This window comes from Cyrtonyx montezumae, unplaced genomic scaffold (genome assembly GCF_038088225.1).
Source record: "Cyrtonyx montezumae isolate F1298 unplaced genomic scaffold, pur_monq_1.0 scaffold_13, whole genome shotgun sequence".
NCBI lineage: Eukaryota > Metazoa > Chordata > Aves > Galliformes > Odontophoridae > Cyrtonyx > Cyrtonyx montezumae.
Window position 1 is genome coordinate 16,679,502 of NW_027071859.1, and position 288,358 is coordinate 16,967,859.

Below are 288,358 nucleotides of genomic sequence, written 5' to 3' on the forward strand. Positions count from 1 at the left end.
CTCAAACAATTGCCAAAATATAAATTATTACTAAAAAGAAAGTAAAATAAAATGAAAAAAAGAGAACCAAAGATGCCAAAGATACTCCCCAATGAACATTCAACTAATTTCCATAATATGAGAACATTACAACAGAGAAAGGAATTAAATGTGATGTTTAGCATCTGATCAAGATAATATTCCACAAACGTGAGTGCTTACTGAAGTATTCAAATCAAATCTGCAGCATGTAGACTTTGGTGTTGTTCATGTCAATAACTAATGAATTTGAATTACAGAATATAAAAAATAAGTAATATTAATTTCTCTGCCATCTGTTTTGAACCTTTATTTTTTCAAATCACAGAACTAAACAATTTAAAATATATTTTCCTAGAACTTATATTAAAATAAACATTTAATAAATATAAATAAAAATAATAGATTGTTAGTGCATGCATTGCTGAGAGGAAGCTTGATAACAGCATAGCAACTAAACCATCTTTTCCTGGATCAAATCTACATGAAGTCTTTCATGCTCATTAGTTAATTTAAATGAGCAATCAGAAGTCATGCACTGTCACTTGATTAGTCATTACAATTAATAATTGAGGAACAGTGTGTGAAGTACAAAAGTTAGAGTGAAGCTGCAAGAACTAGAAAAGCTTAAAGTAAAAGCGACATTTTGCTCAGAGCATCTTGAACAGTTCTGCCACAAAGATTAATATTGTTGATACTTTTGTTTTCTTGATACCCTGAGCAAAATTTCAACATGAAAATGACAATAGTAAGGGTCTTTTGAAATTGCACAGATGCTATTGGTCTATTACATCACTTATATCTTCAGAAAGTAATCTGTTCATACTAGACAATAATACAGAGCTTCAGTACCTCATCATTAGTGATAACTTATAAGACATGGAAGAAATTGTTCACCACAAATTGGAAAAAATGAATGTTCATAATGGTAACAAAGAAGGAACATCATGTATATAAAAAGTTGCATTATAACCAAGGACAGGAACTTCTTAAAGATCTAAATGTCACAGTTGCAGTACTGGAGCTGAAAAAAATATATATATGCTATACACAGAAAAACAAACCAACCAAAAAAATAATTCATTTCTTCTCACAGCTTTTACTTGGAACCAGCGAAGTCTAGCATAATACCAATGATATTGCCAGTGAAGTGTACACTTAAATATTTTGCTTTTCAGCAGAGGCCAGGTTTCATGTCTGGTGATTTTATGCACATCAGATAGAAACCAAATTGTGGTAGTCTTCCACTTCAGTTAAGAGAAAACAGACAGCTCCAGAAGGCACAAAGTTCCTAATTCATAGGATAAATATTAATGTCTAAATCAAGGCCTGAGGAAACTGGAGCTGTATGTTCAGCATCCTCAGTATCAAAGCATTTCACACGAGACTATAACAAGAAAACACTTAGCACCAAACCTCCAGCAGATTTGTTGTCTCCTGACACAAGGGGAGCTCTATTTTTTCCATAGAAAAAGTGCAGTACTTAATACTTGGTAGTACACAGGTTGCTTTGAAAGTAATGTTCTCTATTTATTTCCATGTACAACAACTACATAGAGCACAATGCCATTATTTGACAAATACTCTTTTTAATTTTCCCCATAGTCACCACCGTTAGCTCTGCATTTTCACCAACAGTGAACAAGAGCCTGCATGCTGTTCTTATAAAGATCAGCACTAGAAGAGGTGACCCAACGTCACCATTGCTGAAACACTCCACCCACTGCCTCACTGCGCTCACATCCACTATTGCTTGGTCTCCATGAAGTTTCAGTAGTGTTGATGGATGCCAGTGTGTGCCATTTTTTCTGCACAGAGGAATTTAGTTCCATCCCTTTGCTTCATATGTACTTTCATGTCAGACACCATTTTGTCATCTGTCACAGCAACAAAATGTAATAGAATTTTGGCAGGAAGGTTCAACCTCCACTGCCATATCAACATCCACCTCTGATGTCATGGGCCAAACAGTAAAATAGGAAGCATTACTTCATTGATAATTATCACTTAAATGTTATCACAAAGGAAAGGGTTTTCCAAACAATTCACAGCTAAAAACACTGAAGCGTAGCTGAGGCTTTACATTGCTAGAGCAGTAAGGATCACAGGATGACTAAGACAAGAACCACAGTTTGCGCTGCATGCAGATTGCACAGCATATTACATCCTGCAGTCCCAGTAAAATACATGCTTCAAAGATTTTTTATGAATGTTAACCAACTTCTGTAACCACTGGAAGGAGGTTCAGACCATATCCAGAATGGTGTCTCACTTTAACATCCTTTTTGGTAGTTATGAAGCAATTCAATATACACATACATGTAATCTAGGAAAAAGAGTAACCTAGATATAAAGGAGCATGAGAAACAGATAAAGGAATTGATACATAAGGAATTGAGATAGTTTTTAGAAAGTTTATAAATTCTGAGATGTGACTTCATAGTCCCGATGGACTGAAGGTTTCCAAAGCTGTCCAGTGTACTTGAACTTCAATCACAATAATTATTTTCACCGACCAAATCCTTGTCTATGGGAAAAGTATAACTTCTGTCATCTGGAGGTATCCAAAGACAGATGCTATGACCTTTGTAAGTGCTCTTAGCATTATTTCATGGGCTCAAAACATAATCTTCATCATTTACCATAAACTGAGAATACTTACTGCAGAGTGGTGAATGACAGCATAAAAATAAATGTCTTCCCTTTACAGCAATTATGAATATATCTTCTTCCATAACAAGAAAAATTCGGCTTTATGGCCCAGAGGGTTAAAACAAAAATCAGCTGTTGTCTCAATAGGCTACCTTCTTACTTGTTGCCTTTTCCCTTCTCACATTAAAATCTAATTAGAATTAGAGGACAGAAGGAAAGTGACTGTAACTGGAAGACTGAAATAAGAGCAGATTAATATCCCCAGTGCATTAAGGTGCTTAGCATAAATCTAGAGTGTTGGTTGGATAGTAAGTACAAGGAGTGAAATACTTCTTTCAAATCCTTAAGGGAAGATCTTCCACAGTGTGCTTTCTCTGAAAATTCTAAGAGGCAGAAGCCAGATGGTTTGATTCAGAGCTGTGTCATGAAACAGGTCACTATATCTGCTTCATCCAGGCCTGTTTGAAGCAGAATTCTTGATTTAAGTAATCCATTTTCAATAGAAGATTTCTAATTGGTAGAACTGCACAGAAGTACTATTCATCCCGAAAGCCTGTTTGACAACCCAAGCTGAGAAAACACAGAGATACATAGACCTTTTTGAATATGTCCCAACTTTTATATTTCCTGACAGTAAGGTTGAAAGTACTGGTATCTTTTTGAAATTGCTGCCACTGCAATGAAGTTCGGGGACAGGTGTGAAAGTAAGAAAACAGACCCTGATGGATGTGGGAATGTCTACACACTGTTAGACTGAAGCTTTAGGAAGAAATGTTCACTCTAAAGCAATTAGATAAGTGGGCAAATTTATCCAGAATGTGGAAGGCAAGCAGATAGCAACAGCAAAAATGCTCTGGGAGACTAATGCAGTTTCAAATGGAGTGCTGATTAATGTGTCCTGATTCCCAGCCGCATAAAGCAATAAGGTAGCCGCTGAAATTATCCATGAAAAATTAAAAGGAAGAACATAGAATCACTGAATAGCTGAGGTTGGAAGGGACTTCTAAAGGTCCTTTTGTCCAACCTCTGCTTAATTAGGACTACCCAGAACTACCTCCACAGACCACATCCATGCAGCTTTTGGAGATCTCTAGGGAGGAGACTCTACAGGTCCTGGGCAACATATGCCATTTTTCCAGCACTTCTACAGTAAAAAAATGGTTCCTTATATTCAGATGGAGCCTCTGGTGTCTCTATTTGTTCCCAATGTCTCCTGTCCTGTCACTGGGCACTGCTGAAAAGAGCCTGGATCCATATTCTTTAAGCTTTCCCTTTATGTAAGCATTTTCTGCTACATTGTACTTTCTACCCTTGTAGCATTTGTAATTGTCATCAAAAGTTCAGTCTTATATCCCATCTTTCACTCATAACAATTATGACATTAAGACCCTGATCCAACTTAAAACAAAGCATTTAAAAATAAATTGTCATATGACAAGAAAATAAATTGCACAGAAGTCACCACCAACAAATTTACAGCTGCAAAAAGTACTATTTTAAAACTGATTTTGCAACCTAGGCTTAAATCACCCATTCCACACTGACAGTAGTACAATTCTAAAATTGTCCCATTTTAAAATGCTTTAGAAATTATCTTCCATATTTTTTTTGTCCCTCCATACTTCTTCCAAAAACAGTGACTTTTGTTGGATCATCTAGTACATCAAAAAAGAATCTGAAGCTACTTCTATGCAGCACAGGACATCTAACATCATTTGGACAGAATAAAAATTGTTTTACATTTATTATTTTTTATCCAGTTAGGATTAAAATGGCTTAGAAAGGAACAACTTCCTTCACTTTATTTTTTAACTACTAATATATTGTTGCAAACCCATTATACATTTTAGTCACATATTTAACTTGTAAGTGGCAAAATGCAACCTTTGATATAGGTAAAAATACTGTGCAAATGAAAAGCTTTTTAGGAACATCTACACATTTGTTTTTTCTAAGCAAAAATAATAAATAAATAACTGAAAGCCAGGAGGGAGTACTAGCACAGAGTGTCAAGTTTCAGCCAAGAGCAAATATTTATGTCTGCATGCCACTTTAAAACAACATCTTGAAGTAATAAAGGTTGCATTCAAAAGAAGTTTGGAGCCATCTAGTGGACCTTGTGCTACAATAAAAGTTTTGGGATCCTGTACTGAAAGTATTATTTGCCTGGAAAACACACACACACACACACACACACATACATACACACAAAGAAAAAAAAAGAAAAAAAAAAAGACCAATTTTTTATTTTTAGCTGTTCTTTTCTCAAATATACCATATAAGTCCACTCAGTTTTTGTAGGGCAATTGTAAGAAAAAAGCAGAATGATCCTCTGAGGAGCAGTTATAAACTTCATCCTTAGAAACATATAAATCCAGGCTAGACAAGGAAAATATATTGGATAGCATGAGGCATGGCAGCCATGGGAATGAGCTACAGGACCTAAAGAATTTTCTTCATCTCTGAATTGTGTTATTTTAATTTGCCAGTAGAAGATCCTGTTTTTAAGAATTATTCAGTGAAAAAGCATGCAGTTCCTTTTCTTGAAGGTGAAATTCATAACATGCATCACAGAGACTCTTGAATTTACATGGTTCTTTATTTTTACTTTGGAATCATGTGTGGCTGCTTCACTAACAGAAAACTATGTATTTTAGCATTAGGCCGAAGGTAACATTTCCTACTGCACTCTGAGAATTACCTTCACTTTATATTCAGTTCAGTGTGCAGTGTGAAGATTTTAAAGATTTTTTTTTAAGATTTTTGCATTTTACTTGCAAACACTTTCATAAGATTTACCATGATTATTTCAAAAATCTCCACAATACAATTCCAGATGAGATCCTACAGGCCTTTGGGGTCAGCAATTTACTTACACACAAAGCGAATACACACCATTGTCAGTGCTGCCTTCAAACACAGATCTAATTCTAGAGTTTCACTCATCAGAATCCAAGGCTTCGAATTTTTAATTAATTATGAGGACACAAGTATTTTTCCTGAGTAACAGACAAGCTTTTAGGTGGAAATAGGAGAAAAGGTCATGCAACAACAGTTTGATTCAAGGATTGTCCAACACAATCTGCAAGCATTTTGATCTGTCTTTTGGTTTTGCAACTCATTAGAATTGCCTGAATATACACACAGACAGACAAAAAAACAAAAGCTGAAATTATTAGGAGATAAGTTGAAATGAAATTAAAACTTGGATAGTTATATAAAGCTCTAGTAGTCCTTTCATTAGCAGTTGCTCTTTCTCTAGTTACACCACTTGGAATGCTCACCATTTTAAATAACAGCTCCTCCATTATACAAATCTTAACCTGCAGCATTCAGAAACAAACTTTTGTCATATTTTCTGTTTCACATCCAACACTTCTTACACTTGCACAGTTGAACTACTATGGTCTTGCTGTGTTGAAAGTATAACAACTCCAAGGAAGCTGATTGCTTGAATTTTGTTACACATTACTTGAGTAATTGAACTTGTTGATAAGAACTGTAGCCATAGCTACACCCTGTCACATGTCCAGGGCAGTGACCTAGTCCATGTGGAAGACAAATGCCATTATCTTTCTGGTTTGTTATTCTGAGAAATTTTATTGATAACAGGTCAGAAATCTATAGTAAAACCAGCTTCATTAGCAGTTCAGATAATTATTTGCCCATATTCTCTAATAGGGACATACCACTGTTTGAGAAATCTGACGTTTCTTCTAAATAACCTTTGGATTTCATGTCATTTACCATATTATGTAGATGTACATGTAACAGACAGCTTTTCATAACAGTATGTAAAGCTTTTTCTTTATGTTTCACCAGAATAAAACAACTGTAGTGGGCATGGTGATGATGGGTTGACTGTTGGACTTGATCATTGAGGTCTTTTCCATCTTTAATGATTTTATGATACTAATTGTGCATTGCAGTCTACTGTCATTCTCATTTTATTTATGTATCATAAGGATATTTGGGGGAAACAAGGCCTTCTGTTATACCATACAAATTTAATTTCAATTAAATTTAAATTTGTAGGATTTACAAAGCATGTAAATCAAGACAGAATTTGACCATTCTAAATTACACTTGCTCAACCAGAGTTTTCAGCTGTTAAGTGAACATAGACATTTGTGATTTTGTATATTCTTTTAGAGTAGAACATTTAAAAGCAAAAGTTAATGCCTGATTTATAAGGTATTTACTTGATATTATGGGTCTTATTATAGATAAATTGCCATCTGGAAGGCACATGGATAGTACTATGATTTATTGGTTTAATCTGCAGAAAAAATAAATCATGCATCGTTAGTTGATGCAAGATGTTTAAAATATTTCATTCTCACAAGCATTCCTTAAGTATAAACATTTGTCCTAGTTTCAAATACTATCTTTGTTCAGTGCAATATGTTACTTATCAGCATTTTGGAAAATCTGACATATTTAAGGAATCCCAAGATTTTCACTGGTTTATGACTTCTATCCTTCAGAACCTACACTGTGTTCACTTACCATTTGTCCAAAAAGCTATTCTGTTCTAAAGCAGCTGACACAATTTAATCAACCAGAGAAGTTGCTGTCAAACGGCCTGACAAGCTCCCTCCCCTGAGAAAATAAGCTGCCATCAGAGCATTTCCAACACTTGCTAAGCCAAGAGGTGAAAAATCTAGATTTGGACTTTAAACAGATTTCGCACACTGGAGTCTAAACCAGAATGAACTTCTAAATATGGTAGGCCAGTAACTTCAAAATCTCCTTTCACCATGTATTGAAAAACAGACGTTGCCAGCAACATTTTGTTTTAGTTTATGCCCTGTTATCGTTCATTTTACAACAGTGACTGTAAATTTTTCTGTAGCTTCTGCCTGTTAATTCAGCAGACACCAAAACAGCAATTAACAGAACTTAATCAGAACAAAGAGCATCTTAATTTTCATTATCTTAATTAGTTTCACACCCATTCTGTCACAAACTAGAGAAGCACTTTGTTTTGGAGCTGCACACCATTGATTCCCTGGTCCCTTGGGCTGGTACTTTCATTCTTCCCTCTTCCTCCTTTGATCTGGTACTAACATATGTTCAGTGATGTGGACGCAGTGGGAACACAGATTTACTGCTAGTGTTGATGGTAGAATTAGGAAGATATAAATCTCTCCAGCTAAAATCTGTCCTTAGATGCCATATCTTCAAGTGTTTAGAGAACAACTGGGGTGAACCATTAGTAAGACAGAAGACTTTAGTTAAGGAATTATATTTAAAAAAAAATGAAGAAGGCAAAGAATTCCTTAGACATAAAAATTTATTATTGCTCTTCTAATTTCCATGTTGCATTCAGGCATAAGTAGCTAATATTCACACCACTGGGGTAAAAAAATTCCAAGGACCTGTGGCCACAAAGCACAGAAAGGTTTGTATCCATACCTAAACAACCAGGAAAGTCTGTGTTCCCCCGGAGGAAATGCTAACTCAAAAAGAACAGCGTCATTTGAGTAAGTGCCAGACAACATTTGCAATAAATAAACAAACCAATAAATAAAAACAAATATGTAAAAAATAAAGAACTGCTCTTACAACCCAGAAATTCTTTTTCTATCGCATGCCAGTGCTCAAGACTATGCCCTGACCCTGCCCATAGCATAGGAAGGTAGCCACTTAGTGCTGTTATGGTTTAAGGTGGAATATACATTAACTCTTGCTGACAATTTTAAATTGCATTTTTTTTATCCTAGTCCTTTAATTTAAATTTTTCTAGCTTTAAAGAGTAAGCATGGAGTAGAACAAAGCTCTTAAATTGATCACATTCTATAGCATAGTCTACTACAATGTCCTGATCCCACAAGAATCCATTTAGGAACTTAGAATATTAACATTAGTGAACGCAACACTCACATTATCTAAACCCCAGACACAAAACCATGTAGCATCGTTTTTCTATTCCATAATATTATCACAGAATCACCAAGGTTGGAAAAGACCTACAAAATCATCTGGCCCAACCATCCACCTACCACCAGCAGTTCTCACTAAATCATGCCTCAAGGTAACATATTAAGTTTACACAGTCTTCAATGCAATGTTCATGCCAATTTCGATTGTTTTCTGTTCCATTCTAACTTCCAGGCTGAGGCTGTGAACTGGAGTATGAGTTGGCTAAGTCTGGAAGGATGTCAGGGGCCTTCCTAATGACTTACCTTTATAGACAGTCAAGTTCCAGTACCCAAAAAACATATGTTGAGACAGTTCAATGCATTGATAAAGATGAAGTCAGAGGGAAATATAATCTGGTTCTATGTAGTACAGATATTGCCTAAGAATTTCTTTCTGCCTACATCCCTGGTATCCTTCCAATGGAAGACAAAGTACAAAAAGGGAATAATAATAAACACTTAAATCCCATTGACATTGACACATGGGCAGGAGATAGCAGGATTGACTACCCCAGACCAAAAACCGATGCTCACAAATGTCTATCCTCTCTCTAATGGAAAGAAAATAATAAAACAAAACAAAAGCAACACTCTTAAAGTGATGTTTTTAAAATTCTCTCCACTGTCAAAGCAGAATTATAAGGTATGTAACAAATGGAAGTACAAAGAAAAGCACTGCAGTTCAAATTAAGCCTAATGTTTAATTAAAGTAGCTTTGATAACATAGTTTTCTATTCTCAGTAATTAAAATGTGAATTTAAATATGCTTTACTGTAGCATCCCACAGACTTGGATTTTAAATAATTTATATCAAATATGTATTAATTTGATAACTCAAAATTTCAGGACATGTACTTCTTATGTAATAGTTACTTGGGATGTAACCCGAAGGGGTTTTTACATTTAATTTCAGTAAGGATGGTTACAGATTCAGTGAATCCAGCAGCACAGTCTAGTTCATTTTCTCTATATTTTATTATGGAAGCAATGGCAGAGGCAGAAAATAACTACTACAAATCTCAATTTCAAATTGAGATGCAGTTGCAAAATACTGATAATTCAAAACATAGAAATTTGTGAAAGCCAGTACATAAATACAATCCTTTGGATTCAGCCTGCTATTCCTAAAGTACAATTTAGACTTGTGTATATGAAACAGGCTTTGCATACGCTTATCTAGTGCTCAGGGCTCCCTACATTCTTAAAATCTCCCATAGAATCATTAAAGTTGAAAAAGACCGCTAAGATCATCTAGTCAAGCTGTCATCCTACCACCACCATGCCCATGGACCTATGTCCCTCAGTGCCACATCTCCATGTTTCTTGAACATCTCCAGGGACAGTGACTCTACCACCTCTCTGTACAGCCCGTTCCAATGCCTCACCACTCTCTCAGAGAACAAATTTTTCTTCATATCAAACCCGAACCTCCCCTTGCACAGCTTAATGCCATTACCTCTCATCCTATTGCTGTTACCTGGGAAAACAGGCCAACACCCACCTCAGCACAACCTCATCTCAGGTAGTTGTAGGGAGCTACAAGGTCTCCTCTGAGACCCTTCTTTTCCAGACTGAATAATCCCAGTTTCCTCAGCCACTCCTCATAAGATTGGTGCTCCACTTCCTTCACAGTTTTTCTGCCCTTCTCTGGACACACTGCAGGGCCTCAGTGTCTTTCCTGTAGTGAAAGGCCCAAATCTGAACACAATACTTGAGATGTGGTCTCACCAGGGCTGCATACAGGGGGACAATCAGCTCCCTACTGCTGGCAACACTATTTCTGACACATACCAGGATGATGTTGGACTTCTTGGCCCCCTGGGTACACTGCTGGCTGTTCCTTCTCCTCCACATAGTTTTCCAGACAATCTGCATCAAGTCTGTTGTATTGCATGGGCTTGTTGTGACCAAAGCATAGGACTCAGCACTTGGTCTTGTTGAACTTCATCCCACAGGCCGCAATCCATCAGTCTAGCCTTCCTACCCTCAGGGAGATCAACATTTCCTATCAGCTTGGTGTCATCTGCAAAATTCCTGATGGTACACTCAATCCTCTCATCCACATAATCAGCAAAGATATTAAACAGGTCAGGTTCCCCTGGCAAACACCACTTGTGACCAGTCGCCAGCTGGATTTATCTCTATTGACCACCACTCTGTGGGCCTGACCATCCAATCTGTTTTTTATCCAGATGAATAATCCTTTGACTCATCTATAGTTTATACAATTTGAAACACAACTTGCACAGTCTGCAGCAAAGAGCAACAATTATTTTTAGTTCCTAAAAATACAGAAAATACATTATTTAGCATCAATTGACTGATGATCTGTCATAGAATATGAATGAAGGAAAGTTAAGACAAATTTCAAGTATAACATACTTTTGTATCCAAATTTTTACATAATAAATCTCAGGTAAATTGACACTAACATATATATTCTTCCCAGAAGCAGCATATTTTAACTGTTAAATGTAAATTCTGCAAGCATAAAATAACAAATGGGTAATTTTTCATAGTTCTTTAAACAGGCAGTATTCGTAATTAAACACAATATTTCTTACCTTTATTTCTTGCCTTTTTCTCAGATGCTTTTATATTCCTATTTAAATGTAACTTCAGAGGAAAAAGATATACAGCATATAAAATCTATTCATTTTTGTCAAAGGGGAAGAGACTACTGAAAAATACTTTGATTTCAGTTTGGAATCATTAACTAGAAATTAAGAGAATAACAACAACAACAACAAAAAAAAAAGAACAAAGATGCCACCCTAATACAACTCAACTTAATACAACTGGAAGCTAAACATGCACTGCCACCACAGCAGAATCCAAAAGCCAGTGAGACATAGGATTCCCTGTATTTGGAGGATTTAAGACACTTTAAAAAAGCTACTAAAGCTTTGGCTAGAAATCACCTGCATATATCCAGCAAGAGATTCTAGGCATGGGTAGCTGTGCAAAATTCCACAGAATAGTTTACTCAGAAAAAGAGTGGGAGAGAAAATCCCAAATCTCTTCCAGAATGCAGCTATGCATCTTCTCAAGACAAGTCAGTAATTGCACCACTCATCTCCTACACAACAGTATTTTGACTGACATATTTGTTCACAGTCACTGTGTTTTGAGCTCTGGTCTATAAATAATTATTGGAATGTCTCATGTGATACTTGATGTTTGTTCTAATCTGTAAGTATTCACAGAGGTATGTTTGTGACTGGATTCACTTCACAACTCCAGTACAGATTGCTGCAGATGGTCAATTCCAATTCAAATTTTGGAATCATTGTGGCTGTATAAACCATCTGATACATGGAGGTACCTGATGGATACACTGGGATAGACATGCTACCAAAACATACATGCAGCTGATGTTCAGTTTGCTCTAGGTGGCCTTGCTTAATTGTTCTGTGATTCCATGCCATTCATCAACAAACTCTCCTTAAACAAACAACAACAACAACAAAACAATATAAAAAGCATCACCATACTTTATTTCTACAGTGAAATTTGACCAGAATTTTTGCAGTCTTCAAGAACTGCTCACATTAAACCAATTAAGCTAATTTTGGTCAAGTTGAGATATGCCAACTAGCTTATCTTGTTCATGCAAATAAAGAATTCCTTAATTTCACAGGAAAGTGATTTTTTTCATCAATAGGACTTAACTACCTGTTAAACCTTTGCAACTGTCAGTCCACTAGAAGCATTAAAATCTACCACAGCACTGCCAAAAACCATGCCAACAAAAATAAGAAACGTGCAAGATTGAGTTGGTGTATGAGGAAACAGGAGAATAAAGGAAACAACAACAAATAAAAAACAACAGGCAAGAAGACAGTTGCCTCCTCTCCAATCAAGACAATATTGATTGCTAATAAGTAGGGTTATCAAAGCAGCTACATAACTTTAAAGTAAGTTCATGGTTAAGGATTCCTTGTAGAATAGGCAATTGTCTCCAGCCCAGAAGCCAGAGATATCAGCACAAGGCTAAGGTTTATCTGTTGAAGCCCTCACTTATGAATCTGTGTTGCTACTGGCAGTAATGATGTCTGAAGATGCCTTTGAACTTGTTAAGAAAATATGTACATCAACTTTTAAAAATAAAATATATGCAAAATACAGGGGAATAACAGTTTTCAACTTTCTCCTTTCAGTCATTTTGATATAAGCATACGTAACACGCTCCTGGGTATTCCTGTCTATACGCAGACACAAATTCAGCTCTTAGCTCTAAGTATTATATAAACCGTACAAGCACAAAGCAAGTTTCTTACAAATGTCAAAAACAAACAAACAAACAACAAACAAACAAAAAAAAACCCAGAAAATAATATATGTGTTTTATAATTCATTTGGTCTCCATAAACATTCAGCAAGTGTTGATGAATGTCAGTGTGTGCCAGCAATCAGAAGTGAGAAGGGATGGAGTCAAATAGGAAGATTTGCACTACTCTTAATTCCCAGTTTTCATCTGAGGGTGCTATTACACTTGTTGAAGCAGTTCAGGAATCCTATAAGAAAATTAGTATATCCCACCAGTCCTCTCCAAAATACTCTGGATAGTTGGTGGTTACTGGCTTTATATCCCATATGAATGATTTTTTTTTCCAATAGGCTAAAAGATATGATCCTCTTTGAAACATTTGTTTCATTAATTTTGAACCCTAGATAAGTGATTTTATATAGTTTAAAAAACAATGAAATCCATAGCTGTTTCTTCCCTCACCCATTCCCAATGCCATATATCTTTAATGTCAGTATAACATTTTCCAAGCACCCTCTGTTCAGGAATTAGTGATACCAGTTATTAACTCCAAAAAGCCTTTCCAACAAACATAATGTTCCTGTAATCTTAAGTATGCAATTTAATGATTCATTAGTTCCTTGTCTATGGAGTCTGGGAAATTTTCAATAATTTTTAGTCATTTATGTTGCTTGAAATATGCTCTTTGTATTGATACATCAGGAACATGGTTTCCAGAAGGTTTTACCTCACATCAATGGATGCTCCAAGCTGCATAAAGGACTGATCTTACATGCTGAACAAACAAAACATATATATGTATATATACATATATAGGTCTAGTGGGAGGCATCTCTGCCTATAAGAGGAGGGTTGGGACTAGATGATCTTAGAGGTCCCTTCCTGCCTAATCTATGATTCTATGCTATAGATATTAAAGGCCATTTAAACAATATATAGAGAATATAACTATTCTTTTGGTTGTAACTAACAGATACACACAATCTGTAAACACAAAATGTAGATACTCTTCCTAGCAGCAATGACATTGTTGCAATGTTTAGAGCTATGTACAAAGTTAGGTTCTGAAATAAAAATCAACTTACAGCACTAGAGCAAACAAAGACTCTAAATGCATTCCAATTTATTCTCCATTATTTTTCATGCAATCAGAACTTTTTGAAAATATTTATATATGCAGTGCTTAAAGGTAGAATTCATTTACTAGTTTGGCTTCCAGAAAATCAAGTAGGCTTCCAGAAAGGAGGAGTGTGAGAATTTTCTCCACTTTTAAATATGGAAGGAAAACTTTAAACAAAAAATCTTGAGGAAAAGAAAGAAGTGCATAACTGATGGCTTAAAACCTAGATAAGTGTTCGTGGTAAGCAGTAAAGATGAGAAATGTGTTCATTGAGATCCTGAACAGTAAAGGAAAAGGTTTGGGTTGTTTTTATAGAAACTTTTGGCCCACTTCGTTTTACCATAGAAAAAAAATTAAAAAAAAATCACACCAGAATTGAAATTCAGCTAATAAAATCATTGAGTTAAAGGACTTCAGTCTGGATGCATCTATATTTTGAGATAACTAATCTCAAGTTCAGGAACATTTTCTAAATTCATATTTTCAGAGCAAAATATGCTCTGAAAGAGAAAAATATGCTCTGAAAATATTATTAAAATATTATTTCATATTCACAAGAATCATTGCAATATTATTTCATATTTCTAATCGTTGTAGAATAGGCCTTTGACAACTCAAGAAGCATTTAGATGCCCATGAAATTCCTTTACATCATATCACTGATTAATTTTACCCTCATGATAAACAGGAAAGTTGTATAAAACATAAATTTTGCAATCTCAGCAGACAAAAACTAATCAGTACCTTCAAGGCTGCATGACACTGTAGTCTTTTCAAGCAAATGAATGCTATTACCACCTAACAGCAGGAAAAATCTATAATAAAATTATCTGATTTTATTTTTTCTTTCTTTATGAGTGTTGTTTGAAGGCTACAGTTATCTATAGATTGTATGACATTAGATGTATTACCTGGCATCCTTTTCCTTGTCTCCTAACAATTTTTCCATTTTCCATAGTGAGCAAACTGGCCAGATTTCAGTTCTGGACTGTGCCTCCAAAAAAAGCTAGTCACAAAGAACCATGTTCTGCTCTCAATTCTATGTGAGCAGTTGTTTATACTGTAATAAACGGAACATTTTTTTCCCCAAAATTAAACACTTCAGCTAAATTGTAAGTTGCATCAAGCAAAAGATTTATGTTCTACTTCAGAGAAAAGGTGGTCATTTCAACATGTTAAATTTTCCTTTTATTTCCAACATATTATAAATTCACCTGCTGACTTCAGTAAGAATAGTATATATCTAAATGCTATAGGAACTGTTTGCTTGAATAGTGGATTGAAGCCTATCAGTTAGGTGAAATTTTCAATTGCTTCTTGAAGAGAGGCCGTTGGAAGAAGGAGGTGTCCAAAGAAGGCTTTTACCACTATTTACCCTGTTATGAAACAAAATAGTAATTGATATAGAAAATATTTCACTGAAATGATTTTCAACCATATAGTTATGCCTGAGTTCTGATTGCAGATCAATACATTTAAGAATCTGTTGTTATAAGTGCAATGAGCCAGTAATGGAATTAAATCTGTAATTAAAAAAAATCAGAAAGTTGTGTAATAAAGTCAAGTCTGTATAACTTCCTTCTCCATTGGAAAAATAGTGACAGGCAAGCAGAAAGATGTCCTAGAAGGTATCTAAGCGTTGTCACTAGCTTGTTTCCTGTAAATGTTACTTTATAGTACATAAGAGAATCATAGAATCATTGAATTAGGACTGGAAAAGACCTCCAAGAACATCTAGTCCAAACTACCACCTCCTACCACCATCATTGCTCTCTAAACTATGTCTCCACATAACATATCTACACATTTCTTGAGCACCTCCAGGAACAATGTCTCCACCATCTTCCTGGGCAATTTGTTTCAGTGCCCAACCACTCTTTCAGAGAATAATTTTTTCCTAATATCCAACCTGAACCTCCTCTTGTGCAAATTAAGGCCATTCCCTCTTGTCCTATCAAAAAGTCAATGAAAAATAAGGTTCTCTATTTCCAGACCTATATTACATTGTGTACTATGAAGTCTATGTATCATTTCCATTGCTATGTGAAAAACAAAAACATGAGTGGAATTTTTTTTATTTTTTTTTTTTTTAGGTTGAATTTACCAGAATTTTAGCAGCAGCAGTCAGGAAACAACATGCTTAACAGGATCAAAACATTTAACAGGGACATGCCAATTATTGCATATTGCAACCTTTGAGAAAAAATTATTCATTTTTGGTCACTCCGCCCGCCACGCATCTGCTGGGTGCCTGGCTGCCAAAGCCCTTTATCTAGCCAGCTCCTGTGTCGCTTAATCTCTTGAGCTCTTAGCTGTTTTTTGGGTTTTTTTAATCTGTCTAACTGGCAGAGTTCTTTGCCACCATCCAAGCTCATAAAGGGTCTGGTAAGGTTTACTGCTTCCCTGGGCAGCTGGCAATCATAACAGTAGGACAATGAAGGTAAACTCTCTAGAGCCAGCTGGCATTGGCATGCCACAGACATTAAGCATGCTGACTAAACACAGTTCTCCCAAGCTGACTGAGATTCGTGTGTAGCAGCATTCTGGACTTCCCCACTAGCTTCCTGTGTTGGCTTTGGGGCATGACTGTTTCCCAGAAGCATTACTAGGGAGATGGTAAAACTTTCCCCTCTTTTCTCCTAGAAATTTTGCCTTGTGTTAATTTTTATGCTTCCGAAGTTTTGTCCCAGCATGGGATTTGTTTATCTAAATGTAATACACTCATTGCAAAGGATTGTCATTCCTCTAACCAACTGAAGATAGGCTTTGTTCTTAAGAATTCTCAAGGTTGTATTGTTTCTCTCATTTTTACCCCACAGTTCTTGAGAGAAGGAGCAAACACTGTAAGACATATTTAGCTTTCTCTTCTTGTCCAAAGAATAAGAATTCACTGAAACATCATTATAAAAAGCAAAGCTAGAGACAGGAGCAAGATTGCAAATATTTTCAAGTAACCAGTTTTAAAGTTTGCTCCCCAGAGTGTGTTTTGTTTGACAGTTTATGTGAAGTGACCAGTGAAAGAGCAGAGGTTACATGCTCATAAACTTTACCATCATCTAATTTTTGAAGCCTTACCTCTCACACTGGTCATTTCTTTTATATCTTACTGGTCCACCTTCCAGAGCTGTTCATTCTTCCTTTATTTACTTAATGGATTAATTTTCTCTGGCTTTTGCTTCCAATCTTTATGTGTTATATGATAATTAGGTGCTCCAAGCTTGCACAGGAGCCCCATGGTGACACATAATCTTTAAGGGAGGGAGACAGCTTATCCTAATTCTTCTTACAGAGAATATGCAAAGTTCAACCCTTCACTCAGAGAGCTGAAATCCAAGAATAGCAAGATATTTTATACTTTTCTTCTTCACTGATTATGTTTGGATTTTTTTTAACATGCAAACACTCCAGACCTGAGCAAGCTGAGCATCAGCCTACTGTATGTAGAAGAAATTTTTGATGAAGCAAAATTCTCACCCATTGTAAACAATATCTGTTAAGAAAAAAGAATCCAGAAATCTAATGACTTTTCTTTGTGAAAACCTATGTGCCAAAAATAAATAAGTAGATAAATAAATAAGAGCACCCACCTGTTGGAATCCATTTGCAAACAAACATTTTTTCCTTTGAGGAATAGACCTTTTGTGTCTTGCATCCTTGATCTATAAAAGTGAATGCTCCTGAAGAGCACCTGAAGAAGAAAAGCTCCATAATACTTACAGAAAGACATATTAATGTCTATCAGTGCATGTACAAAGACAGGTTTGACATTAGCCCCACTCTGAGAAGGGGCTTGGAGTAGATAAACTCCAAAGGTCAGTCCAATCAACAAACTTACTGCCAAGGACAGCACATAGCATGTCTGCCATCACAAAAACAGTTCTCACCTGATAGCTTGTGTAACAGGGCAGTGTCAGAAACAGGGGAGCAGAATGGCCTTTAATCTACTGGCACAAGAGAAGGCTGGTAAGAACATTAGCAGTCAGGCTCTTCTCCTCATTTCTCTGATGGAAACTGCTGTCATTATCTCAGCAGCAAGCAAGCTGAATGCATGTCCACTCTTCAGTCACCCCATTTCAGTGTATTAACTCCACTCACTGTGAAGAGAGAATTGTGTTAATATGCAAGATGTGATCAGGAGTGGGTAAAGTGCAGCATGCAGTCCCATTTTGCCTACTCTGTTAAGTGGTGGCAACCTCTATCAGAGAAACAGAGCAGACAGGAGCAGTAACATCTGAAATTGCTGCAGCTACATCTGACAGAGTGTTTTCTTTGAATATAGATAAGAAGGATTGTTTCTAGCCTGCAGTCCCAAAGCCATATGCTTGTTTTCTCTTGGTCATCAGCTTCTGTATATGTAATTCCTACTTATGCTTTCTGTTATTTCACATGACATTTATTTGCAGTTCAGTTCCAACATACAAATCTGTCTGTAACAGTAGCCACCTGGCCTTTCTTTGTCAGATAACAGCTAGTTTGAGTTCTCTCCCTTCTGATTCATAATGTCTCAGTAATTCACCATAAAACAATCTTTTATTTACAGCTTTAACGAATACAGTCTCCCTTCTTTCATGAAAGGGGATGTAAGCATGAGGTTTCACAACAAAGCAATTCAGGGGATATTATTTCCTTTTTGCTAATGCAAAAAGTATCATACACTTATATTACATAGATCAATTTTACTCCAAAAATACTGCAAAAAGAACAAACAAACAAACAAAAAACAGATTAATCTACTGATCTATAGCAATTTTGTAGTTGGCCATAGAGAGGAAAGGAAAGCTCACTGACAAGCAAAAGATAATTCCTTTTCATGAGGTCTGTTGTAAAAAGGTAGAGTCAGAGTTTGATCTTTACTTAGGAACAGAAGATAGTAACTCCAGTGAGGGGACATGGAACACATTGCAGTGGAGAGAGAAAAGGAAGAGAGGGATTTTGAATCAGACAATGGGGGAAGGCAGAGGAAGGAAGCACCAATAGCTATAGGAGTGAGGAAGAGGACCTGACCTTGAAAGGTGTCATGATACCACTGTACAAATTAATGCTTTGTTTATATCCTGAACATTGTATGTTATTCTGGTCCAACATTCAGAAAAGATCAAAGTTACTCCATATGATCAACAACTGAATGAAATGAGAAGAAAGAGAATCATAGAATCACCAAGGTTGGAAGAGACCTACAAGATTATCCAGTCCAACCATCCACCTATCACCAGTAGTTCTCTGTAAACCATGTCCCTCAACACACTGTCTAAACCTTTCAGTGGGTACTATAGAGGTCCATGGATTTGTGAGGACCACAAGCAGTACAGGTAGGTCTAACTCTTGCCCAGAGACGTTGTGGATGTTTCCACTCTGGAGATGTTCAAGTCCATGCTGGAAGGAGCTTTGAGCAACCCTGCCTAGAACATGGAGGTTGGAACTAGATCTTAAAGGTCCCTTCCAACCCAGATCATTCTATGATTCTGTGATCTTCTTCACAGTCTCCTGCTCTCGACCCATAGAAATACCAGTAGCTATTGAAAGAAACTGGCTGGAGTTGTGCCCAGTACAAGCAACTGACTCCTATATTGGGAAACACTTGTAAAATTTATAAGGTTTCTTAAAATTACAGTAGAAAGTAAATATTTAATTTAGGGCAATTAGTTTCAGAGTAAATACCCTCAAATTTCCGTGAAATGTAACTTATATTTTCAAAAATATTATTCTAGAGACAGTCTCCTAAGAGATCAGCGTTGGGAAAAGATTCTAGAGAAACCAAATCAAACTTGTATATCTGAACAGCAAGCAACCACTGGACAAAATATTTATTCTAAAAGGTGAAACATTATTTTCTTTCCTCATTTTGCACTGATATTGTATCAGTGTGCAATTCTTCTTGTAGTGTAAACACATATGGCTATTTATATCTTAATATTACAGTTGTTAGCCTGACAGGTTCACAGAAGGATTTCATTTGGGACACATTTTCCTGGCTATTTGGCCTGTGTTGCACCACGCCAGGAGCACTGGGTAGCACTAGTGCTTGCATTACCAGCCACTGGAGACTCACTGTGTTACTATGTGATTTGCCTTTGGTGCTGAGCCAGTCCAAAGGTGTATGAGCTACAAACAAAAGCTGCAAGACATTTGGATAGGAAATCAATAAATTCCTTGCAGCTACTGGAAGTCATGCAGCATAATTGCACATCCTTAATGCTGAGCAGACATAGGTACAGCAGGCCAAGGAGAAGGCTAGAAATCCTTTTTGCACAGTTTTTCATTACATTCATTATTAACCATCCAGTGTCTATGTCATAGAGTCATTAAGATTGAAAAAAAAACACTAAGGTCATCTAGTCTGACTATCAGTCCATGCCTGTGACCGCTCTAGATCATGTCATTCATTATCCCTTTCTAGAACATCTCTGGGGCAATGACTCAAGCACCCCTCTGTGCAGCCTGTACCAGTCTCTCAAAACTCTTCTGGAGAACAAATTTTTCCTGCTATCCAGCCTGAACTTCCCCTTGCACAGCTTAATGCTGTTACCTCTCATCCTATTGCTGTTACCTGGGAAAACAGGCCAACACCCACCTCAGCACAACCTCATCTCAGGTAGTTGTAGGGAGCTACAAGGTCTCCCCTGAGACCCTCCTTTTCCAGACTGAATAATCCCACTTCCCTCAGCCATTCCTCATAAAATTCATGCTCCAGACTCTTCACAGCTTTGTTGCCCTTCAGTGGACATACTCTAGGGCCTCAGTGTCTTTCCTGTAGTGAAAGGCCCAAATCTGAACACAATACTTGAGGTGTGGTCTCACCAGGGCTGCGTACAGGGGGACAATCACTTCCTTGGCCCTGCTGGCTGCATTATTTCTGGTGCAATCAAAAACGCTGCTGGTCTTCTTGGCCCCTTTGGCACGCTGCTTGTTCATGTTCAGCCAGCTGCCAGCTAACATTCCCTGATTTTACCTCCATACGCTCTGTCAGGAAAAGCAGTCATAGCATGGCAGCACAGAAAAGCAGGCCTGGAAGGAACCAGGAGAAGCTGCTTTGCCTAGTGGCATTCAAGTGGCAAGGTGTGACCATCATGACAACCTCATACAGACCTTTCACATTCCCAGGCACCACTACTGGAATTGGCAATTACGAGGCAAGCAGAAGACAGCAGCAACACAGACTGTCCTTTGGAGGACAGGACAAGAGCAGATGCTGGGAGACAGGCATCCAAACCAAACCTTGTTAGTTTCACATTTAGCCTGGCTGTTTGTTTTTTTTTCATTACATAGCATTAGTGGGCACTGGAAGTGATCCACTTTCATCTTTTGTGAACAACCTGCATTGTACACTTCCTTACTTAATTCTTGCAGATGAAATTCGGCTCTTAATCATAGAATCATGGAATTCTTCACAGATCACAGTTTCCAACAATTGCACAGCTTTGTTGCTTCACTTCTGGATTCCCAGCACACTGTCCTCATTCTCTGCTCAGAAGTGAATCCAGCGTTCCACTTCCATGAGTGAAAATAGCTCCCTTCCATGCATTTATATAGGAGTACATTCCAGAATATTCCACATCTCTGCATTAAATGTCTTATTGGACAAACCATCAAATCTTAAAGTCTTTTTCAGTTTGAGAATGAGCCTGAACTTAAAATCGCCTAATCGTTTCTGCCATTCATAAATGTTTGGCCATTTCCTCACTTTTACCTTTCTGCTATTCCGTTTCATTTGCTGATGTCAGGCACTTTTCTACTGAGTAAATCATGGAGTCATATATGGTTAAAAAGGACCTCTAAGATCATCTGGCCCAACTGTCCACTGACCACCAGCACTGCCCACTAAACCATGTACCACATCTACACGTTTCTTGAACACCTGCAGGGACAATAACTCCATCATCTCCCTGGGCAACTTGTTCCAATGCCTGACCACTCTTTTGGAGAGGAAGCTTTTCCTAGTAAAATAAAAATAAATAAATAAATAAAGTTTTCAATTGTATCATTGAAAACATCAGTATAAATACTGAGTAGGATGGTGCCCAGGACAAATACCACAGAGCTCTGACCTGAAATGCCATCTCATCGTGACCCAAAAGCACTGATAATATTTCTTTGACAGCATTTTTACAAGTAGTACACCCATGTTCATAATGAAAGATACTGCTTATTTGGCATATGAGCACATCACCTGGGATTGCATCAAGAAAAGATTCAGAAAAACATTCTCAAAAAAAAGAAAGGTGGATTTAACATACCTTGTTCTTGATAAATCCACAATTAAGTTAAGCCATCGAGTGAATAATGATTGTCTACATCATTATTCACTCGATGGCTTAACTTAATTGCTTAACCATGTTTTTTTGTTACCTCAGTTAAATGATGTTTCAATTTTTTCCCTGTTTTGTTTTTTTTTTTTAAATAGCAGCGCAGTGTGAAGGCTTCTCTACACCTCTGTGACATCTTGTTTCTCCATAAGCACCTGAAGACAATCACTAATAGTTCAGCAATTGCTTCAGCAACTTTCTTAAGTATTCTGCACCAAATTTCACCTGACCCTGCTGACTAGAACATTCCTAATTCAGCTTAACATTCTTTCACCTGCTCTTTCTTTATTTCTGGCCTGCAATTCTCTTCCCTTGTTAAAATTAATTGCAGCAGAGATCTGATTGCAATTAACCTTGAGACAGTAAATCTTTCAGCCTTTCCTTTTTCAACACAGCAGACAAAAGCTTTTTCCATCAAATTAAAAAGAAATACGTTGTCTATAGACTAGCAGCGCCTCAGTAAAGCATTTTCATGATGCATCATCAGCCATTCATTCTCTAGGTAGTACAGATGCAGTTGTGCTTTCTGATGGTGACACTAAATGGGCAAGTCTGCCCCCCCTCTGTGTTGATTAGGGCTAGCTGCTGGGCCAGGACTATGCAGTGCCTCTACATTCCTCTACAGTGGCATTTCTTCCTGGCAGATGTTCAAAAGGGCAGAAATATCACACATACAGCAGCATGTGCTTCTTCAGGCAGCCTATACTCTTTTAGAAAGGCCACCAAACACAGATTTTCATTATTTAAAAAAAAAAAAAGTCTGTTTCCATGGAAAAGTTGTTTATGTTACGTTATGAAAACGTGTTTATGCTCTGAAGATACCTTCCACTTTCATGAAGAACTTGGTAAGGAATGTCCTCCTCGGGTCTTCCTGTCCAAAACAAACAGCATTACCCTTGCAAGGCTTTCTGCCATGAATGCCTCACAACACTTCCTAAGACCTTTAGTGTAGTGTGCTCTCTTTCTCTGGTCCTGAGACCTTCAGGATTACGCTCAGATTTTGCCACCACCCCAGTAGTCATCTGAGTTCCTTGTCTCGCAATGTCCATGCAAAAGGAGTACTTTTATTTTTGTCTTCTGGCTCACAGATTAGATGAAGGTTTGAGGACCAGCTTGTAAAAATCCAGCACACCACCAGTTTTTAATACCTTCAGTGTGGTATGTTCCTATCTGGGTATACGGAACACACCCACAGTGCTTCTCTGCCAAGCTTTTGCTACTGAAACTAGTCAAGCAAGACACTCCGTGCGTGGAAATCTCTGAAATTGGCTCTGCCATGGCTATGTTTATGGTTTATTTTCTCTGCTGCTCATCATATCTCCTAAAGCTTCTGCTCATTGGCTTATTGCTTTGCAGCACAAGGATCAGTGAATTACCACACATCCTCATTGGCAGGGAAGAAGTAAGGGAACTGTTATTCTCTCTCTCAGGCAAGAAAGAGTGGTAAGAAGAAATTCCACTTGTCTCTAACATTGTGTTCATAACTGCCAGCTTGGAAGGGGAAAAAAGAAGAGCTATTTTCTGCAGGCAGAGCACTGATTTTCTCCTGAGTGTGACTTATGAGTCAGTACAACGTTGGACTGCATGACAGAAGACATCTGAATCTGCCATGTGACAGAAAACCACCTGTGTCAAGTCATGCTCTTCTAACAAAGGTCACACCTCCTTGGCAGCCTCAGATAGCCTTTCTTCATAACCTTACACAACACATCTGGTCAGCAGGGGGAACATCTGAGTGGCAGCTCCATATAATGGAGAGTGTGGGATGGAAGCTCTTGAGATTTAGTGGGTGGGATGCATATGATCAGGCAGATGTCTGTATTTTAGCTCATCACCTTGGTCTCACCTTAGGGCAATGGAAAGAAATAAGCAGGCAGAACAAGGAATGTTCTCATCCCAATTTAGACATCTAAAATAGGACAGATGAATCATACCCTAAATGCACTTATTTCTCCCCACAGACTATAAAGAGAGGTGATGTGACTAGCTACAGTGTGATAGCTACAGTGCTGATGCTTAAAATTAGAGGAAGAAAATCCCACCCAGAGAACCCAAGCCAAGTGTTCTGGCAAACCAGAAGCAGCAGGGGGACCTCAGGGATCTGGACACTTCCATTTAAAAGTCTCTGTTTAGGTGTTAGCCTATGTACATGAAACATAATTTTTCAGAGCCAGCAGAGACCTTCTGTCAAAGCAGTCAGTGATAATTAGTAGAGGGACACATTGATGCATGTGAGGGTCATGCAGGCTCTTCCTGCAGTTAAGACTGCATATAGACTGTCTCCAAGATCACAGAATCATAGAGTCATTAAGGTTGGCAAAGACTACTAAGGACATTTAGTCCAACAGTTAACCCATCCCCACCATGCCACTAAACTGTGTTCCTCAGTGCCACATCTATCCCTGAAGATGTTTAATAACAGATGGATTCACACCACAGCCATTTCTTCAGTAGGGACAGAGGGGTGTCATAGAATAGGTATCCCAAATTGGAAGGGATCCACAAGGATCATTGAGTCCAACTCCAAGCTCCACACTGGACTGTGAGAAACTCAAACCCTATTTCTGAGAGGACTGTCCAAATGCTTCTTGTAATCCAGCAGGTTTGGTGCCACTCACTATCTGTTTACATCTTTACAGAAAATATTTAGAAACTTCCTATCTCTGAGACCTCCTGACATCTGGTTGATAGTGACTGAAGGATTCAAAAGTTGTTAGAAGGAAAAGCAGCACGTGATCATATTAGCTTTGTTCTTCAAAAACTAATGTAAAGCTGATGCCAGAACAAGCATCAAAGGTTTGTCTGTCTTTATAATTCCAATCATACTCAGGAATGAAGCAAGACAAAATTGGATTTGTGGCTCTTTAAATATGCAACAAATCTTTTCTTCACTAGATGGCACCCGTCTACCCTTATGAATCAACATTGTGCGTGGCAAAAAGAGCCACAAAGGTTTCGTTTTCACAGAATATGATGTGGTAGAGGACTTACTCTTTACGTTGAATGTTTTTACCATTTCTTTGTCTTCTGTTGTCAAACTCTTGCAAACCACTCTCAAGGGTAAAGCTTTACAACATGCATCTACTTCAGCTGTTCAATATTTGTATCACAACTGACTGCTGCTGAGAAATTTCTGTGAGAAATGGATGCTTTACATGAGATCAGACTTTGAATGACAGTGATCAGAATAATGTATACAGCTCAAAATACTTCTCTTTCTTTCTGAAATAAGCATATGCCTGGAATTTATGAAGACGCTATGTTGAATCCTCAGGAGGTACAAATCAATTTGGCTTCACTGCCATTGATTGATGTCAGGTGAAGATCTGCACCTGCATTAAGATACTGGCCTGCAGAGCACAGCTTGACTTGTTTTCTTTTTCTTAGCTCCAAGGCATGATCACTGAACTCATTTGGGCACAATTCTCACTTCTTAGTGAGAAGAGGAAGAAGAACTCTCACCTCGGCATTTATACTGGACTTAAAAGAATCAGCACACACCTGATAAAAATCAAAATAATCATTTCACGAAGAACAAATCTGACTAAAAACTTCAAAGCTGGGAAATCAGTTGTTCAATACCACATTAGTGGTTGCACTTAATATCAGAGAAACCGATGCAAGCAGAAGCAAACTACAGCTCAGATAAATCATTTTGTGTTTACTTGCCTTTTACCACCACTAGATGATAGTATGGTAACACACAGACATCTCAGCAGCATGCCAGGTCTTCAGTTGCTGAATTCTTAGTGGTATTCATACTTCTCTATGCAAAGAATATACAGAAGGCATCAATACTACACAGCTAGCCTTTGAATAGCAGTGCTTAATTTAATCCCTATTGATTTTATATATTAATATACCCGAAAATGTAGTAGATTTTATTGGCCATAGACCCAAACTGGGCAAGACATTATGCTGAATTGGTTACCTCCCTCTGTTTTTGTAGATACTCACCCAGAGCTATAGTGAAACACTGATAGAGAATGACAGGATAACTACATTTCCCTCCCAGGAAGCATGAGAATGGCTGGAGGTAACATATACATTCTCCTCATGGGCAGCTTGTTTACTGCTGGTTCTGCTCATCTGCTTTCTGCCTCTCCCACCTTTTCCATTTCATGCTCTCCCCCCTCAAGAGCTCTCCAGTCCTCCTCCAGCTGAGAAGCTCCAGGCTAGGAGGCATGCAGCCAGAACAACACCTCAAGTACACGGCTATCTTCCTCTCCACAAAACCTTTCTCTCCCAGTTCACGTGCTTTGCTCTTTTCTAATACAGCAAAACTAAAAAGAAACTGTTCACTCTCTCAAGCATCAAAACCCTCCACTGCACCATTTTCTCCCTAAGTAACAAGATCAGTTCTCCTTTACAGTAAGCTAGTTTGCATATCCTCCAGCCTGCAATACATACCCCAGGGAATGGGATAGTGGCTGGCTCCAGTCCTGCACAATAGCTCTCAGGTCACAGACAGTTTCACAGATGTAGATGCAGCATTTCCAGTTGCCGCAGCAGACAAAAAAAAAAAAAAAATCTCCCAGTATATAACCTGTGCCAGAGAAGTTGAGTGGCATGAGTCTACTGGTACCACAGTACAAATGAAACTGGAAGGACAGAACCCTCAGTGAAAAGAGATCCACTCTTGGGATGTACTCTCATGCAAATGCTTACATAGAGAGCTAAGTGAGCAAATAAAAGCTAAGGGTATGCTGCCCAAAAAGTGTGAGTACAGTCGTATCCTATCATCAGGCTGTAGGCAAGTGTGTCTACTCAAAGATTTAATTCAGTCAGCAATAGGCTTTCAGTCATCACTGGCTTTCTCATCAAAACTGGAGCTGGATATAGATCTAGGGGAAACCTGGAATTTACATTTTGCTGCATATTTGGTTACTTTGACATAATTTTGTTTTAATTCAAGATGAAGGTAAATTTGTAAGATTTTCGTATTTAAAATACTTCCATGAGTTCTACATAAATGTAATGAATGGACATCTATAATATAGCACATAAGCTGCTAGTTACATGGTGCAACACTTAAATGAGTCATTTTCATTATTAGTAAGAGCATCTACTTAATGCTGGTTGAGCTATCTATTGCTTTGTATTCAGAGTAGAGTGTTTACTGTACCACATCAGTTCCAGAAGCTGATTCAAGCACCAAACTTTCAATATGACAAGCAAGAGAGCTCTGAAAGATAACTTGTTCCAATTGGAAACCAAGACATAAAGAATAAAGTAGAATATTTCTGCCATTACACCGAGTACTTTAACTGACATGGTGTAAGACACTTTAACAATGGAAGTCAAATCCCTTTACAGGTCAAAGTGAAGCTTCAGAACTCAGAATTGGAATCCCTAAAGGAAGTCTCTTAAAAATGTCTGCTTTGAAGTTTCTTTGTCCATCCTGAAATTTCATCTTATTTTACAATAAACATATATTTAATCTCACTTTTCGTAAAAAAAGTTTAATAATAATAAAAATCTAAACAGCTACTACTTTACAATTCATATTTGAGGTGGCATATCCAGAGCTTATGTAAAATGATGCAGTCCATTTCCCTTGTATCAATAAGGACTGTCTGAATCTCATGTATAAATACAGTTCTTTTTTTTCTTTCTTTCTTTCTTTCTTTTTCTTTTTCTTTTTCTTTTTCTTTCTTTCTTTCTTTCTTTCTTTTTCTTTTTCTTTTTCTTTTTCTTTTTCTTTTTCTTTTTCTTTTTCTTTTTCTTTTTCTTTTTCTTTTTCTTTTTCTTTTTCTTTTTCTTTTTCTTTTTCTTTACAGCTCTTCTCTGTGATTTAAGGCAGTGTAAAATCTACAGCCAGACAGGAATTCTGTGGCTAACCTGCAACCTGTTGTGAAACGACATTTTCAGAGGTAGTTACATAAGCTGTCAGTGTGCAACAAGGACCAGCTGGTTCACGAGGGCTGACAGACTGGGAGCTTAGCATGCTAAGGACAAGAAGGAATGGTCTCAAGTTGCATCAGGGGAGGTTCAGGATGAATATTAAGAAAAACTTATCTAAAAAAGTGGGTTGCCCAATGAGGTGGAGGAGTCACTGTCCCTGAAGGTGTTCAAGAAAGATGTAGATGTGGTACTTAGAGATAAGGTTAGTGGGCAATATTGCTGGTAGGTAGATAGTTGGACTAGGTGATCTTAGAGGACTTTTCCAACCAAAATGATTCTATGATTCTAAGAATGCAGATGGAGTCAGTACCTTTAACCAAGAAGCCAAGTTGTGAAGTGGTGAATCTGGGTTGGGATCAGGGCCAGGCAGGGATAAAACTGGAGAAACAAGAGAAAACTGGAAAGTGAGAAATTGGTGAAAAATTGATTTGATGAATGGACCACTCACTGGATGAGAAATTGTCTGGAAGGTCACACTCATAGAGTTGCAGTAAACAGCTTAATGTCCAAGTGGAGGCCTGTGATGAGTGGTGTTCCTCAGGGTCTGGTGCTGGAACCAAGTGCAAGGTCCTGAATCTGGGTCAGGCAAGCACACGTAAAGACTGGGCAGAGAATGGCTTGAGAACAGCCCTGAGAAGAAGGATGTGGGTTGTTGGTCGATGAGAGACTCAACATGAGTCTTAAATGTGCACTTGCAGCCCATAAGATCAACTGCATGCTGGGCTGCATCAAGAGAAGTCGAGGGAGGTGATTCTGCCCCTCTACTCTGCTCTCATGAGACCCCAGCTGGGGCACTGTGTGCAGTTCTGGAGCCCACAACATAAGAAGGACATGGAGCTGTTGGAGCAGGTCCAGAGGAGGGCCACAAAGATGGTGAGAGGGATGAAGCATATCCCCTCTGAGGGCAGGAAAGCTGGGGCACCTCAGCCTGGAGAAGGCGCCATAGGACCTTATAGCAGCCTTTGAGTACCTGAAGAGGGCCTACAGGAAAGTTGGCAAGGGACTTTTCATAAGGACATGTAGTGACAGGACAAGGGAAAATGGCTTTAAAGTGAAAGAAGGTAGATTTCGACTAGATATTAGGAAGAAATTCTTTACTGTGAGGGTGGTGAGACACTGGAACAGGTTGCCCAGTGAGGGTATGGATGTTTCCTCCCTGGAGGCATTCAAGGCCAGGGTGGATGGGACTTTGAGCAACCTGGTCTAGAGGGAGGTATCCCTGCTGATACCAGGAAGCTTAGAAACAGATGTTCTTAAGGTCCCTTCCAACCCAAACCATTCTATGATTCTAGTATCAGGGTGATGCACTATCTGCTGATCTGCTGGGAAGACAACAGTGACAAAGCAGCTTGGTCTCAGCCAGATAATTACTTCACCAAGTCAGCTTAGAGAGGAATGCACACCTGGCTCTGACATCAGAAAACAACACAACCTTAGCATTTAAACATGAGTACTATAGGTGAAGGATATATGCATTTTATGTGAAAAAGCCATTCATGACCCTAAATGGGTGATTATATATATATATATACATACATACATATATAAAACTATTATTGTTGCTTTCTCAAAAAGTGACAACTTGTCCATTAATTTACACTAAAATAGATACAGGCTATGGGGAAACTTTTAGGACAATAAATCATCTATCAAGAGTAAGGAATGTAAGAGCAGTTTGGGAAACCTGTCAGTGCATGTTTGTCATACAGACACATTCAAAAAGCTTCTGTACAGCCACACAGAATGAGTAATGATCTAACAAAACAGGTTTTAATGCACATAGAAAATGCTCCAAACAAAACTATTTTATCGTGTAATTTTTTCTTATAACAGCAGCACTGAATTCTACCGAGAGCACCATGCACTTCAGAAGGATTTGTGCAGGCTGAGAGCTGTACTAATCATTGATTTCTGCCTCCAGCTAGGGCCTGCCTATGTAGGTCAGAAACTGGAAGGTGAAAGAGATGATCAAGGGCTTCATCACTTCCAAGCTCTCCTTCTTTCTTGCCCAGTTCCACACAGGGGTAATTAACAGATGTATAGTCTTTGCTCCTTGCAGGATAGCTGGAGATCTTAAGTATCAGCCTTGCTCCCCTTGCCCAAACAGTGAAACCAGAACTGTGGCAGCCAAGAGAATATAGAAGGCTCTAACAACTGATTTCCTTTCCACCTCATGTTTCGAGAGTTGCAAAAACATATCCTGGTGAACATAAAAACTGGGGGAAATAAATGTTTTTTAAAATTTATTTTATTTTTCATATTTTAATTGAAATTCAATTAATTGAAATTCAACTGCTCTATGTGTCAAGGCAATTGTTACAAATTTGGTGTGGCTTCCAGGTAAAACAGAAGTATTTGGCATCTGAAAAAGCTTCCCACCTCCTCAAAAGATCTCTTCTGATGTTTCTGAGGAAAGCAAATGCTACAGATGACTTTCAAAACCTGAGTGAAAAACAACTAGCATCTTCAGTATGTGCATAATGAGGGAACTCCAGATATCTGTAACTCAGGGTTAGACTGCATTGACTTTGCAGAAGTATGCTGGAGATTTGAAGGGTTTCTGAGGATTTCTATAGCAGGCAGGAAATAACTATAATATTCAAAAGCCACTACTCTAACCAACTATTTTTTCCACTATAAATTCTGTGAAGAGTTTTGAGTATTGGTGTAGAACCATATTCACATTGTTTAATAGATTTCAATACACAGTCTGAAGAAAGCCTAGAATATAGGAGTCATACCTACTTTCATAAGAGAGAAGGTGAAGGAGTCAAAGGACCATTTATTTCATACAATAGTTGCCCTGGAGTTGGAATATTCAAATACTATAGGAATTTGCTGCTGATCATCAGAATGAGAACCAAACATATGTATAATAGATTCAAATTCACACAGTAAACATATCAAACAAAATAGTTTGCTTTATTAGGTATTTAATTATAGCATCACATCAAATATTGTTAGACTGTGGACATGAACAGAATACTTTGATCACTGGATATGTACCATGGTACTGTAGAGTTGATTTCAGTTGGTCTTGTCTTGCTGGAGATCAAGCCAGATCCAGTCTGGATACCTTGCAGACCAACCTTCCATATTTATCAGGTAAATTGATTGCTATGTTATACAGAGAATCACTTCTCCTTAAAAATCAGCATAAAACATTGTGCAGGGTATTCCTGAAAAAACGGTCAGAGATTTGTAGACATCTTTCTATGCCTAACAGTGAGAATAAGATGTCGTGCATCGGCCTCCTAGGAAGATCCAAAGTAATTCATCATTTCTTTTGTGAAACTATGTTGTTGACTTCTTAAAATATACACCATATTTTCCATCATATGCAATTGTAAATTGAGTACATAAATTATTTGCACAAAGTGACATTATTGCTAAATACAGAAACAAGAGAATTTTGGAAAATGTTGCTGCTTTTCAAGAGGTCACTCCCACAGTCCGAGTAACGATGTAGGCCATTTTCCCGCCAAAACAATCAGCTAAACCACTTCTGTGAGATTTGTGGTCTACTTATGTAGTTTGCCTTAAACTGTGGAGGGTTGGTATTCTATTTGTTTGCTTTGTAACCAAGGTCATCTTTAACAAAATTTATTTGGGACCCTAAATAGTTCATTCACTGAATCATTTTCAACTACAGATAGCTGAAAACCAAAATCTTACTATTACCCTTACCCAACCCCAAATCACTCATTTAGCATGGATCCCTCCTTCAGCGTTGAATTACATGAAGTTAATCCTCCACCCACCAGCATTAAAACTCGGTTTACTGAAGGCCTCCTCATGATATATATGCAAGCATTTTAATAAAGAAACTTCACAAAATTGGTGGGACTCCTGATCTGTTGAATTGCTTTGGCAACTTAAAAAAAAGAAAAAGAAAAAAGAAAAAAGAAAAAAAGAAAAAAAGTTTTAACACCTTTCCAACCCCAAAAGCTTACAGTAATATTTGTGCTAATTAACTGGAGTATACAAATTATTCACCTTCTTGTTGGAATATCCCTTTTGTGCTACAAGCAATTAACAATCAGATTTGCTAAGATAAAAGAATATTAACAATCTATTTCTTCAGAAATAATCATTCTAAAAACTAGAGGCCAAATTCTGAAAATCTGCCTTCACTTACAGTCATGCAATCACGTTTCGAGGGCAGAATTTAGCCCCAAATAACAGTTTTCTCTAAACACATACATTCTCCTACAGAAAAAAACAATCTGTGTCTTACTCATCAGTGCTCTTCCCTTCTGAAGGGTAAATACTGATATTTGAAATACCTAAATAGTATTTACAGCTGTACAACACTGATGTCACATATACGTGTAAAATATTACTTGTACTCTATAAACATGGCTACAACCTGCTTAAAAACTTTTCTTAAAATAAAGAGCAGATAAGCTTACACATTTTCTTTATCAAATTCACACACAAAATACATGGTAATATGACATGCAACATCATTCCACCCTCCAGATGCCACCATCTCTACACAGTCCTCCTCATCGTAGGCATTGTTGGGCTCCCCACTACGCCACTTGTTGAAGGTCTGCATGGGTGATCGATCAGAATAGACAAAATTTCCCTCTTTCTCTAGGTCGTTAATCCCAATGAAAACTCTGGTGAGCCCAGCTTGGTTGATGTATGAGGCGATCAGATTGTTGGCATTCTCATCCTTGGGCATGCTCAGCGTCCCTCCTCTTCCATGGCAGTAGAGCTGGGCTTCCTTGTATCTTTTTTCTTCCTTCACCAGCAGATAAATCTTATTATCTGTCTCACGCACACCAGCAACAGCTGCGGGGGAGGGCAGTGCTGAAAAGTGAGCACTCGCATTTCTATAAACCAACTTACTGTACACCCCAAAATAGCTTCACAAATCCAATATAAAATGGTGATACTCTCTACGAGCAGCTCCACCATTAAAATGTGACAATGTGAAAGGAAAGTATATGAAGTTAGCCTACCATTTTTTATGAATTTTAGTTCTGTCGTCAGCTGGGCCACTTGGATATCCATTTCACCAATAGCCTTCCTTAGCTGGCTACACTCACAGGGGATGCCTATGAAATGAAACAGACACGCTGAAATCAAAAAGCTGTCTAAATTCAGTAATTAATAACTTCATGAACTAAATAACTTCATGAAAATGCCCATCCGGGCAGCCCTGAGGGACATCTGCTTCACAAGTAATGGCCTGAAGCCCGTAGCCTTTGCTAATACATGCCATCACAATTCTCACAGTTGTCTGAGCTTAACCATGACACCTCCTTTCATGAGACGCTTCAGTCCTGCATAATTAGGGCTAACCTGAACACAGAGAGATACCCCCTGCCAAAATAAATAAATAAATAAATGAATGAATGAATAAAAACATTAATCAAAATTTCAAATGTGGGTAGAATTATTCTCTTCGATCTTTTCCAAAAAGCACTTTTTCCACAGCAAAAATCTACAAAGCATACTGTTCACCTGTTCCTCACAAGGTATCTAAAACGGGAGATCAAAAAGGCTAATGTTACAACCATGTAATGCACATAATTAGCTGTAAAATGTAATTCTGTACTGTTCAAATACAGAAGTTACTGTACCTCTTCCAGTAAAAGAAGACAATAGAAAGACATCTATTAAGCCAAATTGATATTGGTTTGACAAAGATAATCTGAATGAGAATACTAAAAGGATAATTGCTACTTCTATGAATTCAGATCTCAAAAAATGGATCAATTACAATTTCCAGTTCTGTAATTATTCAAATCTGCATGTGACTACCCATTTACTTGGTGTAGGAAGCACCAAGAAGGTGTACTATAAGACTGTCCTTTAAGAAAATGTCTGGATCAAGAACTGAGTGACAGATTATGACCTCATAGTAATAAAAAAACTCAACTAATTGATGCACCTTTAATGCATTCTGCTAGAAAGGAACAAAATGGCCAAAATCAGAAGCCACTTTTCTAAGGCTTACATTTCTTTTGCCAAACCTTTTCTTCTGGAGGATCTATATTCCTGGTAAGCTCCTGCTGCTGCAGTGATACCCAATGGAGGGGCAGAATCTTCTGACCCATTCCTTTGTGTTGGCTGCAAACCTGAGCAGGTTATGCAGAGATGTCCCTTTCCAACACTGATTAATTATATTGACAGTTGCAATTCAGTTCCCACTGGAGTCATCAAACCTCTAACTAGCTCTGAGACATTGTTTGAACAAATACACTATATGACCAGCAACTATTGCAGCTTCAAAAATTGTTTTTAAGTAATTTGAAAATATTACAAGGAATAAATGAGAAGTAAATCCTTCACATGATAGACAACGTATATCATGAATTACCTGGATCACCATTAGGACCTGGTGGTCCTATGTCACCATTATCTCCCTTTTCACCTAAAAATATGAAAAAGAATATAAGTTTAAGGAGGCTTTTTCATTAACAGTTACATTTAACACTTTTTCTTTTTTCTCTAGTAACATTCAAACGTGAAAAGTAGAAAAATGACCAAGGAAAAATAAAACTGTTTCTGCCCTAGTCAATCCACAAAAAAGGCAAACCAAAGCTATGAAACTTGAGCACAAAGAATATGTACCAATATCTTCTTTTTGTGTGAACTTCACAGAAGCAATAAATTCCGATCCTGTGGGTGAAAAGGGCTGTATACACTATAGTGCAATTTAAATCTAGAGACATAATCCAGATGCTTAAGTAAACGTGGTTGGTCCAAATGGCCAAGCCTATGGTGTGCAGGATTAGAATTCAAGTACTGCAGTTCCTAGAAGGATGCCAAAATACAGTGTGTCTTCCCAACGACTTCTCTTAACTGTCCACACTTACCTGTTAGGATGTGAAGGTCTTTATTTAAGCTTAAACCAGGATTCTCAGCTCTTAATGCTGCTATCAGAGCAAAAAGTAACTGGTTCATAGAATCACAGAATCACCAAGGCTGGAAAAGACCTCCAAGATCATCCAGTCCAATCATCCACTTATCACCAATAGTTCTCACTAAACCATGTCTCTCAACACAGTGTCTAAATGTTCCTTGAACACCTGCAGGGTCGGTGACTCCACCACCTAACCACTCTTTTGGAGTAGAATTTCCTAATGTCAAGCCTGAATCTCCCTGGAGATTCAGCTAAGTCAGCACTCGTGGATGCATCCCAACAGGGTTCATGGACTTGTGTGTGCTGATCCTGGGGGGTTGATACATCTCAGTCACTTGGCTGACATTATGATGAAGTCTGAGTAGCTAACCAAACACAAATGGTAACAGTTTTTCATCTGAAACACAAATGGAGAAGCAATTGCACTAAGCATACCTTTTGAACCAATAGGACCAATTTTTCCATGCCGTCCCATGCTGCCTTTCTGTCCTTTGTCTCCCATTTCTCCTATACATACCGAAAGACAAAACACAGCAACAGTGTACTCTGATTAGTTCAGATTCCAGCATATTTGCAATACTTGTTTTTTTTCAGTGAAGAAATACAAGCTATTACCCCAGTATTCATTAAACTTCAGAAGTTCAATTCACTCCCTGTGAACTGAGGAGGAATTATGATTTAAACTTTACAAAACAAGTGACATTAAAGCAGTATGCAGGTGCAAATGGAAACAGATCGTGGGTGAAATCCACTGGAAAAACTTTTTGCAAACTTCTGTCAGATGATTGTGCCAAAATTATGTTGACAGTAAGGGAGGATCCCATCAAAACATGTGGATCAATGTATTATGGAATTGAAAAGACCCAAGGAGTCCAAGCACAACAGATAGTTTCAGCTAACACAGTCGCCCCACTGCAGATGGGTTACAGTAAGGCTGAATTTGGGCTTTGTTGCTTATTTTTACAGTAGCAGTCACATCTTTGTTCTTTCTTCTTGCATTTGAAGACTATATTAAAGAAAAATGAAAATGAATGGAAGTCATATATGCACACAGACACATGCACATGCTTGCATAAATATGAAGTCTGATTCAACCAAAATGTTTCTAATTTTAAAGATGGTTCAATAGAATATTTCAAACAGCAGTTGTAGCTAAAGGAGCCATTCAGAAATTGTTTTCCTAAGCTGTATCTTTACAAATAAAAAGCAACCACCCACCTCTTGAGGTGAACTGAAATTGTCAGCAAATCTGTTTGAACCAGCCACTGCCACCTATCTGTACATATCCCTGATGTATAGCCATAAATCCAATGTAAAACAGCTTGATTCACTTACTTTGCCAGACTTTGACCTCTTTTCCCTAATTGTACTTTCCTATGCAATATAAAGCAAATATTGGAATGACTTCATGAGAAACAGAATTTGCAGTGAAACGTTTCTTTGCCATTGCCATCTTTACGAATCAAGCAGAAGCACTGTTACTAATAAAATGTGTACCACAGTCCAAGCATTGATCTAACTGAGCTGAGCTCCTCCAGAGCTCAAATAATAAAACAGATGAAACCTGCCTGTTACATCATACAGCTTTTCTGTGTGGCATTTCTCAAACATTATGAAAAATAATTATGTTAATGATGTGAATCTCAGAGAAGAACTTAGCCTATACTAGCAAGGCCTCATTCTATCCTTTATCTACAGTGCTAATCTTCAAGTTTACAGGATTAGCTGTTGACAGAAATTAATATGTAACAGACACCTAATAGAGTGCAACAGGTAAAGAGTAAAAGTTTTGGCTTTAAACCAGGCCATTTATAATCAATAAGCTCTATGTGGCCTACGCTTATCTCAGCTGCAACTAACACTTTATAAGGATTATTATTTCTAAATAATACTTTGGTTCCGGCATTGATTTACAGATTACATCATTTGCTTTAGGTAGACTTCCTGAGACCTACAGAATGAGAACAGGCAGTTTGTTACACTATTTAGTGAATGTGGCAGAGTTTGCCTGATTCTACAGCTGCTAGAGCCCTGAGGAGACTCAGGAAATAATACTGCATCTCTGTGTATGTTGGTGATACTCTTTCCTGGGTGCAATACCTGAGTAAATCAATACTCTGCATCAGATTTAGGTCTCTTTGTATCATAATGTCAAGAAGAAACATGGTTTGGATGCTGCGGAGCTTTACAACTACATCATATCAGCCAGCATTAACAGAGAAAAGAAGTGGAGGGACTGCAGTGATGAGAAGACAAATGACTCCTGAGGATCCCATCTGCAGAAATGCAAGACTGGGTCTGCATTAGGAAATACAGAGGCAGTTTTTTCAGTTACTGTCTCAGTTAATATTGTTTTTTGGTGTTTTTGTTTTTTGCTCAAAGCAACTCCTGTTATGCACTATTCTGCTACACAAGACCAAGGAGACAATCAATCAGATGTGTTCAGAGGAAAATCTACCACAAGGATCCAGTAACTGAACCTCTGTGAAGTGTCATTGCTCAGCTTCATTTGTGGATCTACAACTGAAGATCTGTTGTCAGGATGTGAAATTCAATGCAACTGGACAAACAACTGTTTGCATTCTATCTGTTTAAAGCTGGATGATTTTATGACCGACTTCATCATTAACTTTAATTTGTACATAATGGCACGTTTCAGAACAGAAATTGATTACCATTGGAAGATGTCTTCCTCATTACTAGAAGAAGTCTTAAGCAGCCATCAATTGAAGGTATATGATTCAGGAAGAAGTAATTTCCTCTGAAGTGATAGAGGTCAATGGTGGATGAAAAACAGAACATGAGCCAGCAGTGTGTTCTTAGAGCTCAGAAGGCCAGTGGTATTTTGGGCTCCATCAGAAGGGCGGTGGCCAGCAGGGTCAGGAAGGTGATTATCCCTCTCTGCTATGCTGTTGTCAGGCCTCATCTGGAGTACTGCATCCAGGTCTGAGGCTCCCAATACAGAAAAGATCTGGGGCTGTTGGAGAGGGTCCAGAGGAGGGCCATAAAGATGATCAGAGGGCTGGAGCACCTCCCCTGTGAAGACAGACTGGGGGAGCTGGGTTTGTTCAGCCTGGAGAAAAGAAGCTGCAAGGAGACCTCATTGCAGCCTTCCAGTATTTAAAAAGGGATTTTAAAAAGGAGGGGTATCAATATTTTGCTCAGGTGGATAGTGAAAGGACAAGGGTGAATGGCTTTAAGCTCAAAGAGGGAAGGTTTAGATTGGATGTCAGGGGAAAGTTCTTTACAGAGAGAGTGACAAAGTGCTGGAAGGGGCTGCTCAGAGAAGTTGTGGATGCTCTGTCCCTGGAGGTGTTTAAGACCAGGTTGGATGTGGCCCTGGGTAACCTGGTCTAGTACCAGATCTAGAAGTTTGTGGCTTTGTCTGTGGCAGGGTGGTTGGACTTTGATGAGCCTTGGAGTCCCTTCCAACCCAAGCCATTCTATGATTCTATGATTCTGTGGCTTGGTGGTCTAATTCATCACTGTCAAATCCTACAATTGATTTTCCTTTGTTTCCAGAAAGGATCAGATCAGCCACTACTTGACATGGATTCAATTCAGAAGTTTTATCTTTAAGACCACAAAATTGTTCTCTTATTCAGTATACTACTGGAAAAATGAAAATAACCTACTCAAACAGCAGCTGTTTTACTTTCTGGAATGTTGCTTCAGTTTGAGAACAGATTCATGGTTTGATTTGAAAACATTAACTATGAATCTGTGCAGATTATAAAAATACTGAATGCAGCTAGTGGATATTTATCCAATATAGATAGCATATTGAGAAGGTATTTCCTTGAAAATCTCTAAAATATTAGCTTGAAGTGACGTTATCAAAGTTTCTCTAGAAGTGACCTTCCTTGCTTTGGACTCTTATAGGTTGGGATTACAGTAGTAATGTCAGATGCTATACTTGAAATTAAATAAACATTTATCTATAATGCATAACTGAAATATAATATATAAAAGCACGTCACATTCTTTCTCATAAATACTGCCCAAAAGTTTAACAACTCTGGAGTAATAGCCAGTAAGAACTACATGATCCGTAGTAAAAAGTGTGCTATCTCAGACAACGAAGACATACATTAAGTCCCCTGTGCTCATTAGAGAACTGTTTGGATTAGCTTTTCTCTTACAGTGAGTAACCCTTGCTTCTACTCCAGGGGCTTGCTTATTCTGCTTCTTCTGCAGAATAAATCATAAAGCTTCAAGAGATACCCATCTGCCTTGAGGGTTTCAAAAGTTTTAAAACCTTTTTAAAAGTTCTTTTCAGTGGCCCTATGAGTGCCAGAAATGCAGTCTGAAGAGTCTTAATGAAATCAGGAAGTGAGTGCTGGAAAGTAATGAGGACAATGAAAGAAATTAAGTCTCCATAGACCAAAAGTAGGAAATTTAACTGAGAGTTTGAATGGAGAATACGAAGCAAGTCATCTGTCATCTCTCAGATGAAGGTGATATACATTGGAACCAATTATAGAAGACTTAAAGGATTTTAGGGGGAACTGAAGAGAAAGGAATTCTAATTGATCTTCTTGTTGGCCTTTTCAGGCTCACAAACAAGAGAAGAAATAATAACCAGAGATGAATGGTGGGCTGCACAACCGGTGCGACACTATAAAAGGGAGTGTTCATACAGTTTGGCCAATTTCTTCAGACAGAACTAATTGGAACAGAAAAGAGGGCATAAAACTGCTTTTAAAAAAAGAAGGTGCCAAAAAGACAAATCTAGTAGAAGCTCAAATTCACCATTTCACAGCCAAATTGAATTATGTCAAAGAGAAAAAGAGAACAGTAGTTTACTCCCCAAACTTGAGGGACAAATTCAATGATTTGACGTAGTGGACATCACAGAGATCTGCTTCATAATGTAAGTAAAAGCGTCCCAAGCCAGACCAAAAGTCTGTCAGCTCTACTGCCATCTTTGACAGCAGCCAGCAGAGGATACTTATGAAAAGAACATAGAATACAAAAAAGAATGAAGAAAGAATAGAATAAAAAAAAAAGAATAAAAAATACAGACAAATTATACAATGACTTTCCCCAACACATCTCCTTAGTCTTGCAGACAATATTCCCAGTGCAAATATTTAGCCTGACTTAAATGAGAATAAAAAGTATTTTTAAAAGATCTAATGATGTTATGGCATAGTAGCTATTCAAGACTCACCTTTTTAGAGCTACTGAGAACCAGAAATCAGAAAATTCTGAATACATCTGTGGATAAGGTGGCATTTTATGTGGTTGGAACAAACTCATTTCACCCAGCATTAGCCACCTGAAAGTTGGGTTTTTAGTCTAAGCTATTTATCTAAGTTTCTCTGGTGGGCAATGGAGAAATAAACATCTCTTAGCAGTGATCCACACCACTCATGTGAGTCAAGTAGTTTAGTGACAAAGCGCATCTCTAAAAACTCTGCAGAACAAATGGAGGTGGGGGAAGAGGAAACTGTTAACAGCTACTGATAATGACTAGAAATCAGAAAGACTAGAAGATTTGTAAAGGAAGCTAAAGGTAGTACAAAAAATAATAATCCAGTATAGGAAAGCAGTGGAAAAGTTGTTATCATTTTAAAGTACTGCTGCTAAGAATTTCAGAACTGTTTGAGTTTTAAGCTCTTAAGTTTTTTGTTTGGTATAAGTATAAATTAAGTGATGGATCCCTAAGGTCCCTATGTTATATATTTACTTACAATGGCTTACATAGTAAGTGTAAATTACCACAGTAAGTAGAAATACACAGCCTATGTAGAAGCCTATTTCATCCACTTTGTTTAGCATAGGTTTACTCAAAATTCTACTGAATTCAGTTGGATTTTGAATTAGATACCTACTTTGTGAATCTACAAGTGCCAGTGTCAGGACTTTTATACGGAATTCTGCCTGCAGAACTCCTTAGCGAACAATAAATTAATGTAAAAGTTGACTCTGAAATGTAAGGGATTGATTGATTACATATTAATGAGCAATCAGTAATATTAAAATATAAATTAAGACATTATCTCCTCTCTTTAGAATTTGATTATACAAATGACTGAGCACTCTGGCTCCAATCCAGTTAAATTAATGACTCTTCTCTCATACTTGGAGGCAATGCCTGTACTAGTAAACTGAATGCCTGGGACTGCTCGCTGGCACTGGGAACCAGCTGGCCGAGAATGGTGCACTCCATAATCCTAAATCATCTTTCTCTTCAAACTAAGGTAATCAGATGCAAGCTGTTCATTGTGTTCCCAGAACATGCCTGAGAATCGTCTGGGAAAGCATTAGCTGACACAAGCTGAAAAAGGGCCTGGAGTATCTTCCCTATGAGGAAAGGCTGAGTAACCTGCATCTGTTCAGCCTGGGGAAAAGACAACTGAGGGGAAATCTGATTAATGTTTATAAATGTCTGAAGGGAGGTGGGAGGCAAATGGATGAGGCCAGGCTCTTGGTGGTGTGTTGCGACAGGACAGGGAGCAATGGCCTCAAACCTGAACACAGGACGTTCCATACTAGCACGTGGAAGAACTTCTTTACAGTAAAGGTGATGGCGCACTGTTACAGGCTGCTCAGAGATCCTGTGGAATCTCCACGTATGGAAATATTCAAGACCCATATGGACATCTACCTGTGCTACCTGTTGTAGAGAACCTGCTTACTATGGTGGTTGGACTTGATATCTTGAGGTCCCTTCCAACACCTGCATTTCTGTGATTCTGTGCAATCACACCAGAGGCTGTGCTAACACTGCAGAGGTAGAAACTGTTGGGTCCCGTGACCAAGAATATCATTTGTGCTTAACATTTTATTTGATCCAGTGCTCTACACTTTACATAAGGCCAACACAGTTTTATATTCTGCTGACATGCTATGCATCATAATTGACCTATACAGTTAATTAAAAGCTATGACAAAAGTAAGTGGAATTTAACCTCAATCAGCGCTCAAAGACATTGGGATGTCTGATGTCACCCTGAAACATCAGGATGCTCAGAACCAGATTTATTTAAAGTAAGCACCAGAAAGTTTTAATGTTTACAAGTATCTGAATTACTAAAATATGAAAATATTATGAAGAATATGATGAAAACATTTGCAGCACTTTCTAATTCTAAGGTGTCCATTTCAGGTCAAATGTACCATAAAAAAAAAACTTTTTTCTGTATTTTATTATTCACTGACTATTATGCTTTTAAATTCAAAAAAAACTAAGTGCATTTTCTTACAATGAACTTACCCGAGAAATGAAAATAAGAAAGTTAAAAAAAAAACTGCTGTGATTCTGATACTGTAAATTAACACCAAAACAGAAGAATTATAATCTTTCCCTCATGTGATATACAATGAAATGTAGCAGTTTCTATCCATAGAAGGAGACAAATATTAGCCCAATAAAACATCAGTTATCAAGGTTCAATAAAAATATGCTTAAAAACTACAGCGGGCCAGTTGTACTGTTCAGAGTACTGAACAGAAACAGAGCTTCTGAGATCATCCAACTGTGCTCATAGAATGGGGCAAATGGAATGTAAGCCAACAATATTATTCATCTTTCATTATTCACTAAGCTATGTGTTAAGTACCTGGATCACTAGTCTAAGATTTATACTAGCTGAGATTTTAAAATAGTTGGCCAAGACTATCAAGGGCATCAGTGTTATATGCCCAAGAGATGAAAAATAGTGGTAAAAGGCAAAGCTAATAGCAGATCACAGATCTGCTCAGGAGCAGGTGCTGAACTAGTTATTTCTGAGAAAACCATGGTGAAATTTCTTACTATACTAAAATGAAGCATTTACTAAATATTAAAAGACTATATACATGTCAAGTCAGATTTGGATGTGCAAAAGGAAAGCAGAAAAAATATGTTGCTAGAGAAACAGTAAGAATTTTTGCACTGAAAGCACTGCCTGGAAAAATTTGATATAGAATGCATTAATATTCAATTTTCTTTCATCTCTTTTCTGTTTCACTTACATTTTTCTTGCAGTGAATTTTCACTCCAGTGTTTCTTCATTCAGTTGCATCAATATTTTGGACATTTTGACATATGAAAAACTGGAAAACTGTTCTAATTATTAGAATTAATTGAGCTTTCCTTATGAGAATGATTTTCCAAGTTAATGCAATATTACATACAAAATTATATAAATGAAATGTTCCATCATGGAACTGATTCAACAAAATGTAAAGCAAAAAAGATGCAAGACTGTGCAATGGGAGAGATTCCAACTCTCCATGGTATTCATGAATTAAGTGAGAAAGGATGAAGTTCAGCTGGAGGTGATCTTGACTAGGTGTATGAAAACAGCATGAAAGTACAGGTAAAGAAGCAGTAAAAATTAGACAAAGATTACATGGGCAGTGTGATGGGAAGGAAAGCAACATAATGATAAAATAGGTGGACAACTCTGAGATACCTGCTTCTTTCTTTGCCTTTCTTTTTACTGTCAAATTCTTCTAGTGAGTCTTCACATGTGGTGACAGAGACTGGGGGACTGATGCTAGCCATGTTAGAGGACAATTGATTTAGAGTATACTTCCATTGGACATACGTCCATAGCACTGGCAAGAAGGCATCCAAGTGTGCTGAGACATTCAGCTGAGCTGTTGCCAGGCTGACGAAATCTAATCAGTAACTGATTATGATCGCCATTCCTCAGGAAGTAATCCTGGGACCAGCAGTGTTTAAAATCTTCATTGGCAACAGGGAGAAAGGAGTAGAAGGCAGCCTCTGTGAGTCTGCTGGCAACCGTAAGAGTAGTTGGTGTGCTGGAGGGTACAGATGCCAGTCAGAAGACCTTGACAAGCTGCAGGAATTTGTTGACAGGAGAATCATGAAATTCAGCCAGACCCTGAAACACTCTGCAGCTGGGATGTGTTGGTACACTTTGTCCAATAGCTGTCATAGGTTCATAACTTCATAGGTACATTAGGTTGGAAAGGACCTACAAGATCATCTAGCCCAACCATCCTCTTATCACCATCCCTACCCACTTAACTACTAACTCAAATCCCTCAGCAAAAAAAGCTGAGAAAATGGCTGAGCAGAAAAGGACACACAGAGTACCTTCAAGCAAGAGAGAAAAAAACTGTAGTCTAGCTGAAGAAAATTCTTTTACTTAGCCTGGAGAAGACAAAGGTAGGGCTGAGACTTAATTTCATTCTTCCACTACAGAAATTCTTTAGAGAAGATCCACCTTTCTCTTCTCAGAGATGCACAGGACAAAAGGACAAGAGGCAATGGTCACATGTTAAAAGCAGGAAAATTTTGATTAGCCCTAAGGAAAACATATTTGACAATAAGACTGGAGAGCAGGCCAAACAAAAAGATTGTGGAATCTCCATCCTTAGAGATTTTCAGAAGTCTACTGGACAAAACTTTGAGCAGCCTTATGTAACTTTGAACTCTGCCCTGCATTCAGCAGATTGGACTAGAGATCTCTACATGACCTTTTAACCAAAGATATTCTGTAGTACTTTTACTTCTCTTCGTGCTGCATTACCTTGCAGGAGTTCAAATTTTAGTTTCCAATATTTTTTATGACAGTTGTCCTTGAAGGCTACATTTCCATAAGGAAAATACACAGACTGAACACACACACCTCAAGGGAGTTGTAAGCTTCTCAACGAATTTTAGAGGATGAGCTCTACCTATGGTTCTTGGTCCCAAGAGAAACTGCAGAAATAAGACTTCCATATCTGCCCCAAAGTACTATGTAACAGAATGTTCATCATTGTAAGGAAGTATAAATTACCACTGTGATGGCTTTGAACAGAGGCTTGTAAGTTCAGTTTGATAAAATCTCCAAGACTCTAATGATAGGAATGTCAAATGTTTCATTTTAGAATTGAAATTAAAAGTTTTGACTAATCAGAATAAGCATCTCCTTGATGTTGACAAACATTCATATGTCAACTTTCCTCCCTGTTTCAGGAGGAGAATAAATGTGAAAAGACAAAATTTCCTCTAGCACAGAAATGCAGTTTCTCATAGCTCTACAACTGAATATTCTCGAGAGCTCCAAATATTTTTTGAATTACAATGTGAACAGTTTTAATACCATCTTTCCATAAATATCACTGAACTGTGATCTAAGAAATGTGGAATCACTGATGGCTGTCCCTGCCTATTATGGCTTAATGCCTTCCGACAATGGTTTTAATTAAGGTATTGAGAATGTTCACATGTACAAACAAAAGGAGGCAAGGAAAGTGAATGTCATGATTTCTTTCCTCTGCCCTAATTTGAGGATTGCATTTACAGAGGGATTTATGATGTCTTTCTTCACAGAAACCCTATTAGAAAAATCAAGAAAAAACATTATTCCAAAACTTTTTGGACCTGAAAGCAATATTTAGTTTACAAATAAGTGTACAAGGTACATGGAAACATCTAAGAATGGTTTAGTCATCCAGAAAACAAGAATTCCATCATCACTGCCTCACAAGAGAAGGTAGCATTTGATCAGGAATTACTTTCAAAACGTCTTCTTTAACAAAGTTACCTTTTTCTCCTGGAGGGCCAACTCTGCCTGGACGACCCGGAGCACCTTTCTCCCCCTTTTCTCCAGCCTCCCCTAGAAGGCAAAAAGAAATAAAAATAAGAACCATATTCAAACAGAACTACTTTCTATTGGTGACAGTGACAAGAGCGTAATTTTCTGCAGTGAAAATACAAGCCTACTAAAGAAGGGAAAGAAAAAAGCAGGTGAAACATGACTTGAGAGCTTTGAAGCACAGAGAATAGTTTCCTGCAATGAACATAGACAATGACAAAACCAAAGTCAACATGTTACTGAATCCTCATGGTTCTAGTTCTACAAATGTTACTCGCATCACCAACCTCACCCCACAAAAAATCAGCTCTACAATTTAGTTAAGCAGAAGCCTCAGAATCAGGCCTCAACTCAATACATAACCTTCTGTCTCCACATTCACCAAGCACGTTTTGAGTATATAACATATATTTCCTCTTTACAGCAAAGCACACTAGAGGATGTGTTTAAGTCTCAAGAGAAAATAGCATAGCCATACCTTGAAATTACCAAAAAAAAAAAAAAAGTTTAAGCCTAGTACTGAGAAAGAATAAATTTATAGCTTATACATATAGATTGCACTCCTGCCAACATCATATACTGGATCATTTTTGAGTATGGAAAACTGTTTACTTAATCTGCATTCTCATTTATACGTATCATGCCTTTTGATCTTAGCAGTTTGAATCACCACAAAGTAATCACTACTTATGTCACAAGGTTCATACCACATTACATGCATTGAGCATACTTATACATCAGTTTCTGTAAACATGTGCCTCCCTGGTGTCTTTCATTGGAGTCATGTAAATTGTTTTGTCTCCTACTATTGTTGTTTGCCACTGATATAAAATTAAAAATCTCTTAGGCGAATAGAAGTTTAAAGAATAGTGGCTGTGGTTTAACCTGGCAGGTGGCTCTGCACCACACTCGCTCACCCACTCCTTCCCGGAGAAACAGAGGAGAGAACTGGGAAAAAAACAAAGTAGAAATCGTGGGTTGAGGTAAATCTATTCACTAGGATAGAGAAAAGATAAGAGTTTTGACTATATATTTATATAAATGTATACAATAAGTGATACACAAGCAATTGCTCACTATCCCCCAGCCAATCTCCAGCCAGCCACCTGAGCAGCAGAAGAGAAAAAGATGAACTCTCACTTCCCTTCAAGACTCCTTCTGTATGATGAAGTATGGTATGGGATATCTCTATGGCCAGTTTAGGTCATCTGCCCTAATTCTGTTCCCTCACAATTCCTGGGTCCTTTGCTGAGATTGGCCTTGGCTGCAAACAACACTGCTTAGCAGCAACTATAACTGTCAGTGCATTATCAACATTATCTTACTCCTAAAATCATCATACCAAGACACACTGAAGAAAACAATTCTGTGCCAGTTGAAACTAAGACAGCAATTTACATAACCATCTTTATTAAATAGATGTATGTGAAAAGCCAGAAATGAAAACGTAAAATCTGGAGCTAGCACAACAGGCTTGATGCCCCAGCTCTGTAGTGCTGGAGAGGAGAGTGAGCATCAGATGCCCTCCAGGAAGTCAGTGCAAGCACCATAACAGGAAGGTCAGTGCTTATCTTGTACCCCTCAAGCTTGCTGACATAGCTGGAAGGTGCTTTGTAGAGAGGGACTATAGAAATGACACACAAAAACAAACAGAAATTGCACATTTCAAATTTGCAGCCTCCAGCTCTCACTCCCTATTGTAAACATAGGTGGCTCAGCCCTCCATCTGTTTCCTTCTTCAGGCTGCCAGCAAGCTCCTGACCACCTTTCCTGCCTTCAGACATGCAAAAATAGGCCATTCTCTGACCTTAATGAGGACAAACTTCACATAATCCCCAGTGAATAATACTGTTAGTATGAAACAGGCTATTATTTGGCACATTTGGGAACACCACTCCTTTATTACCAAGTAACCAATAGGCTTTGTATGATTGTCTTTCCCTCCTCAGGGCTGGTTATGAGTTCTTTGCTTCCCAAAGATAAATCCTGACAATGACTTTTCCCTGCTCTCTAGAGGCTCAGAGCAGGCTATTACAGCCTATTGCTTTACACGTTCTTCAGAGTGAAAGCTGTGCATTAGGGATCAATAAAATAGATCACTCTTGCTTCAGGCCATTACACTTGCCTGCATTTATTCCTATAATAAGATGACACTGCATTCCTTAGTGTGAGTGTTTAAGAAACCTTCCCTGTGAGGAGATTACCCCATTACAGGTCCTGCTACAGACCACTCAACGAGTTTTTCTTATCAGCTGTTTTAAGCAGCAAGACCTTTGCTATCAGACTGAGCAGTGGCCAGTTTAGCTTTGCAGTGCTTAAGCCCTTGGTTATGCCATATGTACACTGAGCACTGTGCAGGTGTCATGAAAAAAAAAACAAAAAAAAAAACAGTTTTCCACTAAGAAATTTTAAGAAATGATTTATCAGTAACTAACATCAACTTCTCACTTCTGTATACTGATTTGGATAAATAAATAAACACATAATTAAAATTTGAGAAAGATACCTAGTCTTCCCAGTCCCCATCCCATCAGTGCAGGAGGCTGGGGTCATGCAATTGTGCTTCCACTCAGTAGCTGCAGTTAGGCTTTCTTTGCCAGCTGCAGACCCTTCGCAAGCCATTCCTCCTGCTCAGCATCCTCCTTGCCCCTGCCCTGCGTGCTCCAGCCCTGCTATACAAACACACAGCTCATCTCCCAGTTGCCTTGCAGTGACAGAGCACACTCAGCAATGCTCCATGGTGTTGCAACGCCCCACAGTCCCAGAAGAAATTTAGCTCTGGTACTGAACTGAGGGGCTGCAGGACCTAGGTAGCAGATGCAAAGCTGAGAGAGCACTGTGCCATCATCTCTGAGAGTGATAATAGTTTATATGGTAAATCTTACTACTGCTGTTATTTTGCTTTTGGTACAGGGTTTGTCTCTGATTCTATTTGCATTCTTCCTACCCTGAGTGATACAATCTACTGTAATAAAAATAGCCCACCAAATATTAACTACATGAGTTGTTAAGCATTCCTTGGTTGATGATGACTGCCTTCCATTATTTCTGTGTGAGTAGCATCATCAAGTAAGGGCGAAAAAAAGAGTACTGTTATTATTTATATAACATTCACTTTTGATGTATTTTATGTCATTGAGATTAAGATAATTATCATAGAATCGCTTAGGTTGGAGGGAATCCTAAGGATCATCTAGTCCCAACCCTATGTTCCAACCACTCACCAGATCAGGCTGCCCAGGGCCCCATCCAGCCTGGCCTTGAATGCCTCCAGGGATGGGGCATCTACAACCTCTCTGAGCAGCCTGTGCCAGGGCCTCACCACTCTTTGAGTGAAAAATTTCTTCCTAACATCTAAACTAAATCTCTGTTCTTTTAGTTAAAATCATTCCCCCTTGTCCTACCACTATCAGACAGTGTAAACAGTTGTTCCCTCTCCTGTTCATAAGCTCTGTTCAAGTACTGGAAGGCCACATGAGGTCTCCTCAGAGTCTTCTCCAAGCTGAACAAGCCCATCTCCCTCAGCGTTCCTTCATACATGAGGTGCTCCAGCCTTTTAATTATCTTTGGGACCCTCCTGTAGATCTACTCCAATAGCTCCACGTTCTACTTTGTGCTGGGGGCCCCACACTGCTAGCTCATGTCCAGCTTTTCATCCATCAAGATCCCCCAAGTTCTGCTCTGCAAGGGTGCTTCCAATGAGTTCTCCCAGATGTCGTACATATATCTGGGATTGCCTTGACTCAAGTGTAACACCTTCCATGTGGCTTTGTTGAACCTCATCAGGTTCAAGTGGACCCATTTTTCAAGCCTGTCCAGGTCCCTCTGGATGGCATCCTTTCCTTGTGTTGTGTCAGCTGTACCACTCGGTTTGGTGTTAACAGTGAACTTGCTAAGGGTAGATTCATTCCCGCTTTCTATGCCTTTGATAAAGATTTTGAAGAGCCCCAGTCCCAGAATGGATCCATGGCAGATACCACTTATAACCAACCTCTACCTAGACACAGAGCTCTTGATAACAACCCTCTGGCTATGACCATCCAATTAACATTTTATCCACCAAACAGTCCAGCCTTCAAATTCATATTTCTTCTATTTAGGGATAATTCCTGCTTTAGATTATGGGAAGGAGATGAAACAAGATGGAAAAAAAAAAAAAAAAAAAAGATGTGAAGGATTTTTTCTGTGTAATGTTCTTTCTTTACAATGTAGTGAGCAATATAGTAGGACTTTGCTATCCATTCCTTCTTCACACAAAATGCACTTTCCCATTATTAATATTGTTGGCTTTCTAAAACACAGATCATGCTGTTGTCTGGATTCTCAGAGCCTTGGTACTTTTCCCTCCTTCATTTAATCTTCCTCCTTTTTACAGCTGAGGTTTTAGGAAAAAAAATAAAATAAAAATCAGTCCCAGACCTAAGCTGCTGACCTTGCTCTCATTTGTGCCTTTTCTCTATTCTGGGTGTCTTCACTGTCTTTCTTCATCTTCCATTTCCACCTCCATTCTCATCTCATCCCCCTTCTGATATTCTTTGTTCTGTAGGGTCCTAATTAGCTTTGAGTTATTTTATTGCAGTTTTCTATTTTTTTTCCAGTTTTCAATCTATGCTCGTTCTCATTCTCTTCACCCTTCTTCTCTCTTCCCCTTCATCTCTTCCCATTCTTCTAAAATTTCTTCCTTTCACTTCCCTACTTTTGGGTGCTTTTTCCTGGTGCCTTTCTCCCTCAGCTTCCAGTTGGGCTCCACTTTCTACACCACTTCCTCCTTCTTTTACCTTTACACAACTCTTGCTCTCCATCATTTCTTGGACAGTGAGGTGGGTTGAGAACTGGCTGACTGGCAGAGCTCAGAGGGTTGTGATAAGTGGCACAGAGTCCAGTTGGAGGCCTGTACTTAATGGTGTTCCTCAGGTCATTGCTGGACCCGGTCCCATTCAACATCTTCATCAATGTCCTTGATGAGGGGATAGAGTCAACCCTCAGCAAGTTTGATGATGATACAAAGCTGGGAGGAATGGCTGACATGCTGGAAGGCTGTGCTGTCATTCAGTGAGACCTGAACAGGCTGGAGAGTTGGGCAGAAAGGAACCAGATATTTAACAAGAGATAGTGTAGACTTTTGCACAAGTTCTGCACGAATGTGCATGGGAATTTCTTCACAGTAAGGGTGACAGAGCACTAGAATGGGTTGCTCAGAGAGGTTGTGAAGTCTCACTCTCTGGAAATGTTCAAGACCCACCTGGACGCCTACCTGTGCAACCTGGGCTAGGGAGCTGCTTTGGCAGGAGGTTGGATTCGATGACATCTAGAGTTCCCTTACAATTCCTACAGTTCTGTGATTCCACGTGTTCACAGTACCCACTTTTTCCCTAAGTCCCATCTAGCTCATGCCCAGCAGTGATGCAGGGTTCTGCTGCTCCATCTCTGCAGATCTTGCTCAGCCAAGGAGGAGCAGGGGCAAATCTAACAGCCACAGTGAGAAAACCCCATTGTGTGGGAGCTGAAATTTGGGCACAGGGCCACATCAACACTCAGTTGAAAGTAGGGCTTGGCCGCTGAAATGGGTTGGAGTTGTGCCAACGGGGGACAGCAGTATCTCATTACCAATGCTCTGATCCAGGCCCCCTGACAGTGTAGCTGGAGCACTGATAGCTTTTTAGAGACTTCACATCAAGTGGGGCTGCATCAGGCCATTTTGTGCTTCACTGAACTTGTACATCAATCTCTCTCACTTCTGCAGGACCTTCATTGCATGAAACGGAGTGAAATCATTAGCACATGACGGTTTTCAGGCTTCTTTGCTGTTTCCTGGCACAGGTTTGCCTTTTGGCAGAGGACCAAGATTATTATTGTATTGTTTAAATGTTCTAAAAAAGACCATGCTGTATATAATTATAATAATGGTCCTTTCATAAAAATCGTAGTTAAAGATGTTAATTTTGAGTGATTACACAAATAGAGAAACTAAGGCAAAGAAGTCACAAAACTTATCAAAGCCTCACAGCTTCTCTTACCTGAAAAATCATTTTGAAGCTCTGGTTCCCATTGCTGTGGTTACCATTTGAGCAATCTGTGTAACTCTGGACAACACTTATTTACATTGATTGTATTGTTCTTTGTGAATTATAGAAAGATCAGTATTTTATGCCTACTCCACAGCAAATATCTCAGTGAAACAAATTTATTCAAGACTTAGTCATACCTCAGAAGACTCAGATGTAACAGAACAGTGCTGTTCTCCTCAACTGGAACATTATGCTTCAGTAGAGATACCACAGCCTCCATGATGGGCATCTCTCTTATTGACTATTTAATAATGGGGCTGGGATTTCATGCCATAGTGGATGCCGTTGCTTTGAAATGCTAGTTCCTCCCAGATGTTGATTTCCTATCTAAGATACTTTAATACATGTTTTATTGCAGAAGGAACAACAGTTTATAACAGTGTTGGGCAATAGTTTGGGGAAATATTTTAGAAAAAAGCTGTTTCCCTCCACAGAAAATATAAAAATGACAAAACCTAACTTTAATTTTTGACTTCTCTAAAAGGTAATCAGGCATCTAAAATTCAATGGAAATTTAGCCCAAAGGAAGGCAAGTATAAGAGCAGAACATACAAAATACTTCCCAAAAGGACATTGCAAAAAGGCAATGAAAACCTCAAAAGGTATAACAAACGGCCTGACTTTACAATCTTTTTCTATCAGTCATGAGTATAAACACAGAGAAAACTACTAGGCTGCATATATCAGAAAGGTAAGCATTAATGATCAGGAGCAAGTTTGGGAGATTTTGGCATGCCAAAACATACACCATATTAATTTTAACAGACTCAAATTCATCTTAAGTACCTTAAAACTTCATGTCTAAGGAAGATACAAACCGGACAAATAGAAAAGGTACATTTTTTGTCTCTTTTAGAAACTGACAGTGGTGCAAACGAGCCTGTTAGAAAGAAAAGATTAGCATTTGAATGATGAAGTAGACTTCCACATTACCTTTGAGGCCTGGAACAAGAATCTGAACAGAACAGGACTCCTCTGCAATATGTTGAGGATATCCAGACCTTAGCAGTGACAGGAAGGCAAAGCTAATTAGAGTCACCAAGAAAACCAGATCTCTCTTCATAATGAGCACTTACAGGTCGCTGACTCCTAAACAAAAGAATGAATAAACAATTACAAGAATTCCACAGACTTTCAACAGTTTCTGAACATACACAGCATCCTCCTATGAATACAATATAGTTTTGCATGCTACAGCCCACACAGCATGAGAAGTATCTCTCAGGTCCTCCAAGTAGGTTGTATGTAACACAGGCATATGTGAAATACGTAGCCTCACATTCAGCAGTTTTAGTGCTAGAGTGGGTAAGATAAAGCTCAGGATGAATTTAATCAAGAAGGAGATTAAGTAAAGTCAATGACAGGCAACTCTGTGTTCACTATTTCTCACTGTAGGCAGAGAAAGGTCAAAGGAGAAAAATCTAGTACATGGGCTTGCACTGAAAAATGTCAGCACTTAGCTGCTGCTTAGGAGTGCATACTGCTCCTAAGAGGCAATTCAGTAAGGGGATGAGACCAACCTGAAGGCCTGAAATTTCACATCCCATCTGCCTGAGCACTGAAATTGCGCCAAGTAAATTGTCTGACACAATAGCCCTCACATAACTCAGTGAGAATGGGATGGAGATGGTATTTCACTATATCATGCAGTGAAGTTACATCAGAGCCTTCAATAAATCCCAAGAAGATTCACATCTGAAACATACCCTCACCTAAGCTTACATGTGAAATGGCTTGCCTCGTATTAGGTAGTGAAGAAATCTCTTGAAAACAACAGTATAGAAATGGAATTTGTGTGAAAAGACCATCAAAAGCTGATATTTAGGAGATCTATAGAAATACTCTTTGACAAAAGCATTATTTATGTACTTCTGGCATGTTTTTCCAGTCCTTCTTTCACCAAGGCTTTCTACTACACAAACAAGCTGAAAGTCATATCAGGGTTTCAAGAGAAAACATTCATATATCACTTTTTATAGCCCTGACACAGCTGTGTGCATTTTACATAGAACAGGAAGCCTGGCATATATTACCCTTTACTCTCTCGTTTTCTTCAGGAATAAGCATTGCAGAGTTGGGCCCAGGCATAATGGCCAGTACACAGGTCTGTGTGTCCCAACATGGTAGGGTCCAAAAGGGTGGATCTGTTATTTTGGGGATAGGCTGAAAGAATAAGCACTCTCCAGTGGGGACAGAACTTCAGAGTGAGAATGAGCTGGTGAAGCAGAAATCAAAGCTTAAGAGACAGAGCAAGAGGAGAGCAAGCTGCCCTCCATGTGTAGCTTCATGGGTCAGCTTTCCTTTTCCAGTTATTCCCCAGCATTCCTTCCAAAGCAAGGTACAAGAGGAGGAACATGTCTGAAAACGAAAGGGGTATATGCTTGGACCTGGGAAAAGCTCATTGAGTCATTAAGGTTGGAAAAGACCACTAAGACCATCTAGTCCAACCATCAACCCATCCATGCCCACTAAACCACAGTTCTAAGTGCTACTTCTCCATGGTTCTTAAACACCTCCCGGGAGACAGTGAGTCCACCACCTCCTTGAGCAGCCTCTTCCAATACATTACCACTCTTTCTGAGGAAAAAAACAATTCCTTATTTCCAATATTTCAGCCTAAGTTAGGCCAGAAAATATACCAACCCTACGCCCCATCTGAACAGTCACAGATATAGTTACAGGCAAAACTGAATTTGTCCATCCATTGGATGAAGAAGCAGGCATGGAAGAGGAAGTATATCATCAAGGTGGATCTGAGAACAGAAATAACAGAAGATGGAAAAAAGTAGCAAAAGTAATGGAAAGTTGTATATTGGATGGAAAGCTTCTACTGCCCTAGAGAAGCATCAATGATCACAGTTCCTCAGGGCTCTGACTGATAAAATCAGCAGGAAAATATTTGCTGTGCTGATATTCTCAGCTGTCTCAAACTATTGCCTGGTTTGCCCACGCACAGAGCCAGCCCTGGCTGTCAGAAGCCAGGTCAGACATGGCTTATAGCACATTAGATCACTACAAGAGCATCCTACTCCCAGCTGCCTAAATTGTTCCACATATGCTAAGCTGGAATCCAACCACATTTCCCCTAGAGAAAATTTCTAGCCACAGGGTAGAAAGCATTACATCCTGGTGAACTTGGCATCCCAGAGGAGCTCTTAGTATTCACAGTGGATGGTCTTGCTTTTTTGACAAGTCTATGATCCAAGTCAAAACAGACAGCAAGTGAAAGAAGGAGCAATAAAGCACAGTGAGGTGAGGCAAGGCAAATTCAGTTGGAAAGAATCTTCAGAGATCATCACTTGCCTGATCACACCAGGACTAACCAAAAGTTAAAGTATATTATGGAGGGCATTGTCCAAACAATGGACATCCTAGGAGGTAACGGCAGACAGGGAGGAAATGCTTGAGCCCACAGCTACAGTTTCAAAGCTCAGGGATTGGAAGAGACCTCAACAGATCGAGTCCAACCCCCTTGCTAAAGCAGGTTCTCTACAACAGGTCGCACAGGTAGGTGTCATATGGGTCTTGAATATCTCCGTGGAAGGAAATTCCACAACATCTCTGGGCAATCTGTTCCAGTGCTCCATCACCCTTACTGAATGGGCATTCTTCCACACGTTTGTATGGAACTTCCTATGTTCAAGTTTTAGGCCATTGCTCCTTGTCCTGTCACTACACACCACCTGGCCTCATCCATTTGCCTCCCACCTCCCTTTAGATATTCATAAACATTTATCAGATCCCCTCTGTCTTCTTTTCCCCAAGCTGAACAGACCCAGCTTTCCTCATATGGGAGATGCTCCAGGACCTTTATTATCTTTGTGGCCCTCCATTGGACTCCTTCTAGAAGATCCTTGTCTTATTTGAACTGGGAAGCCCAGAACTGGGCACAGTAATCTAAACATGGCCTCACCAGGGCAGAGTAAAGGGGAAGGATCACCTCCCTCAACCTCCTGGGTCTCTCTGACAGCAGGACAAGGGGAAATGGTTTTAAGTTGAGAGAGGGAAGATTTAGGTTGGATGTAAGGGGGAAGTTCTTTACGATGAGAGTGGTGAGGTACAGGAACAGGCTGCCGGGAGAGGTTGTGGATGCCCCATCCCTAGAGGTGTTCAAAGACAGCTTGAATGAGGGGGCAGCCTAGTCTAGTATTAAATGGGGAGGTTGGTGGCCCTGCCTGTGGCAGGGGGGTTGGAAATTCATGATCCTTGAGGTCCCTTCCAGCCTGGGCCATTCTGTGATTCTGGACCCGCTCTTTTTCATGCACCTCCAACACATCTAGAAGATCAGAGAAAAGCTTGCAAACCAAGTGGGTCAGATACTCAGTGGAAAGCCTGTAAATCCAGGCAGTTTCAGCATGAGCATCCAGCATCCTGCTGATAAAGGTTCTCGGTGATGAATTGGAGAAAGAAATGAAAAGCCTGTGACAGAAGGAACTGAAATGAAGAGGGTGCTCCAGCGTCTGCATTAGTGAATAAAAAGGCAGCACTACCTATGCTGGTTTCATTTTATGGGGCTTTTGACATATCCAGACTACAACTGAAAGATCAAAGTCTGAGGATATGTTAAATATTCATCTGCCTTTGCAGACTCCCACGCAGCTCAGGCATAGGACAGGCTCTGTCAGGGCTGCTTGGTGGCTCTGCTCAGCAGCCAGAAAGGAAGGATTCTGTCACCACATGAAACATCCCATTCACCACTGCCTGCTGCTGCACAGCTTACAGGCCCCAGGGATGCAGCTCATGCTGCCTCATGACAGCTCGCCTGGCACAGAAATTGGGCTGTCACACCATGACCTTCAGGGAATCACAGTGAAGAAGCAGAGCTCCTTGGTTTCAGGCAGGTCACAACACCCAGGTCTCTTGAAAATGCTTGGGAAATTACCTCAGTCAGAGAAGAGCCAGCAACAGAGGAAATCTCTGAAGAGGTTGCAGATAAAACCATAAAGTCTGCTGCTGCAGTAAAGGGACAAATTAATTGTAGAAATCAGACCAGAAACCTGCAGATATCATTTTCTCCACCTTTTCCTGTTAAAAAATAAACCACCCCTTCTGCAGCTAAAATGGCCTTATGTGATTGAAACAAGAGTTTGATCTCCAGGTATGTACTACAGAAGTACCTTTCATTTTAAAACCCTGGAAAGTTCCCTGCCTTTCTGACCTATCTTCAAGGCCTTTCACATCCAGATTCATAAAGGCAGTTAGAAAATTAAATTCCACTGACAGCAGTACTCTGAAAAAGGATGCCAGTGTGTCTTCCAAAACCTGTGTTAGTCCTTGGTTTGGGGGTAACTTCAGCATTAAAATAACCAGAACCAGGGAGAAACCTACAGGTGTTCAGTACTTGCAGAAGTATAAATATTTTTGCATTCCTTATGCAGGGGTTATGAGTCAAATTTGTTGTACCTATTATGGCCAGTACTTCAAGGTTGAAAGCTCTGAAATAAATGAAAGGAGGAGGAAGAGAAAGAATACATGGTTTTCCCTAAAAAAGGAACAAACAACAAAAAAAGCAAAACATTTATAAGCATAATAATTTCAAAACAACTGCTGAGCTCTGTCAGCTTTGGGAAGTCTATCTGAGCTGCTGAGAGGTTTGTGAGCTCAGGTTTCAAGTGGCAAACCCCAGCAAAGTCACTGGGAAGCCCAAAGGCAGAGCACACCCCAGGCTGGCTGGGAACAGCTCAGGGCAGCCAGGCCAGCTGGCATCAGGCATTCCTGAAACACCCTGCTGTGGGTGGAAAGCATGGAGCTCACTTCCAGCCAGCTAGTGGCTCAAATACAGGGACCCTGCAAGAGCCAGCAGCTGCTCTACAAGGGCCAACGGCTTATTGAACTTGGTTCCTTTGGACCTAAAAGCAACAACACGGGTGACCTGCCTAGCTGAATCCAAAATCACTGGAAAATGTAGAAGAGAAATGATGCTTGCTGGCAGTAATGTCCAGCTAGTCAATAACCAAAGAAACAACAGCCTTCTATAATCCTAGATGATGATTCTTTGAGGTTACTATTCTAACTACTCTTTGAGATGTTTTTATTTTACTTACTTTGTAAGATTTGTAATCGTACTTCACTCTCAGTACTATCTGAATTCTCAGAATTATCTGTATTCTGAACTGCCTGCATTCCTGGTACAGTCAGACATACAGATGTGCAGAAGCAGCTCAAGGCTGGAAGCAGTACTGCACATTTGGAGGATGATTTCCCCAAGCAGATTTGAGCCAGCACCACAGATACATTAGCACCTTTACACAGCTTTCACTTCCCTGACTTCTCAAGTCCTCGTCACCTGCATCCCAGTCCTGGGAAGTGTTATCTGGCAGCTTGTACATCCTCCAATGCCCAGTGTCCAAGCCACGTCCCAGTGGATGCAACTTGTGCCCATAAAGTGATGCCACTGAAATGCCAGGCTGTGACACAGACCTCAGGCTGTTTCAAACACTCTGAACAGATGAAAGCCAGTATACAGAGTTAGAAGGGTAGTACCAGGCCCCAGCACAGATTAGGGATAAGTTTTTGGGACAAGCAGGGCCCAGGGGTTATGGATTATTCCCTTGAAGGGAAGTCTTTCATACTGGAGATGAAACCTTTGCCACTGACCTTCCCTTTCCCCATTACAGCATCGCTGATAATCCTAACCTACAGATGTCTTATATCACTCTGTTTTTACCTTATCTAAGCATTCTCCCATTTGTCCTCACAGTTTTCTCATGCATTACCTTGGGTAAGAGTTCTCCATTTAGGCAAAATCTAAAATCAGAATCAATGATAAAGCTGTTGAAACATTAGGTGATCATTATAGCATTTCATTTTAAAGCACTGCAATGTTGCAGAACTGTTGATTTAAAGGTTAAAGCAACAAGCTTGAAAGAGAAAAAAAGAATACCGAAACCTTAATGCTGTTGAAATTGTAAAAGCAGGGATTGTAACTGCTGTGGTTACAAAGTCTCTGTGAAATCTATGGCGCGTGGAGAGAGGCATAAAGCAGCAACATAACGCATTCTGGGTCCTGATGATGCTGAAGATCACTGAAGTTTGCTGCAGAGGACAAAAGAGCGAGTCTGAGCTGATGAGAAGCTAAAGTTAACTAAAAGCCTATCTGATGGGAAGTCATTGGTTACTCCCCAAAGTGCATTTAATTCTGGCTCAATAGAGCCATTTCCTCAGCTGATGTTTGTGAGGTATGAGGGGCTATTAGCTCTGACTGTACCATGTAGGTGCCCTTGTCACAGGTAGGAATAGTAGCTTTGCTTTTCATTGAGAATAATGTTTTTTAAAAATTGTGGGACAAATTCCTTCCTGATGTGGTTCTGCTGGAGTCAGTGAGTTTAAGGCAGAGCTAACGTACCATCATCTGTGCCTAAAATATAAATTTGGGGCTTCAGCAACGGTGTGAGAAAGATGGGGTACAGGAGGAGGCAAGTAGGTTTTTGTAACATACAGCCAGAGGGAGAAGGGCACCCTCCTGATTTCTTGCACTGAGTGCCAAATGTCTCACAATGGCTCCATGTGGTGTTTTTAGACGGCAGAACATTCATGGAGAATCTTAGCTTTGCATTGGTCAGAAGCAAGCAAGAAATAAAATTTCTCACATGTGGTTTTAATTAAAGCCTCCATTAAATGACAGTCTCTCTGACACAGCCTTGTTAGCAGCTGTAATTGCAGAAATAGCTTGTGATTTTCAATGCTATACTTGAAATACATCAGAAACACTGAAAATTTGACCTAATTCCCCCCAAATCCAAAATATGGAGTTCATATGAGGAAAACCTTAAATTTGAGTGTTACAGAGCATTGGAACAGTCTACTCAGAGTCTCCTTCCCTGGAGGTATTCAAGACACACCTGGGCACCTGCTGCAGCAGGGAGTTGGATCCAGTGATCTCCAGAGTTCCCTTCCAACACCTTTGATTCTGCAATATCTTGAAATAGAGCTGTCAGTACTTTTAAAACCCACGTCTAAACTGTCTCAGCTCAGTCTTGATGTTACGCCCCACACATTTCTGTAAAACACAATTCTGCAATTCGCTGTAAAAATCAGTGAATATCTGGAGAATGCTGTGGGAAACATTTCTGTACATAAATGAATACATATTGTACACATGTGAATTTTTCATCTTATTTCTGAGGCTTTAGGGCAACACCCTTCAACTCTCTGCATCCACATAAGCTTAGGACTGGCTGAACAAGTTGGGATATTTATGCAGTATCTGAGTATTTAATGCCTATTCAATCACCTTATGCTTTCCAACATGTTCTCAGCCTCTGGATACTGAGAAGTTTTCCAGGGGAGCCTGACACTTGTCTTCTTGAGGGCACTAAAGAGATTCACAAGGCAAACTTAATCTGGGGAGAATGGTCCCAGTTCCCCAGATAAACTCTGAATTGCAGAGATCAGGCAGAAAGACCCCTTCATCACCCCCAGCACATCCACAGTAGTGCGTGCCTTCTCCACAACAAAAATATCACTCAGGTATTGACCCAAAAAATGAGAAATATCAGTTGTGGAACAGTCTTAACTGAAAAAGATGCGAGCCCACAGCTCCTCAGGAGAAGAACTGCCCCCAGGAGATGGATGCTATATGTGAAAGTAGTGTAAGCTCAAGCACAAAAGATTAAAACATGAGGTACAAGGGAAGAAGCACGGTGAAGAAGTCAAATCAAGCCTAGCAGTAGGATACTGGAGAGGAGGAAGAAAAAAAAAAAAGAGCAAAATGAGTGCTTTCTGTTATTTCTCAAAATTGACTCATATATTAACTCAGTGTAAAACAGAAGGCACTACCCCAGAGCACACATGGACATGGGAAAGGTTTCTTTTCAGTTGCTCCAGCATCCTACTTCTCACTCCTTTTTGAGCAGAAAGAACACAACAGAGGAAAACAGCTTTTGCCTCCATTTTCTCATATATTTGATACCGCATCAGCTGAATTTTGATGAGGTTCTAGGAACAAAAGAAAGCTACTTGAATGCTGCTCAGTCTTTCTGAATGCAGCATGTACAACACCTCAGAAAAGTGAGCCAGGAGATAGAACACAGCTGGCATTAAGGGATGCCTATTTATCAGGACTATTTTGCTACCAGACCTCAACCTAGCAGACATTACAGGCAGACCCTTGGGTGGGATTCAGTCATTCAGGCTGAGCTTCTGAGTGTGAGAAAAATCATTCTGAGCTCCCTGTATACTCAAGTCAGGGAAAGGCACCTTTCTATGACAATTAATTACACCCTAAAACAGATCAGATAATTGACTCTCCGGAGGTATGCATTCATCTCCCAGCATTGTAGGTACATGAGGCTGAGTGAGGGAAACCCCCCACCCCATCACTACTGGCTAAGTCTATCAATGTGAGGGCTAACAGCAGCCCAAGTCCCCTACTGCAGGCACACATCACCCTCTCCTTCTTCATACTGTCACCATCTGATCCCATACTGAGCTAGCACAGGTAGCTAAGCCAGGAGAAAACCATTCTTTTTTTTTTTTTTTTTTAGTGTTATTTTTCAGTTGATTTAGCTGCTTGGCTCCTGGAGAGGGAAAAATGGCCATCCATTCCTGCGAAGAAACGTTGCCAGCACTTAACAGGAGCCAAGATAGCCTTCAGTGTGTTATAAAACTGTGCCCTCACATGCCAGAGGTACACAGAAAACAAAAATACATGCAAGTGAAAGAAATAATGGGACTAAATTCACAAAAATGTGGAGAAAAAAATAATAATAGTGGATACATAATTAAAGAGTAGGATTTAAAAGTAGGAAAGATATGGCAAAATACCAGCCTACAGTGGAAAATAATATCCAGCAAAAGATACAGAGCATTTGAGATACAGCAAGATGAGCCATTTTGCAATAGCATGCAAGCCAGAGTCATGGAAATGATCCAAGAATATTATCCTCAGATGACAAGGACATGCTTCTCGGAATGATATCCTCAATATAACAAATCACCACGGTATAAAATCTTGCATTTGAACTGGGGCAGCAGCATCGATGCAATTTCAACAGAAGATTGTTTTTATTCGCAAACTGAGAATCTGCAGGAATCAAATAACATTCAATATGTGAACCTATGCTGATACTTTCATGATCAGCTCCCAGGTGCCTGGGAAAGGTGGGAAATAAATTATATTGGTGATACAAGGACTAAAAACGCCTTCATAAAATGGCCAAGACTACATAGGAGAAAAAGCACCATGGAAAAAAGCAAGCCTCACAGCGAATGCAGCCAAATATCTTCACTGGAGAAGTAAACAGACAAGGGTAAACTTAATAGCAATAGTGCTGTTCAATAGGCTTTCATTCCTAAGAGTTCTGAAACATTTTTCCAAGTGCAGGTGCAGAAAAGAAAATGAAAGGGAAACCTACCAAAACAGCTCCCCAGATTAAAAATAATAATAAAAGTAATTTCTATATAGAAATAATTGTAGAAGCAAAAAATAGGGGGGGGGGGGGGGAGTGTGAATCCGAAGTGTCCTCAGAAGAGCATATGCTAAATAATACTGTTCCTGCAGATGACTATACCTTAACGAAGTTCTCAGAAGATAAAAAGTATTCTTACACTAGGATGTTACAGTAGACTTCAGCCAATCAGTCTAATCTTTGCTAACAGGCATGATCCTGCTTAGAAGACGTCAGATGGAAGGCAGCTGAAAGAAGATCTGTAGTGGTAAACAATTTCCAGTGCAGCTCTTATGCCACAGCAACTGTACTTAAGAGTCCTCTGCCACATAACAGTCTACGAAGATTTAAAGAATTAGAATATATGAAATTGCATTCAGGCTAGAGGTGCTTTTGACAATCTGGTCTCATTTTGAAAAAGAAATTTGAATTCAGAAAGATATATATAGCACATGTAGAAAAAACATGCAAACAAGGCCAGTTAAACTGAAGGTGTTTCTTCCCTTACCCATATGCCAGGATGCTTCTTCAGCCAAGAGATTCCTGATGATGACAACTCCCTTTGGGAATTTTTTATTAAATTCCTTTCATCTAACCCACTGCCCTGAGAGATTCCTCTCTACTAATAAGTATGTTTTTAGGGAGGAATACAGCAATTCATGTTAAGTAAGGGATAACTACTGGCATTTCCACCTGCTTCTGAGCTCAGCAAATTCTCTTGGTAGAGCCGTAGATGCATCTTCACACAGCCAGAATGTGACCAGAGGCCATTCATGCACACATTAGGAAAGTGCACATCAGCTATGATCACCTGAACTTAGATACCTCCTTTGTGTACGTTTGGCATTTATAGGGCATTTACAACAGCAGAAGCTAATGCCACAGCTCTGATTATGCAGCTACCAGCAAAAGAAAAGGCTTCAGAGGAGGTGCTAAAGGCAGCACTAACCTTGTCCTGGCTGAAATCCCAACATCTGCCAGTTGACGTAAGCAATGGAAGGATGAAGAACAAGAAAAAGAGAGAGACACTTGCCACAAAGTTATTCAGTGCTGCCAAAGGGGATGAAAGATCAACTCTGAACATATTATATCCATGTATCCAGTGCTTCAGTGGTGACATCTAGCATCATCATTCCTAAATTCAAGGAACAACGTGATGCAATCACATGTAAACTCAGTCTAAATGGGCAAACGTGTTTAAATAGAGTTACTTAGAAGACAAAGTAAAGGAAATTATTATCAGACTCGTTAACAAAGCTTATGACAGACCCTGGCATCAAGTGCCAACAGATTCACTTGACGGGCAAGGGCACACAGATGTTGCCAAGGTAATAACATTCATGTTCATTGCACCATGGTGATCCTTGCCCAAGCTTGACACATGACATTCAGAAACTCTACTCGAGATTTACAAGCTATAGAATGCCCAACTGCTCTCTTATCATAGTATCACAGAATTTTAGGGTTTGAAGGGACCTCTAGAGATCATCGAGTCCAACCCTCTGCCAAAGCAGCTCCCTAGCCCAGGTTGCACAGGTAGGCGTCCAGGCGGGTCCAGAACGTCTCCAGAGAATGAGACTCCACCACCTCTCTGTGCAGCTGTGCCAGTGCTCCATCACCCTTACTTTCCGGTGAAAGGTTTTCAATTGAACAGTAAAACCTCCCTAACGTTTATAGTACATTGTTAAAAGAGTGTTCTCTAAGATCCCATTACATCCATTGCACTGCAGAAGTAGCAGTGGGCACAGTCTGCTTGAAATCATGCATGAAAATCAATGGTATTTAGAACACTTATGGAACATAACTCACTTATCTTCTGTTATCTTAGCTTGTGAAGATAATATGGTTGTCTCCACATTTGACACTCACATTTTAAACTTAAATAGCCCAACGTGAGTAATCCTGGAGACATGCACTCGAAAATATTTGGAAGCTGGTGAAAATCAGTACATTCTACCTAAGAACGTCACAAGGACTTACTTAAACAAATCATGTTCCTCTCCACTACATATCAATAAAACAATGCCTGGGAATACCCTGTGAAGATATCTGCCTTGTCCTTTCAAAGACTGCCCTTGAAAATAAAAATAATAATAAATTAAAAAGTGCCATCTCACTCTCTCTCAATTGGTTTTGAATTGTGAATTCATTGCACAACTCCACAGAAAAGTTGCAAATAATTTTGTGGATGCTGCTGAGAGCACACATGCACAGCACTGCTCTTGTTCAACATTTCCCTTGCTCCCAGTATCTGTTTTCATAACACTTCTTGCCCAAAATTCCACTAACCAGTCAGCCATCAGAGATCCACTGTCTTCTTAATACCCTTCTGATGAGAGACCTCAGTGAGAGCCATTTTTCTTCTATACAATAAGACTTTCATGGTTTTTTTTGCTTCCCATGCTAGACCTTCATTACACTCCTGTCTCATGTTTTATTTTGACTGGTCATAACTACCATGCCATCCAATATTGCCGTATAGCGCTTCATACATACATTATTTAATATATTTATTTTAGGTACATAAAAAAACCTTTGTTTTGAATCCCAAGCAAGAGGTGATATATAAATCCTTCTCTGATGACAATCAAAGTCTTACCTACATTAAAATGTAGAGATGAATGGCTTATGAACTCTTGTCTTGTAAAAGAAAGCATCATGCAGAGAGACAAGTACTACTTCAGACATGCTTAGTTATTCAGCCTTTGCCATTTGGACACTACCAAAATATCCACAGCTTTCAGATCAGCTGGACATGAAATCAACTTGTGATTTGTGGTCTCTTAGAAGCCCTATTTCTAAGTGGTCCACTAAGGACACTTAGGTGCATAATTTTTATGAGGAAGTTTCAGCATCTGCTAAATTCTCCATCTCCATCACAGAAGAATTTGAAGGAATCCACAACTAAGCCTGAAAAAATCACTGAACAAATTAACCTGAAAATCTGAGAGAGCTATCTGTATGATTACTTATAACTTTATGTTCATTCCACAATTACTGCATCATACTAATAGCATGAAGTAACAGAAAGTCATAGAATCATCTTGGTTGGAGAATGCCTTCAAAATCATCAAGTTCAAGCATCAGTCTGATCTACTGAGTCCTGTCACACAGCTATCCCCTAGTGCTTTATCTACACATCCCAAACATCTCCAAGGATGGGGACTCCACCGGGCCAGCAATGAAGAACAGAAGCAGCTACAGGCCTACAGACATCCAGCTCCTAAAGGCAAATCACCCAGACCATGATTTGCTTGAAACGGCATTGAAGTGGATAAGACCAATATTTTCTAAAGCATCAGGCTCCTATTAAGTTGTTTTACTATCAACGTTTTAACAGTTTACCTACAAAATCCAGTCATACTGCGTGGAATTGCAGCTTTCAGTTCCAAGTATGTAAAGAGGAATGTTTTTAGTGCAAAAATTGGCAAACTCTTGAAAATGTTTTTCAATGTTCTCTCCCTTGTATGGGCTTCTGTGTGGCTAAAAACAACAGAAGGTTTTTAAGCCTTTTAATGACATATCTAACATCATGAAGGGTCACAGTTCCAAGGTCCACAGCAAATAGGGTGCTATGGAGCTTACATGCAGCTAGAAAGCATTCAAATTTTAAACTAGTCATTACATATTAGTAATTGGAGGAGTTTTTCCTGCATTCTATTCCCTATGAGCCCAGTCTGTGCCCCTTTCACTGCACTATGTTTGGCAAAAGACAGCAGAATGCTCCCTGCACCAAGGGACATCACAACAGCAAGTCCCTGCATGCAAGGCCTATGGGAAGCACGGTTCCACCATGAAGCCCAGCCAGTAGTGAAATGCAATGCAAAGCACTACAGCTCCCAGGAGACACTGTGAGTATATTTTTGGCTAAACTCTTCTGGTTTTCAGCCAAAATACTTTGACAAAAGAACTAAACTACTCTGAAAAACTGACACTCCTCTTAAAAAAGCTGCTTAGTCAAAAGCCTTCCCACTTCAGAACGATTCTAGTTTTGGGCAGTCCAGAAGTTGTCTAAATTGAGCTTTTGAAACGGTGTAAAATCACTCAAAAGTAATCAGAAAAATAGCCTTCAATATGACATGCAGTCTGTACACTACACTGTGCAATTCCCTGCTGGCTGCAGGACTACGCCATTATTTAAAATGCCATTTTGACTATGACTTTAATATTCTCTCTACTTATCCTGATATGCACATCCCATGACTGAGAAGCAGGGATGTGGCCCTCCGGTTACTGTACTATTGCTTACTCTCACAGTCCAGCTCATTTAGACTAACATTTTATATCTTTGCACACTCTTAATTTTCATTAGTGTTCTTTCATGCTTCTGCCACCAATTTGATTTGGTTTTAACAGTATTAACTCTTAATTACAGTGGTGTGGTCCTTACTGAATCCACTGTCATCTGCTTCACTTTGGCAATGTCAGTCTTTATCCCCTGCCTTGCAGATGTATTAAAAGTTCACTTTTTAACATGGAAAATAGCCAGCTGCTGGGAAGTAAAACCACAAGGATGGAGGAAAGTACTGAGTAGTTCCAAATGTTAAACTGAGATACCAATCATCAGTTATCAGAAATGATAACCACCCCTTAATAAACTGCAGTAAGTTTCAATTAAATGAAAAACTAAAATTTACTGCTTCACTCTTTGTTGCTCAGAGAAAGGAATTTGCTCTTTCAGTGGCATTCTTCTGTTTTCAATACAAACACTGATCAGGAATTCTGTGCTCTAACCCACATGGGTGCTTCTGAACAGAAAGGTCCAACACTAACAGCTTGCTCTGTTGTAGCAGATATTTCCCTTACCTTCTTCTGCTGCATGGCCATCGCCAGTCGTGTTTTGCTGCTTACAGGCCAGCCAGCTAACAAACACCCAAACTGTTTTCCTTTATGTGTTTCTAAAGAATGGAAGTATAAAAGTCACTTACCTTACGGTTGCTGAGAAAACGGGAACTGCAGAACACTCTGTGCCTGCAGGGACACTGCACAGATGAACCTCATTGCTGCTGTTTACAGAAGTCTGACAGTTTTTAATTTGAAAGAGGTTGTCTTTTGCTTTTCGACAGTTCAACAAATCAGACAACACAGTTGCAAGTGTTATCTGTAAACAGCTTCCTGTTTGAAATAGATCAGCTGTCCTGCAGGACAATAATTAGGAAAGAAGTGTGGGAAAGCTGAAGAGGTCCATGATGTAAGCTTTTTATTTTGGGAATGTACTTTTTTGGGAATGCACTCTTACTCTCCCCTCCTCCTCTCTAGCAGAGAACCCCTTTTTAACCATTTAGATCTATGCAGCTCTAAGCTATCCATGCACACTGTGCTTTTACAGTACTTTACCTCCTTTGCTTAACTTCTAACAACTGATAGTAAAAACACAAAGCACTGAATGTGATCACATTGTATGGATAATTAACATATTTTCCTTACTGAAACTATTTTTGCAGTTGGGTGTAGCATTCCTGACTCGTCGAGCAAAAAACATGCAACTTTCAGAGCTGACTCAACACTCCACAACATTGTTACCCACATTGTTTGTTTTTTTCTGAGAATACATTTTGGTATCACTTGGTGTTAGCACAAAAAGGAGAAAAAAAATTATTCAGAAGCCCTTCATTATAGCTTCTAAACAACTGTACGACTATTTAATCAGATGAACCATCTTATACATTCACCATCTTATACATTCCCCAAAATAAAAATCAGAACATCAAAAAGATCTTGGACTGTGGAACTAGAGAAAACTAGAGAAAGCATCACGTGTATGTGTTCGTTGGCCTTCTGATTTGCTCTCAGGGAGGTATAGGCCCACCTCTCTCCCATAGAAGACTCCTACAAGCACTCCTCTCACAGCCCTGGGGTAAGCAGCCTCCTTCCCACCAGCAGTCCCACTTCAAATTCCACCACCTCAGAGCTCAGCAATATTGCTGGTGAGGGAACAGTGCTATTGGCAGAGCAATCCCTTGTTCTTCTGGAGGTGAAAGTTTGTTCAACCAGCACATCCACCTCCATAGAGACTGTAGCTCAACATGCAAGCAAAGGCACAAACAAGACCAGTACAGCGGCTGCCACAGCAGTACAGAAGTAGCAGTGCCTCACACTCAGGAATTGCCTTTGTAGGGTCAGAGCCTTTCCTACACCACCCTGTTGTCAGTTTGGGCTGGAACCTGGCTAACTCCCCTCCATCACTATCAGCTTCTGTATTTCACCACAAACGAGACAGTCACAAGATGTTAAGAGCTGATGCTCACTTCCAGATGACATCAATAAAAATGTGATCATGGAACAAACATAACTGCGTAAGCACTGCACAATTCTAACTTGAAAGCAGCTTCATGTGTACAAGCACTGTTGAGCAGGATCAGAAGGCAATTACCAGGACTGGGCCCTTGCAGCACTCTGCTGGCAGCAGCTTGCTGAGAGAAACGTTTGATGTAAAGAATGCAGCCAAGTGACTGCAGTCCAAGCCTTTGAAGATCACATTACGATGGCAAAAGCAAAAGCCATTTACATACATATCTACTCTCCCTACATAAACAGGCAAATAACTGAAGCCAGAAACAGAATCCAAGGGAAAAAGAGTCATTTTCAGGGAAAGTTAGACAAAGCAGAATTAAAAACTGGGCAAAGTGAAGAATAAATGTAAATGCTCAGAGTTGAAAAGGCCAAACACTGTAATGTAATAGAAGCGTGTTCATTAAAAAAGGAGAAAATTGGTAGATTGTTTCATTTCAACTAGGAGAATAAAAGGGGTGCACTCTGGACAACAGCATCCTTCAGCCATAGAAAGGTGACTGGAGGCTGTACAGTCATGCTAGCATCTTGAGGTGGACTACTATGGGCAGACTGGGGTGCTGCTGTTCAGGCTATGCCAGAGCAGCTCAAGTATTCACTCTTGAGCTTCTGACACCTAGCTCTGTCCCTTTCCACAGAGGCACATCAACAACAGCTATTCAGCCTCAGTACGTCTCAGCTGTTGGCTACGGAGCAAACATTATTCATTAACAGGCCAGCCTCCAAACTGAAGCAGCTCAAGCACAAGGGGAGATGCAGACTGGATGTTAGGAAATACTTCTCTTAAAGAGTGGTCAGGCACTGGAATGGGCTGCCCATGGAGGTGGTGGAGTCACTGACCCTGGAGGTACTCAAGGAACATTCAGATGTTGTGTTGAGAAACATGGCTTAGTCAGAACTGTTGGTGATAGGGGTCTGTTGGACTGGATGATCCTGTAGGTCTTTTCCAATCTCCCTGATTCTACGATTCTAAGAGTTGGTTCACCAGTCTTCCAGCCAGCCTTACTGGTGGAGGGACAACCCTCAGAGGCTTGTGTGTACAAGAAATGCATGCAACCTAGATAAGACAGCTTAGTCCACAACTTGACATTCACTCAGCCTTCAAACTCAGGTTACACACCATGCTGACAAAGCTAGAGAATATTTGGACTGGAACAGTTCAAAAAATAAAAAAAACTTTTTTTTTTTCTTGAAACAACAGGGAAAAATGTATTTATACATTCTCTAAGCCTTCAGGCAGATTCTTCTGCTCTCTCCACAGAGAATTTGCAATATCCCTGTCTGTAAGAGGATTAAACATAATACTCATCTAAAAAACACAGTATCCATTTAAAAATCTTGTTTTGGAAAGACAAAGGCCTAGAATTCTCTCCTCAATTTGGTAGAACAACCAATAGTGTCAAAAAGTCACAGAATAGCTAAGAACAGAGGGAATGTCTAGAAGTGCTCTTGTTCAATCCCTGCTCAAATAAGACAAGTGACATTTTAGTCCAGTTTTAAGGGATGAAATTTGTCAATAGCTGTACTCTTCAGTAAGTCGAAAATTCAAACTCAATCACTGGAGATCAGCACATTACAACTTGCGTCACAAATGCTGTTCCACTTCTTGAAAATAAAAGCAGCCTTGCTAACCAGCACCTGTTAAGACTCCCACAGCAAACTCTGGCAGGAAAACACAGCAGATCCACTTCTCTACGGTACAAACCTGCACAGCAGAGTGCTGAGTGCACTCCCTCCTTTGTTCCTTACAACTAAGTGATGTTTCTCTTTTCCTTTGTCTAACAATCATTTAGCCAAGAAAATATGAGACAATTTTATTACATGTAAAGATGGGGAAAAAAGTCTGTAGTGCTGCCCCTTGTGAAGAAGTCCATAAATATCTCATTCCATTAATAGAGCCACAGAGGGTGGACACCACCACTCTAGTGTGATGAAGAGAGACAGAAGAGAAACCACCCTTACCATTTTTTTTCTGTACAGCACATCAGATGTGAGTGGGAAAGATCAGCACAAAAGCAGCAATGCAGGTTTTGTTTTTGACACAGCAGTGTAAAATCTAGCTTTCTGAGTTGCATTCACTGCAGGAGTTGCAAAACTGCATTTTCTATTATTTCCCCATCTCATCTTGAAATAATCTCTCAGATGCCTGGCTCTACTTCTTTGTCAGTTCAGGGAAAGATCATATCCGAAACAGAAATGTAAGCCAAGACAAGTTCATGATCACAGAGGAACCTGAACAGCCCTTAAGTCTATGGGTCCCAATGAGATGCACCTCAGAGCCCCAAGGGAACTAGCTGATGCAGTGGCCAAGCCACTCTTGATGACATCTGAAAGGTTATGGCAGTCAGGTGAAGTCCCTGGTGACAGAAAAATAGGTAATATTGTACCCAATTTTAAGAATGGTAGAAAGGATGACCCAGGGAACTACCTGTCAGCCTCAGCTGTGTCTGGAACGATGATGGAATATCCTCCTGGAAGTTACGCTAAGGCACATGGAAAGTGATTAAAGACAACAGCATGGCCTCACCAAGGACCAAGTTCTCCATGACCAAGCTAATGGCCTTCCACAACAGCATAACAGCAATGGACTCGATGAGTGGACTGTTTGATGTACGAGGAACTAGTTGCAACACTGCATTCAGAGCATGGTACCTCAACATTCAGATGGAGTTAAGGGACAAGTGGCGTCCCTCAGGGACCAGTACTTGGACAGATGCTTTATTATCTTCATCAATTACATCAGCAGTGAAATCAAGGACGCTCTCGGCAAGTCTGCAGATGACATCAAGCTGTATGGTGTGCTCAACATGCCTGAGATACAGGATGCCATCCAGAGACCTAGATGGGCTCAAGCAGTGGGCCTAGGAGAACCTCATGATGTTCAACAAATCCACGTGCAAAGGCCTCACACCTGGGTCATGCCAACCCCCACCATCAGTACAAGCTAGGGATGAAAGGATTGAGCACAGCCCAAAAAGGACCTGGGGGTACTGGTGGATGGCAAGCTGGACATGAGCCAGCAACATACCCTCACAGACCAGAAAGCCAACCATATCCTGGGCTGCATCCAAAGAAGCGTGGTCAGTGGGTTGATAGATTTCATCTTGCCCCTCTGGGCTACAGACCTCACCTAGAGTACTGTGCCCAGATGTGGGATCCTCAGTACAGGAGAAACATGAATCTGTTGGAGAGCATCCAGAGGAGGGCCACAAAAGTGATCCAAGGGATGGAACACCTCTCTAATGAGTACAGGCTGTTTTTTACAATAAGGTTCCTTGAGAGGTAGTGGATGTCCCATCCCAAGGTCAGGCTGGACAGGGCTCTGAGCAACAAAATTTAGCTGTAATATCTCTGCTCACTGCATGGGGATTGGATCAGGTGGCCTTAAAAGGTCTCTTTCAACTCAAACAATTTTATGATTCTACATCAACACAAAAATCCAAGCTGGTACCATGGCCTGTTAGCTATTAACTATGTAACAACACCTGGTAGTAGCAATACTTCGGTAAGCTTGAGAATGATTTCCTGAAAAAAACAGAAAGAAGGAACAGCAGTACTGATGGGTAGAGGATGCCACATCTATACTCACTATCTCTAACAGAGCCAAAAACTTTCTCCTTTTAATCACATGAAAAAAAGATCAAGTGCATAAAACTTTCTGTAGGGAATTCCACTCATAGTGAACTAAGTTTTTCACATACACACTCAGGCCAGAAACAAGCGACACAGTAAAACCACTTACTTACAAAAGGATCAATGATTTGCACTGATCAATGCTGCAGTCAAGCTTGTATAGCGGAAAGAGACTCAACACTCCCCTAATCCAGCCATAATGCTTCCTCTTCTGTGACTGTATGACTATCCATAATCAAAAGTTTTTTGGCTTTTTTCCCCCCCATCATTCTGATAAAGCTAAAGATATCTAGAAGGCCCATACCACAGAAGAACAAAGACAGTCTAGAGGGGCTTTGTTTTGGCACTGCTCTGGCTTTCAGATATAACTCAGACTGCTTAGAAAGTTTAGGAAATGTGAAGGCACAGGAAAAAGATTCCTGAAATCCATAATACAAGAGCAACAGTATTTCTTTTAACACTGAAAGCTGAGAGGGGTGGGGTTATTCAGCCTGGAGAAGAGAAGGCTCCAAGGTGACCTGAGAGCGGCCTTTCAGTATCGAAAGGGCTGTGAGAAAGAAGGGGATGGACACTTTATCAGGGTCTGCTGAGGCAGGACAAGGGGAAACTGTTTCAAATGAAGGAAGGGAGATTTAGAATGGATATAAGGAACAAGATTTTTTTTTTTTTTTTTTTTTACAAGGGCAGTGAGGTACTGGAACAGGTTGCCCAGAGCAATGGTGAGTGCTCCCATGTCTAGAGACACCTAAGGTCAGGCTGGATGGGGCTCTGAGCACTTGATTGAGCTGTAGGTGTCCCTGTTCACTGCAGGGAGTTGGAATAGATAACCTTTAAGGGTCTTTTCCAACTTAAACAATTCTATAATTCTAGAAGTAAGAATGGCAGTATTAAAACTTGCCAGATACTCACATTCAAGAGGGGTTTACGAGACATCCCATCATGCATCAGCTAACACATCAACAGAAGACAAGTCAAGCACTTCAAGCATATTGCCTCCAACTAGACCAGTAACACATCTATATATCCATTCCAATGGACATCAACCATTGGAGCAACCTTCCTTACAGATAAAAACATTTGAAGACATCTGTGAAATTCATACGTAATTTCTTCATAACAGGTTCAAGTCTAAAGAATACCTAACAGCACAATGTCTTTTGTTTCTCATTTTGCTTGGCTGGGCTACTCTAAGCAAGAGTGTTTTTCTATACCTTTTAGTATGCAATCTGTCTCTCCACACTGACACTGTCCACATACAATTGCTGCAAAGGCCTTCCTACAGAATGCCTCATCACTTTTTCACAGAGACCAATAATAAACTCCTGAGGAATCATGCTGTCAGAGTTCAAATGTGACAGCACATGAAAGGTAGATGGAAAGTCAAGCATCATCTCATTTGGAGGCTCCTTTAGGTTAAGGTAACATTTGACACCAGTACTCCATCAGCCTCATTAGCACTTGACCAGATGGCATCAACTGACTTTCCAGATTGCAGGCATTCATTTGATGCACTTGTCAAGGGAGAAAGGGAGTTGTCTGACTGTATCACTGACACTAAGACACAAGGGAGTCCATGAATGAAGGTAAACTAGGGCAAAAGTCTTTTGCTGAGCATGCAGCCAGGTATTTTTATGCTACAAAAATTCACCTTTACTTGTAGCTTAGTTTATGTAAAAAACAGAGTTCTACATGTTATCATTTCAAAGAATTAGCTTATAGGACCATCGTGGGCCTGCATTTCATGTAGTTCAAAGGGTTTACAATGACAGCCAAGAAAAAAACCCATAGCCAGCTGGCAATGCCTGCAAACATTTGCAATCTTCATGTTCAGTTTACTTGATTTCCCCCCAAGTCCCCCAGAGCTTCAAAACTAGAAGTGCTACTGACATTTTTATTACTATGAGAGCAAGCTTGTTTCACCATGGAAAAAGAAATACTGCCTACTAAAGACTGCTGTCTGAGCATCACCTCTATTTGCAGATGTTACACAGCCCCAGTAGGCTCACCAACTCCTACCTAAACGTAGATAACATCTGCTAAGTCTCCATACAGTCCCTTAACTGCTTCTTCCAACCCTCACTAGCAAGTAACTATTTGCACAGGCTATCATCTCTGACTGTTATAGGACAAAGTTTAGTAACGTCTGACTACATGTGTTATCAACCTGACTAAAGCTCATTTTACTGATGAAAATCTGAATTCTGTCACACCTTTTGCTGTTAAGATCTTCTGGAATTACTCTACCCAAATGGACAGAATTCAGAATATACTCCTGAGACAGAAGGGGAGAGAAAAAGGCCTTAAAATAAGCAAATTTCTTCAAAGATACAGGCTTTTTTGTGCCAAGTCAAGCCTTCTCAGTAAGTAGCTCAAAACTAGCTGCTAATTACAACAGGGCACGTGTATTTTCTTTATTCTCTTTGTATTGTCTACATCAAAAACAGCCACCTACTACTATCTGCCCAGCGCTACTGAACAGAAACTATAGCACAACTTAAATAGCTTCACTCTTGAAGAGAGCTATAAAATAGGAAGCCAACAAAACCACAGCAAATGAGAAAAGGAAGTAAAGGTGTAAAGACTCACAGTAAGCAGCTCTTGCCTTCAATTTGCTCTCTAGTGGAAAGATGCAAGCTACTAGGAGTTCCTGGTATATGGTCCGTTACCTATTTATCTCTCCATCTATTAGGCCATCTCCATAATCAGGTACCTTTTATTGTATTATCTACTTCCTCCTAAGCAGCAGAATAATCAGTTCAGCAGGTTAAGTACTAAATTAATATAGATTGCTCAGAACATTTACACACAAGTCCAAACTGTTGTTCCACCCTGAGTTGGAAAAAATGGTGCTGCACATGTTTCCAGACACAGGTACAGATGTCAAACACGTACAGATTTTGGGGCACTGTCACAGCTGCTTAATCAGCTAGTCCTTCCCCACCTCTCCCCACATGGTCAAGGATATATGGATTTATGGTAGATCACCACACAGATACCATTCCAGGAATCATTTCTTCACTCTGGCCTACCTATCCCTGCCTTGAGTTATCAGTGATGGCCTGGCTAACTAAGTTACTTCAGTACTAATAAACACATTTGCCAATACATGGAAACAAAACTCCACAACTTCTGAAAACAAGATCAACTACTATAAAACTGTAGTTTGCATACAGCAAGGTGGTCAGTCACTCAGAAATGAAAGTCTTCCCATTTTATTACTTTGGAAAAGGAAGCCTCAAGGATGGCTTGATAAGAGCCAGTAATATAGTTCTGCCACTTAAAGAGCATGGAAATTACCTCGAATTCAGTCTCTGTCTTTCCAAGCAATTCCCAAAATATCAGACCCCTTTTCCAGTTATGTCATTGCTTTATGTTTCAAAGGTCAACACCTGCTATGTAGAATGCTACTACTCCTACTAGTATCAGTAGTGTATGAATGCAGCTGACACTCCTAACGTGCAGAACTCAGGAGTACAATTATTCTAAGGTAATTGTCTCCACGTTCTCTCTAAAAAAGCAAGTACTGACATTTTTCATTATGTCTTTCTAAGCTGATTCTTCGTGCAGACTAGACTCTTTCTTCCACAGTTGTGTTTTGACAGCATCAAGAATAACCTAAGGCGGCCATGGGAAAACACCAGCAATGTAGTACTGTGGTACACAAGCACCTCTCATTCTGAAAGTAGGCAAGTCCCATGAGCCAGATAATTCCCACCTAGGTTCATGGAACTGGAACTTTAAATGAGATTACTCTGTTATATGAACAGTTGTTTATTCAGCCATCATTTGTACTTTACAGCTGGAATTCTGGAAACTCAAACACCACATCTTTGCCTGTGAGCTTCTTGTAGACACCAGAAAATGTTTCCACCTGTGAAGACAAACAATCTTGTTTATATTTGCTGTACAGAAAGGTGAAATCAATGTTAACAGTTTAGATACTACATCTTTTCCCCACTGTATCATCAGTATGAACTGAATTCACAGGCTGATTATTTTCTTCCAGATGAAAGTAAATGAGCATTTACATTTCTCTAGAAAATTTTTACAATCTCCTTGACTTGGAAGCAAAGCAGATCCATACAGTGAACTTTCCCTAAACGTGCCCCCGCAAAAACAAATAAAAATTAAAAAAGCAAAGTGACTGGGGGCTGCAGGTTGAAGAAAGCAGATCTGTTTAAGATCAAAACTGAGCTCTCCACTAAAACAAATCCCCCCCACGATGAAACCAATATAGCTACATTACAATCATGTTTTGGCAAGTTGAGCTACACCTCTAGTTCAAAATTGCCTTGCCAAATCTTCATCATCTTATTCCAAAGCCAAACATGAACATCTCTGCTGCCACTAGCCCTAAAGCAGTCTTTTGCTGTATTACTTAATAAAGTTGCCAAATCAGAATGCCACCCCATCCTGCATAGTAATGTAGATTTGTTTACCTTGTGTTCAACATTATTCTGTTGTGCTTTGTCCAAATGGACTTTTATGAGTCTGCTGCCATCCAGTTTTACGCGGATTCTCTTGCCCACAATTTCACTTGGGAAGACCAGATCTTCAAGAATGGCATCGTGCACCGCAGTAAGCGTACGGCTGAAATGCCACATTTGTATCATTAAAAGTGTGTCCTTTGGCCTAATTTTCTAGTCTGCTAAATTTTCTAGTCAGCCAAGGCTTCAACCTTCCCTGCCACAACTCTGCTGAAAATTCAGTGAAGTGCCTTTTTTGTTTGTTTGGTAAATATTGCAATGGGAATAGTTCCATCTCTTCATAGGCCACAGAAAAAAATAAAAGCTAAACTTCTGCACGCTGTGTGTACCTTAACAATGAGGAAAAAAATAAGTAGCCAAGTTTCTGACCCATGAGACTGTATGTTGCTCTGTCAAACAATATCTAAGTACTCTAACTCTATACTTTTAAGAAATATTTTACATACATCAAAGCTAGGCTGCCTCATCTACAATTTTGCCAGATATTCACCAGAAGTTTTTAAGTGTGCAAGTATATGAACTACACAAAACACATTCACTGGAGACCCAGCTTTGAAAACACTGCTTCCTCCATCTTCCTAAACCCAAGTGCAGTGTATTACAGGAAAAGTCTAGTTGGTAAGTTTAGTCCTTGTTTAGGAAATACAGACTACACTCATGCTCTTGCTCTGTTTGAAAGTGAGCCAAAATTAGAAAAATGAAATCAGATCATTTTGTTTGTGAGTAGATGACATAAAATTTCAAGCTTTCCTATCTGCAGATTTAAGGCAGTATCACTAATGACAAAGACCTGTATCTACAGCTACATTTCAAGCTTGTAAGAATTAGCATAGATAGAAGATATATGCATCCTATACACATATCACAGTTTTAATACCCTACTAATCTGACCCAGCATCAGGCTGTGAGAGGGACAGCACAGCAGTACACTGACTGGGTACACAGATACAACTGCTCTAGCCACCCTGCAACACAAGTTATAACATAACAGAGGCAAAGTCACCCCAAAGCAGGACTGCAGGTAGGTAAATTAATATGAAATTGCACCTTTAAAATCTTTGACCGAAAATTTCAAAACAACTTTAGGTGGGACACAAGCTTTACACTGAGACTGAAAGAAGTTACAGGACCATGCTACCTCATCATAAAGGGAACAAACTTTCAAGAGATGGGCTACATGATAACAAGATACAGAACAGCACAAATGAGGCACTGGCACACTAGCATTGTGTACGAGTAAGAGGGATGCCATTTAACACAAATGGATATACTACTGCTGTTGAACTTACACCCAGGGAGAACTACCTATACCCTGCTTCAGCCACTTCCCCACTCACTGCATCACTTCAGCACATCAGCTCTGCCTTTTGTACAGTCCACCACACGATGCGACGCTTCATACAATTTAAAAATGATAATAAAAATTCTTGTCAGCACACTGTGCTAACAGAGGCAGCTGCACAGGTCACTGAAGTCACTATTCTGAGGTTACTACTGCAAGCTACGAACTGGAAACAGCTTTATTGAGAAATACAGATTAGGTTTTCTTCCTATTTTTTCCTTTTTTTTTTTTTTTCCTAAGAAATGCAATACACTTCCTAAAGACTGGCTACTTACTGCACCCTTCAACACTGCACTTCTGCACTACTTCAACACTGTTAAGCAGTAAGAGAAAGTACAAGACTGCCCAACCACTGAAGTGATTTCTCAAAAAAAAAAAAAATCACCCACATGTTACTTGAATGAGCTACCAAGTTCTGAATGAAACATTCTGCATTCATCTAATTTACTTACCTCCTGGGACGTTTCTGCTTGTTTTTTGTGCGGCTTTTTCTCGTTGGCTTGGGCAGAATCCTTCTCTGTTATTAAACCAAAAAAAAACCGAACAAAAAAAAGAACTTAACAGTACGTAGCAGTTACAATATTAAGCTCAGGGTTTTTTTCTTTTTTAAAATCAACAAAATAAATGGAGACTTAAGTATGCCCGAAGCTATACCAGTATTAGAATTTGTTATTACTTGCTGGAATACTGGTATTGCTTTATTTCTCATCAATACATGAGAAGTTATTTTAGTGCTCTGAAGTCAGAGATTCATATTTCATCATCCCCCACCTCTTATGCATACAGCAGGAGTAGCTTATTACAAGACATTAGTAATCTAGACATACTGCAGCCTACTCTAGGGAACTTGCTTTAGCTGGGAGACTGGACTAGATGATTTCCAGAAGTCCCTTCCAGCCCCTATGATTCTGTGATTCTATTTTTTAGGCAGGGAATAGAAACGGAGGTTTCTCCAGGACCACGGTTACTCCTCCTGCTTCAAAATAACGCTATCTAAATCTCACATAAAGGTAGAGGACATCTCAGACAGAAGCACTAGTATGAATTATGAGATATGCTACACAGTCCCCTGATTTAAAAGTATTCTGATTCAAAAGCAGCACCTACTTATAACAGTTTAGATTAGTAAAAGTTACTTTCTACCTCCCTATCTTCAAAAGTAGATATTTTAAAACAGTCTTAGATGCAGTTTAAGCCATACGCAGTATTTTCCACCAACACATTGCAGCTCTTCCATGACTGTATTCACGGACTGTTAATACAATCCATACTGTTGTGCCACATTCAAGAACATTTCACCTTCAGCAAAACTGCACACACTGCCTTTTAAAATATGGTTTGTGATGATGATAGCAAGCCAGAAGCATTACATCAGTAAAAAAAAGTCTTCTTGCAAATAAAGACTCAGTGTAAGGTAATATGGCTGTCTTAAAACTACATTACAAAGAATTTTTGCTGAAGTGCTGCAGCCTAAATAGGTTAATTGTCCACCCTGCAGACAGATCTCTAAGAGTCTGTTTTCCCCTTAGTACTCCCCACAGATCCATCTATCACTTTCTGTGGCATAGCTTCTTCCATAAATCCAGAACTGTGGTTAAGTCACCTAATTCAGACCTTCTCTTTCTCTCCCATTAACCTGAATGTTAAGTGCTTAGCTTACATAAATATAGTAAGACTATACTTAGCATTAGCTCTGTTTTCAAACTTTGCTTCTCAAACTTCTAAAGGAGTAAAAGAGTCCAGAGCAAGAAAGTTTGGTCACATTCCTCAAAAAAAAAAAAAATCCTCACATTTCACAAAAAAAAAAAAAAAAAAAAAAAAAAAAGCTTATATAGCCTTGGCTGTTAGCAGTAATCATTTCAGTTTACATTTACAGAGGGAATGCACTACATTTCCTGCTGGTACAAAAAATACACATTGTATTGCTGTTATCCTGAATGGACAAAACAAGCAGAGTAGTGAAATGCTAGAAGAGATTATCCAGAGAACGTGGAATCTCAGACTTCAGATGTTTTCAAGACAGCTAGACAAAACCATGACTAACCTGATCTAACAATGGTAACAGTCCTGCTCCATGCAGGAGATGGACTGCATGACCTCCCAGAATCCCTTCAAATCAATACTTCCATGGCTTCCAAGTATTTTACCTGAGCAATGAACACCACATGCTTTCCACTGAATTTCTTCTCCAGCTCTCGAACTAGCCGCACCTGAATTTTCTGGAAAGATTTCAGCTGAGGAACTGGTACAAAGATAATGATGGCTTTCCTGCCACCTCCTACTTCAATTTCCTGAAACAGAAGTAGAAATGAAATATTATCTAGAGATTGAAAAAAAAAAAACCATTGACTTCGATCACAAATACTCTGAACACAGACATCTGACAAACTTGCTTACAACTTCCTAAGAACAGAGCACCAGGAGGTACCTATTTGAATGCATTTAAGAGCAAGGATTAAACATAAGAACATCTGTCAGTGCACTTGCTTTGCAGTAATGCATATACTTACAAGATGAGACTCACGAGTGAGAATCCTAACTATTCTGAATGCTTACCATCACACTGTAAGAGACTAATATTTTATATCATTACCTCACGCTGGGTATATACATAATCAAAGAACCTTCGTCTCCCTCCTTTATATTGGAGCGTGACACACACCCAAAACATTACTCACATGCTGATACCAAGTTCCAAGATTTGCTTCTAACTTAAAGACTACAAGAATAACTCTTGGTTTTTGAGTAACTACTTCAGGCAGTCACCTTCTATTCACTATTTGTCAAGGCCTGCATCACTGCTGAAAACACTTCCCTCACCTCCAATAAACAGGCTTACATCATACCTACACAGATTACTCTAGTATTTTTTCTTCAGCAGTTGTCCAAAAGGTAAGGAAATTGTAAAAGTTTACAAGTCACTTCTCCCATGACCATAACCACAGGATCATGCTCATTCTCCAGAGAAGGAAGCTGAGCTGTGTTTCACCAGTTATGCTCCCACAGAAGCCAACTCAGATGCCCAGAAAGTGTCTCCATAAGTAAGACTAAGTAGCTAAAATAAGCTCAGTAAAATAAGACATTTTAAAGAACCTTGTTGCAGACAGTACACACCACTGTACTTCAGCAGCAGAACAGCTCTTTTGAAAGGCCCCTTCAACGCAGTGAACTCAGGTACCAAGCTGACCCTGCATTCCCATGCCCTAACTCTTGTGATCATTCTGCTTTTGCACTGCTGTACATGTCAGAGGGCTTAGACAAGAACAAAAAAGCAGCCTGCCTAAGTGTGGCTGCAGCAATCCCCTTCAGATGTCCCAATGAGTCTCCCTGCACGACAAAGTCTAACAAATTTTCTTCCTACTCTCAGGACTCAGTTGCCTCTATAACCTTAACTTTAAACAAGACCAACCTACATCATCAAGACAGCCTACTACACTGATCCACCTCTGATCTATTGTTTGTTGTCTAAAACAGCATTTGCTACAAGATAACTTTACTACAATTATTACAGCTGATGCTCCTGTCCAACATAAGATATGATCCGCTGAACAGATATCCACACAAATAAGTCAGTTTCAGACCTCAAGTCCAGACTGCAGAAATAGCAGAGACAGAACATAAAATTACTCACTCTGAACATGCTGAAAACACCAAACTGTCATTCAAGTTCTAGTGACTTTTCAAACCAGCTCTTAAAAGAAGCTATAACAAGATCCTATGTGTTAATAGCAAATATCAGAAAACATACTAAAACAGCACATAGTGAAACAACCACAGGCCACATACAACAAAAAGCACCATTCAGCAAGGGTGATAACATCTGCAAAAATAAACAACACAGAGAAAACCACTGAGAAATTCTTTGTCAAGAACATCTGGCCTACCTTAGCTGCTGTGATGTTCAACTCCCGCAGCTGAGCCTTTAAGTCAGAGTTCATCTCCAACTCCAGGAGAGCCTAGGAAAAACAAAGTTGCAGAAGAATCAATTCAGTTCAATTCGTAAAACAACCACTGAGAAGAAAGTGTGTCCATAGTGACCTTAGAGGAACTACATATTTAAAACAAAAGGTACTGCTCCCTATAAGGCCATGCTGACAGATGGAAACAAACTCAACTAGTGGAAAACATGATCCCGTGGCAGGGGGTTGGAACTGGATAGGCTTAAAAGGTTCCTTGCAAGCCAAGCCAATCTACAATACCCTGTCATTCCAGGAACACAAGGCTGACTATCAGACAGGGTAGTAAGAGAAGAGTTTATTTACACAGCTCAGCCTTAAAGTTTAAGCTTTAGAGAGCAGTTACAAAACACCGACCTGACAACCTACATGGGTTACTGAACAAGAGAAGGAAAGCACACATACCTGGGATATACCAGACTCGAACTCATCTGGCTTTTCACCATTAGGCTTCACAATCTTTGCACTTGAGCTGAACATGGCCTTTCTGCAATGCAAAAGAACGTCTCAATTCCCACTGGGAACGTGTCCTCTGCTACAAGTATAGCAATACACTGGACTTCAGCCACATGCTTTAAAGTGAAACCAAGAAGAACCTCAGAGGCCGCGCAAATTCCCACACAGCACTTCAAGGTAAGCTGACAGCTGCGAGGACAAACCGGACGGGTAACGAGGGGCCGGCCCACCGCGGCACCCCACGCGTGCTCCACGCTCCAGCAGGGTCCCAGCATTGGGCCGGCCGCTCACGGAGCCCACGTGCGGCCGAACCAGGCGTCCTTCCCGACACCGAAGCTCCGCACCTCAGCCCCGGCCCCCAGCTCCAGCCCCGCGGCCTCCTTCAGGGCGCGACAAGGATTGGGAGGAGGAGAACCCCGCCAGTTCCCTTTCCCCAGATCCGGGCGTCCCGCGACCATCGGACTTCGGGCAGGCGGTAATCGGAGACATCCCGCTCCAACGGGGCGGCGGGACGCGCTCCTCGGCAGCCGGCGCCGTATTACCGCGGCCGCGGAGCAAAAAGAAGCGCCGGCACCCAGGCCCGGGCGAGGCCCGAGCACCTACCTCGCTCAGCGCCGGCCTGGGAAGAGGGAGAACTCTCGCGAGAGCGCCTCAGATCGCGGCCCGGGAAAACGCTCGCCCCGCCCGCCAGCGGGTGAAGCCGAAGCCGGAAGTAGGGCAGAGCGAGTCGTTCCGTGCATTGTAGGTTCTGGGCGGTTTCCGGTAGCCTGACGCCGCACAGGGCTCTCGAAGTACTGGCGCGGCGCCTGCGGGTAAGCTCATCGCCAGCTGCTGGACAGCGAGGTGGGGAAGGAGCCGCGGTACCGCGCGTGCGCAGTGCCGGGGGCAGCGAAACAGCAGGCGTGTCATTCCCGCCTTTCTCGTAGCGTTTCTCCTTGTGGAAGTAGGGGAAGAAGAGGGAAAGATAGCTTCTTCCACTGTCTTTCCCCGTTCACCCACGATGTTCAGCCCTCAGCCAAAGGAGGATGTCCCTATTGGGGGCAGTCTGTAAGTTAGGAATAACGCATGAGTTGTCTGCTCCGTTCAGGTGCTAGCTTAGGATGTATGAGGCTGTATATTCTCGCATCACTGGAAGCACTTTATATTACTTTTATATGTCATATTAACACAAAGACAGCACTACCACATTTCAGGAGCAGGTTGCTAAAAACAGAACCACAGAGTACCCCAAGTTCAAAGGAACCCACAAGCATCACTGAGTCCACCTCCTGGCTCCGCACAGGACTACCAAAAAGTCTAACCCTGTGTCTGAGAACATTGTCCCTAAAGACTCCTTGAACAGACTTAGGTCCTGCCCTGGGCAGCCTGTTCTATGCTCACCACCCTTTGGTGAAGAACCTTTTCCTAACACCCAGCCTCACCTTCCCATGGTATCAATTGACTTTAACTGAAACTGAGCTTTGAGCACGCTAATTATCTCCCCGCAACAGCAAACAGCATATTTGTAGTCCTCCCATGTCACCTGACTTTGCTTCCTGTGGGCATACACAGTATTTCCCCACCTAAGCTCTAGAACAACATCCCTGCCTAGCCAAGCCAGGCTTCTGGCCCACCTGCATGAGTTCTGACATTTTGACATCTGCCTGTTCCCTTGCTCTTAAAAGGTAATACTTTAAAAATAACCAGCACTCATGAACCCCAATGCCTTCAAAAGCAGTTTCCCCAGGGACCTTGCTAACTAGTTCCCTGGGCAGCCTGAAGTCTGTTCTCCCCAAATGCCAGGTTGAAGTTGTGACAGCTTTCCACCCATCACCATAGTTGTTAGTCTAGATGACTTTATGGTCACTATGGCCATGAAATAAAGCCACCAATCACCACTTCATTCACGAGATCTTTGCTAACCAGCAACAAATCTGGAAGTGCACCTTTCCTAGTTGGCTACCTTGAAACTAGATAATCTTTGAGGACCTGTTCAACCCAGGCCATTCTGTGATTCTATGATTCCAAGAGCAAGAGGACAGGGTCTTATGACTCTATCAAAAAAAGATTGAATATATTAAAGAAGAAACAGAGACAGGAGCCAAAATTGGTCAAGGTCATAGCAAACTCTAAAATCAGAAGCAAAACTGAATATACTACTAGTTCACTTTACTGAAAGAGGCTCATGTAACCATGCCAAATTTTCAGTGTTCACTGGAAGACTGTTTCTCTAAGAGTCCTTAAAGATGTGATGCTGGGAGATTACTACTTTTCAGCTGCATTTATGTACTTCAACATGAAAGCATGGGTGGGTTCTTTTTCTGCAAGATCTCAGTTCAGTAATAAAAGCAATATCTCAATTTCTTATATTTTTAATGAAAGTAATGATATGGCATATAACTTATACTTGTAAGGTGTACTGGATGAATTGATTACTCATCACCTACCTACCTACCTAAAAGTTTAGTTTAAAATAGAAGATGCTTCCTTGATTCAAATCACATCAAATTTGCTTAAAAAGCTTCTGTAGGAACATTTTTATTTAAGTATGTATGTATATTTTAAGCCAAAATATTTATCAAATTTAATTAAAATGTTTAATTAACATATACATTTCATGCATTAAGTTGGGACTAGTTAACTATTATTTACAGTGAGTTTCGGTAAAAATGTCATACAGACATGCTCTTACTCAAGTGATGTGTGTATTTTTGTATACATGCATTCATTCTTTTCTTTTTTTCTACAGACTGTTATAAATACAAAAGTGGCTGCCAACAAAATATGCTAATAAATGAATAAATCAAACAAATTTTGCTTGACTTATCTAGTGATAGGCAGCACTGCAAAAATGCCAGCTGCCACATGAGGAAAGAGATCCAGCTGTCCTATTGCCACAATGCAACAACAGTGAAAAATCAGCAACAGAGCTAAAGGTAGAACTGGCTGATCGTATGTAGCTTCAGTTTTACCAACTGGGAGAAAAAGCAGTAAAGATAATTTGTACGGTTCTAAGAGGACTTAAAAGTTATTTATTTTTTATTGAATCTGAACTCTGTACGTTAGTCATGACAGCAGAAGAGCCATTGGGCAGTCCTTGCCTGTAAACTGGATGCATGAATCTATCTGTTCAACTGAATAACTAATGAGTGTAATAGAAGGTCTTTTCTTTCCCTGTCATTTACTGCTCTTTCATTATGTCCTGCCCAAAGAAGGCTACAAGTTATATGAATATGTAAACCTGTAAGTAATAAGAAATCCATCTGCTATAAAAAGGTATAATATAAAAAATATATATAAAAAAGCTAACCAAGAGCAATAAAATAAAAATATCACAAGAAGTCATGAAAAACCTGGAAATCTCAGTGAAAAACTTTCAGAAATAATTCATGGAAATAATCTTGATCTGAGAAAGTCAGAAGTAAGCATTCTGTAAGTAAGAATAACATGAAGTCTCATGACTTTTTGTTGGAAGGAGCAAGAAAAATGCAGTAAATGTGTTTTGTTACCACTTTGACCAGTCTGTTTTTGTATTCCCACAAGGTCTGTCAAATGATGCATCAGATCTTCTCACAGTGCATGACACTGCTTGACACGAAGACACGAGCCAGCAGGTTGTGGCTGATCACAGTGTGTAAATGATGCTGTGCAGCTGCAGGCAGCTCTGCTTCTCTAGAAGTCTCAATGATGGGGATACATGCAGCTTCAAGTTCTTTTTTCTGTGACATCATATTCCCTCTGTGCAGTGAGCCATCACATTTCAAGTCAAGCTGGCCAGCACAAAAGGTCATGGAGTTGGACAGAGGGGATGGGACATCTCTTCCCTGCTGACATACGGGGGATTTTTCAAAGCAGTTGAGTCCAATACATTGTGCTGTCAAGGGGTGCACACTGATGCTACGATCAGCGGGTTAGATTTTCTGCTTGGACAAAGCAGTTCTCGTTATTTCTGAGGCCATCTCTGTGTGCAGCTCAGATGGAATGTGGGCCCTTGATTTAAACAGAAAGATGTGCTTAGAGAACCAGTTTAATGACCTTCAGCTCTTTTAAGTACCAAATACCAGGGCTGCTCCGAAAGTAATGCCTCCTATTTTATTGTGTTGGCCTGTGCCACAGAAGCAGATGGTGGTATGACAGTAGAAGCTGAACCTTCCTGGCAATTCCTTCTGCCCATTTTGTTGCGGTGTGACAGATGGCAGCAGAGGAGCACTGACAAAATGGCATCTGAGGTGGAAGTTTGTAATAAGCAAAGCTGCAGAATTGAATTCCTCCATGTGGAAAAAGCTGCAACCACTGACACTCATTGATGCTTGCTGAACACACATAGATACCAAATGTTGTATATGAGCACAGTGAGGCAGAGGGTGGTGCATTTCAGCAGCGGTGACAGTGACCTGAAAGACAAGCCACACTCGGGACAGCCATGCAAATTTCTACAGTCATAGCATTCAAGTTTTGTTCATTGCTGGTGAAAATGCACGGTTAGTGGTGGTGACTATGTTGAAAGTAAGTGTTTTGAAGATGAGAGTTTACCAAATAGTGTTATTTTCTCTTCGTATCTGTTGAAATTTCCATCGAAGTAAATAGGAGGCATTACTTTTGGAGTGACCTACGTATTTGGAAGTATGCGCCATCTTTTCGTAATGATCCTTCCCCAAGTGCTTTTCAAGATAAGAAGGGTAAATGAGGATTTTGCAACAACTTCGAGGGTATATTCATTCCTGGGTGGTTCTGCATTGATTTTTATGGCTTGCTAAGAATGAAGGGTCTGCTGGAACAATTTGCAGGACCAAGATCATTGGCAAGGAAGCACCAGTGAGCTTTTATTGTGTTTTTGTTGTTGTTTGTTTGTTTTTTGTTTTGTTTTCTAGCTGGGGCTCTGATCCTCAGCATGAGGTTTTACGTATAAGCAGGAAGGAGACAATGCAGATATTTATCCTGGCAGAAAGGTGGTGTGTTTTTCCCAAACTGTGTAGGCAATAACATCTTAAATGTTGCAACTACTTTCCAAGTGGACGCCTGTGTTATTACAGAATCACAGAGAAGATGTCAGGGAGTCTCCTTCTCTGGAGACGTTCAAGCCCTGGACGCCTACCTGTGCAACCTGGGCTAGGGAGCTGCTTTGCCAGGGGATTGGACTCTAGAGGTCCCTTCCAACCCGTACAATTCTGTGATTCTGTGACACTGTGAGAACCCCCTGAGCGCTCCTTTCTCGAGTCTTGACTCCCTACGCGATACTCTATGCGCCGCTTCCCCATAATTTTGACCCCACTCGCGACCCGTAGCGACGCTTTTCCTCCCTCCCCTCTGCAGCAGCCTCGCGTGCGCAGAATAGCGGCGTGGACTCTACAGCGCATGCGCGGTCGGCCCTGGCGCATGCGCTGTGCTGGGCGGCGGGGTGCGCAGCCTGCCCGAGGCGGGGGCCGCGGGGTTGGGGGCGCGGATGGCGGCGGGGCTGCGCTATGTTGCGGTGGCTTGTCGCGCTCCTCAGCCGCTCCTGTTTTGTCTCCAAAGGCGGCAGCATGTTCTACGCAGTGCGCAAGGGTCGGCAGACGGGCGTCTATCGTACCTGGTAAGGCCCGAGCTGCGGCTTGGCCGCCGGGGCCGCTCCGGGAAGCGTGCCGGTCCGTCCTCACCCCCCCCCACCCGCTGTGTTTCAGGGCGGAGTGCCAGCAGCAGGTGAATAGGTTCCCTTCCGCCAGCTTCAAGAAGTTCGCCACCGAGACAGAAGCCTGGGCCTTCGTGGGCGCCGGGCACCCGAGTGGGCAGCAGTCCGTGCCCACAGGTAGCGTAGCATCGTAGGTTGTCCTGGTATGGGAGGGGCCTGTAAGGATCATCAGTCCAACGGCCTTTTCCCTTACCTTGAAAAGCTTTCTCCATCTGTACGTTTCTTTTAGGTATTATTTGATCTGTGGGAGCTTGTGTACATGGGTGAATTTCTTTATTTTGTGTTTTTGGAAGAGACACATGGTGCTTCAGCTGTGGCACAGGAAAATGCTAGCCAGAGAGAGGAGCTGGAGACGGATGTCTTGTGTTGCAATGCATGCAAAAGGCCATATGAGCAGTCTACAAATGAAGAACATAGTGTAAAGCGTGCAAAGCACGATGAGGGACACTCAGCACCATTAGTTAGTGAAGACAAATTTTCATATATGGGTAAGTTCTTTTGTTAATCCATTAATTCATCTGAGTTCTTTCTACTTTTTCACATATAACTGTAATTATTAGAAAGCTCTTAGGGAGGTCTGTGTATGAAAACACTGGGCCAAGCGTAACATTTCTTTTTAAAATTGAAATCTGAGCCATAATATTTTTTTTGTATTGTCTTTTAGTATAACTTTAATTAACTTTAACTGGTATCAAGGTATGGCTTGACTTGATCACTATTGTTGTAGTTCGCATGTGCCTTGATTTTAAAGCAGATGTACCTGGCAAGTTTTAACATTGACAGAGGGCAAGACTTGTAGTGAGGATATGAAACTTGGCATGAAGGTGCCTTGTGAGCCTGACTTGATTTGGGATCATTGAGAGGGTAAAGTTGCAGTGGGACTTCTGGTGTTCTGCATTACTGATTAAAATGAGTGATATTTCTAGATGATAGATTTTGAAGGGCTGTCCAGGAAGGAAGTTTGGGCTGGTGTTTCTTTCTGCTTGAAGAGCCTGTGTCTGTGAAGGACTGCCTACATTTTTGCTTTTGGTGATTGTTTTGTAGGTGACTTTGCAGTTGTTTATACAGATGGCTGTTGTTCGGGTAATGGACGTAACAGGGCACGTGCTGGAATAGGTGTCTACTGGGGACCAGGCCACCCCTTGTAAGTAATTCAGTCATTTCTGTTATATATATATGTATTTGCTAATGTTTGTTTTGAGTCTGCTTCACAGTGCCAGCCTGTTTTTTGAGTATGAAGCCCTGTTGTTGAAATTCATATTAATGACGGGGCTATTAGAATAACAAGTTACTGAGGAAAACCAGAAATCGGCTTCTCGGGGAAGTAAGGGTGTGGAAAAAATGATTGGAAATAATATTGTTAAATGGATCAAGCTATGATTCAAGGATTGCAGAAAGTTAAAGTAATTGTATGTGTGCACAAAAGGTAGCAAGAGTAACAGCATGTTGATGGCGAGTCCAAATACTCCGGTTGTCCTGTGTGGGGGGACTTTAATCTAGAATCTCCATTCATCCTTCTTTATAAAAAGAAAATTCTCTCTGCTTTATTAATGATTCTAGCAAGTAGTGAGTGTGCACCACTATAATTTTGAGTAACTACTCTTTGTTCTTTGGATACAGAAATATCAGTGAAAGACTTCCTGGACGGCAAACTAATCAAAGAGCTGAAATACACGTAAGTAGCAAGTGTCCTAAAGTACTTCCACGTGTAGAAAGCAGTATTGTACTCCAGAGTATTTCAGCTTTGGCCTTCAGAAACCAGTTACAGAGCTGTGAGGGAAGTACACAAAATACCAGGAGTTGTTACTTCAGACAGATTGTTTTCTTTTGGTTTTATTGCTCTCTATTGCTTTAAAATAAGCAGTAACTCCAGCTTGAGAATTCCCAGACGTTATTGAGTCAAGCACGGATATTTAAAACTGCCTTGCATTAGAAAAGCCCTGTTCTTGAGTCTTTGTATTTTTAATGTTTATGTCTCAGACTTTGGGCTAGGGGCTAGTCTAGTTGTGGTTAAAAGGGTGATTGATTTCTTACTGCGATGTTTATTATACATAATAAATCTGGGACTAACTTTTGTTACTTTTGAAATATGCTCTTAACAGCATATTTAGTCTTCCTTCTCACCTGAACTTAATTCTGGTACTGCAGCTTCCCTGGACTGTGTCTTTGGAGGTAGAATTAAGTGGGAATCTGACCTACTTAAAAATTGCAAGAAAGTCCTTTCATTGAGGGACAAGCAGAGGCAGTGGTGGTGTGTCAGAGGTCGGACCTGCTGCAGAGCTTTTCAGTGCTAAGTTGAGGCCAAGCCACTTGCCTCTTTCTAATTATTTTGTTTTGTAGCACCAAGAAAGAATGATTGGGAATAGTTCCAGACAGTTGGAGCTGATATGAATCCTCACTTTCCAAAGTTATGGTAAAGGTGCCTGGAAGCTGATGGGCTGTTAAGAGAACCTTAGAGAGCTAAGCAAACGTGCAGAGAACTGGTCCTGCAGTGATGAACTGAACATCAGATTTTACTTTATTTAATGTGTGGGAAAGTTAAGTTGCTCTCTTTCTGATTTATCTCTGTTCTAAAACATCTTTGTATTTGCTGATGGAGAGACTGCAGATATTCTTGGTAGTTCATCAGGTACTTTGCTGGTATTTTAGTTAACATGTTAAAAATACTGTGCTGAATTGTGATTCTATTGAAATGTTCTTAAGGCAGCCTGCAAAGCAATTGAGCAAGCAAAGAGTCAAAATATCAAGAAATTAATTATCTACACTGACAGCAAGTTCACTATTAATGGTAAGTTCATTATTTTTGTGTTCTTGATTCTTGAAGACATGTTGTACATAATTTCATTACATAAGGCACATAGAACACACCAAGGTTTGTGGAGACTTCTTAGGTAAGGAAGAGGACGTGTAAAAATGCAATTACACAAGTCTGTTTGGTGATAAACTTGCAGCATATTGCAAGGATTGCCTTCTGTCTGCGTGAGTTAGTCTGCAGTTAGAGACAAATTGCCTGTAAAAGTGAAGAATGACAGAAGTAATGAAAGGTTTTTTGTCTTAATATATTCAGTATGACACATGCAGGCTAGAAAAAAATATTGGTTTTGGGCATTCTGTTAAGGATGTCCTCAAAGAGTACTGAGAAGTTGGTGTAGTGACCTTACAGTTTCATTTTGGTTTATTTTGACTTCTTGGATTGGAGAAACTATCTGTATACAAATGTGAGCTATATTTGAGTTTCCCTGTATTCCACATATGGATGGCCAGAATGTTACATCTTGTTCTCTAGAAATCTGCTCGTGTTCCTTCTCTTAAGTGTTCTGTTTAGCCAACAGAAATCTTAAAATATGTGGTCATCTGTTTGTATGTATGCATTTGTCTTCAGTTCCACAAAACAAACTTGTTCTAGTTTATTGTACAATCATGCAAAATCTTTAGCTCCAGTGTGTTGAAGTTCATGTCATACTTATGTGCAGAATGTGTATATAAAACTGTAATCTGTTCAGGAAAGCACTGTTGCTATTTCAAGTAATAATGGAAAAACATAATCCTGTAAACCAAACAAGAATATTTTCTGTGATGCTTTTGCCTGAGACTTTGTGTGGAATTAATATATTGAAAGACTTGTTAAACAGATGTCCTTTATTGGCTTTTATTTTATGATAATACTCCCTTTGCGTAGGTATAACAAGCTGGGTTGAAAACTGGAAAACAAATGGCTGGAGAACAAGTTCAGGAGGAAGCGTGATAAATAAAGAAGATTTCCAAAAACTTGATAGTCTATCAAAAGGCATAGAAATTCAGTGGGTGAGCACCTCATTTGTTGTTCCTAATGACATCCTAAATATGCTTGTGAACTCAAGTATGACCATTGCAGTGGATTGCTGTACATCTATAAATGCAATGAATCTGCCTGTTTTATTTAAAGCAAGTAAGATTATCACTTCAGTGTAAGCTAGTCTCTTGTAACCACTATCCGATCTGTTAAAATTCATGTTTTTTGTTGTTTCTTGTTACTACTTAAAAATTGCCTAATAATTATTTCAATTTCTGAAAACAGATATTTGAGTGCTGTGATTACACAGTATTGGTTTTAATGGGGTAGCTTTCTGGGAAAAGCTGGAGGCTGAGTGTCGGAGACCCTTTTGCTTTCATCTGAAAGTAGGACTTCTGAGTTAGTTACAAAGTCTTAGTACTGTTTTCTGCCTTTATTTTTATTTTTATTGTTTAATTTTTTTAAGGCTGGGTTAGGTGGTCCTTAGCTAGTCCACCGCTTTTCATAAAGTTGGGTTTTGAAATTTGGCGGTCCAGTTCTTGCTCTTTGAAGAGAGGTTTTGAACATTACTGGGAAGAACACATAAAGGCTTAATGTGAGGTGAGCACCTCTAAAGAGGAAAGAGGTGCTACAGTGAAGAAGTTCAAGAAGCGTTTAGATGAGGTGCTAAGGGATTTGATTATTAGTTCAGTGAGTAGGGATGGCGATAGGAGGATGGTTGGACTAGATGATCTTGTAGGTCCTTTCCAACCTAATGTATCTATGAGTGTTATGAATAGGAGGGTGTTATGTGCTCAAGTTTCATGTACGTACTCTTGATTTCTTTCATGTCTGACACTCTTATACTTTTGCCCTAACAGATGCACGTTCCTGGTCATGCTGGTTTCCAAGGAAATGAGGAAGCTGACAGACTAGCAAGAGAAGGTGCTAGTAAACAAAAGTTGTGACATATTGGGACTAGAGACTGCTGCAGTTGGAAAAAAAGGACTAATGTAGCAGTGACAGTTTGAACTGCTGTTGCTTCAGATTTGAACTTTGAACTGTGCTTATTTCTAGCTCAAAGTGCTAAATGTACACCAACTTCTGGGGAGAAAAAAATGCATTTTCATCTATGCTGTTTTACAATCGGGTCAATATTTAGTTGATGATAAACCGTTTGCTTTTTTTCCTCCACTTACTGAAGTGCTGCTGTCAGTGTTTTTGAGCATTCTCAAAGACTTGAATTCAACGTAAAGACAGACTTCAGAAGAAATGGTACTAAATCTTTATCCTGTGTGTTTTTATTTCCCTCTTATGTAATAAATTTCTTTTTTTTTTTTTTTTTTTTAGTACAGAAGGATGTATTAATGGTGCAAAATGATTGAGGGGGTGAAGGTGGTTGGGTGGTATGGTAAGAGACTGGTGATGTGGCATGGAGACCCTCATTAATAAGCTTTGGCATTCTGACAGCAGTGTCCTCTGATGAGCCAAAGGAAACAATTGGCCATTTTATCTGAGATGGAACTAGAAGATCTGGAGAAGCTGATCATCTGAGTTGTCAAGTGTTTGACTTAATTTTTTCTAGTCAGTGATGAGATTAGTGGAATGGCTAGCGTGCACTTGAATTTGAGACTGAATACTGCTGCTCAGCAAGTGTTACTTTCTATGTATCTATGTTGGAAGAGCAAACATTTGCTACATCATCAACTTTTTTTGTAAGGCACCTTAATACTACTGAATAGTAGTGCTTAACCTAGAAGTCATTGAATTTTTTTTGTATTTGTTAATGGCAGTACAGATTGTTGAAGTTGCTGAAGCTTGATTTCTTAATGGTTCTCATTCCTTTTAATATCCTTACTTGAGGCAAAGTGCATGCTTCTAGGTATTCAGTGTCACATGAATTGTGATGGAGCTAGGAAACTAGCTAGTCTATTAACTAGTAGGTGAGAGAGATGTGTCATCTATAATTGTACAGGAATTGCACCTGTAGAGGTGAGGTAGTGCATTGATTAAATCTTGCCCAGTCTTGTATATACATATATGCCCATACGTATACATCTTCGTGTGTGTGTGTGTATATATATATACATACATACATACATACACTCACACTTTTGCGTATGTTTGTGTATATACACAAACAAAGGGCTGCTCTGGAAGTGATGCTACCTATTTCATTGTGTTGGCCCACGATGTCAGAGATGGATGCTGGTATTATGGTGGTAGAGGCTGAACCTTCCTGACAGTATTCCATTACATTTTGTTGCCATGTGATCAATGGCAGCAGAGGGGCACTTGGGCAAAATAGCATCTGAGATAGAAGTGTGTGTGGAGCAAGATGTGCAATTGAATTCCTTCATGTGGAAAAAATTGTGCCCAGTAACGTTCATCAACACTTCCTGAATATTTATGGGGACCAAACAGTGGACGTGAGCACAGTGAGGTGGTCGGTGGTGCATTTCAGCAGTGGTGACGGTGCTGTGAAAGGCAATCTGCATTCAGATGACCACGTGGATTTTCTTGAGCAACTCTGCAGGCTCTTGTTCATTGCTGTCCAAACTGCAGAGTTAATGGTGACAACTATGTTGAAAAATGTTTTGTAGCTGAGAATTTGATCTATCAAACAGTGTTATTTCATGTTATCCAATGAAAATATATAGGAGGTGTTAGTTTCAGAGCAACCTGTGTGTATGCGTACAGAATTGTCCATCTTTTTACTTAGTTTGACTTGGAGGAAAGCAGGTAGTGATCCCGATCAGATCTCTAGTTGAAACAGTTGTAACTGTGACAGACAACGAACTGAAGAGGTGTTACCATAGTAAGTGTCGTGTTCAGTGTGCAGATCCTACTTGCTGCGTGGAAATCTGTTATTTGAAGCAGCAGTTTTGAGGAAACGGTTTAGATAATGGTGGGTAAGTGGTAGCCGCAGTGTAACAGTGTGTTTTAAGTTGTTTTACTGCCTGAAGGACTTTGTGGAAACAGATTTAATAGGAAGCAGTTTAATGTTTGATACTAATGTTTATTTCTCGTTCTGGAAATTAAGAATAGAGGAACACCCATAGGACAGTAGCAACATTGGCAGATTAAATGATGGAAAGTGGAAACTATTTCTAAAGCAGACATAACAGAGGCTTGAGAATGAGAACGTTGGCTGTTCAAGCCATTCTTCACAGGGAACTGGAACCTCGGAGGTTAATGTCATTCAACAGACAGCTTTCAGGAGATAGGAATTAAAGCTGTGGCTGTGTTTGGGCTTCTTTTCGAAAAACAGGAGGCCTCTGGGAGCTGCCCGAGGTCTCGGCGCTGTCCCCATAGGGCGGCCCCAGCTGCGGGGCGTGCCGCTGCCGCCCGGCCCCGCGGAAGCTGCCGGCGCCGCCATGGTGGAGGCATGGTACATGGACGAGTCCCAGGAGGACCAGCGGGCTCCGCACAGGCTGCAGCCCAACCGCGCCGTCAGCCTGGAGCAGCTGCGCCGCCTCGGCGTCGCCTACCGCAGAGTGAGCCCGGGACGCGGCTGAGGGACGGCGGGAGGGCGGTGCGCGTCATGGCGCCGCGGCCCTGAGGCGGCTGCGGGGCGGGCTGTCCTGGGGCTCCTCGTGTTCTCACGCCGTGTCCTCGTTGTGTCCTTGGTACCGGACACCACGCAGGGGTTGAATGGTTTGGGCTGGGCGTGGCACGCTCCGGTGCCCGTCTGGGGCTGAGCTGCTGGAGGGGAGCTCTGTAGAGAAGGGCTTAGGGGTTCCCGAAGTGCCCCTTGGCTGGTGGTATACTGGGGTGCAGTACAGTGCAGCCAGCAGGTCTAAAGACCGACCCCTCTTCTGCCCTGGTGAAGATACATCTGGAGTACTGCATGCAGTTCTGAGCTCCAGTTCGAGAACGACAGGGAACTTCTAAGAGTTCAGAGGAGGGATGCAAAGATGATCGGAGCCTGGAGCATCTCCCTTGTGAGTGAAGGCTGAGAGACCTGGGACTGTTCAGCCTGGGAAAAATGAGAGGTGATCAAGTCAATGTTTATACATTTCTGAAGTGTGGGAGTCACGTGAATGGGGGCAGGCTCATTTCAACGTGCAGCAACAGGACAAAGGGCAAAGGGGGACTAATCCAACACAGCAAGTTCCATGTCTACATGTGAAAGAACTTCTTTACTGTGAAGGTGACAGAGCACTAGCACACGCTGCCCAGAGAGATTGTGGAATCTCATTCTCTGAAAGTATTCAACATCCACCTGAACATCTATTCACCTGTGTGACTTGCTGTGGGGAGCCTGCCTTGGCAGGTGGATTGGATGTGATGCTCCCTATAGGTCCTTTCCAACCATTATGATTCTGTAATTTGTAGGAGACATTTGACAGTGCTCTTCTTGGGGTGATTCAGACAGAATTGCTTCGTGATGGAGAATTCCTAGTACAAACCATAAATCAGTCATGCCTCAGCTGCAAAATGTATTCATTAAGAGCTCAGGATTTCTCTTCCCAATAATCATACCTCCTGGGCTCGAGGAGCACAGCACAAGCAGAGCTGCAGAGTGGTGATGCCTTGTGGGGATGAGGATGAGTGTTGGCAGTGAGGCTTGCAGCCTTTGAAGTACTCTGCAGGCTGTGCAAGGTAGGGACATGCTGCAAGAGTTAATAAACCGTAACAAATCTTGCCGTTCTGAAACCTCAGGTAACCTTCAGCTTGTCTGTTTTTAGCATCTCTCCCACTTTCAGAAATCTGTCGCGAGGGCAGAAAATATGAAGTGTATCCAGAACAGTTTATTAATTTCTGACACAATCAGCAAAGACCTCAAACTTACTCCTTTCTAATTTAATCTTATTTATTGCTGCTGTGCTGCTGATATGTGTGTGACAATAAGCTTGTGTGCTTGGCAGGCAAGTCACGATGGGTGAGGAAGCAGTGCTGGAAGAACTGGTACCAACCCATATGTGTCTGCCAGCACTTCTGAACCTCAGAAATGGCCACAGCAGCAGCAGGACGGCCTCCCAGATGGATTCTGTGGGGCTGGGTATAGGTAAATGCAGTCCATCTGGCTTCTGAGTGAGAATCAGGTTATTGAAGCAGCGTGGAAAGGCAAGTGTGGTTCCCTTCAATGACAAGCTATCATGGGATATCCATGCTGGTTTTGAAACCTCATGTTTTTATCTGTTTTGGTCTTCCCATGATAACCAAATAGTAACTGCTGGACTTAGTAGTATCTGGTACATCATTGAGCATGCAGTAGTTGTGCACTCGTGTTCAATTTTCAGTCTTGGAAGGCATTGGTATGTGGGTTGTGTACCTGTAAGGAGCTAATGTAAACTGCTCACCCCTGTTATCTGCCTGCCCGTTGATACTCTCAGCAACTTTGTTTTTCCACAGTACTATCTATCTTGAATTGTGTCTGAAGTGATTGTGTTTGAATGCATTTTTTTTCTGCCTTTTTGTAGCTGGATGCTGATAACTATGAGACTGACCCACGTCTGAAAGAGATTCGGGAAGCAGAAAATTATTCTTGGATGGATATAGTAACTATACATAAAGACAAGCTGCCAAATTATGATGAAAAGGTATGCAGGCCTTTATTTTGAATGAGGATTTCCACGCTGAAATCTGCTGCTGGAGTACACAGTCAGCTTCTTAACGTGTTCAGTGCATGCACATTCAGAGATGAAATTCATGTTTAAAATACATCTTGTACTGAAGTCTTTAACTTCAGTAAAATAAATGTTAATACTGTTTCTAAAATAAGGAAGGGGCAGGCCTTCTGCTTCTGTAGGTTGCCTGCAAAGTTTTTAGGCTGCTTGTGTCCTTTTGATACTCAGAGCTCCTAACCGGGATGAGGGCAGGCTGTTGCCAGCTGTGCTTGGGCTTTGAAGGCCGAGATGTCCTGCTGGCTGCTGCAGAGTTTCATCTTTTCAAAATGAATGTTAACGTCATGGAATTTGAGGGTATGTCTCCCTTCCAAGTTAACACATCTTGTGAAGCAAACAGCTTGGCTATTTCAAAGCAGATGAACACAAGCAGTGCCAGGCCCCGAGTCTTCTAGAAGGAGTGTATTTCTCTCTGCCTCAGGGCTCTGGATTGCTGTTCTGATCTGAATACTGCAGCCTGGTGGCATTTCCATATTTCCATTAAATCTGTCCACTGACTGGTTTGTTTTAAGCTGGTTCTGTTACACTGATTTTTAAGTTTTTTACAAGGTGAATTACAAAGTCACTTCAGTGCCCTGGGTGAGCTCAGCATTATACAAAGATAGGGCACTGCCATGCTGAATCAATAAAGGCTGAGAAGTGTTTCAGGCACACCTGTGCTAGCATGGATAAAAAGTACTTGGAGCCCTGGGTCTGGCTGGCTGGATTGGCTGTTTTAAGCCTGTTGGTTTCATCTGTTAGTTAAATCACGGCATCGTTGAAAGCTTTTGTCTGCTTTGCCAAGTGTTTCAGCTAGATTCCTTTGCGGTTTTTCTGTATTCAGTGTTAATAGACATCTCCTTTCCCCAGATAAAAACATTTTATGAAGAGCACTTGCACCTAGATGATGAAATTCGTTACATCTTAGATGGCTCTGGCTATTTTGATGTTCGAGACAAGGATGACAAATGGATCCGGATTTCCATGGAGAAAGGAGACATGATAACCCTCCCTGCTGGCATATATCACCGATTTACACTGGATGAGAATGTATGTTATCAGAAATGACCCTAAATTTGGATGACAAATAGATGCGAGTATATATCTTATTAGTAACTCTATGCTCTGAGACTTGCAGTTCATTAGCAAAGCATATTAAATATGAAGTAGGGATATGAAAAATACTAAATAATTCACAGCATTTGAACCGATCATCTCCAGGTCACAAATTCAGCTTCATCTCATCAGCTGTAACTGCAAGTCATTGCCACGTGGTATCCATAGCATACCTTGTGTGACAGTGGCCTGAGAGCCAAACCCTGCAGCTGTCCCTCACACAATTGCCCCTGCTGTCAGCTGTGGTGTGGAGCTGGATCCCTCTGTGTTGCGTGTCTTTGTAGGGACAGACAGAGCGTATCTTTGTACAGCAGTGGCATTCTTCATAAGTGCAAAATTCACCTTCAGGGAAAGAATGATTTAAAGCTGCAGAGCCGCTGCGTGCTGCTAGCGTATGCTAGATTGAATGCTGACTTCACAGGAGGTGACCTGCTTTTGGAGAGTGTTTTGGCAGATGGATTGTGAGATTGCACATGTAGTCCTGATCTGTGTGCCTGCCCTTGTGGACTCTTACAAATACATTTTTAATCTTAGCATTAGCCCTGGAAGGTAGGGAAATGCGCGCTGTTGTCTCCTGTGTGGCAAAACCCCATTTCTGGTATAGTCCTGAGCGTGGTGTAATTTCAGATCTGATGCCCAGGTACATTTGTTGTTTATGTTTATAAAGAAACATACACACACACCCACATATATATTTATGCTGTTTTGATAATAAACCCAAGTTTTTCTGTCTACATTTGGAAATCTGTGGTGCATTAGCTGCAGTTGCTAGTTTAAGGCTTTTACTCTAGCCAGAGAAAATGTGAGGGGTTATGCATTGACCTGCAAGAAGTACGAATGTTTATGTCCACTTCAGAAATGTTACCTCCAGAATCTCCTATAAATTCTTGAGGTAATTCTAATCCCTCGGGTTTTGCAGCTGTATTCTTTAGGTGCCTGATTTTATTCTTGACACTGCTGAGCGTACAAATGCACGATAAGTACTTATTTGTACACTTAGCAGTGTTTACAGGTTTAGGCAAGTAGGAATTAGTTGCTGCTGTTGGTGCTGTGCAAAGTGCTTTGCATAAAACAGGATTTATTTGGTTTCTTTAATCAGGCAGGAGGTATTGTCTGCCCGTTCTGGAAGTGCTGCTTGTGACACAACTTACATCACTGTATAGGCACAAAATCTGGCTGTAGGAACTAGCAACAGCAGCGTCGTGCTACAGTGTTCTGGGACATGTGAAGTTTTCAGTCCATCTTGAAATGGTTTCACGCTGTAGAAGTGCAAATTGAAGCATTAATTTCAGGATTTTGCACAGGAAGGGGATCTTGAATTACCTGTGACTTGTTCTTTGGCAGAACTATGTGAAGGCAATGAGGTTATTCGTTGGAGAACCGGTCTGGACAGCGTACAACAGGCCAGCAGATGATTTTCCTGCTCGGAAGCAGTATATGAAGTTTTTGGCTGAAGAAGCACAGTAATGATGTCTGAGACCTGACAGGTGGAACAGCCTGAAGCCGAGTAGAATAAATGTGATTGGTGTTCTTTCAACTGATTACACTACTAGTTGCATATACGCTTAGATTCACAGAATCATAGAAAATTTTAGGTTGAAAGGTCATTTGGAGGTCATCTAGTTCAGCCCACACTGAAACATGAGGCTGGCTTCAAAATTAGACCAACAGCCTCTTGGGTTTTGAAAACCTCTGGTGCTGGGGACTCCGCAGCCTGTCCAGGCACCTCCTTCAGTGCTTGGCCACTCCCACGGGCAGGAAGTTTTTCTTTATGGCCAAATCCCTTGGCACAGCTTATGATTGTTTTCTCTTGCCTTGGGAAGAATCTGGCTCTGACTTCCTTGCAGTCCCTTCTGTAGTGGGAAACTCTGGTTATGTCTCCTCTCAGCCTTCTTGTCGTCAGGCTAGACAAACAAGTGTCCTAAACCGGACTTTGGCAATCCAAATTGTTTATGAAGATGTCATCAACAGTGGAAAAGACCACTAAGGTCATCAAGCCCCACCAGTGACACACCACCGCTGTGCCCCTCTGTGCCACGTCTGCCCTGTTCTTGAACATCTCCAGGGACAATGACTCAGGCACTTCCCTGGGCAGCCTGTTCCAGTGCCTCACCACTCTGAGAAGAAGTGCTTCCTGACATCCAACCTGAATGCCCCCGGCACTGTTTGAGGCCCTTATCTGTCATCCTATCACCAGTTACCCAGAAGAAGTGGCCAATTCCTACCTTGCTACAGCCTCCTTTCAGGTACTTGTAGAAAGCAGTAACATTTCCCCGAGTCTTCTTCAGACTATTGTTCCATCATTTGCCTGGGGACTGAAGTAAAGCTGGCCTGCCTCTCATCCCCAGATCCTAACAGTTATCTTTTTCTGGTCAAAAAGACGTTTATGATCTCTAGGGCCTTCCAGAGATGCCTTGCAGTGACATTAGCCATCTACATTGACAGGTGCTCAAGAATCCATTTTCTGACCTTTTTTTTCTTGATGTTTTTGGCAAGTAGACTTGGGAGAGGTGGGCTGCATTAATATTCATTCTGCTCTGAATCAATGCTAATGAGCTATGTAGGATTCTGGTTTTTAATTAAAGAGAATAAGCCCTACTTCATTCTTGTCTAAAAATGTTCATAAGATAAATTTACATAATCAGCATTTTAGCATGCAGCTTCCCTCGTTCTGGCCTAGTACATAAAGCTTTGGTTTTCTCTCAGCAAAATGTAGCAGTTTTCTCCTGTGATTTATTAATAAAATTAATTTGACTTTGGGGTATGTGGTTTTCTTTTCTTTGTGTGTCGTCTGCTGGCATTAAGGACACGTGAGCAGCACTGTTACTGCGGTTGTTATTCAGCATTTATTCCTTGCTCTGCTGCTCTGCAGCACAGGACAGATCATTGATTTTGTGCCTCTGTTTCTTCAGCAGTGACACGGAGTGGACCTAAACCCACGTGTCCGTCTGTCAGTAAATGCTTTGCAGTTATGCAGGAGCTACCCTGGTCCTGGAGTAAAGGTATGGGATTTTTCCAGGTACAGCTACAGGAGTAAACAGCAGTTATGGCCAGCAACAAATGTTATTTATTTGTCTCATGTGCCACAGGAAGTCGTATTTCTCAACGTAGCATAAGGTGACTGCTTTCTCCCAGTGCTGCTCTTAGTCCACAGTACCCGATCTAATCCATCTTCTCTCTTCCCTTTAAACAGAAATCAGCACAAGACTGTTCCTCCTTCTCCACATACAGCACCTTTACCCCGCAGCAGAGTGGGGAGCTGCCAGGAGGAGACCAGGCAGTGCCCTCCCCTTGTGAGAGCCTTCCAGCGTGGGGATGAGGGGATAATACAGGGAAGGGGCTGCCCGCCGCAGTTGCTTTCAGCATCCCCTGATGTAGTGTGTGACCTCGGAAACGGGGCCGAACCACCTTGTTTTGTTCCCTCTCTGGAGGAATATAAACACCCAGTGCAGCTCCCATCTCCGGGCTGTCGGGAATAACACACGATAACACCGCCGACCACCATTCATCATTTTCATAGCACAATGCATTCTGTCACTGAGGGGTGGCTGTGGCTGTGAGAGTCTCACTGTGCACGCCTTTAAACACATGCCCTTTAGTGCTGTAGGTGTTCTTGAAAGGCTGAAAGCTTTGCTATCCAGAAGTACTTTTGTCAGCCAGGAAAAAAGCAATTTGGGGCCGGTAAAAGGATTCTGTGAAGAGCTTGCTTGGGAGATTACACTGGGGGGGGGGGGGGGGGAAATGTTAATATTAATAGAAAACACTCCAGGGAGTGGAGGGAGAACACGCAGTTCCTTTAGAAAATGTTTATTTTTATAGCATTTTTTTTTCCCCCACATATTATGTATCTAAAAGTGAGAAGTGAAATCAATGCTTTTTGGTCCAAAAACACGAGCCCGTTTACTGCAGCTAGTGGGAAATCTCAGTGTGTTGAAGCAGTATTAAAATGTATGTAAGTGGTTCCAGCAATGTCATGTTGGCAGCAGTAACACAGATAAGGGGAATATTGCAGCTGCTCCAGGATTAAAGGAAAGAAAGGTAGGATAAATGGTACTGCATTGAGGGGTTGGAAGATAGCTTTTTGCTTATCTGTGTGCTATTTTCACATGAATGCAGACTTGTTCCTCAGTGGCATGTATATAACTTTATTGTGACCAGCTCATGAGCCTTGCAGCCTTGTTTTCTGCAATGAACTCAAGGAAAGCTGGGTTGACTGCCCTGTTACTACATCAGGTGGGCAGACAGGTGGCTGCAGAACCCATGATGCTGGCCTCCTTTATAATGCATCCCTGAGTAAGTGCCTTTGGCTGAGATAGGAGAGATGTGGAGCGTGTCCGGAGGAGGACCACAAAGTGATCCAAGGGATGGAAGAGCTCTTGAACCACGACAGGCTGAGAGAGCTGGGGCTGTTCAGCCTGGACAAGAGAAGGCTCCAAGGTGACTGAGAACAGCCTTTCAGCAGCTGAAGAGGGGCTGTAAGAAAGAAAGGGGCACGCTTCATCAGAATCTCTTGAGACAGGACAAGGGGAAATAGTTTTAAACTAAGAGAGCTGTGGTTTAGATTGGGTATAAGGAAAGGGGCTTTTTTACAACAGTGAAGCACTGGAAAGGATTGCCTGGTGAGGTGGTGGATGCCTGGTGTCTGGAGACACTCAGGGTCAGGCTGGATGAGGCTCTGAGCAACCTGATCTCACTGTAGGTGTCCTCGATCAGCACAGGGAAGTTGGCCTGGATGGCCTCAAACGATTCTGTGTTTCACGTGGCGCAGCTGGAAGCCGTAGTGCTGGGACATGTCACAGCCAGGCTGCAGTTAACTGACAGCATCCGCACCAGGCACCGGTCCTGCGCGTGCTGCCTGTAGGTGTGTGCAGGTGACTTCTCCGTGGCTGGCTGAAGGAAGTGCTGTTGGAAGGGCTGCCCCAGCCTGCGCTGCAGGGTGCAGGGGTTGTGCTGCTTTCTGTGCCTGCAGAGCCTACAGATTGCTGTTGGCTGCTGAACTCAGAGAGGAAAAAAGTCTTCATGTATTCAGAGTATCGAGCTCTGCTGGCAGAGCAGGCGCTTTCCTGCTTGGTATCTGACTCCATATTTAGCTTGAGCTAAAAATCTATTGGAAGGGACAGTTTCACGACCAAGGCGATCATTTAATATTGGCTGGCAGAGAGCAAAGCGCATAAAGGCGGAGATGGCACCTGGGCACCACAGTGGAGAATGTCCCCTGTCAGACAGCGGGTTTCAATTTAGGTCAGGCAGACACTGGGAAACAGCTCTGTTCTATGTTTAGAAATTACATCATCTGTTTGGGATTTTGTCCTCTGGAAGTGATAGAAATTCTCAGATTCCCCCGTCTCCCCAAAACAAGGTCGCTGTCAGTTGTCTTGTTTCCCGAAGCCGTGTGAGCGTTCCAGCACATCAGGGAACTGATACCACTGAAATATTCCTTGCTCAGAGATCCCTATTTGATCTGAATCTCTGTGCTCGTTGTGACTTTACGACTTGATTCCCCAAACATTTTGCATTTGCAAGCAGGTACTCAGATACGCTTGCAACTTGAAAAACCCATGTTGCAAGCTCTCATTTTGTTAACTGTGTTAATACCCAGACAGCGAAAGAAAATGCTGGAAATTAAAAAGCTTGGGCGAAGATTCAGCAGTTAAAGGGATGAGGACATCTTTTAATGCTGACTTCTCCCGCTGTTGCTCTCTGTGGGATACCCCCACTCATTCTGAGAAGTTCCCTGCCATTTAATTGCCTTCTGTGCTGCTTGTCAGGATACCAGAAAGTAAGCTGTGCCTCTCAGTGAGCTGCATCGACTGCTAGAAAACTGAACTGAGTGCTTCTGCTGATGGCTGTACTGCCCTAGTGCCCTGAAACTAAATAACAGCCCACTCTCTCCCTCCCTTTGTGGGTAAATTGCAAGCTGTTGTTGCTGCCTTTCAGCTTTTTAATATGTTATTTTTTTCTAATGATAGACACTCTCATATATATATATATCTATATGACAGGATTGTCCGCAGGTGTCCAAGGCTGGGACAAGATGAGGAAGTATTGATCCAGGACAGCTAGGGTAAGGAAACAGCTGCATCCTCCTGCCCCCCATTTTACACACGCTGTAGATGAGAATCTAAATGTGCAGTTCCCAAGCTGTCTTGTAGAATAGCAGCTTTCCACAATCATCATCAATCCGCTGCTGGTGCTGGTGCTGGTTTCCAGTACCACAGAACCACTGTTCAGGTGCTAAATGTCCATGCAGGCTCCTGCACAGTGAAGTGCCTCACTGTTAAAATACAGTTTCCCAATGTTCTATCAAGCAGGGAGGAAAGTGGCACCTGCCTCGGAGCTCAATTTATATGTGAGTGCTCACGTATGAGAAGACCACGTTCTAACTTGGGCTTTCATTGGCTCTGAGCGCACTGACACATCTGCACGTCCCTTTTGGGAACGTATGGTGTGCCCGGTCCCAAAGCTGTGGCACTGGGAAAAAAATCTCACTCAGAGGATGGATGCTGCTGTCGCCTGAACTGCAGCTGGGTACTGGGAACGGCAGAGCTGCCTATGTGCTTTGGAGGATCGGGGTCTCTGTGCATAATGTCTGAAGTGCAGCTGATTTGCTGCTTGGATAGAAGAGGAAATGTAAATGCAGAACTGCCGTGGAGGCACACAAAGCTGTCAGGCACGTGTGCAGCCATCAGCTCACTGCAGCTCCTCTCACTTAGCCGGGTGACACGTGCACGCTGCGTATCCGAACAGAGCTCTGCCCTCATTTACACCCGGATCCCTCATTAAATTCAGCTGAATCCATTGCACTTAACAGGACTGCCTGGTGTAATTAAATGTTTTGAGGACAAGTCCTCTCCTTAACACATATGCACACTGAGATGCATGACTGCCTGATAGGGGAAATCGAGCTCTCCTCTGTAAGTTACAGCCACACACACACCGTTTCTTGCATTTTACAGTTAACAATTTGCATGCATCCAGCAGTGGTAATGTGCCTTTGCATTCAAATTTTAATTATTCTGCAAGTCTAGCAGGATGTCACTTGTTTAATGGCTTGCTGAGCTTGGAGGTCACCCGGTCCGCGTCTCCTCTACTGCGCTTCTGTGTAAAAGCCTCTGCTAATAAGAACACAGCCAACACACCAGAATGAGCCCTGCCTAGTAATACATATGTATTAGAATTTAGAGGAACCCGGAGAAAGGGGGATTATGTTTTCAGGGTGGGTTTTTTTGTTTTTAATTTGACTTTGAGTGGGATCATACATTCTTATCCTCTCCCAGCCGAAGCCAGGCTGCTACTTACACACACACTGAATCCAGTTCCAAAGGAAGCCTTTTTATTCCTCCATTGTACAGAAGCAGAGTGGCTTCTGCCTGCTGGGTGGTGGTGACTGAGGCTGCTTTCACTTACAACTGGGGAAGACAAATCAAGTTTCCCAAGTGCCATGTGAGTTGCAGAGGTGAGAAGATCACGGAACAAAGTAGTAAGACACCTGACCTCAAGCAGAATGCATAGGGATATCTGTTATTCATTTAAATGCCATTATAAAATTGTTTAACTGGACTTGTTCAGTGCTTTCAGTCTCTGGATACAATGAAGGCAGTTACATACCAGGAATATAAGAAGAAATGCCCCAAAACAAAAAAGTGACCTGGAGATGACAGAACACTAACACTACTTCCAATGAGTAATCTATTGCCCAGAAAGGTATCTCCAGAGCCCCCTTCCAACAGCAACCACTCTGTAACTCCATGCACTGGTTATCTGGCAACCTCACTTGACAGCAGTGGACACACAGAGGTATAGCATTCAATATTTGGATGGGGGGAAATGACACACACTATTAAAGCCACTGAATAAATGCGCATTCAGAATTGCCTTTTCCATAACATCCATTCTGCCAGTAACTTTTAGCTGATGGAAGTGAGCTCATTTACTCACTATTTACTGAAAAACTCTGAACAGTCATCAAAACAAATAAGGTCAAATGCATATAAAAATAAGAATGTGAGGAACTGAGTGTACATATATATACACATATGCATTTATGCACTGTAAGAAGGGATAACATAGCAGGGATGAAGCTGGCTCTAGGTCAGCACAACGCCTTCACAATGACACGAGTATTAAGAGACAACACAACAGTGCCACTGATTTCTTATAACTGATAGATTTTAATTCACATTTACACAGTAGCAAGAGTATATACAACTTTTAAAATCAGCCCTGCAGGAAAATAATTAGTTGGAAATGATCTAACCTAACTTGAGGCACTGAGTGTTAAAGCTGTCGCCCTCTTTAACAGCTACAGCCTCTAACAGAGCCTGCTTCTTCTGCATGCTGCGAGATGACTCCAACTCGTACATGGTTGTTAAGTTGAAGAGAACACTCTCGTGTAGGTAGTGCTTGGGGTCCTGCTGAACCATTCCTTCCAACTGGCGAAGGGAATCCTTCAGTTTTCCCAGGTAAAGAAGACAAACAGCAGCATTGTTATTAGCCTGAAGAAAAACAAATTGTAAATAAGTGACTCTGTGTGTAAATATATATATATGTACGTGTGTACGTATTCATAATGATGAATGAGAAAGGAGAAAAGAAGTCTGGAGTAACAACAAATTTACCACGTGCTAAGGATTACTGATTTTCTGTGTGTGCTGAAGTAACTGCAATAGATTTTCACTCGTGTAATGGTGTCCTTTTCTTCTTTTCACGAGGTTTATCCTGTGCCAGCAGGACATGCTGACTTCTGTGAGCTCACACTCTAAAATCTAGCAGTCTAAAATGTATGTAGGTTGCACTGAAAGTAATAATTTTTTTCCACGGAAACTACAACAGATACAAAAAGCACAATGATGCTACTTTATAGAGTGAATTCTCGGCTAGCACACTCTTTTCTTCAGCGCAGTCAACAGCACTAGCTATAGCTATCACCAGTGATGAACAAGAACCTGCACTCTGTGCTCATGAACATCTGTACCAGTGGAGGTGACTCACTGCTGAAATGCAGCACCCACTGCCTCACTGTGCTCACATTCACTGTTTGTTCTCATGAACGTTCAGCAAGTGCCAATCAATGTCAGTGGGCGACATTTTTTCCACATGGAGGAATTCAATGCCGCACCTTTGCTTCATTCACACTTCCGCATCAGATAGCATTTTGTCATTCTGCCCCGCTGCTGCCATCTGTCACATGGCAACAAAGTGTAAGGGAACGCTGGTGGGAAGGTTGCAGTGCCACCAATATCTGCACCTGACGTTGGGGGCCAACATAATAAAATAGGAGGTATTTCTTTCAGAGCAGTCCTTGGACAGGACATTAAAGAGTTCATTTGTTGAGTCATTTGAATCAGATTTCAGGAACTACACAGGCCTCTGCACATTGACATTTTCATAGGGTTCTTCCTAACATTTTCACTGCATCTTCCAATGCATTTTCTCTCTGGCTTATGTGCAGGAGTTCCACACGAGCCAGGAAGGAACAATCCCATCTCAAAGATACCTAACACCGCCTTCTGCTAAGTTCAGCAAACAGGGCACTCTAATATATCTTAAATGATCATATCAGGCTCCATATTTTCTTTCCAAACATCAGGCTTTATGAGTTACCACAAGACTCCTCCAGCACACGGTCACGTAACTTGTTTAGCAGCAGAAACTTTCATACTTTATAGCTGTAGATAACGGAACAATACACCCTTTCAAATACTCTTTTTCGCTCTCCTCAGGAACCCTTACTGATTTCTCACAGTTTGTCATACATACTGTTTTACACCTGCAAAGTGATGCAATTCACATGCTGCTTCAGCTCAGTCCCCTCAGCCCTTAGGTGGCCTTGGATGACGGCTGCTGGGGGCAAAAGCTGTGTGAGTTCTTAGGTACCGTGCACAAGGAGCTGCCACGTGTACATCAAACATGTAAGCAACCAGCTCTACTTTGATCTCCTCTTGTGATGAATCCGAGGCTGTGACGTGCAAAATGTTATAAATGTTGGGCTTAAAATGACAATATCCCTTCAGTGCTGTGTGAAATGAAGCTAATGGTACATACACTGGCAGCTGCCGTTTCTGTTTCTGCAGTGCCCGTCTATGCTAAAAAAACCCCAAAACAACAAAAAAAGCAGTTTTGCAGAGATCCCATAAAACGTGGTTGTTTGGAGCCAGCTCTTCACTTCCCACCTTGTCTGCCCCTTACCCTTCTGTATGCTGAAACCTGTGGCACACAGGCTACACCTCATTTTCCTATCAAGCTCTGAGCACGCTCTGGGTGCTTATTAAACACACGTACGAAGGCATTACAGCAATAATGAAGGTACTGGTCATAAATGCAGCAATCTGCAGATTTACCACAGCGTCGGACGGGTCGAGCCTTAAAATTTCTGTGAAAAATCGATGAGCTTCTGCAAAATTATTCTGACCGAGGTGGAGAAATGCTCTAGAAAATAAGTGACACATGAGTGAGCTCTCCTGAAAAACCCAAGGTGATAATATATTTTAAAAAGAATGGACATCATTTTTTATTTTTCCCATTATGGATGTGAGAGTTTCTGACATTTGTTCTTCACGGTGTAATCCTGAACCGGCAAGGAGACACTGATTTACAGACAAATGCAGTGACAACTCGGATCGTTTGGTTATCATATATTCTGCCTACCAAAGCAGGAGTCTTCGCTGTGCTTTCATTAATTTAAACAAAGATACTCCCTCCCTGGAATGATTTCTCTTCATGAAATTAGCTACGCTATATCATTTTCAGGGCACTTTTGAATTGCATTTTCTAAATATATTAGGCCAACATGCTAAACATCCCAAACGGAGCCACCCCTTGTGCAGCTCCATTACTGCTTTGTCTTCCATCACTCTTTGGAACTGGCACGCAGTAGTGTTCCTAGCAGATCTGATGGTACAACAGAGGCCCCAAATAGCTTCTCCTTTCCTAAGCGTTGTTACTGTACGTGCAATGCAGACCTTGGGGGTCTGTATCCCATTAATTCTGACTTCAGACAGATGTAGTTACGTAAAAGAGAGAAAGAGAGCAGATCTGTCTCAAAGGTGGCTTAATGCTCACAACGTATACTTTGCAAAACTGTATTTTCAAGCTTCGTTTAGCCATTAAATTATCTACCTGTTCATTAAGACCATAATTTGGCTCTGTAGTCCATCCAATTTGTGAGTCACTTTCTCAACGTCCTGAAAATACTTTTCTGCAGTTTTTATGTCTCCAATCTAAAAAATAAAGAGAAGAGATCAGAAGAGATCCAGACTGATGAGAACATAAAAGGCTGTTACCCAATTGCCTGGAACCATTCCGACTGGCTAACGTTGGTTATCAGACGAGATCTGAAGAACCACACTAAGATCATGGAAAGGAACACCCAAAGCAAAGAGGGTTTTACCAAGGCAATGCTTTTCAGTGTGTTTGAGGAGCATTCCTGTGCTGCACAGCAGTGGTGCCCCACCTCCTCATTTCCTGAAATTGAGCAGAGGTGAGAATTACTTCCAGTAAGATGTGCTGTTAGTCCACAGGAAGTGACAGCAGATGCTCACTGCTCACAACCAGAAGCTGTCAGGAAGCACAAAAACTGGAATGCAATAGCTTGATAGCTGGGTTGTGACCACTCGAGTTCATCAGCTGGCACTGCAGAACTTCTAAATACCCTCAGTATTAGAAACACACTCTGCTCTGCTGCACTTTTATGCCACTTTTTGTTCTGTTTCTACTGGTCAGGGAGAACAGCACAACTGTTTCTGAACAGGGGCCTGCAAGCACAGGCTTGCACAGTGCTCAAGCCTGCTGTTTGTCTGCAAACCAGGATTATTTTTCTGAAGTGCTCCTAAGATTTACTTGCTGCTTTTAACTCCATATTTGTGGCAACACTGTGGAGGGTAAGGTCAGACAGCTTTCCACTTTAGAAATTCCTTAACGTAGTTACATAAATGGCAATTCTGATAGGTGAGCCGGCAAGGAGTCTATTAAAAACATACAATAAATACTAGAGACCAAAATGTACTCACTGCTTCTTCATTACATGTCAATTTCTGCTTCACAGGTCAGGCAACTCTTGGCAGAATTATGGTGCTTCTTACCATTTCTGTGTGGTAGCCTCTGTCTTCTCCTGAATTCTCCAATTCTCTTAAAGCCATTTCCCACTTACACAAAGGCATCAGCTCAGGGATGGCAATATATCAGACCGAGGCCTCTCGAGATGAGTTGTAAGCACAGAATGTTGCTTTTTGGATTAAATCATTAGTACAATTTTGTAAACCACCTTTTTTTTGTTCTCCGATGTACACGTGTAATTTTGAAACTACAGGTGCTTTGTAGCTCCTAGCACTATCTAATACCACACAGTGATCGTTTTGCTTTTGTCCACTGCCTCTACAATCTGATAGTTTCAGCTGTAGTTTCAAATGCAACAATTACTCACTACACAGCTGTCAACAGCAATGTTACCTGGCAGGTTTAGAACAAAAGCTCATACCTGAAGGAAAATCCTTCCAATTCCACTCAGCATCTGAGGCTCTTGCTGTGGGTAATATTTGATGACAGCGTGATAAGCATCGACAGCAAGCACGTAGTCCTAAGGGGTGGAAAGCACACAAGCAGACATTTAAGCTGAGCATTCTTTAGCCTTTATGTAGCCTTCTTTTCAAAGACATTGGTAAACAGAAGCAAAGTAACAGCAACCTGTGTATGGTGCAGAATTTCTGCCTCTCACTGCAGGCTGACTGCATTCTCTGTATACTGATGTACACTGGAGCAGTAAATTACTTCTAGAGCCTGTCTACACGGCCTTTGGCAGACATACACAAGAAACTCAGACACACTCGAAGGGAAGACATGTAGCAGGCACATTCCCAGGGCAAGGGCTGCACCAACTTCAGCTCTAGCTTCTTTCATCAAATCACAGCAGAGGCACAGAGCCTGTATTTGCTTATAAAAACTAAGCATATGCAAAGACAGAAGACTGTGCTGTACTAACCTGGTGCTTCCTGACAGTTCTGCCCTTCAACTTCATACAAGAATTCTCTGGTGGGCGTTCAGAAGCAAAAGATACCAAACAATAACCTTTCAAAACTGCACAGACATCCTGGTATACTCTGTACCGTATGATTTTTTTGGTCAAATTTTAGTGCTTGTTAAACTTCTCACTCTCATTCACCTGCTGCTCAGTCTGAGGAGGCCATGTGGCCCAGGTGCAATGGATTTCCTTTCCTCAGATTGTACTTTAAATGACTGAGCCCCACCTGACCCACACACCCCGTCATCGTTTGGAACATAGTGACTTTTTTCACACACAATAAAACAACGAGAAGTCTTTGAAGTCTCACCTGTCTATGAGACAAATTGCTCAGCCCGCAACAGCAGAGATGGGCTTAAACCACCCTGGAGGCACTTTGTAGGACCTTAATCTTGCAAACAGCTTGCATTCTGCATGCACTGAACTATTAAACTTGAACATCTAACAATTAGCATGTAGAGTTTATTCAAATTCTGGTTTGCCATGCCATGCTTATTCACAGAATCACAGAGTGGTTTGAGTTGGAAGGGACCTTTAAGATCACCTGGTTCCAAGCCTCCTGCTACAGGCACGGACACCTCCCACTAGAGCAGGATGCTCAAAGCTCAACCTGGCCCTGAGTGCTTCAAGGAGGGGGCATTCGCAACCTCCTGATTGGCCATGGCAAGAATTCAGAGCACAGAGAACAGGCCACGTATGTAAAAATATATCTGTTTAAATTCTGATTCATTCAGCACTCACAACTCAAGTAATTGAGCAGGATGGAATTTATATTACTGTCATTTCTCATAAGTTCGTGACTTAGGAAAAATGCATTTTTCCTCATATCAGCTCTCACTACAGGACTTGCTGGATTATAGTGTCCCTGTGTTGGGTTCTGCTTAACATTTTTGAAACCGGTTTCTTAGAGCAACCCCAGCCATGCTTGTATGAGCTAGGATCTCCTTCAGAGAGTACAGGGCTACAGAGATGTTACAGAGTGTGGCAACCTTCCTTATGAGGAAAGGCTGAGAGACCTGGGTCTGTTCAGCCTTGAAAACAGAAGACTCAGAGGAGATATGATTCACATCTATAAACATCTAAAGTGTGAGAGGCAAAGGGATGAGGCTGGACTCCTCATTTGTACGTGATAATGGGACAAGGGGAAACGGTCACAAACTGAAGCACAGGAAGTTCTGCACAAATGTGTGTGGGAACTTCTTCACAGTGCAGTGACGGAGCAGTGGCACAGCTGCACAGAGAGGTGGTGGAGTCTCCTTCTCTGGAGACGTTCCAGACCCACCTGGACACCTACCTGTGCAGCCTGGGCTAGGGAGCTGCTTTGGCAGGGGGTTGGACTCGGTGATCTCTAGAGGTCCCTTCCAACACCAACAATTCTGTGATTCTGTGATTAATCTCTGGAAGAGTGGTGTTCATAGAAACTGAAGGACTACCTGTGACTCTGAATGTTATCCCTTTGAGAAAAAAAATGTGCTTACTGAAGAAATTTTAGACTTTGTGCTCAATGTTTTCCATTCTGCAGCCTAAACCCATCCATTGCCCATTGCTCACTCCCAGGTCCCAGGTTCCCCAGCACAGGTGGGAGCCAGCCTGGGCAGGAACAACACTGTCTTATTTGTATTCTGTATGGATTTCAACTAGGTAAGTTTCACACCTCCTAAAACACGAGAGTAGAGGTGAGGCATTAAGAGTCTACGCCCTCTATTTATGGATCAGGAAACATATCACATCCTGTTTCTATATGATGGCACAGCACATAGCACCTGTGCTTATTTACCCCCTGCCCTGCAGCACCTGTCAAAGAACAGGACCTATTTCTTCCAGGAGATGACAAGAGATTAAGCTATGTGTGCCTACAGCCAATCCTGAGCACAAAGGCTGGCCCCAGCACGGAGCAGCAACAACATCGCTCCAACTGCAATCTTACTTTGTAGTGCCTCAGTACACACACATAAAACTTACCACCTGCAGCACATTTTATATGCTTATCCTTCCCCAAACTCCCACTACTGTGGAGGAGGCAGTAGGATTTTGAGAGCACCCCATATAGTGCCAGAACTCTTCCATTTGTGGTATGCTGGAATAACACCCTCTCTAGCAATTCCTTCTGAAGGAGCATTTGTAGAGCAGATGAGATGTGCTGCTACGTACTGGAGGCCAGGTTTTAATTCCCAGCTTTGCTAATAAGACATGGTAAAGGAACAGCTATCTGTGAGAATGATAAATGAGAGGTTCTCCCAGGAAAGAGAAGCCTTGCTTAATACAAGTTGTGATTGAGACAAGGAAGAAATATTCAGTACCAGCACTATAAAAGCCAGCAACAGTGATCTTAAAGGCAGAGTTGATAATTTATCATGGTCCTTTACCTTCTACAAATTGCTGCCCTTCAGATTTCCCACACCTTTCATAGGAAACCTCAGAAGGAGAAAAGTTACACAGTGTAGGATATGAATGACATTTTCTTATTGCTTTATAATCCAATAAACTCATCCAAAAAAAGTTCTTTCAAGGCACTGGATCCCCAAGGCTGGTTTTCCTCTGACACACTGTAGTGTAACTCTCTTAATGGTCACCACATTCTGCATTTTTGTGTTTTTCCAACCAAACTTTAAGCACTTAAAATTATCAATCATGAGAGATCTGAAAATACACAGAAATGATCATGACGTGCAGAATGACAATTTTAGGTTCAGAAACCACAGACTAAAATCAGCTTTAGCTACACAAACTCAGTAGTTCATAAAGACCGGATTTTGGGAAAGGAGGGCGGGGATAACTTATCCCTCCTCCCTACCTGGAGCACTTGGGGAAGAGTTCTGATAGCAGAGATTCACTGTGTTATGAATGCAGGGTGTCATGCTGCAGCATGGGGCAAAGCACGTGATTCACGCATTCTTCTCACTTTATATCATATAGAAGCCCTCACGCATCTCTCCTTTGCATCATCCGTGCAAGGTGCTGTCACCTCCTTCGTACAGTTTTAATTGCACTTAGACCCAAACGAAAAACGATTCCAGTGCTTTTTGTAAAAGCTAAGACAACAAAAAGATCCTACAAAATGCAAAACACGCCTTTAATTAGAGTGCATTTATAATATATATACGGAAAGTGCTTAAGTATTTATTCCTCTGAGAGGTAGAAGTCTGATAAGATAATGTCAGAAGCAATTTTAGCTCAGATGAAAAGAACTTTATAAAGTTCTTAAAACACTTCCATGGTGATTTAGTAAAATGACAGACGTTCTGCAATTACATTGTTGAAATGAAGCAATGCACATCACCAGTTGCATTTTAAGTGAATGTTCTCTCACGCTGCTGTATTCAGGGAACAGTTCCATAGCGACTTATGCCCACAGTTCTTGTAAGTAAAAGTCTACAGTGATGCACATTAACTCGTCTCTCCTTGCCTTCCTGCTCTTTCCACCTCCCCCCTAAGTTGCCCCCTGTATGTGAACATGTTAAAGCCGATTTAATTGCTATGACTGAGATCCACAGTTTCTTTTATTCGTCACTTAGTTAAGTCACCATAGTGAGTTGTGTATGGAAGAAAACCAGAGTATGTCCAAGAAATGTTGTTCAAAGAAAAAGGACTGAAGAGCAAATCTACATACAGTATGGCAGGCAGTAAGGCTGCCTTGAACTGTAGTGTCCTTCACACAGGTAGAGGGCTAAGCAGGTAGAATTCAGTACCTACAAAACAATGCACCACTCCACTTCAACAATTAAATGCGATGTTTAGCTATGAAACTGAAGAGGCTAGAGATACTAAAAAGGTACTTGAATAGATAAAAATCTATTTGCGATGTAAACAGAATTCCTCAAGTTAACACAAAAGAGAGCTGGCAGGAAATAAACCTTTGAGGCTTTGAGGACTAGTGAAACAGACCATAGGTCCAACATCTGATCTTTTGTTTGCTTGCTTTGTTTCATTTTGAAGAGTCAGTCCTGACGAGACCATTCCCAACTACCTACTACTGAAGCCTGCTGGAAAAAAAGGTCAATAAAAATCATCAGCTTCTTTATATACCACTGTTCTACCTGTTTTAACTTTAAATAATGATTCTTATCAATCTGCTGATAGCACAAGTTAATAGCACTCGGACATCAGATTTGACCATACTGCAGTTTTGTCAGCGTTCACTAGATGGCAATAGATGGCACAAAGAGATGGCACAGACTCGGAGAACGAATACTATTTTTTTTCAAATTATTGCATATATTTGAGTAAGACGTTCTGTTTTTAAAGTGCATCACACAACAGCAAAAATAAACTGTTGGGGTGGAATGCCGTTCAATTAATCTAAATAATATAATTAATTGCTCATGGGAGAATTAAAAGAATTGTTAAGTTATTTGAACAGTTTTAAACTGAATGCTCTGGAAGGTGGAGATGATTGCAGTATTGCTGGTTGTGAGAATGGGCTTACAATTAGTGAGTTTATAATCAGGCAATACAATTATTTCACTGAAGATCTGTCACACAGGCAGAATAAATTAGCCTGAAGCCCTGCTCTGATTTTAGACGTAACATGGCTGTGTACAAAAATCTTTAAGGCTCTCTACCTGTCCATATAGGGATGTGTCTGAAAATTATGATACAACTGCTCCACAGCCAACACACTGAGATGCAAATTTCAGAGGGGAGCAATTACACCTTAACATGCAGTTGTAGGTAATCTGGAAATTACAGCTGAAATGCAATTTTCTAAATTGATGTCTGTGAGGCCCTAAATAAAACCGACCTTAGGAAGTGTCTGAGTTGCAGTATTTCTGAAGTACCATTTCCAAAAAAGTGCTAACTGGTATTGACAAATGTATTTATATTGCAGGTAGAAAACAGCACTAAAAGGATCCAATCAGAAGATGTGAATGGTGCATGCTCTTGGATTTCACAGTATCACAGATTCATAGAACTGCTCGGGTTGGAAAAGACCTTCAAGATCATCAAGTCCAACTACAAGCAAACCACACTACCCTAACTCTAACAACCCACCACTAAATCATATCCCTGAGCACCACACCCAAATGGATTTTAAACACATTTGGGGATGGTGACTCAACCAGCTCCTTGGGGAGCCCATTCCAGTGCTGAAGGGGAGAGCATGTACATGAGAAGAAAAGCACTAAAAAGTTAGAAAGAAGTCACAGCCGAAAGTGAAATGGAAACAACTTATTGCCAGCGTTTTCTTATTATTGCACTCTGCTGTGTTTGAGATGGCAACTTGTGCTTTTCCACTTGCCTACTGAAAAAGGACAATCCTTAAGAACTGAACCTATGTCAAGTACCTACTTCAAAACAAATGTTTATCGATTCATTAAAATACTTCAGTGTTTAATAGACTATTGCATCTAGTCAAGACAGAAAGCATTTGATTACAATGTAATTACAAGCAGAAATTTCTTTTTTTCCTTAATTTGCACAAAAAGGATACTACATTTCATGTAAGGGAATATTTGGTAACTGTATCTTACCTGAAAAACGTGTGCTTTCTGAGTTACTACAATATTATGAATGGAGCACCAAGGAAACCCAGTTTGGAAAGCAGCTTAGCGAATGTCAGATCTGGCATGACCTTGGGCAATCAAACAACAGGGGGCAGCGAGTGCAAATTGTGCTCTGTGAAGATTATAGTGCTGACAGTATTGCTCTGAGTCTGTGCTGTTAATTAATTTGTGAAGCACAGTTAAGCTCTGCATAACAGCAGTTTGTTGCAAGCCTAGGATGGTGATAAACCTATTTCCCTAAGCATGAGGTGAATGGCAGAAAAGGTTTTATTTCTTCTGCTTGCTGAACACAAGGAGAAGCCTGTGCTCCACCAAATGCACCAAAGGGTCTTAAAGAGGGAGGGGGAGAGAAGAGAGAAACAAAACAAAACAAAACAAAACAGTGGTAGGCAGTTACTTTTCCTTTTATTTCTTTCTTTTTCCTCCCACCTATTGGTAAGGATTTAAACTTGAAAGAAGATATCTTACAGCTGAGATAGGAAGGATGTATTTAGATGTCGTGGATCTCATCATATATGAAGTCTATAGTATTAATAATGCACACAAACAGAGCAACATTCTTAGTGCACACTTTGAAAAAGAGCACATAATTGCTTTTAATTACAGCATTTAGTTAAGTGTTTGAAAAATTCAATTTAAAAATGCAAATTCTCTACTGTTATTGCACACTCTCCAGGATGATTTTGGGAGAAATAAGTAGATAGGTTCCCAAAGAGCATTACTGCAAATAGCTATCTATTAAATAACGCGTTATTAAGTCTAATTAATTCTTCACTATGCAAAGCCTCCAAGTACAGTCAGGTAGTCTTCCCTTATCCAAACACCAGTAATTCTCCCATGCTTTCTCCAACGTGCTATTCTGGAATATACGGTACCTCTGCAGCTGCTGCCACCCACGTACCTTCATCATTAGCAGACAGTTTGCCATGGAGTACATCACCCGGCCCAGACGTGACCTCCACAGCTGAACAGAGGCTGCAAAATAAGAGCAGCTTGTGAATTTGCACAAATAAATTAGAGCTTCTTTTCTGCGATCAATGATTGGTCCAATGAAATACGATTTTGAAAGATCCCCCTCGTTAACATCACCAGGGTTTTAGCCTGGGATCTGTAATTCTCAGCTATGCTGCATCATCAGACAGAAATGCTGCATCTCTCCGAGGGAATTACTGACGTGGCTGCGGGGCCCGTACCCGCTGGCACGATGCAGAGCAGCAGACAGCAGCTCAGCCTTGAGCTCACGCCAACTATTAAGCACTGCGAGAAGCCACGCATCTTCCAATTTAAGAACAAAAGGTGCATAAAAAGATGACACTGGTAATGAGCATCAATTTAAAAACACATCATCTACAGGGCTAAATGTGATAAACTCAAAACTCAAACGAAGCTAATGGCATTTCAGAGCCAAAGCGTGCAGGGTGAGAACTGGGACTATTTGTGCCTTCCTCTGGCTTAGAGCTGTGCAGGAAGAAATCTGCCAAGCCTGTCTGCTTTCCCCACACTCCTGGGGCTTGCAGGCATTAGAAGCTACAGCAGCAGGTTCTTCTCTCCTGGTTTGCACAGACTCCTGATGTTTTAAGACAACAGTTCATAAAGATCCCTATTTTTCTTGATCCATTTCCCTAGATCAGTTATAGAAATATTTCTCTGATCGTCTAAACATCAGGAGCATTCATTCAGTACATTCAGAAAGAAATGGGTCTCAGTCAATCACCAGTCAAGGTCTCTGTAATGATCTGAGGAGGGAAAGGAAAGGGAAAAGAGGTGATTTCTATGAGACTGGCATGACTGAGACCACTCGTCTGTATCCACACTGTAGCCTAGGATGAAAACCACATCAATGCCATTATGGCATTATAAGTAAGAAGAGAATCTGGTGGCATGTCCACTCCTCTTTGCTTCCCATCCTGAAAGCTCCTTTATCACTGGCAGAAGGGGGCTAAGGAAAACCTGCAAAGCAGTAAACAACGTTGAAAACCCAACACCAGTTCACTGTGCAATGCCTGAAAAATGCCTGAAAGCCACTCTGCAGGTCCTTGCAGCTACGCTCACATTCCAAACATTTATTTTTGTTATTTATGGAGGGCTCTGTACTTCATACTGCCATTCATTTCAACAGGAACTGTGTGTGCTAACTTGTAAAACTGGCACCTTATAGAATGAACTACCAGGGGGGTGGTGCAGTGCTCTCTCTCCCTTCCTGTTGAATGAAGAGCTTTGTTTCAGACCGGAGGAGATGTATATAGAGCTGACTGGTGTGGCACCTTCTTACAGTAGTCACTAAGCATAATCCCCATAATGAATTATGGCTGCCTTCAAAGAAATTTCCTAAATTTTGCTCCAGGTCTTGTGTAGAAAAAATAGCAACAAAAACCCCACAATAAAAAATGTTATCAGCCTCTTGTAGCTTCAGATGCAGCCAAGGAGCAGACAGGGAGCAGACCTGGCTGACTTTCACTGACAACAGCAGTCAGCAGTCCCTGCAAATGGAGCAGCTTCAGCAGCCTTGTCCCCAGGCAAAAAGCAGCTGCTGCCTTTCACCCCATCCCTCCTTCTGAGCTCTTCTCAGCTCTGAAGTACTGAAGAGCAGCACTGAAGAGCCAGACACTCACATGTCTGCATGACACGAGATTATGACACAGCTAGGGAAAAAGTTCCCGTGCCCTAAAACAGGATCAGACTCTTGATTTTAAAGACACAGGAAAAAGAGAAGAAAACATCAGGATAGAAAGGACAAACACGAGAGTAGAAAGATAAAAGGAAAATGAGGTAAGCAAACAGATCAGCAGATACAGGGAGAAGAGAACAGATATGGAGTGCTATGCATAAATGTTGAATATCAGATTCTCTCAGATTTCCCTATCTCTTTTTGAGAAGAGCAAATGCTTTTGTGACATACACTGCTCACACATACGTTAACTTTCTTAGGGCATAACTAGATGCTGTTTTAGTGAATTACAATGACACATTAAAAATGCTTTATGTCCAGCCAAACTTGGAGGCCAGAACTTGAAGACAGGACTGCACCACTCCATGCAGTCACACTTTTAGGGAATTGTTTGTAACAAATGATTACTCTGCTAACGGCCGTCCACGGCCACTTCTCATCTCAGAGGCAGACCTTTGCTTCTCACATTCTCCATGCTGTTTCCATGTTTCATGTTATGATGGGAAGAAGATGGTGAGACTTCTTCAGACTGTTAGCAGAAGCTGAATGGTGTGATATTTTTAACGTGCACACTGCCAGGCACTGCAAGTGGTACATCTAATCCATTAACTATGCCTAAAATGTCATCTCGTCTTCAGTTCTTAAGCGCACACAAATTACCTCATTAGTATAAATTCCATTAAAAAGAAAAGATGCTTGGACAACCAATTTATCCAGATGACCTTTATGCAGTAATGTATCCTCCACTACTGAAGTTAAACAGCTAAGACGGAAGGAATAAGAAAAAAAACACCACAATTTCATAAAAAATGATGAAAATAATGTAGACATAGATCAGAAACTGCAGATATAGATTTAGATCTGAAAATAATGCAGATCTGAAACTCGTTTTTAGAAGTGACAGGTTTGCCTCACCAAGTACCATGCTGTGGTGCTGAGATCAGACACCTGGCAACAATAGCCAGTGCATGACAGCAGCACATGTAGAGAAATTCCCTATATTTTAAATATGAGGACAGAGAGGAGCCAATGAGGCAAAGCTGAACGTGAAACAGATCTAGCTGTGACAGTAATCACAGAATCACAAGGGTTGGAAGGGACCTCAAGAGATCATCGAGTCCAACTCCCCTGCCAAAGCAGGTTCCCTACACCAGGTCGCACAGTACACTTCTATACGCAACACTAAAGGATGGCAGCCATGTTGTTTCTTCTAAGCAGGAAAAAAAGAAACTGATTTAGTGCATCAGTTTGATCATGGGTAAAGCTGTGAAATTAATTCCTGCCAATAAAAGTACCAGTGTGTCATTTTAGATGTTGCGTGTGCCATGAGGTAACAAAAATACTGCTTTAACAATGCTGAGGCAGCCTTGTGAAAACGTGTGGCATCTTTAGTCAAGTGATAAAACCATACTGCCTGTGAAAAAATGTTTCAAGAATACATACCTTGTCTGTTCTCCTGTGTAATGTTAGTCATACTTCCATCTTCAGCTAAGCCTTGCTCCAAATTTTCTAGTATCTGTAGTAAATTTTTTAAAGTAACCAAGATGAGTTTAAGCAGTGCTATGTATTAAATGCAAATAATCTACAAATGACAGTCTATAAGAAAACCAATTCAAGCAGGAATGCTTCACCTAGATGCAGTTCAGAATTACTGATCATTACCATAGCTAGATCAATTGCACAAAGAAAGCCATTACATGGTAGAAGGATGTTAGAGTTCAGGTTTATGATACTTACAGAACATTAAGTGTCAGCACACTCAAGGGACATACACATTTTGTTAAACAAAACACGAAATATGTTTCACCAGAGAATGAATGTTAAAGACCAGAAAGAACATCAAATTGATTTTCCGAAGAGAGACATCCTCTCTTGAATCTCCCACCCCAAGTGTGGGCTCTGGTTTCAGAAACAGCTCGCTCCTTTTGTCCTTAATGAAGAACGGTCATATTGCATCTCCCTTCTGAAAATTTGAGTTTTATTGTTTCCCTTTATTTATTATGCATTTTAAATCATTCAAATTGTTGAGTGAATGAAACATTTGCCACACTACTGAGAGAAAGACTGTGTACTTAATGAAGCTTGTACCTTATGCCTTTAAAAAATACGTATATAAAGTTCCATTTGAAATGTAAGTCAACTTTCCATTTCCTAATTCCATTGCAGCTTCTCCAAATCTGTTCTCTTATTCCCACAAAGATTCCATTTGTCTTTCTACAGATCTACAACTTTGGTTGTAGAACTCTGCTTGAGGTTTCCTTCAAAAACCCATTAAAGCCATTGCTATTTAATCAGCCACTGTGGTCAGACAATTAGTGAAATACAAGGCAGATACTCATCTGGGGCTGAGCGTGCTTTCAAAATCAGCTTCCGTGAGGATAAGAAACGATTGTTCTTTTCCACACTAGCAAAACACTCCGGTTATGCTCAGTGGTTTGTAAACAAACACTTAAAAAAACCATAGGAAATACTCAAAAGCAAAAGGAGGCAGAATTCATGTGGCCTCAGACAGTGTGTTGGTGCTTTCTGCAGTGAATGGAGAGCAATCAGGGCCTCCAGGAAGTGAGTTCATGCCATCTTAACGTGGAAAGAAACTGCCCCGAGAGATACCAACTTCTTTTCACAGGCCAGAGTGAAAGCCAGAAGTTAGGTACCATAAACCTAGCTACGAATAATTTAAGAGCTAGGAGAGCCATAGCATGAAATGACTGCAGTTAACCACATGCCAGCTGAGCCAGGGTAATTTTCCTGGTAAGAGCTGTTAACCCACTACAAGTACAAGGTTGCATGATTTTGTGTAAACCTCATCTGTAGAGAGCTAAGCTGCCTTACCTCAAAGTTTGAGAGGCTACAAGCAAACAATTGCACAGACACCACTGTGCAGTTGATAGGTGGCAAATTATGAGATCATTGTGGCGTATCTCTAAGACTGAATGAATCCCAGACCCAATTTAACAGAGTGGAAGCTTGGACAACCCTTAGAACTGAAACACCTAGTGCATAAAAAGGCAACCTGTTAAAGATGCTCATCTTGTCTTCTACAGGCCAAGAACATCCTACCATCTATTTCCCCCCCAAAAACAATCTCTACCTCTTCCCCTGGAAAACATGTAGTGATCAGTCCTCTTTCTCAACAAGACTTGGTGTTCATACTCTTGAAATGGTTTTAATATAACAAGGTGCCTCCAACAATGAAACGTATTTTCTTGTTTAAAAAGACAATAGGTTTGTTTGAGAAAGCCTTTATCTGACAATGCCCTGACTAATATCATCAGAAAAAAAATAATTAGATATTAACATACAATTAGAATACCACATTAAACATTCAGTGATATTACCTGGGGATATCTGGCTGTCACCTCAAGCTCAACGTAATTAAAACAGAACTCGGGGCTGATTTGAGGCTAATTGGTTTATTCCCTAGGTTTTTCTCCTTTTGCCTCTCCTTATGTATTGGAAATCATCTACAGTCTTTCAGTATTTGGGCATTTCCTCGATTTTCCATGAATTGTTTAACAACAACATTAATGATTCAGGTAGTTTCTTAGTGTAAGTTATTTGGGTTAGATGACACGAAATGTTTAATTTTAACAGATATCCTCATCCCGCTTTTCCACAGACAGCAAACTGTTCCACCTAGCTTTATCATACAGTCTATCTCCAAACATCCTTGTTTCAAATATAAAGGCAAACAGCTTTGAACAGTTCTACTATTAACTTTAAGCAAGACCTGTATATGACCTATGGTCTTCTCATGTTTGAAGTACTTATAAACACACACTCATTGGTTTTACTGGCCAGGAATGTTTCACTGAGACTTCTGTTTCATTCCCCATCAATAGACCGTATGCTGCAACCACTCACCTACACACACCAGCATTTGCATTCCAGCCCTCCTGTCCTACATATCTCCTTTTAATAATTTCTTCCTTCTCCCACAGCTTTTCATCAGCATTTGCTTCTTTCTCGAAATAATATTTTTAGGGTCCTCCTGGAATTGTGTGTTTTGGGCATTCAGCCTCATTACTTCTACAAACTCACCAAACAAGGGATCGAGAAACACTTCCCAGGCTGAAATAATACACGAGACACAGAATACCTATGTGTTTGTAGTAACTGAACCAGAACTGGAGGCTGAATGAAAGTAAAGAGTAAAAGCAACCTGTAGTTAAGAAACCAAAAAATTCATCCATCTAAATTAAAACAAAAGAGTTGGAGATATGTGGAGTGTGTGCAGGGAGGGACACAGCTCCTCGTTAAGAAGAGCAGTGGAACTGCAGAGGGAGTGGCAGATGGCAGAGTGGCACAGAAGATTTTTGAAGTTTAGCAAGGATAGCAGTCGCAGGGGCTTTTTCAGGAAGCAAGACTGTTAACCCACCTGCCACTGCTTTACCCAGCTGGTACAGAGAACAGCACACACGCAGTATAAGGGTTAAAATCAAAATAGGTCACCCTGTTGGATGTGTGTAATTTAAGGAGCTTTCCCTCATTCAGCTAGGAAGACAGGCACAAACAAGGGAAGAGATCAGTTCAAGCCTGACTATTGCTCTTCTCACATTCTGGTCTCTGGGTAAGCATTTATTAGCATTCAAATAATTGCATCTATGTTTTAAAATGAACGCCGGAAAAGAATAAAATGTTTTGTGACCTGAATTACTACTGTTAATCTTACTGCTTGGAGTCCATTTATTTCAAGGTAGACTCGTAAGGTCAACAACTCACTGTGGCAATCCACGTAACACAGGACAAAAACAATTCCACTTAATTCCTGCCCTAAACTGTAACAGGCTTTTTGCATTGCAGATTTTTTCATTCCTAAATGTTGAACCTATTGGCAAGAGATGTAAAATATCAGCTCAGGTCACGATCACAAATCTGCAGGGATACTGGAAAAAATAAAGACGTTATCGCCTTTACAGGGAAAACAAAAATGATGCTTTTTATTTCAGCCTCCAATTTGGTTCAGAAACACGAGAGTAGGATGGGGACTGAAGAGACTGAGTTACCAAAATAGCAAAATATAGTTAGGTCTTAAAGTTGAATGGCTAATCAAGCATCTGCAGCACGTGTACAACAAAAAGCAAGAGGAAATTTAGCAGGTTAAAAAGAGGTATCGGATAGGAATAACACAATCACGTTAAGGAAGAGAAACAAAATAGGAAGACAAATTTTCTTACGATAAGAATGCATTAGCATTAGCCTGGAATAGCTTCCCAGGGGAAGTGGCCTCAGCTCCACAGGCTGGCTCATTAAAAACTGGAAAACAACCTTGTATTGCACAGAGACAGACTAGGTGAGCTAATAGGTCTTTTCTCTCTCTCAGTTTTTATGACTCCAAGATGATCTCATTTACATAATGACTATTCCTATGCCCTTCTGTAAATAAGGATGACCGAAGATTATTTTTCCACTTTTTAAAGCAGGGAAGTAAAACACTAGAGGTTTTTGGTTGAAAGCTCCCCAATTAATTCTGTTACAACCCCAATGGTTCCCAGGTGTCATATATAAATATTAAGATTAATGTGTACATTCTTTATATTATTTTCTTGGTTATGCCATGGGTTTTCATAAGCATTATGTGCCTTATTCTTAAACATTCCAGGTGAGATCTTGTTCATTAGAGAAATAGTATTTCATAAAAAAAATCAAAAGCATATATCTGAACAACGGGTTTTTCAGATTACCCCCACATGACTTGGAATGGCTAAATTATCACCAACTATCTTTTAAAAATATCTTTTTATTTACAAGCTGTCCTTTTTCACTCTCGTTTCTCTAGCAGACTTTTAAAACAAAGAAAAAAAAATCCTAAAACCAAGCTCACCATTTTGATTTATATTCTCAAATGATTGCCGTCTCCAAAACCAGCTGGTTTTGAAGGATGGAGCTGAGGTTTTGATCATTCCTGTACTTCATTCTTCTGAGCCTGGAGTACCATCTAAGACACCCAGAATAAAAAAGACATGGAGCTGTTGGAGCAGGTCCAGACAAGGGCTGTAAATACGATCAGAGAGCTGGCACACCTCTCCTATGAAGAAAGGCTGAGGGAGAGGGGCTTGTTCAGTCTGAGAGGAGATGGCTCCAGGGAGATCTTACAGTGGCCTTAAAGGTGTCTATGTGAAAACTAGGAAGTGACTCTTTATATGTAGTGATATTACAAGAGTATAGTGACAGGACAAGGAGTAACAATTTTAACCTAAAAAAAGGTAGCCTTAGACAGAAAGAAGAAATTATTTACTGTGAAGAGTGGTGAGGCACTGGAACTGGTTGCCCAGAGAAGCTGTGGATGCCCCATCTGTGGAGGCGTTCATGGCCAGGATGGATGGGGCCCTGGGCAGCCTGATCTGGTGGTTGCCAACCTTGTCAACAGCAGGGGTTTGTAACTAGACGATCTTTAAAGTCCTTTCCATCTCAAAACATCTCATGATTTTATGATTAACAACTGTTCTGAGCTAGATAGATGCTGCTGAGTGAGGAAATAAACCCTCCTACTTGTCCTTGACTATGCCTGCATGCTGTCCTCTGCGTCCTGTCTGGCAAAAAGTAAGAAAACAAGAGAACTCTGCTTTCCATTGTCCTGTCAAGCAAAGGAGAGAAGGATGCTGTATCATAAAACAGAAGTGTCTTAATTATTTCTATTAATGAGCTCCTTATTTGTATCAAGATGGAATCAAAAATGTCATAGTTGAAACAGTGCTCTTTGCAAGGAAAAGAAAACATATTTCCGAAATATTAAGAAATGTCAGTGCACAGAGAAGCTGTTACCTTGGTGCAGATTATCTTCATACTGTGCAGTCTATCAAGTGATTCCTGAGGATTACCGAGGTACTGAGGAAGTTCAGCATGTAAAATCCGCATGGAGAAAGGAACCATGGAACCTAGAATCATCATTGACTTCATTAGATGTGTTCGCTGTAAGGAGCAGTGCACAATTTGCTTACATCACAAAGGTATTTCTCACAAGCACAGATGACACAAAGTCTATTTTACCATCATATTACTTTCTGTTCCCAATGAAAGAAGAGAAAATAACAACCTTTTTTCTAGCTATAACATTATTTAAATACTTTCTAAATGATACATATTTTAAGTGTGTAAACACAAACGTAACCACTAATAAGAAGGCAACAAAGAAGTGTACCTCATCCAAATTTTCATAAACTACAATATATGTGGAAGTAAAATGTTTAGTAAAGAACATTAATGATTACGTGTATCTTACACTTAATGCAAAAGAATGAAGGTGGAGTTGCAGGCCTCAGTATTAGGCTAAAAAGTCATAAAACACGGCATGCAAAAGCACTTACACACTTAGGATAACAGAACTGTGGTAATTTTAATATTAGTTTGCTTTAGTATTTATTATTCCATTTACCAAACACAATTCTCTTGGAGGTTTACAAGCATCCTGGCTGACTTCAGTTTTAGGAACTTAAAGGAATCCCAGTCCTTTGCTTTTCAGATAACTGCATATCCTTGACACAGCAAATAACGTTGAACACGATCATAAACTGCTACTAACAGAAACAGAAACACCCCAACAACAACAACAACAAACAAAACAGGAGCAAGTATAATTGGGGAAAAAAGCCATGCAAAATAGCATGCTACTGTTGTAATATTTTAATGTAATACATTTGCTTACTTTAGACATATTCTAAGGGGATTTCTTTCTCAACTCACCTCTTGCCTCATCTTTTCTCACAAATAGGACTCAGGAGCTTTTTAAAAAGATTTTTGCACCTGTTCTTAACGGGCTTATATGTCAAAGAGGTAAATGCTATGTACAGTGAATAACTGCCTCTAGACATTTTTGAAAGGTTGACAAAATTTTCATCACAAACCTCTTTCACTAATTATGACCTTCAGAGTACGCCAATTACATCTACATAAATTCCCTTTTTCCACAGCTAACAATTCCCAGTGGCTTCCATGCCCGCTGTGTTCCCTTAAGGAAGTACACACAAGTAGCATGCATCATCGTATGTGGAACAGAGATTAAGAAAACAAAACTGCCTTTCTTTTTAGGTAAATTAAAAAGATTACTGAAGGAGTAACAATGAAGGTTAACTATTTTATGTATTTATCTTCACTTGTAACTAGCATGACGTAAGTGAAGGTACGGTCTGTGTGTATGAGTGTGTAATGGAGGGGGGGCAGCAAAGGAAAGTATAGCAAAAGTAGAGTAAATTCTGAGCCAGAACACCAAGGAAAAATTGCTTTGTGGATGCAAGCTGTGAACCTACACTGTAAATCTATGGAAGCAACCTTGACCTCACGCTTGTTACCTTCACTGCCACACCTCTTGTTGACCAAGCTCTACTTCTATCATCAAACAATAATCCTGCTAGTAAGCAATGCCCAAATCCAGCTATTTTGGTACTATTCTTCAAGACAAAGTAGATTTAATATACTGCTAACACACAAATATGCATATATTGCTCTACTTTGCAAGATTTCTACGTAAAAGGTAAAAACAGTTTTGTTCAAGTAGCAAAGCTCTGGGTAATGTGATATGTAGAATGTAAAGAATCTTAAGTTTTAGCAACCTTTTTTTATTAATGATGTGTTCTAGCATTCTCAACTCTCAAAAAGACTAAAACGTTTCACTGTGTTGTAAAATGTGGCAAAAGGTCAACTCAATAAACACTCATACAGAAAACGTGAGTTGATAACAGAACAGCTTAACATACAGATAAATTAATATTTAATGGAGTGCAGATGAAATGTATCACATTATCCATTTTAATAAAATTTATGCTTTTTTTTTTTTTTGTAAAGCACTTTTTGAGATTGTGTATTTTGCGAAGTACTGATCTTATATACTGCTGAATTAAGCCATATGATTATGACCCAGGTAATGGAAAGGAATAACCCATTATCAACTACATCACCCAAACTGGTGCCAGAGGATGTGAGAATAATACATGGAACTCCAGACCAACTGGACATCACAAGAATCTGATTTATTCCCTACAGAAACTAAGACCTCAGCTGTGGTAAGAATTCAGAACTGTGTCATCTCTTATCATTTCTGAACCACCAAATACTTCTTTTTAAAGTATGTGACCAAAAAGCATTCCACTGTGCTCCTCAGTTCGTATGTCGAGTATGATGAGAGGTCTCACCAAGCAAAACCACAAAGAAGTTGACCCACACTGAAAATGGCAGACAGCGTAGTGATGTTTCAAACTAGTTATGACTGTTTCATAGAGCAGGAATCCATTTCTAGAATCCATTTCTTCTTTTTCTTTTTAAAATCGTGACATAACTAGTACCCTGTATGTAATGTTGCTCTAAGCATCCACCATATCCAACCAGTGAACTTCTGTTGCTTACTGTTTGAGAGGCCGCTGAAATTTTATTTAACACCATTTCTCTCTTCTTCCCCAGTTTCCTTATAATCCCTCTGAATAGCAGAATATTATATCAGAGAAGGCACAAAACTGTTCTGCATGCCAGCACAAAAGTGTGGAAATGGGAAAATAAAAAAAACAAAAACTTCCACTGTTCTCATCTCCAAGTAAGCTCCATTTTAGTTAAATTATATAAGGTATGGATTATGCACCTAATTTAGTTCATATGTTAGTAAGGTGAATTATCAGTTAAAAAGAGTGATCTTAAATTTACTTTAGATTTAGTAAAGCTTTTGGTTAAGTAGTACTTTTTAAAGAGTTGATAACTCTACACAGACCTCTAAGGAAAAACTACACAGCATTTATATAATAACATCCATTCATCAAAATAATTCTATTGCTTCCGGTTCCAGCTCTGCAAAAACTAGGAAAAACAAAACAAAAAACCAAACCAAAACAAAAAAAAACCATAAAAGCATACCTGTGTATTCTATCACTGTATTGCTTATATCTTTTATTGTACTCTTATTACTGTATTCAGAGAAAGATCAGCCAGTTACCAAAAACCTTTTCAGAAGGTGCATGATTACGAACCTTTGCTATCAAAGGACTCAGCAAGGTGACCTTTGTGTGCACCATGGTGGAAGAGAACACTGAGCACAATGGGTTTGAAAAAAAAGCTCAGCAGTTTCATGGGGTGAATGGGAATTGAAAAAGGCAAAGGTAAACCATAATGGGACTCTTGTGTATCTTCACCAGTGCCTCTTCAGTTCAGTGATAAAATGGAAAGAGCAATCAAATAAAAGTGCTGACTTTAACACTTTAATTTAAGAAGCTAACAGATCTCCTAAGAATCAACAATACTTCAATTTGTTGTTCTATAATACTATTATATCATGTGGCATGCTATCATGGCACAGGCACATCTTTTGGCCTCTGTTCTGCTTAAAAGACAACTGGAGAGATCTACTCTGTTGTTAAAAATATGTATTAAAGAGAGAGAAAGAAAGAAACTGCACCCAAATCTACCAAAACACAGCTTGCACACTGTCTTGCAAGGCACAGAAGTTGATCCTACAAGACGATAGCAGTATTTCTTTTCCTCTTCCACCTCCTTTTCTGATCCTGAGAAAGACAATTTGCTCATCTTATTTAGCGAAGAGAAGAAATTCAAGGGCAAGAGTGCAAACCCCTTTCTAAGATTCTAATCGGTCAAGTAGAACATAAATCTTTTCCTGCAACTAACACAGAAAAGGAAGAAAAAGTTAACAGATGAAACAATAATATACATATCAAAGAGATTGTTATGATGGGAATGGATGCATTCCGTATGGAAGGAGCAGATCATAAACCATGTCTGAGATTTTATAAAACATCATCTAGTTAACGAGAGAACAATCAGGAAGAGGTATGTCATTTGTTGATGACCCTAGCAGATCAATAACAACAGTGTTATGAAGGTCAAAAGGGAAAGCTGTGTAATTCAGTACAAAATTTAATTAAAAAGCAGATGAACAGCGGGGAGAAAAACTATACTTGCTTCAGTAGACACAGTCACATTGGAAACAAACAAAACAAGAAAGAAAGATTGAGTGTGTAAACACCGAGCTATAACAGAAATAAATGTGCTTACCAGATTAAGTAATTTGAGGGGAAAAAATAATGTTATATTGTGTGGAAGTTTTTTCACCTGCTTGGTTTCTGTTTAGGTCACATAATTAAGGCACACAGTGTAACACAAATTTCTTTGCAAAATGTTCCTGTGTAAGTGCACATGTAATACATGAAATAGCCTACTGAGGTTAATAGGATTTTGGCATGGGCTGACATTTGCAAGACTACTTTAAACTGAAACTTCTACTCTATTTTACTCAATACTTAATTAAGCAAGGCAACACAAAATATTTTAAACAAGCTGAATATCCTGCAATTAAAATCTTTACTTGTAACTACTGGAGAATGGATTTTTGCTCTTTTTCATACCCCCAATCTCTAACATCGACTTATATAGCAAAACCATATTGGCAGAGTATAGGTGATTTCAACAAAGGCACTACTCTGCCATACACCTCATAAGAGGAGTTGTAAGTGTGATGATCTAGTGACCTAATCATTAATGAAAATTAAGCTTACAAATCCAGATTCGACAGAATATTTGGTTACTATTTTTTTTATTAGTTTCATTCTAGAAAGATGAAGAAGAGATTGGAGCCTAAATGTTTTTAGCCACTGAAAGAAAATGTTTTTAACATTTTATATAAAATTACACATTTCCATATACTTTGAAGTTTAAGTGCATGCAATCTAAAAGTAAAAAGATATTCTGAATTAAAATTCGGTTTTGAAAATCTTCAAAAATATTTTTTCAGTAATCTGGAGTTGTTATTTACTCTGAAGCAAGGAATACTTAAGAGAAACAATATATAAAAAAGCTAAAAAAAGCGAAATAAAAAGTGGAATAGTTGCCTTATCACAAAGGAATTGTCCTTGCGCCCTTACCCACTCAAGAATGTATTCAGGCAGAACTGTGAAATGAGATACTTAGTCCCTTTTAAGGACTAACTCTATAAAGCTGGTACTGCCTATAATGAGACTATGTAGCCTAAGGAAGGAAAGCACAATTAAATATTTTAGCAGTACTCTATGCTCTTAAGATTATACATATATTTCTTAATTCTAAACTATCTATATTGTCTTAGAAGAAATAGCGTTTGCAAGTTTGACTACTCTGAATACCCATCTGGAACCACAACACTTGAGTAGCATTAATTCAATCTGTATTAGCCAATTTCATAGCTGGAAGGTAAGTATGGATCAACAGAACAGCACATTTAAAGACACTGATGAGATGTACAAGGAAACTACTCCACATCACCATTACGTGCCATAAATATTAAAACCATTAAGCTCAGAAAAAATATGACCTCGTGTCTCAGTTCATATTTCAGTTGAACATACCAACCCCGACCATTATCTGATCACCTGAGAGGAAAATAAGGTCAGAGGTGCTTGGAATCAGCCTGCTGGTTGTACGTATCTTACATAAAAACACTGTCATTAAGATGTGGAACAGCTATCGAATCTTCCTTATACAGCTCTGTGTGGGGAGGGGGAGAGAGAGATGTTTCCCAGGGATGGAAGTGAGATTAAGCACTTCTGTTCTGGCTAGCAGTAAACTATGCAGTACCAAGTTACAGATAAAGGAATTTACTACAAATGCATCGCTAACAAGCTAATTTAAATAATACAATAGACATAAATCATTCACATATTTTGGCTGAAATACATTATTATGAATCCAAAATCCACTGATGTTTGGTAGATTCAACATTTTGACTCATGGTATATAAATGGAGTAAGCACTTAAAAAAAAAACAATTTAAGGAATGAGACTATAGACAGAATCCATGTACACAATGATTCTAGTACATATACAATTTTGCATCATTTCTTTATATTCAAAATATCCATACTATGGGATGTAATAAATTAATAGGTTTTTTTGTGATTTCTATGCTTAAAGTAAGGAAAGCTTATATATTTGAGCTTCTTATAGCAGCAAACATAGCCCTTTATCTATTCAACTCAGAGGAGCTTACACCTCTAAGAGTTTAAATTCCAGGTAAGAGTAGGCGGTGTTGAAGATGTTCTTGTATCAATTCAACTTAACAAGGTGAACAGTGTTGACTTAATTTTCCTCTGAAGCTCTCCCAGGTCTCTTTTCTCTTCCTTTTGGCAATACTACCAGCTTCTCTTACTGTCCTGACATTTTATAAAGCATCTGTAGCCATACTGTGCACTGATTCCACTTCTTTTTTCTTTATCAAATATTTTAAAAAACCTTCTACAGTCTCTTCCTTTTGTCATCTCTGTCATTTATAAGTGTGCAACGTTCTGGGAGGGCAGGGGTGAAATACTGTGATCCTGGTATTAGCAAGCGAAAGTAGTTAATTCACTCTTCAATCTTTCCTACTTGATCCAGAGATTAAACCAGTCTTACTTCCTAGTAGGATCTTAAAGTTGCTCGGTTATGGATTTAAATCTTCCAAATTCCATTTTCTCTGTTCCCTATATTTAACTTTTTCTGCTTTCTCTTACTTGCAAACCTGTTTCTTCCACCAGTACATATGTCTCCACTAATTTGTTTGCTAATCTAGGGAATATTTTTCCGTATATATTTATATATATCTAAAAAAAGTACTGCAGTCTTTGAAATTTGTATCTGTGGCATAATTTGAATGAGAGTGTAATTTTATAGCAGTTAAAAGGCAGCCACTGCTCATCAAATCTGTCAGGAAGGAAGGATCAGCCCTATTGTTAACAGTGAGAATTCCTGCTAGCCAGTCTTGCATTTTCAAGATTTTCTAGGTAGGAATTCCAAGCAGAAAAAAAAGGAAACTGTAGTTTGGTGAATATAGTCACCCAATTCTCTGCCTGACTGCAAGAATTATTAATGATTGCATTTTGTATCAGATTAAAACATCAAAAGTAACTGTTTGGAGTGAGCACAGTAGCCATTTTCTCAACAGTAAGCATCTGACCAGCGACAATTGGAAGAAAAGGAGGTTATCAGGAGTAGCCAGCATGGGTTCACCAAGGGGAGGTCATGCTCGACCAACCTGGTGGCCTTCTATGATGTTGTCACTGGCTGGGTGGATGGGGGGAGGGCGGTGGATGTAGTCTACCTTGATTTCAGCAAGGCATTTGATATTGTCCCTCATGACATCCTTATAACAAAGCTAAGGAAGTGTGGGATAGACAAGTGGACAGTAAAGTGGGTTGAGAACTGGCTGACTGGCAGAGCGCAGAGGGTTATTGTTGGCAGTGCAGAGTCCGGTTGGAGGCCTGTGACCAGAGGTGAACCCCAGGGGTCCGTGCTGGGTCCAGTCTTGTTCAACATCTTCATCAATGTCCTTGATGAGGGGATAGTGGCCACTCTCTGCTGATGATATGAAGTTGGGAGGATTGGCTGACATGCCTGAAGGCTGTGCTGCCATTCAGCAAGACCTGGACAGGCTGGAGAGCTGGGCAGTCAGAAACTGGATGAAATTTAACAAAAGTAAGTGTAGAGTCTCGCACCTAGGGAGGAATAATTGCATACACCAGTACAGACTGGGGGATGAGCTGCTGGAGAGGAGCTCTGTAGAGAGGGACCTGCGTGTCCTGAAGGACAACAGGTTGACCACAAGCCAGCAGTGTGCTCTTGTGGCCAAGAGGGCCAGTGGCATTCTGGGACACACAAAAAAAAAAGAGCATGGCCAGCAGGTCAAGGGAGGTGATCCTCCCCCTCTACTCTGCCCTGCTGAGGCCTCATCTGGAGTACTGTGTCCAGTTCTGGGCTCCCCAGTATAAAAAAAGACAGGGATCTCTTGGAAAGAGTCCAGCACAGGGCCACAAAGATGGTGAAGGGCCTGGAGGATCTCCCCTATGAAGAAAGGCTAAGTGAACTGGGTCTCTTTAGCTTTGAGAAAAAGACTGAGAGGGGACCTGATCCAGCTTTATAAATATTTGAGGTGTGGGGGACAAAGTGGCGAGGCCAGACTCTTTTCAGCAGTGTGTGGAGACAGGACAAGGGGAAACGGACAGAAACTGCAGCACAGGAGGTTCTGCATGAATGTGTGCAAGAACTTCTTTACGGTGAGGGTGACGGAGCACTGGCACAGCTGCACAGGGGGGTTGTGGGGTCTCCTCTGGAGTTATTCAAGACCCGCCTGGACGCCTACCTGTGTGACCTGGTGTAGGGAACCTGCTTTGGCAGGGGGTTGAACTCGATGATCTCTTGAGGTCCCTTCCAACCCCTATGATTCTGTGATTCCATGATCTGGAGGAAGGGGGAAGGGGGAGTCACTGCTGTATTGGCTTTTTTTGCACAGAAAGCTTAAACTTGGTTTGTAGCGTACACACAACCTCATTTCTGGAAATCAATTGCAGAGAGAAGGAAAAAAAATCTGATTTCACTTTTAAAAAGAATTTATTAATACTTGATAATCAATAGATACTTAGGTCAGGAACTCATGTCTTAAATTGCTTCCTGCACATCTCTGCTGGACTCTTTGGGGTATATACAGTAGGACTTCTGTTGTCATACTCATGACCCATGGCTTGCAAAATTCTTTTTAGGATTCTATCTTTTGATTTATAAAGTCTGTTCCACTTTTATTCATATCCTTTGCTTCTGTGTTCCTTATGATACTTTATAAACTCTCTCATATGACCTACCAGCTAATCTAACATGCCCATTCCACTGATAATGCCTGTGTGTTTCTGAAAGAGCCAAGGATTTAAAAGAAGCATTAAAATGCTATTTCATTTTTTATGAGATAATTTGGACTTGTTTCTGGTTAATAGACCAGTAAGTTACAGAAAAGTTAATGCTACCAAAATGAGTGTTCTAATAGCTACAATAATTGAGAATAACTTAAGAACTGAAAAAAAAAAAAAAAAGAAATGTGTACAAGTAAAGACATGGCTTTTATCCCCCTTATCAGAACTCTGTATACATAAAGTTGTTTTTTATTTTTCTTTTTTTCTCTTTTCCCATTTTCTTTCTGCTTGTGACGATACAGCATCATACTCTACTAACATGCAATCAGTCTTCGGTTTTCTGTTGGAAAATGCCTCAACCAATAATGTATCGTGCAACATTTAGTTGCATGGGCTCTAGAAACTGTCTTCATACTGTCTGCCTGACTGTGTTAGTGATCCTAGTACAAATTTTTTAATGTATGGCCATAGTGATACACTAGTGTGTGCTGCAACAGGCTGACATCCTAGAGTTCTGAGGCAATTTGCTGACAGTCACCAAACCACTCTCAACGATCTTTATAAGTCATAGCAGTCAAGTGAATTCTCTGGTGGTAGTACTGCGCCTATTTTTAAGAAGAGTAGGAAGGATGACTCAAGAAACTACCAAACTTTTAGCTTCACCTAAGTGCCTGTGAAGATCATGACGTAGATCCTCCTGGAAGCCACAATAATCACACAGGAGAGGTGATATGGGATAACAAGTGTGGTTTCACCAAGGGAAGGTTCTGTTTGACCAACACTGTCACCTTTTATGATGGCATAACTGCATCAATGAGAAAAGGAAAAACCACTGATGTGACCTATCTGGCCTTTGACATTGCCCCTCCTAACATCCTTCTCTCAAAATTAGAAAGATAGAGATTTGATAGGTGGACTGCTCAATCGATGAGGAACTGGTTGCAAGATCATATCCAGAGAACAGAGGTCAGTGGCTCAATGACTGGATGGAGATGGGTGATAAGTGGTGTCCTTCAGGGGTCCAGATGTGGAGTTCTCAGAACAGGAGAGACATGGACCTGTTAAGAGTATGTCCAGAGAAAGGCCACGAAAATGATCCAAGAGATGGAATACTTTCCCTAAAAGGACAGGCTGAGAGATCTGGGTCCTTTCAACCTGGAGTAAACCTTGGGCAACTTGATAGTGGCCTTTCAATATCTAAAGGGAGGCTACAAAAAAAAGGGGACAGACTCTTTACCAGAGTCTGTTGTGACAGGACAAGGGGAAATGGTTTCAAACTAAAGGAGGGGGGATTTAGATTGGACAAAAAGAAGAAGTTTTTTATGATAAGGTTGGCGAGGCACAGGAACGGGCTGCTCAGAGAGGTGGTGGAAGCCCCATTCATGACAACACTCAAGGTCAGACTGGATGGGGGCTCTAAGCAACCTAATCTAGCTGCAGATGTCCCTGTTAACTGCAGGGCTCTTGGACTAGATGACCTTCAAAGGTCCCTTCCAACTCAAACAATTCTGTGACTCTATGACATTTTCAAATGAGTAGTGAAAGATTTATTTTTATACTTATTTCTTCCCTTGGAATATAGTGTAACTAGGCATCACTTAACTACTGGTTTAGCATATTTCATAAGTCTCTACTACTTTTCTGACCTTATTATTGTCCACTGTAGTCTGATGTTTCAGTAGAAATAAACGAAGAAATTAATACCAAAATCTCACGAGAGAACTATTTTTAAGTGCCCTCATATGCTGAGGTACACATCTTAATTTATTCTTGTTTTTAATACTGAAAAAGATACAAACTCTTCTGGTTTCTTAGGATGAAAAAAGTCAGTACTTATAAAGCAAGAAAATGTTGCGCAGTAGGGAAGAGAATTAAAAAGTATAGAGGAAAGGGTCAAAATTCACTCCAAGGCAACATGTGGAATAGAAGGAGCGGGATGTCAGAGATCCCAGCAGCCCCTACTTGTGGAAGAAAGCACAGGACTGCTGTTGCTATTCAAACAGCCAGGGAAAGCAGGAAATTTTTGCCTGAAATTGTTTGAAAGATACTGACTGTTTGGTCAGATGACTGCCTTCTACGAAGTCCACATTGGGCTTGCTGGGCTACAGCTGGTACTTGGCATCACAGAACTGATAAAACAGTCTGTGAAAGATCCTAAGCATTCCTGACTGCTCTTCTAGAGCAACCTGAAAATCCCCTTACCATTTTAGGTTATCCCACAGAGACAACCAGCAGCTTACATAAAATGGACTGGATTTTTTTAGACGGTGGCTCTGCCTACTACGAACTTAATCTTCACAAGTATTTTATTACAAATGGTTGTTCAGCTATGAAAGAAAGAACAGTAAGATAACAGTGTCCTTGCATCAGAAAAAAAAACAAAACAGGCATAGCAAAACACTTCCAGAATATAATGGAAAATACTCTTAGAAACACTGATATTTCAAGCCCAGAATTCTAGAGTTCTGCAATAGCTAAGGTAACTGAGGGGAGCAAAGGGCAGTAATATGTTTGTAATTCAAAATGGAATACATGAACTATTGAACTGGTGGTGCATTTTTTTCCTATTCACCAACAGCCTACAGAATAAATTCCTATTCTTTTATTCAGTTTAAATTATTTAGCAGATTTTACATTTAAGCTGTAATTTTATTAAAAAAATATATCATACTCAAATTCTTCAAGTCTTTTTAGCCTTGAAATCAGGAAACCTAAGAAAATAAGACCTGGATTATCAATGTACACCACCATGTAAGTATCAATTGTCCATCTGTAACTTTGGAATCTACAGGCCAACAATACGTGAGGCTCAAGAGATACTATAACCTACAGTTTTGTAGGCAGTAAAAAAAAAGCATCAAAAAGCTGCCAGGCAGAAGATAAAGATTCTGCTTTCTTTACCTTTTTCACTAGGTGGAAAACCATATATCAGTACAAATCTTTAGGAAATATCATACAGAAAATGCATACAGGAGGAAAGCCTATAGATTCTATATGTATAAACTCTCATCTTTAGCAGTTGTTTCTGGCTAGAATTAACTATTAAAATTCAAAAAGCTTAATAAGTTTATACTAAAACACTACTACATTTACTTGTTAAAAACATTCCTCTCTCAAATCAATGTTGTAACAGCAGCACAAAACACACTGATCACCAATATTGAGACGGAGTTACTTTACTTCTTTTTACTTCTTATCAGGAACTCCGTAACATGAATGATCATTTAAGTTAGTAGTTAATCACACTCTTCTTGGGGAGATAAAAAAAACAAAACAACAACTGAACAATCTGCAGTTAAACGGTGTCTTAGATTTTTAAAACAAAAAACCCCATAGAATTCATAATTAATATTAAAACTCATAATAGTGATAAAACTTGTAAAAATGATAAGAATAAAAAAGAACACATCATTAAAATTAATATTCTATAAACTGAGTATCTTACCTTTTCGTCCAGGATATACATGAGGATAATATTCATAATAAAGATCAGGCTGGTCTAAATTTCCAAATGGTTCAAATTCTAATTCTGCATTTTGGAAGAGATTCAGTTTTACGAGCAGTGCTAGTCTCACAAACCACAGCTAAAAATGATCACACATAAAAAGATAAAGTTTGTTATTAGCTTCAGTTGTAAGCCATATCCAAATACAACTTCCTAAGTTTTTTTGATAAAGTTAAGAGTTTTCGTGTTACTGTGGATAAGAATTGGGATTTATATGTTTTTTTTATGGAATAGTTTTCCTCAGAACATAAAAACAAAACCCAGAGGACTGACTTTTTATTTATTTGTAAAGGTACTGAAATGTTGAAGATGATTCTTAATAAATAGCCTGTTTCAAAATTTAAACAACTCCCTTTAATTGATTTAGCATATGACATATATCATTCTGACTTGTGTTTTTCCATATTTGTGTAAATATTAAGATCTTTTTATGATTTTGGTAAAGCTCCATGATAGTTACTTAACTCAGAAAGAACTCACTGCTCTTGTCTGCTATCAACAGACAATAAATTACAGTAACCTCTTTGTGCTGAGTACATTTTGCCCATGGCAGCAATGAGTGAATTGCTCTGTGCTCATCTCAACCCATAAGCCCTTTTCCACTGTATTTCCTCCCACTCCTCCTTTGAGGAAGGGAAGAAAGAGAGAGGTGTAGTTGAGGTAAGCTTCCCATCAAGGTGAAACGACCACACTAGCACCCACGAGCTTAGCACAGAGTACTCTGAGAGCAAAACACATTCTTTTCATAAGTTTCATTACTTTTCAAAATATACAATCAAGACTGATTTTTACTTTTGAAAAATATTTTGTTTAAAATGGAGACCAAGTTACGTAAGCAAGCAGAAATAAGTAGCTTGCTGAAATTCCTTAATAAACATGGCCTGTAGGTAGAAATTAGGAAAAGAAGTTTGATCATGTTAAAAAAAAAGTTCCACCATGAAAATTCCTAGAAAAAATGTGACAACGGGATATCCTTGAGCTTACCTGCAAAGAATCTGTTGTATGGTTTGTAGGTAGACCACTTTTCTTATAGCCTTGACCATGAGCAGTTAACAGACGTCCACACAAATCAACTGCTGCCCTCCAGTTTTTACTACTCTGGGAAGAAGAAAAGAGTAAGTAACAAAAACTTATATACAAACCTGCCTAAAATGCACTACAGCTTATTTTGTCTGAAAGAGCTACATCTGTCCATCAGGAAAAATTACACGGTCAGGAAAGCTGGTGGCAAGAAGCACAATGTCATTTGTCAAAGCTCCAGGTGTAAGTAGGGAAAAGATGAAATGAAGCATGAGAGAAAGCAGCATTATCAGATCACTCCATCAGAAGAACACATTCTTAAGTATATTTTTTCTTTCATTAAACAAAATCTTGCCCAATTACACAAGTCTCACTGCACTGTCACACTGCCATCCTACTACCACTTCTGCCCCATATATGCAAATGCAGCTGTGTAAATACCTAACACGGTAAGTGTTTAAAACAGACTAGGGCTTCATGGGCTTGGCTTCAAACATGCCAACAGAGCAATCAGTTGAATAGAAAAACTTATACTAAAAGAGTATGATGACATTTCATACTCTGACCCATTTTACGGCCACACTCCTTCAAAGGGAAGCGAAGCTATCACAGTGCACCAATCACTTCATCTTTTCCCTGCACTGTCATATCCTAGACAAAAAGTGGACTTCCACTGGAAATATAGAAGCTGGCCAACAACATGATCATGAAGCAGCATAGCAGCTTATGAGATGTCTACATTCTCACAGAAAAACAAGAATCAGTGCGCATTTTTAACAGCCTTAAACAGGAATGTTCATCACCTACTCCTCTTCTGCAGAGACAAATCAGTCTCTTACTGTCCACTAAACAGACTTAAGACTCTCAAACTGCTTAACTTTTCTTCCCATATGAGAGTTAGGATCTAGACATTGATGAAAAATTAAGACACTACAATTTAAAAAGTCCTATTCTGGACACAAACAGAAACTTGTTTCACTGTGTAGTGAAACAGCCAGGAAAAGTCAGACGATCACTCTATAAGAAGTCTTTGCTAGAAAATTAAACATAATTCCTTATGATTCCAAAATTGGAGCTGTCTGCTGGCCACAGAGTGGGTAGTTCTCTTGTGGAAGCTTAACAGAAGGCTGCTGGCAGTGTAACTTTAATCTGAAATTAACGGGACACATTACTATCTCTGGCAAACTATACCAGAGTCACAGTTGGTGGAGGTGCCAGTATATCAAAATTCTTTCACCAATTACTTAAAAAACTTATCCTTAACACCCTGTAGGATCTGTCATTTTTATTTCTGGTGTTCTACTGCCATGCAGCCTTTAACACCTCAGTTTGCTTTTCCTGAAAAGCATAGGGATGGATTACATTTGTAATAAGCAGCACTTCAATGCAAGCGGATACTACGGCTCCAGATCATTAAAATACTTCTCCAAGACAAAACACTGGCCATCAAATATTATTGCCCAATAGTTCATTAACACAGTGGAAGCCTGGCAGAAGAGAACCTCTTTCCACACATCACATTATCCAAGGCTTTTCGTTTGCTACTACTGACTTGTGTGTTACATGAGCCACCTTCTCTCTCTTCTTTCTCAAGGGAAGCATTTCTTGCACACAAATCTGATGTGCCTTTTTTGAACCAACTGTATTTGGATCATGCTTCTGACCTAACCACATATGGTATATGTACAGCTTTAAAGGGTAAAGACAACACTGCGAGAGGATCAGACCTTCATTCTTGACATTACTGATTACATTCCATCACTTTCAATATAAGAAACAGAATAATGCTATTTATCAGTAAGGTCTTTTAATAAAAGTGAGAAAATAAAAGAAACATTGGCCAAAAACCAACTGAAATCCAGACAGCAACATATATTACAAATTCTGCTAAATCCAGTTCTAAGGATCTGGTCATGCTTTTAGTTCACCTGTCAAACTTAAAAGTCACTGAGACATTCTGTGCAACCCCTCTGTAAGCTTATTTCCCACATAGAAAGATGAAAAATTGAGAGGTAGGATAGAAAAAGCACCTCCTCCATCTAAAATTAGAATGCCACAGTAGTTCAAATATGAGAATAACACTTAGGCATGATATTTTTTAGAATGAGAAAACCTTCCAATTGAGTAAAATTACCCAAGCCAAGCCAAAAATTGAAAATGTTTTTTATAATTCCTCCCTTTTTCAATCGTCTTAAGAACTTTGATTACCAGGATCTTTACTGTTTACGAAAGACAGTGCTTTCATTCTCTTTCATTCTCTTCATTCACTGATTTAAACTGGAAAAAAAAGTAAAATATACTGCCAAATAACTGGCTACCACCCTCTCACAAGTAACTGCTCCCTAGAAGACTTCTCTTCCAGGCCACTTTTGCTCTATGTTTTGAATTGCAGTAGAATAAAGAGAGCATATGACTGCAGAAGTACTCCTACTTATTTGTTGTGTACAATACTGCATATTGTTTTCCTGAATGAAAGCAGTGAAGCCAAGGTGATACAACAAGGACTAATACCCACATAGAATTGTACTGACATGCAAAGAAAGTCATGTAAAAGTGAGACAGCAAATGGTAAAACCGTGAAAGAAGTATAAACTGCTTATCTGCATCATATGTGTTCCATGAAAAATGAACCCATGTGACAGAGAAAGAGAATTTATAACACTGTTCAGACTCTCAGGAAAACAGCTTCTAATCAGGTGTAAGGTACTGAAATTTTAACCAATAAATAGGTATTTTTTTAGTGGTAGAAATTCAACTTCCCTCCTTAATCCTCTCAAGCTCCCCACTACTGCTTGCACTGTTTGTGGAGACTCCAATCTTCTCTTCAGTCAGCTATAACAATGTTGTCAATGACTGACTGATTTAGAAGTAAAGGAATACAAACCCCCCTGACTTAAGGAGAATTTCTAACTTATTATGCATCCCATACCACTGCAACCAAGTTTGTTATAATTGAAAATGTATGCAAGAACACAACATTAATCACATGCAAAAGTAACTCTATATGATTTTTTTTTTAAATAGACTCACAGGGAGTCATTAACGCTATATGTAACACCATTAAAGTGATTAAAATGTCCTCCTCCACTGGCTACGATATTCTTCTCCCCTGTAAATTACTTGGTAGAGCACTTTCACATCAGTTAAGAAAATGTAGTTAGTAACCCCTTCCTGGTCTAGTAACTTGAAGAAATTATTGCATATTTTGAGCAATCACTGTATATTTATAGCAGCAAAATGCACAAGCCTTATTTTAGGTGTGACAGCTATCAAAGACTATGACTGCAAACGCCTCACAACTCAAAATAGCAGAAAGATCCCTAGTAAGAAATATGGTGCTATTTGTTCAAGTGAAGGTAAAAAACTTAATCTAAAGTACAGAATGAGAACTAAAATAATCACAACTTGCTTTGGAATGAATAATTTTTATTTGTAAAACAAAAAAGGCTGTGAAGATAGGCTATTGCATGTACTTCTGTCAGAGGTAAATGCATTTTCCCATACAAAATTAATAAAACATTTCAGGAATTAAAAATGCAGACTTTCTTTTTTCATCTGAAATATAGAAATACTTGGCCTCTACAGCCCTTCCTCAGAGTTGCAATACTGGTTCAAGCGCAGAACATCTCTACCACTGCTCTACTAGGAATGCATTTTCAGTTATCTGTTAAATGGCCAAAGTGCAATTGCTCAACAAACCAGCTATCCAGTACTGGATATACATATATACATACAAATCTCACCCAAATCAACTAGAAACTAAATTTATACGAAACTTTTGCGAGCCTGGCTTTAAAAACAGAGCTCAGTTATTGGTGAACAGCTATTTGTTTCAGAAACAATGCCACTGTTGCTGGTTGCTGGTGTACATTTGGAAATTCAGCCAACTATCTTCTAGGTAGCATTCATCTTCTGACAGCTAGTTGTCCTTTAAGCAACTTTTGTAGTTTGTATTAATCTACCAAAAATAACCTCAGTCATCAACATTCTTTGCTGCAAACACTAACTTCATCAAATCCACACATTTATCTTTTCACTTGTACAAGTTTGTTATTAAAACTTTTATAAGGAAGGTTAAGTCATTCTCATTCATTATGCATACTGGAATAAATCTAATATAAGGTATTCTCTTGTGATCTTGGTGAATGGAGCTGGTATCCTTATTTGCAGATATAATACAGAAAATATTCTCAATATAAAGGACAGCCCTACTCAAGGATCACATCATCTATAGTATCAGAATAATATAAGAGGTAAAACGTGGTCATTAACATGTTAAAAACATGTACATGAACATGTACTGTATACTGCTTTGAGTTCTAGACAGACATAGCGAGACAATGTTAGTTTCAACAGGAAGAGATATCAAGAAGAGCTGTGGGATGATAAAGACAATGCATCTGCTATGAGATAACGAGAAGAAATCAGAAAACTTTGCCTTTAAAAATGATATAAAAAATCTGAGAAATAGAAATGTCACTGTCTCTCCATATGAAGTAACGGTAGAGAGGAAGGAAACATCAAGAAAATGATTTAAAAAGCAACATGAGAACAGAATTCACAATCATTATTATACAGCACAGAGAGAATATCATCACTGGGGCATTTAACCTAACAAATCTCTTAACAGGATTCAGCATTTACTTTTAGTTTCAATGGATACTGGTGCCTTCATACAGCACCTTCCTACAGTTCTTGGGCATCTTAGATGGGACTTCACATTTACCCATCTAAGTTTAGATGTTTCCAGTTTCTTCTGACTTAGTTCAGGTGCTAGCTCACATGTACACATCTAAATAAAAGGACAGAGTTTAGCTCCATACTGATATAAAGTCTATGTTTTACTTTTCTGTGCTGTGGACCCCTTTGAAAAAGACCCTATGACATGGTTGTCCACTGTAGGAAGGAACTGAATTATATGACAGAACTGATAATTTTTTATGTTGCTGTGTAATTCATATGGACAATGAACAGGTAAGGAAAATCCTGCTTTTATGGGAACTGCATAGCAATATTCCCAAATTCTGTCAGAGTCTGAATTCAAGCTCCAGATTTTATCCAGATGTTAATTAGAATATTCCTTGTAAGTGGCCCTTCATATGAAAAGATAACAGTCCATGAACATACTATGTCAGGAGTTCATTCAAAGACAGCAAAATTGCTGGTTGCTAAACAAGCACTTCTTACACTTATTCTGTCCTGGCATCCAGCTTTTTAAGTAATATAATCTATCGCAGAATTCTAATGTTCCTAAGAAGGTTCAAAATACCTACTGCCTTTAAGAGTGCTGCCAGTTCAAAATAAGTTTTCCACATTAAGAATTAAAAAAAAAACACCAAAACCCACAGCAATATTGGCAAGGAAAAAATAAATCTAATTATTATAATAAAACCCAAATTTCTGCAAACAAAACCGAGAACTCGTTGCATTCCATACTCAATTGGAAGCCCTGAAAGCTGTAAGAACACTGACTTTGGGCTGAATGGCAGGTTTTGATTTTACAAAAGAAGAACAAAACACCTTCAAATGAGAGAAATTTTATGAGGAATTGGCTGCAGGCAGCAAAAGATGTGACAGCAGCACACTGCTTCCTGTACTCTCTGCTTTAATTCCAAAGCCATAATAATGCTCTTATGAGGCTTAAGTGCACACTCAAAGATAAAATGATACCCATGGTAGCACTGTACTTAAGGTATAAGATGGCTTGCAACACAAAACATTTTGCATGGACAAAGCTATGGGGCCAAATGGAGAAAGATTTGTTCCTCCCTGCATGTCAAAACAATCCTTCTGAAAGAGCAAATGGAAATGGAGAAAAAGCTCTTTTCTACTCTGGCACAGGTGAAGACAAGATTTCTTAGTGAGACTTTTTTTTCCTCTGAACACTCCAGTTCAGCAGAACATGGAGAGCGACAGGAAGAACATCTCAGTGATGATGCTGTATGTTTTTTCACGTTAAGTTTCAAAAACTGAACTCTGAATTCCTTGAACAATGTTTGAAGAGACTACCTAGAATTTTCCAAACATGACAAAGTCTCCTTTGGAGCTTTTACACGTAATGTAACACAGCTGAACTATGAAATGTTAAATGCTAAATGCAAATTGTTGTTGCACTTATAAGTGCTTTTCCTCAGTAATTTTTCATCCTTTTTTTTTCAGAAATAAAATAAGCCTGAAACGTTCTGACATCACAGCAGATTAAGTTCAGCTCAGACATTTTAATAGTGATGAGATCCATATGGAACACAATGCTTGAAAGAACAAGGCAAAGCTCACGAGGCTGCTGGATGCAGCTATTTAAAGGCTGAAGTATTTTAATGTAGTTTTCAGGCTCTGAAATAAAAAATTAAAACAGTTGAAACTGCCACTTTGCCTTGCCTCTCATTTTAATGGTATATCTTAACCTTCTATTAAACATTACTCTGAAAACATCAAGAATGCATATGGAAATAAACAAAAAAGCCATTAAAATCTATTTTGAAACCATTTACGTTGTGTAAAAATTAACAGCTGATAAAATTCGGAGTACTCTAAAATTGCCTTGTTTCTAACTTGCTCATACAGAAAAATTGCTAAGTCCATTAACAGTAGTATTTAAATACCAGTTTCATTCCCATTGAGAAAATCACTGTATTTTGGCTCGTACTTCTGAAGGATCACAAACAGATTAACATACTTTTTTTATTCCCTCCTCACAGTCATTAGGTAGCAGTAATGTTGAGGGAAGCACGACATTTAATATTTATTAGATTATGAACATTTTTACTTACAATTAGCTGTTTCAAGCCTACAAATGACTGTTCTACAGAGTTGGCATTTAGAACTTGCCTCTTCACCACAGCTTGCTCCCCCAGGAAGCGCAGCATTAAGTCTTTTACTGCATCTCCCTTTGTATTAGCAGCAGGAAAAAAAAAAGAAACACGAGACACTGTTAAACATTATTTTGTTACAAAAAATATTGACTCAAAAGTAAGCAATGTAATTTTCTCACTTGAGAAACACCTTCCAGTTCTTTCTATGTGACATCAATATAAATGTATAGATATTTGTAGTATTTTAATGAAAATTTCTAGATTTACTATGCGTGTTTTGTTAGATACTTTTTTCTAATGTTCAAGTTTCAATTAGCATAAAAATACCAATATATACTTATTTGTTTCTTTCAAATTGTTACCCTACAGATAACTGTATTAACTTTACATATACACATGTCCTTTGGTGCTGGCCACAAAGGGCTGGTATATAATTATATATACACACGTGCATGGTATTCCTTTCACATAATTTACAAAATGCCTTTCAGAGATACTACAGATCAAAGTTTAACTAGACATTTATAATGGATAAGGTGGCACATGATCAACTGACCTTAAATATCCACAGAAAACTAATAAATAAATAAAGAAAGAAATGACACAACCAATTAAAACAAGCGTTTTCAATTGTGGAAGAGTTAACTGTCAGAATCAGGTTAATGAAGTAGCTCAGTAATTTGAAGAAATGAAACTAGCTGAGGCAGGCAAACATTTAACATATAGATTTCTGAAGTCAGAAAGATTAAATCTACATTTTACAATACTGAGCAGCTAGGAGGAAGACTGCTCAAACATGTGGTCTACTTCCAGCTTTTCTAGCAATGAACTGAGTAATTCTGTGTGTGCTACTCTCTTGTGCCGCAAGTTCAAGTTCTACTTTTGCTCAGCTATCTATTTCTCTGCCTTCCAGTCTGCAGCCCAAGACCATTGAAGACCTGTGAACTATTTTTGGAGATTTCAAAAGCCAGTCAAGTAATTCCAGTACTCCTTAATTCATAGAACAACTTGGGTTGGAAGGGAACTTAAAGACAACCCAGTTCCAACCCCCAGCCACAGGCAGGGTTGCTGCCCTGCAGCTCAGGCTGCCCAGGGCCCCATCCAACCTGACCTTGAGTGCTTCCAGGGATGGAGCACACACAGCTTCTCTGGGCAGCTGTGCCAATGCCTCACCACCCATGGAATTAAAAATTTCCTCCTAACACCTAATCTAAATCTCCCCTTTATTAGGTTAAAACCATTCCTGTTTGTCCTATCATCTTCTGCCCCTGTAAAAGTTGGCGTCCCTCCTGTTTACAAACTCATGTTCACACCAAAACTTCAATGCGTGCTGTTGGAAGCTGATTTAACACTAAAAACATGCCTCCCAAAATGCTTTAGCCAGCATTTTGAGTACTCTGCAATTATAGTTTCAGTTAAACACACAATTCAAATACCTACAATCATACAGAACAAGTGATGCTCAGCCAGTGAGGGAGAACATTTACTGAAAACCTATAACTGGAGGCGATAAAATTCATGTAATGAACCTCAAAACTGAACTATGCTGATGTGTTTGCTTATAAATAATAATGAAGAAAGCAAGAGGGAGCCCCTTTGATCCCCTTGCTGATTTTACATGAGGTCTTACCACAGAAATGTATCACATGGACATACTGTAATGTCTTCTTTCTACTTACACACTTTCATACACATGTATTTATAGTTGGATCTAGCTCTGGATTTTATGTATGCTGTCAACATTGGTTTCCACTAAATCTAAAAAATTTACCTCAGCATTTGTTTTATCCCTTTCAGGTACTAGTAGGCAGTGACATTACATTTCCTAGTAAGGATGGGAGCAGAGGAGAGTAAGAGGGAGCTGGCATGGGAGTAAGAGGGCAGCTGGCAAAAAAGCAGTACTATTCAGTATTTCTAACATACAAATAACAAATAAATTACAATCAGTCTCTTACCTGAATATTATCAAATTTTAATCCAGGCATGGTGAGATTCTCTTTGTCTATGAATACAGTGCTGTACTGTTGTGTGGCAACTGAGATGAGAACATTCCTCGTTTCTTCACTGGGAAGCCATGCATCATTTCTTCTGTCTAGTTCACTCATATTTAAGGCTGTGGCAAATGGGTCATCACTCCCAGCAAATACAGCCTGGATTTGTGAGAATGGCTTGGGTGACTGCGTTGTTTCCAGGGATGATTGAGGACTGCTTGCTTCAGGTCTCCCATTTCCCACAGAGAAAGTAGGGCTGGATTGAGCACAGGAACTTTCTCCACCATTTGACAGAGAGGACAACTGTTCTGGTACTGAAGAGCTCGCATTGGGATTACTGACAGAAATAAAATTGGATGTAGTAAATGAATCAAAAAAATCTGCAGCTAAGGTATTAGTGTTAACAGTATCACCAAAGAACTTGCTTAGACTAGGACTGGGCTGAACCACCTGCGGATTAGACTTCACTGGAGTCTCAATGATACTACTGAAACTGGGAGATTTCACCATCTGTGGCTCGAAGCCATCAGGCAGGAATAACTGTGGCTGTGCATTAGCACTGTTTGCTTGACTGAAAATGGTACACACAGGGATAGGCTCAGCCTCAGCAGAAGGTTTGGTACTGCTGGGCGATGGCATCTGGTCATCTGGTTTGCTTTCATCAATACCATTTGGCTTCGTTTCAACGGGAATGTTGTTTCCCAACTTTGGTTCATCTTTCTCTGCTTCTTGAATTGATTCTTCCTTTAAAGATGCCTGATCATCGGTTCCAATCTCAGAGATGTCTTTGGGTGTCTCTTCATGTTCAGTTTCGCTCTCATTACTTAAAAGCTCTTCTTTACCCACTTCTGCTTGAGCTTTTTGGTTATCCTTAGCTTCCATTTGCTCTACAATCTCCTGTAGGCAACCAAGTTCACCGGTGTCATCTTCACTGTTGTTTGGAGAGTCTGAAATAATGACACTCTCCATCATTTGTTCATTAAGCTTATCTATAAAGTTATTTGAATCTTCTGATACTGTTTCATTCCCTTCAGACTCAAACTCATCACCACCAAGATCAATGGTCTCCTCGTGAAAGAGAATTTCTTCCTGAGTTTTGTGCTGCGCTGCATGTCCTCTGTCCTCTTCATCCAAGATGCTCTGAGCATCCTTAGCACTGCTTGCACTATTCTCCATGGCAGCTGAAGGGAGAACACAAGGCACACCAAGTAACCACGTATCCAACTCTAACTGCGCAGTCATTTCACCGTTTCACATTTTTCCTTCAAAATCCCGCACAGACCGCGGCCCTCCAGGTCTGGGGCCTCCGCACCTACCTTCCCCTTCCTCCTCTTCGTCTTCGCCCTCCTCCAGGCCCCAGCGCCCAGCTCGGATCCTCTCCGCCCCCGGCTCACCTCAGCGCACCGCCCTCCCCCACCGCGCATGCGCCGCCGGCCGAGGCGGACCCTAATGCGGCTGCGCCGGGTCTGCTCCGGGAAGCGGCCGACGGGCAGCGCCGAGGGTCAGAAAGGAGCAGGTCAGGAAAGAGCGGGGAGAGACGGGCGGTGCGTGCCGGCATGGAGGACGACGCGCCGGTGATCTACGGGCTGGAGTTCCAGGTGGGTGCGGGCGGAGGAGTGTCGGTTCAGCTTCCTGCGGCTGCAGGAGCTGCTGTGCCGCTCCCTAGGCCGGCAGTGGGGCTGGTGCTTCCAGGGGTGGGAAGCAACGCGACAGGGGGCAACGGGCGGAGACTGCAGCGTGGGAAGTTCTGTACCGAGGAAGGATTTACTGCAAGGGTGATGGAGCACTGGAACAGGCTCCCCAGAAAGGTGCGGGAGTTTCTTTCTCTGGAGATGTTCAGGACCTGCCTGGATGTCTGCCTGCGTGCCCTGTAGTAGGGATCTTGCTTTAGCAGGGGGCTGGGCTAGCTGGTCTACACCATAACCCCTTCCAATGGAGTGTCCATGATTTTGGCTATAAGAATTGAGCCTCTTTCTGGTCTGCCCTACTCTGTCTCATGAACCTATTGATCTTAATGGAGGAATGCAGTCTCATAGTGCAGTTCCTACAGGTTGTATGGGAACGCCCACTACAGTAGCTGGATAGACGAGAAAGATGCTGTCCTGTTATTCCTTCCCACGGAAAAGTTTTACTCAGCTGTTGCACGTTCTCCTTAGCAACATCTGCCCTACCTCTATCCCTATTACAGTGCAAATAGAGGGAGCTGTATTTTGTCTGCAGTTCCCAGAGTGATATCTTCATTCTACTGTTTTATTCAGTATTATAAAGTAATGAAATAAATGTGTGTCTGCATGCATTTTTTTCTTTATTAAAATGCACATGGAAAGCATTCTGACAACGTATGGAGGTTCTGTTTATTGAGTTTGGTGCTCTGTGTACTGAATTGTGTGTTCTATAATGCTGACTACACAAAAAAAAATCTTTTAGAAAATTGTACATCTGTTTGATTTTCCCCTCATCTAAGAGCTGATGTAGTGCAAGTCAGTGTTACACAAGTTAAATCTACTGAAGTCTGATAATATGCCATTGTTTTGTGTATAACTTATAGCACTAATGCTACGTCATGACCTGAAACAGTGATTGAGCACCTGGTGGGAGAGCAGGGCCAACCCAGGGGAGCTCAGGTGCATGCAGTGCTCCTGAGCGACCTGAAGAGGTGGAGCCAGGATCCACCCCTTCCCAGACCTCATTTAAGGGTTAGCAGTGGAGGCATAGGTATTCCACTGGAGATCTCTACCTGCTAGAGGCCTTCCAAAGGTAAGCAGCTGTTTGCCTGCCTACCTTGTAGCTGCTGCATTTGGGCCTCTTCTAATTTGCTATAGCCAAAGACTTTGCCACTGTGCTACTATTGCAGTACTTTCCATCCCGCTGTAGTGTTACACACATACTTAAAAATTTACAAAAACTTAAGCCTTTCTTGTGGAACAGAATATGTACTCTATTTAGTAAAACTCATAGCTTCTTTCTAAGAGGTCTTCTTTCTCAGTAGTATTGGGCATCTTGCCTGTGTGCTGCCTGCTCATGGGCCTGCACTGTTCAGCCTTCCACATCTCTTGTGGACCTCTTCCCTTCTGCGATGTGTGTAACAGTTCTGATGGGATGGTGAAGCAGATGTACTAGGATGGTAGTAACCAGAGAGAACTGCACTTAATACAGAGCATTTAGAGTGAGGATGGGGTTAGGAAAGATGGCTTATGATGCCAAAAGCACTGTGACTTCAGAGGAATTTTTCAGTCCTTTTAAAGAGTTTTTCTTTTGTTGCTTATGTCTGTCTTTTTTCTTTTAGTTACTGGTGACCTTTCCTTCAGCTCTATGACAAGCTTACTCAAATCTGACGTTTGAAATGATAAAGTATTTATAGAGAGGGAGTAGTCTTTCTACTTCTGTTTTATATCTCACAAACCCAGAGCATCTAGAAGCTGCACTAAAGATTACTTACAGACTAGCCCAACTTGTGTTTGGCTCCAGGAATCAGTAATAATCTGGTTTTGGCTACTGCTTGAGAAAATGTAGTGATTGTAGGTATGTGCTTGATCTGCTGCAATGGAGCATAGTTTTTAAGAATACAAAGCTAATTCTTTCTATCTGTGCTGTCTACCTGCTCACTTGCAATAAAAATATTTCTTGTCAGTTATAGGTGTATTTTTTTTGATAGTTATCAGATAAGTAAGGTAGCTTGGAATAATGTGTAAATAGTATTCTTTTAAAATTTGGTTTTCATGAAACTACAGCCTAATGGAATAAGAATATCTTAGTTGGCAGAGCCAACTCACACTTCATACACATGAAGATGTAAATTAATGATACAAATACTGAGCCTTTGTGCAAGCATGTTATACTTACTGCAACTACCTTGAAGAACCCTTATCAAGTAAATTGATGAATTCCATTTTATGCAGGATTAGTTTAATTTTCAACCTATTTCGTTTCCTCAGTTTTACCTATTGGCTGCAGTTTTTTTTCTTGTGCTGTTTATAATGTTTATATCACCCTCAAAACGTGGTGTGTTTTTTTCTGTGCTGTGTCTGTGAGTAATGTGAATACTGCATAAGCATGGGAAGTATGCATCGGCTTTAGAATGTGTAATTCTTTCATGATTTCTTTCCCCTGACAATGACCCAGCATAGTTGTTCTGTGATCCAACTGCTGTCAAAATGAAGTGAATGGATGATGGGTGAGAAGCCACGTGAATTGAAGACTACGTGATGTTGCTGTGAATCTTTATGATGGATACTAGTCAATAGCAGTAGCTGCAGAACATTTCTGAAAGGAATCTTAGCAAACTTCATCAATAATCTAAATTGTGAGAGTGTGGTAAATAAGGATCCCACCAGGAAACACTTCTGTGCTGTTCAGGTGACAGAGCACTGGCACAAATTGCTTAGAGGCAGTGAAGTTTCCTCTTCAAAGGCCACCTGGTCATAATTCTGGGCAGTGTGCTCTGCACGTCCCTGGAGCAGGGACTGGACCAAGTGAGCTCTGAGGCTCCCTTCCCACCTCAGCCATTCTATGACCTTGCTATTTGTTAATGAAATGATTTGCTTCGTATATCTCCTGGGTGGAGCTGACTGATGTTTGCTCTCTAGTCTAGTGTACACACTGTGCTTACTATTTATTGAATAAGCTTCTTTTTCAGGTGAGCCATAGTTTCTTTCAATTTCCTATCGATTAAGTATTTCAACAGTGAGTTTTTGAGTTGGTGTATAAGAATTACTGAGTGCCTGGAAGTACTTTACAGGCCACAGATTAAGGATGGCTGGATGTACTTATAGCCCCGGATGTGAGATGTGTGAAAGTTGCTTTTCAGGACATAATTATGGCACAGTTTCAATGCCAACTGTGGTTCTGGAGGAAGAATTTGTATCTTGCTCTCTTGTCCTGTAATTATAAGCAATACTTGGTCCGTCTTAATTTTCAGTTAGTTGTTGGTCGTATTTGTACAAACTGCTAAGATTTTAGGGTTGTTTGACTGAGTAAGGTGGCTCTTAGTTGAAAAGTTGTAAAGAGACTTTACATTAAAAAAAAAACTAGATACTAACTGGCATGGGTTGGTCACGGGTAATGTACTGTATGTGTGCGTATATAAAATTAGTTTGTACTGAGAGTAACTATAATGATTTACCCTTCTTGTAGTAGAAGGCAGGTGTAGATTCTTAAGGAGAAGGGACTTCCTGGGGTGATGCGTGTCACTTGTGCAGCACCCAGGGAACCTCTGCATCCTCTCAGGCACAGCCATGCTGTTATGGGAGGTGTGGAGGCTATGGCTTGTGTTTGCAATGGGGTTTTCTTTTTCTTTGGGAGAGCATTTTCAGTCCCTCATGGGATAGAAGAAAGTTACCTGAACAGAACTAAGATAATGGTTTGATAGCATTAGAGATATCTTTGGAAGATTTATTTTGATAATTGTCATGATTCAAGAAACTGCATGGTTATGACTTAATAAAATTCTTTGTGTTTTACTCAGTCTTTCTTTCCTGATTTATTTGCATCGTGAGTGCCAATCCCATATATTTTAGTCCAGACTGGAAGTTCTCTCACGAGTTTTTGTATCTGCATCTCCCTTTGTGTCTGTTCTTTAGACAATTTCACTGGGGAGGCCATCGTATAGGACTCCAGCCAAGCATATCTTTGGATTAAAAGTCTTGCTGGAGAGGAGGAAAAAAGTAAGGTATATGAAAAAGCTCTTGTATGTAATCTTCTGAGACCTTAATGCTTGGATTGGACTGGGCGGTTACTACTTCTTCAAGACCCTTAAGCAATTAGCAGGATCATAGTAATATTAGGTATGGTACAACTGAATCACAGTGTGAAGCTATAGTTATGTGAGCTTGAAGAACTCTTAAAGATGTTTATGCTTCATTATGAGTGCACAGTGACAGTGTGAAACTGGGATTTCTAGGGATGATGTTGCTATGCAAGGTTTTGTGCGAGGGTTGCTTTTGTAGCTGGGGAGGTTTACAGAATCTGTCAGCCTGTGCATTAGGGTCAATGCACTAAATATGTTCCTGGTGGGAATTATTATGCTATGAAGGAGTTTGAGAAAGCAGCTGTCAGAGCACTGAAGGTCACCTGGGTATGTGTGCTGCCAACCTCTTCACTGATGGATTTGCTGCAGCTTTCTGCAGCTGATGGTTGGAGTCTCCTGCTGTGATGGGAGAAACAAGGCTGTCCTACCTTGGTAAAGATCAAAGTGTACCTACTTGAAAATAGAAAACAGGCCAGAAGGCAAGCATAATATTCGTGCTGTTATCATCCTGGGACTTTCTTGAGGAGGGAGGGAAAAAAACCTCTTGATTTTTCTTTTCCTCCAGATTGGGTTATCAGCAAAGCCAACCTTCTTCTGTCGTGCACTTGCAAGTATCAGTATAATATTTCTGGGTTTGAGCATAAGCAGGTTGTCTGTTTGCCTTCAGAATTGGGGACTGCAAGCCGAATGCAATGTCATGAATATCTCATATTGTGATTTCACTGCTTGATAGTACAGACTGTCATTTTTAAATGGCGCCAAAAGGATTTCTGTAGTTCATTTAATGCAGATATTCAGATGTTGAGGGCAGTGTTTTTGTTTGCTTATCAGACCGGTGCAACACATCAATTAGGCAAAGTATGTGTAGAATTAGTACTGAAATTACTCAAGCTCCTTTTTTCTTTGCACAGTAATACCCCAAATTGTAACAGTTGAATTCAGAAAGTGACTTTGTGGTTTTGGTTAGCGAAGAAAGAGCAAGTGAGAAAGTTTAGAGAGGAATTACAGACTAAATCTGCATTTGGTGCATTGTGGTTCCAAGACAGCCTTCATCATCTCTCAAATCAGGCATGTCCAACTTGAGTCCCAGCACAACCTGTGTTGTGGCTGCCTCCTGTCCCATGCCACCGTGGTGGTGGCTCAGCTTTGGATGTGCACGCATTGCTCAGCAGCAGCCAAACCGTGTGCTATTAATGCTGTATGAGCAGCAACCAGAGCATGAGGAGGGCACGTTGCAGTGCCAACAATAGTTATGGCAAATAATTTGGCATGTGGCAGTAGAGTTTGAACCTTCTCACCAGTATTCCATTACTTTTTGTTACTGTGTGACAGGTGGCAGCAGAGGGGCAGTCTGACACAATGATGTCTGATATGGAAGTATGTATGGAACAAAATTGTACAACTGAATTTCTCCATGCAGAAAAACTGGCACCTACTGACATTCATCTGCCCTTGCTGAACATTTATGGAGACCAAACAATGGATGTGAGCACATTGAGGTGGTGGATGATGTTTCAGCAGTGGTGACAACAACAGGGCATCACATTTGTTGGTGTGGTTTTGGATGAGCACAGCATGCAGCCTCTTGTTCATTGCTGGTGAAAATACATAGCAAATAGTGGTAACTAGGTTGAATAATGCAGCAGCTCCATTGGGAAGTGATAGAACGGGATTTCAGATCATATATGAAATTAGTAATCTAAGCTTTTCTTTTCTGGAAATACCTATTTACACCTGTCTTCAACTCATTTTTTCCCCCATCGCTCTCTTTATCTCTGTCCAAGGTGCTGGTCTTTCTTGTTGCGGGTTTGTTGTTTTTTCCTTTCTGCTTTGGTAAAGATGTAATTTTTGTTCAAAATTCATTCATAACTTTCTCTTCTGCTTTTATAAGCATGATTGTTTTACTGTCTTGGGAACAAATGATGTGGTGCCCTGGAGTCCTAAGGTGGTTTTCCTTTGTTCCTCTTCCAAACCCCTCTGCCTCCCACACACTCTCTATCTCAAGTGATTTTTTTTTCTTCAGAACATTTTTATTGCCTTGAGAGACTTTGAGTAGGCAGAATAGCTCATCGTAGTGCTAGGATGTAAAGGACAGTGTTTGGGAGCACCTCAGAAGCACAGTGGTGCTATTATGGCTCTCAGCAGCCATTGCTTTCATCTCTTGTCATTTGTAAAGAAATCTGTTTTCTGAAACACGAGGTGAAAATGATAATTGTTAGATTCTTTAGGTTTTTTTAATTATGTATGTGTAAGCCCTAATTTTGTAGAATAGATTGGTTGGAGAAGCTACAGAACACTGTGCGCAGATGTGAAGGCTGCTGGTTTGTTCAGTTTCCTTGGCGGATAGTGTTAAGAAGTCTTTAGTGTTTGCTTTTCAAAGGCAGTATCTGCTTTTGTGCTAGCTGGGTGGGATTTTTGAATTTATGTTCATAAACTTCCTTTAGACAGTTAAAAATATTCACAAAAATTCCTCACAGGTTGCTGCAGTATTGTTCCAATTTTTTTAAAACTCCACCTGGTTTAAGCCATGCAGGTTTCTTCACAGATTACAATATTTTACTCTTTCCTTGTTTTGTTTTTTTTCTGACTCTTAGATGCCCTTTAAAAATGAAACTAATTACTTCTATTGTTGTATAGTCTAGAAGCATCAATGAGAGGTGGGGCTTTGCTGTGCTAGTATGTAATGCCACACGTCATGTCAATTTCCTTGGTAAATAAAATTTTAGTATTTTTGTTAGTAAACTGCTTTCAGATCTGTATGCTACTTAGTGTTCTGTGGATAACTAGCTTTGTATAAGAAAGGTTTGTATGAGTTTAGGTTAATGGATTTGCATTGTACAGTAGAAGTTGCTGTGGTTGTGAGGGAGGATGCTTTCGTGAAAGAGATTGCACACTCTTCTAGACTCCGCTCAGCTGTTTTAATGCAGAGACTTTATTCATCGCAAGACTTCTGTTGGAAAAAAAAATTGTTTTTCTGGATGTAAGTAGACAAAACTAAACACATTTGTCCAGGAAATATGTGACAGTCCATCATAATGCTGTTTATTTCAAGATTCAGATTTTCCTTATTCTGTTGACAGCTGATGAGTTTGAACTCCGTGTTCTGTGGAAGTTGTAGTTTATTCTGACAGACAGTAAATGGTAGTCTGTAATCTTATTTTGTGCACTTTATGTCTAACCCAATTCATTCCTGAACGCAAATGGATTAGATCTATTTGAACAGCTTTAAAAGGGGTGAGAAGCTCCTTTCTTTATTTTTATTAAAAGTATTGGAGGTCTCTTCTGCTCAACTTGCAGAAACAAAAATAAACTTGTTTGCTTGAAAGAGATACGTGGCGATTGACTTGCCTATAATATTCAAAATAATTGAAAGGAGGTCAGAAATGAAAAGCAGCTCTTTGCTAGTGATCTCCAAATGTAAATTCTGTTCAAGGCAAAAGCTTTTCTGCAGTCTTTTAGGTGAACTCTTATTGTTTCTGTCATTCAGAAATTGCCTGGAGAGTTTGTGGATGACCCATTTCTGAAAGCATTCAAGGCAAGGCTGGATGTGGCTCTGTGCATCCTGGCGTAGTGGTTGCTGGCCCTGCTTGTGGCAGTTGGGGTTGAAGCTTTGAGGTCCTTTTCAAGCCAGGTTGTTCTGTGATTCTATGAAACACTGTCTAGTCTTGCTGGAAGTAAGTGCTCTGTAAATAGGAGACTACAAACAGATCAGTACAGGTTCATGTTGATCTCTGATCTACATTTGAGTATGTTTGGAACACAAACTGCTCACTGAATCGTGTTCCCTAGTATTTTCCAACCCTCATAAATGTTGATGTACTAGCTTACGCTTTTTAAACTCGTTATGTTTTTCTAAACTTCTGCTCAATCTTGAGCAAAATATTGTCAAGTCATTTTGTCTTCCATATGAACTGTGTATATTGTTTATGTTTCAAATACTTCTATGAAAATGATTTTGTTCTTACGGTTGCTGCTAGACAAGGGCTTGGACTGTTTTGTCTTATGTAAAGAAAAATATGTATACATTGTGATCTATTTGTCTTTGTATTCTTCTAGACATCTTTTTGGTATTAACTTAAAAAGAAGTTTCAGACAAGCTAGTTGTTCCTGAGTACAGAGTGTATAGCTGCAGAGTGGGATGTGAAGGGCCGTTCTGGAGTTGCATAAGTCTTTCTGAATTATCTGCTTAGATTATAGCAGTGTCTGAGGAGATCTGAACGACTTCAAGCCAAATAGAATTTGAATTTCAAAGGTGTTCTCTTCCAGTGTTTTGAGAAAAAAAACCCATATTGGATAATATTAAGGTATCTTTTTTGTACAGGTAAGTAGTGGGTCACTAGAACTGTCTGCCTCAAAATAAGTGAAAATTCTGTTAGTGACTAGTGCAAACCAGCAACTGTAGGTTTAATTCAAGCATCGCTTATTTTTCTGTCTTCCACATATAGGAAATCCTTAACTGTTTTGATTTTTCTTCTTTCAAGACTATGGTAGATGCAAGCTGAAGAATCTAGAGTTCTCATGAACAATAATATGACAGTCATACAAGTATCTGACACTTTCCATAGGTAAATGGATTGTCTAATCATTTATACAAGAAAAGAAGAGTTGATCACCTTTGGTGATCGAGAATTGAAAAAGAAAATATTTTACTTCTTGAAGAGTGTGCTTTTTAATTTTTTAAAAAACTCGATGCTCAATGGTGAGGAAAAGAATTCCTTCATTTTTATGCAAGGATCTTCCTTCAGAATTGTTTGAAAGGAGCAGCAGTGGGGGGACTGCTAGCATGAACAGCATTTTTTTATTTTTTTTAATTATATCCAGTATGCTTATGAATCAAGCCCATTGTTCCTCTGCTTGTTTTTTCTATTTTACTTTCTCCTTTTGCAGTTCATGGAGAATTAATTTGGAGGAATTGCTCTTGTTATGAAGGCCAGATAAGTATTTAGACCTCTGTCTTTCATGTATATTACAAATGTGAGAAATTGTAGAAAAATGTACAAAATGTGCAAAATAGTCGTATAGGGCAAGCAATTATGAAAATTGTAAGATATGATGCTTAAGACTGATACATAAGCCTAAAGTTTTTTTGCTGAAATTAATGGATTGTGTTAATTGAACTTTTCTGATGGCTTTCTCTTTCCCTAGGCACGAGCGTTAACACCTCAGACAGCAGAAACAGATGCAATAAGATTTTTGGTTGGAACGCAGTCTCTTAGATATGATAATCAGGTAACTTGATTGGTCAAATGTTTTTGTTTGTTTTTGTTGATTCTATTCAAATATCTTTTTTTCTCCTGCTCCCTAGCTCTGCTTGAAGTTTAAGTGATATTCAAGTTGTAGATTTACATGATTAGTTTGCAGATATATTGGTAAGAAATGCAATTGAAAGTGTTTTTCTGGGAAATAAGTCTTCTAAATTGTATGACTGGTTTAGTGAGGCAGGTGCCATTTTTTTGTTAACTTAAATTTACTTTAGAATCTCTAGAGCTGTCTTTAAACCTTGGAAGACGTGCAGTAAAACAGACTTCTTTAGGTCTTGATTGTCTTTAATGAGACTCCTAGCATATACATATCTGTGTATCTGAAGCTACATGAACTGGATTTTTTACCTCTAATTGTTGGTAATCAACTGTGTCTTTACTGATCACAAATATAGCAAGTTAAAAATTTGAGGGGCTATCATGGTTTAATTTCTGTGGGCTGTTTCCTCTGTGATTAAGAGTACGGCACTTATAATTTTACAGTAATCTTATTTTTTACATTAAACTTCAGTAAGTGTGTTCACAGTGAAAGAAGACCCTGGGGGCAGAACAATTAGAAAGTTGTGTTGGGTGTAGGCTTCAGGTGAATGTAGCAGAGGCACTGCAGAGGGTCACTGTTGGAAGATGCCAGGTACTGCCCTGTGCAGTTTGCAGCTGCCTGTGCAAGGAGGGCACAGTTTTAAGACCATCAGAATGATGGAACCTCTATGAAAATTTCTGGGATGGGGGGAAATACTGGAAGGGAACTAAAAAGACAAAAAATCATGGAAACAGAATAAATCATAGAGGGAACACCAAGGAGGAACAAGGAGTGCTTTGTGGTGGAGCAGATATCCTCAGCTTCATGTGAAGAAACTGTTTCTGGCATGTGGATATTCCTGAAGGAACTGTATTTCATGGAGAACACGTGCTGGAGTAGAAACAAAGTGTGAAGTGGATAGTGGCAGAGAAGGCCCTGTATACTGATTTGATGACTCAGTGCTCCATTCCTTCATGTGCCTCATAAAGCCTCCAGGTTGAAGGAGTTAAGTCAGAGAATGGGGAGGGAGAAAATGTGATTTTTAAGGCTTGTCTTTCTGATTTCATGCAGTCCAAATTAATTACTAAATTTATTTATTGCTAATAAAAATGTAATTTCCCCCCACTGAACTTCAGTGTGTTTTGCCCGCATTAGTAATTGTACATGGTAAGGTGTTGACTTTGGTACCAAATGTTAATACTGGTTAAGACTTGAGGGGGGGAAAAAAAGCATTCAAAGGCATAAGGAGTATGGAGTATTCAGTTTCTCTACGTTTCAGGTAATACTTGTGAGACTAGTAACAAAAGGTGTGGTATACCTTAGTTAAAAATAAGATGATCAAAAAAAACATTGTGTACATTTGTCCTGGATGCTCTTCAGACATTTGGTTTTAAAGTGCTTTTCTACTAAATAGATTCAATTTTTAACCAGATAAAGTTCTTTATCTTTTACTTCTTGGTTTAACTAATTAAATTCAAGTCTAGAATTCAATAACTAATTAAATTCAAGTCTAGAATTCAAGTTAGAGGGTGATTCTTGCTTATTAATTGACATCCATTAGATCTTCAGTAATTTAAGTGTTCTGATTTAGATGAAGTTTTTGGCATAGACTACCTATTTTAGAAATATCTCCATATACTTGTTTCAGCCTCATTGTACATACTTTTTTTTTCAAATGAATATCATTAATAATAGATGTGCAAGCCTCTTCCTAGGGTATTAACAAATCTTTGGGGGTTATTGGCCTTTAGCTGTGCCTCAGGCCATCAGCTCCATCAACTAGTTGCTAATCCCTGAGAAATGCCTTCGGCCTCAAGTCATTATTGTTTAATTCAGCACTATGTTCTCTAGATTTGCTTAAAAACTTTTTTGTTCCCTGACCTGACTTACGAACTGGCTTTCAGCCTTTAGTGCTTGACCAAGTGTTGCATGGTGAGGTATTCCTCATGCAGCTCCATCATGCACAGAATGTTTCTTCCCTTCCAGTCCCAAACCAGATGTGTTGCAGGTAAGAGAGCAGCAGTGGTGGTTTACTCTTCTCTGAAGTTTGGAGATCTTGAATAAGGAAAATAAAAGTATAGGAGAGAATATTTCCGCTGCTTCTTAGAGTATCGTGAAAGTGGAGAGTGAAACAGGCAACAAGTGTATTGCCAAATGGGGAAGAGGTAGAGAAAACCCTTCAGTGAAATACCACTTGAGAGAAGGGGCTTATTGAAGAGAGCAGTCTACAGTGCTATAATATAATCTTATTTTTTAGTGCTTCTAAGGTGGTTATCTCTGAAAATCTATACCTTCTGTCCAGGCATCTGTCACCTGATGTGAACAGCTGCTGCTTCCGAACTGGGGGGCAGGGGGAAGGAGCAGAGGTTTGGGTGCTTTCTTTTCTAAAGGAATTCTCTAAACCGAAACAAACATTTGCAATCTTTGAATATAGGTTTTTTTTAAATTATGTTCACTATGACCTATGTGAAATTGTTCATGCAATTTCATACTTGTTCTCTGACAGTATTTCACACAATCCATTAAGAACTTGGCCTTTTTGAAGCTTTCCTGTTCCATCTGCTGCTCTTAGTTTAATGCAGTTACTGTATGTTTTTGGAAACACAAAGTATACTTCACGTAACCTTTTTTTAATCTCTCGGAAAACTGAGTTATCTTCAGTCTTGTTAGAATCCAACATAACTGTTTTCATGCATGGTGTTACGTGGGCACAGAGCATGGCAGTGGCCACTCAAACTGAAACACTTCCCACATTACCCTCTCTGCACTGTATCAGTCTCTGGTGTAAATAAACTAATTATGGAGATTGTGTAGTGGAAGAGAGAATAATTTTGATCTGAATGAATTTGTCTCTCTGCCTTAGTCATTTCCATAGCAATTAGTGATTTCTCCAGATTTTTTTTTTAGTAAACTCAAATAATTGTTTGCCTTCAGATCTCTGGCTTTTTTCCCCTCGGTGTTTGGACTTGCATGTGTTCAGAGGGAGTCTTCAGCATAATTGGAGCTAGGTAGCTCCTTAATGTTGCTGCTGATGAAAAATCTGTTCAATTTTAAGAGGTATTTTCCACAAAGATTGTATTGCAGAAGAACTATGATAATGCATACCATTACTCACGATAGTGCAGTCATGTTGATAAAGTTCTGAGTGAACCAATACTTAACCATTTCTGCCATTCTCAACTATAGCATCTATATACTGCACTTATTTATTCAAGTTGAAGCTCATTTCCATACTGCCCTGGGAAAAGTTAGAAAAATAGTAATTCAACTAAAGGATGGCAGTGTGTGCAACTGGGGCTTGCATTAGGACAGGTGTTGCAGCTGAATGTTTTTCTGCTAGTATTTCTCTTCATGGCATCATGCTGGTGCTGTATTTGGTGCTATTATGTTTTCTGTGAGTATCGTTTTATCTTTGGTATTTAGCATAGTTATAGTAGAGTTTCCTGGTATTTGTGATGTCAGCTGAAACAAAGACATGACAGCAGAGAACAAATTAGTATCTGTGATTTCAAAAGGCTTCAGGTGGCGTAAAGAGCTTTCCCACAGTTTGTGTTGAATGGCCCTCTTAACCTAGCCAGCACAAGCACAGCACATGTGCAATTGGGGTAAATAGGATTTTGATTTGTGGTATACCTCTAAGGACTTCAACAGAGCTGCCAAATGAGACTTGATTGACTCCGATGGAAGGTTTTTCTCTTTTTTTTTTCTCCAGTTGAGGTAATAGAGAACAAGCAAAGCAGATCTGTTTATGCCTGCACAGAGAAAATAAATTCTGATTTTAAATTTTTTTATTCATTTCATGCTCAGTACGTTTGAGGGATCTGCTTTTCGCTGGAGATGCAAAAGCAAATAATTATTTTGATGTATAAAAATAATAATAGGAATTGTTCATGCCTTGAGACTGTTGGAAGTTTTACTTTAGAGTTGTAAATATGTTGCAGTTTAATTGCAATCTATTGTATTTATTCCATTGTGAGTTAAGAACATCAAAATACATCCTGTGAGAGCAGTGCAGGGCGTGTCTGATGAACTTAGTCAATGATTTAAGCTGTTAAATGAGGAAGAGTTCTCTTCAGAGACCGAAGCACTTGATTTTAGGGTATGGAGTAGGTCAGGAGGAATATACAAACACCAAAATAAAGGGCAACTGTAGATATGTCCAAGGGGTGTGACCCTGGAGAGTTATGAAAGGCAGGAAGGTGACTTCTTAAGTTGGATGGGAAGATGGCTATGCAGTTGCTGCAGGAGGTGGATGTTGTCCTGATGCCTGGGTGGATTTGTAAGTTCAGGGCAACAAACGGAGTCAAGTTTGAAAGGACAGTGTGCTTGTCAACTGCAGGACTGCTCATGTGCCCTGGATGACTAAGTTAAGGGTGCTTCAGGTGTTGAGGTCCTGCACTGGATTTGAGGAAGTTGCTGATGACTGCACTCATTCAGCAGTTGACAGTTTGAAGGAGAGGTTAAAAAAGGTAACACATCAGCAATTTCATAAAGTAATATGCAATATTGCCGATATAGTCTGAGTTGATACCTGTCTAGTTGCTTCTCTGTTTTACAAAAACTTTCTGTAATGTCCTGTAGTTAATGCTTTTGCAGTGTTTCAGTAGATAAGTGTCTTTGTTTCTCTATTCATTGTTGACACTTTACTAATGAATCTTAAATGAGATTATGTAGAATAAAAACAGAAGTGAGATATAGATTTACTAAGACATAGCTAGTATTTCTTGAAAGGAAACTGTATGGATTCTTAATCTTTAAGTTCAGTATTTTATCTTTGCTCGAAGTCTAAGATGATTGTATTTCCAAGTGATTAATAATAGTTCTATATTTTGGTACATATACTGGATTTGATGCTTGAAGAGAACTCACAAGGTTTCAGTTATTTCTGTTTTGGAACAAAGTCCTTTCTCTCCCATTCTTTCTTCAAAAGATATTTAAATGTGATGGCCTGGAATATAGAGTTAATGCAGACATTTAGACTAAGGATTGTGATGTTATTATTTCTGTTTATTGCTGGAAGAAGTGTTGAACTGCAGTCCTAGTGGCTTATTACTATTAACTATAATATGAAAAATCACCTTCAAGCTTTAAGCTGCAGAACTGAGAAGAATAAACACTGTATTTCATCAAAACAGAGAGAGAGCTTGTTTTTCTAGAAAAGGCTATCTTGCCTGAAATCAATGATATACTAAATTGTTAGTATAACAATTAATTAAAGTAGATATCAGTTATAAAATTCTCATTAAATTGTTCTGTGCAGTCATTGTGTATAATTAAGACCCACAGGAAAACATTTGAAAACCTAATGTTCTCTTTTATTGTATTTGCAGATTCACATCATAGATTTTGATGATGAAAATAACATCATAAACAAAAATGTGCTTCTTCATCAAGTGGGTGAGATCTGGCACATTAGTGCCAGTCCTGCAGATAAAGGTGTACTAGCAACTTGCTACAATAAAAGTAAGTCCTTTCCAACAATTTTAAACTTCAAGTGTTTTGGTATTTTTGAATTCACAAGGATTAAACATCCAACTATGTATAGAACTTCAAAAATAAGAGTTATCAGTACAGGTATTCGAAGATCTGTTGTACTGTCACTTACACCTCATCCTTCTTCTCATTTTCTATCATTAGATAGTCTTGGTTACAAGTCTGTTTGTATTTGTATCAAAGAAAGCAGCAAAACCAAAGTATTGCTTACCTGGTCAATGCTAAATATGTCAAATAAAGTATTCCTGTTATTTTAGGTTTTATTGTTTTGTATGTTTGATTTTTAAAGTGAAAGCAAATGGCTTTCAAAATGGCACCTTGCCAGCATAAAGCTCCCTTTAAAACTGCAGATTGTCTGCATATAGCGTTATTTGTCATATGTTTAATGCATATATACCCACAGAGAACTATAAATTATCTAAATATCTCATCAAAAACAGTAGGAGTGCTCCTTGTGTACCCGTAGCACTAAGTGCACAGCTGTTTATATTAAGGATCTTCATGCCTTTCCTAGGCAAGGCAGGTGTGAAGATTTTCTGTTCTAAGGCTTGGAAAATCCCCTTGCATCACTTGAGTAGGGGGGTAGTTTTTCTTGCTGACAAGTAAGAAATCTGTGCTGTCAATCTGAGTAAATGTTCAGTCTAGTATGTTCTAGTGTATCTTTCATGAAAATACAGTCTAAGCATACATGAATTAAGACTGAGTTTCAGATGTCATGCATCTGTCATCTATAGAGGTGTCTATTCCTACTGCTCAACCTCTTGGTAGAAAAGTTGCGGGGCTACCAGGTTCTTCTATTTCACCTGGGCTGAATTTCTTCTGTGACTCAATTGTGCATCTTTAAAAACAGCTATAAAAGTAATAAAGGGCTGCTTCCCTCTTCAGTGCCAATTCAGTGGGCATTCTGGTCTGGCTGAGAGTTCACTGAAATGATATTGATGTGATGTGTTTATTTTCTTTGTACTGTCTTACCAACTTCCTGACAACTACCATAACTTCTCCATTGATCACTGCCAAAGCATATCTGAAAGTTTTCATCAGAAACTTCGGAAGGAAGTTTCCTTTACAGGAAAACCAAATCAAGTTTATCTAGCCTTTCTGAGATGTTTTGTTGGTGATGTGATGGGATAGGGGAAATGAGGAGGGAGTTTTGTTTGGTTTAGTTTGTTTTCTAAGAATACTTTGCTCTATAGAATATTGTGAAACACTTTGCAGAATTTATTCACCTCTGTTTCCCCTGTGTAACTGAACAGCAAATTGATGAGAGATTGAGTCCAGTACTTAATTTATCTAATGTCCTACTTAATGGAATATCTTGAGTTGAGAAGTACTCACAAAGATCACCGAGTAATGTTAACTACTTTTAATTTATTCAATTTGTATCTATTTTTGAAGGCAAATGTTGTTTTAGCTGGTATGATGACCATATATAACTTCCTATTGCCTTTTAAGGAAGGAATAAATTTAAGATGTTATCCTAATGTGCCACAAGAGACGTTCCTTACAGCAGTATGCATTTTAATTGGCGAAATCTCTTTAGAAGAGAGCTTATTGAGGGGATATGTCTGTGAAGCACAACACTTAAATTTCTGTGATATTTCTAATCTCCATTATTGGACCTATTAATTCATATGCATGTTTTCTATTCTAGCTTCTTTGTTCTAGGTTTGGTTTGCTCTATCTGCTTTAGAAATGCCAGGCTTTATCTTTTGTACTTCATGCATCTTCATTTAGAACCATCAGCCGTAAGCATTCTGAAGAAAACAAGATCCGATTCTCAAACGAGTATTGATGAATCTAAATAGCAGTACATGTAACAGAAAGCACAAGGCGTGGGGTTCTAATAATGAGTACTAGATTCAGCAGACAACTTATTTCAAGTAGTAGTGCAAACAAATCAAGCATTCAAAACATTTAAAACTCTTATGTATTTGTCTTTACGTACTGCACTTGTTCTGTTATTTTAAAGAGATGCTTTTTTCAATTTGACATGCTAACCATTTTGCTAACATCTGCGTGAGAAACTGTATGAGGGGAAGCTGATATTCATACTTAGCTAGTAATTGGGTATTATTTGTGGGGTCAAGAATTAAATGGAAAGATGTAAGTCTTTTGAGTTAGGGATGGGATGCCAGAGAACACTAATTTAATGATGTTTTGATCTTTTAATGATGGTCGAGAGAGGCCTTGAATTTATGTGAATCTTGTTTAAAAGTTCCAAGGTACTCTTGGATGGGGAAGTTCATGTGTTTTTGTTTTCAAGCACTTCACTACTAATAAATATGATGATGTTATGGTGTATGTTTTCAGTGCTTCAACATGAAGCTTTTTTCACTGAATCATATAGCTAGAAAACCTTCAAAAGGAGTGATGTTAATGTTGAATCTGATGATGTAACTCTCCATATGGAATTTGTTGAGCTTAATTTTTTTTCCTGCTTCATGAATAAGTGAAATATTTTTACTTGCCCTTGAGCTCAAGTGGAAGAGGCGTAAGATTGTGGGATTTCTACTGTAGATTATTTGTGCCCCTAATGAGAAGAAAAATCTTGTGACAAACTATGAGATAAATAAATTTCACTGATATTGAAGTGCAGCTGTTTAATTTATTAGCCACTAAACTGATCAGAGGTGACCCTGGTTTTCTGCTTCTTGTCATTTGTTGCTGCCATTAAAGATCGTTTGTCTTGTTTTCAAATGATAGTGTGGATGTAGCCAAGACTTGGGGAACCCTGCAGATAAAATGTTGTTACCAATTTAGTAACAAGTAAAATTCTGTGATAATTCGTATGATTTTTCTAAAGTTCTAAATGAGTTTGGTGGTGGGAAGTGAAATACTAGCATAACAAACTATGAACCTAATGATTTTCATGTGTTCTGTTAGCATAACTTGTATAAGCAAATCTCTTCTACTTTGGACAATTGTTATACTTTAGTGTTTCATTTTGAAAATGAGTCCAGTAGCTGTTTGATACTGTGAGCACTAAGAATTATGAGTGCTATATTTTATCCCAGATTGCCTGACAAAGTGAAGAAACGTATGTAAGTATGTGAAAGAATCTAGGTATAGGAAAAGCTATGTTAAAATATGGATGGGGGGAGAAGGTATTGTAAAATGTATACTTTTATCTAAATATTATAAGTATATAAGCATTGATATATAACTATGCACTGCTAGTCAGTTGACATGTTGATGCATCATCTTTTTACTCTACTGTGGCAAGTCAACTGAATTAAAAATAAAGTAGTGGGCTTTTTTTTCTTTAACAGGATTTAGATTTCTATTGGCAGCTTTAAAGGTGAACACTAAGGGGGAAAAGTGCTGTTAGTAGTCTTCTAACTTTAAAAGTTTGTTAAATGTGGTTCAAATTAAGTTTTTAGATGGATTGTTGTATGAGCAAGATACAAAGTGCATAGGATTTGGGGCTACAGTAATAAAGGTGTCAGTAAGCTGGCACATTGCATTTGCATTTTGACTGGTATTACTTTGTTCACTGTAGCCCAGTAATAAAAATGGAGAATGCAGTATTTAACAAAAAAAATCTGTCAGAACAGTTCTGGAATCTTTAGATTTCCTTTCTTGTTGTTATTAGTTCCATTCAATTGCCTGTAAATTTCTTACTCTAAAATACTGCAGTAATGACACTTTCAAAAACATGAATGAGAGGTGACAAAGTAATTAAGGAGGTAGAAATACTCTTTTGAATATTAGAAGAGAATAATGGTGGGATGGGATGAATGTCAGGGTTGTACTCTTCAAATAATGGTATAAATCAGTAAGAATAGTGATATGCAATATAAACTGAAGATAAGTTCATCTTCAAATTTGCAAGAGGTTGGTAGCTATCCAAGAGCTCTTCACCTTTTAAATGGAAAATAATTTCATGTAAAATATTCCATAAAGATCAGAAGTATTTCAGTATCTGTGCTTTCCTTTTATTTTGAAATGTAGATTCTTTAACGTCTGTTTATTACAAAGCATCATATTACTCACTTCCTATTCGTTTCCACTTTGGGATCTAGGGGGAATGGATGAAGAGCTACTTAGAGATGTTTCCTACCTTATCTCCAAGATAGGTCAGGAGAGGCGGGAACTTAATATAGTTTTAGGAGAACAGAGGTCAGAATTAGTTATTGAGATCATCTTGGCATATGTAGAATTAAACATTTGCTTGGATATAAGTTCTGGCATGAAACCTAGAGGTGGAAAACAGGACTAACGCAATTATCTGTTGGTAGAAGCTGTTCTTTGTATGGAGTGGATTGATGAGGTACAGAACTGTTATACCTTTGATCTGCAGTTCTGTGAAAGTAAACTTTAAGTGTGATGGATGTACTTTTTCCTTCCAAATTGAGTAGTCCTGGCCTGCTGATCAAAGGCCATCTTCCTCAATCAACTATAGTCTACTTCTCAAGGCTCGAGCTCCCTGCCCTTTGTTGCTGAACCTGTTTTGTACTGTTTTGCCAAGTGACACTTTGCAGTACTTTAACTGTAGTGGATTATTATTTAAAATTTTTCCACTATTTTCTGTGAATTTAGTTCTTTCAAGGACATTTTCCTTCCTAATGAAGTAGTTCCAACCCGCTGAACGTTTCCATCCTCTTTATGTTGCCCTTACCAGTTCTGCTGTGCCATACTTTAGTTAAAAATATTGAAATTGCATTCTGTACTTGAAGAATGGGCATACCAAAATTTCACAGAGCTGTAAAATAATTATTTGTTTTGTTCTTTGTGTCTTTTATTAAGTTGGCAAATGTTTTGCTGGCTTCTGTAGTTACTATTTTACGTTTCTTCTAGAGAATTGTCAGCAGCGGCACTGAGAAAGATACAACTTGGAAAAACAATCAGTCTGAGTACAGCATCATTTCAGGATGACTTTATTTTTCTTCCTTCTATTATAATTCTTCTGGTGTTAATGCATGTGAAGAAAGATGTTAACAGTGAAATTCATCTGTCACTTTTTTACCACCATGTTTTCAGGAATTCTTCTTAAGTTCCTGCCTTCTGCATGGCATGGAATCACCTGAAATGATATCAGCAGTAGACTACATGTTTATATTTCCATAGTAGTAATTCTCTTTAGGAAGCTTACAATGAAATACCTGTTCTGTTTCTGGCTTTAGCTTTTCAGAACCTCATTATAAATCCTAATTATCCTAAAATTAGGATAAAGTTTCATGTGTTGGAGCAAGAAAAAATAATCTCTCAAGCATAGCAATTTAGAGATTTTTTAAGTCAGTCACCACTGCCAGGAAAGTATTCTTTGTGTAACACAAGTGATGGAAAAAAGCCAGCTCTCAATGTTGGTTAAATCTTTCTCTCAGACTATTTTGAAATTAAATACTTGAAAAATAATTTTATGTATCATCATGTTTGCGCTTGCCTCTCTTAGTCTTAAGAACTCAGTTTCTTAATCAAATAATTGACAGATATCTGGAACAGTTTGTTTTCCCAATGCAAATGTATTTTTTGCCTCTTAAAATTATGATTTATACTTTGATTGTGTGTAGGAACACAGGAAGCCACCAGAGGGCGAAAGAAAGCGCAAGTGGAGAAGAAGGCTGTTAAGAGTTCTTGCGCATGCAGGCATGCATATGTGCAAACATTCTTCATTGTTTTTGTTCCTGCAGACAAGATAGGTGCCACTGTGCAGCGGTTATGGAGAACTGGTATAATACACACATACAAAACTGCTGTTTGATTTGGATTTTAAAAAGGAAAATAAAACTTCTATTTAAAATCCATTTATTTCAAACCTCGAATCTGCTTTGAGTGGAGCATATCATACTTTTCACAACATACACCTGTGTGTTTAATTTCCAGCAGTGAAATCTCACCAGTAGGAGTAATTGGAAATAATGCTTCTGGTGGTGCTCTCAATTGCTTAGTAGCAAAGTGAACAGCTCACATGGGCCTCTCTGGCTTCACTGTCCTTCTCTGTAATGAAAATGCTCTGTGTAGGAGAATCTTTGAGCAGCACTTTGAGTAAGTTGGAGTTACAATGCAGACATGGATTGGGACCTAGTGAACTTGAATTATTCATCTCTCAGTATTGTCTGGTGCCCTCCAGAGCACTATTAGAGAATTGTATGGAAGAAAGCTTCTTGTAGTTTGGGGCGAAGAAATCGATATGCTTGTGTTTTTTGTTGTCATTCTCTGTGTTCTTAAGTTGTACCTGCTATTTTTCTATAAATTGTGGTTAAATGGTACTTGTAGCATTCCCATTGAAGTACTTCCTATGAGATGTTATGTGAAATGGTTAACTATTTGATGCACGTGATGGGAAACTAGCATGGAAATCTTAGGAGTATTACAGCATGGTAATGATATTGAAAAGAGTAGATAATTTGCTGCAGAACTAGAACTTGCACTGGGAGGCAATCTGAGTTATCCTTTGGCATTAGAAGATTTCATTGTATTCCTTTTTTTTGAAAGCAGATCACGAGAAACTGCTTTCTAGATTCAGTTTTTTTTTTTAGCTCAGTTTTCAAATATTGAACTGATCCAGTATAGTAACTGGAAAAAAAAAAGGCATGCTCTCCCTGTGTATCTGCTCAGCACATTGCTGCAGTAAGTAACTATTGGTGTATAACACATCTTGTGTTGTAGTACATTTAAGCACTCTTGTCCCACTATCTTGTTGGTAAGTGAAATCTAGAAGCTAGCTTTTCCTTCGGTGTATATTCAGAGTTACTCCTGAATTATGCAAGTGAAACCAAGTATTCTGTGCAAATTCCATTGGTTAAACATTAAGAGATATTGTGACTTCATTTTTTCATATTTCATTCTGTGGCCCTTTTTCTACCGTGAAAATGTAGCCTGCTTATGCTGAAAAGATTTGCTTGCTTGGTGGCCTCTTAAAAGAACACAGAAGATATGTAGTTTTTTCCTTCTCCTGCTGATCTAAAAAACATTAGAATTTGTCTGAAGCGTCTTGTAACTCTTTACTCAGTAGTTACATTTTCTAATACATAAGGAACAAATCTAGATTTGTATTTAACCACCTGATGATATCAAGTTGTACTAAGTTCCAGTTTATATTTTGAAAGGAAAATGTTTCTTTCTATAGACTATTTATTCCCTACTGTGCTTCCATGAAAACTAGTTAAAATACTTAGAAGGTGACTGTAATTCTGTTTCTCACTTGTTTTTTAGGTTGTATCTTGCAACCTTAAGTGTTTCTGACTAATTGATGTGAAAATGAGGAACTGTTGCATATGTTTCTGCCACTGAAGTAGCAGATAGCTACAGGGAATGAGAGAACTTGAAGTTGATATCTATCTGCCTTTTCTGGCATTGTAAAGACTTCTGTGGCTCAGCATACTTTTGTTGTCCACTGTGTAAGTGTGTGGCCATCTAGTAGACAAACAGCACTTGTTCACAGTTTAAGTATCACAGGGTGGTGTGAGTTGTTAAGCATGTCAGAGGGTCTCTAGTTCTTCATTCTACGTGAAGCAGAGCTCACAGTGAGATCAGACCGAATTTTTCAGATTCTTACGTGGCTGCTTGTGGTAAATCTTCAAGAATGGAATTTGCACAGGCTCTCTGAGCATCTGCTGCTCCACTGCCTGGCTGTCTGAATAATGGGGGAAAAAATTGTTGGCTTGTATCCAGTCACAACCTCTCTTTTTTCAGCTTTTTCCTTGTTGCACCTCGTTTTTGTTTGTTCCCCCCCAGTGAAGAGACCTGATCTGTCTATCCCCTTGAGAAACTTCTCAGAAGTCCTTGAAAGGTTCCTCTTGGGTCCCTATGAGGTCTCATCTTTTCTAGGGACAGCAAACTCAACTTGTTTGTTTTCTTCATCTCTCACAGGGTATGTGCTTCAACTTCCTGAAAATCCAGGGTGGTCCTTTGCTGAAATGTTTTTGTTTGCTTGTTTGTTTAATGGGCTTGCTGATCTAGAGTAGTCCTTCTGTTTTCTCTTGCTGAGTTCTTAATAAAACAGAAGTCTAAAAGACTTTTTTAAAAAAATGCTAATATCCATTATCAATGGGTAGAACATCTTCTGTCTTGATTTAGCGGATGGTTCTGCCTCTTGAGATCCTGAGTGTTTTACTTGTTTTACTGAGCTTGTTTCCCCAGCCTAGTCCTGATCACTGAGAGTGTCTTCATCTTTCTGTCCATCAGCATCACAAAGTGGTTATGGTTCTTTTGGGTGTCTGGGTGTATACTGATGTCTTGCAGCATTAATTCCTTACAGACTGTAAAGTGTATGTTTGTTGCAATCCTCTGCAGTTTTTTCTTTAAATGTATGCAATTCAGTCTTGTTATCACCATGTTTGTTCAGAGAAATATTGTGGAGATGATTTTCCCAGTCTGACTTCAACTAAATCAGCCTGCTTCGTTCAAGTAACGTCTGTTACTTGATTAAACATTTACAACTGCTTAGTCCTCTCCTACTGCTTACTCATAATGTCTAATCAGTGTTGCCTACTGCTTTGTATTCTTAGGGGAGAAAACTTTTCCCCCTGTCGTGTTTGTACTATGTATGATAGTTCACCTCAGAGGTGTTTTGTTCTTCAAATTCCTTCTGTCTGACTCCCTGCTTTGCTGCTGTACTTGCCAAAGTATGAACGTAAGCATGATGTTGCACTGAAATTGCCATCTGTTATTATGACAAAGAAAAGGTGTCATTTTTTTCCTTTGTTATGTACAAGGCAGACAACAGCTAACATACAGAGGTATGAGTTGGTTTGTTTGAAGCATAGCACGACAGTCCTCAAAGGCTGGCATTATCAGCTAGAGAAATTCCACGTTCCACTGAAATATTTCAGAGGATGAGTTTTAAAGCTATTCAGAGAATATTTGAATATTGCAAATGAACATGAGAAAAAGCTTCTGTACTTTTGAGGTTTACAGAGCACTGGAACAAGCTGCCCATGGAGGTTATAGAGACTGCTTTCTTTGGTGATACTCAAAAACCTGCTTGGGCACTTTTCTGTGCAACCTGTTCGAAGTAACTTGCTTTAGCAGGGGCCTTGCGTTTGATGATCTTCAGAGGTCCCTTCCAATACCTACGGGTCTGTGATGATTCTGTGAAACCTGCATATCTCTGAGCATGTTTTTGTGGCTATGTCATTGTGAGGTCCAACAGTACACCTCTCCCATGTTGTCTCACTGGTCATCATCATCATCAATGTTAAATGCTATCTTCCTGAATTGCTTGTATCCTGCTCTGTTTTCCTACCAGTGGACACTTAGGTGGTTGGAGTTCCACATGAGGACCAGGACCTAGGAATAGGAAGCTCCTTCTTATCTGAAGATTGCCTTTTCTACACAAAAGAAGATGAGACCCACCATCCATTGACAGAGCTTCATTCTATCCGCTGTTCTTTATAAAGGACAGTTTTCCACTTGAGCCTTCCTGATCTGTACTTTGTGAAGAGCCTGTGTTTGTCTATGAGTGTGCAATTCCAGTGAGATTGTAGATATGCAGTAAACATAAGTTTTGTTTGATCAGTAATAGCAAAGACATTGCCTTGTCTCTACACTGAAAAATTGACTGTGGGATGACTTTATCAGGTTTTTTTTGTTATATTCATGACTTTTTAGTTTTTAAGTTATTTAAGGAGGACCTGTGTAACTCTCCAGTTTCATTAAAAAGTTATGTTGGGGTTTCTCTCCCGTGAGCACTTCTGAGTTGTAAACAAATGAAACTGAGTAGTTATTAGCAGCTGTTAGTTATAGCAGTACAGCTAATAGTTATTAGCAGTTAGTCAGCCACTTTTAATGCTAATTAAACTAACATAGAACAAGATTTACTCTGTCCTTTCTGGGCTTCCTGGATGCACTAGCTGTTAATATCTGTTAATATCAGGTAAATGGAATTCAAATAATAAAAACTTTAGTAACATATTTCTTGTATTAGCAAAATCAACTTTCTTATCCTAGTATTTGTACTTCATGTCTGAAATTGAGGTGATATCACATCTTGCTGTATCTTACTTTTGGCTTGAACAGAGTTAATGTTCGTTGTAGTAGCTGGTACAATGCTGCATTTCAGATTTCTGTTGAAAACAGATGATAGCATACAGATGTTTAGTTGTTTCTGATTAGCATTACACAGAGTTGAGGACATTTCAGCTTCTTGTGTTGCCCTGCCAGTGAGGAGCTGGGGGTGCATAAGAAGTGGGAGAGGACAAAACCAGGACAGCTGATTCAAACTGGCCAAACGAATGTTCTATACCATATGGTGTCATGCTGAACCATAAAACCCTGGGGAAAGAAGAAATGGGTCATTTGAAGTGGTGGCATTTGTGCTCCCAAGAAACCATTGTGTGTGATGAGCCCTGTGTTCCTAGGAGAGACAAAGTCTGTCTGCTGATGGGAAATAGTGAATTAATTCCTCAGTTTGTGTTACTTACGTGCTCAGCCTTTGCTTTACCTGGTAAACAGTGTTTATCTTGACCCATGAGTTCTTGTGCATTCTCTTCCTTATCTCTTTATCTCTCTGTGGAGGCTGCAAGCAGGTGCCAGTGTGATGCCTAGATCCTACCAGAGTTGAAGCACAATGATCTACTAGCTTTTCAATAATAATTATGTGGCCATATTTTGAATTGTATTCAGTTTATTATTGTTTTTTTCTTTCGTTGACTAGTTTTGCTTGCTGTGGGATCAAATGGATGTTATCTGCCTAAATAGATGAGGTAATGTGAAAACTTAGTCAAATTATGACTCTGAGGTCTACCATTTCAATCACAGGCCATTGCTAGAAGTAAGTTTATGTTGATAGTGGTTACTCTTCTGGATCTCTATTGTGATTAAGTATTTGCAAAAGTCTTAGGTGTAGTAAACTTATATTTTCAATTCAAGGTGTTAGTTAGAACTTAATCCTGCCAGTTTGAGGTAGCCACATATGCAACTGATTTTGGATGTAGTGACATCTGTCCTATTTGAATTAGATTTCTGTGAACTTTCAAGTAATCTTTGTCTTTGGAGCTTACATGCAGTAATAGTAGGCTAAAGCCTGCTTAAATAGAGCATTGAATGTGCAACGGTCTGGTGATGGTGTGATTCAGTGGAGGGGATAAGTGGTTCTCAGTTGCCATTAAATTGTTAAGGAGTGTAGTGTTTTAATATCTCACGAAACATCGAGTGGGAATGTTAATGCATTGCTATCATCTAGCCCTACTTAACTGACAGCTGCTGTGGCTTTGGTGGTGATGCAAGTGAGTGCCTCTGAGACTGCAGCTTTCTCTTTGGTACTTCTGCATACAAAAAAAGGGCAATGTTGATAATAGTGTTCTGCTTCACTAGCCTTAGTGATGATGGAAGCCAGTGTGTATGGTTCATTGACTTTTATTGGTGTGTTGTGCAGATCTCCTCAGCCCAGGGTAAACTCTAACAGTGATTTTTGTATGGCCAGCTGATACCTTGTTATGGTGTGCTGGTGGTAACAATACTAGGAAGATCATCGCAAACAAAAGCGAGTAGTTAGAGCTAGTCTCTTCATTCTTTTCTGCTGCCTAGACAGGGATATTTGATGAATCAAAGATATTGTAAGTCATGGTTCTGACTTACGAGATCTGGTCCTCTGGAGTTTCAGAAAGCAAGCATGCCTGTTAGTGCTGCTAAGCCGCTTTTACAGTGCTGTAGCCAGATTTTGCCTGGAGTGAAGTTTGGCTCATCGGTATAGTGAGGGTTACAGTTCTTATCTCGGGCTGTCCTCCAATGGCAGAATTCCAGAGGTGCGGTCGATAAATTTTGAGCTCCCTCAAATGGGTATATAAACATCTGCATAGCACAACCCAGAGAAAAAGTATGTGCTGAAATATTGTCTCAAATCACCTCTGCACAGGAAACATCAGACTATAAGAGTTCAGTTTATGCCTTCTCCAGTTTTTCAGCCTGCTGACTGCATGCTTTCTGCAGGTTCTGTCTCATAGTCCCATATTATGTGATTGGTTTACCTGTTTCTTCACATCATATCCACTGCTTTGCATGCTTTTAGATTGTGTTCTCTCCAGGATGCAAGGGTTTTAATATTTCCTAATACGTTTATAAATACAATGCAAACGTGGTGTCTAGTGCTCAAGTTGTATGTGTTGTATTGTGCAGTAGATGTGAATTTATGGTCGCTTGTACTCTGATGCTAACAGTAAAGCTTTGTCCAGCATTTTCCACGTGTTGGAAGTCATGAAAGACCAGGTAGGCATGGAAGATGTTCTCTGTATATGTATACCTCTGGGCTAGACCTGACTGGAGCATGTTTCTATTAATTCTTTTTTCGGCTCCTCTTGGAAGCATACTTCTATAGGATACATAGTGAGCTGCTGTATTTCTGCTCTGTTTCTGTGTATACATTTACAAAATAAGAAGCTGCATGTTAATAGCTTAAAAATGCTGAAAAGAAAAATTAAGCTGCCTATGATGTTTTATTCTTTACCTCAGCTCCATGTATTTCTGAAAAAATGTAAAATGGAAGGTTACGCCTGCTTGGAGCTCTATTGTTGAAATTTTTAACCCAGAAACAGGATGATGTTTTTTTTCTCCTCATCTTCTTCTGCCTGTAAAAGACAAGCTGATTAAAGAGAATATGGTTTATCTTTTTATGAATCAACGGAAAAGGTTATTCTTTAGAAGGAAGCATACTTAAATCATGTTGGGTTTGACTTTTTTCATTTTATTAGGAGAAGGATGTTTACATTCATTAATAAGGAAGAGTGATAACTCTGTCAGTGGTGAGAAGGAGGCTTCTGCACACTTGCTGCTTGTTCCTGTCATACTGAGAGCACTAATGGGCACCAGCTGGGCTGCAGCTATAGCAGCTTCACCACTTCAGCCTCGCACAGTGAGAGTTGCTGTGGCAGAGCTGCAGAAGGGCCGCCTGTGTGGATTTAGGAAGTATACACTTGAGTTGTTGTTCCCTGGGCAACAGAATAACTGCAGCCAGCTGGCTCTGCACCACCTGAGCTGATCAAAGAGCAAACCCTGTCAGGCACTGATACTTCAACTCCTCCAGATTCAGCGGGAATGTCTGCAGGCAATGATGTAGGGAGCGTTGTCATTTGGATTTCAAGGTTAAACACAGGGGAATGAAGCAGAATGACAGTAGAAATAAAATGCAAACGTTGTTCCTGTAGGTGCTACCATCTCATGTATGTAGTTATCGATTCTAGAAAATCAATTTTAAAATACTTCATTACTAATGTACATATAAAATGTGTTTCAGAATGATTTTAAAAGAGAACAGGAGACTAGCAATAACTGTCTTTGTTTTCCTTCTTCCAAAGGAATACATTAATCAGGATGATTTATCACACACATTTAGGTAAGAAAGATGGTAAAGAATGATTGAACATAAAGATTGGAGTGCTTAGTAAAATGATATAATTAGGGAGGGCTGTGCAGAGCTGCACTTATTCTACTTTAGGTGACTGCTGCAAGCCTGTGACAAGTGCAGACTGTAGTTGTTACATATGTCAGAGCACACTTCAGAGGCATGGGGGAGGTTATTCTGCAAGTGGTGCCAGAAAAATGAAAGGTGGATGATTGAACAGCTGTGTTGTAATGTTGGCTGATGTGTTCCTGTGTAATTGGGATCAAAATCTGCTTATGAGGTGGGTTGTGGGTGATGGTGCTTCCTCAATGACCGTTTAGCTATATTCTTATGCTATAGCTTTTACATTATACCAGTGCCTGTAAGCATTGCTTTGCTTGAGTTTTAGGGAGCTTTACATTTTAAAATCCTGTTTTAAGCACTGTTAACAAATGGTAAAGATTGAAATTGTGTGTTTTATCACTTGTCTTGAAATAGAAAATATAAAGAAGAAACCTAATATCTCTATTGCTTGTGAAAGATATCTTCAATTCTGGAAAGGTAACTGCAGTGGGTGAACCAGAAGTGGGCAGAACAAGGGCAATTGATAGTACAGGTTAACTTCTGCTGAGCTTAGGGCAGCTTCAGTCCTCACCTGATCAAACAAGGCAAGAGGTGGATCTTTACATGTGCTCTAATTTCTAGATGCAGTGTCCTCAGTACAGGAGTGGAACACCTCCTCTGTGAGGACAGGCTGAGGAGGCTGGGGCTGTTCAGCCTGGAGAAGAGAAGGCTTGTGAGAGACCAAAGTGCAGCCTTTCAGTATCTAAAGAGGGACTGTAAGAAAGAAGATGCTTTAGCAGGGTCTGTTGTGATAGGACAAGGAAAAATGGGAGATTTCGATTAGCTATGAGGAAGAAATTTTTTTTCTTTACAATAAGCACTGGAGCAGGTTCCCCAGAGATGTGGTGGATGCTCTATCTGTGGAGACATCCACAGTCAGGCTGGACAGGGCTCTGAGCAACCTAATCTAGCTGTAGATGTTCCTGATGATTGCAGGGGAGTTGGACTAGATGGCCTTTAAAGGTACCTTCCAACTCCAATGATTCTGTGAACAAGTATGGCTTTTAGTATTCAATAAAAATAAACAAATAGGGGTCTAATTGATACTACTTATTGTCTGCAGTGATTATGGAGGCTGCATCTCCTCCTTCTGCCTTTATTCTTATTTACTTTGTTAGTCATCTAGATATCACTTGATTTCTTAGTCCTTTTACTGGGATTACAAATTGTCTTTTCTAAAGTGGCTATTTATTAAAGGGAACAAACTATATTTTTGAAGAAGTCTCTGTAAATGGACTTCTATGATTGTATCTAATGTTCAGTTGAATTTCTGTGATTTCCAAGGCTGTGGAATTTCCTGAACAAATCTTAGTAAGAACTTGGAATTAGTTTTAAATTCTTCTTTCAAAATCTGGAGACCTGATATAGCTCACTTGTTTGATTATGGTGTTTTCTAGAAAGATAAAAAAGCCAAGGGTTGTTTAAAGTGTGTAGACAATTCCTTCTATCTTAAAAGTCTGAATGTATGTAGAAGTTGAAATTTACTGCTAGGGTGGGAGTGACCTTTAGTGTCATAAGCAAACGCATCACATCTGGAATAAGCAGTCAGTGTTCTTACATTCATATTTTTTTTCTTCTCTCCTATTCTTGAGATGATCATGCGGTTGTTGAGGGATGTTGGATGGCTGCTGCATTCTATCCAGCAGTGGCTCCATGAATTGATCTGTTGTGTGTGACAAAATTCTACACGGGAGCAGCAAGTACTTATAATTGACATTGTGTGCTTCTTTTTGTACTGTCATTAGTAGCTTCCTGATAACTCTACCTGTCAGTTGTTTGGGTTTTTTTGAGGGGTTTATTTCTCTCTGAGTTGATTAAGCTGGAACAACTCTCTAAGGGGAGCAATGTTTGGAGGTAGATAAACAGGATGTTTCACCTGTCTACAACTCTTTTTTTTTTCCCCACTGTTGAAACTGCTGGTAGTGGAAAAGCTGAAAATTGTAATGTGAAGTTCTTTTGAGTGCTGGAGTGAAAATTGGTATTGATTTGACCAAGTTGTGACCTTTTGCAAATTGCGCATTCTGTATGCAGAGGGTTTTCTCACTTGTGTAACTTGCAAAGTAGGCATCTGTAGAAGGCTGTGAGCTCTGTGATTTTCTCAGGCTTTGGGCAAACTTGCTGAAGTTTATTTCCTGTGGTTTGTTCCTGCACCCTCAGAACTGCCAGAACAACTAGTGTATAGTTTCTTTCTAACTCAGTATTGTCAAAATGTGGGGTTATTTGCTTATTCCTAACTTCTTGCCTGTTGCTTTTTAAGCTTGGATCACTTCAACAGAACTAGGTAGAAGGAATTGTATATAGTCACTCTGGCAGATCTGAGAGTATGGCATCCTCAGCCCGGGAGGTCCTGTTAATGAGAGTGAGGGAGCAATGCTTAACAGGGAGTTGTTGCTTTTGGGAAAGTGTGTTTAACTCCAGCCGTAACTACTGAGAAGTATACTGAAGGTGCATAGTGACAAGGGACTCTTTTTGAATGATGAGGAACAAAAGTGACAGCAGTATAACAATTCATTGTTTTCATCTTGTATTACAGTTTTGAACAGTTCTTAAGGAGTACAGCAGTACTCCCTTCTGTAAAACTTTCACTTACACTTTATGAAGGTGGAACTTAATGTTTACTCAGTGCTTAGTGAAAACCAGTAACATTTTGCTTAATGTGAAAGCTTATCAATTCTTTTCTGCATTGGTGCTGTGTACTAAAAATTCTAGTTGAAACATGAGGTAACATCAGAAAAGTAGATTCTGACTTTATGAATAGCTTTAAAGTGTATAGGTATGATTTAAATAGGTATTCTGTGCTTCTGATTCTGAGTGACTGGTGTTTCGTAATCTAAATATTCTGTTCACTTGTATGGGTCTCTTACTAGTTTTAGGGAAATAATGAGAAGTTATAGGTAAGAACGATGCTTTTTACTAATGTATGCGTGCAGTAGAGTGAAGTAATGTAGGGGAAAATCTTGAGTTTCTGATGTTAATTTTCTTCCTGTTCATAAAGAAAAGAATTGATGATTACCACACTAAGTCTTTCTTGTTATGGAAATAAAGTACCTATAAGTTTTTATTAATTTCTCTAAATATAGTAAAAGATAACCTTTGTGAGAAAGAATGACTGCTGTGCTGTTGAGATCTGTAGAAAATCTAGTAAGTAAAATTTATTTAAAGCATGTATGCTAATGTACAGTTCTTAAGGAATTTTTGATGATGGAAATTGAATTCTGAAAGAAAGCTTCTGTAAGTCCTACAAAGACATGACTATTAATAAACGTAGCATGGTCAAGTTGTATTTCAAAAATAGTGTTCTTTTGAGTTTTAGAAGGGCAAATGTCATCTGATGCACATTATGGCATCAGAGCATCGAGCAGCTTTTCAGAAAGCCTAGACTCCAAGGAATGGCATAAGTGGATCTGCAAGATATGGAAACCTGGTAACTTTTTCTACTACAAGGAAATATCTTCTGCCTAGAATATCAAAGTACACTTCCATTTGCTCCTTAAAAGCATCACTAGGTGTGTATAATTTGAAAACAAATATAAAATTTTATGTAACCACTGCATACATATCAAGCAGATCCATTTCACTGGTGGATTTTATCTAATTTTCAAAATGTTAAAACAGCCCAAGTTACATCAAGTTTCAGGGAGACTTCACTGTATTTTCTTCAGCTTTGAGCAGTCTTCAAAACACTGCTTGTTTAGGTGTTCTGGGGTTTCTAACATGGATGTTTGTGTGTGGAACTCTACACCTTAATTGTTATTAATATTATTTTTCTCCATGCTCATAGGAACATCAACCACAATGCCAAAATGTTTGTTTTGGAACGTTAAAGTGATGTTCCAAGGTTTCCTCAAACTTCTTGTGCTATGCTTGAAAGATGGTTTATGAAATGTTTTGTTAACTTTTCATGATTGTTTTTGTGGTTCTTTGCCTAAATTATGATGATAGCAGAAAAGCTAAAGCTTTATGTGCATGATACAGACCTTTCAGTAATTTTAATCCACTAGAAACTTCTTTGTGTTCTTTAACATTCTGCTTTCCCTAGACAGTCAATATATGACATTCAATACATCTTATTTTCTCAAAGTACTTTGCACATTCAGTTCAGGTTTTTTATTATTTGTATAGAGTATAATGCATGCTGTGCATTGACTTGCCCTTTGCTAAGAAAGGTAGCCATCTGCTGTTGCTTCCTCATCTTTCAATGGCACATTGATTTAAAGTGAAGGATTTACCTCAAACGGTTTGGAAATAGCTGTTTAGCATGCACTATAATTATTAAAAGCTCAATTATGTGCTAATAAGAGATTATCCCTTATTTATCTTTAGGTGATGGTATGGTCTCTTGATACTATATTATACAACTTCCAATTACACTAAAACAGTTATAAAATGGTATTTCTTATTTAATGCTTTCCATCAAATACCCAGTGCTCATATATTCTGAGTTCTATGCTTTTAAGTTCTTCTCTTATTCTTGTTTATTTCTATCAGAAATGGATGTTGTCTGTTGGAGTGGCTATTCTGTGTATATAATATCCAGATAGGTCACCTTTGTAGTGGAGACGTTTCTGTTGAATGACATGGAGCCTAAGAAAGCCTTTCTGCGAGGTTGAGTATTAGGAAAAATGCTGTATATATTAGGAGTCTTAAATATTAGAAAATATTCATTGGTGATGCACTGGAACAGGCTGCTCAGGGAGGTGATGGATTCACCATCCCTGGAGATGTTGAAGAACCATTTAGGCGAGGTACTAAGAGAAAAGGTTCAGAGGGAAATATTGATGGTTGGTTGGACTTGATCTTGGAGGTCTTTTCCAGCCTTGGTGATTGCATGATTCTGCAGTATCACTGCAGCTGGTTTCTTTATTCCTGCTGCAGTAAGCATATTCTTCTGCTTTAAATTCTGGAACAGAAGCTGATATGATGTGGACATGTTTAGTGCTTCTCTGGTCTCTTCTCATTCTGCACTAATGCAAATTCTAATTACTTTTGGGTGGTGGGCAATATCATATGTGCATATACCATATGATATTTGCTCTCCTTTATTACAGTTGGCCTCATATATTGTGATACTTTGCTATATGCATATGAATTCTGTTTAACTTCTGGAAGCTGCTTTTGTTCACTAGAATTAGAGGAATGTACTTGGCTGGAATGCTGAAGCTTTATAGTAAACTGTTATTAGTAGCAAAGGGTACATCATAATGCTGTAGGTTAAACTGAAGATTGTTCTTGAGAGGAAAATTGTAAAATTGTGTCTCAGTTATTGTTAAGGGCTCAAGTAACCTGAATTATTTTTTTTATTAATAGCATTTACTTTTTTTATTAATAGCATTATAGTAAATGAAACTTCGAAAACTTGCCTTAAAAATAGAGATGTGCTTGTGAGCATTGACTTTTACCTCTCAAAGAGAGAGTGTGTACTAATTGAGTTTTGCAGTAACTTGACTACTGACTTGAGGTCTGACTGTACCCATATTCTTTGTTCACTGCATTCGACTTATGGTGTTATTAAATTTTTTAAACAGCAGATGTGTGTTGCCTATAGATTTGCGTAAATGTCGATGCGCTGTATACAAAATGTCTCCCATACGATGATCTGTTGACATTATTCTCTGTTGCTTAGCTTCAGACAGTAAAGTCATGACATGTGCTGCTGTTTGGAGGATGCCGAAGGAATTGGAATCAGGCAGTCATGAATCCCCTGATGATTCATCAAGCAACACTCAAACCCTGGAGCTACTCTGTCACCTTGACAACACAGCCCATGGCAATATGGCCTGGTAGGATTCTGCATATTTTATAGTCCTAGAAAAAGACTACAGGAGAGACCTGTGCTGTTAGTTTTGTGCAGATTTATATTGCAGAAGCTATACTGTACATTTTAAAACTATTGTCTTTTTTCTTCAAAGTACGAATTGGATTTTTGTCCCAGGTATTTCATAGATAAAAAAAAAGTTATTATTGTCTTGCAAACACATATGAAGTAACAGCCTATACTGATTTAATGTCCTTCTCCCCACCTGCCCTCATCTAAAATCTTTGTTGCACAAAGGTATAGCACTTAGCACTTCATTGTTTTTATAGAATATAAATTGGACGTTGTGTCAGGTGAGCAAGTACTGTGAAATGGGGACCGGTTTGGCATAACTCTAATTCACTAGAGATAAGAATGCATTGTATTGTTTCTTGTTTAACTACTCTTTTCTGTGGCCTAAAATACAAGGAGAGCTGCAGTACTGGGGAGAGAATTACAGAGGTTTGTTTCCCTTTCCATTCTTTGAAATATCCATTGGATATAACAAGACCTTTGCTTTGTGTAGGTATGTGATGTGTTCTAGCTGCTTCCTGAAGAAGTACACTAATGCACTTGGTTCATATTTCACCAACTGCAGTATTGTTTTGTGTGTTTATGGGACTAAGAGCCCATCTTCCACTGGCAAGAGAAGTTGACGTGAGAATGTGGTCTGTATTGGTCTTGGGAATTCCTGTCCATCTGTGAAAGAATGGAGGAAAGGATGATTGTGCAAGTTGCACAGTCCCATTTCAAATTTTAGGAGAGTTTTAAGCAGACTGGAATAACGTAGCAGTGTCAATGTTGGGACTGTTCTTAAATAATGACTGCGTCTTAAATAAGTTGTTTCTTGTGTCTGATTCAGACACCTGATGTGTGAGGTGTGTATCCTAATCTTAGTATACTTAAATATATTCTTGTAGCAGTAATTTTAAATTGTATCAAAAGGGAATGGTAGTTAAAATCAGTCTCTGTTCCTTTTCAGAATCTAGGTATGTGAAATTTTCATGAACTATCCTGTAAGAAAAAGTGTAGAATTTAGAAATGATAGCTAAATCGGTTTATTTTTTAATCATGGTGTACATTTTACTGACTTTTCAGTTCCAATATACAAATAGAATCTTAAATTTCAACAACAACAAAAAAAAGCAGTAAATAGAAGGTAATATTTCTTAGGTTCTTCAGAAAAGGTTGGTCACAGGGTATTCAGATGTATGTTGTTAAGGCTATTTTATTCTAAAATCTCAGTATAACTAGTCTTATTTTTTTCATGATAGGAGCTTTAATGCCTTGCTGCTCATTTTAATGAGTACTTCTCTTTCTAACTCTTTGATATTATTAAGCAATTCTGTTCTTATTGTTAAAGAATTGATAGTTTCCAATGTAGTTGGAAACACTGAGGGTTTTTTGTTTTTTATCTTCACGTTTTGCCCCTTAAAAGTTTTCTTTTGCATTTTCTTATATGTATTTCTGATGTTGAGATGTTTCATCAGGGAAGGTTGGGGGGGCACGTTGCTCTTTATGTCATGATGCGGATTTCTTTAAAGACTAGAAATTTGCTGTAGTGTTGGTAGTAAGTTCATAAACAGTCTAGTGTCCTGTCCTATGATTGTTTTTGTTCAGTACTAATGCTTGCAAATATATACTACACGTTATCTATGTAGATTTTCTTCAAGGCATATCTCCATTACATTTCTTCAGTATTTTGTTTTTGATTTTCATTTTATATTGACTTAATTGTTAATCTCTGTAGATCTGTCTTATTTCTATTTCACTTATTTATATGTCACTTTAATATTCCAGAATTTCAGTGTATATAGTTGAAATTTAATGTATGTATCTCCACTCTTTCAAACAGTACGTATGTATATGTGACTGAGTGCTTTTCTTACTAGGTTATGTACCTGGATGGTATTGTACAGTGCCAGATCATCATATGGACATCATAGATACAGTCATAAAGTGGAAATAAACAGATTACATAAATAAAAAAAGTGAAAGCTTAATCATGTAATCATGGGATGCCTGAATGAGGAGGAATGAAAAATTCAGTTCTGAAGTAGCAAACAGCTATCAGTTGCTATAGAAAATTGGAAAGGGGTGGGAATACATTAGGAAAATACATAATTTGCAAATATATATAATGTATTATACGTATGTAACGTGGGTAAAGCCACTATCCTCATTAAGCTTCCTTACATACCGAAGCTGAGGTTTTTTCTTTGTGCCTCACTCAAGAAATCCTAAATATAGACTTGCAAGTATTATCATATATAAAAGATAAGAAATTTTCTCCTACGAAGTCTCTGTTTCAGGAACTTGGAGACGTCTGTCATTGAAACATTAAATTTTTGAATTCACAGAAGAGAAAGCTACAAGTGAGCATTCTCACAACTTTTGTTAAGTCTCCCAGTAAAATATGGACAAGTACCATCTTTTCTTTAAATGTGATTGTGCAGTACAGAGCAGGCTCATTAACGCCGGTTTATTTTAAAAGTACAAATTTGCTGTGGCAGTCTTTTCAGCTTGAGTGGGAGTTTAAGACATTGCATGCAGAATGTTACAGCTCCAATTTTATCGCTCATTAATGAGCACCATCACCTGATGCAAGTTTAGCATATTTGTGTTTGATGCCCTGAAGACAAATGAGTATGATCAAGAAGTGAGATTCAGAAGTGCTTCGCTTATTTTCTTTTGGAGGAGGAAAAAAAAACCCAAGTACGAAAATCAGAAATATGTACAAAGGAAAGTGAAATTGGTGGTTTTAGTAACTTTAATGCTTTTAGCTATCTTCAGATAACACTTGCATTTGCTGTCATGTTGTTGGTAACATTAACTCTTCTACAGTGTACCACTTTGTTAGTGATCAGGATCTATATATTAAAATTCTACCTTACTATTTATTTCATTACAAAAAAATATCTGAAACAATTCAGTGATCTGTATCTGAATAACTGAAACTTGGAAGTAATGCTTCTTCTAGAAGGATTTTTTTTGGTAGTATTTTAAGTGTTGCTTAACAGCGAAGGTGTGTAATAAATGTAGTCATGATTTCTTTTGAAGTAAAAACTTGATTTTGCTACTTGATATGTTACTATACCAGAAAAGGTCTGGTAGCGCACAGGAAATCAGTAAGTTCATGAACTACATCATGTAGAGCTTATGAGATGTATTCAGTTAATATTTTTGGCCTCTTGTGATTAATTCAGTAGATTTCACATGATGTAAATGAACTTAGTTTTGCTGAAGTCTTTGTAGGTTATTTACCATAGATTTGTAAGTCATGATATGAAAAGTAATATAGAAATGTTGTTATTCTATAACAATGATTTTTCTATTTCACTTTTCCTTTTTAACTTTGAAAATAGTTTTTCCATTTCAGTTTTTGCATGCTGTCACTTTCTCTATTTTGCCTGCTGAATTACTTGAGACTTTATCCAACCGAAAGATGACACTTTTTATTAAGTATTTTTTATTTAGCTGTTCTCAGCACTGAAAATCTCTCAGGTTAAATCTCTCAAGTTCTGCAATTTGAAGAGCTGTAAGCTCTTCAGTAAGAGCTCTTACCAAACTCCCCAAGAACTGTCCTTGTGTATTTTATTGATGAAAAATGGATGCAGTAGAGCATGCCTGCCTTATGTCTTTAGTCTGAAAACTCTTAGTCACAGCTTCCTTTCTGCTGAGAACAGGTCTTGCTGTTGAATATTTCATAAATTTTCATTGCATAGGCTGATTGTGTTTTATTTCTACCAGTGTATGCAGGACATAGGTAGGCCAGTCAAGCTACTGACTGGAGATGTTTATTCATATCTGTAGTTGTGCATGGCTTGAAATGTTAAAGTGACAGCTTTAATCAGTTTAGTTCATATGTATAATCTCTATAATCAGTTTACTCAGTTTTTCATTGCTCTTTTAAGCTTTACTAATATTAAAATTTACTAAATTATATTATAATGCACACATAGTCCAGATGGAAACTTGAGATTGCTAATCAGTTATAACGGTGTTCGTTTTTTGATTTTCATTTCCAATCACAAATAGTTCAGTAGAAAATTAATACTGTTTATCTTTAAAATAAATAAATAAAAACAACCTGTTCCTACATCTTGATTTCATGAAACTGATTCACTTCCTGTTAGTCTGAATTCCAGAAGTTCACAATCTGTCTTTATACTTACATTTTTTAAAAGTATCTACTTAGTGCTGAAATTGTGACTCTTACTGAGGAGATCCTAGCCAATTCTTTTTCTTGCTCTAAGCTTGTCTAATAGCACAGCTGCAGTGGATGGAGATGCAGTGAGATAAATATGGACACTGAGGCCGACCCTTTATTATTTTTCATTCTCCATTTCATTTTTAAAAAGTCTTCTGGGGTCATCAATGTAATGATTTGATGACTTAAGGGAAAAAATTAGGAACAGTTTACTGTCTGTACTTTTCCTGTGTCATCAGAATACTCTTGCGTTCATTTGTGAAACAGTTATGTCGTTCCAAATGTCAACATTTTTGGAACCAGAATGAAGTATGAGGTGGGTGTATTTTGGGGTCTAGTCCAAATGAACCTTTAACTTATTCACTTTTGTTAGCAGTGTCTTAACCAGAAAAGGTACCTAAATTCATGCATCTTAACTTTCAAGTTTGTTTTAGGTAGTGGTGGTTTTTGTTTTGTTGTATTTTGAGTGCTTGAACACCTTGCTGAATGAGAATTTTGAGACAAAGCATAGCTTGTATTCGCTGAACATTTGGTTCTAACAGCATGGATGTCAACAGAACCAAGAACCAGCCAGAACTATTTAAATAGAAAAATGTGACCACTCTGTAGAGCACTTGAGTAAGGTGTAAGAATGGTGGATCCCAAGCTGTACTCTGATCCTTAGTCTTAGAAAAACATCCTAGTCACCAGATAGTCTTAAATTTGAGTTATTGTACTGTGAAAAATGAAGGATATTTGTATTTTTGTGATGGACTGCATTGAGGCTGCAAGATGTTCTGCTGAGTAATAGAATATTTGGGTCTATATTCTGCTTTGCAGTGCATGAGAATTTTCAACTGAACAAAATTTTTCTTGTTATAAGAACAAATCGCTGTCATCCTGTAGCTACTTTTAAGCAACAGTTAAAGCTTTTTTTGTCCAAGATAATATGGTTGACTTCAGTTCACACTGACGGAAGAAAGTGTTTGCGTGTTGCTTTTCTTCTTTAAACTATGGTGGATAACTTTGAGCTGTTCATTTGTGAAAGCTCATTGTTTTAATAAGAGATGGGTGCTAACTATCTTTTTAGCATAAAAGAACTGTATTGTATGTTTTATTTTCACTCAAATGCACAAATCTTTTTCCTGCATTAGGAAAATGTTCTCTATAGGATTTAATATTTAAGTGTATTTAAACCAAAAACTGCTAGCTAAAAGCTAATCTGTAGCATAATGAGTCAGATGATAATGAAACAAGGTAAAAGAAAACTCATGATTCCTTGTCTGCTGCTTATAGAGTCTCTAAAGAGCTGTGGTGAACTTGGCACTCGGTTTCTGAGTGGCAGCTATGGTTTTTGACAAGTATATTGTCCACTTTTGAAAACTGTAGGCACCAGCAACTGTTGTTACACTAAGGAAAATGGTATTAACTGGTTTATCTGTTTTCCTTTTTAAAAATTGCCACCGCTTTCAACATGTCAAAAATTAAAAATAGAAGTCTAGAATGTATACATTATTTTGAAAGCAAGTTGTTCTTTTCCACTCACAGTATTTTCCCCTTTTCCTTGTTATTTCATGTGTTTAATATTCAGTTATTAATGTATGTTACAGCTGAATGAAGAGTCATTTGAATGATCACTTAAATTATAAAATATGAATGATCACTGCACCACACTCTTAAAACAATGAACTATCATAGCTGATAAATAAGAGCAGAATGGGCATCTTACAAGGACAGAATGTTTGTTCAGAGACCTTTTCATTCTAAGGAATGTCAGCTGGATTATAATTGGCTGTAATTAGCACACTGTTCAGCTATAAAAATGCTTTACCTTGAAGCGCAGTGATACTCAGATGTGAAATTCCTTCCCACCTTTGAAAACATCAAAGAAACTGCTTTCAATATAGCTTTTATGACTGAAAACTTGAGTGGCCAGTGTAGGAAAGGGGCAAATATACCAACAGGCATCAGGAATATTGATCTCTGGCTGGAAGAACTCTTTGAGTTAACTGGTGAAATCTAATTTATTGTGTATAATTGAATATCTACATACACTAGCATTTGGTGTTATGATACTTTCAGCAACACACAAGTTAAAGGAAAAATATTATTAGAATTGTGAAGATTTATTAACCATTAGATAGTGATGATTCTGATATCTTTTAAAATTTATGATCCCAAAACTGACTTTTCTTTGGAAAAGGGGAAGGCTCAGATGTGCAATCAGGTGAAGATCCTAGTGTACTGATATTTTATCCGATTAGGTGCTCATAAAGTGTTTTCATCTCCTTGAAGGACAGCAGAACTGTATGGAATTCTGAAATATACACGGTTGTGACAATTAGTCTATTATGAGCAAAATGATGGTTGAACTTGAAATTACAGCAGTTCAATTACAACACGGTTTTCAGTTGCTTGTAAATCTTTCTAAGTTGTAAAATGCATCTTTTAACAAGGAACACTTTTAAAAAGAAGACTGACAATTTGGGCGTGAGCCAAGTAGTGCTCTCACAGTGTGGAAGGCCGTCAGTATCCTGCACTGCATCAAAAGAGGGTTACCAACAAGGAAAGGGGAGGGGACTGCTCCCCTCTACTCTGCCTTTGTGAGGCCTCTACTGTGTCCAAGCCTGGGATCCTCAGCACAGGAGACCTGTGGAGCTGTTGGAACAGATTTGGTGGAGGGCCTTGAAGAATGATCATCGGGCTGGAACAACTCTTCTCTGAAAAAAGACTGAGGGAGTTGGATGTGTGTAGCTTGGAGAAGATAGGTCTTGAGAGAGACCTACCTCCCTGTGACCTTCCAATACTTGAAGACAGCGTACAAGCAGGAGCAGGACTAACTTTTACACAGTCTGATAGTGATAGGACAAGACAGAATGTCTTTGCACTAAAAGAGGGGAGGTTTAGATTAGATATTAGGAAGAAGTTTTTTACTCAGAGGGTGGTGAGGCACTAGAACAGGTTGCCCGGGGAGTTTGTGGATTATCCCATCCCTGTAGGCATTCAAAGGCCAGGTTAGATGGGATCCCAAGCAGCCTGACCTGGTGGATGGCAGCTCTGCCCATGGCAGGGGCACTGGAACTAGGTGATCTTTAAGATCCCCTCCAACATAAGACGTCCAGTGAATAATGAAGGTAAAAACAGCCTAAATTAAAACAAATCATAGAATTACTCCAGTTCCGTATGTTTGTTAAAATATATCTAAAAGCATGATGGTAGCTTAATGTGATAAATGAAGAGATTTTGTTCTAATACAACAGAACTCTTTTCAAATGATCTTGTGTATGTAGTTAACTTGTGTGGATTGACAACATAATAAGGATGAGGGTCGTGGTTCCAGGCAGAAAGACTGACCTGATTCACGTAAGAAGTTACACAAGAAAATTTGTCTGATGTTCTGTGCTATCTCTTGCAGCTTGAGAGTTTTTCTTTACATATGCACTGAAGATGAGAACAGCATTTCAAACACTGTTAGACCAAAGCCTTAAATTATTAGAAGATTGGGGAAAGTTTATCTATCAATATTCTCTATTTATATCAGTTATGATCTCTATCTTTAGATGCATTGTGGAGATAGGACAAGAGTTATCCTTTTAACGTTCCTGTTATCTCAAGCAAAATATTAAGGGTTTTTGTGTATGCACTTAGCTGTGCTTCCTGTACCCACTGGCAGAGCGTGCTGTTTCTCATAGCTAGAAATAGAGAACTGATATTTCTTCTATTCCTTCATGTGTAGCACAAAAATGGAGAATCGCAGGTAAAATGTGTGTTGGAACTGTGATGACAACCTTGAAATGTAAGAGGTTTGTGTGAGAGCTGTAAGGTTTAGGATCTTTGGTGCACTTCATGGTTTCAAGCTAAATTACTTGTAGTAAGAGCATGTCCAACCCTTTATTTTGTTCTCTGTATGTATGCAGAATGATTTGTGCTACAATGACAAAAACACGTTTCGTGATTCAGTATACGGGATGGATAACAAATGAAGTATGGATTTCAAAAAACTCAACTTATAGTTAGGCTTGTCTAAGGCAGTCTGGATGGCATTCCCTTTTCCAGACAAATTTTGACTAGATGTCGAAGGGCACTCAAAATAAATAAATAAATGAAAACAGAAGGGTGTTTACTAGAGTTGAGATAAATTCCATAATAAAACTTTTTTTGTATCATGAAGTTTAAGTAAATGACACTGCAGGAGTTTTTTATATATATATATATGCGATATATATTTATATTCAATTTATTGATATTTTCTTTATATTTATAAATATTTTTATATTTATATATATTTATATTTATATTTATATATGCGATATATAAAATGCTGATTTTGTAGTTAAAATATGGACCAATTTCAGCTGAAGGAAACATAGTAAAAATAATTTAGGTCTTGAAATAGATCAGGTTCACAAAATTAAAATGTCCTTCCAGTTCGTATCTCATTGCTTCTAATGTTTGTTTGTATTTTTTATTCTACAGTGTAATGTGGGAACCAATGGGAGATGGTAGAAAGATCATTTCTCTGGCTGATAACAACATATTACTGTGGGATTTGCAGGAAAGTTCAGCCAAAGCTGTGGTAAGAATTTTATTACGTATGTTTGTTTTCTTTAAGAAATGTTTGTACTGCATTCCAGTATATTCTCAGTACTCACCAGCCTCAAATTTGCTCATCTTTTAACTACCTATTCCATAATGACTCTTCAAAAGTATACTGTCTTCAACGCGTGTTGTGGGGAATGAATGCAGTATCAATTGACTTGATAGCTATTAAGAAGAGGTAACTGAATTTTTATCTGTTGCTAATGGTTAATTATTTCCTTTTTACTAGAGTTGCCCTTTCATACTTATATTGATGATCAAGAGATTCAAAGATTTTTCTAATTCACTTGATAATAGATAAACCAACGTTGATTGATATCTCACAGCACTGTTTTATATTTTAAACCCTTAGACATAGATGTCACTTAAATTCCCCCACTTACTTTGCACTGTTTTGAGTTTTCTGTCTGTTCAAATTGATTAACTCATTTTTTAAAACAATTATATCTGAATTTCAGGTATATATAGGTTAAAATGTTAGTAATAATTTGTCTCATTTGGTGGAAGGCTGAATGAGCAGTTAGTTTGTTGTATCTATGCTGTTTATGATTTTTTCTAGACAATTTTGATACCTGCCTAAAGGTTAATACTTCTATTTTTAAGGCAAACTATCTTTTTGTGTCCAAATCAGTTCTTATGAGATCAAAATTCAAAAGATGACATGTCTTAGCCCTTATTGGTGTTTCAGTAATATACTGATTATTTCATTTGAGTACACTGAAGTAGTTTCTTCAAGGCTAGGACAGATATTTCCATTTTTCAGATTAATTCATTTTGTAAAAGCCCTTCATTCACTGAGGATAAAAATGTGCAGTTTTGTTCATATGGCATTGATTATTCTTTTTCAGAACTTGTTCTTTTTTATTTCAAATCATTGTTCTTCTTTAATTCTGATACTTTATCATACTTCCCTTTTGCAGCTACTAGTGTCTTTACTCGATGATCCACTTAAGAACTTCAGACTTTGTTAAAATGGTTATCAGTGTATAGTTGGATTTACGTTCTTCTAGTTTTTTGTCCAGATTTTTTTCTTAAGTCTGTATATTTTTTATTTGAAAAAACTAATTCTTTTGCCTGAAAATAGACAGCAGTCTTACTCACTTCCTCCTTACTTACCATAAATCACTTTTGTGTTTTTGAAATATTGTGTTGAAGCTGTATATTGTCTTCTCCTAAACAGAAGAAATCATGCAAGATTTGTGGTGTCTAAAAAAAAATATGCCTGTGATGTTTTTCTTCCATAATCAGTCAACTTTTCTGCCATTAATGAAGTGGGATGGCTTATTTTGAAGCTCATTTTAGATTTTTCATAAGGATTCTTCCAGGATTCCTTGTGTTAAACAAGGATCCTTTATATACGGAAGTTTCCCTCTCATTTCTTCATTGTCCTTAGTTCTACATGCTTTCTGTTGCCTGAACATCAAAAAATTTTGTGTTAGTACCAGGGTAGAGATCCAATACTTCAATCTGCTTGTGTGGAATCCCTCTCAATGAAACACTTCTAAATATGAATACCATATGCAAGGTGACTGCTCAGGCTCTTTAAATTTGTATAAGCTTTAATCAGATTAAAATGCCATCATTTTGCTTTTCTACCCCTCCCTCTGCCCTTTCAGATATGAGACAATCAGCTTCAGTTCATTACTAGAAATACAGCTAATTTGCAGTGACTGCATCTTGGATTTTTTCCTCATGTTTACATGAAATCAGAAGGAGGACAACTTGCTTTACTACTTCAAAGATGAAGCTGATTATTTTATACCTTCTTTTATTAACTATGGAGATGTACAGCTGTCTGTTCATGGCATGCAAGCCTTACTTGGAATTGGAACCTTCAGTTCATACAGATTGTAGATTTGTGATCTAGTGCCTTCTATTATTTTAATAGACATGTATGTAGTGACATGAAGACGTGGGTCTTGATTTTTTCTAATGTTGCTGTACATTTATTCAGGAGCTTTTGACACTGATTCTTTTCCTGCAGATAAAATGTGGCATCTTGACGTGGAAAAACAAACGTTTCATGAGTCTTTCATAGCTGATTATGAAAGTGAAAGCATTTACTTATTTGCTCATTTAAGACAGCTACAAATGACTGCAGTATGTCCATGCTGTCTATACAAAGTCTCAACACATCCAGATCTGAAACTTAGTTTAGGTTATCAAGAAGCTTTTTAGTACTTTTAATATTTCTGAATACATTACACTGTGTAAGCCTTTGTAAACATTATTTTGAGACACAATCAGTTCTATCTTCCTAATTTTCACCACTTCTATAATAGGATTTTGAAATTCTGTTATGCCTGAAACATTATGCTGTTCTGCTGTATTTTGTCCTTAGTGGGACTAATTTAACTTTACATTTAGAAACATTGTTCATTTCTTTTTTTTGTGTTAGCTCTCTAGTTCTGTAGCCTTAGAAGGGAAAGGACAATTAAGATTTACTTCGGGAAGATGGAGTCCACACCACAATTGTACACAGATTGCAACAGCCAATGATACCACTGTTCGGGGATGGGATACACGAAGTATGAGGTAAAGAATAATTGCAGTCAAAAATATTCTCAGTAGATGGATTTTTTTTTTGCTCCTTATGTTTTCTAAAGATTAAAAATGCAGCAAAACTATAAATCATAGATGAAGTATTTGGGATTGCATAGCTGGTGTATTCACAGTTTAGTAAAGGGTTTTGTTTTTTCCCTCAGCTCCAATACCAACTTGTGTATTGCATTTACTTAACTGTGTACTAATCCTGAGATCATTTGTTCCATACATAGGTTCACAGGTTCATTAGGTTGGAAAGGACCTACAATATCTAGTCCAACCATCTTCCTATCACCATCCCTACCCACTGAACTACTAAATCAAATCCCTTAGCACCTCATCTAAACGCTTCTTGAACAGCGCTAGGGATGGTGCCTCAACTACCTCCCTAGGCAGGCCATTCCAGTGCCTGACCACTCTTTCAGAGAAAAAATGTTTCCTCAGGTCTAATCTAAATCTTCCCCGGCGCAACTTCTGGTCATTCCCTCTCGTCCTGTCATTATCTATCAGGGAGAAGAGGCCCACCCCCTCCTCACCACAACCCCCCTTCAGGAAGTGGCAGAGTGCAATAAGGTCTCCTCTGAGCCTCCTCTTCTCCAGACTAAACAATCCCAGCTCCCTCAGCTGCTCCTCATAAGACTTGTGCTCCAGACCCCTCACCAGTTTTGTTGCCCTTCTCTGAACACACTCCAGGGCCTCTTGTAGTGAGGGGCCCAAAACTGACATAAATACATATGCAAAAAATACATATGCATTACCTGAATGAAGGTGTTCAGTGAATCAACCTGAAAATCAGGATGCAACATCAGTCCTGAGTGTGCTATGAATTGTCTTTACAACATACTATGTTAAGCCAACTTTAATCTCTGAAGGTAGTTCACAGGGTGATTTCACTCCTAATTTTTCTGATTTTAACAATAATATACTATATTGAAGACTGTAGTGTACTAGACATGTGAAACAAATCTATTAAAATCGTATTGGTATAAATTAAGGGCTTGAATCTACCTGATAAGGTGTTTTCTTCCCTACTGAGTTGTAATTTTTATAAGTAAAGGAGTGATGTTGTGCACATCTGTTGTCATGACAACTAAAGCCTGTGCAAGGTTTTTTAAGATGCGCTTTATCCCCTAGCACATAGTAATTTATCACTAAACTGAGAAGACTGATGTCTTCTAATAACTTCTGTTGCCTTACAGGGGGATGACTTTAAATTTAGTTCTGTGGTTCCTGCTAGCACAGGGGTAGTGCAATAACTTCCTGCATTTGCCAGCTTTGTATGTTTCTGCCTTACAGATTTGTTTAATTTAGAAAACAAAAGCTAAAAATAGAAATATAATCATTAGAAGTCTCTTTTTATATCCCTCTTCTTGTATTTGAAAGTTCCATTCTCTGTCCTGTGCAAGGATATATAAAGATATAGCTTGATATGTTTGTGTCTTCTGATCTATGAAGACTTGGTAAAATGAAGCATAGATGAGAAATAAAGTCTAAGGAGAAAGGTGAGGTGGTTCGGTTGTTTTAATGTAGAGCATACAGGACACTAAGATTAAACCCTGCATATCTAATTAGGTAGTGTTAAACGTTGTGAAGTCTGCTTCATGTTCCATATTTTTAGAGAATTCATATAATATGAAATGCTATTCTGAGTGACTTGGTAGTCCAGATATTAACAAGGTCTACAATGAAAAGATAGTTCTGTTAACAAAAGCAAACCCCGGAATTCTAGTTGCTTTAATAGAAGCTCATTGTCCTTGAACAAATTTAAGGGAACTAGGCTATGCTGAAGGGCTGTTTGCAGTGTACTTGAAAAAATACACACAAGATCCTCATCTCCAATCGTGCTGTAATATGACTAGAATTATGTGAATATTTGATGAGAACTATCTTGACTAAAAGCTGGAGTTTGAAGTCAAAGATATATCAACTATGGCAGTATAAGACACCAAAAAATCAAGGTCAGAAAGCTGCTATACCAGCAAAGAGGGGAAAGGAGCTTCTAAAGTATCTCAAATAGCTACTTCTGTGAGAGTGGTTAAGATAGCTGTAAGAGAGAATGAGTGGTATTGAATGTAGGAAGGAAGGAAAGGAAAAAACAAGGGGTTGGCAAGAAGACTGTTGGACTGGACTAGACTAGGAAGTTGGTATGTTTAACCAGGCAAAAGAATGAATCTTTAGAGAGAATTATATCGTAGAAATTCAGAGTTCATGAATGAATTCTAAAAATTATGGAAGAAAAATAATATGAGAGAAGAGTATGGCTAGCTGGAGAAAATGTTTGTGTGACACCTACTGATCTATGGTGTAAGTGGGGAAGTGAATATGTGCTGTGTAGCTGTAGTTAAGATGATAGTGAAAAAGAATATTAGGATTTGGAAAAGAAAGGGTTTGATCCAAGTGGTCAGACTCACATTTAAGTAAGGATACAGGCTTTCATGATAAGCACAAGTGAACGTAGCGAAGTCAGAGAATGGCATTTCTTTTTAAACCTTCACACGCATAGCCATGAACAGTGCAGTCAACAAAGTGAAAAGTGTTAATGAAGGGAAATGTTTTATATTTGAAGTAAAAAATCTCTAAGGAAGTTTTAAGAAATGAAAAGGAAATGTATAATTCAGACCCCAGAGTAGCTGGTAGAAAGGCACATCTGAGTAATATCGTTAATCTCTCAAAATTTAAGCAGAGTTTTGAAGTTGGTTATCTAGGTGATATCATCTATCCCAGGTGACTGCAATAATTGTCAGGAGAAGAATTACTGTAGGTGTGATATACTTTGAGTTTCTTCTGGATCTTCTTGAGAGTGGGAAAGTTTTGCAGAGGGATCTGGATAGGCTGGATTGATGGGCCAAGTCCAGTTGCATGACATTCAACAGGGCTAATGCAAAATGCTTCATTTGATTCATAACAACTCTGTGCAGTGGTACAACTCATGGAAGAGTGACTGGAAAGTTTCCCAGCAGAAAAGGACCTGGGGATATTGTCTAGACATGAACCAGTGATGTTGCTAGGTGTCCAAAGAGGCCACTGACTTCCTGCCTGCATCAGAAACCATGAGGCCAGCTGCATTAGGGATGGGGTTGTCATGTGCTTGTATGCAGCACTGATTAGATAACACTTAAAGAACTGTGTTCAGTTTTGGGCTTGTCGCTTCAGGGGTATTGAGTTGCTCAAGCTTGTGCAGAAAAAAACAAAGGTGGTGAAGGGACTAGAAAACAAGACCTGCAAGGAGTGGCTGAGGGAGTTGGAATGGTTTAGTCTTGAAGTGGAGGCTGAGGGGAGATAGCGCTCTTTGCAACTACCTGAGAGGAGGCTGCAGCAGGAAAGGTGTTGTTTTCTTTGCTCGGGGGCTAAGTGATGATTTGAGAAACCATCTCAAGTTGCAGCAGGGGAGGTTTAGATTGGATAATAGGAAAGATTTCTTTGCGTTGTGGTGAAGCATTGGAGTGTACTGCCTAGAGAAGTGGCAGAGTGAGGCCCCTGGAAGTACTTAAGACATGCATAGATGTGGCACTAAGGGGAATGGTTTAGTGATGGGACTTAATAGATCACACTGATGGTTGAACTTGATGATCTTGAAGGTCTCTTCTAACCTAGATGATTCTGTGATTCTGAAGGCTAGATATCATAAAGGTGGTATAACAACTTAAGGATGGATCAGCTGTAATGTGAACATACTGTGGTTTAATCACAGATATTTCGTATGGCTGCTAGAGAGCTGTGCTGGAATCATCTGGATCTAATATTTATTTTTAGCTCCAGAAGATCCCAGTACAAATGAGTAAAGAGGAAGGCTTCACAGCATGCTGAGAAAGCTACACAAGTCACTGCAGGTAACAGCTGGGATTTCCCCAGACTGTGCACTAGCAATGAGAACTTGAAGTCTGTGGGTGTTAAGGGCATTATGCAAGTTTCCAGGGAAACAGATTCTTGTCAGTGGAATGCAGTTAGCTTTTTATAGACCGTTAAATTTTTTAATGTGTTTTACAGGCAGATATATTGCATAGAAAATGCACATGGACAGCTGGTACGAGACCTCGACTTTAATCCCAATAAACAGTACTACCTGGCTAGCTGTGGAGATGACTGCAAGGTGAAATTCTGGGACACAAGAAATGTCACTGAACCAGTGAAGACACTAGAGGAGCATTCCCACTGGTAGAACAAATTATCTACATGCTGTGTTGTGGGTGGATAGCTTATATAATTTATTCTACTAATTATTTTACTGTTTAGGAACAATGCAAACTATGTTTGTGCTATTGTGGATATCATTTTTCTGCACAGAGGAACGGTTTTAACATGTAAATGTTTCTTGTGTGATTGTAAATTAGAAGTTTAGGCAAATTTTTTTAGCTTTTTCCTGATTAGACTGTTGTTAACATTGGGGAGATTGAGTACACCTTTCGAAAAGCACAGCTTAGTGGTTGACTTGTAGGGTCCAGATGGGATGCTGCTGTTCCTGCCCAACTTCAGCCTGATCTGCTGCACCTGACATGCAGAAAAGCATCTGAGCTCTTTTGGTTGCTGCAGCTGCCATCTATCCTTCCAGTGTGGAGTGGTAGAAATGTCAGCCTCACTTTTTTCATGCTCTTTGCATCCCATAAGCCAGAGCAAGTCAGTCATTTTTTCTGAAATTATATTTAGAACTTCTGTACGCCACTTTAGCCTGTAGCTGGAGCAAAGAGAGAATCTTGTCTGACATTCACAGGCTCTTGTTAAGAGGTGAACAGTTTGAATCTGTAACACGTGAGTTAGAGTAATTCTTGCGAAATAGATCGGAACCCTGAAGCTACTTTGGGGAGAATGAAGGTGAGAATTAACAGAAGCAGTATTTGTGTTTTTTTTTTCCCCTGGAAGATTAGAAGGAAAATAATGAAACAAGAACCATAAAACATCTAGTATGAATTTGTTATACAAAATATCAAAATTGAAGATAAATATTATCCTTCTTATGTTTTAAGGTTTATTTTAAATTTTATTGTGAAAATGTTAGACAAAAAATCTCAGGTAATCTGTATTTTGCTTTCTGAAATTTCACATTTTTATAACATAATTTTTCCTGATGTATTATGCAATGATCTTACATATACCTTAAGGGAATTATTATTATTGAATGGTGGTGGGTTTTTTTTTCCTAAAAAATTTAGTTCTTGAATTTTGAAGATACTCCATGGAAAACTAATGGTGTAGAAGTTTAAAAACTAAATGAAAACAAAAATACTCTTTGGAATGAGTCATTTCACTTCTGTGTACTCACCACATTCAAATCAAAGATGATTTTTTTTTTTTTAAATCAGTCTTTTTGAGCAACACGGATGCATTCACAACCTGACAAACATGGCTTCTTGTTCTTTCTGATTTTTCTTTTTAGGGTCTGGAATGTCAGATACAATCATTCTCATGACCAGCTGATCCTTACAGGAAGCAGTGATAGCAGAGTTATACTGTCTAATATGGTATCAATTTCTTCTGAACCATTTGGACATATGGTAGATGACGATGAGCTGAGTGACCAGGAGGAGCAGCATCAAGAAGAGAAGTATGAAGTTTCCTAGGTTTTATGGATATGCTTATAGCTTATATTTTTGTTGAAATTGTTAATGTGCTATTCTTTCTGATTAGGATTTTTGTATACAGACCTTTCAGGTAAGTAGTTCTAATTACTGCTTAATTCTTTACTTAGAATTATGGATGGAATCCATTCTTTTTATCAAAACAGCATGGTCACTGTATTTGCACTGGTTGAAAGGGGGATGGTGAGGATGAGGACCAGTCCTAGAGGCACCTGGCTGAGTGAAAAGATCACTTTAAGGGAGCTCTGGATCAGGTTGTGCACATGCATTAATATGGGTTAAAAGTGGGAGTTTTGGGGTTTGTTTTCTGGTTTGTTTTTGGGGTGTGAGAGGGAACTGTGCCAAGCGAGGAAGATTTTTGGCTATCTTGGTAGAGAATAATGGATGCAGTTGCAGGCATTTGTGAACACCATTCCACTTGGGTGAATTATGTGTTGTGCAGGTGTATTTTGGAGGGATTGTTTTTTGGTTGTTTTTTTCATTTGTGAAATATTTGTTTTCTATATGAATACACAGAGATTGCTCTATAGAGCTAATGTGGCTTGAGGCTTTCTGATTTTGCAACCAATTTAAATGGTGATCTTTAGTAGGTTCTTCCTTTGCAAAATTAGGATGATATAGAAATTCATGTGAAATATTTTGAAGCTAACAGGCTAGTCTGTATTTTTCTGTTCTTTGCAAATAGAAAATCTATGTATTCCATGACTGCACTGAGCAATTGTTTTAAGTTAATTTATTTTGTTATGCACAACATAATGCAAAGTCTGCAGTGATATAGGCATGTTACTTCATAAGTGTTTTTTGTTTTTTTCCTGAAGAATTGTGAGATGGTTTGAAGAATAAGGAAATTACAAAAGGATTCCTCTTTTACTCAGTCATGTTCTTCAGATGTTTCAGTTTAACTTTTAAATAAATTTTAGATTACTTCTGTAGTTGCACTTTTAAGATAGCTTTGGCACATTTATTAATAAAATGTAGTTTTGCTCCAACTAGTTTTGACGTTCTGGTGTCACATGAAGGAGCTGGAACTCTCCTTTTTTTTTTTTTTCAATTAAGTAAGGAAGCTATCTCAGGTAGAAGAATGGCTAATTTTAAACATACAAAATGTCTTTAGAATCAGTCAATGATATCAGTGCCTGGAAATAAAAAGCATCAGATGTACAGGAAACTGCTCAAATTAACATTTTTTATTTACTATCTGAAATGCAATTGAAGCACAACATTATGAATACTTACCTCTCAGTTGCTTATCATTGGCTTGGAGTTGAAATTCACTGTTGTGAATGGAATATAGATATATTTAATGGAATTGAGAAAGAAGTTAGTGTCATACCTTTATATGGAGTTGGACTAGGTGATCCCTAGAGGTCCCTTCCAACCCCTACAATTCTGTGATTCTGTGGGTGAAATACTATTAGCAATGTCATTCTGATGAGTGTTGCATAATGTGTTACTGGAGTTGTTCTGAATTTCTGCTGATTATAGACATTGTAGAGTGCCTCACTTAAAATGCAAGTGTGCTTCTAGAACAGGATTCTTTGAAACCAAGAAAATGCAAGACCAATACAAAAGACCAGTACAACATCCTTTCAATGTGACGTAGATGTAAACCACATCATGAATGACTTGCGTTTAGTGATGATGTGGAGTGATCACTTGTTCCCAGAAGCTGCAAGAGCACTATTAATAATAACTGGTTTTTAAATATATGCTCTTCAGCTGCTAACTTGTTCTTTCTAAAACCTATGAAAGTACGTTAGCCTTTGACCTTCAGTACTGTGGGTCTCTTGTCTTCGTTATGGGTTGAGCTGAAATGATATTTATACTCACCAGCAATGAACTATTGCTAGATGAGTTGTTACATCTTCACAGGGTTCATTTTACCTTGATAGGAGGACATGTGCTGCACAGAAGTTTTGAAAAACAAATTCACTTTTTAGTGTCTGTAAAGCTGATATCTCTAGACAGTCACCTTAAGACTGAATAACCAAATCTACACTTGGTGTTTCAACCTTCTTTTAAGAGAAAGAAGAAAAAGGCTGTTTCCTTATAGGCTACCTATTTTTTAACTTAACTGATATAACTTGTTTTAAGTTGTATAAGAAATTATATAACTCCTTGAGTTAAATAAAAAAAAAAAGTGGAGTATATACCAGTTCAGTCTTAAAAGGGTTATTTCTTTACCTAGCGAGAGTCTATGTAAAACTACTGATTCATAATATTGTAAACAGTTAAGATGTCTGAGATTTTTAAGACTCATTATTTTTAATATGTATTATATAATATAAATAACATAATATTTGTTGTAAACTTGTTTTAACGTATTTCATTTCTGAAGGCATATGCAAGTAATGTTAATTTAACCTTGCATTGTGCAATGGCATAGAATTACATGAGTACTCATTTAGTCTTGCTAGCTTTTCTGCCGTTAAGTACCTGCTTTTTAAGAAAATGTTTGAGTAATGAATAGACAACACAAAAAAAATTGCTATCTCCTTTTCTTAGTAAGAAATTTCTGAAGTTTCTCTTTTGTGTGCTTGTCCACGTGTGCCAGCACCTTGAGTTTATACGTTCATCTTGTATCTCATCTTAGAGACCAGTCTAACTAAGACTTGAGGATTTTTTTCTTGTCACAACTAAGTGACCTTCATTTCATCTCAACTGCTGATAACAGATCAGAGAGACTAGCTTGCTTTCTTCACTGCTATTATTGTTACTCTCATCAGTCATACAAATGGAAGATCAGCCTTCCTACATCATATCAGAGATCTCCCTAGCCTGTATCATGTTTCTAATAGTGGCCAAGAGGAAATGTTGTAAAAACAGGAAAACATATTTCCCCTGGGTATGCTTCCAGTCCTAGAATGTTGGCAGCTCAGGGACTCTTACTGCTTTCTGAATTATCTTTGGAGTCTTCTGAATTTTTCCCCTTAGAATTTTCTTTTACTGTTAGCTGTATTCACGGGTTTCTCTTCTCACTGACTGTGTTTTTGATTGTTCCAAAACATGCAGTGCGTATACTACCTTTGTGAAATGCATCTAGTGTGAGTATCCTGACTGTGTTATCTTTGCGCTGAATAAGGAGAACCTTCAGCATTGTGTTTAAAAATAGGTATTCTAAGAGGTACTGCAGAATACCAGTGTTAGACACTTCATTTTGTAGGATGTGTGAAAACACTAGGCCAAACCTAGTCAAGTGCAGTTTCTAGGTGTAGTTTTTCCCTGCTATTTCTTTCTTCAGCTCTAACTACAATGTATCTGCTGATAAATTCATTTTGTGTTATAGGACAAATATGAAACCTGATAAATTAAAAAAGCATTCTTTTAAAGATGATTTTTTTGTGTAGAAGCAGTTCAGAAGGCTTTTTTGTGTAAGAAAACAATATTCATAATAAAATGAATGGCTAGCTAATATGCATAGAAATTGTGTTCTAATATAAAAATCTCTGATTTCTGTATTATATAACAGAGTAAAAAGGAAATAGTTTTCTGTCTGATCTTACCTGAAGTGAACTCAGAGTTGTAAAGTTCTGCCCTGCAGTTAAAAGGGAAAGGGATCCACTGGGCTTGTTTTGGAACCCAGTGCCTTTACTCTTCAGGATGTATTTTGGACACTTTGCCATTTTGCTGCTCTGTTCAATCACGTCTGTTTCAAGTAACTTTTATACTAAGGAGAGTTTAACTTCGACTGTGATAAGGAATTAACCGTTTTTGGTGACTCTGGAAAACACTTTATAATAAACATTATGATGACAAAACAGAATCTCTTGCTCTGCAAATTTAAGTGGTTGTTAGTTTGAGCAGTAATTGGAAATAACAGCTCTCTACATGAAAATAATTATCCAAGGCTTAACAGGCTTCTCTCTCAAGTCAGTAGTGCAATTAACCTCAGTGTTATATAGTAAAATGAAAACTCTTCTCCTTTTGTAGAAGAAGATGGTAGGGGTTGTGCTATGTGAATAAGGCTATAAAGAGAAATCAGTCTGGTTTCAGCATTGTCTGGCTCGGGTGGTAAATTTATGCAGGATGTAGGTAGAGATTATGCATTGCTTAGTGTGAGTACTTAGTGACATAAAAGCTTGATGCCTTGTCAATTGATGCACACAAGAAGTGAAAAGGGTACTTGAAACTGTCCAAAAAGATCTTTGAAACAGTACAAGAAAACTTGAAAGTTGTGGAGGGCTGGTAAGAATTTAGGGGAAGAAAGAAAATAGTTCACCAAGCTTGTCTGGCATAACAAGTGATTAGTAAGAATGCTCATCAAATGGAGTTTGTCAGACTTCTGGATCTAGGAATCAATAGTCAGAGTTATCTGTACCACATTGGGACCTTTTATTTATAAGATAGATGATGTCTAAGATAAATAGATGAAATTATAGTGCTAATTTTTTAAATTATTGTTGTTATAAATAGAGCATTAAAAATACATTCTTTAGATCTATCACGTTAGTCTCTAAAAATGCTAAATGCAGTTAACCCTAACTGCTCCTGGGCCCCAGCTGTGGGAGGCATTGACCTTCTGGAGCACATCCAGAGAAATGATCCAAGGTATGGAATATCTCTCCTGCAAGGACTGGCTGAGACAACTGAGGCTGTTCAGCCTGGAGAAGTGAAGGTTCCAGGGAGACCTGATAGTTACATTTCAGTATCAAAATGGAGCTATGAGAAAGAAGCATACTTTTTAGCAGGTTTTGTTTGGGTAGGAGAAGGGGAAATGGTTCCACACTTAAAAGAGGGGACATCTAGATAGGTATAAGGAAGAAGCTTTTCTACAGTAACCGTTGGAAAAAAGTTGCCCAGAGCGGTTGTGAACGTCCTTGGAGCCTCTCAAGGGCAGGCTGGACAGGGCTCTGAGCAACCTGATCTAGCTGTATGTCCCTGTTTAGTTGCAGGGTAGTTGGACTAGATAACCTTTAATTAAATTATCTGTGTAGAAAACTTATGTGCTAAGATAAAATATAAGCTATTATTTTATATTCCACTTGTATTTGTTTTCACAAACATCTTTTTCTATATATTTTTATAGATACTGTTATGTTGTTCTTAAGTATTTGTTCTCTTGGCTGAGTACATGTCAGTGTCACAGATGTTAAGTGTATACCTTCTTGAACCGAATTGTACTTAATATCTGAGGGATTAAGAGTCTGAGTTGATTCTTCAACAGATTAAAAAATTGCAAAAGCTGTATAAAAATTCATCAAGAGTAAATAGTTTTAGCCCTGAGACTTGGAAACAGAATAACTTTTAAGTATCCTAAATTCCTGTGGAATCACAACTTGTATCCTCAGCCTAGCCTTGGATTACCAGAAAAGTGCTCGCATTGGTAAAATGCAAATGCATCTGAGGTGTTGTCTTGGAAGACTCTGAGCATGGGATAAAGTTCTCCATCTTGAAGACTGGAGAAAAAACCTACACAAACCACCTGTTTCTTTCAGTTTTCTTTATTATTCTCATATTTCAGATGCACAAAATAAATTCTGTTCTTTATTCCCCTTTGCAGAAACCTTTTGGGTTTATTGCCCATTACTGAAGTGAAAGACGTGACTGTTTTCTCTTCTAGCGTTTGTAAAGAATGCCTCTGGACAGGTTCTTTCAGATCTTCTGCATTGTTCATGAGATGTGATATTGAGATAATAAGATGAAAGAAATAATCTTTTATAGTAGCAAGCTCTTTCACATCACTTGATCACTTTCATAAGGATTTTCTCAGATTCTTGACTTTTTCAAAGCTGTGCCAGTCATATGCGTACGTAGACTAAAAAAAAATTAGGTCTTACCTGCTTAAACAGCCATAAAAGAAAAATAATCTCATGTGACCTGAAGAACCATGTGATAGCATACTTGCTTTTAAGAGAGGAAAAGAAATAATCTTGAGTATGAAAGTAAATGTTTAGAAAATAATGAAGATCAGTTGATTTTTGTGGTTATAAATGGCAATACTAAACCGTATGTTTCTTTCTTAAGCTCTCATTCCACCATGAATTCTGTGAAATAATTAGATAAACTGTATTGTTTAAATGGAGCACTGTAACAACCTGGAATATACAGGAATTAGTGTGACTTAAAGGCTTATTTGTCCTTTGTTTATCCAACCTTTGGTTAACTGAGACTCCTGGTTAACTGAAAGTCGGTCGTGTCCCCTGGCAGCAATATTCACCATGCATTACTCCCCTGCTTTTCCAGAGAGGCATTTGAAACCTTCAGAATAATGGAGTTCTGGATAAGTGGGTGAGCACTGCATGAGGCACATTGCTGTCTAGGGACATGACCAACTTTCGGTTAACCAGGCATGTCAGTTAACAGGAAGTTAGAAAAACACATTGTGGGAGATGAAGTGTCTGCATATGTGTGTTTATTAGCTCTCTGCTGTTAGATGGTTTGTAGTAAAGTACGCATTCAGGAGAATTGCAAAACAGTCCTATTCTTTGTAATTAGCCAGAGGCTGTATGTTGTTTGTGCCAGCACCCTTTTCGTTTCTTGACCTTAAATATAGCATAAGTAAATGATAATAGACCTTGGAACTAAATTTCTGAAGCTATTCTGCAGTATCAGACTGCATTTGGTTTGTTCATTAAATTCAATTGAATTTTAATTGTGATGTTAGATTCGCAGCTGGTTAGGCTAACTAGGTGGACCAGTTGATATCCTGCAAGCAATTCAAACAATGCTGTATGCACTTTGTGATTGTAAGGAATGCATTCTTTCAGGGGGAAGTGATAAAGGGCAAAGAGTGATCAGCACTTCATTTCTGCAGCAGCAGTATCTGTTTAAATGATTGGTGTTTGCAAGGCCCTCTGTCTTTGCTTTCTGCTGGGAGGACTGCGGCTGTAATACAAACATGTTTTTCAGGGAGGCAGGTGGATGCTGATCGCTGCCAGGGAGGAGTGATTCTCTATGGAGAAAGGGAGCAATAAGGTCCTCCTGCAAACTCACCTGCCCTGCAGCTACAGAAGAATGTACTGTGATGCCTTAAAGAAGGGAAGTGGCTGTGTGTCTGGGGAAAAGAAGGGCTGCTTTCAACTAGCAGAGCACAGCTGATGACTCTTGGATGGTTTGAAATGTAAAGACTAGTGTGACTTAGTTTTCAAATGTTTCCATTGCTAAAGAGAATAAGTGTCTCTCGTGATTATGTAGGTGACTAGGAACTTGGGTAGTGAGGTGAGGTATATGTTGATAAATGAGAATTTGCATTTTTAGTACATCTGGAACTCTAGGAATGGGAAGGAAGGAAAATGATAGTGTTTGAAGAGGTGCCTTTGTTTCCTTCCCATTACTTTGAACGGGCCCAGGATTACAGCACAGGAGAGAGCAGTGTCAAGGACCAAAACTACTTACCTACCTGCTCTCGTGTAACAGATTATGTGCTTTGCATCATTCAGTTGTCAACAAAGAAGGTGGACCATGGTGTGAAAGAAGCTGTTGATTAAGGAAAAAATAACACTTGTGTTTTAATGACTGAAGTATGAGAGGAAGGGTAGAAGAGATTGAAATGCTTTGAGTGTTGAGTGAGTACTGAGACCTGGAAAACTGTGCTGAAGTTGAGAACAGCATGTGTTTTATCCATACAAATGAGTTCTTTATGCTTTACATGACTGTGTTATCTGAAGTGTAAGTGTGCAGGTACCAGATGTAGAACGTTGCTTCCTTGGACTACACAATTGCGTTGTTAAATAGGAACTTGTGCTCTGGGTGTTAGTGACACTTAACATTGCACTTTAAATCAAGAGTGTTGATGGATGCTTACTTTCTTTTCTTTCTTTTTTTAATTTTAGGATTAAAGAGCCCCTTCAGGACAGTGTAATAGCTACCTATGAAGAACATGAAGATAGTGTATATGCAGTTGAATGGTCCTCAGCAGACCCATGGCTATTTGCCTCTTTAAGTTATGATGGGAGACTTGTTATTAACAGGGTTCCAAGAGCTCTTAAATATCACATACTACTATAATTTGTTTGGATTATGATGGGATTGTTATCTTGATGTATGAAATTTGTAGGCATTGTTTAACTTTCTTTTCAGGATCAACTTCATTTTTTATTAAACATAAGTACGTTTTTGTTAAGAAAATCTGTACTTGTATGGTCAATTTTATTTTTTCTTCTGTGTTTACCTTGGAAAGTATCGTGCCTATTTTAGAAAAAGCTGTACTAGTTGGGCTTTTTCATTTTTGTAGTCACTGAGTTACAAAGTTTCTGGAGGTGCTGCATGCTTTCCATACTACTGACTTAGTACTTCAGCTTTATGCAGATATAGTGAATTACAGAGGAGCTAGTGCTGATATAAAACTGGAACAGGGTGCATCTAGCAGGAGTCATCTTGTCATTTACAAGAAATAGTATTTTATCTTTCTTATATAAGCAGCCCTCTGTTCTTAGAGTTACATTCTGCTAACTATTCTGGTTCACTCTTAAACTACTGTGAATGCAGTTGGGAATGATCTGAAAGGTTCTCATGATTCAGTCTAGTATTATAAACAGTTTTTTCTCATTTTGTATATCCTGTGAAGGAATGTTAATCATGAAGATGAGACCATCAAAGTGAAGTTTTTTGTTTAAGTTTTTCAGTAGTATCAAAGTCCCATCCTGTAATTTGCAGACTAAATGTATTGTTAGAAATGACATCTGTCTTTACCAAAAACTTTTATATTCTCATATAATGCATTACACTATGTTTGCAGAACTTAATTGCTTTGTAGTATATATTGAGGGACTCTGGAGCTGTCATATTTAACATGAAAAGCCTCTGATATTTGTAAGTAATCTCATCCTTTGGGCTTGGTGCCATTCTGCAGTATGACGTAGCAGACTTTCGACTAAGCACAAAATGTCCTTTTATGTCATACTTTTTGTAATTTATGATGTAGGCATCAGTGAGTATCTTGCTGCAAAGGCTGGGAACAGATGTTGTCCTGCAGGAGAATGCACAGAAATGTAGATAGGACTGGTAACATATTCCTGCATGTACTGAAACCTCCTTGCTCCCTCAACTTGATGAAAATTCTGCTGCCTGTTCTTTGTATACTTAGGCTAAACATAACAGCAGTTATCCCTTGTTGCCTTTACATCACTGTTGCTTCCTCTTGTAAGGTCACTCTGAAGAAGAAATGCCAAGTCCAGTGGCATAGACCAATGGACAGACCAATTCTGGCCTCTTCCAATGCTTCTAAATAGAATTGCTATAGTAACTGCTGGAGATAGTTGAGGGAGGGCCTGCTCTTAACCTCTGCTTGTCCTTACCTGCTCCCTGAACTGAAATGTGCCCAATTGTGTGCACACAGCTGCTGCTTTGAGAATACACTCTGAGGGTATTGCTGGCTGTTACCAAAACGTCCAAAGTTGAGTTCTATTCCTAGCTTTTTGAGAAACGTGTTTGGAAGAGTTCCTAAGAGGGAGTTAATTAAATTACATTTGTATTATTGTTAGTATATGTGTTACTGCGGTGCCTGTCTGCTCCTGAGGAAATGCTTCATTGGAAATTCTGATGGTCTACATTTCTGTGTTAAGGTTTTAAACTTGTGCTGTTTGAAATTGTCTCAATCTGTAATAAGGCATGAACTATGCACTTGTATGTTGTAAGAAAAATTACTTTTCCAAATCAGTAGTGCTTCAGTTGTTTGCGTATCAGAATCCTCGGAGGAGCTGCAGCTTTGGTGGAGCTTTCAGTCTTCAGACACAAAACACCGTTGTTGCTTTTTTTCCTTCCACACAAAAAGCCCTGTGATATTTCTTTGGTATACAGCAGAGCTCTTCAAAACCACATTAACATTAGGAATAAAGGTCTAATGAAATTTTATTGTCTGTTAATGTATATGGCTTGTAGTGGGAAGGTGGCAGGAAATCGTGTAGCCATGTGTGGGGTTTGGTTTGATCTTAATGTGTAATAAAATCTGGGACAGTTTTCAGACTAATTTGAATGTAGCTTCTTTATTATTGAGAGCTTGTGTGATAGCTCTACCTGCAGACAAATAATAACAAAAATACTTTCTTAGCTTTAGTTCTGTCAAATGTGCATAATTTCACACAACAAGAGAATAAGAGGGGCAATGAATGCTGTGAAGGGAAGGGAGTAGCAGGTCAAATTTGAATAAAATTAGTTACAGAAGAATCGGGAGAGCAGGAAGGATCAAGTTTTAATAATTTTCAGCTATCTAGACCAGGCTCTGTTAAACCAGATCTAGCTGTAGATGTCCCTCTACATTGTGGGGGAGTTGCATTAAATGATATTCATGATAGTAAAGGTGACTGATTAGAGAATTATGGAGGGTCTTAACATAATGGAGTTACTGGATGATGAAATGATAGATGCAGTTCTGTGCAGAAAATGAGGAGAAAGCCTTGGTTTTATTGATATGCATTCACAGTGTCAAGTTACTTTCAAGCCATAACAACTGTTAATTTTAGGGTTGTAATAGATCTTTCAGAACATCAGCTTAACATAGGTTAAAATAGCAATAATATTGGAAATTTAGAAAGCGAGAAAAGAAAATAAAGTATTGTGTGCTACATAATATTTATAAATCAGTAGGATATGTGCATCTTCATAAAGTGTCTAGTTCTGGTATCTTATTTCAGAGTTGATACAGTGGAACTGGAAAAGGCTTTAGAGAAGGGTGACAGGAATAATGAATACCATGTATGAGGATAACTAAAAAGGCTGAAAGGCAGATGGTTGAGAGGGAGTGATGAAATTCCATCAAATCAGAAGTGGAGGGAGAGGATGAGTAGGTACTGGTTTTTTTGCTTTTTTTTTCTTCTCTTGCCAGAACTAGAGAATATTAAATGTAATCTCCAGTTGATGGCTCCAACTGTGCAAAATGAAGTAGGTTGGTCTTCACAGGCAAATGTGTTAAAAGTAAAGGCTCAGAAAATCTGTTTGAACCATGAATTGCATGACACCACCAAGAATTCTTGCAAAGAATACTTGTGTGCTTGCCTGGTCTTTACTTGCTTTCCTAGGTGTGCTATTTCCCAGTAAAGGAAAAAATAGTGATAAAAAAAATTAAAGAAATTAGTAATGTTTTCTGTAAGGTTCTGGTTCTGATAGAACTCCGTGTTTCTCCGTCACAATTGTTTACTTTGGTCATAAGTTGTCTTTTAGGAGGTTTTAGGAAATCTTCACATCTCAGGCAAAATTCTTATTGACTCTCAGAATTCTGGAAAGCGTCTATGTTGTGAAACGCTCCTTGGCAAGGAGATTCTGGAAGCAAACTGATTTCTGTACAGTGGTGTCCATCATTTCTTCTGAGACACAAATTGTCTGACTGATCTCCCAGCAATGGCTTGTTTCAATGTTGGAAAGAGAGCGGTAAGCACACGGTTATGTTTTTCAAACACCTCTTAAATGACTTCTTTTGTTTGTTTGTTTTGCAGAAGATGTATGTTTTACTTTTGAAAAACCATACTGTGTTATTCCTTAACTGTTGGGCTGTCAGCCTTGCCACCTAAAAACTGTTTTACTTCAGAATTGGTGCTGAATATCTTTTCTTTGTCAGCAATCCAGTATAGCGGTCTGGTATAGAATTACAGAAATGGTTGTGAAGTCATGTTTTCATTCACCAGAATGTGAATTATTGAAGGAGAATGGAATTAGTAGTATTCTTACGGGGATTTTGAGCACGGGAGTCAATAGAAGTCTTGACCATTTAATGAAAATCTCAAAATAACAATCTGGTTCACTTCAGCTAAAAAAGATACTAACTTAAAATTGGGAAAAAAAAAAAAAAAAAAGAAATGCAGAGTACCACCCCTCAGTACTGAACTGGACTTTGCTCATGAATTTCCAGTGCTGAAATAACCCTGACCTGTATTGTAGCCCAGGAAATTAATGAGCTGCTTGTCAATTTTAAAATTAATGAAAAATAAGTATTGGATGGCGTTGGATAGACTTGACGTTTTGTTCTAGGCCAATTCTTACCTCTTACCTTTTCATTTCTCAAAGATGAATAGAAGTAGGAAGCTGTTATCACCTGTATTATGCTCAGCACTAAAATTGGCTGAGAACAGTTGGGAAGAACGAAGCTGGCTGACCCTAGTATTTTCCAACTGACAACAGAAAGTATTGACTCTGTCTCTGGAACTTCCAAATCTTACAGCCTGGTACCTCTTTCAGTATTTCAGACTGAAATTCTTGCAGTTTAAGGTAGCAAAGACTATGCTATTTAAGGCCATAATCTGAGTTGGTGTATCACTGTGGTAGCTGTGTCTGGGATATTACTGAAGCAGTGTAAAGAGAGTAATGATAATTGTAAATGTCATTATTGGATAGGGTGTTTGTTTGTTTTGTTTGTTTGTGAGGGAAATACAAAGAAAGTGCTTAGAGCTACAGTGGAACCTGTGGTCTGAGAGCTGTTCTGAAGCTGCAGAAAAAGTCCTTGCTTTCTGGAACAGCAAGGAAAAATATAAATCCATTTTAGGGAAGCCTAGCCCTCCTGTAACAAAAGCTGCTGAGTGTGAAGCCGTGGATACTCTCTGGAATAATTTGCGCATTGCTCCTGCATGTTCTGCCTGCCACTTTGGTCAGTAAAGAACTACTGAAGTAAAGAGAAAATGACATGAAGTGATTTGGAGTATAAAACGAAGAAGAAGAAAAGATAAAAGGAAGACTGACAAATACAGGATGAAAAGTGAATTGGAAAGAACAAGTTCAATGAAAGATCAGTTTGGCAAACAGAAGTAGGAGTTACAAATGGAACTAGCAATAAATGAAGAGAAAGTGAAGGGAGTAAGGGTAAAAAGTTTGTTTTGGCTATGTTATAAAAGCTCCTTAAAATCTTCCATATTAGTCTTTCTGCCTTAAGTGCTAGTGAACTCTTGGCTTATTTTTAATCTGTTTTAGTTCTGTCACTGAAGATGGTTCATGGAGGTTAGTTGCTGACAAGTTTGAGTATAAAGAAACGAAATGACCCATAAGCTGTAAATCCTAATTGATGGGTTGTAAAGGGCTAGGATTTTCAGCTCATTATTCTTTTCAAGATGCAACTGTGTGTATGAGCAGTTGTTTCATTAAAATGCAATTATCAGGTGGGGAAATCAGCCCGAGAAAATAGCACTCTGAGAGGCTGTGAAGAATAGAATAGGTGAGCTAGAAGGGATGCACAAAGATATCTAGTGCCACAGTCTGATCACCTCATGGCTAACAAAAAGTTAAAGGCATTATCCAAATGATTCTTGAACACTAACAGGCATAGGTTGTCAACCATGGGAAGCCTGGCAGCTTCTGGGAAGTGTTTGACCACTTTAAGGATAGAAATTTTTTTCTTTATATCCAATATGAACCACCTCAGTGCCATTTTGTGCCAATTCCACACATCCTGCTGTCAGCAAGAAGATTTCAGGCTGGTTGTCTCTTGAGCAACACTAGCTGTATCTGCAAAACGTATTTTGTTTATGACTTATAGGGAGTGTCCTAGTGAGAACAACTCAAGATAAGATAATTAGATGTGATTAATAAAATATCTGAGGCATATCCTCCTTTCCTTACTGACCTTACTGCAGAAGAGCTTTGAGCTGCTCTAGAGAAAATACTGAGCCCTTTTGTTTTAGTGCTGCGGCAGCCACAACTTCATAAAGGGTTTTAGTGCTCCAGCACAGAAGGTAACTTTAGGGAGAAAGAGACGAATGAGTCTTCCTGAATCCAGGAGCCAAGCTCCCTGTGTGGAGATGCATGGCAAATATGTGAGTTGCTGTTGCCCTGGAGCTACAGCGACAGCTGCCAAGCAGCTGGGCTGAGCAGGGAGGACCTCTGATGTACCTTTTCAGCAAATAGTCCATTTATTTTGATTCTGCGCTGAGTTCAGGATTTTGGCAAGAGGAACTATGGAAAAGCTTTTAAACAGAGAATGAATTTAGGAGAACGTGGGAAACGTTGGAAAATTCAGAGATGCCACGTGCTAATAATCACATAAGCAAGTCTACATGAGCTGAATCCTGGGATGATAAACTTGGCAGATGATTTGTTTGAACCTCTTCCAGTTTCTAAAAATTCCCAGACAACTGAGGCAAGAGAAAGACTTGAAAAACTACAGAAGTGCTTTTGGTATTTGTATCTAGTGCAGACAGCTGAGTGAGGAAAATGTTTGAATGAAAAAATTTAGTCAAATTGTGAGAGTTCAATTTGTTTTAATTTCTTTTTTTTTTTTTGTAAGCACTAATTGAAATACTAACAAATACATCAGAAATGGGGTTACCACATCTGTGCAGGAAAGTGTAGGTTGACTGTTCTGTGTAGCACGATGCGCACAGTTGTGTTCGTATTTTCCTGATAGCTTTCTTAACAGAATGGATTGAATTTAGTATATGAATGGTACATTAATTGGTCTTAGAACATGTGTGAAGAGGGAAAATAAACTACAAAACCTAGTTTTCCTAAAGTATCTCTATTCCCTTCCAAGCATAGGTATTACATTAAACAGAAGTTTACTCTCTGAAACTGCTTCCAAAAAAAAAAAAAGGATTATGCTCCTCAGAATAAGGACATTAACAGCACAAACAGGACAGTGTCATCTTAAAATTAAAAATGACTCTATCATTAGGAGGTTGGTTGTATAACACATGAGTTTGAAACTACCAGAGAGTGTTGGGTGCTCATGTAGCTGCTGATAGGAACTGGTAGGTAGATGGAGCCATAGATACTTTGATGCCATTGCTTTTTTTTTTCTATCTCATTTTATCTGGGTAAAACAGGAAAAATCTGGTAGATATATTATTATAGGAAAATCTGTTAGCAAAGACACAAATGAGAGCTTCATCACAACGAGCTCAGTTTGATATTTGCTTTGCAAAGGATTAGAAAGCTTCAACAACTGTTCTGACCACCCTGTCAGTTTTGAGTGGCAGCTACTTGGATTCCGTTTCCTAGATAGATGGATATTTCTGATCAGTGTTTTAATCATCTGTTTTCAATGTTAATACTGTTTGAATATTTTGTCTGTTGTTTGAGTAACTTGCAGAAATCCTGTACAATTTTCTGCTGCAGTTCACAGACGTTTCTTTTAAAACAAAGGGAGAAGCTGCTTTTATTTTTAAGCATTCATGCTGCTCTATCAGGAGGTATTCAGGTTTCTTTTCTCTTGTCCTACACCTCAGGGCTTAAACGACAATTTATATTCTACGGATTTTGGGCTGGTCATTGCTGAAAACTGAGAAGAGCTATGGATGAAGTCTGAGCGTGACTGAAATGTTCATCAGAAAATGGTGTCAGCAGGAAAGAATTGAGAGGAGTAATTGTTACGTTGTTCCCTCCTTCACTGCTTGTGCAAAAAGACATAGGCTGCAGGGAGGAAGCTACCTGAGGTTATTAAGATTAATACTGCTAGAAATTCCAATCAGCTCACACAAGGCTGCTCCTCAAGGCTGTCAGATGCCTGCTGCCTTCTCTGATTCAGGTGGGGCCACATCAATTTTGAATTTCCCAACCGAGATTGCTGTGATTTATGAGTTTAGGTGGCTGATAAATACAGTTAGTTGAAGTGTTTGTGAAATAATTGAATCAGAATAATTTCAGTCATCTGTGCTCAATTTATTTTTTCCAGTAACCGCAGGAGGGCGCAGTTCTGGATTGGGAGCTTCATCTCTTAAGATTCTCATCACAGGAAAGGCATTGTGGAACCTGGGAAAGAGCAACTTAATTTTGCTGTCAGGCCTGTATGACAACCTTATGACTTGATTTAAGACCCATCAGAACTGGAGAGTAAGTATTCTAGGCTCTTCCAGCATTGCCCATGTCTGAGTCTGAGCTGGTTCTGGTTTGTGCAGTGTGGAATAATATCTGCTGGGAAGGCTAGTGAGAGTTCGACTACCTAGAATTTGCTAACCATGTCGTTATTCTTTGGGGTTGAGGGAGTTTGTTTATATCTGTCTGTTGCAAATTACTTCTGGGTGTCAAGCTTATTAATATTTCTCTTTTGGATTTTGTGAATTTTTCTGGAGTAGTGATCCGTAACAATCCTGTCCCTGTACTGAAGGGAGCTCCATTGTATCCCTGATGATATTAGGGTTTTGAACATAAATATGTCTCTGAGTTTGTCATTTGTCTTCCCACATACCCCCAAAATTTATATTCTGGGTGGATCGTTCTTGAAAAAGTACTTAACATAAAGTGCACTTACACTTACTACTAAATATAAAAGTAAACAGGTTAAAGGACTATGTGATGACTGAGCAGAAGTCAGTAGGGAATAGGAAAGCCTAACAAGCTGTGAAGGAAATGTGTTGCAGATAAACATCTTCCTGTTATCATAAGATTTTTGTCATCAAAGAGAGCTGCTATCTAGGGAGGTTACATGGGGGAAGGTAGTGACTTCTGTGTCTTACTCTGTTCAGGTATCTTTTGAAGTGCGGAGAGAAATTTGGCAAGCAGGATGTGGGCTAATATTTAATAAAGCTACCAGGTCTAATGTTAGTTTATTCCTTGTTTTAACTAAGATACTTGGAGTGAATTTTGCTGGCTACGAATTGTCAGCAGATTGGGGAAAGCTTGTCCTTTGCTGCTTCATTCTCTGTCACAGAGTTGCCACATTCTAGCTCTGCTTTTCCCTTTCTGGTTTTATTCTTGCATCTTTGCATTTTGTTATTTTTTTTCTACTGAATCCTTGAGCGACTGTTTTCCACCACAGCAGCATTCCCTCTGTAACCTTCTGTTAATCTTCATGGATTCTCTCCATAGACTTTCATAAAGCCTTTTGCCACAGCTCATCACCTTTTTTTTGGAATTCAGAACAAAAGCTGTGCAGCATGCTGTAAATGTCAGGGTTGCAGAGCAAGAGCAGATTTCTCAGAAGTCCCAATCTGTGTAAGGAAAAAAAAAAAGGATGAATTTATTCAATGATGAGTCAGAGATGTAGGATGATACTAGAGATGTGCCTTACCCTAAGTGGTTTATATCAGCATGGATATACTCATGCTCATGAAACATAACCTGGCCTGCATGTGACCTTACTGTCTGGTCACCTGTGGCTCAAGATTAGGGCATGTCTTTTCACCTTGTGGTGGAAAACTATGTGCTTGAACAGGAAGAAATAAGTCTTTCTCCAAGCTCTTATTCTCAGTGTTCTTGCCTTGAAATTCAATGTTTTAGATCATTTTTCGCATACTTAATGTTTATTTTAATTTCATCTATTCATTCAGTTTTATAGAAGGAGGAAGGAGGCTTCAGAATTGGAGGAACCAGTAGGATTTGGAGATGAAGTAGTCTGACTACATGTAAAGGTTTGAGAACCAAGTATAAACTGGAACCATGTTTCAGAGCCCATTACGACCTTCTGTATGGTGAGGAAGATCAAATCTTAGGTTTTTTAGGGACATTGAGCAACTGTAATAAAGTTGCAGTTTGCATTGGTTAAAAAGAGAAGTGATACTTAGAACGACAAAGTCCATTAAAATTCAGCTACTCAATTTTTGTAACTTTTCCTTAATTTCAGTGCTAATTCCTTGAATTAACTCATGGTAGTTTATTTCATTGCTTATTTGGAGATAAAATAAGCATCATGATTTGTTACAATCCCTGTTTGTTGTAGTATATTATTGTAGATTGTATGAAATCCATTTTCATACCATTTAAAAAATGTTCTATGGAGTATAGGATCTTTTAGTGACGTTTCAGTATTGTGACAGCACCACAATCCAGGAGTACCGTAGAAGTAAGTTAAAACATAAGTAGTTTCTTAAAAATATAAGTTTTAAGACCTTATGTAGGAAGTTTTTTCCATGAATGACTCTTTTTGAATATCCTTACTGAAGTCTACTCAGCATGAAATTCACAATGTCTTGGAATTGTGGGGAAGACAGTGAAAAATCTGCTGCTTATTTGGGATATGGATATAAAACAAGTCAAGTCTGTGTTTGGGACTGAGCATGAAATTGCAGCACAAAATAACTGTGTTATTTGCAGAAAATATTAATAGAGAAAGTCAAGATTAATGCATTCTGTGTGGTCTTTTCTGGTGTGCAGAGAACAGCAGAAGGGAATGTGGCAGGACTGTCTCACTGGTGTTTTTGCTCTACTGCTGTGAAAAGCATTTTCAATACTTGCATAATTTAGAGCATGACATTCTGATTTTCAAAGCTTCAAATTGGAGTAAAGCATTTACATAATCTAATTAAATCATGTAAATGTTTTATGATAATATTCAAGTAAGTGCAAAACTTGTTCCACAGATGCATCCCATTCTTAGGCCATTGGGGAAACCCAATTTAAGCATGCAGATGGATGTTACTAACCGTGCATGCTCTGGGAGGTCAACAGGGTGCTTACTGAATGCTCTGTTCTTAGTATAACCTCTGACGCCTGTTTCACAGAGCATCATGTTTCCAAGAGCTTGAAGGTAAGCTGATACCAGAGGGAAAGGCAAAGCGGATTTAAAAGGCTACTTGCAACCTCTTATAATTTGAATGAAAGTGATGCTACCGCAGTATGTAATAAATTGCTTCAATTTCAGTGAACATTAAAATAATCCCATGGTGACCCTCTTAGCAGCAATCCTGCCACATGTAGTATCAGATCTCACAAAGTACACATAGTACTTGGATGGGAAGCTACCAGGGGAAACCCTACAAACTCTCTTGGTGGCTACTGAGTTTGTTTTTGCCTCTGGCTGCGCTAACTCACAAAATATTGGAAGCACTTGGCCAGCATCCGTGATGAGAGATGCTGTCTTGTAGTGAGGTTTTTAAGAAATCTTTATTTTTCCCACTAAATTGTCTTCATGGTAGTTCTTCAGTGAATCCTGTCTTCTTTTTTTTTCTTAATATTGCAATGAGTGAGTCCTAATTTTCCAAATTTGCACAAGCTAATTAATGCTAGGCTAGTACTAGCAGCATTTTTTTAAGTACAGTGCTTCTTTGCTCAAATGAATTTTTGTTATTAGCAAAGGTAGGTTCTCTGAGACTGGGTTGCTATCTGTTCTAACAAAAATCACTGCAGTTTACTGTTATCATTGCCATGCTAATTTACTGTAACTGATGACAGAAATGTGTGTATGTACTGCCAGGTGTTTTGTGCTTTCACAGGAATTATAATGGCAAGGAAGCACTAGAGTGTTACCTGTGCCAGGCTGCTGATGCAAGCAGTGTGCTGCTAGAAATGTAGGCTGGACTGTACACACATTGCTGGTCTGGTTTGTGCATATAACACAACTGTGATATTAGCCCAGTAGCACTCATTTTATCCAAAAGTTATCGAAGGGAAGCCTGTATCTAACATACCTTTTAATTTGGGTATTACAATTGTATTATTTACTGTCACATAATAATATGCAAAATAATAAATTAGTTTGGAGCTCAGTGGTATGGGAAGCTCTAGATACATGAAAGTCATGTCTGATGTAGCTCTCAGAAGGGTGAAATATACCAGTGGTGAATTAAATCTTTGCTAATTAGACAGAGAAATATAATTACTTGACAAATTTTTCATCTAATTTTTGAGGGAGTGAAGCTAGCATAAATTTCAAATGGCAGCAGAGATGTTCAGCACGTAGTGTTAACTGCCAAGGAGAACAATGCAGTGACCTTATTCGCAACTACACATGCATCATGTGTAGGAATGCCTGTCATAGCCATAATGATTTAACATCAGGGAAGGCCAATATTTCTTGGTTCTTCCTCCGCACTGTAGGCAGTTTCTTTTAGAAGCGGAATGGGAAGCTGTAGGTGTTTCTAGTGAAAAATGGTAATGCTGGGGAGGTGCCCTTTACTACAAATCTAGCATTGCTACTAGCTTTAGTTCAACTTATGAAAAAGGATTTGCAAAGTCACAGCCTGGTAAATGAAGCCAGAGCTAGATGAAGCTTAAGTTTCAGCACACTTGGAATTGTGTATTTTGCATTACTCAGCTGTTAATTACACTGTGTTATAGTAAGTAACACTGGGAAAGTTTTTTAAGGCAGTGAGACTATTTAATTGCAGAAAAATAATGCTTTTTCTTTAAAATCTGCAATATTTTGATCATTGGAGATATTTAGAATTTAGACTGGAAAGCTCATAGAACCAGTGCTTAACTTGAACCACTAGGACATTTGCACAGCTATTCATTTTGTACTAGTACAGTAAGAAAAAAAGCACCACAAAACATTGTGTGAATTACTGTTAATAGTTCCATTATAAAATCTCTAAGCTACTTTTCAATACTGAGTTGACTTTGAGCCTGATGTATCACCTATATAACTGCTAAAAGATCTTGAGTGCCAGTCTTTGTCAGTGTTAAATAATTGCACATCAGGATTTGTAAGCATCTGATCCACAAATGCCTGTGGTCAACGAATCCTCTCCGCAGTCTACGAGCTGCTCTTTTATTACTGCATGAGACCTATGGCATCTACACTTCAACACGAGGCAAAGCACTCAAGCTTTTTTTTTATTGCTGAAAATTGTAGCGTATGTTGCAGTTAGTTTTCCTTAAATTCTTGCTTCCTAAGTACTTTAATGTTTTCAAAGAATTTGATCTGAAAAGTTTAGGAGGATGTCAAATAAATTGAAGAACAGCTAAGACAAACTTTAACACTCTGTACACACATAGAAAACGGGTTCTCAACCTTAGCAATATCCCCAGGTGCATATTAGCTACCTCTGCAACTGTAAGATTCAGCTCATAAAGTTGAATTACTTTAAGATAAATAAATACTGAGGAATAAAATGAACAGCAAGAAGTCTTTCCCTGTTTCTCACATACAAAATCTACAGGTTGGCAAGTTTAAAATAAATTACGTGCCATGAGGAGAAGTATTTTTTGTTTTTGTGGTAAAGCTCATCGCTTGGTGGAGTGAAGACCAAAGGATTAAGGAGATTTAAAAAATGATATAATCAAAGCACATTCTGAGTTAGAGAAGATCCATAGGGATCATTGAGTCCAACTCCTGGCTCCACTGAGGACCACCCAAAAATCAGACCATGTGTCTGATGAGAGTGTTTTTGCCTCAGGAATTCTTCAGTTTAGGTTTCTGGGAACTCAGCAAGTGAGTAAGAAATTGCACATTTGCTACTGAAATTTCTACTGATCTATCTTGGAATTAAAGTACAGGTTAGATACACTTTTTTAATATGATGTATTATGGCAATTCTGTCTTCCCTAGGATTGCAGTCTGACCTCCTTACTTAAAATATTTAGAAGGACAGAGTAATTTCTGAGTAATTTAATAAATGTGTGTGTGGTTCATCAAACTACATAGCTGTATATGGGACATGTATGAAAACTGCCATCACTATGAAAGTAAAACTCGAGCTAGGTGAGCTTGATACAGAGCTCATAGATGATGATGAAGCATTAACTGTGGCTTCTGTTGTTTTAAAGTTAATTTCAATGCTATCTTTTCTACCAAGATGTACAAGCTGAGTCTTACACTTGAGTCAATGGGTCCATGAAATGTTGTAGATTTCTATTTAGTCTTCAGAGAGTTGTTTTGATTGGCAGTTTAAATGGAAAAGAATTCCTAACCAAATAAGATATCAAGTACTTCTGTTTCATAATTAAAATCCCCACATTGTCTCAAACTTTATGAAAATTATTTTAAACATTCTATACGCTAAATGATGATGTCTTGAAGTTCAGCTTCTTTCACTTGAAGAGCTGGAAGTGGAGAGTGAATCTGAATTTAATTTTTTACATAAAACTGTCACAGTTAGAGACTGGCTCATTCAGTACTTCTGAAGTTTTTTTTAACCTTTTAAAATATGATCTTAGCATGTTCCCTACAGCTTTTTAACATCTTCACTGCTTTTACTGCTTTCTTTAGGGCAGGTTTCACAAATGCCATGGTTAGTGTCACTAAGTTCACACTGAACATGAACAAAACAGGGTAGCATGCTCTGATCTTCAGCATACCCTGAGTCTAACACGATTCTTCTCTTGTCCTTGATCAAAGTGATTGGCATGTTATTGTGGTTGGCTGAAGCTTAAAATGACACCTGTTTGTTTTTGTTTTCCTTCTGACTTGGGAATGCTCTGGGACCTGTTAATCTTTGTGTTCTGCATATAGAATTTGCTTTGTCCTCCAGAACTGCAGTGTCTGTACACATAATGTGATTAATTTTATTTGTGTAGTATCCAACTGGAACAAAGAAAAATAAAGATCCCTATTGTAATAACAACGTAACTTAAGTCATTATCTCAGGTAAATCAAATGTTAGATGTGGATGTGCTTGAAAATTTACCCTGGGCGTTTAAGGATACTGTCCAAAAACTCAGTTGCTAGGTCATCCTTTTTAGCATTACATCCTACTGATGCTTCCTTGAATCATCATGCTATTGTTAAGACCCTGTTGATGTAGTTCTAAGTTAGATAAATCTGTAACTGGAAGAAAGTAGTTAATGCTCGATGCCTGGATGTTGTTTTTGAATGCCGGAAGCAGTTTGGCAACCAAACTCACACTGACAGGAAGATCCCACCTGGTGCGCACTGTTAATAGTTGGAGATAAGTGCAGGAAAAAGCAGAAGAGGAAGCAGGCACAAGAAGCTGTCTCATGTTCCATAGCTTGTTGCAGATCATGCGACTTCCATCCTCTGGTCACAGTCTCATAAGGTTTTCTTTTGTCTTTGGGGAATGAAAGATCAGGTGAAATGAACAGAAGAGCTGTGAATTATGAGAATAAAACCTCTGCACTGTAATTTGGAATTTAATAGTCTTTCATGATCTATTCTTGCAGTGTATGGTCAGTTACTGCTCTGCTGTGATGACATGTGATCTTAAGTGTTTGGAAGGGAGTTTAATTAAAAAAAGAGACTTCAGTGCATCTGGCAATGGAAAAAAAATTAATTTTGTTCAATTTTTAATCAGACAGCCTGAGACAACCACTGAGCACTACTTGACAATTAGAATACTAATGAACTACACACTGGGTTAGCCTGTTTTTAAAGGACAGCAAACAGTGAGCTGAGAGGTGAGGGATTCAATTTAGTTCTGAGAGTCTTTATGCATTTACCTTCTTTCTTGGTAAGAATTCAGGAAGTGTTTGTCTTGTTGTCTTTTTTCAAAAATCCCACCCCAGAACTAATTATTTTTCAAATGCAAAAATCACCCTGTGTGGTAAGTGGCTTTCTTGAAAGCATTCTTCAAAAATCCATAAACAACATACAACATTAATCTTCACTGTTAAGAACACACCTTCAGTGTCTTAAACATTTTCTGTTTGTTTGTTTTCATTCTACTAGAATATTTGCAACACTTTACCGTCCTGTAGCAGTTTGAAGTCTTGGCTTTCTGTGCTTTCTAGAAATTAGATGTTGTATTCATTGCTGTAGAGCATACAGTTTCATAAGAGGTAGGTAAGTTGAAGGAAAAAATAAATTGCCTGTGCCTTAAGCGTTTATTTCTTACAACCTTTATAAGCAGCTACCTATAGCAAGGCTGAATGTAGCAGGAAATGCTTAATGAAGTCAAATGAGTTCTGAAACAAATTAAGTGGCCTAACCATCCATAGTAGCCATGTCATAGTAGTCTCACTGGGAAATGGATATTTTATTGCCCCCTCTGTGTCATACTGTCAAAATGAATGATATAATTATACCCTATCTGAGATGAAGGATTTGCACGAGTTTGTATTGGGTGCCCTTTTCCAGTCTTAAAAGTCATTGGAGGCTGTAGTAGGCTGTACTCAGATGCAGACATTTCATTTGCTATTAGAGCCTGTGACTACTGAAATCTGGGGCTGCTGGCAGTGTTGTGTAGCCCTTGGCTCTGACAGCCAGGCTTCCTGCTTCTCTTGTTGGTAGGAAAAGCTGAGTTGAGACTTGGCCATTTTCACTCAGCAGATGCAGATGGTACCAGAGTTGGAGTCATTGCCTGCACCCATCTTCCTTCTCACATACAGAGTAACAAGCCTGACTCTTTAGAGCTTTCCATCCTCTTTTTAACAAGCTCTTCATTTTTCCCTTCTCACTTCACAGCAGCAGCAATCAGTAACCAGCACCTTAAACTTGGGAGACAAAATTCAGTTCTTTCTATGCTGCTGAGCTTGGCAGATTTACTCTATGTGCTTATTGCCCTACACATGTATTATCAGCTTGGTTTCACTGTTGCCCACTCAGAACGCTTATACTTCTTGGTCAGCTATACCACTCTAGCCCAGCCTCCTCCTGCCCTGAGGATGTGGCTGAGAGATTCAGAGCCAAACGTTCAGCTGGGAACACCATTTCTCTACCTGTTTGTAAAGGACGTTGGGTTAGGCATGGAAGCATAAAACAAGCTGGCACATCTCACCTTGCACGAAGTTAGACTATATGTTTTGAAAAAAAAGCATGCCTGAAATTTTAGTGATGCCAGTTAACTTGGGTTCTGACAGCTAGCAAACAAGCTGAACCATCTTTTAGAATTTAGATTCAACTGACTGTATATTAGAAATTAAACTCCAGCTCATATAAACTGTCATCACAAGTGAGGCCACTGTTCTAAACAGTATTTAACATGCAATTCCAGACAAGTAAGATATCTTACAGATATTTTAGACTCCATCAAGATGAATGTTTTCCCCTCTGTTACTGCATTTTATTTTAAGTTCAAGAGCTATTTTTTAATGATAAACTGAAGTATGAAGTCACTTACAAAGATGGTGACTCTCATACTTAATGTTTGCATTGTATTTCATTCACCTTCTCTAGACATTGTTGACAAGTAATTCTAGATGAAATACAGATGCCTTTATTGCAGCTTCCTTGGGAATCTAGAGCCATGTTCTTGATCTGATATCACACAGTATGAACCTTTCAAAGATCTTGACTGGATTGTGAACAATCCAGTTTTGAAAGGGGATGACAAGGGGTAAAGAAGAAATTCTGAGAAGAATTTGAAGAATAACTAATGCTCCAAGGAGTTTGTGAGCTAGTTTATAAATTCACTGAAATAAGAACTTTTCTGTTTAGTATCTTGGTTTTGCTCCTACAAAACCCATTGTATGTAAAAGCCAGTACACAATAAAGATGGATCCAGTGCCTGAAATGTGGAAAAGGAATAGATGTAGTGTCACATAAGTGGTGCTCTCTCACATAAAAGCAAGAAACTCAGTTACTCCTATATGGGGTAGTGCAGTGCACCTGTGTGTTTGTGTGGTACAGAGGTGTGAAGTGGGAGCTGTTGCTTTCTCAGAAATGTGCAGAGTAGATAGGTCTAATCTCTGTGGCTCCTGCAGTGTTAAAAATGCAGCTACTTCCTGAGACTGAAAGAATCATACAGGTGGTAGAAAGTGGGTTGGGCCATACTGTGCTGAGATACAGTACTCCCTGCCTGTCAGGCCTCACTCACACTTTAGTTCTGGTTGCTAACGTGTTTACTGCAAATCTTTGCAGCAAGTGGATGGACACCAAATTTGTAAGTGTAGGAATTCAGAGTGATCTAAGCAGTCACTCTGGCTTCATTTATTTTTTAATGAAGCCATAACAGTATATTGAGGTACAGCACCTAAGAAAGTGAGTCAGAGGAAACATTTCTTTGTTTAGTTAAGACTTCCCCTTTTCCTTCCTCCAGCCTCTTCTCCCATGGCCATCAGAAGTTACAGTGAAAGCAATTGTTTCTTTATAGAGTGTTTGTACAGTGCCATCACTATAATGTTTTTCTTGCTGCAGTGTTAGGTCACTTCAAAAGTAAAAACACTGTCAGTATAGTCAACATGATTAGATATGCATTTCTGCTGGTGACGAACAAAAATTTGCATGTCACAGTCATTGAAATCTGCACAGTGGTCCAGAACACAGCTTGTCTTTCACATTGCTGCCACCATGACTGAAACGCACCACCCACCACCTTGCTGTGCTCCCAGCCACTGTTTGGTCTCCATAAATGTTCAGTAAGCATTAATGGGTGCAATTCTTCCCACGTGAAGGAATTCAGTTCCACATTCCTGCTTCAAATGCACTTCCATTTCTCATGGCAAGAGTATGTAATGAAATAAACTAGGAGACATTACTTTTGGAGCAAGCATTGTATGAAAGCTGCCTAATGCATTTCAGACAATAGTCTTGTAGTTAACAAAGTATTTCTTAAATAACAAAAAAATCTATACGGAAATGAATTAAAACTACCAGCGTTAGATGGGAAAGGAAGGTACTGAGTAGTGTTAGCAATTCTTTGTTAATGTATCTAGATTAATGTTTGTTATATACTACAGTTTTTAATAGGAAAGTGTGTACTGCTGTGTTCATCAGAAAACATTAGAGAAGTTTTTATTTCTTAAATTTCTAATCAGAGAAGATGGATTAAAATAGTGTTTTGAGCTCAAGTGTTTTGTGCTGATGGTCAATAGCATTAATCAAAGGTCAAATACAGTTGCCTGACTCTAGATGCAAGACTGTTCTATGAATGCTGATGCCTTACAGAAATCTGCAAGATTCTCAAGAAACAACATGAAATGAGTGTACTTTGAAGAAGGGCAGCTGTGTTAAATACCTCAAATAATATTTTCCACTTTATGTAACTGATGTATCGGCCTCTGGAACTGCTTTTGGCAATCAGTCAGAAAACATTTTAGTAGATTCCTCTTTACAGACCTAGAAAGTTTAGGTTCTTATATTCAGAATTAACTTGTTACTAGTTCATGTAAGTAATGCTTCTACTCTAGAGATTCATAAGGTAGTGTATAAAGTAGTAAAGGATTATCTGTTATTGATGGTTTCCTGTTTATGCAAATACATAAAAATTTGCCTCTGAGAAAATGCTTGTTGTAATGAAGTTCTTTCAAATAGGTAACTTGTTACAGAATGAAAGTGGTAGAAAAAATTAAGGTATTATTGTCTTTTGTCATAATTGAATAGGCTTCTTTGCTTAGGGGATTTAATTGTGATGTTTATAATGACAAGCTTAGGTAAAACAAATCAATGTGTAGAAGTAAAGATTTCTCAAAAAGTCTCAAGCAGATCTTTATTGGAATATGACTGATTTTGTCCAAAAGAAAATGAACAAAATGGGAAAGGTGGATGTTTTTATAGTTGTCTCTCTCTAATGCCTACTTTAAGGCATAAGTGAAATTGATCTTTTTCCTAAGCTTAAGAATGAGCACTACTGAGCAGCACAGCATACTCAAGTTCATTCAGATATGTGATTTTAGACAGCAGGTTGAAGACTGAACCAGCATTCTTCTGATATTGTGTCTGTTTTAACTAATTGGCTTATTTCACCAATATATATTAACATGCAGATTAGGAGTGACTGTTTCAGGAGAGTGATGAATGTGTAAATAACTAACATCTGGAAATTGCACTTAGATGCCTTTGTCATGAGCGCATAAAAATAGCAGGCTAAACATTCTGGGCCTGATTAACAAACTAAAAACGTGCTCCAGCTTCTTTTGAGAAAAATGTCATGATGTTTTTGGAAAATAAGATGGGTTAATTCTTCATTATTCAGAAATACAATGCAAGTCTGCTCAGCAAGGAGATTGAAACTGCAAATTCAGGTAAGTCAAGCACGTTTTCAGTGCAGTCAAATCTCCCATCCAAGATACACGTGTGGAAATGTAGCAACTTCTTGGAATCATAGAATTGTTTGAATTGTGAAGGACCTTTAAAGGTCATCTAGTCCAACTCCCCTGTAATGAATAGAAACATCTACAGCTAGATCTGTGCTCAGAGCCTGTTCCAGCCTGACCATGAATGCCCCTGGGGATAGGATGGGCACCCACCATGTCTCCTTTCTTAACAGTGTAATGGGGCAAGACATAGAATCATAGAATCGTAGGGGTTGGAAGGGACCTCATGAGATCATTGAGTCCAACCCCCCTGCCAAAGCAGGTTCCCTACACCAGGTCACACAGGTAGGCGTCCATGCGGGTCTTGAATATCTCCAGAGGAGACCCCACACCCCCCCTGTGCAGCTGTGCCAGTGCTCTGTCACCCTCACTGTAAAGAAGTTCTTGCACACATCCGTGCAGAACCTCCTGTGCTGCAGTTTCTGTCCGTTCCCTCTTGTCCTTTCTCCACACACTGCTGAAAAGAGTCTGGCCTCGCCACTTTGTCCCCCACACCTCAGATATTTATAAACCTGGATCAGGTCCCCTCTCAGTCTTCTTTTCTCAAGGCTAAAGAGACCCAGTTCGCTTAGCCTTTCTTCATAGGGGAGATCCTCCAGGCCCTTCACCATCTTTGTGGCCCTGTGCTGGACTCTTTCCAAGAGATCCCTGTCTTTTTTATACTGGGGAGCCCAGAACTGGACACAGTACTCCAGATGAGGCCTCAGCAGGGCAGAGTAGAGGGGAAGGATCACCTCCCTTGACCTGCTGGCCATGCTCTTTTTTTTGTGTGTCCCAGAATGCCATTGGCCCTCTTGGCCACAAGGGCACACCGGTGGCTCATGGTCAACCTGTCATCCTTCAGGACACCCAGGTCCCTCTCTACAGAGCTCCTCTCCAGCAGCTCATCCCCCAGCCTGCTTCTGGAAGGTAGATGTCAGCAATTTAGAATAGAGCAAACAAGAAGACAGAATTACGAGACAGGAGGGGAACAGACAGACAGCAAGGCCTCAAAGTACCAATGCCAGGAGGAGGCTGCATTATTCATGCACTAAAGAGGCTGTAATGGCTGCTGGAGTAGAACTAGACTGAAGACTGAAATGCCTACTCTGTATTGACGTGGTAGGAAGAAAGAAGCTTTATTTCCAGAACTTCTTTCTTTTTTGACCAACCTGAGACTTTGCTGCTTAAAAGTTACATTGCTTTACTTCATTTAAGAATTTACAGGCACCTTGATGTTCTGAAGTGTTTATTTAAAGGGCGAGCTGTTTCCAGAAACGTGCCTGGCATCATCCCCTGCTCAGCAGTGGTGGTAGGATTCCTTTGTTTCTTGCAGTCATGTTTCGTTTCTTAAGCTTTCTGCTTGTGCTATTCTTTTACGCTGTTCTTTAATTATCTGATCTAGTTGGTGAGTTGCTTTCCAGTGTTTGAGGTAAATGAGTAATCCATTGTTTAGCAAGGATCGCCTGTTAAAAGACTTCTGTCCTTTTTACAGTGAGACAGGTAGAATTTGTCCTTAGTCTTGCTCCTCTGTTATGTTCTGTTACTTTTTGTTGTTCTTGTTGTTTGGGAACAGCAGCAGTGGTGTGTCTGTATCCTACCATGGGGTTCAGTCCCAGTTTCTTCCAGGGTTCCTTGCTCTTGATCTCATGACTTCTGGTTGTAACATTATCTGCCCTTCAGATGATGTACAAACCAGCTTTCTCCCTGTACAATTGCCAGTCCATTCTTTACTACTGACTGCTGTTCTGTGTAGCTTACCAGTTTCTTTGTTATAGTGGCCTTTGTATCCTTTGTAATCCCCATGATCATAGATGTATCTCTGATCTTATCCTTTAGCTCTCCTTTTGGCTTCCTAAAAGACTAGTCCAGCTGGCATTATTGAATCAGACATCTTCTCTGGGATACATATCTAGCTGTCTGTTCTTTCAAGTAGAGTTCAACACTATGGCCAAGGTATTAAGATTCCAAACTGGACATGACTCACAGCTGCAGATAGACATAGAACAGATGGTTATGATTGTGCTGGATGTCTTCATGGATTTTCTGTATATTATAACCTTTGACCAATCTTCCACTTGGGAATTTCTTCTATTTGTTGCTCAAATGAACTGGGATATGGAAAGTAGTAATGTCAGCTTTGCAAGCTCTTGAATTTCCTGTGTTCTCCCTCTCTGAGTATTCTGACCGTGGTTTTATTTTATACTGAGTCCTACCTGTTCATATTTTCAAGAAGACAGAAATTGGATTAGAAGACCGACTGTACTAGTGAAGAAGGGTGTAGAAGACTGCTATGTAAAATCCATAGTTAGGTTCTAAATCTCTATGTATTATCTTGAAAGAGAGCACCCAACCACAGAAGAACATATTTAGGCCTAGAAGTCAATAATCTAATTTGGAACTTTAGCTCAATTATCTACTGTAAGAGACTCAGATAATACTCAGAAGTCTTTTACTGTGCAGACTTTCTGTACTGAAAGCAATTGGTTCACTGTGTGATGATGTATGTGATTGTTTGGTACATTAACAAGGATTTCAACAGGCAAAATTTGAAAAATAGAATACCTACTGCAGTGGTGTTCCAAAGGTATATATTTATAGCATATTATAGCAGTGAAACTCATTTCAGGAAGACAATGAAGAAGAGATCAGAGGGGCATGACACTGTGAGAGTAATGGGAATGTTCACATTAGGTAAATTCCTTGTATCAGGACACAAAAGTTGATGGAATTTAAGATGAAGTGTCTGTACATGTACAGGTTTCCTCTGTTCTTCTCAAAATATCTGATACCAACTGATGTTCGAGAGAGAATACTTAGATGAACTTTGGTTGACATTGGGTATTGCAGACTGCATTATTTGATATACGTTCAGTATTTCCACAGTTGTATTGAGGAATTGAAAATAACATACTTTGTCTCAGGCTAAAATTTTGCACAGATTTTGGTTTTCTGGCTCCTTTTTTTTTTCCATTTATAAAAGATAGCTGTTGATATAAAATCTGAAGAAAGAAATTAGCAGGAGTGAGCATAAGTCCACAGAGTTCTCATACTAAATTTTCATGTGGCTATGAAAATGGTGGATTTTATGGATTATTTTCTGTACTGTAGGAATTGTACTAATCGTATGTGGCCATCAGTGTTAAACTAGGATTTTGAGTTTAGCCTGTGGCAGTTTACTAGGAGTTTATACCAAGTTACAGTTCTGTGCAGCTGCTGAAATCTCCCACTCTAGCAAGAGCCTTGAAAATGCATGAATGCAGAGCTTCTGCTCTGTCAATCTTTGAAAAATATGGGAACACATTCTGCTAATGTGTGCCAATATAAATCTGGAATTACTTCATTGGTGATTGTTGAACAGTTTTCACCAATGCAAGTGAAAGTGTTTTTGTTCATCAAAACAGATGTGGATTTATGGGGAGGAGGAGGACTAAGAAGGCTAAGCTGTCCAATTAACAGCAGACTGCCTGGCATACTCCCTTTAGATTGGAACTGTATCTGTTCCTGAGTGACAGTAACCAGCGCAGCAAAGCAGAAGTTAAGCACAGGTTATAGCTGTGCACCAAAATAAGCAACTCTTTCACTTGTAATAACGATGCAGATGTTTGTGCAACACCCAAAGTGCTTTTGTCATTTTTCAAAAGCACCAAATTAAGAAACAAATTGAATTAAAAAGGTTTTTTTTTTGTTGGTTTTTGTTTGTTTGTTTTGTTTTGTTTTTCAGGAGCATTTTCAAAGTCCATTCTAAGTGACTGTAATTCAGTTTTCCATTAAATTATTAAGGTAAATTTCAGTAGTAATACAGTTCATAAGCATTGCACACCAAACATATCCCTGCTTTAGTTCCATTGAGGAAAACTTAATGAAGTAAGAACAAAGACTAATAGTCTGAGGAGATTTTAAGCATGCATTTGGGGTTGTCCTATCTTATATCATTGGTGAATTTAACCCTGAAAATTATTTTCTGGGCATACAAGGACAATGTATGTATTATAATTATGAAAAAAATGACCTCATAATGTACTCACTTTAAATGCTTCAGGAATTACACCCATCACAGCCACCGCAGTTCTTTCTAACTCTGGGCAACAAAGAAGCTAGGTATGGCCCTTGGGTGGGTTTTATGTTTCACCACCTTCAGAGCTGTGTAGATGGGTTGGATAAAGAATCATATTTCAGTGAGGAGCTTCTTGTTCCTGGTCGATGAAATGTGGAATTTTTGCCAGTGGATTTACTCTGTTTGAAACCAGATTTCTAGACTGTACTAGTAATTTCTAATTGTAATTCAGATTTCCAGGGACATCTGGAAAATGTCATCACATCTATCTCAAGATGTTGATTAATTGTCTGGTGAAAGAATTTCTCTCTCCAGCAATTTCTCTAGGAAACTTAGGCAGCTATCTATTAGAAATCAGATATTTTTATTATAGATTAATGAAAAAATCTTATTGTAATGAGAAGCTGTTAGGAATCAAGATATTACTTCTGCCTGTTAATGCGCAGAAGTGCACCAATTCAGGTATTTCTATACATATTTCTTTTATCTTTACTCAAAAGGATGTGTGGCTCCAGATGTATAATTAGCTATTCAGTAAGGTTTTAGGCTTTATTCCAAGTAGAATAGCTCCTGTTTGGAGACCTCCACACTTGCTACGTGTTTTGCTATGCTCTCTATAAAGGAGGTCAGAGATCATCCATCCTGATCTTCTGCCCAGAGCAGAAGAGACTTAAAAGTTGTGTAGAATTACTCAGACACAGGTGAGTTCCAACTGTTGCCAAAATGACCCAGAAAAGTTGCTGTGTATGGTATTGAAGTCAGCAATCCAAGTGCACAGGTGACCCACTGTTGCCACTGCTGAAATGCACCACTTCACTGTGCTCACATCCACTGTCTAGTTTCCATAAATGTTCAGCAAATGTCAATGAATGTCAGTGGGTGCAATTTTTTATGCATTGGAGAAATTCAGTTGCACACCTTTGTTCACTGGCACCTCCATGTCAAACATGATCTTGTCAGAGTGCCATTCTGCTGCCATCTCTCACAGAGCAACAAAATGTAATGGAATATTGTGAGTAGGTTCAACCTGTACTGCCACTACACCAACGTCTGGCTCTTATGTTGGGCCAACGTAATGAAAAAGGAGGCATTATTTTCTGAGCAGCCCTCATAGACCTCAATTATTTCTTTGTTGTTTCCAGATGAAAGAGAAATACCGTTTTTCTTCGGGCAGTCTTAAGGTTTGTAGGTAGTACCACCATTGGTGGTGGTGTTCTGTAATTTAGCTTGTAATTTCAGCACTTTCATTGGTTTCATTCTTACAGTCTTGTCTGAGGGCTCTGCTCTGCATTTCGCAGATCAGATTTTGAAAAGTTGTCTATGCTAGATTTTTCCTTGATTTCAAGGTACCCCATTCTGCCTGCACTGCAGCACATGGTAAATTCCTTTATATAACTAGTGTTCCCACTGAGGTGCAGATACTTTGGATTCAGGAATAACTGCATAGATGAAGCATTCCTAAGAATTTTTATTTCTATTAAAACTTACAATGTTAATATTTTTAGTAAGACTTTTCATCTTATGTTACAGAGGGTATGCTTTTCTGAGTAGATGAGATGTTATCTCTCCGTGGGAATCCTTCTCATGTCATAGCCAAAAAATGGTAGTTTTAAATCTTCTATTTGGACTTTGTTATGCTAGGCAGAACCTTGCAGTGCAAAAAGCCAGATGTTTTAAAGCATTAAATACACTCTGTTGCATACACCTAGCCAAATTAATTATTTAGTAAAATGTTTGTGGTGGAGCAGCAGTTAATAGAAGAGTGACAGATGTCATACACAGAAGTGTCCATTTGAATATGTTGCTTTATGGTCTGTTGTGACAGTTAAATGAAGCAGCTCAACAGCTGTCAGTGTGTTAGTGTTTTGGATTAAAAAAAACCAACAACAACAAAAAACACACTTAGAAGAACTTTTCTCTTGTTTTTGAAAGACAGTGACTTTGAAGGCACCCTCACCTCTGCAGATTGTTACAAGCACTTTCTAAACAATTCACAAACGAGATGGGGAATAACGTTGAGATGTATGATAGACCAGTGCATTTTACTTTCTTCAGAGCTATGCAACTCTGTATCTTAGTAGGCCTTAAAAATTCCCATTCAGTTTAAATATGAGAAATGCAGCAGCTTTAACAAACAGTTGTAGTAAGCTAGATATTCTCTGTTTTATAGTCTTTAAAAAGCATAGGCCTAAAAAAAGCGATGCTTTCAACTGGGGAAAACTGAGGAGAGAAATCAACCCAAAAAGCTAGAAATAGGCAAATATAAACCCAATGTAACTTCTGTCTATTTCTGTTGAATTCAACCCAGAAAACTGAGGGCTGAATGCATTTTCATTTTAGATATTTCTGGATTTTTGTTTTGTTTGTCAGTGATTGAAGTATGGTGTAGTTAGTTAAGCTCCAAGAAATCCTGTTTTGTCTGACAATTTTTTTTATCAACCTTCCAGACTCAACTAATTTAGTATCACATCACCTGAATTTAACATGTGGGCAGACTCAGCTATGTATATCTTTTCAGGTAACTGTGATACTTATCTATTTCTCAGAATCTCAGGGAACATCACCTATTGTTGCGCAAAATGCAGCTGGTGGGATTCTCTTTGGCATGGTGCTTTTCATTCCCAGTTGTCAAATTGAATAGGGGCATATTTTTCAGCATCAAGGCTGCTGGAGAAGCAATGAGAGCAATTATTATCACAGTTTAGTCTTCCCCACCTGGTGTTCTGGCTGCTTTCTTCATTGAGTGTCTGCTTCTGACTGTGGCTGACTGGCTCATGTCAGAAAATGAGAAATGCAGAGGATGCCCAAGGTATAGACTGCTCACCAAGGCTTACAGGAGTGATTTATTGAAAAGATTCATCTTCATCAGAATGTTTCAAGAATTGGAAAGAAGCATTTATGATGGCATCTGAGAGATCACAAGGGAGCCTGATAGTGGAAAAATGTCTTTGTATTTCTCATTTCTCTCCTGAATTTCAGTACTCATCAATTAGCAGGCCATTTCAATACCTTGTTCTGTGATCTTTTAGCATGCCCCTGTCTTCTGTCTTGTATCTCAGCTCAGAGATGCCTCTTCCAATTCTCACACATCTGTCCTTGATTTGGCTATTCTTAAACAATAAAAAAGCACTTTTGAATATTATGGAAAAACTGGAAAAGAAACAGATGAAATGAAAAAGTGTGTTTGGATTACAAATAAGTCAGCTATGTAATGAAGCAGCAGCAGGGCAAGAGGTTCACCACGGGATATTCTCAGTTCTGTGGTGGGATGTGCCTTTCAGAGCAGTGTAGGGCATCCTTATTAGCCCCAGTGATTTGTAAGCCACTGCAGTATCAGCTGGAGTTGATGGAAATACTAATGGAAAATACATCAACAAAAAAGCTTACTGATCTAACACTGAAAAATGTTGTTATGCTTTCTAAAAGGAATTTAGAATATTCTTTCTCAGCTCTATTAAGAATAGAGTTCAGTTAACGTAGGGCACTTGCAAGTCAGTGGTTAGATAGCAGGGTTGTTTTTAAGTTTTTTTTTTAGTAAATTTGAATAGTTAGAGCCATAAGTGAAACAGATAAAGCATGTGCAAGAAATTTCAAGATCATTATTATATAGGCAGAATTGCATCAAGATTTTGGAGCCACTTTTGGTGCCACAGAAGAGTGATAAATGTATGGCTTTAGTTACTTTTAATTCTGATAGCAGTAACTTTTAGCTGGCTTCTCTTTCATGCTCTTATTTAATTTCCAGCTTAAGCAAGAGCCTGACATGTGGATATTTTAATTTATATTTCTCAAACCTCCAAAAATCTGTTGCTTTCAGCTGCTTTCTTTTAAAGCAAAAAGCAGAAATATTTTCCTCTGGAAAATATTTTCTCTCACCCTTACTTTTTCAGCCATATGACAAATAAATGGGCTTTAATTACTGTTTTTATAGGAATTGAGTGTCTTTCAGGCTTTGGTTTCTAATTTTAATTTTGAAAAATAAAATGTGATCTCTATGTCAATAGAAGGCAAAGGAAGATTAGAAAGTAAGGCTCTACTTGCAGCTTTGCAACAATAGAATAAAAAGTGGAATAATGAACTGTAAATGTATCTAATTACATAAATAATGCATTTGTGTAATTGTCTAGTAGGGGTATGCTAATGAATCAATTGTTTTTAATTATAGCATGCTTGATTGTTTCAGAAACGTAATTGGTTGTAATCAAGAATCAATTAAATGTTTGTAGTAATTGTATTTATCAAATTAAATATATTTTTATAGTTTAGAAAGGTATTCAGAACAGGAAGTACTAAAGGACTATACTAGTGATAGGTGCTGCTGAGAGACCTGGGTCTATTAAGCCTAGAGAAAAAAAGACTCAGAGGGGTTCTGATCCATGTCTATAAATATCTAAGGAGTGGGAGGCAGAGGGTCAAGGCTGGACTTTTCTCAGCAGTGTGGGGCAATAGCACAAGGGGAAATGGCCACAAACTGATGCATAGGAAATTCCACACAAATATGTGTGGGAACTTCTTCCCAGTGCAGTGACGGAGCAGTGGCACAGCTGCACAGAGAGGTGGTGGAGTCTCCTTCTCTGGAGACATTCAAGACCCACCTGGACGCCTACCTGTGCAGCCTGGGCTAGGGAGCTGCTTTGGCAGGGGGTTGGACTCTGTGATCTCTGGAGGTCCCTTCCAACCCCTACAGTTCTGTGATTCTGTGTTCATCCCATTGGGCTGATTGGGGTGGCATTTAGTATAGGATAAAGAAGAAACATTTATTTTCTTCTTATCTCTGTTTCCAATCTCATCTGATCTGTGAGGATAAACAAGGATTTAAACTTGTTCAGTATTCATAATTCTTAGCCTGCTTTATAAAACAAGGTGTGACAGCTACCAAGAAGTCCATGTGTGAGACTCTTTCAAAGTTGTGAAACTTGTAATCAGAATGATACACCTTGCAGCAAGATGGTGGTCTAGGAAGAATTCGTAAGAGTTTCAGTTCTGTCTTCCCCAACAAACAGTTAGCCCTAGATGCATTTTATATTCTTGATTATATTTATAGTAGTGTGCTGTGTGGAGCTGTTTGCTTTTACCTCAAACTAGTTATTCTTCTTCTTGCAAATAAACTTCAATAATAAAGGAATATTATGTCTGAGATGTACACAAAGCATAAGGTGACTCTGTATGTTGAAAGCATTCAATTGTTGGCAAACTCAAGCCATAGGAAAATGGACTCCTGTCTCAGTGTGATATTTCCACATTTATTACAAGCACTTCTCACATTCTTGATAGGGGTGAATAAATATAATGAGAATTTTATGTATAGAAAAGGAGTCTGCTTGTAATGATTCTACTGGCTATAAAAATATGAAGGATGAGCATCTAAATTAAGCTAATATGACTCTAAGTGGATAGTGAGCTAACCAGGTAAGTGCTTTCTTTGATACCGTGTGTATGTGTTTTATCAGTCCTGTAAACTTTGTTGACCATAAAGGGACAATTTTAGAGTTTTTCTATTGTGGGTAGGAGAATGGATTATCTACTAATTGCATAAAGTACAGGCTGTATGTATAGTTCATGTTTCCATAGTCTTATTTGCTCTGATCAGTATATTTGATCAGCTTGCACGCCCAGGGAAAACAAATCTGCCCTGAGCAGTAGGCAAAACACTGAGCTCCCCACTAAGGGATGCTATTTAAGGACATGGGATCTTATACTGTGGTTCCATAAAAAGAAGCATTTTTTTCTGGTAAATATGGCAAATATATACATAGTAAATATAAAGAGTGCCATCTACTGACATATAAGGAAAGAATATATATGTAGTGTTGTCCACAAATGTGCAGACTCAATAAAGTTGTTGTTATGCTCCAAATGGCTCCAGGTGCCAACCTTATCTCACCAGGGCTTCCCTTTTCACAGTAGTGCTGTAAAGAGACCAGAAAAGCTGCCAAATTTTCTGCAAAGTAAAGCTCAAGGATGATGTGTAGGATTTAATTGAAAAGGAGGATTTTTCTTTTAATTATTTGGAAGAAGCAGAAGTGATATCTCCTGAGATGCTTTTTTGGTCTGGTGTCACTGAAAACCAGACATAACCTGTGCCCTACCTCTGGGTCTTCTCCATAATGAATGGTGGGCTGGGTTATTTGCCCTTTGTTTTTTCCTCAGGAAACTGAGTATGAATTCTTGTTTTACTGTAGAATAGTGTTGTAACAGCATGCGTCTTTGTTTCACCATAAGTTGTACCTTACTTAGATGAAATTACCAGAATTATTTAGTTTCCAACCTGTAGGAGCCAATTATTTGAGTAGTAAGTTTCTGAACTTCAGGATGAAAAGAATAATTGACCCTATTTATTTATTTATTTATTTATTTATTAGCACTGCTTTCTGGAAATAAAGGTGTCTGTGGAAAAGAGAGAAGTAAAACAAAAGGGAATTTTAGACTTTATATCTACCTTTTTTTTTTCCTCTGAAAGCTTCAACTGACTGGTCAGAACAAGTTAAAAAGATGAATGAAACATTAAGAAATAAAAAACTCATTAATCCATTGTATAAAAAACTCATTAATCCATTGTATAAATCTGTGTCATGTTGCATTTCGAATGATACATGCAGTTTCTGTCTCTCTGCTTCAAAACAAGATGTTACTCAAAGGAGAGCAAACAAAGATGATCAGAAATTAAGGAGCTGCTGCTGTACTTGAGAGGGTCCTATGAAAACATGGAAGGAAGTACTTATTCACCACTACTCACCATGGAGGAGTTGAAAGGCAACCAAATTAAAAAATAAAAATAAAAATTACCATGTACTGATGAAACTGTAGAACTTGATGCCATAAAATGATCTGAGAGCCAAAATAATAGACTCCAGAGCAGATTAAAAAAATTGTGAGGAATATTTTTGTTGTCAGAGTTACAGCAGTCACAACCTTCAGAAAGCCCATTCCCTCCTAACTTGGGCAACCAACAGTGTGGGAGCAGGAGATTGGTTTTATTCTTGTCCCATTTCTTATATTGTCCTTTAATTACAGCCTACTGGAGGAAGTAGATTATTAAACCAGATGAACTTTTAATCTAAACCAAAGCCACAGGCTTTTACTTTCTCTCTGACAGTTGTGCTCTGTTTGCTCTCTGCTCCGTTCGTAGCCCATAGGGCTGAGCATCTTTTCTGCATGGTGGTTGGGCTGCCACTGGGTGTCATTTGGAATGTCTGCCCACAGGCTGTGCTTTGGTTGTCCTTCAGGAATGAGTGCCCAGAACAAGTTCTTCGTCTCCACTTTGTGGCATAGGTAACTTAAGTAACGAGAAGTTGCACTGCTGATTGTTGGATTCCTAAGATTTATCCCTTAATTACAACCCAGTGGCAAAATTTTCCAGTTCAGCTGTATTTTTCTTGAGTCAGAGGAAATCCTCTTAAGCAAACTGTTTTGATTGTAAGATACAATGGCTTCCCCAAAAGTAATGCCTTCTGTTTTATGAAGTTGGCCCACAATTTCAGAGGTGGTATTGCAGTAGGGATATAACCTTCCCATCAATGTTCTGTTTCATTGTTGTGTGATAGATGGCAGCAGACAGGCTAACAATGATATGTGACGTGAATATGCAACTTAAGCAAAGGTGTGGAATTAAATTTCCTCCATGTGGAAAAAATTGCACCCACCAACATTCATCAGCGTTTGCTCAACGTTGATGGAGACCACACAGTGAATGTGAGCACAGTGAGATGGTGGGTGGTGCATTTCAGCAGTGGCAACAGTAGGTTACTTCCACTAGAGCAGATTTTTACAAGTGTGGCATGCAGGATTGCTGTCAAAAATGCGTAGCTAATGGTGGTTACTATGTTGAAAAATAATGTTTTGTAGCTGAGAATTTGCTCTATCAAATAGCATTATTGTGTTTTTTGTACGTGTTATAGTTTCCATGGAAATAAATAGGAGAAAAACAATAGAAGGTCTTTGTTCCAGTCAATCAAAAAAGGTAGCATGGTAGGGTTTCTCCAGTGTCCTGCCACCTAAGTTTGATTTCTGGAACCTTCCTGCTTACATACTAGTGTCACAATATCTGTTGAGATTGGTTTTGACTAAATGAGACTGTCTGGAAAGGTATTAATGTTGTGATGCAGCAGAGTCTTATGTGATTGCACCTGGAGATGGGAAGCAAGCAAAACAGGAGTGCTGTCCTAATATCCTTTGTGCTGTTTTTTTGTTGTTTTGTTTTGTTTTTATTGAGTGGTGGTGCATGCCTAGTTTGAAGAAATGGTCTTAAGGAAAGTTAATTCTATGTCAATGAAATAATTTGCTTGAGAAGAGCAGTTGGATGAGAAATAGCAATCCTTGCAGTGCCACAGTGTTGCACCACTAGACCAGCAGGTCACACTTTGCCAAACACAGAGCTCATGCATTTCTTTCAGTGATAATACTGTCAACTCCAATTTACAGCAGTCTGTTCTAATGCAGAGCTTACCAATAATTTGTAGTGATCAGAAGATCAATAAGATTTAGCGTTCACATTTAGAATGAACAAGTAAGCATTGGGAGTCCTCCTGGGGGCTCCTTTCTCTTCTTTGGCTGTGACAGCTCTGAGTCCTCAAAGTTGAATTGATGTAATTTTAATTTTAGGATGTAAGAATCCAAACACTGTCTGTTTTTAAATTGAGCAACTCATGAAAGTAAAATCAGGGTGTAGTGTCAGTGATGGAATTTTATCTCCTTGTTTTTCAGCTTTACAGATGCAAGCACACCCTGGCTAATGGCCTCGACTGGTGGCAGCAGCAGCAGCAGTAGTGTAACTGTTTTCCTCCAGGGCTTGCTTCCCCCCATGGTATGACCTCTTTCCTAGCTCACAGAGATAAAATCTCCTAGATTCTTGACCTGATATGATGGAGGTGGCATCTGAGTAGCAGTTTTTAAATCAGTAGTCTCCCCATGAGTACACCATGTAGCACATATTATACCTTCAGAAATGTAGTAAATAAACACCCTCCCTTCCCATAAATGCCATGGCTTTGGTGTCTTCTGGCATAGAAGTGTTTCATGCAACCTGTTGAATTAAAGGGTTTATTTTCCCCTCTCTGTCTTAATTTTTAGGTATATAACACTCAGCTGTTCCACAAATGCTTTCTCAGAGCAGCAAGGCATTAGGAATAAATCGCCAAGAGCTCCAGTGAGAAATATGTCATGTGAAATCATGGAGGAAGAGGAGTCAGCAGCTGTTCCTGTGTTACTAGGAGAAAAATCTTTTAACAATCAAACACAAGAGTGATACAGAGGAAAACATATTTTAGCTTTCCTAATCTCTAAAGTGTTGAGTTTTTTTTTTAATTTAACGAATAAACCTGAAGTCTGTTTCTCTTAATGTTGTCATCTGTTGATCTACCATATCCCTCCTAAAAGGATATCATCAAGTTGAGAGCCATGCTTTTATATAAAACCAGTACTAATTTAAAGGAAAAAAAAAAAAGGTATTAGAAAAAAGTTTCCCTGACAAGAAGTGCCAATTATCTGTAATGCTTGTCACTAGTTATACCCTGACTAGACTATAGGACTACAGAGAACTTCTCTAGTAAATTAGAAGGCCATTCTGGATTTTGGAGTATTTGCAAATATTATGTTTGTCTTTTGCGATGACCAAGTACATGTATGTAAATGTATTTGTGTTTAAAAGAGATGATACAACAACTGCAGCTATGGCATGAGTGATACGAAGACATTCTTAAGCTTTTGAATACCTGGGTAATTAAGAAAGCCAAAATATGGAAAACTATTCTTGCTGCACATACATAAAAATAGGATGCAGATTAGTTATGGGGAATGTGATGGGTTCCTGCTGAAATTTCAGTGTTTCCTAAACTGTAATGAGTACAGACACTGGATTTAAATTGTATTAATATTACTGAATTGAGTCCTATAGGCATGAATTATTTCAGGTGGCATTGCAAATTTTCCCTAGCTACATAATACCTGCTCAGGAAAAACTATTCAAATTCTATTCTTGCTGCTGGAAGAAGCAGGCACATTAATCCACTTTGCTTACTTTGCAGTTATTAAAATTTATTATTTTGGAGGTGATTTTTTCAGAACCTTGGCCACAAATTGCTATAAGTGCACCTCTGGAGAAGCTTTATCATTGTTTCTGATGTATAGGAAGTGATACTGCAAAGGATTCTTTTACTTGCATGCTTCAGTGTTAAGATTCAGGTAGCAGCCTGTCTGATCAGGAGAGGATTGACTCAGTGTGGCCAGAATACATAGCTTGCTTATTGAGGGCCGTCTGTGTTCAATATTTTCTGAGGCTTTTCCTGTCCCTGTCATTTGTTGTGCTGACTGTTTTCAAGTGCATAACTGCTCCCAGTAGCCTGTAATTGTAAGGTCAGTCTAAGGTGAAACTGTCTTGTTTAGGGAAAGACATGAACAGTCTGCTTAGGCCATATGCTGTTGCTTTGTCTTTTTCTTGAAACCTTTGGGTATCTCAGCATGTTACATCCAATGACTATGGGCCCCAAAATCTTTCAAAATAAGTGACTGGAGACAGCTTAGCTTCAGTGTAATTGGGAGCTTTGTGGTGTGTTCAAGCTTGAGTCATAGGTGGCATAGTAAGAAACTAATTCTGATCTGATATTTGGTTTTGAGGGTGAGTTCCACCATTTCTGCATTTTTCTTGTGCACTTTTATTGCAGAGAATAAAACCCAGCAGGTGTTTATTTCTGTTTGTTTACAAACGCATCATTTTCTCACGCCCATGGAATTGGATTCACTACATCAGCCAGCAGCTAGTGTGTCTGGAGGAATGTGTTTCTTCTTTAAGAGTTGAGTTTTTCTTTAATATGAATGCAAAAACCAGAAAAGGGTTAAGGTATGTAAGGATGCTTCCTCAACGAGCATCTTGCTTATGGCCTTCCATTGATGTTCAGTCTAGATGTTCACTCCATTAATTTTGTTAGAAGCACTTAGGGACAGAGATCTATTAGTTCCTCACTGGAAGAAAAAAAAAAAAAGACAAGTTAAAGCTTTGTTTTAAAATGCTTAAGGTTGCTAAGTAACAGTCTTCCCTAAATTGAGTGCCTTCCTCAATAACTAATCTTGAAGTCTTAAAAAGTGAGAAATTTAAGGTGTGATAGATTTTCCTGCGTCCATGTGACAAACAGGCATTTGGAGTTAAACTCTGATCCCACTACTGTACATAGGAAAAAAAAAACACTCTCTACTGGCTTCAATAATGAATATTTCACCACTGATTCTTATCCAATGTAGAAAAATATGTAGTATATTGTGTCTATTTGACAATTTGCTTATTTTTAATGAACTACTTATTAAAATGTCCAGGTTTCATCTGAATTCTTACATCTGTGGTGCATTTTTGTTGTGGCAGAGAGAGATCTTGACAAGTGAAAGGTTGTCTTAAGTAATCTTAAGAAATGTAACAAGAGTGAGTGCCCAATTCTGGGCCTGGGGAGGGACAACCCTGCATATATGACAAGATGGGGGACAAAAGGCTGGAGAGCAGCCTGACGGACAGGGCAGCTGGGGGTTAGGAAAGACACTGCACCAGAGAGTGGTGGGCATGGATCTGTGTGCCTTAGTTTAAACTTTGCTCTCAGGCAGTGTTGGATTTTGGATGGTGCTCTGTGGAGCCAGGAGTTGGACTCTGTGATTGTTCCACAGTTCCTCTGTGATTGTGTTGCCCAGTCGCAACTTGGATATCTTATGTTTGTTTGAAGCAGATGAAGAAATATTCAAATATGGAAATAAAATCAAATGTTAGCATAAGTTTAAGAAGAAAATGTATCAGGCTAAGTTAATGATGATTGTTTCCATCTGTGTGTACGTGCTGTTGCCCAGTTACTTGTGTTACAGAGATGTAACACTGATCTGCTTATTTTGCAATTTGGACAAAAGTAGAGGGAAGCAGACTTGAGTTTTAGGTTGAGGACAGGAACCACATCCTCTGCTTCACAGCAGAATACTTTCTGGCATGGTACCTCTTGGTCAAGTCAGTGAATCTCTCACAGTGCAGAGATGCCTAGTCTAACAACATCTGGGATGTTACCAGAAATGGAAGTGAACTAGACTCTGCATGTCTGCAAGTGATCTCTGCTACAGGAGATTTATTAGCTCTAGTGAAGTACTGCCTGTGAAGTACACTTTTAGACCAGAGTTGGTATACCTGTGTGATATTGTTGTGCTGCTCAGAGTAAGCAGATGAGTGTGATTAACCAGTTGCTTGAGTGGTTATCCACTATGATTCATGCACGTTGTCGACATACCTCCCAGTAATTTTACTGGTGAGTTTTGTAGTTATGCCATATGGCTTCTCTTTCTTTCTCGTTTGAAGATCTCTGGGCTGTTGACAACTTACAAAAGATGGTAAATATTATTATTGTAGTTGGCTTTTATTTTTCTGGAAAAGTTTGAGGAGATAACTGGACTTGACTTGGAAGTGTTTAAGACCAGGTTGGATGGGGTCCTGGGCCTCCTGACCTAGTACTTGATCTACTGGTTGGCATCTCTGCCTGTGGCAGGGGGATTGTAACTCGATGGTCCTTGAGGTCTCTTCCAATCCAAGCCATTCTGTGACTTAAAATGAACTGTGAATTTGTCACAAATACATAGGAGGCCAGTTTCCCCCTCTCTCTCATCGTGGTTGGATTTTTTTTCTGGTTTTCAAATATAATTGTAAGAACAGTGCTGATGCTGGCATGCGTAAGATGTTTATTTTGTGTCCTTGAAGTTATCTAGAAACTATTGTAAGTTAGCACACAGTTTCCAAAACACTTGCTACCTTATACATCTGAGTTGAAGTACATTAATCTTCTTGTGCTGAGTCTGTTTTGCCCATGACAGTAATTGGTGAGCAATCTTCCTGTCCTTAACTCAATCCTCAAGCCCTTTTCCATTGTATTTTCTCCTCCTGTTCCTTTGAGGAGTGAGAGAGCAGAGAGGCAGAGTTTAGTTTCCTGTCAGGGTGAAACCACCACACTCATGCGACTGCACTGTTAAGCAGAAACTGTTAAATTATGTTCCTCTCCCTTCAGATTTAAGTTACTGAATGTTGTTTTATCTGTTTAAAACTAATTTCCTTACAGGCTTCTCATTTTTAAATGAAAAATAAACAGAAAGAAGCCACCAAAAAAACCCCCAAAAAAACAGAAAACCCTGTAAATCCAGATCCTGTCTGTCTTCTGCTCAGTAAGAGTATTGAGAAAATACTGTCTCAAGAACACAACTTTTGTTGCTTCTTCTCAGAGGTATTTTTTGCATTTTAGGATCTATTAAAAACATTTGTCATGTTGTGATCATTTAGCCAAGTGATTCAGATTATTTGTAGCAGTAACCAGCTCCCTCATTACTCACTGTTCCATGAATCTATCAGTTGTAACACTTAGCCACCAAAGATTTTCTATTCTCATTCATCAGTAATATCCCCAGATAATCAATTAAAAATATTGAAGAGATTTAGACCAAAAATGATCTTTGAAGAACCTCACTGATTAGCTGCCCAATTCATGAATATTTTCCCTGTCATTTCATCTTCAGATGTGTTGGTAAAATAGTAGTGAAGTCTGTGTTGCTGCTTCTATGTACTGCCATTTTTGAATTGTAAGATTACAAAATCAAGATGTCATAGTTGGATGTATTTATTTATTTTAGAATCTAAGTTCTTCATCAACAAAAGCTATCTTTTTTTTAACATCCAAACATAATAAAACAAACAAAAAAAATTATCAAAAACATTAGTGGTTCATTTGACAAGAACCATTTACCATGTCACTTGTTGATGAAAATTGATTTATTTTTTAGCATCTGTCTTTGTGTTGATGGTCTCTGTTGTTGACCCATCTATTTAGATATTTTAGGAGCCATATCAGGTTACTTAGACTCTAAATCTTTATTTTTTATTTTTCACATAGCCATACTTTTAGAAACTCACTACTGGATCCAAATTTACATTTCTGTTATCAGATAGAAATTATCTATCTGTATTTTGTTGTCAGGATCTTATTTCATTATCTATTTCGGGACAACAAGTAACTGTTACCAGTTTTAACTAATACTTCTCTAATTTCTTTAATATTAAAATATGGTTATGGTAATAGTTACTTAAATTTTGCCTACTTAATATATTTGCAAGTGTATGTCCTCCAGTTATCCCATCTTTGAATTTGTGAGTTGTACTTCTCACATTCTTATTTATCTGCTGAAAAGATAATGCAGACCCTCCAATAAACTTCAATTTCAATGTCATAGTATTATGATCCATTTAATTGGGTTTCAGTAATATTTCTAACTTCTAGTTTATTTTTATTCTCTGTACATGAATAACTTCAGTTCTTCTGGCCATGTTCTTTCAAAGGTTTGCTGTGATTGCATTTATGTTGTTTTGAGAGTAGCTTACATAACAGAATGTTTGAGCCATTATTACACTGTTGAGTGAAAAACTTTCCTGATTACCTGACTATGTTTATTCTCTTAAAGAGGGATGTTTTGCAAAGACAGAGCCAACTGAAGCATGTTTTGCAAAGACAGAGCCAACTGAAGCATGTCGTAGAGGTATTGTAAGAGACTTCCCAGTACTTCACAAACCAAAATGTACCTCTTGATACCCTGCCAACATCTTAGCTCACATGTAGCCTACCATACAGATTTAGCTGATTCCTTCTTTTTGAGGAAAAAGAGGCATATATGATATGACTTTCCAGGTACTCATCTCTTTCAGTAACTCTAAATTCTTCCCAGATTAGTCAATTGCAGGTTGGTAAGTCATTAAAAGTACCAACAATAGAGGCTTACTGGCAGAGGAATGGCTCTTTCTCACCTTTTATCTTTTATTTTTGGAAGATAGGAAGACTGTCCTGTTTGTTCATCAGCACAGATACTCAGTGAACTTTATCTCCACACGAATGCTTTCATAGCTTTGTCATAAGCCTGCATTTTTAACTTGCCTCTAATTCAGTACTTTCTTCCAGCGACTTGTTCCTTTTCTTCAGATGCCTCTTTCAGCATGTCATTCCTTAGATCCACCTGTGAAGACATATTAAAAGATCTCATTCTTGGTAGATGATTGGTGGCTTGCAAATTGGCATTGCGGTTGTGTACATAAGCAAAATAACTTTGAAATGCATCTTAACTTTTTTTTGCAGACTACAGTTGCAGTACATTGTCACCAACAGTACAAACATTAGAACTCTTTGACTTGTTTCAAAATTGTGGAAGTAGGAAATACATGTGTTATTTTTCCAAACAAATTCCTTACAAATGAATGATTTGTCTGTAGAAGAAAATTGCACTTATTTCTGCATGATTTCCAGTATTACCCTATGAATGTACAATTTTTTAAGATAGACAAGAAATGAAAAAGGTTAGAGGAAGTAAATCATCTATCAGACATCAGCTACATTGTGTTTTATTACTTAGATAATAGCAAGTCTAAGGAATCTGGTGAATTTAAAACAAATTGTTTATAATTTTCTATGGGGTCTTCTCCATTCTTTTCTCAGATTTGTGCTTTCTTTAAAAACACACTTTTTATGTTTTGAACATAGCCAAAAAGTTCATTGTTTCTATTAGAAAAGAAGTTATACAACATGAAACTCTTTTATTGTGAGGTATTTATTTGTTATCTACTGTAGTAATTTACAAATATGCTTATGAGAGCCTGCACTCATGGGCATAAAACTGTCTAGACAGAAAATTCTGGTTATGTGAGAAAAGAACTTTCTTCCACTTAATTTAAATGCAGTGTTGAAATGAAGCTTTAGTACAAAGGGATTTAAAGATACCGTATTTTGGAGATTGAGTTATTGTGGTATTATGTTAATAATAAAACGTTTTCATAGGTCATCAAGCTTATAATGAAAAGGATTGATTAATTTAGGGAACCTATACAGAAAAATTAAGGCTTTTTAAAGTATTCACGACACAGACCCCAGCAAATAACAAGTGCCTTATTAAGAAGTTCTGTTGCTAGGAGACAGTAACCACAGTGCTGGAATAACATGTTTTTATTTCATATAAGAAATGCTGTTTAATGCCGATAGTTAGGTAATGAGCAAGGATAGCTATGTGATATTGTGCAAATGCTTAATTTGTGAGACAGAAAGACACTAAAAATTGAAAGTCTTTAAAGTACACCTTAGTGTCATGTGCCACAGGAACAGACTGGTGTCAAAAATCTGTTTGAAGTCTCACTAAAAGTAGGTAGACAGCCTGTTGCAAAGCACTCAGGTGGAGTAATTACAGTACATAAATCAAATAGGAATAAATAAAGACAATAAACGGCTTTAAAAATGAGATGTTTATACAGCTGTTTAATCTTGCAGATACAGAATCAAATTAGGCAATGGAAAGAACGATGTGATTCATAATGCCATGTAATAAGCTGTCTAAAAACAAAGTCTGTGAAAGCACAAGAAGAGAGACAGGAGGGCTCGATATCACCAGAAGGAATATGGTAATGCATTATAGGAGCCAGCTTTTGAATGACCACGTCTAAAGAAATATGAAAATAACCTATTCTTTGTAGAAACAATATCATAAATAATATCCAGCACTTGTTTTAACTAGGGAAATTTTGCTAATCTAAATATATGGATGGAGCAATTTTGACCCAGAAAACATGTTCCACCTCAATAATGTATAGTTATAAAAGCACAACAGAGAGGCTTTCTTGTCGAGGCAGCATCCTAAAATTCACCTCATGCTTGTGTGTATGCTCTCCATGTGATCCAAGTTGCCAAATTTTCTAACTTTTGGGGTTCCAGAGCTGATAGCTCTCAGCTGGGCTATGGGGAGATGCAGATTTATGCCTTTAATTCTAGTACAGCTAGTAAGTACACAGGCTTTGGTGTAAAAATCATTTCTTTAATCATTTAACTGGTGTTGATTTTATGTTGTATGAAAACTTACCAGAACTAATGCAGTGGGTGAGTAGCATAAAAATAATCACAAGTTTTGAATGCAGGTAAATATTTCATGTTCTCCCAACCACCACCATCTACTTTGGACACGTTTCTGGAAAATTCTTTTTTTGAATGGCTCTACTGTCAGAATTTTGCACGGAAACACCAAATGTTAAATACATGTAAGTGTTTGTGGAAATCTTATTTTCATCTCTTACAAATGTAGAGTTGTTCCATTAAGTTTAACCATTCAGGCAACAGACAAAAAGTGCAACTTGATACTTTCAACCAATGAGAAGTTAAAAAAAAAAAAAAAGTGAAAAAACAATTTCATGATCAAACTGTATAGGCACAGGGCTGATTTATAGAAATTGCTTAGTGAATAATGAATACATTTGTGATTTATGTGAAATCACAAAAATTGCAAGCTGCTCCTGGTTAACTCACAAACAGGGGGGACATAACAAAATACAAAGCTTAATTAATTTGAATAATTTATTCCTCTATAAAGTCATTCATTCAACTTGAAATAGATTTCCATCCCTCTCCTCAGCAGCTTTATGCCCAAATTAAGGAGGTAGCCAGAGGGGACATGTGCATTTTGCACATGGTCAGAACATCTCCAGGAAATATACTACGGAGAAATTTGAAGTTGACTGGATTTGCGGCTGAGGACCACACAGAGAATGTCCAGCAATTTTTCTCTGCTTCTGCTAGTAGCAAAAACTAAGGAACTCACTCACCCATTGTTTGGTGATGCTTATGGAAACATTTCAGTATGGTTCAGATAATACCTGAGAACGGATTCCCTGCTACAAGTTAATATATTTTTTGAAATGTATATCCCTTTGGCCTAAGCTCAGTCAATGTCTAGAGCTGTTCATAGGCCCAACAGTAGCAGATAATTCTTAACAGGAAAGAAATTGCCCTTCGTTATTGCCAGTGATCCTGGAAAAGCTGTTTTCTATCCAGAAGCCAATCACAGATTTCCCAATCCATCAAACTTCAGCACATATCTATTTAATACCAAAACAAGGAAATAATTGCCAGACATAAATTCAGATATTTTACATAGATGTGAAATCACTCTGCAATACCATTGCCTTGGCCAGTTCTCATTAAAAACTGCATTGATACTACAAAGTTATCTATGTCTCTTCAGTCCAGTTTGCAAAAGAATACAGTTTCCTGGGCAGAGCAGGAAACAAAAAGAGCCATTTCCTCTTTCAGGAAATCGGAGTCATCTTTGTTTTCTGTGCTCTTTGTAAGCTTGCAAACTTTTTCTTCCTTTTCAAACACTCCCTTGTAAATCTACATGTTTTCTACTTCCATGCTCAAACTGCCACAACAGGCTCTTCGTTTGCAGGCTGTTTTCATGGTCCTGCTGCATAGCTTCTGCTCCAGCGTTGCCATCTTTTTACCCAAAGTCATCCGTTCAGGTTCACACCCATCTCTGGATTTTCACAAGAAATGAAGCATGAAGATTTGTTCTATCCAGAAAATGTGGTTACTGTCCCTCACTGGTATTCTTGCTGACTGACCTCAGGATCATGAGGTTAGGAAATGCCCATTAAGCTCTAGGACAGGAATGATGTGGAGGGACATCATCTAACATGTAGATAGTCAGGATTAAGACTATACTGTACCAAAAGATCACAGCAAATAATTTAATTCAGGTTTGGAAAATAAACCCTTTGAGGAATTAAACTACGTTTTAGTTTCACTAGATGTTTATTATTATTATTTTTTTAAGTTGGATGTTGACAGTGCTTCTCATCAAAAACCTGTATCCTTACCAGAGATGTGAGAATGGATGAAGTAGAAGACAGGAAAACAATATATTCCAGTGGCATAGATAAATGATGGAAGATTATTTTGATTAAAAAAAAACAACAGCTGAGAAAGTCATGCAGGTGCTGCTGGATTTTATTAATTTTTTTACTATTATAAATTGAGAATTTATTTTAAATTTTGTAATCAGAGTTACTTCATTTAGATGCACAGCTATGAAAAGGAAAAAAAAAAACAACAATGTCCTAAATAAGTTGTCTTATGTTTCTCTTTTCTGCTGAGGTCAAGTTCATTACTGTAACTTTGTGAGTGTTTTTCGTAGTGCCACTGCCAAATGACATTAAAATTACTAATAAAGAAGTAGATTAAAAGAATATGATTAAGATTGCAAAGTCAGGAAAAATCATAATTAAGGTTGCCTGTGTAATTTTAACTCAGTTCCTGTGTGGATATCCATCCTGATAAGAGTGTTTTAATTACGTAGCCATGGCCTTTTTTTTTTTTTTTTTTTCCTTAGGGCACTTCCCAATCACTGAGCACCATCTTACTGATTCCTCTTAAAATGGTTATATTTTCATGGACTATTTTTTTTATTATTTATTTAGAGGGCAGAGGAGAAATAGTAAGGTTCTTACACTTACAAATCAGGACATTCACATGGTGACAGCATAAGTTCATAAGTTCATAAGTTCATAAGGTTGGAAAGGACCTATAAGATCATCTAGTCCAACCATCCTCCTATCACTATCCCTACCCAACTACTAAATTAAATCCTTTAGCACCTCATCTAAACGCTTCTTGAACAGCGCTAGGGATGGTGCCTCAACCACCTCCCTAGGCAGGCCATTCCAGTGCCTGACCACTCTTTCAGAAAAGAAATGCTTCCTCAGGTCTAATCTAAATCTTCCCCGGCGCAACTTGTGGCCATTCCCTCTCGTCCTGTCATTACTTATCAGGGAGAAGAGGCCCACCCCCTCCTCACCACAACCCCCCTTCAGGAAGTGGTAGAGTGCAATAAGGTCTCCTCTGAGCCTCCTCTTCTCCAGACTGAACAATCCCAGCTCCCTCAGCCGCTCCTCATAAGACTTGTGCTCCAGGCCCCTCACCAGTTTTGTTGCCCTTCTCTGAACACGCTCCAGGGCCTCAATGTCCTTCTTGTAGTGAGGGGCCCAAAACTGAACACAGTACTCGAGGTGCGGCTGTACCAGAGCTGAGTACAGGGGGATGATCACCTCCCTGCTCCTGCTGGCAAATGATTTCACCTGCTAGCATGATTTCACCATATTGTAAATTCTGTAGAACATAAGTTCCTTAACTCTAACAAAATACCCAGCTAATGCTTTTGGAAGGGCAGAAGCCCTGTTCCCTGTCTTCCTCAGTTCCACAGAACTCAAATTCAAGTCCCAGTATCTGAGTGTGTATATGTATAATTTATGTGTATCAGTAAAAGCATCATGAAGCAGAAGTATGAGTGAATCTGTAAATATAACTGTATTATGGAAACTTTTGGCAGTGGTTTCATTATTTCTCATTTCAAACTTTTTGAAAATGCTACAGAGAAATTGAGGAGTAAATGGAAAGTTTCTGAATGTTTATTTTCCTTATACTTTAACTCTTAGATTATTTCGTTGTAAGAACTGTGACAGTGCAAAAACAAATAGTATGAAGGGCAAGATGTGTGAGGAGTAGCTGAGGTTCCCTGGTTTGTTCAACTGAGAGGAGGCTGAAGGAAGGCCTCATCATTAAGGACTTAATTTAGTAGTTGGGTAGAGATAGTGATAGGAGGATGGTTGGACTAGATGATCTTATAGGTCCTTTCCAACCTTATGAACTTATGAACTTATCATGGCTTACAGTTGGACTCAGTGATCCTTATGGGTCCCTTCCAATTTGGGATGTTCTATGACTCTATTATTTTTAGCATTGCTTTTCTTTGTGTACTGTGAGTTGGATCCTACTCATTGTTTTCCTCATATACAAGAAATCTAGTACACTTTCAGAAAAAACAGAAGTTTAAAAATAAGGAATTGATTTTATTTTAATACAATTTTTTGAAAAATATCTGCTTGATTCTCAATGTATTTTTGCATTTTGCAAAATTAAGATATTACTTAAATTGATTATGAAAACTCTAAAACCAGATAACATAAGAAAGAACCAGAAAAAAGTGAAATCTACCCTGTTGTTACCAGCTTGGCATTCAACAGTTGATTTTTGCAAATCTTCAATTGACCTTGACAGGAACCTTTTGAGTGTCAATGAGAATGAATATGAAGCTCTGTAGCTTGAAAGGAGGAACTCCTGTTAAAGCACAGGCTGTTCTTTGCCAGGCTGGGGAGCAGCTCTGATCAAAGAGGCCTAGTGGTCTTGGTGGACCAGTTTGTTTGATCGTTTTTCTTCTGGTATCACATCTTATAACTTGTCTTATTGAGAAGAAAAAAAAAAGTTTTCAGACTGTGGATCTACTAAAATGTCTGAATCAAGGAATGATCAGTGAAAAGTCTTTCAGAAATGATACTGTGGAATAAACTACTACTGAAAAAAGGTGAGGTTTCTACTCACGATTTTCTAGTCCTGGCATAACGTGGTACTGATAATTAGCCTGACAGTTTCTGAATCATCGCTGGTCTGTGTCTGGCCAGGAAGGTCCATGCATAAAGATTGCTTCGACCAATCTACATCTGTCTGCAGAGTTGAACATCAATTATCGTATCTGACAAAGAATAAGCTGTTATAATAATAAAAGTTATATGGGAGGTCTTAAAATAAGCTTTCTCCCTGGGGATTGGCAAGAGAGGCTGACTGGCTTTAACATAGTATACTGAAGTGCATTCCTGAATTGGTTTCACCTTTATTTCAGAGGAACCAGAAGGATAATCATTTAATAATTTCGTGTAAGTGTTGTCACGATCAAGAGAAGAATGTGATTCATTTAAATTTGGAAGAGGATCTCAGTGACTGCTTTGCATCAGTAAACTTCAGAGTGCTCTGTAATTCGTCATGCTCGACAGCAAGAAAACCAGGTTGAAGGAAGTGCATGTATAATGCTGTTAGAACAGTTTTGAATTTAGCTGAACTTTACTCTTCAGTTCAGTGACTGGTGTGACATTAAGGACACAAGAAAGGTCAGTTAAATGGCAACATCAAAAAGTTTCTTAAATTAGAAGATGGCTTTTGCCTGTCTTCAGGCTGCTGGTGAATCCTTTGCTAATTATCGTGGTGCACCAATAGACAAACACTCTATTCTATTTTTTCATCTGTTCAAGATGTAAAAATATGTACTTTCAATGTTCAAATTATTTGCAGTGGTAGAGCAACATTCCCGAATTTCCATCATGATCAAACAGAAAACAGATTTTTGAAAAGGTGTTACTTAATTTCCACACGTTCTGAAAGATGGAGGCTTTGATTTCTATAAAGGTGTTTATGGTACTACTTAAGATTTGACCTCTACCTTAATGCTACTATAAGCCAAAATACAATTAATATTTCTTTCTGGCAATAGGGCCAGCAGATCAGTTGTTGCTCAGGAAGGGAAGACATTATACATATGCTAAATATGAGCTCCACATTTTGGGATTCTGTTTGTACCAAGCAGGGTTAAAGTCTGTTAGATAAAGGAGCTGTAAGTGATAACTTGAAGTGCAGAAATAAAAGACTGTTTGATTTACTTAGTATGACCTACAAGATTTTAATCTCAATGGATTTTCTTCACAAAGTGTAGACAGTTTGGCATATATTTATTCACTACACCCAACTCTTCTTCATGTAAATGGTGTTGAAAATTCTTGCGAGTCTGGCAAAATTCCAGTATTAGCAAAAAGATAGAGAAGCACCTTGACTCTTTGAAGATCAAACAGTAAAGAATAAATGAGTCTTTTTCAAATGCCCACAGATGGAAATTAGCCCTGATCACTTATGGATGAATTTTAGCAGAATAGTGGCATAAATTAAAAATACCAATAAAATGCTATTCAAGTGAGTTAATCAAAGGTATCAAGGCCAACTAGTTCAAGAAAGAAAATGAAAAAGAATAATTCTATAGGTGACTGCTGATATAACCTGTTGCAATTAATACACTTCAGTGCCCTTGATATGCCTGCATTTGATGAATGTAGTGGTAATGATTACTGAATCTATCAAAAATAAGCATATTCGTTGAGGCTGTCTTTTGAATTTAGAACAACCATAACAAAAAGTTAAGCAGTTAGGCTAATTTGAGGAACCTCACCACTGCATTAGTTAGTAGATTATGATAAAAAAAGAGCACTTAGCAGAGTAGTTTCCCCAAGTCCCTAAAAGATCCTTACACATCAGTTCATTTTATGAGCTAAACCCATTGAAGATGGATTTTGCCAGTGTAGGTGTGTGTGACCACTATGATAGACTTTTCTGAGCATCAATATAGATTGATTTATTCTAGATAGTGCACCTCAAACATTACCTTTGTTCCCCCAGATTAAAAAGTCAAGATACTGCTTGGAACTACTTTTTGATTTCTGTTAAGCGCCATTTTCCCCTGCACTGTGGCAGCTCACATAGATGAGAATCTGTATGGACAAATTCTGAAAAGAACAGTTAAGTGCTCTTTAGAAATTCTTTCTCAATGATAGTTTTCATTTTTGTTATTCAGTATAAGCTTTGATCTCTGTAGATCAACTGTGAATGGATGACTCTGTGGATACATACTACATCTTAAAGCTGATTCTGTTCTTTGGGTACTGAATCCATAGCATCTTTGCCACTGACATTTATCACAATATAAATACAAAACAATTATAACATATTAAAATTACTATTATAATGATAATTAAAAAAAAATGAAAGAAACTTGACACACAATATGAAATCCATAGAGTCCCTCATAGTTCATTGCTCCAAATAATTGCACCTTAGTAGTGTAGTTTCATTATCTAAGGAAAGGTTCCATAAAATATAACTTTAACTACTTCACTGTTGTCAGTTTTTTATTTACTGTGAAAGATGCTTACATTTTATTGGTTTGTTTATTTTTGGGTGCAGTCCCCTTCTTGTCTAAGCCCCTCAAACCATCTTAATTTTAAGTTTTAATGGGCAAATTCCCAGCTTTCTGATATTCTCTGTTAGAAACCAGTCCCAAGTCTGTCATTGTGATGGTAAGGAACAGAGTCTTTGGAGAGGAAACATCTCATTTGCAGCGAATTCCTGGATGGCTTTTCTTAAATTGGTTCTTCCCCAGGAGTAGCTTATAAATGTGGTTATTCATTTAAATAGTTTACTACTGGGAAAACAAAGCTCTATAAAGCACAAGATCTCATTTGCAAAGGGGGTCCTGGGGACTGAAAGACATGTGCCATGTGTTGTAGTTTCCATCTTCTGCTTTTTCTGCCGTTAGGAAATAATTTGAAAATTACCTAAAATAGGAACAATATTCTCAATGGCTAAACAAAAGGCTCACATCCATCTCCACAGCAGAACCCAGAGTGCTAGCCTTCAACAATGGTTACTGTAGTCCTCAGAAGAAAGGACCTGAGTGGTGAGAGGACCAGCACAGCTTTTTCCCAGGAGGTATGTCATGCACTGTGGTTGAGGGAAATTCTGGCTATGTGTCTGCTAGGAGAAAGAACATGCCTGGGACCATTCTTTGGTGATGAGAGTATCAGACGTACCATATGTCCAATGTCTATGTCCACGTTCTGAAACAGAGGCTGCTTCAAAAATATCTTTGGAAAGTGTCTTAGCTGCTGCTAAGTCTTGAGTCATGACCAAAGTATGTTAGGGATCAATCTAGCAATTTAGCAATTGACTTCTAGTACAACTAGACTTTTGCTTTTAGAGATCCCTTGCAATTATATAATGAAATATACATAAATTATAAATTATATAATTTTAGAACAAACTAAATCTTTGCATCATTCATATTTAGCTAGTATTCCAAGCATAAAAAGGCTATGGAAACAAGGCTTTCTTCATACATCTAAAATCTCTTGGAATTGTTTCTTGGATAGCATGAAGAATATCTTTCAGGAAACGCACTTAAAACAGTCACAGTAGTAATGAATAGCCCTGAAAATAATGGCCCCCTTACTAATGATACTCCGGCACTCTCTCTTTTCATATAACGCGTGCTTGAAACATCAGAATAATGTTTTGAATGGTATGAGAATGTTCCGTATTTGTTGGAATTGCACCTGATATCATCCCAAATTTTAGTTTTATTAGCAAACAAAGTAAGAAAAAATTCTCAGAAATAATTGTATGCTATTCTTTTCCAGTTATACTCAGTGCTGTCAATGAGGCCCTTGTGCAGTCTGTGTTTGGCTGAATTCTCTTTGAAGAATTTAAGAGACTTCAGAGGCATTTCTGAAAGCATTTAGATTCAATACAGAGTGCAGAAAAGAGAAAGGAGGTTCTTTCCACTTGATTTTGATTCTCCTTTTGTTCTGTACTGTAACATTTATCGTTTGGTAAGTAGCTTAAACATTTGGTAGATGTTTTACTAGGCATACTATTACAGCTAAAATTTAGTATTTAAAATTTAACAATTTTAATATCATACAGAGAATAATTTGTGTTGTTATGCATAAATGAAGATGACAAAAATCCTTTTAAGATAAAGTAAATAACTTAAATGTATGCATATTTCTCCCATTTATTCCTCATATTTTCTGTCATCTATTTTATCATAAATACAGAAACTAGCTTTGATCCCTAAAGTAAGCAGTCAAATGTAAGAATGCAAAGCATACTCATGGATTTCTGAAATTCTAGGGAAAATTTTAATCTAGATTTTCTAAATGGAATCACAGTTATTATATTCAAGACATGATTTTTATTTATTTTTCAGCAGGTAACTAGGAGAGGTGAGATGAAGTTTCATATATTTATGAAAGCAATATTTTATCATTTTGATATTTGTCTTCTCTCAAAGCGGTTTCTGTTAGTGTCATGTACAATTAGGTCTGATTATTAATGGTTTCATGAAAACATTTTTCCCCTTTCCTATTTCATTGTTCATTCTGTCTGGAAAGGAGATTTCTCACACACACACACACAAAAAAAAAAACAACAAAAACAGTGGCCTGAATATAATTATATTTTAATTCTATCATATGCATAGGTTTTAGATTTCAGTTGATTTCTTTTTTTTTTTCTTCCTTCTGTGATCCAAGGGAACAGAATCTATGCTTTCTCATTTTTCCTGTCTTTATTACCTAATTGTTACTTTCTGTTACAAGTTGTCATTCTTGAGGCGGTACTGAGGCCTGTCCTGTTCACTGTCTTTACTGATGACCTGGATGAGGGGATTGAGTGCACTCTCAGTAAGTTTGCAGATGACACCAAACTGGGAGGAAATGTCAATCTGTGTGAGGGTAGGAAGGCCCTATGGAGCTATCTGTACAAGCTGAATTGCTGGGCTGAAGCCAATGGAATGAAGTTCAACAAGTCCAAGTGCCAGGTCCTGCACTTGGATCAGAACAACCCAAGGCAGTGCTACAGGCTTGGGGCAGCGTCTGGAAGACTGTGTGGAAGAAACTGACCTGGAGGTGTCAGTTGATGCTCAGCTAAACGTGAGCCAGATCTGTGCCCAGGTGGCCAAGAATCCCAATGGCCTCCTGGCTTGTATCAGAAATAGTGTTGGTAGCAGGATCAGGCAGGTGATCATCCTCTGTACTCAGCACTGGTGAGGCTGCGCTCTGGGGTCTGTGTTCAGTTTTGGGCTTCTCACAACAAGAAAGACACTGAGGCCCTGGAGCATGTCCATAGAATGGTAAATGAAGCTGGTGAGGGGTCTGGGATTGATCAGCCTGGAGAAGGGGAGGCTCAGGGGAGTCCTTATTGCCCTCTACAACTGCCTGGTAGGTGATTGTGGCAAGGTGGAAGTCAGCTTCTTTTCCCATATAACTAGCAATAGGACTAGAAGGAATGGCCTTAAGTTGTTCCAGGGGAGGCTCAGATTGGATATTAGGAACAATTTCTACTGTGAAAGAGTGGTCAGGTGCTGGAATAGGCTGCCTGGGGAGGTGGTGGAGTCACTGTACCTGGAGGTGTTTAAGGAACATGTAGATGTGTGAACTAATGGATACGGTTTATCAGGAAATATTGGTGATAGGTTGTCAGTTGGACTAGATGATCTTAGCGGCCTTTTCCAACCATAATGATTTTATTTTATATTATTATCATCATTGTCATCATTTATCTATTTTTATTTTATATTATTATCATCGTCATCGTTTATCTATTATATCTGAATAAATATTCAGCAGGTTCACTTTCTCTTACCCTTGTTGTTAGTAAAACACTTAATGCCACAGTGACCAATGGAAAATCATTGCATCTGACACCTGGCGACAAAAGAAGCAGGGAGAGATCCATGAAAAATGCCTGCAAGAACCAAAGCACAGTGTAGATGGAAATGATTCACATCTCTGCAGTGATTCTTCAGTAAAAGGTAGCAGAGCAGAACCGGAGACCATTGTCACTCATCTTGAATTCATTTTATCTGATCTCTAAAGTATTTCCCTGCTTCCCACTGGAGCTTTGAAATGGGCTGCATGTCTGAGTATTGCTTTTTTTTTTTTCTTTCTTTCTTTTTTTTTAATTCCAAAAAAAGTGAGAATAAAAAAAGGCAGCTAACAGAGAAGCTGCAGGCAAGTAATGCAGAAATAAACCCGATTTGGCCATCTGTCCGTCCATCCATTTAAAATTTCACAGGTTTTTGTACAAACTGATTTAGAATAAAAGTTTGTCAAAACCATGTAATGATCTTAAGTTCCTGCATCACTTAAATTGTTTAGAAAATGTTGATAGACATCAAAGCGTCCATATTTTAATAGAGAAACAAGTTGCATTTAACACAGCTGCTGGAAATGTTTTGCCTATTTCTATGATTGTTTTACTTGCTTTCTTGAAAAAGGCATATATATATATATTTGGTCTTCTGCTATTCATCCATTTATAGTTCTAGTTAGTAAATTTGGTCTATCTGACTCCCATTGAAGTCTGTGAAAATCTGCTGATGACTTCCAGTGGAGAGAAATCAGATCTTTTGGCCATCATCTTACAGAGCTCATGCAATTTGTTCACAGACAAGCAAATTTAAGCTTGCACAGATAAAAATGTGCTCGGGCTGAGTGTGTTTTCCTGGATTGCAGCTCCCTTCCAGCACAAACAACCACAACCTTCTTACAAGCTGTTTTTTCTTGATTTTAAACCACTGCTATGTCTATCACTGTCATTATTACAAAAAAATGCTTTGAATTTTCCCACCCCTCTGATTGAAACCTTTACCAGCATTCCAGCTCATGCCTTCAGGAAAAGAGACTTGGGATCTGCATCTGATTGTTTTCTGATATTTTTTTTCAGCTTCAGCTGAAGTCAAAGGTTTTGCCACTGCTGAGATACTGACCCAGGATCTTCACAAGTTTAAATTACATTTCACTGGGGAGTGGATTACCTTGTTAAATTCTCTGGGAAAAGTGTATGCATTTTTATAGCTGCTGAAGCTCCATACGTGTTACGAAGAATAGAACAGCTGAGACTTCCAAGAGTTCAGCCAGACTTCCTTTGTTGTTTATGGGAGCTGCCTGTTGCTGCCAACTTCAGTGACTGAATTTTGTATCCTTCAAGAAAATGACTTCTTATAAAACTTTTAGCCATGTAGAAATAATGTCATTGTTACTTTGCACTACCACACTGCATAAATTTTATTATATGATTTAGGCTAAGTACACTGTTGAAAGCTTAAAAGGGAGCTGCTAGAGCCAGTGGATCTGAATTTTTGCTGTAGAAGCATTAATTTCATGCCCAAAAAGTGACAGACAATGAGGGCTGGCAATTGTAATGCCATAGGAAAGTAAAGAACGGCGCATTTCTTGTTGTACAAGTACGATGTAATCTTTTTATGCTAAGTACTTGGCTTGCAGATGCATACAGGAGCCCCTGTGCTTGGATGTTAGAAGAATAAGCCTTCCAATCATGGAACAGCTTGGGTTGAAGAGGACCTCAAAGATCTCCTAGTTCCAATCCTTCTGCTATGGGTAAGGTTGCTAACCACTAGATCAGGTTGCCCAGGATCCTATCCAGACTTGCCTTGATGCCTTCAGGGATAGGGCATCCACAGACTTTTCTGGACAGCCTGTGCCAGTGTGTCACCACCCTCAGGCTTGGATGCAGTACTCCAGATGGAGCCTTACAAGGGCAGAGCAGAGAGGGACAGTCTCTCCTGGCTCTCTGCTGACCACTGCTCTTTTGATGCAACCCTGGATACTGTTGGTTATCTGGGCTGCAAGAACACATTGCTGGCTCATGTCCAGCTTTTCATCTATCTGGACCCCCAAGTCCTCCTCCACAGAGCTGCTCTCAATGAGTTCTTGGGATTTTCTTGACCCATTGCACTTAGCCTTGTTAAAATAACAAACCATAACATAATCATAGCATACATTATGCTTCTTGATTCTACATATTGTAAGGTTCTAACCATAGAACTGCTGCAGAGAGGAGTTGAGAACCACACGTCCAGCACAGCCCACTCTGGATCTCTGGGGGTATCAGCAAACAGGGACTGAGGCACTGCTTTCCCACTTCTGACAGCTCCAAACATATTCCCAGAGGCTACATCAGAGTGAGAAGTTATGGACGTGACCTTGCTCATCATGCTTTGATTTTTCTTTTATGGCCACCAGTCAATTAATGACTGTGACTTAACTTATAAGATTGGTTTGTGTTGCAAGAATAACCAAATAATCCTCACCTTTTGTGAAATCAGAAGTTAGTTCTTAAATTGTGAGAGAGTTAATTTGTTGATCTGAAACACAACTGAAGTGCTCATTTAATATAAAACACTGTCTTGGCTCAGTCTGATAAACGCTAATACCTGACCATAAAGTGGGGTGGAGGTGTAGGAACATCCTGCAGCCAGGATGCCTGACCTAGTTATGAAAGGGCTGTGGATCCAGGAATTTTGGCAAGCATTGAATTCACTGTTAACTACTTAATAGGAGAGAGTATGTGAGAGCTAGAGATTTTCTTTTGGCATAAACATTTCTTAGGCCATGTTGGTGTTGTGTTGTAAGTCACGTGTGGTGGCATTGGGAAGGGGCAGCGAGGCAGGTGCATGGTGTGACCCTGAGGTTCTCATTTCTGGAACCACTTTCTCAGCATGGGCTGTGGATAACAGCAGTGTAATGAAAGCTGTCACCCTTTGCCCTGTGCGCCTCTAACCCTCAAATAATGGCTACAAATTTGAATTCATTCGAATTATAAGTTTTACATCTGCCTGGTTATAAATACATAAAGGAGCAAATCTGTTATTCAGTTGTGTTGAAAAGAAGTTGAAAAGCCCCTGAATTGAAACATGGTTGCCGTTGGGTAAGATACGTTTTTAAAGAGCATACTCTTATTCTAGTAAAATATCCCTTTTAACCTTCATTTTTTCCTGTCTCTTATTATTCAATGAGCAGCAGATGCTCACTTCACTAAAACCAACCCACTCTTACAATACTGTGTGTGTTACGCATACCTGTCTCCTCAGATCTGATCACATGTAGACAAGCTGGTTGCATCTAATGATCTGTTTAATCATCAAGCTCCCACATTTCAGGGCTAGGGCTTGCATGGAGCTCCCTGCATTTCAAGGAGGAGCATCAAAACCAGAATGGTGCTGATTAGGCTAATGAGTCCTGTAAACAGCCAGATACTTCTTCTGTATCAAATGCTTTCTGTATTGTTCCAAAAAGGTGAAGTAGGCTATTTCTGCACAGCGTTTCATTTGGGTCATGGGAGCAATTAACCCTCCACGTGGAGTCACAGGTTTGCTGATGTTTGTTTGAACTGAAACTCCTGTCCTCTGACTTAATTACTCTGCATTGGTTCAACAACCCCATCCTATGTTGGCCAACTAATGTGAATTTAACATTTTGCATAAAGCACAGCTATTCTGGCTGCAGCAGGGCTGACTCCAAAAGTGACTGTCTCCAGCCAGCCCCTTGCTGCTAATTTCTTCTCCTGATACCAAAGGTAATGGTCACGGCTCTCTGGGTTTTATTGTTTCTCAGAGTGATTTCCAACCAGGGTGAGAGATGATCTTACTTGAAACACCCTTAAGCCAAGGATTACAGACAGAAGTGGGAGAAGGAGCAAAATCTGAGTTATAGCTGGAGCTGATGATGCTGTCACAATGAGTGTGTGCCTGTGTCAGAGTGCTTTCTGAGGAAGTGTTGTAGGACAGTGGCATCTGTCCAAGATATATGTTGCTCTTTATTGATTTACCGAAGTCAGTATTATCAAGGTTTTATGTTTGAGTATTCCTGTTTATTTAAATATGAATCTACTTAGTGTTCACAACACTGTATGTTTATTTATTTTTCTTTTCTAAGGCTAGATAAAAGTGTGGGGCAGTATTCACCCAGGCTGATATATAGCATGGTGTTATTTTAGGACAAATGCTTATTGTTCAGCACCTACATAAGATCAGCCATGGCAGCTGATGGTTTAGAATTTATGATGCTTCATGTTGCGAATATAATTTCAGCTACAAAAACATATAAGCTCTACTTTAGTCTCCTTGTCTTTGCACATATAACTTTAAGTAAAACAAGAAGAACTCTAGGCTCATCTGACAATTCTATATCTTATTGCATCATATAATGTGGATTATATACGCCAGAGACAGCTGAAAAGTATAGTTTCCCTTCAGACCTTTGCCTTGACAGATTTGCAGTCTGCTGAATCCTGCAGAGAATTGAGGATGTGCATTACAATGCATTGTCTCCTGCAGGATGCCGTGAACTTTCAAGTTGTTTTCACTATGTAATTGCTCCAGTTTTTGAAGTCAGGTAATAGCAGTGGAAAAGTAAGTGATATATATATAAAAGTACAATTTATGAGCCATGTTTTCACATTTAGAGTGGAACACATAGTAAATCAGATCATTGTCTAGTTTGGTAATACATGGCATACTGTGCTGGGGTGTAAAACTAGAGCAGAGCACTTACTACATCTGGAGTGCTATTAGTTAATGGAATGCATATCACGTGCCAACAAAAAGGCAGCCATAATATATATAAGGACTAAAGTGGAATAGGGTGACATTATGGAGAAAAGCATGGTGCTTTTCACTTTGACACCTATGATGAAGTGGCCGCAACTCATATATTTAAACTCTTGTCACTCACCTCCTCCATGGCAGTAATGTTACTTATTAATTTATCTTCAGCATCAAAAAGATTAGTATTACAAATTACAAATATAAAAACTGTATATGGAGCTATATGTTTGAAGCCAGAGGTGGGTTTATCACAATTTTCTACTAAAGAAATCATGACCTCAAGGTTTAAAGCCAGAGTGAGTAGCAAAGTAAAGAAATTGTTTATTGGTGTGCTGCTGTTGGATTTGTCAGGAGGAAGCTGAGCATTTGTCTAAGTTTAACCCTTCCTGCACTAACATTGCCTAGGTTAACTGCTACTAATTTGGTACTGACTATTTAAGAGCTAGGATTTAAGAAATACAAGGTTTGCTGGACATTTATGTTTATGTTCAGGAAATTATAAACTGATGCACTGTGCAAATGCCAGTCATCCATCCACACCAGTTTGTCTGTGTTCCCACATTACATCTTCATTTTGAATGTCCCCCTAATCCTTAATTTATTGTTTCATGGCTGTCACATCAAGAAAGCACTACCTTAGTGCTTATTTCTTTTCTGTTGGATGCAAAGTGTTGGTAAAAAGCATCCCCCTCCTGAGGCATCTTCAGAGCTACTGTGCTTGGGCTCACAGTTGGTTCTTCAGATGAGTAAAGGACTTGTTCACCTTCTCAAAAAAACTTTCATGCTGTGAAAGAAAATCAGGTTTTAAATAACCTCACTTTCCTTTAAATCTCAGCTGAACTATCCCCATCATGTGGAAGGATCAATTCAACCAAATTTTCATATAGCATAAAAGATACGAGTGGTAAAGGGGCAATAGTAGTACTGATGACTAGAGCATGTTCCCAGAAAATGAATATGTTAAAAATAAATGAGCATTCAAGATGCCTTCAAAATTGCATGGTGTGATTATTGCTATAAGCCATTAACTTGAATTCATAGAATCATAGAATCATGGAATCACTAAGGTTGGAAAAGGCCACTAAGATCATCTAGTCCAACTGTTATCTACCACCAACTTTGACCACTAAACCACATCCCTAAGTACTACATGTACCCTCCCCTTAAACACCACCAGGGATGGAGACTCCACCCATTCCAATGCCTCACCACTCCTTTTGAGAATAAATTCTTCCTAATATCCAACCTGCAGCTCCCCTGGCACAACTTGAGGCCATTTCCTCTTGTCCTATCACTGCTACTTGGGTGAAGAGGCTGACCCCCATCTTGCCACAATGCCCTTTCAGGTACTTGTAGGGAGCTGTCTCCCCTGCACCTTTTTTCCAGATTGAACAAGCTCAGTTCTCTCAGCCACTCCTCATAAGACCTGTGCTCCAGTATACCTTCATAGTTTTGTTACCACCTTCCTACCTTAGTTGTTTTTTCATACTGCTATCTGAAATCTTGGGAAAAGAACTTTTCAGTTATGTATCTCTTTAAAAAAGCTCTAACATGATTTTAAGAGATGGAAAAAATGATACTATAATATTAGGACGGTATAAATACTAGTGCTTGTATGAATCTTCTTTATTCAGAGGTAAGCACTGATTCATTCTTATATTTATTTTCTTACCTGAAGAAGATAATACAACAATAAAAATATAGTACAACCATAAAAAAAACAGGGCTTCTGACTTATGTTTCAATCAAGAAGCTTCTGGAAAGAAAGCACAAATGGCCATTAAACACATGCACAACAGAGAGGGTAGGCCTAAATGATTAATATGCTCTCATCAGTGGGAGGGAGATAAGCAAAGCACTGTCAATGTCACTTGCTGTAGGATGGTGCCTGGCTTGTCACCACCTCTATGTGAAGAAATACAACTCCAACAGGCTGCAGGGAAGCCTATGTGTGAGGGTCGAGGACAATGCATTTACTGTGAATGTTTATAATTTCTCTGATAATAGATTGTCATGTTCAGTACAGAGAACAAAGAGCAACTCTCACCTTTCCTATTCTTGAATATCAAGTCACCTCATCCTGTGATGTACAAGGCAAAGTAATTGCATCTCGAATATGTGGTGCGTTTTTGTTTAGAAGGTTAGCACAAAATTGATTTATGAAACAATTTTTCCTGTTTATGTCAGAGAGGCCATTTTCTGGTAAATAATTAGATGTGGGTTTCTCTGCTGTGGTGACACAGACTTTTATGAGGCTAGGTACAGTGCTGCTTTCCATTACATAAAAGTTGGAGGAAATGTTGCCTGGATCTACGTCAGGATTTTTTCTTTCTGACATAATTTTAAAGATTGATTCTAGTTGATTTTGGAACAGTAATTTTTTGAACAGTGTTTACATGTGCCTACAGTGAAGTACAGTAAACAGCAGTCTTCTGCTGCTTTGGAGGTTGCTTCCTTCTTTTAATCTCAAAATCAATTACTTGTTCAACTCAGATCGATACATATGAGAATACCTGTATGTCACTTGACATAGAAAAATGCAGTTTTCCTGGTCCTCTAACTGCCACCTGGATTTCCAGTTTGGTAGTAGACAGCTTGGGACAAAACATTTACCTGGACTAGTGGCTTTCTTCCATCACGGTCATGTATTGGAAGTATCTAAGGTTGATACATGCTCTTCCTCCCTCCTGCACTTCATTTAGTGTAGAATTTTAGGTCATTTTTTTAGACTTTTTGTATCTAAAGTTACGTACATAAATGGTTAGTACTTTTTTCTAGGTATGAATTTTAATCTCATAAATACTGAATGAGATTCACATGTCCAGTATATTTAATCTCCTAAATTTGATATAGTGTTCTACATTTTATTAGACATAGATTTAAAGTGATATACTTTTAGGAAATTTATAGAGTATCCAATGAGTTCCTGAAAAAGTAATTCAAATCTCACCAAGTTTGTACAAGAAAAGCTTGTATACAAGAAAAGAGTAGTAAATGAGCTAATTATTTTTGATAGCTTTATACTTTATCTGATAATTCAACAGGCAAAATCTTCCAGGATATATTTGGTATGCTATTGAAATATTAACACTTTTTTTAAGTATATTTATGAATTTATTAGATGTACTGTATTGGAAAGGTGTTACAATTCGTTGAATAAACTGGAAGAAGTTAAACTAAATTTTGAAAGAAGTGTGGTGTTTAAACAAATATAAATCACGGTTTTCTACTGATTTAATTTTAGCTTCTTAGATTTTTTAAAATTTACTTTCACAGAATCATAGAATCACAGAATGGCTTGGATTAGAAGGAATCTTAAAGGTCATCCATGTCTAACCCACTGCCATGGGCGTTGTTGCCACCCACCAGCTCAGGCTGTCCAAGGCCCATCCATCCAACCTGGCCTTCAATGCCCCCAGGGATGGGGCATCTACCACTTGTTCGGGTAGCCTGTGCCAGTGCCTTGCTGCCCTCTGAATGACCCTTCCCCCTTCCATAGTGTGGACTGAAAATGTGCATTTTTGTTTGTTTGTTTTCAGGGAAAATGCCAGGAAAATGTTCCTGACTGAATTTGAATTCTCATTTCAGAATTTGGCTTTTGTGTTATTGGAGGAAATTTCAACAGTACTAAAACAGAACTGAGGCTGATTTTACCTAAGGTGTTTGTTTTCTGGCTGTTGGAGCAACAACAGAAATACTTTTTTATTTCTACTTTAATGTTCTAGAAGTAAAATTCCAAATTGTTGCTATCTGTTAGGCAGAACCTTATAATGAAAATAGTAAAAATGTAGCTTTTCTAAATGTACAGAGAAGATGGAAGTATATAAGTCTGGTGAGTATTCAGAATATCAACAGAAAATTTCACCACCAACATGAAGGCTTCTGTAAATCCAGAACACACCTGGAGGAGTGCCGAGCCAGTTTTCCAGCAGCATGAACAGACAGTTTAAAACTCATAAGAAAAACGATTTCTGACAAGGTGGTCCAGAATTTAAACTGCTGTGACCTTCTCCTAAACCGTAGATAACAAAGGCAGATTAGAAATAGTACTAATGGTAGTCATAAAAATCATCCACTCAGACTGAAATCTTCCTTAAAATAGAAGTTACAGCCTTCTTGGGAGGATAATTCCTGAAGATTAACAGAGCATCCACTACTTGTGTGTAAAAAAAAAGAAGAAGAAAAAAAAGGCCTAAAATTGGAAGGCGTCATTTTATAAAGCAGACATGCCTGAGCAGACAGCGAGTCATGGAGGATGGAAGCAAGGCCACCCCCAGCATCTCAGAGGAAGTAATTAAGAGGAATTTAGTGTGGGGGAAAATCACCCTCTTGACATCAACATTACTAAGAGACCAGCAGGTCCCCATGCTGGCTGGCTCTGGCGGGTGGAGGCTAGGCAGAAGCACAACTTTGATTGTATTGATTTAGGTAATAAAAAATTTAAAAGAATAAGGAAAAAATCTTTTTTGCAAGAGCAGCAATGATTGCAGCACAGACTGGTAACTTACTGATCACCATTCCAGGCAGCTGGAGCTGGTATAAAGCACACAGGGAGAGGAAGGCCAGTAGTCACCTCACAAGTACATAAGGTCTAGGTAGCATATGGAAGAAGTAGAATTCAGATCCATACCCTCCTGGTCTACCGTGTGGCAGAAATTTACAGAATAAAAAGAGGTAGATAAGTAGTAGAGACTAACTGCTCTATGAAGCTTGTTGTTAAAAAAATTCCAGATCAATCTTTCACTTCGAGTTTCCTCTCACTCTCTTAACTGCTTTGCCAAGCCATGCCAGCTGCAATTCTTTGCATACATTAACACAGAATGTCTTGTTGATAAGTAGATGGTTGAGATTAGTAGGTTTGTAATGCCATTATCAGACCTTCATTATAACATACAGAAAATTGTTCATTTATTCATATACAGAATAGTTCTCAATGGACTAGATATTTTGCTGCCTGTGTGAAAGAATAGGCTGAGTGAGATCAAAGGGTTCTAAGTCATGTGTGGTGGTTTGGAGAGGAAAGTATAACTTCCCCAAATACTCACTGTAAAAAAAGTAATTTTTTTAACAAATAAAATACTGACAATGGTGTACTGTCCTCACTTTAGGTGTTACTAATGTTAACAGGTTACCCTGTTTAACCTGTTAAAAAGGTAGGCTTGGCAGCAGATTGACTTCTGTAAAAAGTACTAGAGGAACCATGTAGATTGCTCCAGAGGGTGATCTAGAAGCCTTCATGCCCTGGCTTTCTCTTCTGGGAAGAATCCACATAGTCCACTTCCTTATGCTAATCACCACTGGTGAGTATTCATTTCTGATGTTCTTTAGAAGTCTACATTCAAAATGCAGCAATTTAGTAACCAACTAATTTGCAATATTAATAAAAAATGAGAACATCTTAAGTATCACTTAGCTAAATTTCTGGTTCTACCTTTTCCTCTCTAAGGAATAGTAGTGCAGTGATTGACAGCTTGTACAACAAATGTAGAAGTCACTTGCTATATTTTAAATTTTGAGAATATTAAATGGAAGAGATTGTTGTCTTTCTATTTACATGAAAACAAATTTCAGCATTGCAAGTACTTTGGATTTGCTATAGAAACACTGTACTAATAAAAGAGGTGACCATCTCTTAATAATTTTAGGCTCCAAAATAGGAATAATCCATTTTTTAAGAATCTGAGAGAGTAGGAATTATTTCACACTGTCTGCAGCTATGTAAATAAATTAGAAAAATTTTGGCATATTACATGTTGATGAAGAAAAATGTCTTCCTCTATAATGCATTAGCTTTAGTGGAATCAGCTCTACATAGCTTCTATGAGGAACATGGTCCCAGTGCAGGTTCAACTTCTTTTCTCAGTCTTTCTTGTCTAGTTTCAATCTACCTAGTCTAATTTTTGTACTGGTGTTTAGGCTGAGTTATATTCAGATTCCTTATAGATATAAGTAATTTGACATTTTCCATTTGCAAGATTTGTAATTTTTGTGTGATTCTACTGCACTCTTGATGAAAGACCCTGAAATCTTACCAACTCTATTTCCCTGAGTGGCTTAATATTCTGTAGGTTTTTCTTAATGAAGATTTAGAGGACATTTCAGAAGTTTTCCTTCTATTGAAAGATGAAGAAATGTTCCTGTAGAGGAGGAATAGATTCTCAAGTTGTTTTTTTAAATTTTGTCTTCCACCTTTACCGATATCAAAAGGCTATCTGGACATTGTCTCTAGGTACCTCTTCATGAGCAGGTAGTTGAACCAGATGTCCTCCAGGTGTCCCTTCCAGACTCAACAAGTCTTTGTGAATAATTAAATAAATTAAGATTTTTGTAGATATACATTTTATAAGAGCACTGTCTTATTTTCATTCATCAAGTATGGTTATTTGAGATTCTCATCACTACTGGTTACAATTAGCCAGAGAAACATGGATTCTCTTCTAACATGCACACCAGGCAGAACTATGTACTTTTCTGAGCTTCTAGCTGTAAGAACATATTGAAAGTGTACATCTTATTAGAACTGACATTCTGAGGGATTTTTATTTTCATAGGACCTCTTTATCTACAGCATGACTTCTTGGATAGCTTACAAGTCACTCCATCCCTGACAAATTATTTCTATTTCTGAACGCAGTTTGTTTGCTATTATCTTCCTTACAGCTTCTGTCTTAGTTTCAGTCATCTGCAGGCTTGAATGTTTGAATCTTTCTGACTCTTTCTTGACATGCTTTGAATGGCATCCAAATTCCTTGACTGGAGGAAAATTTAGTCACAGGTTTGTGTAGGACTGGCTTTCGCTCCCTCTCCCAATATTACATGGTTGCAATAATGTCATCTTTGAATGCAATATACTAATAAGGCAATTTTATACTAATAAGGCAAAGCAACAGTAAAACTAGAAAAAATCTAATACTCACTATCGTCTTCATAGATTTTAAGTTATAAATGTGTAAAAACAAAATACAAAATGCCCACAGTGTGAACTTTTCATGAGTTTCCATACTGAAGTTCTGGTTGTTTTGGTTTGGTTTTTTTTGAACAGTAATGTCATGCATGTCTCATTAGAATGCACTCTCTTCCTTCTATTCCTCTGACCCCAGATGTGCTTAAAAATATTGTATCTGAAAGGAACTATTGCACTAGTGCTTAGTGTACCAACTAAAGTTAGCCATACATCTGCGTGACTTTATGGCTTAAATGTTTATTTTTCCTTTTCTCCTTGTAGGGAATAGAATTCTTAACAGAGGTCAGAGAACAGTTTACAATATGAAATAATGAAGGAAGAAAAGCATTCATCTCTAATCTTCATACTTAAATCTAGATTTATCTACACGTAAATATATAGAACGTTTTCCGTAATTGCTTTCCTAGCACAGGAGATGAATTGTCAGTAAATAATGATATACTTAACACTTAAATTATTCTTTCTTACATACTATTGAATGCATTTTACAAATACAGTCCCAATCATCACCATTTTACATAGGGAAAGGACAGAAATATTAATTGATTGGCTAAGAGTCAAGCAAGGGAAAGAAGCAGGATCAAACAGAAACCTTGAATGAAATTCTGATGTCCTTTACGTCAACAAGTTGGTGTTCATTTTCATAGAGGAATGATTTTATCCCAGAAAGTCTCCTACTTTCTTATCTGTTAGATAGCCTAGCCTAGCAATCACTGCATTTATCTACTTGTGAGACATTTGACCTAACATAGGGTTTTAGCTTTTAAAATACTAACTTGACTCAAATTGTTATTTTGCTATGGATTACTGTGCTCGTGACTGGGGCCACATTAAAACTGTCTGCAATTAGGCATTTAATTTTTGGCTAGTTTTCTGAGCTTCCTTAGTTGTCAGTGAGAAAAAGAGTTGCAATTCCAGAATACATTTTGTTCCATTTAACTGAAGACAAAGATGAGTGTTCAGTTTAAGCTGGCCCTGCTGCCAGCAGAAGCAGTCTTAGAGTCTTCCCCCTTCTTCACGTGTTCATCACAATGTGTGAAGTAGACTGGATTGACAAGTGGATCTCTGTTAAAAGTAATAACCTGGGGGAGCAGTTCCCTGAAACAACTCAACATGTGCTTGTATAAATGTGAGTAACAACACAAGATACTGGTATTATGGATAAGGGAAAGTGAGTAAAAACAGTGTAAAACTGCTTTATTTTCCTGGTAGCACCAGGTTAAAGTAGCTATTGAACTACATAGTCACCTACCATGTTAAGCAGGATTAATTTCATCTAGAGTTTACATGCAATCAATGCTACCTGACATTAACTTTATTGGCTCTTATTGGCTGAAGTTTAGTGTGACTGCAGTATAAAAATGAGCCTTAAGCTCCACCTCCATGACATTAACAATTAGAGAAATATTGTTATTGGAAATTGGAATGCTGAGTTCTTTATTTGTAATATCTTACAGGCTAAGAGGTTGTTCACTTACAGACACTAATTATTAAAATATCAAGAAATATGAAACTTTACAAGACTGAAAGGTGTTCATTCCATCCACTAATTATATATTTGATCTAGTTAAAATTCTTTAAGGTACTTATTTATTTTAGTGAGACAGCAAACCCAAAAGGATTAAACCTTCCCTGCAGTTTTGTATTTTGTGCAAAAGTCAATTATGGCTGGCTAAATATCCCAGAGGTAAACATGTGTGAAGTTGATAATGTGTTTAGAATAGCAACATAAGTTGTAAAAGAGATGCTGGTGTCTATGGAGTTAATACATTCCATATTGGTATCGTGCAAACAATTACAGACACTTCCAGTCAGGGAGCATCAATCAATTTTTGTTAACTTTCAGGATTTACGTTCTGATGGAGCTAATATTACATCTAAATATTATGTGTGCTGCATCTGTAAATCTCATTTCATTTGCGCAAGGAATCCTTCTGTATGAAAGATGTGAATTAGAAAACTATGTTATTTACATGGTACTGCTGGATTGATTGTAAAATGGGTCAGATTCTGCTGTTCTTAATGAGGAAAATATTGACTAATGGCTTAAGTAAATATTATCTGAATTCAATTAATGTTTAGGTCTCATATTAAGCATTCAGAGCAGGAGAAACTGGCTCACAGCTCTTCCTTCTGTGAGTGTACATTCAAGCTCACTCTTACTAGCTTTCTATATTTTATCAATCAAAATAATGCAGCTTCAGCAGCGCTGCTAACATTATGTATCATGACATTCTGCATCTCTGTCATTAAGGAATTCACCTGAGAACTCTAACTCACAGTTAGAGAAAGGAACTAAAAGTATATTGCGCAGGCTAGCTGCATGCTTTATCTACTGATATTTGATGGAGAGAGGCAGAAGCTGCAGTACAAATGTCTTCCAATTGTATTTTGGGAAAAAGGCTGATCTAACTCCAAGAAAAGGTCAAGAGAGAAAAATAATGACCTTCCTTCATTTCTAGAGAGTTAGGGTTCAGCACACCTCATCAGCATCAGCTAGCTCAAAGGGATTCCTAACTAAATTGTTGACCCTCTAAATTCCAGAGTGGGATTGCAGACTCTCCATGGATTGTTTAGGATACTACTGTCTTACTGCAGTCTATGACTTTCCATGAGTGGACCTGACAATTATGCCCCTCTAGTCTTAATTTTTTGGTGCTTGATCTATAAAATGGAAATGATTTTATCTCCCGGGATGATGAGAATAGCAGACTGAAAGGTACAACCCTTGTGTCCCTACCCATGATAGAGGCCATGGAACTAGATGATCTTTTAAGGTACCTTCCACTCTGGACCATTCTATGATTCTGTGTGAGATGTGGATAAAATAACCAAACACTGACACATAGGTGAAGAAGAAACTTGAGGAAGGTGTGCTATACATGTTTTGTTAAGATGGATGACCAGGAAAATAACCACCACATTAACAGGGATACATAATCTTAACATTTACCATTTTTATCTATTTGCAATCTATGAAGTATGACTGTTCAGGAAAGAAACTGATCACCACAAGTTATAAGAGGATTCAATCCTGATCTCTTCTTAAGTGAGTTCTTAGTAGCTGCTTACCTTCTCCCTTTGCTCACATTTTTCCTTTTCTACCCTTCAAAAAAGATGATAAAAAAAGAAATTGGTGGCAGATAAGAATACATTTGGTTACATGTTGATCTCAGTCCATATAGCAAATAGTATGTTCTCCCTCAAATATGATCATGATGCCTAGTAGACTGTGTTGCTTATTCAGAAAGAAAATGTAAAATAGCAAATATATAGGCAAATATGAGGGCACAGATCTTTTAAGATATTGGATGCTAAATCCTCTGATTTTGTTGAGAAGTAGTTTCTAAAATGCTTTTGAGGATATAGGCTGTACATTTCAATTTTGTACTAAATTACACTATTGTATTTCTATTGACATTCATATTATTTTAACTATTTAGAGGCATGTGAAAGCCCAGTTTATTAGTTTTCCTCTGGGTTTGCATTTATTGTGTTGTGATGTATGTATTTGCACACTGGTTCAAAGCTATTTCAGTTCGGAAACCAAAGCACAATAATTCCAGGACAATGAATATCAAAATAATCTCAACTGATTTTGAGAAGTACAAGCAGAAAGTCCTGTGATGTGTTGAAATCCTCATAAGTGGAAGAAAACTCACAGAATCACAGAATTGTAGGGTTGGGAGATCATCAAGTTCAACCCCCTGCCAAAGCAGCTCCCTAGCCCGGGCTGCACAGGTAGGCGTCCAGGTGGGTCTTGAATATCTCCAGAGAAGGGGACTCCACCACCTCTCTGTGCAGAGAGAGTCACTGCACTGTGAAGAAGTTCCCTCACGCATTTGTGTGGAGCTTCCTATGCATCAGTTTGTGGGCATTTCCCCTTGTCCTATCACCACACACTGCTGAGAAGAGTCCAGCCTTGTCCCTTTGCCTCCCGTTTCTTAGATATTTATAGATGTGGATCAGCTCCCCTCTGAGTCTTCTTTCTTCAAGGCTGAACAGACGCAGATCTCTCAGCTTTCCTCACCAGGGAGGTGTTCCACATCCTTTATCATCTTTGTAGCCCTCTGCTGGACTCTTTCCAGGAAATCCTTGTATTTTTTGTACTGGGGAGCCCAGAACTGGACACAGTACTCCAAGTTGACTATATTGTACTGTGAATGTAATTATAAAGGTGGAATTATATATATATATAAAATGAAAGATTACATTTTGAGAAATTTAATGCTGTAAAATCAAGAATACATATGTTGGGAAATGCCACAAGTAGATTTGTCTTTGCAATCTTTAAATGATTGCTTTCAGTGCATATAATGTGAAAATGTTTTTAGTTATAAGATCTCATAGTTTTTGTCACATTCTTTTCCTAATTTATCACTCTAAATGGCTGGTACCCTCAAAATTAGTAGGAATCTGATATTTATTTTTTTTACTTTATTTGAGATAGATCCCTGAGATTAGTCCAATTCTGAATGTAGGAATGTTGATCTTATCATTACCTTTCTATGGTACTATTGCCTTGTGTCTTAGTGCTTCCTAGCTCTTCTTTTATTTAATTTTATTATGTCACTGTGTTAAAACATATCATTATACCTGTTTTACATATTGAAGACCAAAGTAAAAGTATGACTTCCAAACAATGCTTTAAATGAGGTGTTTTGAGATTTTTGGTAGTGGTGGTGGTTTTCTTTTATTGTTTGTTTTTTTTTTTTCCGTAATTTGTAGCATCTTTTACTGCCAGACTGTGAGCAGGTATTGGAAATCCCATGGTCTTTGAAGAGTAATCCTAAGCATGTTCCTTATTTATTAAACAGATCCTATAGGCCATGTGGGGACCGTAAGATGAGGAACACACAATTATGTAGGAGATGTCTGATTTAAGGGACACCTGTGACTGAACACTGTGTCACACAAGAACTCGGTAGCAGATGTGAGACTGAAACTTAACTCTTCAAGGTAATGCATACCTTTTCCTGCACTTCTTAGTAACTTTCTTCATGCACTTCAGTTTCTGTGATGAGTGGTGTGAGATAACCCTTTCTACAGCCCTGTCTTGTCCTCTGAGCTGGAAGGTAGTTGGCATTGAAGAAGTGAATGTGCCAGTGGCGGGTAAAAGTATAAGATTTTTCTTTATGTGACATTCTTTATAATTCTTGGTAATGTAACAATGTAATAGCTTTTATTTACTTACTTTTGTTGTTCTTCCTTCTTTTTGATGTTGTCTGTAAAATGCATACTGCATGTAGGTGTGTTTTATCCAAAGCAGGCACCTTGAGCAAGACTAAACCAAAACAAGTGACGACCATGCAGATGGCAATGGCAGACCATTGTCATGTTACTGGGGCTGGTAGGAGATGATCTTCATTCTTAACAGTGGGCTTCACAAGTAATTAGTGATGAGTAAATGCTTGCAACTCCTCTAGTTTGACTATTTCAGGCTGCTCTTGCCTTTCTTTTGACTCTGTCTCCTGGCATTAAAATGGAAACCAAGTGTCATTGGCTAGCCATATCAGCTCTGCCTAAAATATCAGATTTAAGTCTTGATATTCATGTTTTTGTGTTATGAAATACAGTACACTAAAAAGTCATACTTTGATTGCTGCAATTAAGTATTCTCCATATGAATTCTTAAATGAAAAGGTCAGCGAAGTGAACTACAATATCTTGTATTTTTCTTTGTTTACTCATGTACATAATGAAAATGGTTGTTTTTTTTCTTTTTTTTTTTCCTTTCTCTTTTTTTTGTCAGAACCATTATTTATAAGTGAGAAGACTGCATCTTTTCCATATAGGCAGATGTTCATTCATGCTGTCTGAAGTGAACTGTGTATAGTTTCAGCCATTCTGAGGACATTATTTGAATGCATATAAATTCATATTGCATCTTCTGCTCTATGATGTTAGGAAAAATGAGGAAAAATGATAAATATGCAGTTATTAAGCCTTTGATAGAATTAAAACATTTCTGTTAGAAACATAAAGGAAAGGCTTGTATTTTTCACGCCAGTAAATGCAATAAGGATGTCTTTTTTTTCCTCCTCAAAATGTCTGTGCCTCTGACATGCCATAAGGGATGAACTGCTGTTTTAACGACCTAGGGGGTTGCTTCTAGAAGTGGTTGCCCTTGGTGAAGAATATATTTGCAAAGGATCTGAATGACCTTGTGCTTTTGAGCCAGACGGGTGCTATTAGTGTGTGATTTTGCTGAAAAACTCCTGAAGTGGCAGTTGTATTGTCTGTCTCTGCAAATACAACAGCACTGTAGGAATATCTAAAGACGGACATTGTATAAAAATAGTGCAAGTAGTCCTTGCAATGTTATTACATCAGAAGTGCAGAGATTGACATTTTGTTGATACCGTAAAATTTCAAACACACAAGAAGGTTTTTTTGTGGTCTCTTTCATTCGATGCAGTAGCACATGCTACACTCATAACAGGTATTCAAGAGCTCCTTGAAAACGCAAAGAACAGATGCCTTTCCTTTTTCAGTTTGTGGTCCTTTTAAATCACTGGTCTATTTGCTAGGTGGTCAAACTATGTTTTCAAATGTGTAACATTTCTTTAAAATCTGAAGTTACCAAGGGACAGAGAAGGTCATTCCTCACCCAGAGACACTAATGGTAGAATCAGTCATTACTATTAGAAACAGCAGTGACTTAAAGACTGAACGCTTTTGGAAAAGCAAGGAAGCTCACTAATGCATTTCTTGGAGGGAAATTTGGGGAACAACAGTGCTAGAACAAGAGTTTTATGGCTATTTTATTTCACATTAAAAAAGAAAGGGATAAAATCGCCAAAATAATCAGAAATATATAATAGTTGTGATTTTTCTTAAGGAGCAGGCTGTGAAAAGCATAAACACACATGCAACTTTATTCTATAAAATCACAATTTGAAATTGTCCTTCTTTCTGCAACACATGTGAAACTGACAGTAGAAGGCCTGAGTAGAGGGGGCTGTTTTCGATCAGGAAAACTGTGTAGTGCTGTAAGGAGTCATTGGCATTATAAAACAGTGATACCAGACATTGGACTTGAATGATTCCTACAAGTCCTTTTGACCCAGGCTATTCTATATTCCAGTTTGAGCGTAACACATTAATAATAAAATCACTAAAAATCTATACATCTAACTTAAACTAGGAGCAATGTGGTTGGTCTGCAAATTACAGCTCTTAGTTCAATTTTCTGATAGGTTTGGTATTCGTTCTACTTGTTCTCTGGGATGAACTCTCATACTGGCTAAATTCCTGCATTGGTTAAGTTGTATGTGTGCCTGCATAGCAGTTCTAACCCTGCGCCCATACAAACAATATTTGATTGCTTTTCTGATACTGCAGTAGGAATTTCTTTTTCTTTCTTCCTGTTATCAAATGCATACTGGGCTTTGATGGCTCCTGCATTATCAAAGTGTACAAAATGTGATCTTACAAACTGCTGGTACTTCAGCCTTGATCTACAGACGCGCTTAAGCATAATGGTATGAGCTGTTCATGTACTTATATGCCAATGCACTAGGCTTTCTACAATTATGACTTATAACTGACCAGGAAACAGTAATCTGAATAAGCTGTTAAAATATCAGGATCACCCCAGCAGCTGGGAAGAGAAACCTTCAAGTTACTTTTTCAAAACAAACCTCAGTTTGCTTTGAAGATTACACTACAATAAAGTCCAAAGTCTGAAAGGATTAGGAATAGCACTTGTGAGGGAAAATAAATATTTAAGTTGAATTTACCTATTTATTTTTCTGTGTTATTGGGTTTTCATTTTCAGTATCAATTGTAGACTGCTTCTCTGAATTGGATCAAGTCTTTATAAAGGAAGGTATAGTTGTCCTCACTTTACATTGGCACAGAGAGCTGAGATGACTTGACCAATGTCATTTAACTGATCACGTCACAGTTGAGCTTTTAATTCTAAAGAAAAGTAGGTGAGTAACAGTTCTTGTGTGGCAAATATGCTATAAAATATGGAGTGTTCAGTGATGTATTTTATAGGGGATACAAACTAATGAAGGTTTGTGAAATTACAGTGAAGAAGGGTTCTTGAGAAGAGCATATCTGCCTGAGTGAATGTAATATTTTAGGAGACATACATGTTACAAATACATATAGTCATGTACTGCTGTACATGGCTATATATATATAACTATGCAATATGTGTAGTAATTCAGACTATGCGTAGAAGCATGCATATTTCTATTTATACAGAAACATATATGGTGTTCAGGTTCTGGTGTAATCCTCATTTAAACAGCAGCTAGGTGGGAGTTCACAAGATGTGTATGACTGCCTCTAGTTAAAAGCACTACGTTTTTTGGAAGAACTTGATTTTAATTAATTAAGAAATTAAGTTAGAAAAGTTTACTAGCCACCTGTAAACAATCACTTAGGTTTAGCTAGGTATCATAGAATGGCTTGGGATGCAAGGGACCTCAAAGATCATTTAGTTCCAAACCTCTGCTATGGGCAGGTTTGCCACCCGCTAAACCAGGCAGTACACTTGAGCTGAATATTTGAAACACCTAACTGAAGACTCGGAACCCTGTTTGGAATACTCAAAAATGAAATAAGAAAAAGTGTGTGCTCCAAACCTCAGGGAACAGAATTTTTTATGCTACACGTAGTGGAAGCAACAAAAGTGGGAGAGAAAGAGAAGAAATAATAGCACCAAGAAAAGGAAGGCAACTTAATTTTAGTGTGAGACAAAACAAAACAGCATGAGCGGTGAGGAAAAGATGGCAGAGGAATTTTATACAGCTTTATTGAAGAATTAGACTTTTTTCTCTCTGTTCCACACACTGTGGTCCCTTGTGCCTCCCTCCTCCCATTCTTGTTCTATGTTTATTTCCTCTTTTTTATCACAATACAGCAACTAGAGAATAATCTGTTGTAAGAGACTATTATTTTATACCATTGCCTCAAAGTTTGCTGATGAACATGTCCAAGCTAGTCCTGGGCAAGGGTTGCAAAATCCTTTGTCTAAGGGACAAGCAGATGGGCATGTCCTGGGGCAACAAGAGAGGTAAGCTGCAGCTCAGTGGCCGCTGAACACTCCTTTGTGTGGTTCTCATCTCTGTGGGGCACGCTATCTCAGGAGATGCTTGCCTGGCATGCTAGCATGGGATTTGTCACTTAGGCAGGAAAAATGAAGGATAAAAGAGGGATCGACCACCATGAGATTGTTGTTGGGTTGGTGTTCTTCCATCAGAAACCTCATGAGCTGATCCCTGCTGCTGAACTCCCTCCTGGGCCTGCTGCCTGAGACATGCTGCTTTCTCCTGGACCTCTCCGCTCCTTTGAGGTGTTCTAACATCTGAACCCTCACGAGCTGATCACTGTTCACTGCTGCCCCTCCCGGGGTTGACCCCTCACTGCTTCTCCAGTGCTGACTGATGCTGTTCCTGGACTTTCCCCACGCTGCTTCTCCTGTGCTGACCCGGTGCCGCTTCTCCAGGACAGCTGCTTGCTGCTCAGGGTTGCCCGTCGCTGCTGCTGTTCTCCCCACTTCTGCCGCCCCTGCTCTTCTGCCTCGGACCGTTGGAGCCACTTGCAACCGAACTGCCCCTGGGATCCTGGCTGGTGACTTTCCCCGCGTTGTACAAATCCTTGCTTCCTTCCTACCTTTCCTATCACTCTCCTTCCCTTCCCCATCACCCTTATTGGTAACAGTGCCTGCCTTCCTCCTCCCCATCTCCCTGGTCAATATTGGTAATAAATTGGTCGGACCAACATTTGAACCATCGCTTCTTAATCTCACGCCGGGTATACACATAATCTAAGAGCCTCGTTTCCCTCCTTTATATTGGAGCATGACATCTGTCTATGCTAATTCACTTATTTTGCAACTTTACCACAAAAAATACTCCTGTATTTTCCCCTGGTCAACTTGGTGAGTGAATTAGTACTTGTTTAGTTGTTCTGAACTCCATGCTTATCAGTTGGTGGTTGCATGCTTTCAGACCCCAACATTTGACAGGAAGGAAGGACAGGGACTGAAACAACTTCACTTTTGATTTACCTGTCATTTGTGGATTCAACTCTTAGCATTTATGTTCCCCTAATATTGTGGTTTCTGAACTGAATGAATATGAAATCTGATTTGTGCTCTCTAGAGGAAATAGCTGTAACACTTGAACATGTTACTGTCAAAGGGATTTGGGTCTAATATTGATTTTTCTAGTATGCCAGTATCAATCAGTGTGTTTTAATTTAATTCAAAATACCAGGAGCTGAGAGTTCAAAGAAACCAGAGTTACACTGAGATCGACTTTATTTTCTCAGGCCTACTATCTTTCAGTCTACTGATAAAGTGAGCAGCAGATTCAGTATTTTAAGAAACAGTTAGGCTGCTGGATTGAGATAGTTCATATTCATACCCATTCTGTTAAAAAGAAGAAGCAATCTCTTAACTGAAGATGTTCTAGAGGAGCCTGAGCAAGGCAGCCTTTGTGGAGTAGTGTTGCAAATAGAGAGACTGGGTTGGAGTGGTAGTACTGATGGAGGGGAACTGGTTCAGAAGCTTATTATTATGGTGCACAGTAAAACAAAGGCATACATCTGAGATGCCTAATCTAGAATAATTCTTGCAGCAAACATTAGAAAATAGACTGGCTATGGTAAACTGTGGTTGTAAGTGGAGAGTGAAAGCAGACAATGTTGAATGCCATACGCAGACATTTCATACTCACATGGAACTGCTAGTCTCAAAGAAGTGATGGAATGCTCAGAGCATTGAGCAGAATTCCAGATCTTTCTGTGTATTTACCAGGGAACATGTTAGAAAGATGTGAGAATGGATTTCACTGATTAGTTTATTGGGAGAAATTAGGAAATATGCCCCAAAACTGTAGATACCCAAGTCTGAAACTTTTGAGCCATTATTTGAATATTATGTTTTAGTCTGAAAGAGGTGAAAAAACCTTACCTCTGTGTCGGTTCATATAACTTATGTGAACCTGCTTATTTGTGTTTTTCTGAAGCAGATTTTCTAGGGTCCAGTGTTATGCTATATCCTCAGCATGGGGATTTTAATAATTCTGGCAGTAGATCGATTTTCTGTAAGAAGAGTTCAGATGATGAAATCTGTTCTCTCTCTAATGAACACCTATTCTTACAGACAGGTTCATTGAGACTAGAGGAATGATTTGAGAGAGTGCTAACTAATTTCAGAGAGACTTCCACAGCCTTGGTCCACTTTGGGAAGTTGGATTTAACAGTATGTCAAAATGTCTGAAACAGAAACGAAGCACACAGGCGAGAATTCTCTGTGGTTTCTGTGGATATACCTTCATAGTAGGTAAAATCCACATTCTTATCTGAGGTTTACCTCAAATCTCCCCCAACTATTCTTATCCCCTTAAATCCATGGCTGCCTGCCCATTGAATATTGACATATTTGCTCAGATGGAGCTATAGGATACACTCTATGTTCAAGCTTAACTGCTTTGCAGTAAGCAGTGTAAGTGAAATTCACTGTTTCCCCAATATTACTCTGAATATTTCTGACCTTTTTTATTTTCCTCAAGCATCAGAAACTACATGTATATGTGTCTAGATATGCTTGCCATTTAAATCATCAATTCAGATGCTCCACCTCATATCTGTTCTGCTTTATTCAGATCAGAAATAGCAAAAAGAAATGTTTGATGTTGGTGCTTACTGACCATACCCCTGTTAAGACAGACATGGTGATACTCATAAGCAGAGCATGTGAATGAGTACTAGACTCTACCCACCTCTGAAGGAAAGGCAAAAACTGATCATTGCAATAGGCACCCAAAAGTATTCCGTAAATAAATATTCTGAGTTGCTCTCTGGAGTCTTCACTGACTCCTGTAGAGGAGACCAAAATTGCTAGATAAGCGATATGGGTACTCGGGCAGAATTTGCTGGTGTGTATCTCTTGAGGCACCTCCAAAGAGACTAACATGCTTTCTAGTAGCAACTTCTTATCTGTTATGTTCTGACTCTGACGTGCCTCTTGCAGCACAAATCCATCTGACACTCCAGCAAGAAGACAAACAGCTTTCAGTCTCCAGGCTGGAAGAAGAGCTGTGTAGTGCACATTTCTTTCCTCCCTGCTGACTTCCTGCTGGTCGCTGGTGCATATAGTCTGTTGTCTTCCAATGACACAAACCAGAACAAAACGTCCTTTCAGTTCATGCTCTGAAGTTATTGCATGATTCACTGCAGCTGCTTATAGAACTGTCTTGGTCCTTCACCTTGGCCTTTTTTATTTTATCCCTCTGTACTTTTGATGTAAAGCCTAACATTAATGAACTACTCAGAGCACACAGGTGTATGTGGTCGCTAAATGGGTTTCAGTTTATTTCAGGACAAAAGAAATATGGGTCAACATTAAAGTCTGAGAAATACAGCAATAGGCAAATCTAGCAAACAACTGTCCACCAAGGAATTGCTGTCCTTACTGTTAAATGTACCCTCATCCACAGTATCTGGGGCTGCTCTCTCCTTCAGATGAAGATCTAGTGCTGACAGCAGGAAGAGGAAGTAAGAAGTGTCAGACATGATGTGATCTGATAAGATGAAAGCTATGCTGGGCCAGACACTGAGGACCCACTGGAGATGAATCTGTGGGGAAACGAGGAAGTTGAGTCAGTTATAGACCAGTAATCTCTTGCCAATATCTTTCTACCTGTCACTGAGGAGGTAGCAGCAAGAATGGAAGTGCTTCACAAGTGTTAGTTAATGTATTAAGTGCTAGAAAAGCTTTTGTGCTGCAATGTTCTGGCTCACCTTAGATGGAGCTGAAGGAAGATGCTGGGGACCTTTCCTTTCACTCACATACATCCTCTGTGCTGTATGATGCCAAGTAGATTTACACATGTGACAAATTTGTGTGGAAGTAACATTTTATTTCATCTAATTATGAATTGAATGTGAAGCTTATGATCTCTTTCCCTTGCATTTTATTGTTCTTAAGCCCATTATTCAGTCAGGCTTTTATGCTGACATAACTATTACAACACTGTCTAAGACAGTGCCAATATCCCACATACTGTACTGCTTTGTGGCTGAGGAGGAGATTTATTCTGTTGCTTACAATTTTCTTCCTTAATTCAGTACCCTATTAAATGTGCACATTTTCTCCTTTTTTTTTTTTTTTATTTGGCTATTGATGCTTGATACTATGTTATTTTAATTTATGTAGAAGGAAATGAAAACAAACAAGGTTCTTGGCTGAAAGAAGCTTCCAACAATGTCTTTAGATTCAGTCTTGCTCATTTGGTGGCAAGCTGACAAACAAGCAAGTCATGAAATCTCTTTCTTTCTCTTGTAGATAACTAGTTTTCTAATGGGTGTTTGTAGAAGTCACCCTTACTTCAGACTACCTGATTCTCTACTGTGTCATCTTGCTGCCGTCCTACTTCAGTTCACCCCCGATATTTTCTTCTTTGGAGTTTAATTGCATTGGCTTTGTGAAGTATGGTCTAGTCTCAGAATCTTTCAGTGTACCTCTTCCATCTGTTAGATTGCCTTTTGTAGGTTTTAACTAGCTAATCCTTGTTTTTGGAATATTTAAGGTCAGAACATGCAGCAACAGTGCTGGGACCTTATCAGATCTACATAAGGATTGCCTTAACTGTTTCATCATACCCACAATTCAAGTGTAAGTGAGTCAACTGTACATTTCTGGTCATTTCACCTTGCCCATTACCGAAAGGTACATATGAGCAGACATTTTGGTGTAGACACCCTGCAGTTTATTCTTAGAATTAGGAATCTAAGAATTTGGAATCCTAAGGAATCATCAGATCCCCCCAGAACAACCACTGGAAGAATGGGAGTGTGAGGAATGACAACTAGTACTTCCAAACAGTGCTCAGCATCAAAGGGCCTGAATTGCCCTCTGAATACTTGACTAACGATTCAGTGAAAGCAAGCTTCTGTATCAGCACTTAGCTTAGATGCAGAGGGTTGATGGGAATATCAGCTCACTTCTCCCCTGCCCCTCGTGCCCTTTTAATATGGAGAAAATTGATTCCCAGTTTCTGAACAAAGGTCTGTAGCTAAGAGAGAGTGTGGTCTCCCTGGCTGAGTAACAGCTGGGGAAAAATGAATAGACCATATGCCGGAGAGCAGCCGCCAGAACACTGGGACAAAGCTGTGGAGTACTGCCAAGCCTCACAGTGAAAGGCATGGCAGTGAGGGTGAGGGGTAGAGGGAAGCTGCTCAAAACACACTGTCAGGGACCCTGCCCTTGTGTACATTTTAGGGATCGTGCTATGTAAATCCTGAACGAAGGAAAAATGTCTTGTTCTCAGAAAGTTGGAAAAGAAACTAATTTACCCAGGTAGCTCTGACCATCCTTGTTTAAACTTGACCATTTCCTTTTCTTCACCTGTGAGATCATTCTCAGGAAAAGCTAGAAAGTCAGTTGTCTTTTCAGTTGTGGTCCTCTTTTCCCAAAATGTGGTTCGTTGGTTTCTTCTGAGACCTGAACTCAGTGGCAGAATGAGATATTCTCAGGTAGATGTCATTAATGGCTTTAACAGTTCTGCAACAGCTGAAAGAGGAGTTTGGTTCGTGAAGGTTGTTATGCAAGAGGAGTTGGTCCGCAATAGATTCTGTCTGAAACTTTTTCTTTTACCTCGTATCTAAAAACTTGCTACATAAGCCTGTCTGTTCCAGGCCTGTGGAGAACATCTTCAGTGCTGAACAGGTGGAACTGAAAGCTGTAGCTAATGAACTCTGTGAGCTCTGGGAGAGGGATTATAGGAAGGAGCCCTCAGGCAAAAATAAAAAAATAAAAAAAAATGAGACACAGACCTGGACCAACACTGAAACCCACAAGCTGTGGGATGCAGCTATTGTTTTTCACTTGATGAGCTGATGTGGTTCATTCTATACTTAGTTGTAAACCTACATTGAATGGCACAGACTCTGTGCATGTGCAAGTCAAATAGTAACATTATAAGTCAGAAAACAAACTAGAATCTCAGTAAAGTTTTGATTTAAAAAAAATAATTGAAGCTTTAAAGCAGAGTAATTCTTCATAGGAAGAAGATATGGATGTTATTAAAAGACACACTTCAAATTTCTAGTGACAATCACATTCATAATAGTTCCAATTACATTTCCTTAATCAGACAGGTCTTTTCTAAAACTTCATACTTTTAAACGAGTATCTGCTTAGAGACACCTAGCAAAAAAAAACCAATGAAATAATTCACATTAATCGATTTTGACTTATTTAAGTGAAACTTAATTGCCTACATTGCTGTTGTTTATTTGTCTAACAAACCCAACTGAGAGCAATTGGAAAAAAAAAAAAAAGCCCTTTGCAGTGTTTTACACCTTGTTGGTTATTCCTCTGCAATTAGTTATTTCAGATTCTAGATATCCAGTCCACTGTAACTTGTTATATATTGGCTTATAATGGTTAAAGGGAAAAAGTAAATGAGAATATAGTCCTGGAATGGCAGTGATAGCTACCAAATTTCCTTTTAAATATGCACAACAAAAATGGATTGTTAAAAATAATCCCCTGTGGATGGCGCTTCTTTTGTCAGTTTTCTGCCAGAGTGTGCTCTGCACTTTGACAGAAAATTGCTCATTAATCTCAAGGGAATGACCAGTTTTCCAAAATACTCACTCAACTATGCTGCCAATGTTAATTTTTTAGGCATTATAGGTGCCATTAATTGCTTGCTGTGGTTTGGAAACAACAGTAATCCTTCTCCAATGGGACATTAACTCCAAAACAAATCATTATCCGTGTCCACACACTGTAATTAACAATTACCTTGCAGGAGATAAGCATCATGCCTTCATAGAAATTGCCTAGGCTACCATGTCACTGAAGATTTAGAGTCTTCCTAATCTTTCTATCTCAAAGCATTAAGGTGGGATACTTTTTTGGCAGAGCACTTCCTGTTTCATTTGGAGTGGTGGACATAGGAAAGGTGAGGGAGTCTTGTCTTCTCTTTCAACCTTCAGCATTTTTGCTTTCTAAAATGAGGGAGAAGGTATGAATGTCTTAATTTACTTCTTCTCTGATGCATGTGATATCGCTATGTTTAGTTAAAATGCAGTTTGATAATTGGGATGGAAAATGCAAGAAATTATGTTTTTCTATCTCATCCACCTTAAAATTTGCCTTTGCTACGTCTGCTAATGTCCACCACGTCTCATTCCCAGTGGTACTGGAGTAGGAGGTGAAGAAAGAGAGAAGAGCTGAGCTTCATGGAGTGGAAGAACCTGCCAGAACTGAGCTCCCTAGGAATGAACTTTGTTCAAAGAAAAGTCATTACCTTGTTTTAAGGGAAAGGTGAAAGGATTGGTTTTAATTGTCTGTTCCTCGCTTTGATACTTCTCTTGATAAAAAAAGAATTAAGGGGTGGTAATGTATGTATGCAACATGAAGCTTGAAATCTTTGCAGTAGTGTCAGTTCTCAGGCTAGTTTTTTTAAGACTGTTTTATCAGCAATCTTTTAACCCTTGTGGGTTTTTAGACTCAAATTATCTGATTTTGCTCTGGGAGCCAGCCTGTTGTATTGAAGTATGCATACATGGGCAGAAAGATGGGAGAACAAGAAATATACTAGCTTTTATATTTGAGAGGTTTTTTCTTTGGTCTGTGCTTCAAAAAACCACATCTAATCTGAAAAATAAGCCTTTAGTAAGTATATTTAGTTGAGATTTTTGAAAGCACTTCATGATTTAAGGTACACGGCCCCCTGAAAACTTAAGAAGTTCGTGCTTCTGAGCTGCTAAAGCATATTTGATATGCCTGTTTATATTGGATTCTTTATATTGGATTCACTGGTAACATAGCTTGAGTTGAAGCAGAGCTTTGGTATATCATTCCTTCAGGACTGAAATGTCAGCTCCCGACATAGTCTCGAATATTTTCTTTCTGGAATGTGCTTTTTCAGAATATTGCTCAGCAGTAGCAAAGGGCACTTCCCAGTGGCAGCTTCTGCTGGTTGAGAAATTCGTAACCTGGAAATGCTCATAAGTCTTGCCCGCTTTGCTCAGAGACAGTAAACATTCAAGCAAAATTACACACAAGTAATACTCCCTGCAGACACTCCAAGGAAGGCACTGGAATTTCCTAGCCCTTCAGCAAATACCTTACTTCAACACATTTTTCTTAC

General features: G+C 38.9%; 6 protein-coding genes across 9 annotated transcripts; 3 read left to right on the top strand and 3 right to left on the bottom strand.

The window, feature by feature from the left end:
• Nucleotides 1-31,983: 31,983 nt before the first annotated feature.
• COLEC11 (collectin subfamily member 11) lies at nt 31,984-67,190 on the bottom strand. 2 transcript variants are annotated; one of them, XM_065730752.1, is made up of 7 exons: nt 67,000-67,190; nt 52,617-52,772; nt 45,565-45,636; nt 35,507-35,578; nt 34,526-34,579; nt 33,162-33,257; nt 31,984-32,991 (listed from the first exon to the last, which is right to left on the bottom strand). In XM_065730752.1, exons 2-7 carry the CDS (start codon nt 52,744-52,746, stop codon nt 32,600-32,602), a joined length of 816 nt encoding a protein of 271 aa, XP_065586824.1. In that variant the 5' UTR covers nt 52,747-52,772; nt 67,000-67,190; the 3' UTR covers nt 31,984-32,599. The 2 variants fall into 2 exon arrangements, with proteins under 2 accessions (XP_065586824.1, XP_065586823.1); XM_065730751.1 differs by having other exon boundaries at nt 31,984-33,009.
• An 8,560-nt stretch (nt 67,191-75,750) lies between these two features.
• RPS7 (ribosomal protein S7) lies at nt 75,751-82,880 on the bottom strand. Its single transcript, XM_065730745.1, has 7 exons — nt 82,840-82,880; nt 82,186-82,267; nt 81,709-81,780; nt 79,972-80,115; nt 78,277-78,341; nt 76,435-76,585; nt 75,751-75,866 (listed from the first exon to the last, which is right to left on the bottom strand). Exons 2-7 carry the CDS (start codon nt 82,258-82,260, stop codon nt 75,789-75,791), a joined length of 585 nt encoding a protein of 194 aa, XP_065586817.1. The 5' UTR covers nt 82,261-82,267; nt 82,840-82,880; the 3' UTR covers nt 75,751-75,788.
• A 4,769-nt stretch (nt 82,881-87,649) lies between these two features.
• RNASEH1 (ribonuclease H1) lies at nt 87,650-93,101 on the top strand. Its single transcript, XM_065730746.1, has 8 exons — nt 87,650-87,787; nt 87,876-88,000; nt 88,177-88,371; nt 88,928-89,027; nt 89,504-89,558; nt 90,587-90,671; nt 91,563-91,687; nt 92,516-93,101. Exons 1-8 carry the CDS (start codon nt 87,678-87,680, stop codon nt 92,600-92,602), a joined length of 882 nt encoding a protein of 293 aa, XP_065586818.1. The 5' UTR covers nt 87,650-87,677; the 3' UTR covers nt 92,603-93,101.
• Nucleotides 93,102-94,997: 1,896 nt separating this feature from the next.
• On the top strand, nt 94,998-99,981 carry ADI1 (acireductone dioxygenase 1). Its single transcript, XM_065731142.1, has 4 exons — nt 94,998-95,131; nt 97,061-97,180; nt 98,114-98,293; nt 99,704-99,981. Exons 1-4 carry the CDS (start codon nt 95,012-95,014, stop codon nt 99,824-99,826), a joined length of 543 nt encoding a protein of 180 aa, XP_065587214.1. The 5' UTR covers nt 94,998-95,011; the 3' UTR covers nt 99,827-99,981.
• Nucleotides 99,982-106,529: 6,548 nt separating this feature from the next.
• On the bottom strand, nt 106,530-149,671 carry TRAPPC12 (trafficking protein particle complex subunit 12). Of its 3 annotated transcripts, none has more exons than XM_065730747.1 (11): nt 148,459-149,671; nt 146,462-146,578; nt 139,656-139,769; nt 138,612-138,750; nt 126,312-126,424; nt 120,990-121,062; nt 117,780-117,853; nt 110,835-110,933; nt 109,478-109,578; nt 108,700-108,787; nt 106,530-106,854 (listed from the first exon to the last, which is right to left on the bottom strand). In XM_065730747.1, exons 1-11 carry the CDS (start codon nt 149,668-149,670, stop codon nt 106,612-106,614), a joined length of 2,373 nt encoding a protein of 790 aa, XP_065586819.1. In that variant the 5' UTR covers nt 149,671; the 3' UTR covers nt 106,530-106,611. The 3 variants fall into 3 exon arrangements, 2 of the variants coding, with proteins under 2 accessions (XP_065586819.1, XP_065586820.1); XM_065730748.1 differs by having other exon boundaries at nt 106,713-106,854; nt 108,641-108,787; XR_010621879.1 differs by lacking the exon at nt 109,478-109,578 and having other exon boundaries at nt 106,764-106,854.
• Nucleotides 149,672-150,027: 356 nt separating this feature from the next.
• EIPR1 (EARP complex and GARP complex interacting protein 1) lies at nt 150,028-209,830 on the top strand. Its single transcript, XM_065730750.1, has 9 exons — nt 150,028-150,092; nt 159,386-159,469; nt 164,851-164,983; nt 184,018-184,174; nt 192,854-192,953; nt 195,375-195,511; nt 199,508-199,675; nt 200,892-201,059; nt 208,866-209,830. The coding sequence occupies exons 1-9, from the start codon at nt 150,051-150,053 to the stop codon at nt 209,038-209,040; spliced, it is 1,164 nt and encodes a 387-aa protein (XP_065586822.1). The 5' UTR covers nt 150,028-150,050; the 3' UTR covers nt 209,041-209,830.
• The last annotated feature ends 78,528 nt before the right edge of the window (nt 209,831-288,358 follow it).

What these genes read in the sequence shown, in the direction of transcription:
- COLEC11 (XM_065730751.1), bottom strand. Translation starts at nt 52,746, where the DNA reads ATGAAGAGAGATCTGGTTTTCTTGGTGACTCTAATTAGCTTTGCCTTC. An exon ending in TCTTGTTCCAGGCCTCAAAG is followed by an intron (nt 45,637 to 52,616) that starts GTAATGTGGAAG and finishes TTTGCCTTCTAG; the next exon opens with GGGAGGCTGGAGAAAAGGGG. An exon ending in ACTAAAATTCATAAAAAATG is followed by an intron (nt 33,010 to 33,161) that starts GTAGGCTAACTT and finishes CTCACTTTTCAG; the next exon opens with CACTGCCCTCCCCCGCAGCT.
- RPS7 (XM_065730745.1), bottom strand. Translation starts at nt 82,260, where the DNA reads ATGTTCAGCTCAAGTGCAAAGATTGTGAAGCCTAATGGTGAAAAGCCA. An exon ending in TGAACATCACAGCAGCTAAG is followed by an intron (nt 80,116 to 81,708) that starts GTAGGCCAGATG and finishes CTTCTGTTTCAG; the next exon opens with GAAATTGAAGTAGGAGGTGG. An exon ending in AAGCAGAAACGTCCCAGGAG is followed by an intron (nt 76,586 to 78,276) that starts GTAAGTAAATTA and finishes GTGGCATTTCAG; the next exon opens with CCGTACGCTTACTGCGGTGC.
- RNASEH1 (XM_065730746.1), top strand. Translation starts at nt 87,678, where the DNA reads ATGTTGCGGTGGCTTGTCGCGCTCCTCAGCCGCTCCTGTTTTGTCTCC. An exon ending in ATCAAAGAGCTGAAATACAC is followed by an intron (nt 89,559 to 90,586) that starts GTAAGTAGCAAG and finishes AATGTTCTTAAG; the next exon opens with GCAGCCTGCAAAGCAATTGA. An exon ending in CAGCAAGTTCACTATTAATG is followed by an intron (nt 90,672 to 91,562) that starts GTAAGTTCATTA and finishes CCCTTTGCGTAG; the next exon opens with GTATAACAAGCTGGGTTGAA.
- ADI1 (XM_065731142.1), top strand. Translation starts at nt 95,012, where the DNA reads ATGGTGGAGGCATGGTACATGGACGAGTCCCAGGAGGACCAGCGGGCT. An exon ending in TCGGCGTCGCCTACCGCAGA is followed by an intron (nt 95,132 to 97,060) that starts GTGAGCCCGGGA and finishes GCCTTTTTGTAG; the next exon opens with CTGGATGCTGATAACTATGA. An exon ending in TGCCAAATTATGATGAAAAG is followed by an intron (nt 97,181 to 98,113) that starts GTATGCAGGCCT and finishes TCCTTTCCCCAG; the next exon opens with ATAAAAACATTTTATGAAGA.
- TRAPPC12 (XM_065730747.1), bottom strand. Translation starts at nt 149,670, where the DNA reads ATGGAGAATAGTGCAAGCAGTGCTAAGGATGCTCAGAGCATCTTGGAT. An exon ending in TAAAATTTGATAATATTCAG is followed by an intron (nt 146,579 to 148,458) that starts GTAAGAGACTGA and finishes GCTAATACAAAG; the next exon opens with GGAGATGCAGTAAAAGACTT. An exon ending in TTGGAAGGATTTTCCTTCAG is followed by an intron (nt 109,579 to 110,834) that starts GTATGAGCTTTT and finishes TTTATTTTTTAG; the next exon opens with ATTGGAGACATAAAAACTGC.
- EIPR1 (XM_065730750.1), top strand. Translation starts at nt 150,051, where the DNA reads ATGGAGGACGACGCGCCGGTGATCTACGGGCTGGAGTTCCAG. An exon ending in GCCCATGGCAATATGGCCTG is followed by an intron (nt 184,175 to 192,853) that starts GTAGGATTCTGC and finishes TTTATTCTACAG; the next exon opens with TGTAATGTGGGAACCAATGG. An exon ending in TGGGATACACGAAGTATGAG is followed by an intron (nt 195,512 to 199,507) that starts GTAAAGAATAAT and finishes TGTGTTTTACAG; the next exon opens with GCAGATATATTGCATAGAAA.